Consider the following 283,041-nt stretch of genomic DNA (forward strand, 5'->3'; position numbering starts at 1 on the left):
GAGCTGCAGCCCCAGCCTGGTGCCTCAGTTTCCCCTGGCGGCCCAGCAGGAGCACAGGGCAGCCCCACACGGAGAGCGGGCCATTTCTGTCCTCCCTCGCTCCCCTTCTCCCTTCCCCTTCCAGTTTGGGGGACCTGAATCCAGGATCGAGGCCACGAAGTCCCAACTTTTTACTTTTTGTTTTGAAACACAGTCTGCCCAGCCGTTTTCACCTTCGGACTCCTCCACCTAAGCCTCCCAGAGTGCTCGGGTCACCGTAGGCGCGGCCACGCCCGCCCGGCCGGTCCCCACCCACCGAGGACGCTGCAGGCAAATCCCCGGGGAGATCCCCCCCCACACACAGAGGCAGGAGGGTCTCCGCGCTCCTGCGCTGGCGGCTGCAGGGCCGGCCGTGGGGCCGACCCCCCCCCCCCGCAGCCCGGGCCGGGGCGCCGCCTGCTCCCGCCCCCGGGGTTCCGGGGCGGGCTGGCACCTCCCACTCCATAAAGCCGGGCCGGCGCCGCGGCTCCCGGTCCTCAGCGCGTCCTCCCGCCCGCCGCGCCCGGTGCCCGCGTCCCCGAGTCCCCGGTCCCCGGCTGCAGCCATGGGAGCGCCGCACCACCTGCTCGGTAGGAACGGGAGCCTGCGCCCCGCGCGGGCGGGGGGCGCCCAGAGGGGAAACTGAGGCACGGGGCCACGTGCCTGTCCTGCCAGCGCTCGGGAGCCTGAAGCAGGAGAGTCCCACGTCTGACCCGAGCCAGGCAACTCAGCCGACCCCGACCCAGGCAAAGCAGGAAGGAAGGGACCGGGGCCCAGAGTGTGGGACCAGGGCTGGGACACAGAGGGGGGACCGGACCGGGGACCCTGCACCCTGGCCCTGGTGCCCAGGCCCGGGCCCGGGCCGGCGCCTTAGGCTGGGACCCGCCGAGCCCGGCCGCTTTGCCTCGGGCCGACCTGCCTGCCGCCACTTCCCCTCCCTACCACGCCCAAGGTGGCCCTAACGGTCGTGGGCAGCCATTGCCCAGGGGACAGGACAGGCGACACAGAGAATGCAGAAGTGACGCCGGGGACCGGCCGCCCTGGCAGGTGGCAGCTGGCAGTGCGGTGCGCCCGGGCTTGGCAGTGGGGACAGTTGGCTGGGCGGGGCAGCTGACCGGCTGGGCAGGGCTGTGTCCGGCCCAGGGACGGTGCCCGGAGCACTGTGGTCCTGGGCTGGGTGGCCACTACCCACCTCCCAGCTAGTGGGGAGGCTGAAGCGGGAGGATGGCAGGTGTCAGCCCATCTTGGGGCCCTATGAGGGGCTGGGGAAGGGGTGTGGCTCAGTGTTGGGGCACCCTGGCACCCCAAATGCCACATGGTTTTCTCCCAGCATCATTTGCTGTTGCACTAGTGGTGAACTCCTCTGGTTGGGTGCTGGGGTCTGGGTTCTTAGCAGGAGGCGCCCCCACCCCAACCCTGCCTGCACACCCCTCCCCTTGTGTCCCCAGCAGGGCCCCCCTCCTCTCCCTGCCCCGGCCCTGAGGATGGGAAGCAGATGTCCACACAGTGGCCAGCAGCCCTGCTCCGGCTCCCGTTTGGCTGAATTCCGAGTCCCCAGATGGGGATGCCTTGGCCTGGCCGCTTTTAGGATGGGAGGGGCCACCCCGGCTGAGTGTTGGGGTGCCAGAGAGCCCCCCTCAAGCCCACACCTCTGTCAGTCTGACCCTCCAGGCCTCACTTTCCCCATACACGCAGCCCCCCCCCCCCCGCGGGCTCTGTGGAAGCTGAGGAGTCCCTGGAGACATTGAGGGGGGCTCTGGAGACATTGAGGGACCCAGCCCACGGTCACCCTGTGGTCCCTGAAGGAGGAAATGGGGGTTTGTGGTGAGGGAGCCTGCCAGGCCCTGTGGCTGGAGGGGAGGAAGCCAGCTGGGGTGCGGGCACCGAGGGGGGCAGTGGGTTTGGGGGTCCGGCCTCAGTTTGGGGCGAGGTTGGAGGACTCCACGGTCCCCTGGGATGGGGACCCAGATTAGACACAGATGGGCCGGAGACCCAAGTCGAGGCCCCCAGCTCCTAGACGCAGGCCTAGGGCTGAGCCAGGGTCCCTGTACCCCCTGGGTGGTGAGTCACTGTCCCTTGGCCCAGGAAGTGACTCACTCGGTCCCAGGGTCCCTAGCCCTGGCCCATACTGTCATCTGGACCCCCAAGGTTCTGCCCCGCTGCTGGCAGGGACAGCAGCTGCGACCCTTTCCGAGCCCTGGTGGCTTCCGCCTCTTTCTCTCTGGCGTACAGGGTGCAGTGGCACCTGGGCCCCTGTCCCCAAGGCCCGGGCCTCCGAGATCTGTTTTGGGTTTGGCTGGCGGTGCTGGAGGTTGGACCCCAAGCCTCACCCTGAACCCCCTGCCCACCCCCCTTTTGTCTTATTCTGAGCTCAGCTCCCTAAGCTGCCCCGGCTGGGCTCCAGCTTCTATCCTCCTGCCCCAAGCCCAGGCCTCCATCTCCATCCTGACTCTGCCCTGGGGGCTACAGGGGGCAGAGCCCAGGAGGGGCAGCCTTGGCCCCCTGCCCCCTTCCCCACTGACCCTGCCCTGTGGCTTGCAGTGCTCTGCACCCTGCTGCTGCTGGGAGCCGGAGCCCAGAAGGACAAGGGTGAGTCAGTGACCCCGGGCTGGGGACAGAGGAGGTGGCCGGGAGGCCCAGGGCTGGTGCCCCCGGTGACCACCATGGCCTCCGCTCCCACAGGCTGTGCCCGGTGGTGCCCTGTCAACTCCATCTGTATAGACGCCAACAGCTGTCGCTGCAACAGTGGGTTCACCCCGGAAAACATCACCAGCGTCTTGGAGAGCTGCGATGGTAGAGGCCCGGGGACTGCGGGGCACACAGGGGAACACAGGGAGGGCTGGAAGGCGCGGCCTGGGCCCTGTCCTCTCAAACTCAGAGAGGCTGAGACAGGAGGGGGCAAGCTCAAGCCCTGTGGAGGCCACACTGAAGGGACGTAAAAAAGGCTGGGGGTGTAGTTAAGCACTCCTGAGCTCAGCCCTAGGGTCACAAGAGAAGAGGAGGAGGGAGAAGGAAAGTGGCTTCCTGGACAGAGGGGTGCTCAGCTCTGTGCCTCAAATTGTCCTGGGCACCGAGGAGAGGAATGCTGAGCCTCTCCCACGCCTAGTCCCCTGCCTAGTCACTCTCCGCCCCATGTGCAAATCTGGGGCGTCAGCCAGGGCACCCAGATGCACAGAACGGGCTACCTAAGCTTCAGGAACGGCTTGCTCCAGCTGCAGTGTGGCCTCTGCAGGGCAATCCCGGATGTCTCCCAGAGGAGTCAAATTCTGCCGGATTCAAATTCAAATCCAAAGGATTCAAATTCTGTAAAAAGAGGAAGGGGGCCAGGGAAGTAGCTCAGCTGCACAAGTGTCTGCCTGGCAAGAGCAAGGTTCTGAGTTAGAGTCCTAATCCCCAAACAGAAGAGGATTGGAACTCACCGTTAGCCCCGGGCTGGGGCTGGGGCTGGGCGCTGACTCTGTCTCCTGCTGCATTCCAGACATCAATGAGTGTGGGCCGCCCTTGAGCATATCCTGTGGGAAGTATGCCGACTGCCAGAACACACATGGGGGCTATTACTGCATGTGCAGCCTGGGGTACGAGCTTGAGTCCGGAGGGAGAAATTTCAGCCACCCGCAGAACAACACGTGTAAGGGTAAGGACCTCCCCCACCTGAGGCTGGGGGCCAAGGGCCTGGCCTGGTGACAGGTGTGGCCCAGGTACCCCTGGCCCTGGGCTGAGGCAGGGCCAAGAGCCATGTACCCGTCGGCAGCTTGCATAGAAACCTCGCTGACAGTGTGGTGCAGTGACAGCGCTGTGCTTCTGTGTAAAGGAGGACAGGGGAAAGGGCCTATTTTATTTACTTGTTTACTTTTGTCTTTTGGAGACAGTCTCACTGTGCAGCTCAGGCTGGCCTTGAGCTCACTTTGTAGCCCAGGCTGGTCTTGAACTTGTAATCCTCCTGCCTCAGCCTCCTGAGTGCTGAAATGACAGGCAATTGCCACGTGCAGGACCACTTTTTAAAATCTTGAGGTAGGGTCTTGCTACATTACTGACTTTTCAGTGCTGGGCTCAAATTTGGGATCCTCCTGCCTCAGCCTCCGGAGTACAGCCCACAGCAGCTTCATTTTTGTTCACTGTGTGACCATGGACAGTTACTCGCCCTCTCTCTGCCTCTGTTTCCCCATCTGTAAGAAGAAAGGAACAGGGCTGGGGTTTAGCTCAACGGCATAAGAGCCTGCCAGACAAGTACAAGGTCCCTAGTTCGACTTCCAGTACCAAAAAAAAAAAAAAAAAAAAAAAAAAACAACCATAGGAGCTGCGGCTCTTGCCTCATGGAATTGCTAGGATCTGAAGGTGGATGGGAAGAGCTTTTGGGACCTCCAGCCTCTGGGCACAGAGCCCAGGACTCTGCACGATGGCAGGCAATCACTGCAGCCAACTCTGAAGCCTTGGGACCTGACTTCTACTGGATGGGCACCATGGGGCGTGGTCTGGGGCCTGGAGAGCCCTGGTCTTTGGTTTGTCACAGGACTGCATCACGGCCCCACAGGGCCCTCTGAGCACCTGGTCCCCAATACCCAGAACCCTCCACTTTGGGGAGACCAGAAGCTGCCACCCATCTGCATCTCATTTGCATAAAGGAGAAGGGGCGGGGCCAGGGTCCCACCAGCCTGGCGCCTCCTTCCTGTTCCCAGCCACAGCCTCTATGATGCCAGCCACATTGGGCTCAGCTGTGCCTACAAACATCCCCCGCCTCCCCGTCACCATGGACCCAGGTACTTGGGCCAGACCCTCAGGAAGAAGGACAAAGGGTAGGCACGGGGTCCCCACACCACCCTGCCCAGGGACTTTGGGCCCTGTCCCAAAGCAGGTCACTGTGGTCCCTCGAGGCCTGGAGCCCAGAGGGAGTTGGGTGGAGGAAGACGCTGGAGCCTGGGCCACAGCAAGAGGGTGGCCCTGAGGGGACGGGGACGGAGACGGAAGCTGGGCCCAGGTCTGCACCCTGGTGGGAGGTGACACACAGAGGCTGGAGCGCCCCCACCGGATCCTTGTCCCAGCTGCCCGGAGTGGGCCCAGGACCGGATGCCAGTTGTCACCACCGGCCACCTCTGTGGCGATTGGGCAGGGAACCTGGATGGACCTTGTGGCCGGCACCATGTTGAGGAACTCAATTCCTGAGCCTGCAGCCGAGCCTCTGGGGGACCCTGACTCAGGGCGGGGATGACAGTGCTGCCCTTCGAGGTCCCCACGGTGCCAAGGGACGTGGGCTGGGAGCCCTGGAAGAAGAGGTCATGGGTCACTACGTGGAGCCAATATGGGCCGCTCAGCAATGTGGGTCCCCTGCGTTCAGGGCCCTGGAGGCCCATCTGGCTGGGACACGTTGGTGGTGACACCCCTGCCACTGCTGGGGCTAGACTGTGGCTGGGAGGCCTTGGCAGCTTCCGGCCACATTTGGACGGCAGTCTGGGCCACCGCCCTCACCCTGGTCGCCCCCGTGAGAACTGAGAGAGAGCCGCCGGGTCCTCCAGATGCCACCATGCCAGGGAGCCCAGCCCACACCCAGCTGGGAGCCACTGCCTTGCAGCCATCTGCCCTCTCCTTCCAGATGGGCCCCAGCCAGCGCAGGACACCACAGTCTGCCCATGCCAAAGCTCTGTCAGCAAGGACGAAAAACCCACCTGTGTCTGCCCGCCAGGGTTTCGGTGCACCCCGGAGGGCCCCAAGCAGTGCACAGGTAGCAGCCCGGATGGAGAAGAGGCTGGCAGGGGTGGGGAGGCGCCAGGCGGGCCCTGCCAGGAGGGCGGAGATCGGTGGTTTCCACAGTCCTTCCCAGAAGGTCTCATCCAGGGGCCGAGCAGGGCCTGTCCTCCTGGACTTTCCCGGACATCACCCCCTCCTCGCACTCACGTCCAGTCCTCAGAAGGGCGGCTTGTACCGTGGCCAAGGAGAAGCAAAGGCTTGTGGTCACAAGTCCAGCTTCGGGGACCCAGATGGACCCTCTGGCCTGAGATACAGTTTCTCTCCTGGTTTCACTTCTTAAAAACTGAAGATACCGGGTCCGGGATGCAGCTCAGCAGCACAGTGCCTGCCTGGCAAGCTCAAGGTCCTGAGTTTGATTCTGGACACCAAAAAAACAAAAACCTACAAAAAACCTGAAGACACCCCATGCTGGGCCCCTCATGCAGGCATGGCCAGCACCACAGGATGCTCCAAAGGTGGAGCTGAAAGTCCCCAGGTGGTGGCACATGTAGGAAAGATCCTGGGTAACAAGACAGGCCTAGTGGGGCACACTTGTCATCCCAGCACTCAGGAGGCTGAGGCAGGGGGATCACTGCCATTCAAAACCAGCTTGGGCTACAGAGCTCAAGGCTGCATAATGCAACCTGTCTCAAAAAGACAAAAACAGGTGTAGGCAGCGTGCTGCATGGCGGGGGAGGGGGTGTGTGAGGCCCGGCTCTGGCTACTTTGTCCCCAGATGTGAACGAATGCCTCTCTGGACAGAGCCTGTGCCACAGCTCCACCCACTGTATCAACAACCGGGGGAGCTACCTGTGCAAGTGCCGCCGTGGCTGGAGGCCAGCGCCCGGGTCCCCCGACGGCCCTGTCAACACGGTCTGCGAAGGTCTGAAGCCCAGATGACCTGGTCCGAGGGTCCTGGCACCCACGGTCCAAACTGCTGACCGCAGACAGAGTCCTCTGCGCCGGGCACGTGGGCCCTTGAGGCCGGATGAGAAAGTCCAGGGTGTCCCAGGGGGGACAGACAGGGAGGCTTGCAGGGGACCCCCGGTGGCACCTGATTTCTCCCGGGCAAGAGCCTTTCCATGATTTCCTGCCTTGCACACAAGCATGTGCTCTGCTGGGCGTGGGGTCCCCAGGTGGCCAGGGCCAGGCACCGCTTTGGGGCAGAAGGCAACGGGCCAGGAGGCCTGACCCCCAATGTGTGTCCCCAGATGTGGATGAGTGTGCCACCGGGCAGCACGCCTGCCACAACTCCACCGTGTGCATCAACACCCAGGGCTCTTACAAGTGCCGCTGCCTCCCGGGCTGGAAGCCGCTGCCGGGATTCCGCAATGGCCCCAAGAACACCATCTGCCAAGGTATGGCCTGGCCGCCCCGCACCCGCCCCTGCCCCCCGCGGAGCGCAGCTTCCTGAGCCCCCTCCTCACCCTCACAGAGGTCATCTTCCCTGGCTGGAACCCGCCCCCCGGGATCCCCAGCAAGGTGAGCACCCCTGCCCCACCCCGAGGGCGGGACCCTTCCAGGCATGTTCGCCCGCACCCCCACCCTGGCTCGCCAGGTTGGCTGACGCCTTGCACCCCTCCTGCACCCTCCAGAGTCTCTTGCGCTTCTACGATGAAGTCCAGGGCCTGAGCAGAGACTTCAAGCCCCAGGTGGCTGAGCAGACCATCACGGTAAGGGCGGAACCCGGGGGCACCCGGAATGTCACGGGCGGGGGGCGGGGGGGGGCAGGCGAGGACAGGGGCTGCGATGTGGGTGGAAACGGCCTCCACCCAGGCGGACTTCCAGGCTGACACACGTGTGTGCAAGATACACCGACATGTGTATGCCCCTTACACACACGAGGGCAATAAGGAGCAGACCGGAGCAGGCAAGAACCGGACCTGGGGTCTGGTGTGACATGCACCCTTGTAATATCAGCTGCTAGGGAGGCTGAGGCAGGAGGGTCACAAATTCTAGCCCGACCTAGGCCCCTGTGCAATTTGGGGAGACACCGTCCCAAAATAAAAAGGAGGTGGGGATGGAGCCGGGGGCAGCAGCTCTGCCCTCGAGGCCCAGGACTGGGCCTGGAGGACCCGGCTTGCTGCCTGAGCTCTGGCCGAGGACTGCCCTCTCGGGGGCCCACTTCCTCCCGTGACCAGCAGGGAAATCTGGCTGCGCTGATCAGCTCGAGGCTGTAAGGAACCCTAACTTGCGCCAAGGAGCGGAGTGAGTAAGGTTGAGCCCAGTAGAAATATCAGGTGAAGCCAAGAAGAGTGGGGCGTGGCAGCCCAGGGTCACCCGGGATCCCCGGACCCTGAGAGGCTGAGGCAGGAGGTTGCAAGTGCCAGCCCAGCCCAGAGGATTTAGCAAGTTCTGGAGACTCTGTCTCAAAGTAGAAATGGGTTGAGTATGTGGCCGAGTGCAAAGCTCTAGCGTTGGGCCTCAGTACCAAAAAAGAAAAAGGGAAAAGCCCCAGAAAATACAACCTACTCACATCATTTTAACTATTCTTTTTTTTTTTTTTTTAAATTTTTTTTTTTTTTTTATCAGTACCGGGGATTGAACTCATGACTGCCTGCTTGCAAGGCAGGTGCTTATGCCACTGAGCTAAATCCCCAGCCCCCATTTTAACTATTTTGTAGCTACATATTTTAAAAATACTATAAGAAAATAAGTGAAAATGTAAAGATTATACGGTTAAGGGTGTGATTCAGTGGTAGAACACCTGACTGAACACACCTGACTGAACATTTAAGATTTTAGTAGGTTCCCAACATGGGGGGAAAGTATATATATATATATATATATATATGTAATTTATATGTAATTTACATATATTTTATATGTGTATATTTTTTACCTTACAGATCCAAAATAGTACCCATTTCAACACGGAATGATTTTCATGTTTTTTTTTTTAATCGATACCAGGGATCGAACTCACAATTGCCTACTTGCAAGTCAGGTGCTTATGTCACTAAGCTAAATCCCCAGCCCCCGATAGTCATGTTTTCTTTATTTATTTGTTTTGGTACTGGGTATTGAACTCATGACCTTGAGCTTGCCAGGAAGACACTTATACCACTGAGCTAAATCCCCAGCCGTATTTCTTTTGAGGCTGGTCTTGGATTTGTGGCAATCCTCCTGCCTCAGCCTCCTGAGTCCTGGGATTATAAGCGTGCACCCATCACATCTGGCAGGATGATTTTCAAACCCTGAAACATCTTACATTTATTCTTTCAAGCTGTCTTGTTTGTTTGAGACGGGGTCTCATGCGCTCCAGGCTGGCCTTGAACTCTATGTAGCCCCAGCTGGCCTCAAACTGCAATCCCCCTGCCTCAGCCTTCCCAGCACTGGGGTTACAGACATGCTCCACTGTGCCGTGTCATGTATCTGACACTTCAGAGCAGGTCCAGACACCTTCTGAGCGCTCAGGGGCCAGGCTGGCTTGCAATGACTGTCCTGGCAGGTGGTGCCCTCCAGGGCAGTGAAGATCCCCAGGGAGGGGTCCCCAGGGCCTCCCTGCCTGGAGATACGGACCGAATCCCAGCTGTGGCTCCACAATCTAACATCTCTGCCATCCCTCACTCCCAGAAACTTGTTGAGGCCATGGATGGGCTGCTGGCTGCCCCCGGGGAAATACAGGACCTGACTCCGGAAGACCAGTATCTCGTGGCCACCTGGTTGCTCTCAAACGTGGAGCACACCCTGAGGTCCCTGGCCCAGGCCCTGCCCGAGGGCAGCTTCACCTACACGTCCCGGGCTGGCACAGGTGAGGCTCCCCCCCAGTCCGCCCCGTCCCACCGTGCCCCTGCCTGCACCCTGCATCCCCAATCTCTGTCACTTCCCCACAGAGCTGTCCCTCGTGGTTAAGGAGGAAGGCAGTGGAAACATCACCTTGGGCCAGAGCTACGCACGGGTGCTGCTGGACTGGGCTGTGGCCACAGGCCACAATGCAAGTAAGGGTTGGGGAGGAGACGGACCCAGGACAAACCAAGCTGTTATTGGAGGGTTGGATCTAAGTGGGACTGCCTTGGGTGGGAGTCTGGGGTACAGAGATAAGGGTGAGAAGGGCAGTGGGCCTGTCCATCCCCAGGCTATGCCGTGGTGGGCGTCCTGTCCAGCCAGTACATGACAGAGCTGCTAGCCAACACCTCCCTGGTTCTGGAACCCGAGAAGCTACTGCAGCTGACAGAGGCCCACGAGAGACCCATCCGCGGGGCACGGGCCACACTCCTCTCAGCCATCAACTCTGTGTTTGTGAGCAACGCCGACACGGACAAACTGGCCTCCCCTGTCACCTTCGCTTTCTCCCACCAGGTGAGTCCTGAGGAGGGAAGGGAAGGCTCTATTGCCTATTCCACAGACATACCCCAGCGCCTTTGCACTGCTGTGTCACTCTGCCTGGGAACTCTTCCCCATGCCACACAATCCTCTGTGCACTTCTAGTATTTGTTCAAAGGTCACCTCACATGCCTTTCCCAACTTCCTTATTTAAAAGTACTGTACAGGGCTGGGTCTAGCTCAGTGGCACAATCGCCTGCCTGGCAAGTGAGGGGTGAGAGGTCCCAAGTTCAGTCTCCCATATAAAAAAAAAAAACCCTACTGAGCAGGCTTGGTGGCACACACCTGTAATCCTAGCACCTGTGAGGCCTAGGCAGGATTTCAGGCAACTCCACAAGACACTGTCAAAATAATTTTTTTGGAGGCAGGGTTACACTAGGGTTACACCAGGGTTCAGGCTGGCCCTGAGCTCACTGTGTAGCTCAGACTGGTCTCAAACTCACAACAATCCACCTGCCAGCCTCCTGAGTACTGGGATGACAGGCGTTTGTCACCACCCCAGCTTCAAAATTAAATTTTAAAAGGGCTGGGTGCAGCTCAGGGACGGAGCACCTGCCAATCATGCACGAGCCCATCCCCAGCGCTGGGAAACAACAACAAATGACAGGCTGGGTGTGGGGGTGCACGCCTATAATCTGGGCACTGGAGGCAGGAGCATGGCTGTGACTTGGAGGCCAGCCTGGGCTACAGTGAGTCCAAGCGCAGCCTGCACAGCGCAGCAAAATCCTGCCTCAAAAAGACAAACAAGACACTCGGTATCACAGCTTTCACGTGATTGCTTTCCCTTCCTCGAGGCACTCGCTGCCCTTTACGCACTGTCCAGTTCAGTCCAGTGTCGTGTTTATGACCTGCGCGTGTCCCCAGCGCTGCGCTGTGGGGCTGACATGTGTGTGCCCTTTCAGCCGAGCTGCCCCATATCGGTGCACCCGGGACGCTCAGTGGAGGACACTGAGCAGCCCCAGCAGCCCCGGGCGCCCCAGGCCAGACTCTGACACCCCGACACCCCGTGTCCCCACAGCCCGAGGAGCCCGGCACCGAGCTAGTCTGCGCCTTCTGGAAGCGGGACGGCTCCGGGGGCGGGCACTGGGCCACCGAGGGCTGCCGGAAGCGGGGCAGCGGACAGAACAGCACCACCTGCCAGTGCGACCACCTGAGCAGCTTCGCTGTCCTCATGGCCCACTACCAGGTGGAGGTGCGCGCTGGGCCCCGGGAGCCCCACGGCAACGGCAGCCGGCGCGCTCTGGCCTTGCGACCTCTGAGAACCCGCCCACCTGTCCCTAGGACTGGAAGCAGAGCCTGATCACCAAGGTGGGGCTGTCCGTGTCGCTCGTCTGCCTGTTGCTGTGCATCCTGACCTTCCTGCTGGTGCGGCCCATCCAGAGCTCGCGCACCACAGTGCACCTCCACCTCTGCATCTGCCTCTTCGTGGGCTCAGCCATCTTCCTGGCGGGCGTTGAGAACAAGGGCGGCCAGGTAGGCCCCGCCCCACTCGTCTGACCAATGGGGGTACTTTTGGGGGGAACCGCCCGCGCGTGTTGGCATCTGGCCCCGCCCAGACCGCCAGGCCTCCACTTGCCCGCCTTTCTCAGCACAAAGCCAAAGGCCACGCCCATTCCCATCCCCTGGGTATTGGACACACTTTGGAGGGGCTGGCCCCGCCTCCCCAAGGCCCGCAGCAGGGGATTGGTCGGGCCGTGCGCGTCCCGCCCCCGCCGCGGCCGCGGCCCCGCCCCTGACCGCCCCGCACCCGCAGGTGGGGCTGCGCTGCCGCCTGGTGGCCGCGCTGCTGCACTACTTCTTCCTGGCCGCCTTCTGCTGGATGAGCCTGGAGGGTGTGGAGCTCTACTTCCTGGTGGTGCGCGTGTTCCAGGGCCAGGGTCTGCCCAAGCGCTGGCAATACCTGCTGGGCTATGGCGTGCCCCTGGTCATTGTGGGCATCTCAGCGGCCACCAATAGCGAGGGCTACGGGCACGCGGCGCAGTGAGTGGCATGGCGGGGTGGGCGGGGCGAGCCGGGCAGGTGGTGGGGCGTGGGGACCCCACTTCACTGACCCCACCCGACCTCCACCAGCTGCTGGCTGGACCCCCGGCGGGGCTTCCTCTGGAGCTTTCTTGGACCCCTGACCTTCGTCATCCTGGTAGGTGTCCCTGGCCGCGCCCATTGCCAGCCCGCCCACCCCCGCGCCCCCCTAACCTGTGCCACCCCGCAGTGCAACGCAGTCATCTTCGTGGTCACCGTGTGGAAGCTCACGCGCAAGTTCTCCGAGATCAACCCGGACATGAAGAAGCTGCGCAAGGCCAGGTCCGGGCGTGAGCGGGCGCGGGTGGGTCGCCTGGGTCCCTGCTCCGCAGCCGCCACCGCAGCTGCCGCCTCCTGTCTCCGCAGGGTGGTGACCATCACGGCCGTGGCGCAGCTATTCGTGCTGGGCTGCACCTGGGGCTTCGGGCTCTTCCTCTTCAGCCCCGAGAGCTGGCACAACACAGTGCTAGCCTACGTGTTCACGGTGCTCAACTGCCTGCAGGGCACCTTCCTCTACGTGCTGCACTGCCTGCTCAACAAGAAGGTGCGGCAGGCTGGGAAGGGGGGCTGGGGGGACAGTGGGCTGGGGGGCAGCAGGGCCCCGTCTCACCCTGACCGGCCGGCCCCAGGTGCGTGAGGAGTACCGGAAGTGGGCCTACGCTCTCACCGGGAACAAGTACTCAGAGTTTGCCTCCTCCACGGCTAGCAGCAGCCAGCAGACCCGGGTGAGGACCGAACCAGTCGGGCGCAGGGATGGCGGGGTGGGGCCCCCTGGGCGCATGGGCCTCACGGCTGCTCTCTTCCAGGCCCTCAGGCCATCGGAGTCTGGGATGTGACCTCCTGGCCTCTCCCATGCTGACCACGCCCTGTCCCGACTCCTGGCTGCCTGGGACAGTGTGCAGCACAGAGGACACATAGGACACACAGGCTGTGCCTAGACTGCGGGATGCTGGACTGCAGGACAGTGGGGACCTGCTCTGGCTCCCCCGCCACATCCCAGCTGTGGCTGATAAGCTGGGCCAGGCCGGGCCAGGGGTGGGTGGCTGGGGGCCCTGCCTTGACCTGCCCCGCGCCAGGCTGGAAGAGGCTGGAGCCCAGGCTCCCTAAGCTAGCACTGGTGGCATGACCGGCTCCCTGGCCATGCAGACACTCACGGTACAGAGGCTGCCACCTGCGCCAGGGCGCAGTGTCCTCACATCTGAAGGTCGCTGATGTTTTGTTTTTGTTTTTCCCGGGAGGACTGAGAATCAAACTCAGAACCTTAGTGCTTGCCAGGCAGGCACTATCCACTGAGCTGTGTTTTGTTTTGTTATCTGTGTAAACCTCTCAATGTGGACACAAAATTAAATGTTGCACTGATACACGGGGTGGGCTCACTGGTGCAGGGGTTGATGATGCTGGCAGGGGATCAAAGAACCAATGGAAGGAAGGAGACACAGACATAGGGAGCCAGGCTTCCATAATAAAAATGTATTCTTACACAAATCTACAGCTCTTCAACAGTAAAAAGAGCCTGTCTGAGGCATTGCAGGACAGGCAGGAGGGCAGCAGGAGGGCACGGGCTTCCAGGAGCGTGGTTACCGGCTCTGCTCAACTGTGGGGATGCAAGGTGGCAGTGAGGCAGCGCCCCATCCCCTGCCCAGGGCCCCGCCACCTGCCATGCGGCCACTTACTATATGTGGAGATGTCGATCTCTTCCGGGAGCTCGGCCACGTTCACCTCAAAGCGGTCCTGGACATCGTTAAGGATCTTGGCGTCATTCTCATCGGACACGAACGTGATGGCCAGGCCTTTGGTGCCAAAGCGGCCTGCTCGGGCCACCTGTGGGGGTGGGTCAGGGGGTCAGGCAGCAGCCGGGGTCAGCAGCCTGTGTCTCCCGGGCCCCTCGGGGCGTGCCTCACCCGATGCAGGTAAGTGTCCGAGTCCTCCGGCATGTCGTAGTTGAAGACTATGTTGACGCGCTCGATGTCCATCCCGCGTCCAAACAGGTTGGTGGCCACCAGGATGCGCCGCTGGAAGTCCTTGAACTGCTGGTAGCGCGACAGACTGGGCACGGGCAGATGGGAGAAGGCTGTCACCCAAGGTCCCAGGCTCCCGGCGCCGGCCCCGGCCAAGTGTGCTGCCCCCAACTCACCGCTCCTCCTGCGCCATGCCACGGTGGATGGCGATGGCTGGGAAGTTCTGCTCCACCAGGAGCTGGGCCAGTGCCATGCAGCGCTGCACCGACTTCACGAAGATCACCACCTGGGGAGAGGGCAGGCAGTCAGTGGCTGTGCCAGGCGCTAGCCCAGACCTGGAGTGGCAGTGGTGGCGGCAGCGGCACCTGATTGAACTCTAGCACGTCCAGCAGGTCGAAGAGCTTGCGGTTCTTCTCGCTGTCTTTGAGCTTCACGTAGTACTGCTGCAGGCCGTGCAGCGTGAGCTTGGTCTCGTCGTCCACGAACACCTCCATGGGCTGTGTGGGGGAAGCGGGAGGGGCGCGCGGGGCTCACTCGGGGGCGCGGTGCCCGCCCTGGACCTTGTGGCCGGTGGCTCCTGGCGGCGGTGCTTCCCGGGGCCTGTGGCCGCCTCGCTCAGCTCCACCGCGGCCTCCCGGCGTCCTCCGTGCCACGGGCCAGCACAGGCGGGCATCACCCTACTCACGTCCTGCATGAACTTCCTGCAGACCGGCCGGACCTCCTTGCCCAGGGTGGCGCTGAACATCATGCACTGCTTCTCATGTGGCGTCAGGCGGAAGATCTCCTGCACGTCCCGCCGCATGTCTGCGGGAGGTGGTGACCGGCATGAGCGCCCCCACCGGACCCTCTAAGCCAGCCCGGAGCCCCCCGCTGAGCCAGGACCGCACTGGCAGGGTGGACTGGGCCAGGAAGCCGCAGGTGGCACCAAGCGTCCTGGCGCCAGAGGGGCTGGACGCGGGCAGGGAGCGTGGTCCACTTACACGGCCTGCTTGGGCAGCCGGGCCACCACGCCTCGAGCCATGCTCCGGGGAGGGCAGCCTGCGGCACAGAAGCCACAGGGTGAGGGCCGCCCCGGTAGGGCATGGCCGTCCCCCTGCCTCGGGTCATGGGATATACACTATGGGGTGATAGAAGCCTGGAGCCCCACTGCGCTCGGGCTTGTGGGCAGCCTGTCACTGCCTCGAGGCCACCAGCAGAGATCCCTCTCTGGCCGCTGCCCCACACCCCTGGGCTCCCTGGGGGCCCTGGGCCCAGCAGGGACACTCACCCAGTTGCTCCAGCATCTTGTCACACTCATCCAGCACGAAGTGCTTCACGTTCTTCAGGTTGAGGCTCCTGTTCCGCACAAGGGCCAGGATGCGACCCGGGGTTCCCACCACTACATGGGGACAGTTCCTTTTCAGCACCTCCTCATCCTTCTTGATGGACAGGCCTCCAAAGAACACGGACACCTGTGGGCGCACAGTATACTGCGGGAGTGCCCTGGCTGGGCTGCACATAGCTCACAGGCTCCTGGGCAACACAGGGCACAGCCAAGGCTGCTTGACGCAGTGTGGGGGCAGCAGGTGGCGGGCCTCACCTTGACGCTGGGCATGTACTTGGAGAAGCGCTCGTACTCCTTGCTGATCTGGAAGGCCAGCTCCCGTGTGTGACACATGACCAGGACAGACACCTGGGAGTAGACGGGAAGCAGTGTCCCTGTGGGTGGGTTCCTCCATCCAGAGCCGACACCGGCCAGGACACCCAGGACACTACGGCCCAGGGCCAGCACCGTGGCCCCCGCCCTACACTGACACAGGACCCATGGCAAGGCTGGTGGTCACTGTCAGACCTGCCCAGCCCAAGACTGCTGGACACTGGGGCCTCACTGGAACTGCCCATTGAGTCCTGGCCTTCATGATCCACCTTAAGAAAGGAAGCAAATCCACCATAACTTTTTTGGTGACAGGGTCTCGATAGGCAGTCCAGGCTGGCCTCAAACTTGCAATGATCCTCCTGCCTCAGCCTTCTGAGTGCTGGGATGACAGGTATGCAGCACCATGCCTGGCTTTTTTTCTTTTTTGGTGCTGGGCATCAAAGCCAGCCCATGCAGCCATGCACAAGGTCACCACTGCGCTACACTTTCAGACCCACAGTTGTTCTGAGGTGGCGGAATACAATGTTGGTCAGATCACCACAGCGGTAGAATGCCCCCTTCAGTGCACACCACACTGAGGCTTATAGCTGGATCCCCCACTGAGGTAGCAGGCTGAGTCAGGGGGCTTCCAAGTTCCAGCACAGCCTGGGGAGCAAAGTCCTGGGGCCCTGATCCGCATTGTCTCTGGTGGGAAGCCAGTGGCACTCAGCAGGCCTCATAGCACAGGACGCCTGTGTTTCCTAACGTCAGAGCCCAGGGTAGAGCAGGAATGTCATGGGGTGGTGGCAGGCAGGGAGGGAGGGAGGGCAGGGGAGACACCCACCTGGCCGTTGACTGGCTCAATCTGCTGCAGGGTGGCCAGCACGAAGACCGCCGTCTTGCCCATCCCGGACTTGGCCTGGCACAGGACGTCCATGCCCAGGATGGCCTGGGGGATGCACTCATGCTGCACTGCAGGGGGAAGCGCTCGTGAGCGGCACGGAGCCTGACCGCGGGCACACGCCCCAGCCCACGGGCGGGTGGGCAGGCGTACCCTCCGAGGGGTGCTCGAAGCCACAGTCCACGATGGCCCGCAGGAGCTCTGGCTTCAGCAGGAAGTCCCGGAAGCCCGAGCTGTGGATGGAGACATAGGAGCCCTTCACGTCCTTCTTGGGAAGCACAGGGGTGCTCTCGGCAGGCGCCTGGGGCTCCTCATCTTCCTCATAATCCAGAAGCTCATTTTCCACGTCCTGCTCTGCCATGGTGCTAGGGACAGAAGGAAGGAAGGGCTGAGTGTGGCGAATGGCAAGCAAGGGGAGAGGCCACCAGGAGGGCACGGGCATGGGCATGGGCAGGGCCACTCTTGGCCCCTCTGCTCCAGTCCCAGATTGGGCTGTGGTTACCAATCTCCCCCGCCTCCTTGTGCACCACTGGGAACCCCCTGCTCCTGGGCGCAGTGACGCGGCTCAGTGCTGGGTGCTGACCTGGCACACGGAGGCCCCTGGCTCCACGAGATCCCCTGGGTGCCTCAGCCCCCATCACATGCCTCCCCCTTAGCGCGCTGCTCAGCACTCTGGCCCAGGTTTGCACATGCGCTCTTCCTTCCTGACACCAGAGCCTCAGTCTCAGGACCGCCAGGCCTGGATGGGGACCCACAGGGTGGCTGTGGGGCTGCAGGGAGGGGAACGTAGGCCACGCGGTGGAGTGAGCAGGCCCCATTCCCCTTCCCTGAGGTCTACACGGGGAGAAATTAAGTGCATTTGTGAAAAGCCTCCCATGGGCCTGGCAGGAGAAACAGGATAAGGCAAATGGGATTAGCATGAGGTGCCCCACCCCCTCCAGCCCTGGAGAGCCAGGAACCACACTTAAGCACGATCCCTCAGCTCACGGTCCCCCAGCTTGGACCTCAGGCCCTGAGGTACAGGGCCTCCTCTTGTCACACTCCTCTAGGCCCTTCTGTCACCTCCCCCAGTCCCAGGCTTTAACTGAAACTGTTGTGCTAAAGCTTCAACTATCTCTAGCCTGGCCTCCCCCAGATATTGGGCCCAGCTCCTCACCAGCTGCATCTCCCACTCTCGGCCACAGGCCTGCACCCCATCTCAAGACACTGCACCCCCATCCTCATGTTGTCATCCCTCTCACCCTCCTGTTCAACTGGCCAGAGATTTCTACCCACCAGGCCCTCCAGGACCGGCCTGGCACTTCCCATGACCCCAAGCCCCTACCACCTTCCCTTCTTTTATATCAACTTTTTTTTAGTACTGGGACTCAAACTCAGGGCCTTGCGCTTGCCCGGCAGCGCCATGCTGCTGAGAAGTATCTCAGCTCCCTTTCCTTTGAAGAAGAGCAGCTCTGCTGAGGCCTCACATGCCCTGTAACTCGTCAAGCAGAGCCCGAGATTCAGCAGGTTTTGGTGCAGTCATAGATGTGGGTGGTTATCACCACACCCAGCTTTAAGGCCTCAGAAATAAGCGTCCATCCCCTTTCAAGTTTGTTCACACTAGTACATGGATCAGGACTGTTATTTTTCATTGCCAAATAATATTCCTTCACAGGAGCATTCTGCGTTTTGCAGCCTGGGTAACATGTTTTGCCTGCATTACGTCCATCTCTCTCCCTGGCTCCCTGTTCCTGTCCTCCCACCCTCCAGCTACAGCAGTCAGAGGCAGAGCTGAATTGTTGCTGGCCTGCAACCCCAGCACTCTAGAGATTAAGGCAAGATAACTCAAAGTTCAACTCCATCCTTGGCAACTTATCGAGCCCCTGTCTCAAAACAAAAACCTTTAAAAAGAGCTGGGGATATAATTCAGTGCAAAGGCCCCCTATGCTGCAAATCAACCAATCAGAATCAGATTGGGGACTGTTCTGGTCAAAAGCAACTAATGAGCTGGGTGTGGCAGCACACACCAGTAATCCCAGCACTTAGAGAAGTCTTTGAGGCCAGCCAGGGCTACTTACTGCATTCAAGACCAGCCTGAACTGCATAGAGACCCCGTCTCAAATTAAATAAATAGAACCCAGGCATGGAGGCACCCACCTATGGCACCAGGACTTGGGAGGCTGAGGCAGGCAGACTGCCACAAGCTTGACACCATATACACATACATACATATACAGTAAAACCTTATAAGACTAAAGGGGAGTCACTGTTGGAGTACTCCTGGATACAATCCCCAGAACGGAGGAGGAAAGTAAAACCTGGGTCCAGACCATGACCGCCCAAGTCCTTCCTGACCTGACCCCAACCCCCTTCTTTTCACACTGGCCCTGCGGCACCTGTCATCCTCACTTGCTGGGCAGCAGGACCGCCAACACAGCCCCAACTTGGGGAGCCCCTGCTCCGCTCAGCCCCACCCTCCCCTGCGCCTGCAGCAAGGCCTGGGGCAGGAGACAGAGGGCACAGCCACAGGCGCTGGACAGCACTGGCAAAGGGAACAAACTCGAATCCAGGCCTTAAGGCTGTTTCACAAGTCCTCCCATTCCTGGAAAGACATAATCTCGCACCAGCCCCAAGGATTCTCCTTGGCAGAAAAACAGGAAGGATTCATCTCCCAGGCACCCAGAAAAAGAACAGGGACCCAAAGATCAGTCCAAACAGTGCCAGACCTTGCGAGGCATGACAGAATGGCTGACTGGCTGAAGTGAGGCAACACAGGACTCGGAAGGGCTGGTGAGCAGTAGGGAGTTCACTAGGTTCAGAGTTAAGTGAGTCAGCCAAGATCTGCCCAAGAGTAATTTATTCCAAGCCAGCACTCAGGAGGCTGAGGCAGGAGGATGGTTTCAAGTTTGAGGTCAGCCTGGGCTCCAAAGTAGGCCTCAAGGCCAGCCTGACCTACATAGTGAGACCCTGTCTAAAAAGACAGGAAAAAAACAAAGGAATAACTTACTTCAGAGATAGAGCCAGGAAAGGAAAAAAGAATTAACCAGGGCACCAAGCAAGGGATACAAGGGCTGGGCCTAGGCCTGGGTGATCCACACGGAAGACCCAGTCATCTCCTTTAGGCTCTAAACATGCATGACTAAGAGTGTCTGCTTATTTTTGCAGTACTGGGGACTGAGCCCACAGCCTTTGCACTAAACTACATCCAACACTGCTTATTGGTGGGGTGCGCCTGAGACAGTCTTGCTGTAATTCAGGCTGGCCTCGAACTCACTATGTAGCCCAGGATGGCCTGGAACTCAAGCAGTCCTCAGGCTTCAGCCTCCCAGGTTGCTGGGATTACAGGCAAGAGTGCTTCAATGCGCCAGGCTCGTCAGAGTACCCTTCAAAAGGCCTGAAAAAGGTCTTTCGTGCTGCTGGGGAAAAAGATTTGAGGCACAAAATCTTCAGGGACAAAAAGCTTGTCTAGGCCGGGCGTGGGGGTGCACATCTGTGGGCCACCACTTGGGAGGCTGAGGTAGCAGGATCACTGCGAGTTTGAGACCAGCCTGGCTGCAGAGTGAGCTCAAGTCCAGCCTGAACTGCGTGGAGAGACCTTGTATTAAAAAGACTAAAAAACCCTCAAAAACCCCAAAATGCTCGTACAGCATGTAGGAGGCCCAAGGTCCCATTACTAGCGCAGAAAAAGTAATCAAGAAAAGAAAACAATCCCCTAGGTGGCTGCCCAAGATCTAAAGCTCAAAACAAACCGAAACACAGGGCGAGGGGCAGAGACGGCCCCGGGAGCGTAGGGGCTCGAGGCTGTCACCGGGTGGTGTGACAGCGCCGCCCCGACTTCCAGCGTACCGCGGTCGCCTTCCGCGCCGGGTTCTGGTCCCCGACGCGGACTCCTGTTTTCGGTCCCAAGTCGCCGAAACCGGAATCCCCTAATCACGGGACCCGACCAGGGGTGCTGAGGGAAGGCGCAGCCGGCCCCGCCTGCGAGCTCCGGCTCCCCCCCCCGCCCCCAACCCAGACGCCACCCCAGGTCCGTCCTCGGGCCGCACAAGGCGGCCTTTGGCTCCGTTCGGGCCGGGAGCGGACCGCGAGGTGCCACGACACCGCCGCTCCCGGAAGCGCCCCGCGCCCGGTCCTCCCACCCGCCCGTCCGCCATCGCGCATGCGCCGCGGGGCCCAACGGCCGCCACAGCGCGAGCCGGGTGCCCCCGCCCCCGCCTCGCGACTCCCGCTCCCTCTCTTCCAACGCTGTCTCCCTCCACTGCTCAACCACCGCTCCGACCTCCCCACACCGTGGTCCCGCGCCCGACCTCCGCTGCTTACTTGGTTTCTCGTTCACCCCCGCGTGCTACGAGAAGTACCGTCCAACGCCGGTTATCCGTCGCGCGCCAGCACTCTTAGAAGCCGCGTTTCCTGTCTCCTACGTCCGCGCTGTAGTTCTTGCTCACTGGGCCGCTACGTTGTCATTCAATAGAAGCGGAAGTGGTGATTGGACTCAAGGGAAGGTGTCAAGAGACTATAGGTGGAAAAAGGAAAATAGGGAGTGTCTAATGTCTGAGTTTCATTGGTCAATCTAAAAGTAGGCGTGCCCGAAAGAACTTGAGCCGGGTGCTGAGCCACGATGTATCACGTGACTTATGTGAGGTCACCCGCGCCGCCATATTTTTTATTGGCAATTAAGGACCAATTATTTGGCCCACAGCACATTTGGTTTTTTTTTTTTTTAGGGGGGGGTGCTGGGTAATAAACCCAGAGCCTTTGCTCTGAATTACATCCCCAGCTTGTTTATTTCTAATTTTATTTTAAAATAAGACTCTCACTAAATTGCATGGGGTGGGCTGGAATTTGCGAACTTCCTGCCTCAGCCTCCCAGAACTCAGTGCTCTCGGCTTGCCCACCTTTTGAAGCGTGGCTTTTGGCAGTTGTCGTGGCTCTTACAGACTCCAGGTCCCCCACAGTGAAGGGTCTTTAAAAGGATGAGGAGATAATGGCAGTTTGAAGTGACTGCTATACATTAGTTCTTCAAAGTTTTTTGTTGCATTTTCCCATATTGCTGGGCATATCAATCATTTGTTCTTCTCACAGTGGAATACCACTGTGCCGTACTAAGACATGGCCAGTAAAGTTTCTCCAGTCACCGATTGATCAATTGGTTGTTTAGCATTTTTTTTTTAAAGTGGATCTAAATCGGGCATGGTGTCACACACCCCTAATCCCAGCGCTCCAAAGGCTGAGGCAGGAGGATCCATCATGAGTTGAAGGCCAGCCTACGCTACATAGTGAGTTCAAGACCAGCCTAAAATACAAAGCTAAACCCTTTCGAAGAAGAAGAAGAAAGAAGAAGAAGAAAGAGAAGGCGGAGGAGGAGGGGGAGAGGAGGGGGAGGAGGAGGAGGAGAAAAAGACACACACAAAAAAACAGGGTTTCGAGAAGTCACTCAATTACCCAAACTGGGCTTGAATTTATGACACTCCTGTCTCACCCTCCAGAGTGCTGTGATGCCAGGGGTGCCACCATGCCCAGGATATGTTTGCCCAGTCTGTTTTTATTTTTGCAGTGCTGGAGAGGGAAGCCAGGGCTCTATGCATACCAGGGAGGCCCTGCACCACCCAGCTACACTTTGAGCTTTTTTTCTGCTTTCAAGGCTGGGGATTCCTGCAGGCTGGCACCACTGTGCCCAGCCAGGCCCTTGTAAATAAAGCTTGCACAGAAATATTTTGGTGGACAGCAGTAATCGTTTCTCAGAGTAAACACCTAAGACGCAACCGGGACATGCGAGCCATCAATCAGGTGTCCTGCTTTAGTGACTTGAGATAGGGGCCAGCAGCCTCTGAAAGTTCCATATTCCTTATCCTGGGACCTGGTCTTGGCAGTCTTTTCTTAGTTGTGCACTGATTTGGGGATCTGGAGAGGACAGAGGTCAAATGTCAAGCAGGAGGACATTTGCTCGGCATTCCTGTCCCCCTCAGCCACAAATACCTTCCTTTAGTGTTTTGGTTCCAGTACTGGGAATCAAACTCAGAGATCCTCTGAGACCAGTGGGCCTCAGCCCCAGCCTCCCCCCCCCCCTTTTTTGAGACAGTCTTGCTGTGTAGTCCAGGCTGGCCTTGAATTCACTATGTAGGCAATCATCCTGCCTCAGCCTCTTGAGAGCTAAGATTACAAGCACCAACCAACACAATTGACTCCAAACCCTCTTTTTAAAATTATTCTTTAAAAAGAAACAAATAAAATTATTCTTTAAAATTTAAAACAGGACCAGGGTGTGGTGGCACACGCCTGTAATCCCAGCACTGGAGAGGCTGAGGCAGGAGGATCATTGTGAGTTTGAGACCACCTTTATTTACAAGGAGCTCAAGGCCAACCCGAACTACATAGCGAGACCCTATCCCAAAAAGATGAAACATTTTTTTTGTTTTAAAAGAGTGTTGTTAAGCTGCCCATGCTGTGGCCTCTAATTTGAGATCTTCCTGCCTCAGCCTCCCAGAGTGCTGGGATCCCGGGTGTGTACCGTGGCAGCCAGCTCCTCCAGTTTCCTAAAGTGGCTGTAGTGTATCCATTGTTTTTAGTACAAGTGGCCTTCGGTCCAGGGACCAGACAACAAACTCGGAGCTGAAGTTACCAGACATCTAACTTCAGCCAGACAACCGAAGGAAATCAGGTTATCAGGCCACAGAAGGAGGCCTGTGTCCTGTTCAGTAGATTCTGTTTGTGACATGGATGGCCGAACACTTCGCACCTCCTGGGTGCCCAGTGGGGCTAGGGAAAGGTGCAGGAAGCAGGCTGGGGATACAGTGCCCTGGTACGAGCCGCGCCCAGTCTGCCCAGGCTGTGTCCTCAGCACTGGATAAACACACCCAGTGGGGAGAAGTGGGGCAAAATAGGTCCTGGGCACATCGGAAAAAATGAGTTGCCAAAAATTAAATCTAGAGAAACAGTAACTGGGTACGGAAGTGCATGCTATAATTCCAGCACTCAGGAGGCTGAGGCAGAAGGATTGCCTTGAGTTCAAGACTAGCTTGAATTACAGAGCAAGATTCTCCAAGGGAAGAACAAAGAAAAACTGTACGTATGTATATATAGTATCAGGGGTCAAACTCACAATGTTACACTTGCCAGGCAGGTGCTTGTGCCACCGAGCTAAGTCCCTGGCCCGAAAAACAGTATTTCAGCTGGGCATGGCAACACATGCCTGTTATCCCAATACTCTGGGAGGCTGAGGCAGGAGGATCATAAGTCCCAGCCCAGCCTGGACAGCTTGAGGAGTGAGACCCCATCTCAAGGTAAAAAATAAAAGGGGGTGGGGCTGGGGATTTATCTCAGCGGCATAAGCGCCTGCCTTGCAAGCAGGCAGTCATGAGTTTGATCCCTGGTACTGATAAAAAAAAGAAAAAGACAAAAAAAAAAAAAAATAAAAGGGGCTGGGGATGCGGCTCCAGAGGAAGCCTCTGGGTTCAATCCCAGTTAGCAAAATTTTTTCAAAGACAAAAATAAATAAAATAGTATTTTAATGCAATATTTTTTTTCAGTGCCAGGGACGGAATCTGCGTGTGCTAGGTCACTGCTCATGTCTGAGCTGCACCTCAACCCCCCCCCCCTTCCTTATGCCACATTCCGAAGGAGAGATAGGCCAAGCCAGGCTTCTGGGCAGGCTGGAGCTATCAGGCCTTAGGGAGAGAGGAGAGCCCTGGTGGGGCGGGAGGGGAATGACCCTGGATCATAGGTCATCCCGTTGAGGGTTCAGGGGGCCAGGAGCGCACCGAGGACACCTCACAATCCATGCAGCCAGAGAGGGGCTTCCCTTTTCTGAGCACTGGATCCCAAATGTAAGAAAAAAACATTTTTTAAAATCTTCTATTATAGAAAAGATCAGATACACCCACCAGCCCAGATTAGCAGATGTGAACATCTGTCCTATTGGCTCGATTCGAGTCAAAGTGTTACAAGAGAGAAAAGACTTCAAACACACCCACTCAAGGAGCTGAGAACACGATGGTGACTTCGGCTGGAGAGGCAACCAGTGCTGCCTCGGGCAGTGGCAGAGGGTTACCCTTGAGGAAAAGGAGATCTCCAAACTCCTTGACCAAAAGGTCAGGAAGTGGCTGTGCTCTCTTCTCTTCTCTCTTTCCTGCTGGGGTTGGAACCTATGATCTTCACACTGAGCTCAATCCTCAGCCCTGTGTCAGACAGGCTGGTCTCAAACTTGTGATCCTCCTGCCTCAGCCTCCCAGAGTACAGGGTGAACCAGCCTGGGCCTCCCTGCCTGGTTTCATTCATAGATTTTGTCCAGGGGTGGGTCCTGGAACCAATGTCCTTCAATTGAGGAATGATATCACTGTGAGAAATGAAGAGGAGCGGGGGGGGGGGGGGGGGGGGATGCATGCCTGGAATCCCAGCACTCGGGAGGCTGAGGCAGGAGGATCGTTGTGAGTTTGACACCAGCCTGGGCTACAAAGTGAGCTAACGGCCAGCCTGAACTGCTGAGCAAGACCCTGTCTCAAAAAGACAAAGAAAAATCAATAATCATTGGTGCCAACAGTGAGGTAACACGATGGAAAGGTGCTCCTGACCAGGCTGCAGCTAGTGCAAAGGCCCTGAGGTTACAGGTGAGATGAGGGCAGTTAAAAAAGAGCAAAGCCCAGTGCTGTCCCGTTGGGGTAAGGAAAAGGGAGAGGACAGCAGGCTGGGAGGCTGAGGACACCTGAGAAGTGTTCATAAGACTGCTGAGAAGACAGAAGCGGGCTCTGCAGCAGACAAAACTGGGAGAGGCCTCAGCTTAAATTAGAGAGGCTCAGGCAGCTACAGGGTGTTCCCAAGCAGTTATCTTCTCTTCGGGGATTTTACAATCAGCCCTTTGTATCCCAGCGAGAGCCCAGAGTACAACTTTTATTTCCAGTGCTATCAGAGTCCCCAGTGGCCCTGGATAAAGGCTCGCAGCGTAAATGGGCACGGGAGTCTGGAGCCAGGCCCTGGCACAGTTCCCCTGCTGCTCCTGGGGAGGCAAGGACAGGATTCTGGCAGGCCTGGGCTCTCAGGCGACCTCTGTGCACTGTGGTTTTTCATCTGGAAATTGGGTGGGCTACATCGGTCTTGGTGAAGCATTCCTGTCATCTCCGCACTCGGGAGGCTGAGGCAGGAGGATCTCTGTAAGTTCAAGGCCAGCTTGGACTCCACAATGAGACCCTGTCTCAATGAACAAAAAGAGTAGGGTGGATGGTTAGAGGGAGATGATCCTGTTGGCCAGGGGAAGGGTCCCAGACATCCTGCCTTGATGATCAGGGTGAGGGGCTTTTCAGATTTTGTTTGTCTGTCTGTTTAGTTTTGGTTTTTGAGACAGGATCTTGCTACATAGACAAGCTAGCCCTGGTCTTGCAGTGAGCCTCCTGCTTCAGCCTCCTGAGTAGTGGGATGACTGGCACTCACCCCAGCCCCAGCGAGGAACTGGGCTTTTTTCTGAGTGAGGCGGGAACGCTAAGGGTTCTAGGTAGGGAGAAGGGTGCTGCATGACTTAGTGTCGTCCCAGTCCGTCGTCCCCCCTGTGCCCCCCCCCCTCCCCCCGTCGTGGGGAAAACAGGCCGCAGCCAGGCAGAAAGCGCCTGTGCTGTTCCGGTAAGTGCGGTGTGCCGGCCTGGGGGCTGCTGAGAGGTGAAGGCCCAGTGGATCAGGTCGCAAGCTTTGTCCTGCCCCGCTTCTTTTCACTGTTAAACCCCTCCAAGGAGACACAAAAGAGAAAAGATGCTAGCTTGGTCCCTAGGCCCCCAGAAACCACCGGAGACAGCGGCTGCCGGGGAGGCCCCAGGGGCCCTGGCTTGGTTCTGGGGGTTCTGAAGGAGTGAGGGGCCCTGCACCACCCACAAACCAAGCTGCGTGCTCCAGGGACTCCGGACTCTCTAGAAATTCTGCAGAATCCTGCACTTTGCTTAGCATCTTAATCTGCATGGATAGAGCGCCAACCATATGCAGCAGCCAGGAAAAAAAAAGGGGGGGGGCTGGGCCCCATATCACTGGGGGAGCACACAGAAACCTCGGGAGCCACAGGGATCCAAGAATAGATTGGAGGCCGCTCTTGTTTTGGAGACAGAGACTCATTATGTACTCCAGGCTGGCCTCCAACTCACCAGGTGGCCAGGGTGGCCTCAAGGCCACCCTGCCTCAGCCTCCCGAGCGCTGGGGTTACAGGCACGCACGCAAGCCCACCTCAGGCCCATTTCTGTCCTAGTAATAACAATCACACTCACTTGATGGCCGCTAGCATTTATGAAGACTGTGTTTTCAGCACTCGACATGCCCAGTCTCATTTTACCAGCACCGGAGAGGCGGGTAATCCCTTCCCACTGATGCGGACCGGGCCTCTGATAGTGTGTGGCCAGGCACGGGGAAGACTTTAAAATCCCAGCACTTGGGAGGCTGAGACAGGAAGATTGCTGCGAGTTCAAGACCAGCTTAGGGTACAAAGTGAGCTCAAGGCCAGCCTGAAATGCACAGAGAGACCCTGTCTCAAAAAGACCAAATTAAAGAAAAAGAAAAAACCAACAAAATTCCAAAGCGCGTCAACCGGGGGCACCCATTGTACGTACATTGCGCCTTGCAGGGGATGAATTCTTGCTTTTCTTTGTTGTCATTTTCGCTTTGTTTTGATTTCTGAGCCAGGGTCTCACCATGCATCCTCCTGCCTCAGCCTCTCCAGCGCTGCGACGCGGGGTGCACGCCACCACGCCCGGCTGCGCCGGCTTTCCGAGGGGCCCCGCAGCCCACGGGCCCCTGCACCCCGACGCCCGCCAGCTCGGCCTCCCCGGGTAACCGCAGGGCAGGACCGTGCAGCCCCGGGGGCCGCCGGGAGCCCCACCCCGCCCCGGCCCCGCCCCCTCCCCGAGCGCCGACCTCGCGCTCACGTGATCGCCGGCGGCCGCGGGTCGGGAGGGCGCGGCGCGGACGCGGCCAGGCCGGGCGGGACGGGGCGGAGCGAGCCGAGGCCGGAGCCGCCGCGGGCAGCGTCGCGTCGCGGGGGGACCCGGGTGCGGGGGTCGCGGCTGCCCCGCCCCGCCCGTCCCCGTCCCCGTCCGCGCACGCGCGATCGCCCCTTCCCCGCGCGCGGCCATGGCCAGCGACGCCGTGCAGGTAGGCGCGCACCTGCGTCCCCAGCCACGGCACGGCGACGCTTTGGGGCCCGGGCGGGGGAGGGGCGGGGAGGGCGCGCGGCCCTGAGCGGGGGCGCGCGGGAGCCCGGGGGGCGCGGCCGCTGTGCGCCCCGGGACCGCGCGCCCCCTCCCGCGGGCCCTCGGGGCAGGCACCTGTTGGCGGAAGCGCCCGAGTCACCGACTCCTCCTCTCGGGCTTCGCTCCGGAGCTGGGGACCCCGCACGCGTCCTCGCCGCTGCCCAGCTGCCCGGTGGCACCTGCCTGCAGGTGCGGGTGCCCGGCCTCGGGGTCCCGCCCGGGGCGGCCCGGGTCTCCTCCGCGTCTCTACCTGTGGCTCGCGCCCGGGCCACTCGGGGTTGGGGTGGGGGCGTCGTCTTCTCCCTCGGCGCCTCCCAGGCCGGTTGAAGCGCCCACCCCGCTGGGTTCCCCATCCAGACCCCAAATGTGCGTGAGGGGCTGGTGCCCCTCGGCCGGCGCCTCTCCGTCCAGCCTGTGGTCCCGTGGTTGCTGTGTAACCGTGTTCTCGTCTCCTTCCACACCCGCCCCGTCCCCTCTTGTGTCCCTGTCACCGTCCCTGTCCCAGTCCCGCTGATGGCCTGCCAGCCTTGCGGAGGAGCTGGGCGTATCTGGTGTTGCCGATCACACAAGGTCAGAGAGCGTGGAGCCGGGATGGACTCAGAGTCCCTGCCTGCACCCCCAGCTGGGGACAAGCTGTGTGGGACACTCCCCCCCCACCCTGCCGCGCCTGCATGTGCTTGGCGTGACACACGCCCGCCCCCATGGAGGCTGCGACCCCCTGGATGAGGCCGGATCCGTGCCCCACCCCCTTCCCATCTCCTGCCCGCTCTCTCCCCAGTTCCCCGTGGTTGCTCGGGCCTGCCTCCCTGTCCCTCTCTCCCAGTGTGTCTGTGTCCTGCCAACGGATGTCCTGTCCCTACCCCGGAAAAGCCCAAAGCAGTGATAGCTCCGGACCAGGGCGCCTAGGTCACCGGCCACCGGTCCAAGAGGGTCTCCTGTAGGTGGACACCCGGGCCTGGTGCCCCCTGGCCCACCTCCCCTGCTGGGAGATGGAGGTGGCAGGGGTTCTCTGTACCAGGCCTGAGTCCTGAGTTTGCCCTGTTGGCCCTCGGGTGACCCCTTGGCCCTGAAGTGAGTCAGTCACCCGAGGGAGGAGGACCCGGGAGGCCCAGCCTCCCTCCCTGCTTTCCATGTTCCGAGCCTGCTCTGCTTTGGAGCTGGGGTTGAGGGAGGTCACCCCTCCTCCTGGGCCTTCCCTCTTCGAGCTGGCCTCGCCCCTGGCTGAGTCCCTGCTCTGGCTGTTGGGGACAGGGTGGGGTTGGCAGTGGAGTGGCAGGCGGGACCTGCATGGGCCAGAGTGGGATGCAGTGAGCCTGGGTTTCAGCTCCAGTGAGGCCATGTCCCTGCCGAGGGCCCCTGCCAGACACCGAAGCTCTCTGAGACGGGAGGGGAAGCTGCTGTGACATCTTTCAGGGTCCCCAGCCCCCAGCAGCCTTCAGATGACCCACACGTGGGGCCAGACTTCTCCCTGTGGCCAGGGCCACAGCAGGCTCTGTAGGGAGCTCTAACACCACCCCTGGGCCCCATGTCACAGGCACCAGCTCTGCACCCCCAGACCCAGCCACTTGCCCTCGGGATGGGGCAAAAATCCCCAGCCTCGGAGAAGGACTGCTGTCACTTTTCTGAGGCTTCATGTGTAAAATAGGAAGAGGAGAGGGTGGTGGAGTCACAGAAAGCCCACTTGGGGGTGCCCTGAGGGGACATGGCCCTGGGGCCCACTCTGGGAACAGCCAGGTAGGAACAGAAGTGTTTTCGCAAGCTGTGCTGGGATTCTCAGCATGCCCTTTGGAGATGGAACCCAAGGGCATCACACTGGGAGCTACCTCCCTGACTTTAAAAAATAATTTTAGAAACAGGGTCTCCCTCTGCACTGCTCAGGGTAGGCTTGAATTTGTGTTTGTCCTGCCTCAGCCTCCTACAATGGCACCTCCTGGGATTAGTCTAGTGCCCTACCATGCGTGGCTCGAGGGCCCTTGTCTTACTTTTTTACTTTTTTGGAGACAGGGTCTCACTCTGCAGTTCAGGCTAGGCTTGAGCTCACTTCGTAGCCCATGCTGCCCTGGAACTCAACAGTGATGACCTTCCTGCCTCAGCCTCCCAAGTGCTGGGATGACAGAGGAGCACCACCACTCTCTGCAGAGCACACTTGTTTTAAGCAGTGGCCCCACCTGCCATGGGCTGTGGGACCCTTGGGGTGAGCTGTGTCACTGCTGTGGGCCTCAGTTTCCTTTTTCTCCCCTCCCTTTTCTTGTGGTGCTGGCGTCTGACTTGGGGCCTTGTGTGTGGCTAGGAAGTGCCTGACCCCGTCTCTGCGGTGGACATGGGTTGACAATCACACCCGTGCGCTGGGGGAGTTTTTCAGCACCTGCTGCTTTTCCTTCCACCGCGCTGGGCTGGACCCCAGGCCCGGTGCAGGCTGGGCGCGTGCGCAGCCCCACTGGGTGCGCCGCACCCCCCCCCCACACGCTATTCACAGTGCCCATGTGTTTGCAGGCGGCTTGCGGGCAGCTTGGGGGCCATCCTGGTCCCCAGCCACAGTACTGTCGCCTGACAGTGTTTGCTCCAGAGGCTGCCACTGGGCTGGCCCAGCCCCGGGCCTGCGGTTGCACAGTGGCCGTCTGGACAGGAGGAAGCAGGAAGTCGCAGGGCCGCTGGCAGGAAGGGGGCCCGGCCTCTGCAGCACTGGCTGTTCTGACCTGGAGGGGAAGTGGGGCTAGGGGCAGGGGGAGGGCGCTGGAGACCCGCACAGGAGCAGCGGGGCGGGGGGCTCGCGGAACGTGGGCTCCCGGTGGGTGGAGGGCGTGAGCATGCACACGTGCGTGGGCAGGCGGCCGAGTCCGCCCGAGCAGGTGGGTGCGCATGGCACAGGCTCCCGAGTGACCCACAGGCGTGATCTCATGCGAGCGTGTGCTCTGGGGACTCACAAGTGTGAGTGTGCCCCGTGTGAGCCCATAACACGAAGGCCCCCCGCAGCCCACGCACCCCCGTGTGGAGCTCGCTTGCTGTTCATGCCACGGGCCTGTACTCCTTGCCATAGTGTCAGGAAGGGGACCCCGGCGATGGCCCTGGGTTGCCCCGGAGAGGGAAGGGGGCAACCTGGACGGGACGAGAGGGCAGGTCCCCTTGCTGCCCCTGGGCTGGCCACCAAGCGCGCGGGGAGTGCTGGGAGCTGGCAGGAAAGAGGAAGTGGCGGTGCGGACGCCCTGGCAAGGCTGAGGTCCAGGAAGAGGGCGGGGCCTTCTACGGGGACCCAGGATGGCAGTGGCTGAGCCCCCTTCGGAGCAGGAGCTGGAGGTGGGGACTGGGTCACTCTGGGGTGGACCAAAGGGGACCCCCATGGCCCAGAGAGACCCTGGCCTGTGTCCTCCTGGGTTTAACGCTAAGGGGAGGAGATGAGGCACTGGCGCTGGAGTTGCCTGGGTGGCGGGTGAAAATATCCGGGTCCTTAGGGCTTCCAGGCTGGGGAAAAAGAGGAAGGAAACGGCTTGTTTTCTGGGGTCCCAAGTCTTTTAAAACGTAACAGGGAAGCCGGGCATGGTGGCGCATGCCTATCATCCCAACACTCAGGAGGCTGACGCAGGAGGGTCACTTTGAGTTCCAGGCCAGCCTGGGCTGCAAAATGGATCTAAGGCCAGGCTGACCTGCATAGCAAAACCCTGTCTCAAAAAAAACAAAAAATAACACAAGGTAACAGGAAATATGGGGTCTGATGTTGGGACCTCCTACTTTGGGGGTGCACCGGCGAAGGAAGTACCTGACTCTCTGAGCCTTCTACTTTGGGGATACAGCAGAGCAGATGAAACCTGTCCCTGCCACCTGCTAGTTGAGGGTTACACCAAAAAGAAGGAAGGGGCCTTTCCCTTAAGCCCTCAGAGATCTGCTGAGTGTGGTGCCCCACGCCTGTTATCCCAGCCCTCAGGGGACTGAGGTGGGAGGATTGCCATGAGTTTGAGATCAGCCTGTCTCCTGCTCTCCTCCCTTCAAAAACGACTGGGGATTTAGCTCAGTGCAAAGGCCATGGAATCAATCGTCAGTGCCAGAAAAACAATACCTACTTTGGTGGTATGGCAGAGGGGCCCACTAGTTTAGTGGGCAGCAGGAATTGTCCCCTAGGTCCTCCAGTGCAGGGGGCAGAGGGAGCAATGGGTTCTGACCCCCAGAGTCCCACTGCAGATGGGAGGGGGACAGGGCTGGATCTGTGGGGTCCCCGACTCTTAGTCGTAGTCTGCCTTTTTTTGGTCTTTTTGAGATGGGGTCTCACCAATGCAGTTCAGATGGGCCTTGAGCTCACTTTGTAGCCCAGGCTGGTCTTGAACTTGCAGCAATCCTTCTGCCACAGCCTCCCGAGGGCTGGGATGACAGGGATGAGCCAGGAGTCTGCCTTTTGATGTCTCAGTCTGGGAGTCAGGGAGCAGGCCCGTTTCGCCTCTCCGTTTTTTTGGAGGGACTGAAAGGGGATAACCTGGTCCTGGTAAAGGGTGAGCCCCGGCCAGCTCTGTTGCCCTGGTAGGGTCCAGTGATCCTGACTGGCCTGTCGACCATGTCCTGTCCCACAGAGCGAGCCCTGGTCCCTGCTGGAGCACCTGGGCCTGGCGGGTGCGGACCTAGCTGCGCCCGGGGTGCAGCAGCAGCTGGAACTGGAGCGTGAGCGGCTGCGGCGCGAGATCCGAAAGGAGCTGAAGCTGAAGGAGGGCGCGGAGAACCTGAGGCGCGCGGCCACCGACCTGGGCCGTGCCCGGGGCCCTGTGGAGCTGCTGCTGCGCGGTTCCGCCCGCCGCCTGGACCTGCTACACCGCCAGCTGCAGGAGCTGCACGCGCACGTGGTGCTGCCTGAGCCCACAGCCGACCGGGGTGAGTGCGGGGGGGCACCCCGGGGACATACAGCCACTAACCGGTGACCGCAGGAGCGTGTGACACGGGAACAATGTCCAGCACACCGCACCCCTGGGCTTGTGCCTGCTCACCCCAGACCCGCCTTCTCCGACACCCGGATGACATCACCTGCGGAATGCGCGGTCACACGGATGTCCAGACAGACCCACCAGGTCACGCGCGCTCCCGTAGCCTGTTCCTACGCGGCATCCAGCCGTACACATGCACGCGCACGCACTTATGCACTCCCGCCGTAGCCTGTTCCCACGTGGCGCCCAACCACACACTCGCGCCTGCCTTAGCCCTGTTCCTACGTGATGTCCAGTCACGCATGCGGACGCACTCATGAACTCATGCTGTAGCCTGTTCTTTTTTTTTTTTTTAATTTTTTTTTTTTTGTCTTTTTCCTTTTTATCGGTATCAGGGGTCGAACTCACACTGCCTGCCTGCAAGGCAGGTGCTCATGCTGCTGAGCCAAATCCCCAGCCCTGTAGCCTGTTCTTACGCGGCGTCCAGCCACGCACTCTCGCATGTGCACTCATCTACACGTATACGCATAGGCACATGCAACCTGACAAAGGCCGGAAGTGCAGACACCACCACGCTGGCACCTGGGGACGGACACCCGGTCCTGTTTCTGTCCCAGACCCCCGAGTACTGCCACGCTCAACACCCCAGGATTCACAAAGACGCTTTACCCCAAAAATTTGTTTTTATAGTACTGGGGATTGAACCAGGACCCTTGCACTAGACTATGTACTCTGCCCTTTCTAAAACGTTTTGTGCTGGCTGGGTATGATGGTGCTCACCTTTAAACCCAGCACTCGGAGGCTGAGGCAGGGAGATCACTTAGAGTTCGAGGCTGGCATGGGGTATATAGTGAATTCAGGGCCAGCTTGAACAAGACAGCCACACAGGGTGGCACTGAGTCCCTACGTTACCCAGGGTGGGTTGATTCTTATTGTGTTGCTGGGTTTTGTTTGTTTTTGGTACTAAGGATCGAACTCACGACCTTGGGCTGGCCAAGCATGTGTTTGTGCCCCTGAGCTAAGTCCCCAGCCCGGTTGCAGTGTTTTTAGACAAGGTCTCACTCTATCATCCGGGCCGGCCTTAAACTCACCATTGGCCCACAGTGAGCCCGAACTCATGATCCTGCTCCTGAGCTTTGGAATTGCAGGTGTGAACCACCGTGCTTCAGTATTTTTAAAACATTTAAAATTGTTTATTAGTACATGTCTTCAGACATAATCATTACATTTATCGTGGGAGTTCCTACATGAACAGAACACATCTTAGTTCTTTTATGCCCCTTTGGGATTTTTTTGTTTTTGTTTTTGTTTTGGAACCAGGACCTTGTGCTATATCTCCCCCTTCAGTTATTTTTTGACTTTTTTTAATTGTGAAGCAAAAAAAAAAAAAAAACCCTGCAACATCTCCTTTTTTTTTTTCGTCTTTTTGAGCAAGTTTCACTATGCAGTTTCAGGCTGGACTTGAATTCACTTTGTAGCCCAACTCGTGCCCAACTTTGTAGCTCAAACTCGTAGCAATCCTCCTGCCTTAGCCTCCCAAGTGCTGGGATTACAGGTGTGTGCCACTGCGTCCAGCCTAAAGTCTACTATTTTAAGTGTGGAGTTCAATTAAATGTTTTTCTAATGTTTTGATTTTTGAGACAGGGTCTCACTATCTAGTTCAGGCTGGTCCTAAACTGACGGTGTTGCCCAGATCGGGCTCCTGGGAATCTCCCTGTCTCAGCCTCCCAAGTGCTGGCTTTGCAGGCTTGAGTCACCACGCCCAGCTTAGAACATTTTCATCTTGTAAGCAAAGACTCTGGCACTCATACCTACGCCTCGGTGACACCCAGAGGCTCAGCTACTGTCACGTGACTGCCAGGAGAACAAGCCCATCACAAGGGTGTACACAAAGCACCCAGGGCCCACGGCGAACTCCTGCCCCCAGGGTCCATCCTCACCTGCTGCACCCACGACCCCTCCAAGGAGGGCCACGTCTTGACCCAGTGGCAGATGGATCCCCAAAGCGGGGACCAAGCTACCCCAACACACCAGGATGATAGCGGTGGTGACCCCTGCACCTCTCGTCCCCTCCAGATGCACCCCAGTCCTCAGGGGCTGGCAGCTCTGCCTGCTCGGCCACCAACCTGAGCCGCGTGGCCGGCCTGGAGAAGCAGCTGGCCATTGAGCTGAAGGTGAAGCAGGGCGCAGAGAATATGATTCAGACCTACAGCAATGGCAGCACCAAGGTGGGTCTGCGGGCGCATGCACACACACTCCTGTGCACACCCCGTCTTAGCTGCTCCTCTGTACTTCTTGTCTGTTTTCTGTTGCCGTAACTGAAGACCACAGCCTGGGTAACTTAAAGAAGTCAGCAGGAGGGGCGCGGCTGGGGTGAGGGCGTGGCTAGCACTGCTGCTCTCTGGGTTCCATCTCAAGCACCACAGATAAAACAAAAAACTACCTAGCTCCCAGTTTTTTTTGTCTTTTCGAGACAGAGTTTCACTGTGCTTTTCAGGCAGCCCTGGAACTCACTTTGTGGCTGAGGCTGGCTTTGAACTCGCAGTGATCCTCCTGCCTCAGCCTTCAGAGAACTGAGATGACAGATGTGCTCTCCATGCCAGGAACACTCCTACCTCCAGGGCACTGTGGTGGTGACGTGGGCTGGGCCTCGGTGACTTCCTGATGGCAGAAATGTCAGGAGAGCCTGGCTGGAGCTGCAGGGGAGCTCCATGAGAGAGAGCCGAAGGTGGGCTCCTGCTGGCTCCACAGCAGCCCACACTCAGGAGACCAAATCCAACACACACTCAGAAGGAAAATCGCCCTGGGGCCGGAGATGTGGCTCAGGGGTAGAGCACAGGCTTAACTTAGCACGAGTGGCTCCCGTGGCAGCAGCAGTATCGAGGGACTAACTTGGTGCCATGGAATGGAAGACGTGAATGCCCCTCTCTCTCTTCTGCAGGACTCAGCCATCCCACTGAGCTGCACCCTAGCCTGAGACTCTTTTGGTGTTCGTTTTTTCACTTTTAACTTGGTGTCACTAGAGGCTCAGGCTGGTGTCACACTCAGGCTTCTTCTGCTTCAGCCTCCTGGAGTGGGCAGCTTCCTGTCTCTCTGTCCAGAGACCTGTCCCACCCTCACTCAGGCCTGTGGGGTGCGCACAGAGGGGGCAGGGGTCGGACCTGAGCTGCCTGCCCTCCTCTCATGATCATCTCTGCCACAGGACCGGAAGCTGCTGCTGACCGCCCAGCAGATGCTGCAGGACAGCAAGACCAAGATAGACATCATCCGCATGCAGCTGCGCCGGGCCCTGCAGGCTGGACAGCTGGAGAGCCAGGTGGCGCCAGATGAGGCCCCAGGTGAGCCCCGTGCCTCCCAGTGCCCAGCTGCTGGCTTGCAAAGCATCGTTTTGTCGGTAGAGCTGACCCTACGACTGGGGGACTCAGTTTCCCGTTTTGTCCCAGCAAGGTTTTGGCTAGGTCCGACAGGAGCACACTGCCACCCGCAGGCCAGACCCGGGTTTTTTTTTTTTTGATACAGAGCCTCGAATTCCCGCGGATGGCTGCTTCAGCGCCCCCGCTGGCGGCTGGAGAAATTTCCCCTCTGGCTTTTTAATGGAAAGAAACTGTGTAGCTCATGGGGCGGATGGCCTGTCTCGACCCACGGCCGGTGGGTGATCTGCGGGTATCTCCTGGTGTGCGTGTGTGCGGGGGAGCACCGGGGTCGCTTTCCACACTTACAGACCTTTTTTCCGCAGTATTTCTTCCACACAATATGGACTAACCACTATTTATACAGCTTTCGCGCTGCATCAGTGTTAAAAGTCACCTGCGGATGAGATAGAGATAAAGTCTATCAAATGCCTTTATTGAGATGCAGGCCTGTGATCCGAGCACTCTGGGAGGCTGAGACAAGAGGATTACAAATTCCAGCCCAACACATGCAATTGAACAATTTAAGGAGATTCTGTATCAAAATAAAAATAAAAAACCCGGAGTAGTGGCGCGTGCTTGTCATCTTAGCACTCCGGAGGCTGAGGCAGGAGGATCATTGCAAGTTCAAGACCAGCCTGGGCTGCACAGTGAGCTCAAGGCCAGCCTGAACTGCAGAGAGAGACCCTGTCTCAAAAAGACAAATAAATTTTTTAAAAAAATTTTTAAAAAGAGAGGCTAGGCCAGGGATTTAGCTCAATGGCATAAGCGCCTGCCTGGCAAGCACAAGGTTGTGAGTTCAATGCCTGGTACCACAAAAGAAAAAAACTTTTTTTTAAAAAAAGGGAGGCTGGGGAAGTAGCTGAGTGTGAAGGCCCTGGGTTTAATCCCAGGTCCTTCGAGATGAGTAAACAAAAAATAAAAAAATGCTGGGAAGAAACTCATCGGGAAGGCATGGTTCGGCTTCCAGGATTACAATACATAAACACAGGCAAACAATAGGAGTTTCTTTCCTCCAGTCCTGGGGGCTGGGAGTCTGAGGTCCCAGTGGTTCCGGTAAAGCTCTGTTCCTGCCGCTGCCCAACTCTTTATTCTTGGGTCCCGACACCCGGAAGGGGCGAGGGAGGAAGACAGCATATGGAAATGCTTCATGCTGTTATTTGGTTTTTGTTTTATGTGGTGCTGGTCTGTCTGTCTGTTTTTCTTTCTTCCTTTTTTTTTGTTGAGACAGGGTCTCACAGTGTAGTCTAGGTTGGCCTTAAGTCACTGTGATCCTCCTGCCTTAGCCTCCCCAGTTCTGGGATGACAGGGACGCATCCCCCACACACACCCAGAGTGGAGTGTCTGCCGCAGGGCCGTGTGTCTGGGATCAGGCTGGGGTCACTGCCAAGCATCTTGCCCACAGGGGGTCCAGACCTGGGAGCAGTAGAGCTGCGCATCGAGGAGCTGCGACATCACTTCCGAGTAGAGCACGCGGTGGCCGAGGGCGCCAAAAACGTGCTGCGCCTGCTCAGTGCGGCCAAGGCCCCAGACCGGAAGGCGGTCAGCGAGGTGAGGGGTGGGGCTCTCGGTGAGGCGGGGCTTCTTCCAGGATGTATTTATGGTAGGGGCGGTACCTAAAGGAGGCGGGGCTTCGATAGGATTGTACCTTGGTGAGGGGCGGGCCTCGGCAAGAGGCGGGCTACTGGAGGGCGGGGCTCAGTGAAGGACTGGGTCGTGTAGGGGGCGTGGCCCAGGCCAGGAATGAGACTCAGTGAGGGCCTAGCCGCTGAATAGAGCTCAGGGAGGGCGGGGCCTCAGTGAGGCGGGTGCAGCCTCCACCAAGTATGGGCTTTACTGAAAGGGCAGAGTCTCAGTCTGTCTTGCTGTTTGGGGGAAGACTACCGAGGCCGTCATTGAGAGGTGGGGCCTCAGTGAGGGCGGGGCTTTGGGGCTGGCCCTCAGATCGGGCAGAGCATCCGTAAGGGGTGGGCCTTAATGAGGGCGGGGCTTTAGAGGAATGGGTGGGGTGGAGCCTCAGTGAGGGCGGGGCTTTAGGGACTGGACCTCAGGCAAGGGGCGGGGCCTCAGGAAGGGCTGGGCATCGGCGTAAAGTGGAGCCCTGGCCAGGGGCGAGTCTGCCTAGAGGGGAGTAGGGTGACCCGTAAGCCCCTTCACCATGCGACCTTACCGCCATAGGCCCAGGAGAAGCTGACCGAGTCCAACCAGAAGCTGGGGCTGCTGCGTGAAGCGCTGGAGCGCAGGCTGGGGGAGCTGCCTGCCGACCACCCAAAGGGGCGGCTGTTGCGAGAGGAGCTGGCCGCAGTCTCCTCGGCCGCCTTCAGTGCGCTACTGAGTGGCCCCTTCCCCGCCTCACACTACAGCACGCTGTGCAAGCCCGCGCCCCTCACAGGTGGGCCCCCCACAGGTCCCCGCTGCCCAGCTGGACCCAGTCTTGCCCTGGACCCCCAGCCCAACCCAACCCAGCCCAAATTCTGCCTTACTTCTCTTTGCCTGGACCCGGCTTTTCTTTCTTTCTTTTTTTTCGTTCTTTGAAACAGAGTTTTTGGCTGGACTTGAACTCACTGTGTAACCCAGACTGGCCTCAAACTCCTCGATCCTCCTGCCTCCTGTCTCAGCCTCCCAAGTGGGATCCCAGGCATACACAACAGTGCCCAGATCTCAGCCGCTGCCCTGAATCACTCCTGTGCCCCTAAACCCACAGACGGCACCTCCCACATCCCGTGTCCCCATTCTCCCAGCCAAGCCCTAACTAAACTCCTTGCCTTAGACCCCTCTGCCACACTTGGCTACCTTTTTATTTTATTTTAGTTTTTTTAGTGCTGGGAATTAAACCTAGGGCCTTCAACTGAGCCCTGTCCCATCCCTTTTTGGTTATTTATTTTGAGGGTTTTGCTAAGTCAATTAGTTGTCCAGGGTGGGCTGGAATTTGAGACCCTTCTGCCTCAGCCTCTCCAAGTGCTGGGATGACAGGTGTGTGCCACCAGGCCTGGTTCTGGGGTTCTGGCTGTCCGTTATCCAGTCCCCTGAGATGGTCATGGTTTCTGGGATGCACCCTAATTCCCCTCAGCCCCTTCTACCCCCTCAGCCTGAGACCTTGATGGGCCCCATTCCTCACGAGTCTGCTTTTCCTCCAGGGACCCTGGAGGTGCGTGTGGTGGGCTGCAGGGACCTTCCAGAGAACATCCCCTGGAATCCTGCACCTTCGGGGACCCCTGGGGCCCCTGACAGCCGCACCCCCTTCCTGAGCCGCCCCGGACGGGGCCTTTACAGCCGAAGTGGAAGCCTCAGTGGCCGAAGTAGCCTCAAAGCAGAAGCAGAGAACGCAGGTAAGTGGGAGCTGTGAGTCCGTGGGTGAGGGCAGGTGGGAGAGCTGGGTGCCCCACTTTTGTGACACTTTTTTTTTCCTGAGACGGGGTTTTGCTATGCAGTTCAGGCTGGCCTTGAACTCATTTTGTGGTCCAGACTTGCCTCAAACTCACAATGATTCTCCTGCCTCAGCCTCCAGCCTCAGTTTATAATCCTGCTGGGATAATAAGCGCACACTACTATGCTTGGTTTGTTTTTATCTTTCTTTCTGGCACCCAAAATCAAACTCATAACCTCACACTTGCCAGGCAGGTGCCGTGCCGCTGAGCTAAATCCCTGGTCCTGTAACACCTCTAAAAACCATTAAGATGATTGTTAGTGAAGCATCAGGGAAGGCCCGAGCATGGTGGCCCACACCAGTCATCCTTGCACTGAGGCTGAGGCAGGAGGATGGTTGTGAGTTCAAGACCACCCTGGAGGTAGGCTGGGGATATAGCTCAGCAGCACAGTGCCTGCCTGGCAAGCGCGAGGTTGTGAGTTTAATCCCAAATACCCCAAAAATAAAAATAAATAAGAAAACCACCACCCTGAACTACTTAGCTAGACCCTGACCTAGAAAATCAGAATAAATAAACAAGCCAGAAAAGTGATGGTTATCAAAACAGCAGTAGCAACAAGAAACAGGACATCACAGGTGTTGGAGAAGATGTGGAGAAATCAGAACCTTGGCTGTCGGGCATGTCTAGTGAGCGCCAAGGAAACCAGCGTGCAGTTCCTCGGAAGCGTGAAGTGTGGGACAGAGGCTCAGCGCATTTACCTGGTGGTGCAGGGCCCTGGGTTCCAGCCCCAGTCCTGCCAAGAATTAAAGAACTGAAAAAAACAACTGACCCAACGTGATTTTGCAATTTTTATTTTTTTCAGTACTTTGATTTGAACCAGGGCCGTCACACTGAGCCACATCCCCAGCCCTTTCTAGTTTTTCCTTTTATGACAGTCTGGCAGAGTTGCCCGGGCTGGGCTGGACCTTTTGATCCTCCTGCCTCAGCCTCCTGAGTGCTGGGATGACAGGCATGCGCCCCCGTAACTGGCTTAGCTCCCATAATTTGGTTTTTGGTTTTTGGTACTGGGGATCAAACTCACGACCTTGCACTTACAAGCAAGTTTAGCCCTCTGGGCTAAACCCCCAAACCCCCACGGTTTTTGTTTGACTGCCCCAACCTGCAGGTGAGGTCAGCACTGTGCTGAAGCTGGACAACACAGTGGTGGGGCAGACGTCCTGGAAGCCGTGTGGGCCCAGCGCGTGGGATCAGAGCTTCACCTTAGAGCTGGAGCGGGTAAGGGACCATGGGGAGGGTGGTGCGGGGCTCCAGGCCGGTGCCGGCAACCCCGCCCGTGTCTCCCTAGGCCCGGGAGCTGGAGCTGGCCGTGTTCTGGCGGGACCAGCGGGGCCTCTGTGCCCTCAAGTTCCTGAAGCTGGAGGATTTCCTGGACAACGAGCGCCACGAGGTGCAGCTGGACCTGGAGCCGCAGGGCTCCCTGCTGGCCGAGGTAGGGCCCGTGCCACCGCGGTTCCGAGCTTAGCTGGAAGCACGCTCACAGGGTCACGCCACAGCCAGGTGACCTCGGAGCTAGGGCTTGGAGAGAGGGACAGTGCTGAAGTTTCAACCCGGGGCACTCGGTTCTCTGCATCCTCCTGTCCTGATGCTATGCCTGGCCTTATTTAAAAAAATAAAATAAAAAAAAGCTGGGGTCGGGGCTGGGGACTTAGCTTAGTGGCAAAGCGCCTGCCTGGCAGGCGCAAGGTCCTGAGTTCGCTCCCCAGTACCAAACAATAAAATAAAATAAAAAGAGCTGGGCAGGGGGCACAAGCCTGTCATCTTAGCACTGTGGGAGGCTGAAGCAGGAGGATTGCTAGGAGGTCAAAGCCAGCCTGGGCTAGACAGCAAGCCCTTATCTCAAACAAATGAACCAATGAAAAAGGAAAAGGAAAAGAAAAATTCGGACAGGCCAGACATTCAAACAAAATATGGCAACGTGTGGCCTCCGCCCCCAGAGCGCTGTGGAGAGAGCTTCCTCCCACAGTGGGTTTCCACCCTGTGCCTTGGCAGTTGGGCTCCGGAGTTGTTGGACATCAAACCCCCTGCCTGTGTTGACAATCAGAGATGTTCCCCCAACAACTGTCCCTAGCCAGGAACCCTGGACTCAGTGCCCCCCTTTCTAGCTCAGCCACTGCGGCACGGGGTGGTTTCAGTGGGCGTCAGGCACGTGGACATCTCTGTCTCTTCCCTTTTCTTTCTTGTCCTCCCTCTCTTGGTTTTTGGTTTGGTTTGGTTTTGAGGCAGGGTCTCACTATGTAGTGCATACAGGCCTCACACTTGCATACGTATCCCAGCCCAGATTGGCCCTGAACTCACTGGGGAGCCACCTGCCTCAGCCTCCCGAGTGCTGGGATTATATGGTCACAACACTGTGCCCAGCTGCACTAGGCAGCTCTCCCTCCTGCACCAGGTAGACTCAGCCAGGATGAGCCCAGGTCTGCGTGTGCCTCTGCTCACCAGGGCTCTGCCAGAGGTCCCAAAGGAACAGAGACTTCACCTTTGTCGCCTTCTCCCAGGTCACCTTCCGCAACCCTGTCATCGAGAGGATCCCCCGGCTGCGGCGGCAGAAGAAAATTTTCTCCAAGCAGCAAGGTGTTGGGGGGGGCACGGGGGCGCAGTGGACTGGCAGAGACGGGCAGGGGGCGTTGCGGAGGCGTGGCCTGACGTGTGGTGGGGAGCGGCCAGACTGGCATGGTGGGCAGGGAGCATTGGGGTGGAAGGGGAGCCTGACTGGCGCGGGTGACGCGTCCCCGCCCCCAGGGAAGGCTTTCCAGCGTGCCCGGCAGATGAACATCGACGTGGCCACGTGGGTGCGGCTGCTGCGCAGGCTGATCCCCAACGCCACAGCCACCAGCACCTTCAGCCCTGGGTCCTCGCCAGGACCTGAGGCCCGGCCGGTGGGGTAAGGCGGGAACCCTGCCGCGCGGACCACCGGTTCGGCTGAGGCTCCGGGGTCTCCGTCTCTCACCCAGCCCCACCCTCTGCCGCAGGGAGGTGTCCCTGGAGAAGCTGACCCTGGGGCCTGACCCCGACAGTTCCCCACCCAAGAGCCCGCCTGGGCTGCTGTCCAGCTCCTCCAGCCCGGTGAGCACGTGTCTCCTGTCACCTCCCAAACATGAGTGACATTACCAGTGGGAGCCTCCCTGGGGATACACAGCTCCAGGTCCCAGTTTCCTATCCTGGTTAAGTATGAGCTTAGGATCGAGGATGCAGCTTAGCGGTGTAAGCGCCTGCCTGGCAAGTGCAGGGTCCTGAGTTTGATTCCTGCTACCAACAAGAACAATTTAAAAAACACAACTAGAACAAAAACGTCTGAACTCAGAGGCTTGACTGCCACCCTGGGTTCCACCTCCAGCACTGCAAAAAAAAAATAATGAATTTGGAGCCAGGGGTAATAGCTCATCCCTATAATCCCAGCACTCAGGGAGGCTGAGGCAGGAAAAGCTCAAATTTGAGCCCAGCTCGGAGAAGATCTTGTCTCAAAATGTTAAAAAAAAAAAAAAAAAAGACTGGGGATCTAGCTTGGTGCAATAGTCCTGGAGTCAACTTCAGTACCAGAAAAAGCAAAAAGCAGAACAAACAAAAAAAACAACTTGGAAGGGCTGTACCCTTCTCTGCTTGGCTTGGGTTCTTTTTGAAGTCTATGTGGTCAGGTGTAGGGCCACATACCCATAATCCTAGAGCTCAGAAGCCCGAGGCAGGAGGATCACTGTCTGAGTCCAGCCTGGGGTACATAGTGGGTGCAAGGCCAGTTTGAACTAGCTAGCCAGATGCTACAACAAAAAATCCCAGGCCTGTAGCGGTGTAAGCGCCTGGGATCCCCAGTCTTTTTTTTTTTTTAACATTTTGAGACAAGATCTTCTCTGAGCTTTTCCTGCCTCAGCCTCCCTGAGTGCTGGGATTATAGGGATGAGCTATTACCCCTGGCTCCAAATTCATTATTTTTTTTTGCAGTGCTGGAGCTGGAACCCAGGGTGGCAGGGTGGAACTAGCTAGCCAGATGCTACAACAAAAAATCCCGGAGCACTGCAGGAGGCTGAAGCAGGAGAATCACAAGTTCGAGTACTTCCGGATACATTTAGCAAAAGCTTGTCCTAGGAAAAGAGCTGGGGATGTCAGTAAAGAGCCCTGGGTTCCAGTTCTAGTGCCCCATGAACATGCGCTAACATATACAATGGCACAGAAAATATTTGGGAGTTAAAGTATGTTTGGGAGGAAAAGCAGAAGTGGATTTTTGTTTCTTTTCTTTTTGAGGCAGGGTCTCATGATGTAGTCAGGCTGACCTCTTGGATCTCCTGGCTCAGCCTCCTGAGTGCTGGGTTTGTGTGTGTGCCAGCACACCTTCCTAAAGACAGGGGCTGTTAGGAGGGACACTGGATCTGTTTGATCCAGTGGTCAGGTTTACCTTTACCCAGCAAAGGTAAACCTCGAAGAGAGGCTTAAGGGGGGATCACTCAGATGTGGGGGTGGGGCCATCTTGGGAGAGAGTGCAGCTGTGGAAGGCCCTGGGGTAGAAATCCGCCTGGATGTGGTCAAGGGGACAAAGGGAGGGAGGACAGAGGTCCCTGGCCAGGCTGGCAGGGTTGTGGGTGTCCTGTTGCTGACGTCTGCCTCTGATCTCTCTCTGCAGGGTTCCCCCAGCCAGACAGTGGCCACTATTCCACACTTACCTTCGGAGACCCAGGAGAGCCCAGGCCCCGGCCTGTGCAGGTGATGCCCTGCGTGGCTCCGCCCCCACCCGGCCCGGCCCTGCCCACCCCGCCTGACTCCTCCTCTCCCCACAGCTCCCTGAAGAAGTCGCCTCTGACGCTCGAGGACTTCAAGTTCCTAGCAGTGCTGGGCCGGGGTCACTTCGGGAAGGTGAGGCCGGCGGAGTCAAGGGCTGTGAGTCGGGGGGCCTGGGGCCGTCTGACCCTGGAGATCATCTCCCCCCTGCTCCGTCCAGGTGCTGCTCTCTGAATTCCGGGCCAGCGGGGAGCTCTTTGCTATCAAGGCTTTGAAGAAAGGGGACATCGTGGCCCGAGACGAAGTGGAAAGGTGAGACTGTGCTGTGTCCCCGCTTCTGGGACGTTCCCTTGTGCCCTCGAGTTTGGGACCTTCACCGTTACCCGGCTGTGAACTCCCTGCTGATCACTCCGTGCTGTGCTTGTTGCTCTCTGTGGATTGCACAGAGAGACCAAGCAATGTCCCCAACATCACACGGCTGGGCGGTGGCCTCAGCCCAGGACTGGAACCTGTGCTCTCAGGCTCTGAGATCTGTGCTCCTGATGGCACCACTGCTCTGTGCCTGCTTTGGTGCCAGGGCCCTGAGTTCCAATCCCCCCTCTGCCAGATATGTAGGAGATCTGGGGGAAGCCACAACTTTGACGAGAACTTGGGCCCATCACAGGGTTGGCACTGCTGCCTGGCAGGGTGGCACACACCTGTAATCTCAGCTATTTGGGGGGCCAGAGCAGGGGGTCACAGGTTCAAGGTCAGCCTGGACAACTCAGTGAGAGCATATTTAGCTGGGTGTGGTGGCAGCACAGGCCTGTCATCCCAGCACTCGGGAGGTTGAGGCAGGATGATTGCTGTGAGTTCCAGACCAACCTGGGCTAAAAAGTGAGCTCAAGGCCAGCCTGGATTGCACAATGAGACCTCTCCAAAAGACAAAAGAAAGTAAACAGTCTGGGGGGCTGGGGATTTAGCTCAGCGGCATAAGCGCCTGCCTTGCAAGCAGGCAGTCGTGAGTTCGATCCTCGGTACCAATAAAAAAGAAAAAAAAAAATTAAAAAAAAAAAAGAAAGTAAACAGTCTGAGCTGTGCTGTATTCCTATATCGGCACTGGGATTTTCCCACAGTTCCCAGCGGTCTCTGTCATAATCAGGAACCCAGGAAAGCCTTAAACAAATGAGGGAATTTATTGATCTGGATCAGTAAAGAATCCCAGGGGCTCCGCTTCAGGCACGGCTGTATCCGGGTGTTTCCCGCACTGCGTGGTGGAGCTGCTACCGGACCCATCCTGTGGGAGTCTTGGCGGCAGCCGCCTTCACTGGGCTCCCTCTGCCTGAACCAGTCCTGGGCAGAGCGATGTGGCTCCGCGGGCCTGGGTCCGGGTCCTCCGACCTGCAGTTCCCCCATGTGCAGCAGGGGGCGCTGTTGGGTCATGGGCGGATTCCGGGTGCTCCGTCCGCACACCGGGCCTAGACCAAGCCTCAGAAGTCCTGCTGCAGCCCAGCTGCACGCAAGTCGAGGCCTCCGAGAGCCTGGGGTTTGGGGGTGTAGAACTCAGCCGGGCCTCTGTCCCCCGCACCTGCCCTAGCCTGATGTGCGAGAAGCGAATCCTGGCGGCTGTGACCCGCGCGGGGCACCCCTTCCTTGTGAACTTGTTCGGCTGCTTCCAGACGCCCGAACACGTGTGCTTCGTCATGGAGTACTCGGCCGGCGGGGACCTGATGCTGCACATCCACAGCGACGTGTTCTCTGAGCCCCGAGCCGTGTGAGCCCCGGTCCTCCGACCTCCCCCTAGACCCGCCTGCCTCAGCCTCCTGGAGCCCTGGGGCCGCAGCCCTGACCCCTGCCCGCTTCTCTCTGCAGCTTCTACTCAGCCTGCGTGGTGCTGGGCCTGCAATTCCTCCACGAGCACAAGATCGTCTACAGGTGCGTGCTGCCCCGGTGGGGGGCTCCAGCCTGGGGCTGCCCGCCCCTCCCCCACTCACGCCCCGCCCCTCCCCAGGGACCTAAAGCTGGACAATCTGCTGCTGGACACCGAGGGCTACGTGAAGATTGCGGACTTCGGCCTCTGCAAGGAGGGTGAGGGCTGGGTCTGGCGACCCGATGGCCTGGGGTGGGCTGGGTAAGGGGAAGCGGGGAGCGCCCGGGGTCCCCACAGCCCCAGCCCCATGAGTTCCCACGGTCCCGCCCGCCGCCTGCAGGCATGGGGTACGGCGATCGGACCAGCACGTTCTGCGGGACCCCCGAGTTCCTGGCCCCCGAGGTGCTGACCGACACGTCCTACACGCGTGCCGTGGACTGGTGGGGGCTGGGCGTGCTGCTCTACGAGATGCTCGTGGGTGAGGTGAGTGTCCCCGACTCCCGGGGAGGAAGGGGCGCCGGCCCTTGGGGCCTGCGCTCACCACATTGCGTCCCGCTGTCCGCAGTCCCCGTTCCCTGGGGACGACGAGGAGGAGGTGTTCGACAGTATCGTCAATGACGAGGTGCGGTACCCCCGCTTCCTGTCCGCTGAGGCTATCGGCGTCATGCGCAGGGTGAGCACTGGGTGAGGGCTGGGCGGGGAAGAGGGGCACGCTGGGCCCGAGACCACAGCTGACCCGGTTCCACCTCGCCCCCAGCTGCTGCGCAGGAACCCGGAGCGGAGGCTGGGCTCCAGCGAGCGCGACGCGGAGGACGTGAAGAAGCAGCCGTTCTTCAGGGTGAGGCCCCTTGACCTTCTCCACCAGGGCCCAGGGCCCCTCAAGACATGGCGCGGCCCCGGGAGCCCCGCTTTGCTCCCCCCACTCCTGTACCCACTTCCTCTGGGTTGCGCAGCCCTGACCTCAGCATCCCCCTGTGCCCAGCCCAGACCCTCCTGCCTCAGCCTCCTCTTCACCCGCCTCTTCTCCCCTCTGCAGACCCTGGGCTGGGACGCGCTCCTGGCCCGCCGCCTGCCGCCCCCCTTCGTTCCCCAGCTCTCGGGGCGCACGGACGTCAGCAACTTCGACGAGGAGTTCACGGGGGAGGCGCCCACGCTGAGCCTGCCCCGGGATGCGCGGCCCCTGTCTGCCGCCGAGCAGGCTTTTTTCCGGGACTTCGACTTCGTGCCCGGGGGCTGCTAGCACCCGCCCTGCCCTCCCTTCAGGAGTTCTTAGTTTTTAAAAAAGGCCTTTGGGGTTTGCCCCGACCCCCGCACCCTCCGTCCCTTCTCGTGCTTTGAGTGGCCTGCGGCGAGAGGGGGTCAGGGTTGCCCTGGGCTTTGGGGTCTTGAGCGCCCCCCAGAGCACGATGCGGGAGGTGCAGGCGCCGCACGTTTGGGCAGCTCGGGGCCACTGTGAGCCGAGTGGAGGCTCAGGGGTCTCCAACGCCCTCTAGAGCATCGTGCATGACTCCCGGATGGGTCGGGGCGCCTCTGTGCACCCACACTGGAGCCGCAGCCCAGAGGAGATGGACCAGGTGGCTTGATGGCACGGGGTGCGTCAGCGGTCAGCACTGGCCGAGACCACTGTGCCGAGAGCTGCGTAGAGAGCTGGCTTCCCACGCTCCCTTGGCCGGGCCCAGCTCTGTGTCACGGCCCCGGCCTTGGGCCCTGGCGGGGAGCAGGCGCAACAGCTGGCGCAGCACAGCCTGGCGCAGCAGGATGTACACCCATGGGTCCAGGATCTGGTTCCAGGAGGCCAGACGCACAGCCAGGAAGAGTGGGCGCTGCAGGGCGCTGGGGCTCCAGCCCCCGACGGCCAGCACCACCAGCACCTGTGGGGACAGCAGTGTTGGGGGGCTGCACGGGGCGGACAAGGGGCCCAGGGATGAGCTCCTGAGAGGGGTGAGAGAAAGGTTTGAGCAGGCGAGGCTGCTGCAAGAAAGGAAGGACCCGCGCAGGGCACCTCTTGTGGTGGCGCACGCCTGTCATCCCAGCAATGGGGTGGCTGAGGCAGGAGGGTCATTGCAAACTCCAAAGCAGCCTGGGCTGCAAAGTGAGTTCAAGGCCAGCCTGAACCGCATAGCGAGACAAAAACAAAAGTGCAGAGCGCGCGGGGAAGGGTTGCGTGGATGGGCGGAGCTGTGCGCTGGGGAGACCAGGGGAGGGGGGGGTTGGACCCGAGGGCAGGCCGTGCTCACCAGCAGGGGGCTCCAGCAGATGCATGACACCACCATGATGCCCACGAGCTGCCCCACCATCTCCACGTCGTGCGCGCGACTCCTGCGCGCTGAGCCGCCGCCCCGGGAGCTGCGCAGGGTGGCAGAGGCGGAGCCCGAGGCGATGGACGAGGCGGAAGAGGCGGAGGTGGAGCGGGGTGCCCAGCGCCGGAAGCCTTCGGGGCCCGGGACCTCGGGAAGCCGTCGGGAGCGGTAGCGGCGCCAGCGCGCGCGCAGCAGTGCCAAGCCGCTGAGCGAGTTGCACACTAGCGCGGCGAGGAGCGCGGCCAGGCCGAGGCCGGCGAAGAGGCCTGCGAGCAGCGCCTGGCGCCAGCCCCCGGGCGGGCCGAGGCCGATGAAGCACCAGGTGCCCGGGTACTGCCGCTCATAGCGCCCCACGCGCGCCAGCGGCAGCAGCGCCACGGACAGGGCCACCGCGGCCAGCGCACCCAGCGCCATGCGCGCCCGGGCCACCGACACGCGCGCTGCGTGCAGCAGCGGGCGCGTGAGGCCCACACAGCGCTCCACCGCCATCCCGCAGCCCAGCAGCAGCGGGCACAGCCCGAAGAAGACCATGCAGCCGCCCAGGAAGTGGCAGGTCCCGCCAGCTGGCGCGCGCCCCGCAGCGTACAGGCGCAGCACCAGCGCGCCCGGGATCACGTGGCCGGCCAGGTCCGTGGCCAGCAGGCTGGCGAGGAACAGCAGGAAGGTGGCCGCCGAGCGGCGGCGCCGCAGCCGGCCCGCGGCCTGGGCCAGCAGCGCCAGGGCCAGCACGTTGGACACGGCGCCCAGCGTCATGGAGAAGATGGGTAGCGCCGGGGAGCCGCTGGGAGCCCCCGATGGCACCGCTGCCGATACGTTGGGGACCCCGGGCGCCCCACAGGCGCTCACCTCGCCCGGCAGGCTCGAGTTGGGAGGCCCGCAGGGGCTCATGTCAGGGGCCGGGAGGGCTGCAGGAGAGAGGGAGGCTAGGTGAGGCCATTCCCGGGTCACCAGGCCAGCAGACCCCGCTGTCCTTGTGACTCAGAAGGCTGGGACGCTGTCCCTGCCCACACTGGCTGCAGGCTGCCCAGAACTTCAGCTGCCCCAGCCCAGCCTCCGACACCTCTGCCCTCACTCCGGCTGCAGCCTGACTGCTCCGGATTTGCCTCTGTGACACAGGGTCTCGCTGTGCTGTTCACGCTGGCCAGGGTCTCCGTTTATAGCCCAGGCTGGTCTTGAACTCCCAAGGATTCTCCTGCCTCAGCCTCCGGAGTGCTGGGATGACAGGCATGCACCATCACACCCAGCCTGCTTCCTGCTTTTACCTCCCAGTGAGTTTCTGGCTCACCCTGAGCCCTCTGTGGTGCTGGGGTCCTCACCCCTGACTGCCACCAGGTCACCTGTCCTCAGCGCCCCCAACTCTGCAGCACATCCTCTCGGAGGCGGGGCCAGTCCATCCCCAGGGACCCGCCGCTCCCTGCCATGACATGGGCTCTGTCTCGGTGCCCCCTGCACCCTAACTGCCCTCGTGGTCCCATCTGTGATTCCCGAGGTGCTGTCTGTGTCCTGAAACCACCTCTCCGTGCCTCACACACCACGCTGATTCCAGCCCTGCTGGCCCCATCTCCTGTCCCAGAGGCTTGGCCGCCCAGGACCACACACAGGTACACACTCCTCCTCCTCCTCCTTTTCCTCCTCCTCCGCCTGGCGCTGAGGCTGAGGCGGACTCCCCCGGGGCCAAGCGAGAGGAGGATGCGGGAAGCCGGGCAGGGACCAAGGCAGCCATAGCCCCATCCGCTGTGCCCTGAGGTCCCCTCCGCCCTTCCCTCCTCCTACCTGGTGCTGCAGGGGACGCCGGGCCCCCATGGCCCCCAGTGCCAGCGCCCACTGCGCCTGGCCCGGCCCTGTCAGGCCGATCCGCCCGTCCTCTTCCTGGGTAGATCCGGCTCCCGCCCTCACCGCGCCCTGTGGCCTCGGGGGCCGCACCACTCCTTGCCCGCCCTCTGGGGCCTCTGGGGCCAGAGACCCCTCTCTGCACTCCCGGCGCTGGAGAGGGGCTGCTCCGGGCCCTGGCTACCCGGCTTCTTCCAGGGAGGCTCCTGGGCGCTGGCCTGGCCCCTGGGACCCCCCCCAGCCACCCCACCCGGCTCGGGCTTCTTGCCCGCCTCATTAATAAAGCGGATAAAATCTAAACACTGGAAAATATGAGCGTCGCCCAGGGCGGGCTGGGGAGGCTGCGGGGAGGGGGCGGTGCCTCCCCCAGCGGGGCTTTGGGGCTGGGGGAGGGGGGCCGCGCAGAGGGGCACTGACACAGGGCCACGGCAACCTTTATGGGTGTCGGGGGATGGACTAGTAGCGTTTCGGAAGGGCCGGCCTGGCTGGGACCTGCCCGCTATTCTCACAGGGCCCCCATGGCCCTGAGAGGTCTGGGGTGCACTGAGTGACAGGTCTGGGGACACAGGCCAAGTCATCTTCACATCCTGCACCCCAACACCCAGCCACAGCCTCACCTCTGGCCCTGGGAAACGGTGTCACAGCCTTGGGAGGCAGCCTCATTCCCTGAGACCCGGCAGTGGCCGCACCTGTCCCCAAGATACCACTGCTGTACCCCGGAACCCACAAAGTCACCCCCTGGTATGGGAGAGCGATTGGAATTGCTGTGATCCCCAACACCCTGTATGATCCTCATCAGGTAGCCCAGGTTCACCTCTGCGCCCTGCTGTCACTGCCAGGTCAGGGGTACACTCAGCCTGCCCAGATACAGGGGTGCCACCTGGACCTTGCCACACCCAGGTACCTGTGGCACTGAGGCTCATATCCTGGGGACCTAAGACTAGACAGATCACCCACAAACCCAGGCACCCCAAGACCCAGCCAGCCACACCGCTCCCCCCAAAACAGCAGCACCCTGAGCGATAGTCGGACTCCACACCTGGAGATGTCACTAGCAGCACTCTGGGGGCGGTGGTCCCCCTTTGCCTGGACCCAGGTCACCGCTCTCCCTGGACCTGTTCACTGGCCACTGGTACCCAACAGACATGCACCCCACTACTGCCAGAGCTGTCCCCACCACCCAGCATTCCTCACAGGTGCGCGGACACCCCGAGTCATTGACTGTGACCCCCACCCTGCCGAAGAGCACAGGCCTGGGCTGGAGGCCTCCTCCTCGGTTGTCCCTCTGCAACTAGGGTGCCAGCTGGACTCGACTCCCATACCTGCAGCTCCTCCCGGGCCCCCGAACATTCCTGTCCTAGCCTGGGCCTCTGCAGGTCTGGCCAGGGCCCCACCCTCCCTGTCCTTGATCCCCTCAATCCTGGGCTGAAGCTGGCTGTCAAAACAAGGCCGGGTTTATGTCCCCTTCAAAGCACCAGCCCAGGACGGACGCCTGCATGGACCCCGACCGCCCGGCATCGGCTGGGGGTGGGGGCGGGGCGGGGGCTTTGAGGTTGGATGGATGGAGGTGCAGGCAGTGCCCCCAGCCCCAGCACCCACTCCTCGCGGGGTCAGGAGGGCCACCTCAACCGACAGAGAGGGTGTCGGGGTGGAAGCATCCGTCACCAGGAATCTCACGTTGCCTGGAAGCCCAGTGGCTGGCAGCCAGCGCCTCTGAGGGAGGACAGCAGGAGAGGGCGGGGGCTGGGCCACCTCTAATTCAATTTGGAGCTGGGGAAGATGGGTTTCAGCTGCCGCCGCGTTCTTTCCCAGCCCCGGTTCACCCTGCACCGCACCCTGCACCCTACACCCTGCAGGCCCGGCCACATGGTTCCTCGTCCAGATAGATCCTTTATGTTCAAGGCAGAAATCCAGATACAAAAGCCCCCCTGCCACCGCTGCCCCTCCTGGGGGCTGGGAGGGCAGGGCAGCAGGGTGGGGTGGGGAGGTTGGGGGTTCACAGCAAACTCTTCCCCAAACAGGAGGTAACAGACTCCAGGTTGGGCTCCTCTTGGGAGGGGACTGGGTTATTGCATTGATAAGGGGACCCCCACCTCCTCTTTATTCCCTGTGTCAGGAAACCAGGTCTCGACCCCCCAGACGGAACCCGGGCCCTGGGGAGACACAGGGACCCATTTGGCAGCTGATGTGGGAGGTGGAGGGGTGGCCGCCAGGCCCAGGTCCCTCCCCAGGCTCCTGACCCAGCTGAGGTAGGGAGCCAGGGAGCCGGGCCAGGGTCAGGATGTGGGGAGACCCTGGGACCAACGCTGGGCACCACCCTCCGCCTGCAGGGCAACAGCCTCGAGCCCAGCTGGCTACACAGGGTCCTGGCCGGGTGTGCCCTGGGGGAGCTCTAGCAAGGCCAGGCTCTGGCCACCAAAAGGTCCATCGGGCTCCTAGTAGCGGCCGACCTTTGCATCCCCGATGGCGCCCCACACGTCAAAGACGAACTCGTCCGGGAAGGCAAAGTCCCCGAGCTGCTCGTCCAGGGCCTCTGCCAGTTCATCTGGGTTTCTTTTGTCTTTGCCCAGCTCGACCATGGTCGCTGCTGCACGGGCACCAGAGGGGAAAAGAATGGAGGCTCAGCGGGCAACAGGTCCACACCATGCCCGGGCCACTCCCCAGACCCTCCACCCCGGCCTTGGGCGCCCACTCACCCAGTTCGGTGTCTCTGATCCCCATGTAACTCTCCAGCAGGTCGTCCACCTTCTCGATGGCTTTCTCCTCAAAGGCTGAGGGCTGGAGGGACGTCATGGTCAGTAAGCACTGCTGCTGCTCTCATGAAGTTTTTTTCCCCCATTATTGGGGATCGTATGAATCTGGGGGCATCTCAGCTCCACCCCTAGCTTTTTCTCTCTTTCTCCTTTTTTCTTTTTATTTTGGGGGGGTCTTATGGAGACAGGGTCTCACTATGTATGTAGTTCAGGCTGGCCTTGAGCTCATTTTGTAGCCCAGGCTGGCCTCAAACTTGCAGCGATCCTCCTGCCTCAGCCTCCTGAGTGCGGGGATGACAGGAGGGCACCACCGAGCCCGGCTGTTTTATTTTGAACCAGTCTCATGAGGTTCAGGCTGGCCTTGAATGTGCGATCCTGCCTCAGCCTCCCATGGGGCCAGCAGTGCCAGCCTCAGCGTCCTTACTGATCTGCCCACCTCCTGTTTTACGTAGATTTCCACCCATGCTGAACCTTCAGGGCCAGCGGAGAGGAAGGGATTTGGTATTATGACTCCCTGGTGGCAAATGGGGAAGCTGAGGCATGCTTGCCCCAGGAAGGCTCCAGCGCTTGGAGTGGGGAGAGCATTAGCAGCTGCTCAGTTACGGGATCAGGTGGCACCCGGGGGACACTCACCAGCTCCTCCACGGTGGCCGGGCCACGGGAGCGCAGCCGCAGGGTGCCTCGGCCAGTGCCCAGCTGCGGGCCGGAGCCAGGGCGGCTGCCAGCTGAGCGCTGGCTGATCATGTCTGTGGGCGCAGGGGGAAGGGAGTTTGACCAAAGGCCCGGTAGGGTACTCAGTATCTGGCCTCGGCCAGCACCCCACACCTTAGAGCTACTCCAGGCACCTGCAGCCTGAGGGACCGACGCTGGGAGGGCAGCACGGTGCCAGGGTGGCCTGGGCCAGGCCTGGGGAAGGGAGGCAGAGATCAGGGGTGACAGGGCAGGGGCCGGGTCCTTGGGTCTGTTCCTACTGAGGGGGCCATGGCTGCCGGCAGGCCTCAGGCCCGCTCCACTACCCGCTGCAGTGGGAAGAGTGCCCAGTCCCCTGCCCCACCCCAAGGCCCGGGGCCCATTCCTGGGAGTCAGTGAAGCCGGATGGAAAAGTGGGGGGCAGGCGTGGGGCAGCCAAGCCCAGCTCCTGGGAGCTGGGGGGCTGGCCAAGGTTGGGGGCCCTTGGCTGGGTTAATGGCTCCTGGGAGGTGGCCGCGGGGCAACTTCCTGCTGGTCCCCCCAGGCAGGGCAGACAGCCAGAACCCCTTCCAGGCCCGGGCGGAGCTGTGTCCCTCCCCAAAGGCGCTGGTCGCGCTCGGGCGCCACCTGCGGGCGGCTCCGGGTCCTGCAGCCCCGCGCTCACCGAAGGCCTTGCGGGGCTCCGTGAGCCTCAGCGTGAAGGTGCGGCCGCGGGGCAGCTCCTTGAGCAGCCGGGCCACCTCGTAGTGGCGGCAGCCCAGCAGGCTCTGGCCGTTGATGGCCTCGATCATGTCCCCCACGCTGATGAGCTGGATGTGATCGATCACGCTGCCTTCCTTGATGCGCTGTGCAGGGAGGGGCGCGTGAGCTGGGGTCCCCCCTGCACCCCAGTGACTCTGCCCGCCCACCTGCCGGGCACCGGCGCAGGACCGCGGGGACCTTGATGAAGGCATAGCCCGCGCCGTTGTCCGTGATGGTCAGGCCCAGTGCGTCCTCCGACTTGAACACCTCCACCTCCTTGCGCTGGCCCTTGACGTGGGCAAAGATGAAGTCCTCCAACCCGATCTGGCCGCCCAGCAGCTTGTCCATGTCCACTTTGTGGGTGTTGAGGGTGCAGAACATCACCTGCGGGGGGTAGGAGGGAACACACTCGTCTCTGCCCCTCGGGGTCGCCTGTACCAAGTGCCCGGAGTAAAAGGCTGGGACCAGGAGGCCGTCCTGCCTCAGCCTCAAGACTGCATCCAGATAAGGTACCGATAAAAACGAAAAAGACAAAAAAAAAAAAAAAATACTGCATCCAGGACACAAAACCAGTTTTGATGCTTGGGGGGTGAGTGAGGGGGTCCAGACCACCCAGCCCAGCCCAGCCCCATGGGCCTGCTCCTTGGCCCCCAGGGTCCTGGCTGGAGATATGCAGCTCCCATCGAACGGCCTCATTTGGGGGGCACCGACTAGCCCCCCCCGCCCCCCCCCGCTCTGGTCCCCCGCAGTCTGTGGGGTGCAGGCCTCCACGGCGCCCTGAGCTCAGTTTGCAGCTGTAGCCGCCCATCCCCTATGATCTCCTGGGGTTTGGGCCTCGCAGGCCCCTAGGGAGCTCGCCTTGCAGAGATGGGGCTCAGGGCCCACCACCGCATGGACCCCGGGGCCCGGGCCGGGCTCACCTCGGCGGGCGGCAGGCGGAAGGCCTCCGCGATGCGGCCGTACAGCTCCTTCACGTTGCTGAAGCCCTCGATGCGGCCGGTGGGGCTGCCGTGCGCCAGCTGCGTGTGGAACACCAGGCGGGGGCGCAGCGCGGGCGGCGGGGGCGGCAGCCCGGCCTGGGGGAGCCCCGCGCCCGCCCCGCCCAGCGGGCCCTGCTCGCCGCCCAGCCCGCCGCGCGCGGCCTCAGCCTCCTCATTCTCCACCAGCGGTGGCGCCTTCTTCCGCCGCCCCAGTCCCAGCGGCATCGGCTGCGGCGAGAGGTGGGGCCGCGCCCCGGGACCTGCGAGGCAGAGGCAGGAGGGTCGCGGCCAGTCTGGGGGTGACCCCTAGTAACCCTGAGCTCAAGACCAGCCTGGACTGCAGGGCCAGACTCTGCCTCAAAACTCAAAAAACAAGCCGGACATGGTGGCACACACCTGTCATCCCAGCACTCAGGTGGCTGAGGCAGGAGGCTCGCTGCGAGTTCGAGACCAGCCTGGGCTACAAAGTGAGCTCAAGGCCAGCCTGAGCTGCATAGACACCCTGTCTCAAAAAGACCAAAAATAAATAAATAAGTAAAAATAAAAGGAGGGACTCTGGGGGCCCAGTTCGTTTGCAGGCACTCCTCTCATTCCCCTTATGGAAAAGAGAAGTATAAGGAAAGAAAAGAATCTGTTAGTTCATCACAGAGAATAAAAGTTCGTGCTGTCACTGTTTGACTGTTCGGGTTTTTTTATGCTTAGATTTTGTAACTTATGTAACGAGTGCTGTTTCTGTTATTTTGTGACACTGTATTGTTTTCTATCCTTGACAGCACCTTGCTAACTGTGCAGTAGACCCCGTTTCTATTTATTTACGTTTTCATGCTTGTTGGCGCTGGGGACAGGACCCGGCCCTGGGCCCCCGGCCTTCCTGTGCACTTTAATCAACTCCCGGTGACACAGCAACCTCATGGGGAAGCTCGGTGACTGGATGACACGCTGCCGTCGGGGGGGGGGGGGGTGATCTGAGCCCGAGCTCCGAGCACAGTGGCCGCTTTTGCGGGGTCTGCGGGTGTGAACTGGACGCAGAGCAGAGGCCCGTATGCTGCTGTTGCTGTTTTATTTTCTTTCTTTCTTTCTTTGGCACTAGGAATCGAACTCATGACCCTGCGCTTGCCAGGCAGGCGCTTGTGCCGCTGAGCTAAATCCCCAGCCCCAATCTGCACACTGTTTTAATGAAACACATAAGATCCCTGGCCAAGAACACCATGTGCAGTTACACAGGTTGGGCACTTCACAAAACCAGGAGACCTGAACAGGGGGTATGGCTCAGTGGCACAAGTGTCTGCCTGGCAAGTACGAGGTTCTGAGTTCGAATTTCGATACCAACAAAAACCAAAAACAAAACAAACTAGTAGGCCAAAGTGATAAGGAAGTGTCCTGTGCTCTGCCTGCCACCCTCTGCCCCTTGGTGTGTCGTGTGTTCCAGGAGGAAGGATATCTGTACGACCTGGAGCTGGGCCTACTCTCTGCAGAAATATCCAGTCTTGGCTCAGATTAGCCTTGAACTCCCTATGTAGCCCAAATTGGCCTGGAATTCACAGTGATCTTCCTGCCTCAGCCTCCCAAGGGCTGGAATTATTATGTGCAGTACCACACCGGGCCAGAGTATACCCTAATTATTAAAGCACGTTTATTAAAGCTTTTTTTTTCTTTTTGGTATCAAGGATTGAACTCACGACCTTGCGCTTGCCAGGTGGGCACCTCAGCCACTGATCTACATCTCCAGTGCTTTTTTTTAAAGAGCAGAATATATTTATTGAGGGAAAGAAAGATTCTGTCTGAGAGAGAGACAGAAGCGGTGACTTTTTGCTTCTTAATCATGTTTATTTTCTCACTTTGCTCATTCATCTATGTTAAGTAGAAACACAAATTAACCCTTTGGAAAAAAAAAATGTCCAGTCTCAAGACAGAAACCAACAGTGAGCTAGCGATGTGTAAATTTCTAATGTCACATCTGCTAGTGCTGTGAGATTAAGAAAGCTAGACTAGGTGGGTGTGGTGACGCACGCCTGTCATCCCAGCATTCGGGAGGCTGCGGCAGGAGAATCACTGTGAGTTTGAGGCCAGCTGGGCTACAAAGCGAATTCAAGGCCAGCCTGAGCTGCATAGTGAGACCTTCTCTTGAAAAAAAAAAAAGTAAGACTAGTCCTACAGAACATTTGGGGACAGCTCTCTGGTCTTGGAGACCAGAGGGACACACAGGTATGTAGGGTGGGAAGGTTCCAGGCAGAGGAACATCCAGGGCAAATGCCCTGTGGTTCAGAGAGGGCGAGAGGGGGCAAAGCATTCCACGCCTTGGATTTACCCCCTGAGAGTGGGAGCTGTGCCCTGATCAGCTCCTGGGTCCAACGATCTCTATTATTTGTTTTTGCCTTTTTTTCTGAACTGAGAAACGGTCTTGCTATGGAGCCCAGGCTGGCTTCAAATTCCAGGCAATCCTCCTGCCTCAGCCTCCCAAGTGCTGGGAGACAGGTGTATACCAGCCACTGCTGACGGAACCATTAGCACACAGTCCTGGGTAAAAGGCGCTTCTGGAATCCTCCTGTTGGCTCTCTCGGGGGAATCTGGGGTTCTGCAGAGCCCCGGGGACTGCGCCGACCTGAGCGCCAGCCTGTGCACCCATCCACTGATGCCCTCACCTGGGGTGCGCGGTGGCTGCTCCGGGGCTTGGCTCTGTCCTCTTGCTGCGGGCCCAGCCGTCACAAAAGTCCTGCGGAACATGACCCGTGTCTCCTCTCCTCCGTCCAGCCACATGGCGGCCCATGCCCTTGGAGTAAACGCCTCATGCCACCCATCGTCACCAAGCCCCAGGATCCCAGGTGTCCATGTCACCTCCTACCCTGATCTAGCCCACGGCTCCGGCCAGGCCTGTGTCCTCCTCGGTGAGCACAGGGGCGATCGGTGCAGACCTGGACCCCAGCGCAGTCACCAACCCACTGCGTGACCGTGGGCGGTGTGGCTCACTTCATAGGCCTCGGCGTCCTCATCTGAAAGACAGGCAGAGGCTGAGTGCCAGCTGCTCTCGGGAAGCCAGAGGGATTGCTGGGCACGGGACCCACTGGGCAACTTCCTCACCACTCAGGGTTAGAATTATTATTTTTTGTCTTTTTGAGTCAGAGTCTCGATCTGCAGTTCAGGCCAGCCTTGAGCTCACTCTGTAGCCCAGGCAGGTCTCGAACTCAGAGACGACCCTCCTGCCTCAGCCTCCCCAGAGCTGAGATCACAGGCATGTGCCACCATGCCCAGCTGCCTGGCTCCATCACTACTGTCAGATCTACTCCTGGTGTCCCCCTACCCTACCCTATGCCATCCAGCACCACCCCAGTCCTGCCTGCCTGCCCGGGCTTGTTCCTGGCCACATCCTCTGGGCAGCCTTCCTGGCTTGCTCCAGCCTGTTGGAAAGGCCCATGTGCCAGGCAGCTCCGGCCCAGGAGCCTAATTACACACTAGGCTGACGGAACCCTTGTCTTCAGCCTCCAGGCTGCCATTTAACTCCATGTCTCTATTTTAAAATGTAAACCAGATGACACTGCTCTTCCGCCAGGATCCCCCTGACGGGAGAAAGCTCCAGCCAGCACGCACTTACTGTGACCCACACACAGGCACAGCATCGCTACCCTGGCTCCCCCTCCAGGACCAGCCCGGGAGGCCAAGCTGGGGCGGGAGGGCGACAGCTCCTTTATGTCATTCTCTCCGGACCCCCTGAGACACCGTCTTTGGGAGCACCCCTGGCCTCAGCTTACAGCACACGGGGTCCCCCTAATATTCTGTCTATGGGGCGATCTGAAATGATCTCTTAACTTGTTTGTTCCCTGCCCCACCCCCAACAAAATGTCAGCTTCCCCGAGGCTGGGATTCCCCTCCCCTTTGAGATGTGCTCTCACTTTGTAGTCCAGACTGGCCTCGAACTCACTACCTAGTCCAGACTGGCGTCCAACTTTCAGGGATCCTCTGCACTTAGACCCCTGCGGACTGCGATCACAGGCACCGGCGAAGCCAGCTCAAAGCAGGGATTTCTGTCTTTTTTCCCCTATTGCATGCTTGGTACCAAATACAGTGCCTGGCACACAGCAGGTGCTCGGGAAATGTCTCCTCCACAATGAAGGCATCGCTCAGGGGTGCAGCACCTGCCCAGCATGCACCTTCCCACTGGGGCAGAAGGAGCCAGCTGCAGACAGAATAAGTGTATCTGTGTCCACCCCAGCTGTTCTTGGACCTTGCATCCTGCCCAAGCCACCTCTCCACTCTGCCTGCGCAGGGATGGAGTGGGGTTTGCCCGGACCCAGCGGGCTGGGTGAGACTCCAGCACTGGAGCCTAGGAAAGGCCTGCCTCTGAGCAACCCCAAGTGGGCAGCAGGAAGTGGAGACGGGGGTTCCCTGGAGTTCCGCGAAGCTGGGCAGGTGGACACCACACCCTGCACGGTACTGCTTCGGCGTGAGCAGACACAGGAGGCCTCTGATTCACTCTTGAAAAACCGGCTTGGCCCGAGTTTCCCGGGAGGACGCCCAAGCCTCGAGGGCCTGGCCCATGGAGACCCCGGCACCCTCGGCTCGCTGCCCCCTCTGCCTACAGACGCCACTGGCTTCTCACGACCCAGACCCTCAATGGCACCTCGCTCTCAGCTCAGGGGAGAAGGGGCAGGGCGGCTTCCGGTTAGGCTGCCTGGTGGCCTCGGGTGGGGAGCAGGCCACCGCCAAGAGGTGTGGCCCAGAGGTGGGTGGGGCGGAGCACCGGCCCGAGGCACCTGCGATCGGGAAGGCTCTGGTCCGGCGGTGGAGACCGCAGCCCGCGACCCTGACCCGGGTTCGAGTCCCACGTCCGACACCGAGGTGCAGGGTAGTGACCTTGGCCAAGTCGCTGCCCCCCGGAGGAGAGATTAGCGGGGAGGGGTTTCGATCCACAGACCCGCACCGTAGACGCCTGGCAGGACGGCTCCGCCGTCCTCACCGCGGACCCCGGCGATCGCCGCCGTCCCGGGCTGTGGGGTCCCCGGGGAGAGAGTTCGCGCATCCCCGCGTGCAGCTCGAGCTCCGGCCGCGGGCCTGCCCCGCACGATCGGGCGATCCTCGAGGTCCGAAACTGCGGGGTGCACACCAGGTCTCGCCCTGGGCCCGTCCCCTCTCGGGCTGGGAATACTCACCTGAGTCGCCGCCACCGCCGCCGGCCAGAGCGCGCCCCGCTCGGTCCTCCCGCAAACTCCCGGCCGGGCCTCTCCAGCAGCGGCGCCGGCCAGGGGGCGGGGCCAGTGCCCCGCGAGAGCCAATGAGTGGCCACCGCCTATCGCTGGCGACCAATCCGCGCCTTCCCTCTGGGGGCGGAGCCGATGGGGACATTCCAGAGGGATCGCTCCGCCACGCCCGGCTCGCGCACACCCCTCTCCCCGCGGCGCAGTGGACCATCCCGCCCCGCCTAGGCCGCGGTGGGCTGTACCACAGCGGGGCTGCGGAGGGGGGCGCGGCGGAGGGGCGCCGGCCAATGGCGCGGGAGGAAGCAGACCAGCGGCCAATGGGAAGCTGGGACCCCCGGACCACGTGCTGCGGGCTGAGTGTCCGCGTGGGGGGTGCCAGGGTGTTAAGGGCGGGGGATCGGCGGTGGGAGTCAGGTGACCAGCGCTGAGTTTCGGGGGAGAAGGCGTGAACTCTCGGTGTGCAGAAAAGCAGACCTGAGAGTGAAACCTGTTCCTCAGAAGACCGAAAAGCAGGCCCTTATGTCAGGCCCTGGTAGCTCGACCCGCTTTCCCGCCGGCCCCCTGTGCCCCAGTCCGGCCTTGCTGGGGGAGGACAGAAGGGTGCATTCATCGCGATGAATAGGGAGGGTCGCGGGTGTCCCTGCTGCTTGCCAGGGACAATGGACAAAAGCATTCACTCAGGCCTTCACTCATGCATTTAATTCTCCCTCCGCACTGTGCCAGGCTCCGAGCGCGGACCCATGAGAAGCTGTGTGCGAGGCCCGCAGACCAGACAGGAAACTACGGCCCACTGCGGGAATGGGCAGTGCGGGGTGCAGCCGAGCAGTGTGAAAAGCACAGGGGTTTAGTTGTAAAGTTGTTTTGGTATCAAGAATCGAAATCAGGGTCTCGCGCTTGCTAGACAGGCGCTGTGCTGCTGAGCTACATCCCTGGCCCCGGTTTTGATATTTCGGAGACAGTCTCACTATGTAGCTCAGGCTAGCCTTGAACTCACTATGTAGCCCAGGCTGGCCTCCGACTTGTGGCAACCCTTCTGCCTCAGTCTCCCGAGTGCTGGAATGAAGGGCATGAGATTGTATTCGCGTTTGGTTGGATGAGCACCTACTATGGGCTCGATCACAGGCAGTAACCAACCAGTGTTGAGGACGGAGGTTGAGTCTCCCGCTGACCACTGTGCCCACCCCCTACTCCTCGGCCCTTAGACTAGCATCGAAGAGTACAGATGGGCCAGGCAGAGTTCTCCAAGCCTCAGGGAAGCCCAGGTCAGGGAAAGAAAAACACACCTGGAGCAGGTGAGGACTCTTCAGTTTGCAGGACAGGCGCGGTTTCCTCCTCCTGGACAGCTCCGCCGCTGAGGTTGGAGATTGAGGGCGCAGTGTGTTCTGGGAATTGTAGTTCTTGGCAACCCTCTAGTTAGGGGCGCGAGCCCCCTGGAACCACTGGGTCTTGGAAGTCTCCGAGAGAGCTGTGGCGCGTTCCAGCTTCCCCAGGGCTTGCAGGAGGACAAAGTGAAAGAGGGGCCAGGGCCTTGGGCTGAGCGCTGAAGGCCGCGCGGCTGGCCCCACCCAGCTGGCAGACCCGGATCCTGCCGCTCCGGGCTGTAAGAGCGGCGGTCGTCCCTCCCTTCCTGCTCTGGTGACCTCTGCCACCCGCTCTCAAGGCCGGTGCCCGCTGCTGGGGCTGCAGTGGGCACTGCCTTCCTGCGCCCCCGGAGCGAGACGCGTGTAGGGACACCCCGATGCTGGCTGCGGAGTCCTGAGCCCCAGTGCACCCGCGTCCTCCTGACAGGGAAGCTGCAGAGGAAGAGCCCGAGGGAGGCTCGTGGGGTTGCCAGGGGCACGGTGCAGCCAGGACCTACTAGTGTGACAGCTCAGCGGGCAGCCTGGAACAGCCTTGGAAGAGCCTGGCGCGGTGGGAGGGGGGGCTCCTGGAATCCCAGCACTCAGGAGGTGGAAGCTGAGGCAGGAGGATCTTTGCCAGTTTAGGCCAGCCTGGGCTAAAAAGTGAGTTCGAGGCCAGTCTGAAGGACATAGAGACCCTGTCTCAAAAAAGACAAAAAAAAAAAAAGTGTAGAAATGTGTCGCTCCGGCCCTAACCGACCCATTTGAACTGGCGTTAGCATTGAACTGGGCTTGGCGTCACATACCTAGCCTACTCGGGAGGCTGAGGCAGGAGGATCACTGCGAGTTTGAGGCCAGCCTGGGCTACCTACCCAGCGTCTGTCTCAGAACAAAACAAAACAGTGAATGCTGGTTCTCTACCCAGGTGATAAAGTGCTACCGCTGCTGCCTTTGCAGTGTCCAAAGAGGTGAGCCCGAGTCGGATCTCAAGAAGACAGCCACAGACCTCGGGGTCCGGCTGCTCTGCGGAATAGCCATCCAGAGTCTTCAGAGATCGAAGTTGTAAGTGGCAAAATCAATTAGTGAGTCAATTACCTGAATGTATGGGTGGATAAGGGGCTGGGGAAGAAGCCATGTGGTGGTGCATGCCTGTCATCCCAGCCATCTGGGAGGCTGAGGCAGGAGGATCACAATTTTGAGCCCAGCCTGAGCAACTTAATGTCAATGCAATACCCAATCTCAAAATTTAAAATTAAGAAGCGCTGGGTTTGCAGCTCAGGGCTGGGTTCGATCCCCAGGAATGCATAAAAAATGTCCGTGGGTTTGTGGCTGGGTAATGTAAAGGGCAAGATGCTGAGTCCCCTTTCCAGTGCCAATGACTGAAATAAATAAGACTAAATCAGCAAACAGAAATCACTTTTGGCTTGTAAATGAGGGGTTGAAGGCAGGAGGAAAAGAATCAAGATCTGTCATGTACAGGCCACACATTCCCTACGGTGAGTGTGATCATTGTGTGTGTACCTAAAACATACCAATAAACCTAATTAAAATAAAAAGCACTTTGGGGCTAGGGTGCCGGCCACTCACAGATGGTGGCTTCAACCCCAGCACTGCCAGAAAGAGGAGAAGGGGGGAGGGGAGGGGAGGGGAGGGGGGAGGAGAAAAGATCGTTCCCACTAGTAGACTACAAAATCTTTCCTCTGCGTTTTCTTCTATTCATTCTATGTTTTGCTTTTCTGTGTCTGCATTCGAAGCCCAGCCCACCTCCAGAGCCGGGAAAATCCAGCTCTTCCTTTGCTCAGCAGCTCTGTGATAATAATGGAACAGGGGTTGGGGATTTAGCTCAGCGGCATAAGCACCTGCCTTGCAAGTGTGTGGTCATGAGTTCAATTCCCGGTACCGATGAAAAAGAAAAAGAAAAAAAAAAAAAAAAAGAAAAGCGGTATTTTTTTATATAATAGAGTACTACACAGACATAAAGAAGAATAGAGTGGAGACTTTTATAAGTTAATGGATGCAACTAGAGACCAAAGTCATAAGTGAAATAAATCAGACTCACATGTGTAAAACATCCTATTGTCTCCCTAGTGTGAGAAACTGAAATTATATATATGTAAGTTAAAATAGTGATAGTTCTAATTTCCTTTAGTTCATTGAAAAGAAAGCTCTGTGCTGATATTGTTTGGATTATGTACTCTGAGTGATTTAAGATAACAGTTCACAGTGTATTATTAATCATGGTTGCTGCCTAATTATCTTGTTTTGATTTTTTTAAGTGTTTTCTCTGTAAAATTAAAAAAAAAAAAGTAAGGGATTTAGCTCAGCGGCATAAGCGCCTGCCTGGCAAGCACAAGATTGTGAGTTTGATCCCTGGTACAAAAAAAAAAAAACAACATAACACAGTAGGGTCTGCCTGCCATGGCGGCCAAGCCCCTGTTTGGATCAGAGGAGTCACTCCAGGGCCAGGGCCTCTGATGGCCCCGGATAAGGAGCACTTAATGAACCCCAGCTGCTCTCATGAGCCCTGCACTGTGGGGAGAAACAGAAACTGCGCCAGGCTGGGTGCCAGGTACTGGACTCTCTTTCTCTTTCTTTCTGTGTTGGCACTGGGAACCGAACTCACGACCTCATGCTTGCCAGGCAGTCTCTGTGCCGCCGAACTGGACCCCTGGCCCTGGCCTTGTTTGGTCCCACACATGTGATCCATCTCCAGCCTCCACCATTCCCTCCGGTGTGGGTTTGTTTGTTTGTTTGTTGTCTTTCTGAGACAGGGTCTTGCTCTGCGGTTCAGGCTGGCCCTGAGCTCACTTTGCAGCCCGAGCTGGTCTCGAACTTGCAAGCATCCTCCTGCCTCAGCCTCCCAAGTGCTGGGATCACAGGCGTGCCGCACACGCCGGGCTCCAGTTGTGTTTTCTGTCCTTTGCTCCCCCCCCCGGGGGGGGTGTGCACCCACCCCGTGGTCCCCCAGTCTTCTCCCCGAAGCTGCCAAGTGGCGCATGTGAACACCTACAGCCAGTGTCAGCCCTCCTGTCTCAGGAACCCCGGTGACCACGCTCTCCCGGAGGGGTCCCTGTGAACCCAAGTGGACCTTCAGGGGTTTTGTTTGTTGGTTTGAGACAGAGGCTCGCTCAGTGGTTCAGGGTGGCCTTGAACTCTGTGGGCCCAGCTTACATTTCTGCTGTCTTAATCCACCCAGTTTATGGCCACCTGTTTGGGCAGTCACAGGAAACCGAAACCTCCAGGTCTTTTCCCCAGCAAACCGTGAGCCTCACAAAGCTCCCTGCAAACTGCCGTGCCCATGTCTCTGTGGGGCCCCAGGCCCAGCACTGAGCCATCTGGCAGCGGCTGTGCCCGTAACTCACCCCTGAATCTCGAAGCAGGAAGAGTTTCCTAGCAGTAAAGGAGCACGTATTTTTCCCTGAATCATTTTGTTACTTTATTAGTCATTCAACAAATGCTCCAAGGCTCAGTTCCGTGTTGGGTGTTACTCTGGGCACTTGCGATGCAAAACTTATTAAAATGCGGCTGCTGAGCTCCAGGGAATTCTGTTATCCTGGAAGGGAAATCCGGGGGTTGCTCCGAGGCTGTCTCTCTTCCCCGGGGGCCGAAGGAGGTGGGTGCAGGTTCTCAGCTCTGCGGTGACGGGGTCTGGAGAGGAAACCGAGGTGCCTGTGGTCTGCGGGTGGAGGTTTGTGCGCTGTAATCTAAACTACACCTGAGCTGGCAGACCCAGCCCACACTTTTACCGCAGTGTGACGGGCTGGCTTGCAGTCCTATAGCTCTTCATGAGGGACACGGGAAGCCATCCACGGGCTCACCCACTTGGCATGACATGCGGAGAATACTTGAGCTTCAATACTTGAGGGTGCACATGCACAAAAGTGGCAAAACGGGCCACGGACGCGCTTGCGTTCTTTGCGCGTGTTGGCCCGAGCATCACGGAGGGTCCAGCGGACCCACAGTGGACCCACAGCTCTCAGCATTTGTGGAAACAGTTTCTAATTATGATTTTCTTTTGGTGGCTCAGCGCAGTTTACTGCTACATGAAAAACCAGACTGGCCAGCTTCGGAGCGGGTCCGCAGTGAGTCACCAGCTTCCTCCGGTGTGGAGGGGGACCGTGACCCCATTATAAGGTTTGCATTTGGTCAGCAGAAGGGTGGTGTGGGTGGATGACAGAGACCATGAGCGTGCCTGTGATGTCGCTCGTGAGGCAAAGTCCTCGTGACAGTGAAAGTGGTGCAAACTGAGCAGCTCTAGACCCAGGAGAGGATTTCCTGTAGTCATGAAGGGATGGAAAAGGCGGGAAACAGGGGGCTGGGGATTTAGCTCAGCGGCATAAGCACCTGCCTTGCAAGCAGGCAGTCGTGAGTTCGGTCCCCGGTACCGATAAAAACGAAAAAGACAAAAAAAAAAAAGAATAAAAAAAAAAGGCGGGAAACAGAGGTGTCAGATATGGTGGCCCACGCCTGTCATCCCAGCACTTGGGAGGCTGAGGCAGGAGGATCGCTGCGAGTTCAAGACCAGCCTGGACTGCACAGTGAGCTCAAGGCCAGCCTGCACTGCACAGCGAGACCCTGCCTCAAAAAGACAAAAAGAAAAAAGTACAGGGTAAAACTTTATGCCCTTGGGGCCGGAGATGTACCTCAGTGGTACAAGCACCTGCCTGGCAAGCGCACAGTCCTGAGTTCAATTCCTGGTACCAAAAAATAAAAACAAATTGGAGATGTGCAGAGTCAGTATGCTTTCAGCTCGGACACTCGTCCTGAAACTCGGTCATCGGGTCCTTATCCATTTTTTTTGGTACGGGGAATCGAACTCGCGACCTTGGGCCTGCCAGGCTGTGGCTGTGCACTGAGCTGCACCCGCCGGGTCTCTGTTCCTAGAGTAATAAAGCGCTTGATGATGTGAGTGCACTTGGTGCCTCTCAATTAGTGTGTGGTGTCCACACTGATTGGAAGGTGACCCTGGGCAGCTGGGTCACCTGAGCACAAGCTGACCAGGCGGGCCCTGGACACGGACCCAGGATGGAAACTCCTGGTCAGATGCTGCCATTTCAAACCCATTGCACTAGGCCTGTAGTCCAGTCTGTGCTTCAGGAGGACACAGCATGGGCCTCCGAACAGCACAGGAAAGCAAGCTGGACCCTGCTGTGACATCTGCCCATCAGCGAGGGGGCACCGCCAGGGAAACCCTGGTAGGGCGCACGCAGGACAGGGAAACTCGGAGGTCCACGCTGCCGCTGAGCTACGGGGCAATCATGGGTCACCCGAAACGCGGGACACCAGCCAACGGTAGTGTCTTACTGGACCTAAACATGCGTGACATGAATTTGTTCCACAGTTTACAAAGAAAGTAACAGACTGGGGGTTTAGCTCAGCAGTGTAAGTGCCTGCTTGGCAAACTCAAGGTCGTGAGTTCAATCCTTGGCACCAAAAAAGAAAGTATCAGGTGCAGAGTACCAGGGAGAGATTTCCTTAGCCGACTGGGACCCCTATTGATGCCCCTTGACAAAGTCAGCCCTGGCCCTGAGGGCTAAGACACTGCCCGTGTGCCTTAGGGATCTGAGGTTACCCAGTAAAATGACAAAAGGCAGCATTCCAGGAGGCTGAGGCAGGAGGATCACGTTCAAAGCCAGACTTTATAAACTACATACAGAAACCCTGTTTCAAAAAAAAAAAAAAAAAACCTGTCTTTGCAAGCTGCCACTTAGAAGAAAGCCAAGATGCAGCTCAGGGGGCACTGTGGTTTATTTATCTGGTCACCTCCATCCTCCTCTCCTGCTTCCTTCTCACTGCCCCAGCCCACTGGGTTCTTGGCTGCTGTTGCCCCAGGACCTTTGCATACCCACTGCCTGCAGGTTCTTTGCCAAGGACTCGCTCAGTTACCCCACCTGGCTCCTCTCCATTCAAACGTCGTCTTTTTGGCAAGGCAGTCTCTGTGTTATTTAAAAATGCACCCCGCGCTCTCCACCCACTGGTCTGCCATTTCTCCCTCAGCACTGTCTCACAGAATGAATGTTTCATTTATTCCCATTTCCTACCTGTTTGATGACCCCCAGCTCCACAAGGACAGGAGTTTCTCCCGCCCTTCCTTCCCCACAGTGCTGGGATGGGACCCAGGGCCTTGCACAAACCACGTTCCCGGCTCAGGGACAGTAATTCTTTTGCCACTTTTTTTTTTTTTTAATTTTTTGGTACCGGGGATCAAACTCATGACCTCAAGCTTGCCAGGCAGGCGCTTGTGCCCAAGCTAAATCCCTGCCCTTTGCCACTTTTGTTCATTGCAGTGAACAAGCATTAAGAACGGCCAGCACAGCAGAGGGGCCCAATAAATGTCCCTGCATAGCCAGGCGTGGCAGTGCAGTGCACACCCTGTTGGCCCAGCACTCAGGAGGCTAAGGCAGGAGGATCAGGCCAGCCTGGGCTATGCCGAAGTTCAAGGTCAGCCCATTAGGAGTAGTGAAACCCTTCTCCACCCCAACCATGAAGAAGAAAAACAATATTTGTTAGTTGGATAGGTGCAGACTATGTGCCAACAACCAACTTTGGGGTAAGGGAAAACCAGAACTGAACCCGGGGTCTTAGCATGGAGCCTGGCCCCTTCTTCTGGTGGGTAGAGGCTCACGAAGTTACTGTACCACCCAGGCTGGGACCTAACTTGCCAACCTCCTGCCTCAGCCCAGGGATGGGGCATCACAGCTTGTGCTCCTCTGTGGCTGAGATAGCCATTAATGTAAGGGCAAGTTTCCTGCTAAGTTGTTTGGAAATACGTGCTAATTATTTTTTAGTACTGGGACTCAAACCCAGGGCTTGTGCATGCTGAGTACACGCTCGGCCACTGGGCTGTGTGTGTCTCCAGTGACAAGGAGTTTTTGTTTCTGCTTTTTTATTTTTAGGACAGGATCTTGCTGTATAGTCCAGGCTGGCCTTGAATACATGGAGATCCTCCTGCCTCAGCCTCCTGAGTGCTGGGATTATAGGCACAGTTCACCACAACCAACTCCCTGAGGATTTTCCTTTTTTTTTTTTTTTTTTGTATTGGGGATTGAACCTTGTGCTTGCCAGGCAGGCGCTTAGACCACTGAGCTAAATCCCCAGTCCCTTTTTTTTTTTTCTTTCTGAGACAGGGTCTCTATATGCAATTCAGGCTGGCCTTGAGCTCACTTTGTAGCCCAGGCTGGTGTCGAAGTCGCAGCGATCCTCCTGCCTCAGCCTCCCGAGTGCTGTGATGCCAGGCGAGCGCCATTACCTGAGCATTTTCTTGGGCAGCTGCCGTGATCCATTACCACACCAGCTGAGAGCAAAACCTCTAGCGATTTCCCCCATCTTCCGAGGTCTCAGGATACACAAACTCAGGAAGGAAGTCGCTTGCACATAGGAGCCAGCTTGATCCGGGAGTCCCCGCCCACTCTGCGTTCCTGGCGTGGGCTGGGGTGGGGGCCAGCTCTGGAAGCCTGGCTCTTGCTCTGGCAGGGTGTGGCCAAGGGCCCCCCAGGGCTTACAGGGGTGCTCAGCCCAGGGCAGGGGCCAGGTCTGCACTGACCTGTGGCCTGTTCTGGTCGCAGGCCGGGGCCAAGAGACCTTCTTGTGACGCTGTGATGACTATGGCCCACACACGGCTGCTTCACACCAGTGCTGCCCTTGTGAGTGAGAGTGCATGTGAGATCTGATCGCACCTCCTCACACATCTGGAAGATGGGAACCATCGCGCCTTGTTCACGGCTGAGGAAGTGGAGATGCAGAGGCTGGGCCACTCAGTAGAGCGCGGTCAAGCTGGGACTCAACCCTGCACGGAGGAGGGACTGGAGAGGACACAGGTTACTGGTAAAGTGCGGTGATGTACGTCAGTCACCCGAGCCCCTGGGAAGCTGAGGCAAGAGGATGGCAGCTTGGAGCCTAGCCTGAGTGACTCAGCAACTGAGGGAGACCCTGTCTCAAAAACTGGAATGTTGTGGTGACGCACGCATGGCACCCAGCACTTGGGAGGCTGAGGCAGGAGGATCGCTGAGTTCAAGGCCAGCCTAAGTTACATTGTATGACCTTGTATCAAAAAATTGAAATAAAAAAAGGCAGAAATGAAAGAATGACCTGAACATTTCAGCAGCTAGGTGCTGGCCTGTCAGAGTAGGGTCCTCGCAGGGGCGCTGCCCCTGGACTTCCGGAAGTTCTTGGCTCCATTTCTTCTGAAACTGTGCAGCATGGCTGGTACTGAGTTCAGGCGTGGGCTGGTGCTTAGGGAGGAGGCTGGGTGCCCCATGCTTAGCCTTCAAATCAGGAAAATCCTCAGCCTGACAGTGGATGTTCTGAGCCCATGTAATCAGTTACCTTGTAATAAAACCAGTTCCTCCAAAAAAAAAAAAAAAAAGAGTAAACACTTCCCAGCGGCACATCCAGCAGGGCAGGAAACGTCTCCCCAGGGTGGGGCGGCCCTGGCCCTGCTCCTGAAGCCTCGCTCTGGTTCCGGGCTGCCTGGCACTGGGCCTGCACGGCCGGCACACTGCACACCGCACCCTCCGGGGCTAGGGCCTGGCCTCAGCATCAGCCCCACTGCGGCCCTAACTGTCCAGCGGGGTTGGACCCACTGTGCTCAGGCACCCAAGGCTGGCTGGGCTGCCCTCCTCCCCCTGCTGGCCCCAGACTGTGTGTCTGGCCTTCCTGCCTGCTCCCCGCTGCCTGCCTCTGGAGGGGAGCCCCCATCCCCACCCCAGCCCAGTTCCCCAAACAGATGCGCAGGACTGCTCCCCGAGGTTGGCATCAGTCTTTAATGCTGGCAGGCTGCACAGTGACAAGTCACACATTTGGTCTGGTTGGCAGGAGTCATACAATGTACTAGACTGGCCTCCAGGGAGTGTCACCCAGCCTTCCCTGGCCCCAAGGTCCCCTCATGGGCGTGGGCAGGGCGGGACAAGAGGCGTTGGACCGACTGTACATGGAGACCGCACACGGAATTACAAAACTGTATTTACAGCTGATCCGAGGTGCTCCTGTAATCAGGAGCGAAAACCCTTTTATCAAAAGGGAGTAAGTATACCTAGGGCTGTGCAAAATCCAAAAGGATCAGATCCCTTTGAGAGTCCAGAGTCCGTTCAGCAAAACGTGACTGGGGCGGCTGCTGGGCCCCAGGGACCCCGAGGAACTCCTTCCTCCCGGAGCAGCCAAGCTCCGTGGGGACAGTGGGAGTGGGCTGCACTGCAGACCCCAGACCCCACCGGGGGCCCCCAGGCCGGCGCCTTCAGTCCTGCCCTGAGGAGGTATTGCTTGTGGTGCCGGCTGGGGCTCTCCCGGGGGGAGACACGGGATCAGATGCGACCTCGTCTTGAGGCAGTGACTGGAGTGTATGGCCCAGCCCGGGCGGGCAGACCTGATGCTGTTCCTGCTGTTCCCGGCACTCACCACTCTGTCGCTCGAAAAACCACTGAAGCACAACTTTGAAAGATTGCAATATATTCTCCGCCCAGCCCAGGTGCCGGCCGCCCTCCCGGACCCCCACGCCGAGGTGCTTCGCACAGGTCCCGGCAGCCCGCGCCACCGCTATATCGGGAGAACCTGCTCGAGGACGGTCCGAGATGTCTGTGGGAGCCGCTCGGGAAAGGTCACTTCGAACTCGATGATGAGGTCCCCACGCTTCTCGGGCGTCTTTGGGAGGGGAAGGCCCTCGCCTGGGACTTTCCGCCTCATGCCGGGCCTGATGACGTCTTTGAACACCACGGGGATGGTCCTGCCGTCCAGGGTGGGGACGTTTACTGTGCAGCCACACAGGGCCTTGGGAAGCAAAGTGACAATGTGAGGGGAGACACCTGGGCCATCTTGTGCCCAGACCTCTACATCTACAACTACCCGTGTGGCTGGGTGTGGTGGGGCACAGCTGCCATCCAGCACTCAGGAGGCTGAGGCAGGAGGGTGGAGAGGCAAGTTTGAGACCAGCCTGGGCTACAAAGCGAGCTCAAGGCCAGGCTGAACTGCACAGCAAGACCCTGTCTCAAAAAGATAAATGAAACAAAATAAAAATAATAAGGGCCTCGGATTTTAGCTCACTGGCACAAGCATCTGCCCGGCCAGCTCAAGGATGTGAATTTGATCCCAGAACCAAAAATAAAAAAAATTTAAAAAATAAAATAACCGAGCCCCCCCCACCCTTGCAGTGCCCACTCAGGAAGCGTCACCCAAGCAAAGCCAGGGCGCCTGGCCCAAGCCGCTCACCTCCCGCAGGCTGATCCGGGCGGGGTAGACCACGTCGGAGCCGTCCCGCTTGAAGATGCTGTGCGGCTTGTCCTTTAGCACGAAGACGATGTCTGCGGGGATGTTGTTGGAGGTCTGGTCCCCCTCCTTGGGGAAGGTGATCTTGGTCCCCTCTTTCCACCCCTTCTTCACCTCGATGGTCAGGATCTTGTCCTCGCTGCGCGTGCTCTTGCCGTCGGGGTTGAGCCGCTTGTGCGAGATCTTCATCTTCTTGGTGCAGCCGTTGTAGATCTCCTCCAGCGAGACTCGCAGGTCGTGGGTGACAGGCGGGTCCTGTTTCTTGCGCGCGGGCTCCTGCGCGGACCGAGAGCGGCCAAAGTTCATGCTGGGAAAGCCGCCCATGCCCATGGGGAAGCTGGAGAACGGGTCGTCGATGTCCATGCCCTCCTCGCCGTTCCGCTGCCCGAAGAAGGTGTCGAAGGGGTTTCTCCCGCCAAAGAATTCCGCGAACATCGCGTGCGGGTCCCCGTGGAACGTGTAGCTGAAGGAGGTCCCGTTGGTGCCACCGCCACCGCCGCTGGGGCCGCCACCTTTGAGGCCTGAAAAGCAAGACCGGAAGTCAGACGGCTTCCCAAGGGGGAGAAGCTTGGGGACCCAGGAGAGAAACACGAAGCCCCGCCAGGGCACCAGGCCTCCGCCGCTCAGGCAGCAGCGCGGCCCAGGCCTGCGATTGCAGAGCTCAGGAGGCTGAGGCAGGAGTGCCGGCCTGGGGTACGTAGTGGGTTCAAGGCCAATCCTAGCTGCAGCGTGAAACCCTGCTTGCAAAACGAATACGCACAAAATAAAGACAGCGCCTGCGCTCCGGCTCCGAGGGGGCCACCTGTAGGTTTCAGTCCACCGCCACTGCAGCCACCCAGGCTCCTGGCTCCACGCTGCAGGCGCAGAGCTCGGGAGAGGCTGAGCTGGGGACAGCTTTGGGTGCAAGCATTAAAGAGCCCCCGGGGCAGGCGGGGCAAAGCCGCCGCTTCAGCCAGGCGCGCTGCTGCACGCCAGCGACCTCAGCTGCGCTGGGGGGTGGGGAGGGGGGGCGGCTATGGCAGGACCGATCGCCAGGTCTGTATCCAGCATGGGCAACTTAATAGACCTGATCTCCAAAAAGAAATCCCCAAAACACAAAGCCTGCAAACACAGCACTCCAGAGGCAGAGGCAGGAGCATCGCCGTGAGAAAAACGAACAAAGACTTAAAAGACGGAGGGCTTTGGAAAAGTAGCGCAGCGCGGGAGCCTCGGGTGCAATTCCCAGCACCGCAAAAAATTAAAATAAATAAAAAGCAAAACCGGCAGCGCCGCGCCCGGCCCGCCCGCTGTGCTGGAAGCTTCGGCGCCCGCTCCGCCTCCGCAGGGCGGGGGCGCGGCCGGACCGCGGGGCGCCGGGCCGCACGCACCCTCCTCGCCGTAGCGGTCGAAGATCTCGCGCTTGCGCGGGTCGCTGAGCACGTCGTAGGCCTCGGCGATCTCCTTGAACTTCTCCTCGGCCCCCGGCTCCTTGTTCTTGTCGGGGTGGTAGCGCAGCGCCTGGCGGCGGTACGCGCGCTTGATCTCCTCGTCCGACGCGCCGGGGCTCAGGCCCAGCGTCTGATAGTAATCCTTCCCCATGAGGCCCACCGCCCGCCGCCGCCGTCCCCGGCTCCGCCGCCGCCCCGTCCGGGACTGTATATACCCGTCCGGCGGAAGCTTCCAGAGCCCGCCAGCCCCCTCCAGAACGTTCCGCCCCGCCCCCTCAGTCGCCCGGCCAATCACAGCCTCTAAATGAGTGACGTAAACATCCGGGGCGGGGCCCGGCCGCCAACCGCCGTCCGCCCCAGGTCACGTCCCTCCCCGCTCTACGCTGGCAACGCCTCCTCGCGTTGCACTTACTGGGCCGAGGAGTCCCGCCCACCCCGCGACGACAGCCAATCGTAACGCTCTTTCGAGGCCTCATTGACCTGTCGTGCGCCCCGCCTCCTGCCCGGGTCCATAGGTTATGATGCTCTCGGTAGAGGTGGTGGAGCGCTCGGCCCTGGGGTTTGCTGCTCCCCGGCCCCGACCCTGAGCACGCACGGGTCCGGCGACAGCCGTGCGGCCTCACTTCTTTCCGCTGCAGGCCACCTGCTGTCACCGAGGGGCGACAGTGTCCGCCCACCCGCGTTCGGCCTCCTGCCTGGACAGAGCTATGTAATCCCTGCACCGGGGAGACCGAGGCAGCTGGTTTGCAAGTTGGAGGCCAGCCTCGGTAACTTAGTGGGAAAAATAAGCAGCAGAAACCTAAGCAAAAAACTAAGTGAATCTGGTTGAGCTTGTGGGTCAGGATAGAATGAGTGTTTTGGAGGTGTGAGGCCCCGGATTCGATCCCCAGGACTGAAAAGCAGCAAAACCCAAACACCACACCAAACCAGTAGCTGCGCTTAAGCTGCAGGGCGCTTGAGAACTCTGCCACTAAGCCGGCCTCTGCCAGACCTCCGGATCTGGGGCTGCGGTGCTGAGTTCCGGGCCCAAGGCTTGTGATCCCCGGAGATGTGACAGACGGGTTGCTGTGAAAGGTGCCCGTGGAAGTGGGTGGGTGACATCTGCAATCGTGGGCTTCAGCTCAGGAGAGGACTCCGGAACAGATGCGGCAGTTCTGCTCGAGTTTCCACTCCGCCCTACGCATCTCAGCCTCACCAGGGGGTGCGAGCCAAGTCCTTGAAATAAATCTGTTTTTTAAAATTTATTTATTTACTTATTTTTGTAGTGCTGGGGACGGAACCCAGTGACTTGCGCTTAATATTCAAATGCTCGCGGCTGAGCGGCCTAGCCATAAAGTAGATGGAAAACACACCCACGCATGCGCACTTGCCACGCATTCTGTTCCTGTGCGGGGGTTCCTGACGGGCAGAGGAACCAGCGGGGGAATCTGGGCTCAGTCACCCCAGCCCAAGCCTTGGAAGGACCCGATATTTACTTATTGCAGAGATGCTCTTGTGCGATGGTCTCTCGGGGTGCCTGTCTGTGCTCTGTAAAACGGAGATAAGAATAGATTGTATCTTTTCGTGTTGCTATGTGGGTGAATTTGAGTGGGCCAGGAAATGAGTGTCATTGTAACAACAGCGAAGCTGGATGTAGTGGCCGAAGGCTACAGTGCTGGCCCCCAGGAGCCCGAGGCAGGAGGAGCTTCCTGAGATTCAGGCATGCATGCCAGGCGAGTGCTCACAACTGAGTCCCTGTGAACTCATGGAGATGCAGAACCACCCTGAGACTCTCAGTGGCACAAGCCTGCAGCCTGAGTTGTACTGTCCTTACCCCTTTACAGTCTGGGAGACTGAGGCTCTGAGTAGTCACGTGACCCGCCTTCCCCAGTGAGGGGAATGCTGCCCCGTCAGAATGTCCAGTGCTTACAGGAAGTAGCTTGTGTCTGATGTGACTCAGGTGATAGCAGTTAATGGCTGCAACAGCATTTCCGCGCTCTTCACCTGCTGCTCAGTCTCCAAAACCTGATGGCCACAGGCACCACCCTCTCATACCTCGAGGGACTCTCAGGTTTCATTAAAATGAAAGGGGTCCACATGACAGAAGAGCTTCATCTTAACAGGTCTGTCGAGGAATCACCAACACGGATTAAAACCAACATGTCCTTGCTGGACACAGGGCTGCAATTCCAACAACTTTGAGGCTGAGGCAGGAGGATCTCCAGTTACATAGTGAAAACCTGTCCAAGAAACTAAAACGGGCTGGGTATGTAGCTCAGTGTTAGCACATCCTCAGATTCAGTCCCCGGTACCTGAAATAAACCAAGCCAAACCAAAAGAAAAAGGCTTGTCTTTCAGTGGGTGAATGGATAAAGGAACTGTAATTCATTCACATGATGGAATATTATTCAGTCATGACAGGGACCAAGGTCCGAGTAAAGGCACAGTGCTTGTATATTTCAAACAGCCTTTGTAACACAAGCCAGGCTCCCAATAAAATCTGATTACAAAAAAGTCAGACTCAAAGGGCCCTGTGATTCCATTTTCTTTTTTCTTGTTTTTTTGAGACAGGGTTGGGGCTGGGGATTTAGCTCAGCGGCATAAGCACCTGCCTTGCAAGCAGGCAGTTGTGAGTTCGATCCCCGGTACTGATAAAAAGGAAAAAGACAAAAAAAAAAAAAAAAAAAAAAAAAAAAAGAGATAGGGTCTTGCAATGTCCTTCAGGCTGCCTTGAACTCATTATGTAGCCCAGGCTGACCTCCAATTCATCGATCCTCCTGCCTCAGCCTCCCAAGTGTGAGATTACAGACGTGAGCCACCACACACACCTGGCTTGTGATTCAGTTTTCCATGGCTTTCTAGATACAGCAAAAGAATCAGGACAGATAGCAGATCTATGGTTTTCTGGGGTGAGGAATCTGTCTCACCCCAGGTGATAGAAATGTCTGTATCTGAGTGTGGTGACAGTTACAAGGCTGGATATGTTCAGGGCTTGCCACACACTACACAGTGGGGATTGTACTGTGGGGAAATTATACCTCAGGTTACAGGGAGGCAGGTGCCAGGCTGCACCTGTAGTCCAGAACTTGGGAGGCTGACGCAGGAGGATCATGAGTTTCGGGCCAGCCTAGGTTACATTTATGAGACCTTGTAGAGACAGAGACAGAAAGAGAGAGAGAGAGAGAGAGAGAGAGAGAGAGAGAGAGAGAGAGAGAGAGACTGAGAACGAATGAGCCTTGGGCTGTGGCATACAAATCTCAGTTACTTGGGAAGCAAAAGCAGGAGAATCTCAAATTCAAGGCGGTTCTGGGCAACTTAGTGAAACCCTGTCTTAAAATTTCAAGAGGACTGAGGATGTAACTTAGTGCTAGAGGCTTTGCCTAGCAGCCCCAAGGCCCTGAGTTCAACCCCCAGTACTATTAAAACAAACAAACAAACAAACAAACAAACAGAAAACTCCTATGTGCCTGGGAAGGCAGTGTGGGCTGCAGGGGCCTCGCCCTGGCTCCTGACGCAGCAGAAACTTCCAGGCGGCCTCGGCTTGTCCATGGGGCTTCCCTGCCCGCTCCCTGCTCATACCTGATGACAGGCCAGGCCAGGTTCTGGAGACGCCCTGCCCTGCCCGCCCTGTGCGTGGGAGGCACAAAGGCAACCTGTGAGCGGACCCTAGTGAGCACCTCCAATTGCCACCCTCAGTGCCCTTGGGTCCCCCACACCGAAGGCCTCAGGAGGCTCCAATCAGCCCAGACCCCAGGCAGCCCGCAGTTCCCGCCTTCATGGCGATCTTCTGAAATCTTCTGATCACTCATCGAGCTGAACAGACCAAGTCATGGCGAGGAATGGGTCACCTACAGTTAGAGAGCAGCTGTCCCTCGGAGACTTGGCCGGGGCTGTGGGACGGTTGGTTTAGCGGTGGCCAGTCTTCATTCTGGGTGTGAGGTTATCTTCTGCTGTCCCTGGCTACTCTACAGGCTGAGGAGGGACAAAGAGGGACATTTACCAGAGCTCAGGAATTGGCTGCCAGGCAAGGAACACTTCATCTCACAAAAAAAAAAAAAAAAAAAAAGATGCAGGCACACCTAGGAGGCTGAGGCAGGACAATCCATTGGCAAGAGTTCCAAGCCAGCCTGGATTCCAGAGGGAGTTCAAGGGCAGCCTGGTCTACAGAGAAGAACGGTTTCAAAAACCAACAAACAAGTTTGATCCCTGGTACCGGTAAAAAAAAAAAAAAAAAAAAAAAAAAAAAAAACAACCAACAAACATTGTTATGTTTTGCTTTACCTTCTTTAAACAACAACAACAACAGAATCCAAAATCAATAAGCTGGGCATGGTGGCACACACCTGTAATTTCAGTCCTCTGGGAGGCTGAGGCAGGAGGATCATGAGTTTGAATTTAACCTGTGCAGTTTGTCTCAAAATTAAAAGAAGTGGAGGGGGTCTGGGGAAGCCGAGATTGAAGCTAAGTGCAAAGGCCCTGGGTTCAATGGTCCCTGGTATCACAGATGAAACCAGACAAACAAGAAGACTGTCCTCTTCCCGGCTGGATTCTGCCCTTCCATGGTAAGCACTTCCCATAAGTGAGGCGGGTTGGCAGCGATTACGTGCCTGGCTGCTGGTGCATAATAGGTGCACAGTGATGATCTGCTGCCTGTTGAGTGAATGTTGGCCTCATAAAATCGGCTGTGAAAGGTGTTTCCACTGGGTGCAGAGTTCGTGGGCGGATGTGTGGGATCTCCTGCATGACATCTGCTTGGACCTGTAACCAGTGGTACAGTGCAGCTAACCTCAGCCAGCCTCAGAGAAGCAGGAAACTGGCAAAGCTGGGAAAGTGCCAGAGCGTGGCTGGATTTTAGAGGCTCCCTGTAGCCTGCTTGGCTTTGCACAACTAGCTCACCTTGGGAGGACCTTATCCTGTGGCCTCTGGGTAAATACTGACCGTTCACATCCCAAGAGGGTCAGGGAAGCCTGTTGGAACACAAAAAGCCTCAGGATACTATAAGCGCCTCAAGTGCCAACAGAAAAAAAATCTTCAATTTAGCTAGGCACAGTGGTGCTCACCTGTAATCTCCTCTGCTATGGAGGCTGAGGCAGGAGGGTCGGAAGTTCAAAGCCAGCCTGGGCAACTTAGCAAGACTTTCTCTTAAACTAGAAAGGGCCAGGGATGAGGCTCGGTGCAATCCCCAGCTCTGAAAGAAACAGAAGCAGAATACTCAGGCCCCCTCCCTCCCCGTCTTTGCCTAGCCAGCCCAAGTGAAAAGGAGAATCAGTTTTGAAGGTTACAGCCTGTTTCCTTGGCTCCGGCAGTAAGAATTCCCAAAGGCGGCAGCTTCCGGAGTTTCCATAGTGGAGTCTGGATGACTAAGTCCCCAGCATGCCCCCTGGCCCAGACTTGCTTCCCTGTGACTCAGAGCTCTCCCTGTCAGGAGCTCTCCTGGTGACCTGAGCCAGGCCCTGAGAACCAAGTTCAGTGCTGAGGGAGGCTCAAGGCCACAATCTAGAAGAGGAGAAAGAAGGAGAAAAGCAGAAGGAAGCCAGGTTCTACTTTTTTTTGTACAGGGATCTGAACTCAGGACCTTACCTTTGCCAGACAGGTGCTGTACTACTACTAAACCATGGCCCCGTCCTGAAGTTTTTTGAGTGTGTGTGTGTGTGTGTGTGTGTGTGTGTGTGTGGTGTGTTTAATCTTTCGGGAGGTCATGATGGGATCTAGCCATGACCCCAGACTACCGGTGTACAGTAGATTTTGAGATCAATGAATAGGGCTGGGGATTTAGCTCAGCGGCATAAGCGCCTGCCTTGCAAGCAGGCAGTCATGAGTTCAATCCCTGGTACTGATTAAAAAAAAAAAAAAAAAGAGATCAATGAATATACTGTGTCTGTGATTTTTATATCATCACACAGGAGGCTGCAGGGCAGGGAAAACTGCCTGCCTAGTAGGCATTCAGCCCCGTGTTTAAACAGGCACATTAATAAAGTAAAAAGAAACCAGCAAATTTAATTTAATTTGAATAATGCATTTTAATATAAAATCTATTCCCATCACAGGTCCTTGGGTGGTTGAGACAAGAGGGACATTTGGGGACAGCCTGGGCAATTTAATTTAATGAGACTCTATTTCTTTCTTGTTTTCTTCCTTTATTTTCTCCTTGGGGTTTTTGAGGGTCTTACTATGGTAGGCCATGCCGGGCTTGAACTCACTGCAAACCTTGAATTCCCAGCAAATCTTTTGCCTCAGCCTTTCGAGTGCTGGGATCACAGGAGTGTCGCCCTGCCCTTCATGCCTGGTTTAGGAGACCTTCTTTCAAAATGGGGGTTTAAGCTGGGCGTGGTGGCTCAGGCCTGTAATCCCAGCACTCAGGAGGCTGAGGCAGGAGGATTGATGCGAGTTCGAGATCAGCCTAGGCTACAAAGTGAGCTAAAGGCCAGCCTGAACTGCATTGCAAGACCCTGTCTCAAAAAGACAAAAAAAAAAAAAAAAAAAAAAAAGGGGGGGGGAGTTAGCTCAGCGGCACAAGCGCCTGCCTGGCAAGCTCCAGGTCCTAAGTTCGGTCCTTGGTAGAATAAAAAAAGAATCAATGAAAATGGTTGGGGATGTAGCTAAGCGCTTCCTCAGTTCAATTCCTAGGATCGAAAAAAATAATTTTAAGCCGGGCTTGGTGGGGTCACGCCTGTCATCTCAGTACTCAGGAGGCAGGAGGATCCTTGCAAGTTTGAGACCAGCCTGGGGTTACAAAGTGAGCTCAAGAGCAGCCTGAACTGCATAGTGAAACCCTGTCTCAAAAAGAGCAATATATAGATACAATTTCAAGATGTAACCAAACATAAAAAGATTTGCAGTAACTTTTCTGCTTGCATCTTTTTACCCCGCGTCTGACACTGGCAGCACTGTCCTGTATCTGACCCGAAGTGATGCATCTGACACCGGAAGCGCTCTCAGTTCCGCCCTCGGCATCCTAGGCTCGGGCCACACAGCCGTGACCACGCCGGAAGACGCCCAGAGACACCCGGGCCCTCGGCCTGGAGGCCGGCCAGGGTGGGCAGGAGGGCGGCAGAAAGACAGTGGCGACACCTCCAGAACGGGGCTGGGCTCAGGGTGTAGGCTGAGGTTCCAGGAAGCCTGACGTCACTTCTTTTCTTCCGTTTACGTTCACTTATGACAGGCGCAGTCTGGCCCCCGATCCTCTCCGCCGCTCCCCAGCGCCGCGGCGCGGTCCGCCTCGCAACTCTCGCAGCCTCAAAACCAGCCTGGCGGACGCTGCCCTTCCTGTCACTCAACTTCATGCCCCGCCCCCCGGAGAGTAATCACAGCTTCCCTCGGTTTCCACAGAGACGCTTCAGCGGGGCGGGGCAAAGGAGTCGGAGGAGCCGAAGTTCCCTTTTGATTGGTGGTTGGTCAAGCCCCTTCTTTTAGTCCCTCCTACTTTAGCCCCGCCCCCTCAGTGGGTCTCCTAAGGTGATTGGTCAGTCCTGTGGTGCGAGCCGCAAGCCTACGGTCATGTCCGCCCTTTGGGGAGGGGCGGCGGGTGGGCACTTCCAGCGCCGATTGGCCATCTGGGCGCGCGGAGTTGGGAAGGGCGGGGCGGAGGCAGAGCGCAGTTAGTCTAGAGCGTCTGTCTCTAGCGCGTGGAGCTGTCCTGTGCCGTGTCGCGCCGCGGGTAGCCGGCGGCAGGTGGAGCCAGAACCATGAAGCACTATGAGGTAAGAAACGAGAAACAGCGTCCCAGCAGCCACCGCTTTGCTATTCGATTTTCTTTGCGGGACTATACGACTCCCCCCACTCCGCCCCTTGCCGGGTCTAGTTCTCCTAAGGGAGAGCCGGATGGCGCAGGCGCAGTGGACTCATGCGGCGCTCCTGAGCCACTCGTAAAATCCAGTGCGCAGGCGCCGAGGAGGTATTTATATCTCTGCAACCCAGGCTGTTTTGGGGGTGCCTTTTCTTGGGGTCTCTACAGGGCCTGGGGAAAGCGCACAGGTTGCTTGCAGCTTTGCCAACGGGGTGATTTGCATCCTCCCAACCCGTGCCTCGGATCCGAGGGAGTCTTGCACACATCTTGCTCCTGCTACCTCCTCGGCTGGCCCTGCAGTCGGTTCTCTCCCGTGACCTTTGCACCCCATCCGCGCGCGGACGCTCTCTGAGCAGCTCGGCGGGGGAGACGCAGCACTGCGCCTAATCGCCATGGCCAAATCTTACGCCACAGTCGCTGTTGAAGTCCAAGCCTAACTTGTCTGTTTTTCCCTTAAAACGAAATCTTCTCTTGTGGCTACCGATTGACTGTATTAATATTAATAATTCAGCTGTTGGTGACTCAGTCACTATCAAAGTAAATATATTAACCTGCCTAAGAAGAGCAGTTTAGCGGTTGTTCTTGTGCAATCAATAATCTGTCACCTTATTTTCATCCTCAGGCCCCCTGGCCCCTGAGATAGGACATAATTACCATGCCCGTGGATTAGGTGAAGAAGGTCTTGGAGATGACAAGTGTCTTTTCCAAAGGTCCCCAGCCAGGCGGTTGGGAACAGAGAGAGGGAACTAGCTCTCCAAAGTCAGAAGTTTTAGCCAGCTCGCCGTGCAGATTCTTAAATGAAAGCTAGGCAGTTGAGGCATTTTATGATTTCTTGTTTCCTCCTCTTCCCGGATTTTTAAAATAGAGATGAAAGACACACCAGGCTTGTCCTCTGGAGCATTTTGAAGTTCAGTGATGTTAGGTACCTTCCGTGTTGGGCAGCCCCCGCCACACCCATCTGCAAAACTTCTTTCTGTCTCTCTCTCTTTTTTTTTTTTTTTTTTCCTTTTTATCGGTACCGGGGATCGAACTCACGACTGCCTGCTTGCAAGGTAGGCGCTTATGCCGCTGAGCTAAATCCCCAGCCCCTGAAACTTCTTTCTCTTGCACCCAGTTCACAGTGACCGCTCCCACTGGCCCCCGGCCCCTGGCAAGCACCTTTTTACCGCCGTAGGATCAGACCGCACTGGGGACCTCTAAGGGAGAGGAAGCTGAGTTTTGCTGGTTAGGAATTAGCTCAAGCAGGCTTCGGAGGGTGGAGGCACAGCTTCAGGCCTGCGGCTTGGCCTGGAGAACTCGCTATACCTAAGTTAAACTTTTGGGGTAACCTCAGCAGGGCTGGGGCCGCAACTTGGTGGCCCAACACTTGCAGAAACTGAATGCAGACCAGGACCACAGTGACCTTGGGGAGAAACAATGGGCTGATTTATGTGGTTTTTGTTATCATCCTCTCGGCTGGGCGCCAGATACTCACAAGGGGAGCTCAGGGAGTGGTGTGATGGGAGGAGTCGTCTTCTGGCCCAGTGTGCCCAGCAAGCAGGTTAAGTTTGCTCCAGGGGCTTAGGGACATGCCAGTCAAAACAGCAGAGACACTTTAACTCACATTTATACCTGGTTGGTTAGGAAACTGTGTTAGTTGATTGCATGCAAGTTTTCCTGTTAGGGACGGGCTCATCCTTTGCCTTCAAGCACTGAGAGGTTGGTTTACCTCTCCAGCCCGGTTGTTTTGGATTTTTTTTTTTTTTTTTTAAAGACGGGTCTTGCTGTGTAGTTCATGCTGGCTTTGAACTCTCTGTCCTTAAACGTGGAGTGATCCTCTTGCATCAGCCTCCCGATCACTGAGATGACAGGCAGGCACCACCATTCCCAGGCCATAGACCAGGTTCCTTGTGAGCCTTGGCTGGAGCCAGCCCCTTGGAAGGCCAGAGTAGGCTTTGGGATTATCTTGGGGTCACTGCAAGGTCGGTCTTGAGAGAACTGCTTGTCCTGGGCTACCGTGGCCTTTTATTTTTTTTTTCCATCGCTGTCCTGCGCCTCTGCAGATGAGAGGGGAAGTGATGATCCTGGGAGCAGCTGGAGAAACAGCCGCAGTATCTTGTAAATGAGCCTGTGAATTCCTAGGAAATCAATCTGCTGGCAGTCAACAGGCACCCAGGCTATGGCCCCTGCCATGAGAACCTGGACGTTCTGACTGGGGATCAGCGTCTCCCCGCAGGGAGCCTGCCCTCTCCTCCCTGCTCCCTTCCTGTCTCATTCTGGGGTTTGAACCCAGAGCCTCTGCCCTGACTGACTGCCTCCTCAGGCCTGCGTTTCTGTTTTGTTTTATTTTATTTTGACACAAGGTCTCACTAAGCACTACGTTGTCTAGGCTGGGCTGGAATTTGTAATCCTGCTACCTCAGCCTCCCAGAGTATAGGCAAATGCCACCCACCAAGCCTGGCATGAGTAGCTCTTTAGATTCGCATCTTTTTTTTTTTTTTTTTTGGTATCAGAAATCGAACTCGGGGCCTTGTCCTTGCCAGGCTTGTTGGTTTCCATCTTGTGAGCAGTTTTTGATGGGTTCATCATCTTATTTTTTTGGCAAGTTCCTGCATCAACTTTCATAAGGATGAAAGTTCTTTTTGTTTGTTTGTTTTGAGACAAGGTCTTCCTGCATGGTCCAGGCTGCCTTGAATTTGAGGTGATCCACCTGCCTCGGCCTCCTGAATTCTGGGATAACAGGCGTGGTACCACTATGCCCAGTTCTGGAAGCAGGCTCCTGGTCTAGAAGCAACCGTTTGGTGTGAGAACTGGGTAGGAGGGGGACAGTGGAGGAGAAAGGAGACCTGTGGGTCATGGTGTCATGGGTGTGTGTACCTTGGGTAGGACCAGGGCCCAATCCTGGCCCTGTCACTACCTCTGGCTAGATTAGGTATCCTCCCTGAGCCTGTCTACGTCGCTCCTTGGAGGTGAAAGCCACCAAATATCCAAGTTATAGAAGATTCCCTAGATTTTAAAAACCTACCAGGCACAGTGGCGCACACCTATCTGTAATCTCATTATTAGGAGGCTGAGGCAGGAGGATCATTGTGAGACGGAGCACAGCCCACACACAACAACAACAACAGACAAACAGGCAGCCGGGCATGGCAGCGTCAGCCTGTAACCCTAGCACTGGGGAGGCTGAGGCAGGAGGATTGGCACAAGTTGGAGCCAGCCTGGGCTCCCCAGTGAGACCTGGTCTCAAAAACCAAAAACCTGTCAAGGGGGTTTCTGTGTATGGTTTATGGTGGACCTGTGAGGGCTTTCGGTGACAGCCCCCCTGGACTGCAGGTGGGCGCTGCAGCACCTGGATTCCTGGTGCCTGTTGCCCCCGGCAGGTGTCACACCTGGAGGTTGAGGACCGATTCTCTGTCGTACTTTCCTGCACTCTGCACTGCACAGAGCTTGGGAAAATGCTGTACGGTGCATTTGGACACAGGATGGGCCCTGGTACAAGTCCTCCTCCTCCTGTGGTCGCTTTTCCTTCTTTTTGGGGGGACTGGGTGGGGATGGAACCCAGGGTTCTATCACTGAGCCACCCCCTTTTCTCTTTAGAGTAGAAGGGACAGACCATGGTTTGGATTATTCTTTTTTTTCTTTCTTTGGCTCTGGGAATCGAACTCACGACCTTGGACCTTGGGCTTGCCTGAGCTGCGTCCCCGCCCAATTGCATCCTCCTGAGGATCCCAAGAGCTGCTTTTTGAACCCCTGTTTTGTAAAGAAGGCAGCTGGAACTCAGAGAGACAAGGACCTTGCCTGAGGCCACATCCTGGCTGAGGAAGGCCCAGACCTAGGTGGCCCACTCCGGGGAAGGACCAGTCCCACACAGCGGGGGTGTTGTGAGCGGTGGCTGCTGGCGTCGGTTCCATCCATTTATATTCTTTCATTCATTCACTCTTCTGGGGACTGAACCGAGGGCCTTTGCACTGAGCTACATTCCCAGTCCTTTAGAAAATTCTTAAAAAATATTTTATGTTGAGACAGGATCTCAGGGAGTCACTTCTGCTGCCCAGGCAGGCTTTGCTTTCTTTCTGCCTCAGCCTCCCAGAGTGCTGGGATTCAGGTCCTGGTCCTGTAGCGGCACAGCCCAGGTCCCTGGAGCACGTGGTGGGGGAGGGTGGGTATTTGTGTCCCTTTTGCTTTCCAGGCGAGGACCGCACAGGGCACCGGGTGCGTTCACTGCGCCTCACAGCCTGACAGCAGAGCTGGTCTGGGCTCGGGTTTGTCCTGCCACCTCCTTTGTCAGAGGTGCTCCTGTCCCTGGAACGCTGGGGCTGGGGACAGAGGGGGAGGACGGCGGCTGCCAGAGTGTCTGTGTCCTAGAGTGGACTCTGCTTCGGCGAGCCATTCAGTGCACGTGAGGTAAGGTTGGGACCAGCTAGCCACGAAAGTGTACTGGATTTTTTTTTGAGACCGAGTCTCACTATGTAGCCCAGGCTGGCCTCGAATTCTTTTTTTTTTGGCGGTACTGGGATCGAACTCACAGCCGTGTGCTTGCAAGGCAGACGCTTATGCTGCTGAGCTAAATCCCCAGCCCTGGCCTCGAATTCTTGGCGATCCTCCTGCCTCAGACTCCTGAGTGCCGGGCTTAGGACTGCACCACTTTGCCTGTTGTTTTTTTTTTTTAAGGCACCTACTGTTGTTATTTTTTCAAATCCATTTTATTTCAAAGAGAAAAAAGCAAAAACAAAATTTCAAAACATCATGGGCAACAATGGTACATACATTGTGCACTGGATCTGTTTTACAGAACAGTTGCAGTGTGCAGACCCTGTGCAATTTTAATGTCAAAAAAAAAAAAATAAGGGTGAGGATGTAGCTCAGTGGTGGGTGAGGGCAATCCCTGGGCTCGATCCCTGGTGCTGCAATACACGCGCAAAACAAAACAGAGTGTGCACACGCTTGACAGACAGGGGCTCCTTGTGTTTCCCCGCTGAGCTAAACTCCTGTGTTCACATGATTCCTCCGCCTCAGCTTCCTGAGAAGCTGACGCCTCAGCTCTGTCCCATGCGGCCCAGGCACTCAGGGAAGGTGGAGAGCTTCTTTTCGGCTTTCTGAGACACAGAGTCTTGCTGTGCAGTACAGGGTGGCCTTCACCTGTGCTCCAGTGATTCTCCTGTCTCAGCCTCCCTGGGGCTGGGATTGCAGCCTGCGGTGCTATGCCCTGGTAAAGTGGTGAGCTCTGTCACCTTCCCAGAGCCCACCTTGGCCATGCCCCAGCCCTGGGTCCCTGGGCTTTCCCGTGCAGTGTGTGACACTCACTGCACAGAGCCTGGTGCTCTGCCACTGCCAAGGCTCAGGCTGCATCCTCACTTCCCATGCCACCCCAGGTCTCCAGCTCTCCAGGGACATTTGGATGGTTCGGGCCCCTCTTGCACATGGAGCAGCCCCGCCCATGGGGATCTTGTTCCCCTACCAGGGTCAGCCCTCTGTGGTGCGCCTGCCAGCTGGCCAGTAATATTTTTGGGGCCACCTAGTGGCACACACTGCACACCTTACAGAGACGAGTTCCAGTCACTGACCTGTTACAAGATGGGTGGGACCTGGAGATGAGCAGGGGGCTGGGGGTGGGAGGAAGCAGGGAGCCACCCAGGGCTGGGGCTCAAGCTCCTTGCATCCTCTGGGCTCGCCAGTCCCTGAGGAGAGAGAAAGAGCGGTCAGACAGCCCTGAGGCACCCCACTAGGGAGAGATTTGTGGTCGCGATCAAATTGTCTTTTTTTTTGTCTTTTTGAGACAGTCTCGCTATGCAGTTCAAGCTGGCCTTGAGCTCAGTTCAGCCCATCTGGCCTTGAGCTCACAGGATTCTCCTGCCTCAGCCTCCTGAGTACTGGGATGACGGGCACACCACCAAGCCCAGGCTGTTCTCCTTTTTTTGACTGATGGAGAAACTGAGGCACAGGTTGGCACAGTAGCCAACCCGCACCTTGGAAGTGGCAGAGCAGAATTGTGCTGCTTGCAGAGTGGGTTGCGTGTGGCAGGAGGACAGGGTGAAGTGGACAGTGTCGAGGGCCACAGCCTTTGGTCTTAATGAAACCTGCCTCAGTTTCCTCCCTGGGAGCCAGGAGACAGACACTGGGCTGGGGACAGCTGAGCACGGGGGAGACCTGCATCTCATCTCACACTGCTGCCACCTCCGGCCACCGGGACAGCACTTCCAGAACTCAGACTCCCCATCGCTGCCCAGAGCCAGCCCAGGACGTGGGTGCTCGAAGCCAGCCCTGCTCGCACCTCACTCCACGGCTCCCCTCTCCCCACCGCCGGTCCCTACCCGCCCTCCCTTGCGTTCATGCCATCTGTCCCCTGCCCTTTCCTATGAGCTCCCGGGAGCTCTTTGGTCTGCAGCAGCCCCTCCTGCCCACGGCCTGGGCCTTCACTCTGGTTTGGTTTTGTGGTACGTACCGGGGATGAGAGCCAGGTCCTGGCACCTGGGAGGCAAGTGTCCCCCCACTGCTCCCTGCAACAAGGAGGGACTCTATGCCTGGCTCCTGCCCCGGAGTAGGCTCAGGGTGACCCCCATGGGAGTGAAGGCTGGCGGGCAAGGCCCTGTACATCCGAGGGACCATGGACTTTATCTTGGGGGTGCTGAGGTTTCCTTCTCTGACAGTTCTTGAAAGTTTTAGCTGTCCAAGAGCAGCAGCGTGAAACAGATGGACTCCTGCAACAGTCCACCCCCCCCCCCCCATCAGTTGGGGACAGGCCCTGAGTGGTTCCCAGCTCCATCCGGGACAAAGGCCCTTTTCAGGTGCTCCCAGCTGCGCTGCATGAGCAGGCGGGTGCTGTCATGTCCCTGCCCCTTGCTCAGACTGGACTCTTCCTGGAGCAGAGCCTGGGGATACGAGGAAGGGGGCTCCCCGCCGGCCCCTGGGGCTCCATGGTGCAGGAACTGTGCCACGGGAAGCGGGGTGCAGGCCGAGGCTCGGTGGCAGGGAAAGCCAGTTTCCAGGTGGGCCTTTCCTAGGTAGGGGGCTACCTAGGAAGTTTTGGGGTTCGGAACAGCATTTTGGTGCTCAGAGGACAGTTTCCTGGGTTCCCAGACCCTGCGCCCCTGCCTGTGCCGCTCAGGGGCCCAGAACGAACGGGGAGACCTGGCGAAGAGTGCTGTGGGGCTGGCTGGTGGCGGCCTGTGCTGTTCGGGGAACCATCCTTAAAAAGTCTGCAGGTTCAGGTTCAGTGCAAGTGGGGTCTGTTTCCTCTTTTTGTTTTTGGTCTGGTTGGTTGAACCTGAAGATGTGGAACCCGTGACTATCCAAGGCGACGCTACCTGTGTGCGCATGCGTATGCATGCGTGTGCGTGTGCGCGTGGTCCTGGGGACGGAGCCCAGACTGCCAGGTGTGCATTCTGAATCCTACCCCGCCAGAGCGGAGTTTGACCCCCTTCCTGCCTGGGGCTGGGTGCGCAGGGCTGGGTCTGGAAGAGGCAGGTGCTGTTCTCCTTGCCTGAGAATCCTGTCATTCCGGTCCCAGCCTGAGTGTCTCCTCAGAGGGACCTTGTGGCTAATCGTGCTTTAGGTCCCTCCTCTCCCCCGCCCCATACTGGACCTTCCCACTGAGCTGCATCCCCAGGTCTTTATGTTTTGAGACAGGGCCTTACCAAGTCACTGAGTCGACCCAAATTGGGTTCAGACTTGACATTTTCCAGCCTCGGCCTCCCACCGTGCTGGGGTGACAGTGGGCCACACTGTGCCTGACATACTGTCCTTTCCTGCACAGCCCTTGGCACTATCTGCTGTGTGTGCGCACATGTTCACCTGCACACACACATGCACCTGCATGTGCGTGCACATTCACGCACACATGCGCGAGTATACGCATGCGTAGGAGCCCTGGCTCAGCCCTGCTGTCCCTGGCCCTTGCTGGTCTCAGGATGCTTCTGGAAGCAGTGACGAGGACAGGGGTACAGGTGCCTCCCAGAGAGCACAGCACAGGGTGGCACTGGCGTTCGGCCAAACAGGATTGCCCTGCTCCCCACAAAGGGACAGCATGGGGGAAGGAGGAGGAGCTCCCGTGCCCTCAGGTGCTGCTGGGCAGGGCTGGCAGCCTGGCTCAGGGGAGTAGGTCCTCTCCCAGGAAGGGGCTGCAGTGCCTCTGGTGCTACACCCCGCCCCTAGTGCTGGGAAGGGTACCCAAGATTTCTTGTACACCAGGCAGGCGCTCGGTACTCAGTTGCACCCCAGTTGGAATTTCTGTAGGACCCGCAAATCCCAAGAACACTTCTCAGTCCCCTGAGGGGGAGAGCCACAGCTGCGTCTTTGGACACCATGGAGCCAGCGAGGGCACCAGCCCAGGAATAGTGGGGGGGGGGGCACAGCCTGGGCTTAGCTGGGCGTGGAGGAGGTGCAAAGTCTGCGATCTTAGCACCTGTAGGCTGAGGTAGGAGGATTGCAAGTTTGAGGCCAGCCTGTGCTAAAGAATGAGACTTTGTCCCAAAATAAAAAAGGCTGGGGATGTAGCTCAGTGGTAGCATACCCTGCATTTGAGCCTCTGTACTGCAAACAAACAAACCAACAAATAACCCTGGACTTCTTGTTTCTCACCTCTCCTTCCTCTCCTGTGTGTCACCGCAGGGCAAAGCTGAGTTGAGCACAACTCCTGAGCCGCTGTCTCCTTAGCCTCTTCTTTCCCTGCCCTGTTCCTGCCACACACTCCAGGGCCCTGCCCCCCGTGGAGTCAGTCCCCTCACTGCTGCTTCCTCCCCCCTGGTGTGGCCTCACCTTTGCAGGGTCCCTGCACCCCTCCCATTGGGATTTTCGTTCTGTGATCACTGTGCACCTCTCAACGCCTCCCTGCCAGGGCGGCTCAGAACCTCACTGTTGCAATCAAAGTGTGACACAGTGTTACACAGCTCGCCACAATTGTTGCAGCAGACAGTGCAAAAACCCCACAGCATTTGGCACACGGGGGTGGGGATCCAAGGCATGTACACAGGTGTATTATGTACGCCGGCGGGCCTGGCCAGGTTCGCTCACCAGTCAGGCCCTATGTTTTACTTATTTTTTTGTTTTGTTTTCAAAAAAGAGTATACAGGCAAGTAGGAAGCACAGGTCCAGGCGCTTGTTGTTAATTGACTGGACCACAAGTTACCCTGAGTTTCACATTCTTTTGCATATGGCGGGGTGATGGAGGGACATGATTGGTCAGGAGGTTACAAGAAGGTATATAATTGGTCTAGAGGTTACAAGGAGCTATGTGATTGGCCAAGAGGTTGCATGCCCCTTTTATCTTATTTACATATGTCAGGGAGAGCGCTGCTTCACTCTGGGAAGACCAGAGGCTCACTGAAGGCCGAGGTTCTGGACAGGCAGCAGAGGTTTCTTTTTCGCAAGGTCCTCCAGGGAACCAGTCCAGATTGTGGTAGCTCAGTGATTTCTTTTCGCCCTAGCGTGAGACTGAGTGCTCTAGCTGCTTCATGGCTGCTCCGAAGGTCCACTGCTCCAGTCCCTGATGCCCTGGACCTGCTGGCTCTGTGCTACGCTGGGGCCTTGGCGCGGCCCCGGGAATCCCAGCAAGGTCTTTGCTTTGCTTTTGGCTTCCTTTTCTTCAGGCCCAGCTGCTCCCGTCTTACACAATAGATGTTTTGACCTTGAGCTTGAGGAGCGTGGGAGGCTGGGAGTGGGGCGCCGCCTGTGTGGTGCCAGTGCCTCCCATGGCCCTCCCCCGTGGCCCAGCTCTGCACTATCCTTCATGGGCTCTTCCTGTTGGGATTGTGCAGCACTGAGCCCAGCACCCCGAGGGCCTCTGGCTGTGTTTGCTGAGTGCATAAAGAATGGTAGTCACAGCGTGGAGCGCACAGTCCTCCCTGAGGAGGAGCTTTTGCGGGGCTCTGTGTGGTGGGCTCGTCCTGCCTGGTGAGTTTTGCAGGGCTGCTGTCACCAAGGGACCCAGGTACTAAGTCACCATGCCGGAGGTGACTCCTTGGGCCCAGATACTCCGCGTCAGCCTGGTGATGCCCATCAAGCCGCAGTGAACATCCTTTTGAATCTCAGGGGGTTGTGCTGTTAATGAAATGTTGAGCGCGGCTTCCTGAGCTAGTCAGCTGGAAGACGTGTCCAGACAGGGCTGATGTAGCCACGCACCAGCATTTCTCCCAGGGGTGTAACTCTGAAGGCTTTTGTAGCTTGGGAGTTCAGTCTGACACAACTCCCAGTCTCCATCTGCTGTGAGTCAGGCTTTTTATCGGCGACGCTGAAAAGGACGAGGCCACGTGTGGTGGGGCACACCTGTCATCCTAGCACTCAGTGGAGACTGAGGCAGAAGGAGCACTGTGAGTTCAAGGCCTGCCTGGGCTACAACCTGTCTCAGCAGCATTAACAAACTTTGCCTCCTCCTAACAGTAAGAAAACTTCGGAGATGGGTGTTCACTGGAAAAAAGGTACCTGTGTTGCTTTTGGTGAACAGCGACAACCTCCTTTTTTATTACATTATTATTATTTGTGGTAGGGGGATTGAACACAGGCCTTTATATTGAGCTGTATCTTTAGGCCCCACTCCCTGTGGGTTTTTTTTTTTTTTTTTTTTTTTTTCGTTTTTATCAGTACCAGGGATCGAACTCACGACCGCCTGCTTGCAAGGCAGATGCTTATGCCGCTGAGCTAAATCCCCAACCCTACTCCCTGTGTTTTTAATTTTTATTTTAGTTTTCATTTTTCTTTCTTTCTTTTCTTTTTTTTTTTTTTTTGAGAAAGGGTCTTGCAAAAAAAAAAAAAAAAAAAAAAGAAGAAGAAAATTAAAAGAAATAGGGGCTGGGGATTTAGCTCAGCGGCATAAGCACCTGCCTTACAAGTGTGTGGTCGTCAATTCAATCCCCGGTACTGATAAAAAAGAAAAAGACCAAAAAAAAAAATAAATATATATATATATATATAGAGAGAGAGAGAGAGAAAGTGTCTTGCTACTCAGTCCAGGCTAGCCTTGAAGTTGTGGTGATCCTCCTGCCTCAGCCTGCAGAGTGCTGGGATTTCAGGTGTGTGCCACCACCCCAGTCATTTTTAAATTTGGATGCAGGATCTTACAGAATCGCTCAGGCTGGGCTCCACGTCACCAACCTCCTGCTCTGTCCTCCCCTCCTGCTCTGTCCTCCCGTCCTGCTGGGATGACAAGTGCCACCTCCTCGAATCCGCTCCTCTCTCCTGAGCTGGATGAGCTGAATGGAGGATGCGGTGATGCTAGCAGGTGCGCGGGCAGTGAGCTATGCCCCCCGTCCGTAACCGATTGCTCATGGTTAATATCACCAGTTGCCATGGATTTACGCTGCAGAGGAGGTACTTGGGGCATTAAGGATGTATTAGTCTGATGTCTAATGATGGTGCGTCCTGAAGGACTTTCCTTTTTTATGTGCAGAGCCTTCAGGCCACAAATTGCAACCTTTCTGCCTCAGCCTGTCAAGTAGTTCGGGTCAGAGGCGTGCACCACACTGTACCCAGCCACCGAAATGTCTTTTTGAGACAGGGTCTTGCTATGCAGTTCAGGCTGGTTTGAACTCACTCTGTAGCCCAGGTTGGCCTTGAACTTGAGATATTCCTGCCTCAGCCTCCTGAGTGCTGGGATGACAGGTCTATGCTGCAACCCCCAACTCTTTTCCGTGAGATGGAGCCTTGCCGTGCTGCCAGGTGGGGCGTGAACTCATGGGCAGTTGTCTCGAGTCAGCCTCTTGCGTAGCTGGGACTCTGGGCATCACCACAGCTGGCCATGGCTTCCTTTTCTCTCTCTCTCTCTTTTTAAAGTAGTAAAGGTCAATACCAACTTACTAAGTTATTCACACTCTGTCAACAGGTTTACTAGAGTCAAGCTTAAGTTAAAAAAAAAACAAACTCAAAATCCAAACAAACTCAGCCATAAAGAAAGATAATCTTGGGACTTTTACAGGGCCGGACTCCTAAGGGAATAAGCCAGACGCACACGTGTAAGTAGCACACAGTCTCCCTGGTGCGAGGGACTGAAAGAGGAAGGAAGGCCCAGAACCCTGAATAGACGCCGTGAAGTGGGGAGAGACTTCAGAAGAGAAGGGGAACTGGGAGGGGGAACGGGGAAAGGAAGGAGAGTTTGTGCGGCTGGGGGTTTAGCCCAGCGGCCCAGCGCCTGCCCAGCAAGCTCAAGGTCCTGAGTTCGATCTCCAGTACTGACCAAAATAAAAACTAAAAAACCCCAAAACTTCATGTTAATATGGTTTGGAGAATTTCTTAAGCCTGTATCTTATATGCTAGTTAACTATTTTAAAGGTAACAAGACGCTATTATTTTGTTATGAAATTTTGTTTTACTTTTTTTCCATTAAAAAAGCAAAACTAGACTGGACCTAAACGTGCCAGGGTGACACAGGCCATGTCACCCTGTGACTTGGAGGCTGAGGCAGGAGGATCCCTGGAACCCAGAAGTGCAAGGCCAGCTCTGGAAGCATAGGGAGACCTTCTCTCAAAAGAGAACAGAAGGGCTGGAGGCTTAGCTCAGCGGCATAAGCGCCTGCCTTGCAAGCAGGCAGTCAGTCGTGAGTTCGATCCCCAGTACCAATAAAAAGGAAAAAGACAAAAAACAAAACAAAACAAAAAAAAAAAACAAAGCAGAAACAAAAAATGCAGCAGGGGCTACATAGGACTTGGGAAATTATTTTAGGAGTGAAAAACCAAAGAGGAGAATTTTGTCACTTGCAGACGTTTCTGTGCAGTTCAGGGGTTGCGGGTCGGGTGGGGAGGGAGGGGCTGAGTGTGCTGCTTCCCAGTGGGCTGGTCAGCACTGTGGATTTTTTTTGTGGCGTGTTGGGACCTTGCTCACATCTTGTAAGTGCTGTGCCACTGAGCTGAACCCCAGCCCGGTTTTTAAAATTTATTTATTTACTTTTGGCTTTTTTTTTTTATTCTGAGGCAGGCCAGGCTGGCCTTGAGATCACTTTGTAGCCCAAGCTGGCCTCGAAATCATGGTGACCCTCCTGCCTCAGTCTCCCGAGTGCTAGGAAGATAGGCGTGTGCCACCACACTTGGCACTTGAGATGGGGTCTTACTAAGAGATGGGGCTGGCCTCAAACTTTCAGTCCTCCTGTCTCAGCCTCCCTCATGGCTGGATGACAGCTATGTGTCACCAAGGCCCTGGGCCCGGAGCCAGCAGCGGGCAGGTCCCTGGGCTGCCACTGTGTGCCCCCCGGGCTGCGCCCCTCGCCCGCAGTCCTGAGCAGCCCCGCGAGGTGTCTCCATGCCTGGGTGCAGCCTGGCAGTGCCAGGGGACTTGGGAGAGGAAGGGGTGGCACGGGTGTGGCTGAGGCCTTTCGGGGTGACTGCCATTGGCTGTGATGGGGCTTTGGTCTCCATCCAAGCCAGGCCCAAGGCAGGGCGGCTCTGGTGACCCTGGGAGCTTCTGTCTGGGTGCTGGGCTGGAACCAGTTCCTCTGTGGCCCCAGCCGCTGCCCCCGGCGGCCCCTGGGAGCACAGGAAGGTGACGTTGATGCAGCCTGGGCAGGTCGGGTCTGGGGCCACCAGATGGCGCTGTAGCGATGCTCTGATTCACAAGTCCTCGGAGCCCCACTGTGGCAGGACCCTGCCTCCTGCAGAGCTGGGGACACCGCCTGCTTTTCCAGGCCCGTGACAGGAGAATGTGGAGAGACCACCGTTGCACCCTGCCTGGGCCTCCCTCTGCGGGGACAGGTGACAGTCCTACCCCGGGCATGGCCTGATTTTTTTTGAGACAGGGTCCACTCTGTAGCCCAGGTTGGCCTCGAACTCACTGGATCCTCCTGGCTCAGCCTCCCCAGTGCTGGGACCACAGGCGTGCACCACACATCCAGGCCTGTCTATAGTTTTTCTGGCTGGGAAAGGAACCCAAGCCCTGTGCACTTGAGGCAGCTGGTCCCAGCTGATCTGTGTTCCCAGTGTTTTACTGGTTTGCTCTTTGGTATCTTGGGCTGGACCTCGCTGTGTGCCCAGCCTGGCCTCGAGCTCGGAGGCTCAAGCAACTCCTGTGTTGGTAGCTGGGTTTCCAGTCAGGCCTGGCATCTCTTCCGGGCCGTTTTGGGGTCATTTTGTCCTTTTCTTGAAAGCGTTTAGCCTGCTCCTTAGAGGACGGGCAGGTTTGTCCACTGTGGTGGCCGCGGGACGTCTGGCCCACATGGATAGCAGGGGTCTTCCTGGCTGACCGCCAGGGCCAGAGCCTCATTTCCAGGCCCGGTTTTTGAGCTGCGAGGTGGGACACAGTGCTCAGCCATGGTGACAGAGCCGTGAGGGGGGGAACATTGAGTGTTCTCAGTACATCCAAGGGCACGGGCTGGGCGGGCCGCAGGGATTGAGCTGCTGGCAGAGCTCCTGCCGAGTTCACCTGGTGTGACCTCCTTGTGTATCCTCTGTGCTCACGGTGACCGACACAGCAGCACTGACAAACATGCCCTGAGGCGGGGACAGCATGCAGCAACCTGGGTCCCAGACGGCCCTGATTCTGATGGCGTCTTAGCGGCAGGACAGCCTGGCCCAGCCCGTGTCTGCCCCTTCTGTCCCCAGCACGGCTCCTCTGGGGCTGGCACACCCCTCCCACCACTGTGGAGAAATGAGGTCACAAGCAGAGGCCACCGGGGTTTTTTGGTCTCGGGCCTCAGCCGGCCCCAGCTGGGCAAGGAGCAGGTGCAGCCCACGTGGCCGCCTGGCCCAAGGTCCTCCCGGCTGCCCCGACATGTGGCATTCACAGGGGACTCAATATTTCTGGAAAGTAAAAGGGAGAAGGAGCCGCAGTGTGCTGAGCTGGAGTCCGCATTAAGGGTGGGGGTGAGCTGAGCCCCAGGGCTGGCGCAGCTGGTGTCCCCAAGGAGAGGCCTGTGCCCCTGTGAGGGCTGGTGGGCCTGCAGCTCTCTACATCTCAGCCTGGGGTCCCTGGCCATGTTGGGGGGCTGTGGCCGGCCCTGAACCTGCACACGAGGGCACTGGAGAGCAGTCACTTCACACCAGGTGACCCGGGCGCTCTGTCCTTGGAGCCTGGCTGCTGCGTCTTTGAGGCGGCTGGTGCCTTTTGTCATTTTGGGCTGCAGCAGATGAGAGCAGAGAGGCCCGGAAGCCACTGCTGGCCACGGCTGCTCTGTCACCATTGGTGGTGGCAGCATACGACATGGAGTTCCAGCAGCCAGAGCCTGGGCGGCACCTCAGGCCTACGCCCACCCTTTGACACCAGCCCTCTTCAGCCCTGGACAGAGGCCCGGGGTCGTTCGCAGACGCCAGGTCCTGAGAGGAGACAAGGAGGCTGCTCGAGAGGTCCCTGCTCTGGGTGCACTGGGCCTGCACTGTCCCCCGGGGAGCAGCTCACAGGTGTAAACCTTGGCTCCGCTGGGGCCAGGTTGGAAACCTGCAGCTCCTGCCCTTCTGTCCCCACCTGGACCATCGTGGTCTCCCCTGCCAGCCACCATGTCCACACCCTCCCCATGCATCCCCCTTCTGTGAGCGCTGGCCTCCCCCGCACAACTTGGCCTCCCTGGGGCCACTTGAGTCTGGCCCTGTCCTTCCTCTGTTTGGTGACCTGCCATGTCTCCTGTCCCCCCATAACAGCCAAAGTCCTAGCCAGACCTGCAGTTATAGCTCCTAGAAGGCTGAGGCAGGAGGGTCACAAGTTTGAGCCCCACCTGGGCAACTCAGGGAGATCCTGCCTCAAAATAAGACAGGAAAAGAGAAATTTTAAAAGGGGCAGGATGCAGCTGAGGGGTAGGGTGCTTGCCGAGGTTTCCACCAGGCCCAGCACAACCTGATCTGCGCTGATCCGCTGCCCTGTCATCTCCTGCCACGTCAGCCCCAGGGTCTTTGCACCTGTGTCCCTGCACCCAGCACAGTCCTCCTCAGGCCATTTCCACAGAGCGCTCAGGCCCAGCCCTGCCACTCTGCCCTGTCGTGGTGACAGGGACCCTGATACCAGGCCAGGATGCAGGCCCTGTGTTGGGGACCCTGAGCCGGCCCTGAAATGAGGGGAAGGAGTACAAGGCAGCACCCCCAGGCTCCCCGGTTGACTCTGCTATATCAAGCCTGGGTCCTGCGCCTGCAGGGCACACTTCCACCCGTGGCCACCCGTGGCCACCCAGGGGCCGTGCTGGCTGGGTGGCCTTGTCCTGCGCTGACCTTGGGGTCCTGTGCCGCCCTGTGCCGGGGTCTGGGAAGGGACCCCTGTGTGTCTGCCTCCCTCTGGGGTCAGCAGCAGACCCCACAGACATGTCCCTGTTTGCTGGAGGTTCCAGGGCCGCACTCCAGCTCCCTCCCTGCTCTCTGTGTTTGAGATCCCGCTTCACCGAGAAGCATTGCCTTCCTGCCTCAGCCTCCCAGTGCTGGGCTCACAGGCATTGGCCACGCCTCCTGGCTCAGTATCTGCTCTTCAGATTTGTAATCTGTAAGGTTTATTTCAGGTTGGAAGTCCTTATGTCTGTCTGTCTGTCTGTCCCTCTCTTGTTTGGTTATCACCACTGATTTCCCAGTGGAACTGTCACTTTGCATACGAGGATGTGGCGCCCAGAGAGGGTGGGTCACTTGAACAGGGCTACAAAGCCAGGAAACAGCTTCGTTTTGTTTTAAACCCCTGCATCAGGGGAGCACAGAGAAGGCGGGCCTCTGCCCTGGGCCCCGTGTGCCTGGCCTGTGGAACTCAGGATTACCGTGGGGGACCCTGGGAGCTGCGGCCTCCCGACCTGGGCACCTGGGCCGAGACTCCCCTGCCCTGGCCCTGCCTGTGCCTTCTGGGGCTGGGGCTTGGTGGCTCCATAGGTGGGCCAGATGAGGGCAGGCAAAGCTAGGGTACTGCTGGACAGTGCTGGGCCTCACCTCCTGGGGAGCTGCTGTCCCCACCCATGCTGGCCCCCCTACAGGGCCCCCTGCAGCTCAGTGCCCACCTGTGCTCACGGGTGGTGGGCAGAGGATGCTGGGGTCAGCATTCAAAACATGCCAAGTGCTGAGCGGAATGGTCATGCAAAGGCCCTGTGACCCTGCAGCTGGATCCCTGCAGCATCCGGCTGCCTCCCAGGCCTGTAGAAGGCGAGGCCCCCTCCCCACTGTGCCTCCCAGCTCCGGGGCTGTGCCCTCCTGCAGGGTGGGCCTGGCACGCCCCAGGCCTGGCGCACCCTGATACTGGCAGGGTGTCAGTGCTGTTGGCTGGACCTTGGAATCTCGGGCCTTGGGGTGAGAATCCCTCCTGGGCTTGGCGGCTCGGTGACTGTCACTGCAGAGCCATCTCATGCCCAAGCCAGGGTCCCTGCCCGGGGCCTCGAGACTTCCTCTGTCTACCTGCCAGCTGCCCCTGTCCCTTTTCTCGAGGCTCCTGGGCAGGTCCTCCCTGCCTCCCTGGGTGTGGTCGCCTCTTGGGGCCTCCACACTGCCCCCCACTCAGTCTTGGGAACCCCTGGCCCCACGCTAGGCTGGCCAGGCCCTGGGCGGGTGTGGAGCAGAGGGTGGGGTTGGGGGACTGAGAACTGGGATGAGGGTGGCCAGGTCCCCTGGGTGCCCCCTGGCCCCCGAGCCTTCTCCTGTCAGAGCTCTTGGCCTGCACATCCCCCACCCTTGGGAGGCGATGCCAGGTAAGTGCTGGCCTAGTAGGGGGCTCCGTTCCCTCCCCAGGGCCTCAGTTTTGCCAGGGGGGAAAGCTGAGGAATCAGGAAGCTGCTTTTTTTGCAGTGTGTACCCCATCTGGGAGCTGAGGACTGAGCCCTGCAGCCCCGTGGCCTGCAGCGCCCCTCCCACCCTGTGGGCCCTGGGTGCTGCCCGAGGCCCTGGCTTACCTTGTGGGGTGCAGGTGGCTCCCCTTCCCCGGCCTGAGTGTTGGCTGCAGCTTCAAGCGTAACCAGGCCCCCTTCTGCAGCGGCTTCCTCTCCCAGCTGCCTGAGCCCGACAACACACAGGCACTGTGGCCCCCACCCTGGCTGGTCGGTGCCCAGCAGCAGTGGCGGGGGTAGAGTTTCAGCCCTCCCCCAGCCTCTGGCCAGCAGGGAGCCTGGCTGGTTGTATTTTAAGCCCCTGAGTGGTTCCGCTGGAACTCCAAGCCCTTCTGTCCCGTGGACACTGTGCTGCCTTCCTGAGGGCCCACACAGGCTCGAAAGCACGCGGGCGCTGCCCCCTCGGGTGCAGGATCTATTAATACCCTGCTCCTCCCGAGCCCTCCTCACTCTGGTCTCCTGGGTGGGGGGGTGCGCCGTCTGGTGTGGGCACAGTGGAGGCATCTGCCAGGGCTCAGGGTGCTGGTCCTGCCCTGCCCTCCCAGCCACACTGACCCCCAGGTGCAGGCCTGGGAACCTGCACCGCTCTGAGAGGAGATACTGTCTGCCTCGCTGTGGCCCTGCTGCTGGGTTGGGCCTGGCTTCTCTGGCCTAAGAACAGGGTCCTCGTCTGGGTGGGACAAGGCCCAGGGGGACTTGACCTGTAGCTGGGTACTGGCTGAGCCCTGCCTCCCTGGCCCTTTCCTTGACCATGCAGAGAGGGCCTGTCTGCTCCAGTAACTTGGGAATCTGTCACCTCTGCAGGAACACACTCGTGCAAGGAACATAATCCAGAGTGTCTCTCACAGCTCAGAAAGGAAATGGATGATCTTTCTCACGGATTCTCAAGACAGCTGGGGTTTCTCAGGGCCCAGTGAGCTTCCGGGGCCTGCGCTGGGTGCCCGGCCAGGCTGACTTCACACTCTGTGGTGCCAGCCTGAGGCCCTGCCTGCCGTGGGGACCTTGCTGTACCCCCATGCTGTTGTGGGACGGTGGCACGGCTCCTTGGGGGCTCGGGCTGAGTGTTTTATATTTAGCTGGGCCATGGCTCTGGTGGCACTCGGATTTCACCTGGCATAGAAGTTGGCAGCTCGGGGCGGGCTCGGGCCATTTTCCAACACCGTGGCAGAATTTGATCGCTGTCCGCCTGGCGCAGCCCTTGCGTGGGGAGGTCAGTGGCGGGGGCGCCACTGGCAGTGGGGTTCACTGGCTGGGCCGAGCAGAGAAGTAAGCCGGCGGCAGTGGTGCACAGCATGGACCTCAGCTTGAGCTTGGTGGCCCGGGAGCCCAGCCAGGGCCTCAGCCCCAGTCTCAATGGCCTACCCCGGGCCCCGCCCCCCAAGACGGCCAAGAAACCCAAAAAGGCTGTTCTCTTCTTCGAGGTGGAGATTTTGGATGCAAAGACCAGAGAGAAGCTGTGCTTTCTGGACAAGGTAGGACCATGTCGCTGGCGGCAGGAGGCCAGGAAGCACGTTCCTCCAGCCTTTGGTGCCCACCCCTGCCCTTCAGAGGGCACAGTAGGCGTGCTGGCCCTGGGTGAGGGAGTGGGCAGCATGGCCTGGCAGGCCTGGGTAGGACACAGAGCCGCCTCAGCAGGCTCTGCAGGGCTTGGGAAGGAGGTGGGGCGCCCCTGCCAGGGCCTGCCTTCTCCCACCCGGCAGTGGGGTGTTGCCAGCTGGCTGGTAACATGGGATCCCAGGGCCTCAGCTGTCCCCACACTGGCAGGGCCCATGCGGCTCCCAGCCCCGTCCCCAGGTTCCTGGGTATGGGCCCTAGAGCCACCTCCCTGGCCCACTCACCAGGTAGAGCCCCAGGCCACCATCGCGGAGATCAAGAACCTGTTCACCAAGACGCGTGAGTCTGCCTGCCATGCACACCCCATCCCTGCTAACCCCCCTCCGCCATAGCCTTCCCCACTCCCCCGCGCCTGCCCTCAGGGCTCCCCTGGTGACGCTGCTGTCTGCCTGCAGACCCGCAATGGTACCCGGCCCGCCAGTCCCTGCGCCTGGACCCGAGTAAGTGCCACACCCAGGGCGGGGGGGGGCGGCGGCGGGGCCATGGCAGCTCCTGACCCGCACCCTCTGCAGAGGGCAGGTCCCTGAAGGACGAGGATGTGCTGCAGAAGCTGCCCGTGGGCACCACAGCCACGCTGTACTTCCGGGACCTGGGGGCACAGATCAGCTGGGTGACGGTGAGTTCCGGCCCCGCCCCGCCCCCATTGCAGGGGTGGCCACAGAGGTGACCGCTGCGCCCTGACCCAGGTCTTCCTGACGGAATACGCCGGGCCCCTCTTCATCTACCTGCTCTTCTACTTCCGGGTCCCCTTCATCTACGGCCACAAATACGACTTCACGTCCAGTCGGCACTCGGTGGTGCAGTGAGTGTGGGGCGAGTGGCTCGGCCGGGTAGGGGCGGGGATCGTGCTGCCTGCACTGTGACCCCCCATTTCCCTCCCTGCAGCCTCGCTTGCATCTGCCACTCATTCCACTACGTCAAGCGGCTGCTGGAGACGCTCTTTGTGCACCGCTTCTCCCACGGCACCATGCCCTTGCGCAACATCTTCAAGGTGAGCGCACAGCCGCATCCACCCGACCACGCCCACGGAGTCCCAGCTCCCATGACTGGGGCAGCCCCGCGCATCCCAGCAGGTCTATGGGACCTTAGCTGTCTGGGGCTCTGCCCACATGAGGCTGTGCCTACCTTGGGCCACACCCAGCAGCCTGGGACTATGGATTCCCGGAGCCCCACCCACCCATGACCACACCCACCAGTCCCAGCCTACAAGACCAGGGCCACTCGGCTCCATCACCGGCCACACCCACTAGACTCCACCCTGTGAGGCAAGGCCCCACTCACCACAGAGCCCTGCATGCAGGTGCTAACCCCTGCCCACGGCCCTCCCTGTCGCCCCCTTTCAGAATTGCACTTACTACTGGGGCTTCGCCGCTTGGATGGCTTACTACATCAACCACCCTCTCTACACGCCCCCCAGTAAGTGCCAGGGTCCCCCTTCTCCCCCAGCCACTCGCAACCCCTCCCGCTCTCACGCCTCTCTGCTTCCCCGCAGCTTACGGAGCTCAGCAGGTTAAGCTGGCGCTGGCCATCTTCGTGGTAAGCAGGTGGGGTGCTGGGGGATGCAGTGGGGGTGGGAGCCCAGGCTGACCCGTTCCTCCCGCAGATCTGTCAGCTGGGCAACTTCTCCATCCACATGGCGCTGCGTGACCTTCGGCCAGCCGGTGAGTGGACTGCCCGCCTGGCTGGCTGGGTGGGTTGGGTTGGCTGCACCTGGCCAGGGCCCCACCCCTTGCCTCTGCCTCACCTGCAGGGTCCAAGACCAGGAAGATCCCGTACCCCACCAAGAACCCCTTCACGTGGCTTTTCCTGCTGGTGTCCTGCCCCAACTACACCTATGAGGTGAGGGCAGGGCGGCAGGGCACCGCACTGGGAGGCTGAGGCAGGAGAACTGCAGGTTGCATCCTGCCTGTCTCAGTAACTGGGCTGGCAGTGTAGCTTGGTGTGAAGCCCTGGAGTCAGTGCCCAGTGTGGGAAAATAAGGGTGGTGGCTCAGCCCTGGGCAGCCTCTGGGCACCAGGCTGCGGCCACCGGAACCCCAGCCCTCCCTGCCCACAGGTGGGGTCCTGGATCGGCTTCGCCATCATGACGCAGTGCCTGCCAGGTGAGCCCGCCCTCCCCACAGCTGCGGCCAGTGCCTGCCCTCGGGCCGCAGCCTCTGACCCCCCTGCTGCCCTCAGTGGCCCTCTTCTCGCTGGTAGGCTTTACGCAGATGACCATCTGGGCCAAGGGCAAGCACCGCAGCTATCTGAAAGAGTTCCGTGACTACCCGCCCCTGCGGATGCCCATTGTCCCCTTCCTGCTGTGAGGCTCTGCCATGCCCTCCCCAACTGGAATAAACTCTGCCCCCTGGACTCGGCTCTGTGTTCTTTGGGGCCAGGACGCGCGTCCAGCGCCACCGCAGGGAGGAGGCAGCTCAGGCCACACACTGGGTACTTTTCTGACTTTATTGGAGCCTGCAGTGGATGCTACAGGGCTACCTCGCCCGCGCGCTGGGCCGCCCGCGCCTCCCGCTGCTCCCGCCGCTTCTTCCGCAGCAGCAGCCGCCGCTCCCGCTCATACTCCTTCATGCGCTGCACGTAGCTGGGGACAGAGCAGGGCGGGGTCAGGCAGCGCGCGCGCACGCACACACGCGCACACACACACACACACACACACACACACACACACACACGCGCGCGCGCGCGCGCCTCGGGTCTCCCTGCCCGCGGGGCTCAGGCAGCACGCACAGACACACACACACACACACACACACACACACACACACACACACACACACACCCGGGTCTCCCTGCCCGCGGGGCTTAGGCAGCACGCGCGCGCGCGCGCGCGCACACACACACACACACACACACACACACACACACACACACACACACGGGGTCTCCCTGCCCGCCTGCCCGGACTTACTCCAGGTGCTCGCAGTGGTCCCAGGCGTGCTGCTCGTGCCTGCAGGCCAGGAAGTTCGGGAAGCTGTCACGCTTGCACTTGAGCAGGCGGATGAGGTGGTGCGCGCAGTAGTCCCGCTGCTGCAGCGTCAGCTGCGCGTCACTCATCTCCTGCTGCGTGGCCACCATCACTGCGGACAGGACAGGGAGCTCATGGGCCCGGGCCCTGAACCCTGAGGTCCAGAGGTGGATGGGGCTCCCCCTCTTCCCATGGGGTCCCAATGCCAGCTCTGTTGGGTCTCCTAGCCTCAACAAGGTAATCCCAGCTGCTTGGGAGGCTGAGGCAGGATTCCACCTTCGACCCCAGCCTCGCAATTTAGTGAGATCATGTCCCCTAACTGAATCTGCTCAGACATGACCCACAGGGCCATGAGACACTTCCCCATCCTCTCCCTGAAGTGCTTTTCACAAGGCGCCCTCCCCAGGTTCCCTCCAGGCTGCCCCAAATCCAGATGCTAACGCTGGGCTTCCTGAGACATCTGCCATTCTCACCACTGGTGGCTTTCACTGTCATCCAGGGTGTTGCGGCCAATTTGGGGGCCCCACCCAGCACTTGTATCCACCTCAGCCCCCAGGGAACCTGGGGTTCAGGTCAGCTCTGTGCCCAACCCCCTCCCCCCATGCTGTAAGCCAGGGCTTATACCCTGGGGATGCAACTGGAACCGTGCCAGGTCCTCCTGCCCGTGAAGGGGATGCACTCGCCAAACAGAGCAGACACTGCAGTCTGTGGCCCGGGGGCTCAGGGAGGTGGCAGACGGCGGCACATGCCTGCCATCCCGGCCGAGCAGGAACACAGATTCAAGGCCAGCTGGGGCAGCTCAGGGACTTGGTGAGACTCTGTCTCAAGGAGTAAAGCCTGGGGATGTGGGTCGGTGCTGAGCGCTTGCCTAGCACACGTGAGGCCCTGGGTTTCCATCCTTAGCAACGCCTCGCCAAGAAGGAAGAAAGGAATTAAGAAGGCAGCGGGGAGAGGATGCTGGGAGAGAAGCCTGGGAGGTGGGAGGCGAGGGCTGGACTGGAGCTGGGGAAGCATATTCCCCGCCTCCTGGGAGGATGTGGGTGTCAGACACCCAGCGGGTAGAGCACAGGGGTCTGGAGCAGTCTTGGATCCGCTGAATGAAAGATGCCCGTTAACATAAAACTGAGGTCCCTGGAAGTGGGGTTCAGGGTTAAAGCCCCCAGAGATAAAACAGGAGCACTGACACAGGGAAGGCACAGGGGCCGGGGGACTGGCAGGGAGCCCTCGGGGGTGTTGGGCAGAAGGGAGAAGGCCCAAGCCTTGGGGCCTGAAAGGAGGAGACAGGGAAGGATTGAGGGAGCCTCAGGGACACAGGGTCCTGAGGGCCAACAGGTGGCAGTGGTCACAGTCAGGCTAAGAATAGTGCTGAAACAGGTGTGGTGGTGGCGGCTTCTACATCAGCACCTGTGACAGGAGGTGAGGCGGCAAGGGACCAGGGGAGACGGGTCAAGAGGGACCAGCACCTGGGGGCTGAGGAGATGGGGTACAGGGAGGTACGGGGTTCACATGCAGCAGAGGCTCAGCCACAGAGTGGGGTCACACAGACAAACAGGCGAGAGCAGCAGGAGTCTGAGGGGGCGGAGGGGACTGTTTTCTCAGTCAGGTGTGCTGGGGTGCTCCTGTAAGCACTGCACTTGGGAGGCTGAGGCAGGAAAATCACACCTTCAAGCCCGGCCTGGGAAACTTAGCAACCTAACAAGACTATTGAAAAAAAAAAAAATGGAGGTTGAGGATGAGGATTGGGGGAGATAGCCCAGTGTGAAGACCTCCGGTTCAAACCCATTCAATCCCCAGACCTGCAAAAAAGGAAAGCTGGGCGCAGTGGTGCCGGCCTGTAATCCCAGCACTCTAGGGAGGCTGAGGCAGGAGGATCACCGCGAGTTCGAGGCCAGCTTGGGCTGCAAAGAGTTCCAGGCCAGCCTGAGCCATATAACGGAACCCTGTCTCAAAAAAGACCAAAAGAAAAAAGTACCTTGCAAGGGCAGGGTTGTGAGTTTGAGTGCCAATACCCAAACAAAACACAATGGAAAACAAAAATCAAAACAACCAGCAAATCAGCAGCAGCCCAAGTGGCCCAGAAGTGAGGGAGGGACCGTGAAGGGCTGGGGACAGAGGGCAGCTGGGCGCATCAAGGCTCCAGCGCGGAGGCCGCCAGTCGGCCCACGCGAGAGCGGGGCGGGGGTTGCAGGTGCTCACAGGGGTGGCAGGGGAGACACTGGAGGCTCAGAGATCAGCTCCTACGCATGCGCCGCCCTGTCTCTGCCTCCTGAGCCGCCGTGACCCCCCGGTCTCCTCCCAGATCCGCAGGTGCTGGGGTCACCCCAGGGCTGAGCTTCCCGCAGAGAGAGCCTCGGAGCTTCACTCGGGGCTCCAGCAACAGCGAAGCGGGCGGCGAGTGCGGCGCTCTCATGGTGCGCTCTCGAGGCTCTGGGTTCGAGTCCCGGTACCAGAAAACAACGACGACGACAACGAAGACTAAAACCTCAGCAAAGCACCACCGCGGGGCAGCACGCTCGGCGCGAGCCCCGCCCCCTTCCTCGTCTGTGTCTGGTTTTGTCGCTGTCCTTGCCGTTCTAAATCCCGATCTCGCTGCAGGACCCAGGCTGGCCCGCGCTCGCGGCGACCCTTCTGCCTCAGCCTCCCGGGCGCCGGGATTCCGCGTGCGCCACCGTGCCCGGCTCTCGTGCACACCGGAACACGGCAGTGAGCTGGGAACCTGGGCCTGGGGATCGCGCCCTGTCGGTGATCAATACGCCCTTCCCTCCCGGCTCTGTGAGCCTCAGGTCGCCCCTCTGTCCCCGGGCCGCGCCTGCGCGCTGGGCCTCACCGCGCTCCTTCCGCTCGGGGAAGCCGTAGTCGGGCGGGAAGCTGGGCATGTGCAGCGGGTCGGGCTCCACCGAGGCATCCCCCAGGTAGCGTCGGCCCAGGTGGGCGCCCATGGCTGCTTCGCCGCCGCAGCGGGGTCACCTCACTCCGACCCGGAAGCACTGCCTCCTTCTCTGCCCTTGACTTCCGGGTCGCTCTGGCCGCGCGGCGAGTTTACGGATGAACCAGTGGAGGACTTGCTGGCGGCCTACTGCCCCCTGGCGGCCGGGCGGAGGCGGCGCCGGTACGGCTCTGCCGTGTTAGACTGCGGTTCCATCGCTAGGGAGAGGAGGCTCTGAGCCTAAAATCCATCTGTGTGCGGGACACGAAGCGGTGTGGGCCTGAGTCCAGAACACAGATGAAATAGTTATTTTTTAAAACAAAGCAAAAAGAAAAAAGCCATTATGTGGTGGCGCACACCTGTGATCTCAGCTCTCAGGAGGCAGAGACAGGATCGTCTCGATTTCAAGGCCAGTCTGGCTTACACACCCAGACCTTATCTCAAAAACAAAAACAGCCAGGCATGGTGACGGACGCCTGTAATTCCATCATTCGGGAGACTGAGGCAGGAGAATCATGAGTTCGAGGCTAGCCTGGAATACACAGCGAGACCCACTCTCAAAAAGACGAAACGAAACAAAACGAAACAAGACAGCGGACTGATTACGGTTATGTAGGAATGGGAGCGGAGAATCTCCGCTGCTCCGCCTCGCCCCTCTTCTGCTCCTGGAACTTCGGGCGAGCGGAACCTCGATAGCGAGGCGCGTGCGCCGCGGAGGAGTGGGGCCTCGGAACTGGCGCGGGGACCCAGGCTGCGGCGCATGCGTCAGAGGTGCGGCTGCGCAGGCGGAGATGGCTATAGCGGCTGCGGCGTGGCGCGCCCTCTAGCGAAGCCTAGGCTTAGGCGCGGCCCAGCCCAGCTCTGGGCCAGGGGTTTGGCTCTGCGAGCCGAGGCGCGGACGGCAGCGAGGTCGGGGCAAGCTCGAGGGGACCGCCCTCAACGAACGCGCAGGTCCGAGCCAGCTGCTCTGGGGTCCGCGCTGCAGAAGCACGGGGACCTGGGGAGGTGGCCAGCGGGGCGCCCAGGCAAGGTGGGGTCATAAAGAGTGGAGCAGAAGACAGCTGCCATGGGGAAACGCCCTCTGAGCACAGAATTGGCTACAGATGAGACTCTCCAGTTGAGTTATTATCGTCAAGATGGTGAAAGACAGCACTGCAGAAGAAACATGATAGACTTGGCAGTTTTCGCAGCAAAAGTTGCAGTCTGTGCAGTCACTCCTGCAGAGAAGTTTGATTTGATCTGGAACTCTGCTCCATCCTGGCCAGCATTTCCGTGTGCACTGCCTTGAAGGGAAGGTTCTGAGCCCTTTGATGGACCTCGGACGGGTACTGAACTCTGGGCCTCTGCGTTTATAAACATTCAGACCCGACGGGATGCTGCTGTTCATTTTGTGTCAGTACCATCTGCTAATGACTGCAGAAGTGGATTCCGAGGTTTCTGAATGTTAACTGAGACCTAGTGCATTGCCAGTCAAGCTCAGCGCTACTGTGAGACGTATGGTGTAAAGACCTGTGGGGTAAAGGAGACATTTCAGTTCAGACCAAATGAGTTCCAGTATATGTCTGTCATCGCTGGGTTGGAGCACAGCCGACTTGGAGTGAAACTGAAATATACCCACAACCAGGATGAGTCTTAGACCTATAAAGTTTGGCCCTTCATACAATCGCCTCAGCCCTGGATAGTATTAAACTCTGGGGTTGGGGGTTTAGCTCAACCGAGTAAGTGCCTCCCTTGCAAGTGTGAGGTCATGAGTTTGATCTCCAGTACTGGGAAAAAAGAAAGTCTCTCACTGGGTATGGTGGTGCACGCCTGTAATGCCAGCACTCGGAGGCTGAGGCAGGAGGATCGTTGGGAGTTTGAGACGAGCCTGGGCTACAAAGGAAGCTCAAGGCCAGCCTGGACTGCATGGAGAGACCCTGTCTACAAACAAACAACCACTCTGGCCCCTCTAGCATTTATAAGGAGCAGTCTCTAATGGGTTGTCCTGTGTGCTTATTGCAAGAAGTGATCCTGGACATGTGCACTGGGGCTATTGTTCTCTCTTGCATGATGGCCCGCCCTTGTGCTGTAGTGTGTACTTCTTTTCCTGTTTCTATGTGGTCCAAACTTGTTCTGCAGAACCTGTATCTTTTCTGACCTTTAATAAAACTGTGCCACTGTCTGAAAAAACAATACTTCAATATTGAGGAATAAAATTTCCCAAGTATTATACTAATTACTTCTCAGTGTTCTTTTTTTGTACTGGGAGTTGAACTCACTACTTTGTGCTTGCCAGGCAGGCCCTGTGCCACTGAGCTATATTCTGGGTCTATGCTCAGTACTCTTGAGGTTTTATTTTAAATGTTGTGGTAAGGAGGCAGCCAGGAATCTGCAGTTGTGACAGTTCATTTGATTTTATATAGTGTAACTGTAATAGATTTCAAAGCTGGGCATGCTGCCACATGCGTGTAACCCTAAGCACTCAGGAGGCTGAGGCAGGAAGATGCTTGTAGTTCAAGGACAGCCTGGAGCCCTTGTCTCAAAAAACAAAAAGCAAACACTGCATTTGTGTCATTAAGTGACAAGGGACTGTAGGTATTTAACTACTGACTGGCACTGTGTGGGCATCTGAAACTTCCCTGCTGAAGCTGCAGTCTTGCTCCTTGGAGGTCCCTGTCCTAACCCAGCTCCATCTTTCTGTCCCATCTGCCCAGGGCTGCAGACACCAAACCCTGGGAATTCCTTCGCTATAGTCTTTCATGCCAGGCATCCAGTTCATTGGCATATTTCTTTGTCTCCAATTTGAAATCTACCAAGAACACACGCATTGCCAGGCACGGTGCCTGGAGTCTCAGCGACTGTACTTGGGAGAGGCAGGAAGAGGATTGCAAGTCCGAGCTTAGCCTGGGTTTATTAGTCACTTTCCTGTCATTAGTATGAGATGGTCAGCATGAGGCAGGTGAAGGAGGTGAGGTGTTGGGAACCGCAAATTCACAGTGGCTAATTTTGCATACTTCCCTAAGGGAAAAACGGAGGCTTGGGAGTGTTGGTATCACCGTTTTGAGATTTCCACCTGCTCGCTATGTGACTCGCCTCCCCATTTGATCCTGATTTAATGTTACCTGAGTAATTACACTCCTAACTTTACTGATTGACCACAGTTCTGTCCCACCTCATGCCTCCCTGCGTTGGGAGTTCCCATTTCTTGGACTCATCTCACCTGTGGTTTAGCTCTATAAAAATCCCGGGGTGCGGGAATCCCTGGAAAACACAAGTGTGTTTGGCAACCCACGTGGGACCCTTTCTGTTTCTATCTCAGAAGCTTTCTTTTTTTCAATAAATATATTCTGCTCTTAAAAAAAATCCCATTAGCCCTTTGGGGATGGCCCATCCTCTTCCACACCAAGACTTAACTAAAATAATAAGATTGAGAAACACTCCAGGGCTAGATCCTTTTTAGCATAAAATCACCTCTGCCCTTTTGCGGCATCCCAGGATTATTTCTTGCCTGCTAAAACACGGCCCTTGCGCCTTCCTAGCCCTGCCTATCACGGTACAGGAGGGCGTTTGTACCGGTCCTGAGGCACTGCCAGCCTGCCTTCATACGTTCCTGGGTTTGTCTCTGCTTCTTTTCTCATCCTTTTGTCTGTGTGCCTCATCCGGACAGTTGGGGATCGTGGCCAGGTCCCTGGTAGCGGGGTCTGTTTGGTCTTGTGGTTTATAGAGGGTTCAGCCTACAGCTGAAGGCTTGGAGGCAGACACCCGGTGGAAGGGCACGGCAGGAATAGCGGTGCGCCTGGCAGCCAGGAAGCAGAGGGACCGGGCCAGCCGAAGCAGCCTGGAGGGACGGGACTTGAGTTTGCAGGCACAGTCGACTGAGGCTCTGCCTGGAAAGTGCCAAAGGTGGGCCAAGAGAGGGTAACCCAGGGCCAGCTGCCAGCCGCCTGGGCCCCTAGCAGTGGGACGCAGGGTCCTCAAGTCCTGGGAGGTGGAGAAGGAATGAGCCTCAGGGGCCGGGAAGGGGGACCCTGGGCTTTCCTGGCTTTGATGTTTAACCGTTTTTGAGGCAGCTGTGGCGGTCCACGCCTGTCATCCCAGCGCTGTGGGAGGGTAAGGCTGGGGAGATGGAAATTTCCAGCCCAGTCTGGGCAACCTGGTGTCTTAGCGAAAGGCTGTCTCAAAAAGGACTGGGGTGTAGCTCAGTGTGAAGGCCCTGGTTGCAATCTAGCAAAGATTTGAAAACAAATCTTTTTTGGAGACAGGCCGAAACATTCTAACTGGCCCCAGCCCCCGTTGGTGGGGCCGGGTCCTAAGCGCCTTCCTGCGGCCTCTGCGGCCTGGCTCTCCGGCGCCACCTGGTGGCCACGTGGAGATGGCTGCGGCGGCCGGGCTCCCACGAGGTCCCCTCTGGGGGTCCGTGGTCTTGCATGGGGCCGGTTGCGGCGAGACCTGTTAGACTATGAATCTCTGAAATGATTTAATGTTTTATAAATAATAATTCTTTACGGAACTAAGATTGAGCCCAAGGCTTTCATGCTAAGCTGCACCCCAGCCCTCATAAAATTTTGACACAGGGTCTCAAGTTAATCACCAAGACTGGGCTGGGACTTGTGATCCTCTTGCCTTTGGCTCCCACGCAGATTAGGAACCATAGTCTCCCCACCTCACCTCCCTCTTCCCCTCCTCTTTTTGTATTTTTGAGATAGGGTTTTGGTAAGCCGAGGCTGGACTCGAACTGGTAGCAATCCTCCTGCCTTGGCCTCCCCAGTGCTGGGATTCCAGGCGTGTGTCACTGCACGCTAAGAATCCTTGTGTTAACTGTAATAACTCGGACCCCGGTATAAAATCCAAGGAAGCAAGAGACTGAAATTTGGGGAGCAAAGGCTTTACTGGCCAGGCCTGGTGACGAGTCTCCGGGAGCCAATTTGGAGACTGCATGCCAGAGACTGAAGGGAGGACTTTAAAAAGAGGCCGGAGGAAAAGGGAGGGGGAGAAACAAAGAAACCTGCAGAGCCATCAAACTTGTTGACCCCAATCTGGAAACTGTAAAGCTGCCCACTTAGTTCTGACAACCTCGGGAGCCTTTGGCACCTTTTGAGTTACTCCCATCCTGCAGATAAGCATTATCTGCAATAACATTTGGAGAAGAAAGTAGAAAGCTAATTATCTCAGGACAGCTCGTTAACACTAACAGGTGGGAAGGGATGGAAAGTTACAAGAAGCTGAAACTTAAGTCTTCACAAGGATTTGGAACTTAACCCTTTTGGTGCATTAGGGTTAAGCCACAACATTTTCCTGTAATTTCTTTGAAGCTAAGGCACATTTTATGACAGACCACCACCAGGTCAGGAAGAGGTCACCAGAAACCCAAAATCTTTATGGCCTAGCCTAGATAGATAGATAAGGGGAGAGGGAGGCAATAAGGCATGATACAGAACAGAAAACGGTGGTTATATTTTTCTTTCTTTTTGGGAGGGGGATCAAGGTCAGGTAAAGGGTTATGATAATAACCAAATCTCCCTGCACACAAGCAAGTTACTTCAAACAAGTGTAAATTAGAGGGCCATCCTAGTTTTCTTTAGCTCTTTAGTGGAGAATAGAGGCGCCTAACAGTGATTAATAACACTTGTTAGCTTGTTTTAGCACCCTTCTGTTGTTTGTAGAGGGCAACAATGGTTAACATATCAATTAGGTGAGATTTTACAATTCTTTACAGAGGAGAGCGTTGCTTAACATCAATTAGGTCATGGAAAGGGAAAAGGAAAACACATACATAAGCTCTGTTACAGGTTTTGTTATAATACACATATAAGGAAGCTATTTTCTTAGAGTACAACATTAACCTCACGTTCTGATGTTCTCCTTTGTTCCCGGCCTGGAAGTCTAAAGATAAAGGACCTGTGTCTGCCTGTTCCATTTTCTGGGATATCTTATCTTTTCATCTGTTCATATTTTATCTTTTAATAACCATTTCTTTAGGATTTAGGATGTCATGCAAAAAGAATGCAACAAAAGCAGGTTTGCAAAAGAGAAGGCTTGGAAGGACAGGTTAACCCCAGGGTGGCTTCAGGATCAGATGCCAACTGTCCTTGGTTGAAGATCCCTCTCCCAGACACCCCAGAAAAGTTTATGATTAGTTTTTGAGGAGATTTCAGAACCGCATGATTTAGGGATTTTTGCAGACATTTCTTTGGATAGGTGTGACTCCATCCCTGCTCACCGCTCTCCAGCTCCTCTTCGCCACCGAGGCTGGGGTGCCGTTGAAGATAGGGTTTCCATAAGCCCACGAGGTATGCCCCTTCACCTGTTGGCTCACCAGTCCCTGGCTTTTGTTTTGTTTTGTTTTGTATACAGGATCTTGCTCTATGTTCAAATTGGTCTTAAAATCACTGTATAGCTCATACTAGCCTTGACCTTCTGACACAAGCCTGCCTCAGCCTCCTGAGTGCTGGGATGACAGACATGCCCGCCACGCCAGCTTCCAGTTCTGGTTCTAAAACTGACTCAGGGGCTGGGGATTTAGCTCAGCGGCATAAGCGCCTACCTTGCAAGCAGGCAGTTGTGAGTTCGATCCCTGGTACCAATAAAAAGACAAAAACAAAACAAAACAAAACTGACTCAGGCTCCACCCAGGCAACCTCATTGTCATGAACTCAGGTGTGGCCCCAGGGTCTAAGCTGGGTATTCCTAGGTGGCCTGGCCTGCCCCGTGATGCCGTGCTGTCCAGCGAGTTCTGCTCCTCCTACTGATACAAGGATGACCTTGTGGAGCAACTGCCAACCCAAGAGAGAAGACAGCTCTCCCGATTAGAAAGACTTACTGCCTAGAACATACCGCACCCGCTGTGTCACAAGGCCTGCTCATTTTCGTGGGCTTTTGCCCCAGATGCGCCCTCCACTTCCCGAACCTCTCTACTTGTTAGAGACCCAGTGAACACAGGCAGTTCAGAGGAGTCTTCGTCTTAGTGCCAAGAGTCCTGACGTTCCAGACCCCACAACCCATAGTTGCGCTTAGTTTAATCCTTTTCTGTAAGCTCCTCTCTTTAAGATATGGAGCTGATGAGCTCCCGATATCCAAATAATTCAAATAATACATGGAAATAGTATAAATCTCAACCAGCCAGCCTGCTGGGTGTCCAATATGTCTTTTTTTTGGTCTTTTTCCTTTTTATCGGCACCAGGGATCGAACTCACGACCGCACACTTGCAAGGCAGGCACTTATGCTGCTGAGCTAAACCCCCAGGCCCTGGGTGTCCAATATGCCGAGTCTGTGTTTTCTAAAATCAAAGAATGAATTCTAGGAACTATGGAGGCTAAGAGCAGAAAATATTTATTGGGGGAAAGAAAACTTTTATCTAAGGAGACAGAAGAATTCCTATGTGGGTTCCCCAAGACTCTGCTTCTTGAGGGAGTTTTATAGAGCAAAACTATGAGATGAGGTGGGTCAAAGGTAGGGCAGAACTGTCATCACCTAATAAGATTACAAGTATACCGGGGGGTGGTGGTTCATGCCCGTGATCCCAGCACTTAAAAGGCTGAGGCAGGAGGATCATTGCAAATTCAAGACTAGCCTGAACTGTGTAGTGAGACTGTCTCAAGCAAGCAAGCAAACAAACAAACGGATTACAAGTATAGTTGCCTAGGTAACATTGATCCAGTGGGAAATCACAAAGTAGGTATGAGGTGGGCCAAAACTATGGTCAGCCTGTAAAACTGGGATTGCTTAGGTAATATTGATTAAGTGGGGATCAATTTCCTTCTCCCCGCCGTTGGGAGCAGCGATGGAAGTAGGGCTGGCTGTGGTGCTGATTTCAATCTTGGAAGCCAGTGACAGTTTCCTATGTCCTCGCCTCATGTCTCTTCATAAACAGTGGAGCCCAGAGGGATGGCAGAGCCACACAGCTCCAGGGAAGTCAGCTGGGTCTGAGCCTCAGAGTGAGAGGCTGTGACTCTCCAGGTCCGAAAGTTTCCAACCAGAAACTGAGGCCTCCCACACACTCAGGTGCTGCCCGAGTGAGCTGTGCAGCTTGGTCTCTCCACACACCCTTCTGTGCACATCGCAGAGGTGATTCTGGTGATTCTGCTAGCTAAGCCCAGCTCAAGACTCACATGATTCCTACCATTCTCACCATCTCTGTCTTCAGCAGCTCCCTCCTTCAGGAATTAATAAATCCTGGGTGAGGCCCTGGGGTGAGGCCTTTGTCCTGTGAATCCTCACCTAGATGGACTAAGGACCCCCAGCTGTGCGTGACTATGAATATATCCTGGTGTCTTTACTCTCACCATGGGTTGCGCAGGAGGTGATAGATGGGAATTAACTTGCTGGGATTCCAGTGTTTCAGTGGATTAAAATAGAACTTTCTGGACTGCAAGGTAGACTAAAAACAGTATTACAATGTTTGAGTTACAACAGATGCAGTCATTTTATCTTTTGTTTTATGATCTGGCCTTTAACCAATGTGCCTTCTCCATGATGCCACATGTATGTACTGATTCCTCAAGGGTCCTGCCCTGTCTGACTGCCTTCACTCTAACAAAACTTAGCGGTCTGTGACAATACCACCTGGGAAACTGTGTCTGCCAGGGACATTTGGTTTGGGATTTTGTGACCCATTTGGCCTGGTGCCCCTAAATAACACCATGGCTGAGCACGGGTTTGTTATGGCTTCGACATGGTGTTGTAAAGGAAACTTCAGAGCTCCTAAGCTTGACACTGTTTAGCCAGAATAGGCAGGACCATCCCACTTAGACCCAACCAGCCTGGCATTCTGATGCCAGCTGTGACTTGTCAGACAGACACAGGTTAGCCAGAAAGTCCATCTTGCTGTGCTAACTTGCCTCAAGGACAGACTGGCTCACTTCAGGAAAATGCCTGATTCCACTTGCCCACCCACCACCCAAGCCTCCAACCTTCTTGCTGATTCAACGAAACCCCTTCAGCCCAGGACAAGTCTGCCTGACAACACATGACCTAGCCTGGGGAACCAATCATAAAACATCCTGCTATTGGCCTTCTGTGCTTCCTACCTAAAATATGTAATTGTCTGACCCCAAGGTGAGGCTGGTGATTGGGAGCCTGGTGGGCCCCAGCCCACCAGTCCTCCAGCTTCTCAGTGCCTGCATGTCTTCCCTCTGATTCTGTCCTGGTTTTTCCACAAGTTTGTTCCTCCTGAAACTCCCCATGGGGTATTAGTATCGGGTGAAAGGGGGTGGGCGGCACTACAGGCAGGGAAAAGGATGAAGACCTTATTGACTTTTATTAAAAATTAATAAGGTAGTTTTGACCTCTGCAGCCACATTATAGTCCAGGACAGGGAAAGGTCACAGGGCCAGAAGTAACCCAAGGTGAAGATGAAAGACAAGCCAGGGAGTCAATCAGATCCAAGAGCCTACAAAGCACTCAAAAGGCGGCTCTGCACTACCAGTGCACTTTCAGATTCTCCCTACTTATCTGGGGTAGGTGTCTGTCATCTCTCTCTTCCTCTTTCCTCATCTTCAAATAAATTATATTCTTAAATTTTAAACTGCTTCTCAAGTTCATTTTTTGGGTCTTTTTGAGACAGGGTTTCACTAAGCAGTTCAGGCTGGTCTTGAGTTTACTTTGTAGCCCAGGCTGGTCTCAGACTTGCAGGGATCCTCCTGCCTCAGCCTCCCAAGCACTGGGATGACAAGCAGGTGCCACCATGCCTGGCTTTAGCTCCTTACTGATGCTGGGTTTAGGATTGCTGGAGCTGAATGTTCCGCAGACAGTGGCTTGCTGTCTACTCCAGGATGTTACAGTGTGGCATAGTATGGCAATGGGGTAAAATCTTCTTAGGTGTTATCATATGATAGGCAGCTAAGTCAGACAGGAATTAATACACAGTCAGGGAGGGCCTGGGCTTCCAGGGAAGTTAGTGAAAAACAAGGACATCACAATTGTGGTTGGAGATGCATCTGAGGAAAGCCAGGCCTCAAGACAGAGCCTCGATGGTCAGACGTGGCTACCTCCCTAAGGGATAAATAGAAACTTGATATTACACTATAAGTGGTGATATTAAGTCCATTAAGTTCAGATATGCATCAGACACCAAGGTGGTTGACCGGGACATTTGGATCCAGACCACCTGAGATGCCAGGAGCCTCTCCTTTTCTCCAAAAACTCTTTCCTACTCTTAACCTCTTTTGCAACTCACTCTTTGATTTTAGAGGGCATGGACTTGGCACATCTGACATTCTGGAGGTTGGGAGTTACACTTATCCTACATCATTAGGTCAGGTATTTAGGAGATGATGAAGTCATGAGAACTTATGGAAAGAATTTACATCCTTAAGGATTTTTTGAGACAGGGTCTCACTATGAAGCCCAGCTGGCCTTGAACTCATTATGACCTTCCTGACTCAGCCTCCAAGTGCTGGGATTTCAGGTGTGCAATGCCACACCCAGTTTGATGATAGCATAGTTTGATGCCAGTATTGAGAGGCAGCAGAGAGAAGAAGTGGGGCTGGGTAGAGCAAATAGTGATGTGACTTCCTCAGGTTCCTTCCTGATTTTTCTTGTTTCCTGGCTTCCCTCAGGTGAGCAGCCTTCCTTTGCCACTTCGACCTGTGATGATTCTACTCGGTCACAGACCTAAACCAGCAGAGCCAGCTAACCAGGGACAGCAACCTCCAAAACCATGAACCAAAATACATCTTTCTTCCAAGTTTTCTCAGTTGTTTATTGCAGCAACAAACAGTTAACATAATTCCTACTCTGGCCATCCTCTGAATGTCATCTACATGGAAGGTCACTAAGTTTGCATCCTGTTTGGAAATTCTGATGTGCTGCTGTTGCCAAAAAACCATTATCAAACCGGACAGAAAACTTGTGGCACAGAGGGATCCTGCAGGCCATGTTTAGTATGCTGGGGGGCTGGTGGGCATCAGGTCCAGGTCACCAGCTCTGAGGCAGTTTGGGGTTATTTTTTTATTTTTATTTTAAAGGAGGTAAAATTAAGCACAACAAAATAGAACAAAATAGGACATAAGAAAGCAATATAAGAGATATAAATTTCAAAGCTAGATGACCTGAGATCTTCACTATCATATTGTGTTTTCTTCCAAATAGTTTTCCATGTCTTTGCATACAGAAAATTCATAGAAAATAACATAGTATAAACCTGATCAGAACAGAATGAGGAAGGTGATTTAGGTCTTCAAAACCAGACAACAGGGAAGTCATTAATGGCTGTCACAGAGTCTCTCGTTCTCTTCAAATTAGCTGTCCATACTTTCATGTATATTGAAATTCAACAAAACAAAACAGGCGTGGGGATAGGGGTTGCTTGGTTTCCTGGCACTCCAGGTCCCAGCAGGGTGTGGGTCCCAATAAAGGCCAGTGGCTCCTGTCCTGGGCTGCTGCAGCCTGGAGGTTCAGTTTAAATACAGTTTTCAAGTAGGAAACATGAGGTTGATGGCAGGTTTTTTTTTTTTTTTTTTTTTTTAATTTTTTGTACTGGGGATAGAACTCATGACCATGTACTTGCAAGGCAGGTGCTTATGCCTCTGAGCTAAATCCCTGGTAAATGGCAGGTTATTATACAACTGTTGCATGAATTGAATTAAGTCATGTACCATCAGGAAAATGAATTCTAAACAGACTTATGTAAAAAGAACTGCTTACCATAATGTATGAACGTCCCGGGGGCGAGGGGTGCAAGCAAGGATGCGGGTGTGCTTGACTGGGTGACTTTTCCTAGACAAAGTCCTTGAAGCAAGTTGGAAATAGTATTTTCTGCTGGGGGTAACCAGGTTGGTCCAGTGCATTATCAGGAGAACAGTAGCTGGACTCAGACAGTTCAGGCTGACTGAATTTAGCAAGGTGCTTACCTGATGGCAGCAGGAGCACAGGCAGAGGCCACTATTTGGGTTTAAATTTGCCCTAACACATCTTAAGTCTGTTATTCTATAGATGTGCCCTTACAGTACCATATTTGTTAAAGCGCAGATTTAATCAGGTATGGTATGCATGTCTGGAGCCTCGGCCACTCAGGAGGCTGAGGATACCTGCTTGAGCCTAGGAGTTTGAGGCCAGCGTGGATAAAAGCAAGACCTTTATCTCAAAGACAACAAATATTCTGTTCATGGATTCCACGAATGGAGTACTATGTTTTTCATTAAAACAGGATACCCTCTGTAGAGTCAAGGGAGTCACAAGTTTGAGCCCAGGTTGTACAACTTTACCTTAGATACAAGGGGTGTATCTCAGTGCAAATGTCCTAGGTTCAATCCTCAGAATCACACACTTCCCCAGAAAAGTTCATAATGGGCTAAACTCTAGATTATCATAACCCTTCCCTAAATGGAACTCCAATGTTCAATGTACTTCTATTCATCGTGTATGGTACCAAAATAATGCCAAGTGCAAATGTCACATACCTCTCTCACCAGGCAGAGCTTCCTGGCAGCTAGCATGGATCAAGACAGAAACAAGGATAAATGTACAAAAGAACAAAGCCCAAATTTCCATCTTTTAATTTGAATTTTTTTTTTTTTTTTTGTCCTGTAGCTCTAGGTATTCAACCCTGTGTCTTTGTGAGGAGCTACAGCCCGTTTAAAAAAAAGTTTTAAGACAAGGTCTAAATTGATCATTTGGTACTTGGATTTGTGATCCTCCTGTTTCAGCCTCCTGCGTGCTCGGATTACAGAGTGGGCCTGCTCCCTGGGTAGTTTGGCACTACTTATGAAATTAGCCTCTATTGCTTTTACTTTACAGAAAAAAATAAGTTGTGTGACCTTGGCTATCTTAGGTTATAGGGCGGGGACTGAACTACAACTTAAATATTTAGTTTTAAGCATGAATGAATGCAAGATTAGTTTCATGACAAAATTTGTTAAGTATGATGATGAAACATGCCCGAGGAAAATACCCGAAACTATGCATCCACTAGGGATGGGCTAGAATGTAAGATCGACTTCACAAAGAAAGCTGGTCTGAGTACTCATATGTGGCATGATATATTTTAATATCACCTCAGGAAGTGGAGATGGCAATATTAATGTACAAATTGTCTGAAAATGGTTGATACAACATTTGTAATAAATATTTACAGAAGCTTTTGCTTCACAATACATTGTTTTTGAGCACACATGGGAAGGTGCTGAGGGAGAGCATTTAGCAGTCACAGGAAACAGAACTAATTGATGAAAGGAAGCAATTTGCTCCACACCAAATTGGGGAGGAGCTGGGGAGGGCAGTCACTCTGTAACACCTGCTTTTCTTTTGTTAATTTTTTTAAGTCTCACTATGTAGCTCAGGTTGGCCTTGAACTCACGGCAATCCTCCTGCCTCAGTCTCCTGAATGCTGGGATTACAAGCACACAACACAGTACTAAGTGTCTTCTGTTATTTTTTGGCACATGGTCTGTTTTGTAGTTCAGGTTGGCCTTAAACTCACTATGGGGCCTATGTTGGTCTTCACATTGTAGCAATTCTCCTGCCTCAGCCTCCTGACTGTTGGGATCACAAGCATGTGCCACTACTATCATTCTCTTTTGCTGTGTTAGAGATAAAATCAGGGACTTGTGCACACTAAGTACACAGTCCAACACTGAACGGGGGGTGCAGTTCAGTGGCAGAGCAAACAACTTAGTTTCAATCCCTATCATTTAGTGGCTCATCATATATTGTTGTAGCTGTCTCTTGAAAGCCTCATGTCCTCTCGCTTGTAGGGGAGGCTTTTCAGGGGTGGCTGGGCCTAGGGTGTATGAGTATAGACTAAGGATGCATTTGTCCCCTCATCGGATTACCATAACTCTGGGTTTGGCTGACTGAGTTAACTGAAGGGGGACCCATCCCGAGTGTGGGAGGCACTCATCAATCAGCTCCTGGCCTGGAACACAAAGGGACAGAAAGGAAGGCTTTGTACTTCCTGCCTGCCTGCCATGGAGCCAACTATGGACTGAAACCGCTTAAATTGTGGAGCAAAAACAAACCTTTCTTTTTAACTTGTGGGTGTGGGGTATTTTGTTATAGCAATGAAAAACTAAGACATACATGAATTACTTTGTATCTAGAGTCCTATATTACCTATATTTATAGGATTTTTCCACAGCGGGAAGCCATGACTGAAAACCTGTTTGTTGAATTGAGAATGTTCCCTCATTGTCACTCATTGGGTTTCTATCTACTGTGCAACTTCACGTGTTTATTTAAGGATGTGGACAGAGTAAAGCCTTTCCCACACTGCTTGCATTCAAAATGTTTCTCTTCACTGTGAGTTCTCTCATGTCTTTGGAAAGAGCTGCAAAGACTAAAGGCTTTCCCGCACTGTTTACACTTGTAGGGTTTCTCTCCTGTGTGCATTCGCATGTGTCCTCGAAAGCTTGTGGGGTAAATGAAGGCCTTTCCACATTCCTTACATTCATAGGGTTTCTTTCCAGTATGAGTTCTTTCGTGTATCTGGACATAACTAGAACAACTGAAGGCTTTCCCACACTGTTTACATTCGTACGGTTTCTCTCCGGTATGAGTTCTTTCATGGGTTTGCAATGCACTGAGGAAAATAAATGCCTTTCCACACTCCCTGCACTTATAAGGCCCTTCTCCAGTGTGTGTTATCATGTGTCTTCGAAAGTTCTCAAGAGAAATGAAGGCTTTTGTACATTCCTTACACTCATAAGGTTTTTCTCCAGTATGATTTCGTTCATGTATTTGCAAATCCAGAGGGTAGTTGAAAGTTTTCCTGCACTTTTTACATTCATAGGGTCTTTCTCCAGTATGCGTCCTTTCATGCACCCGACAGTAACTGAGGCGACTGAAGGCTTTCCCACATTCTTTGCATTTATAGGGTTTCTCTCCTGTGTGTACTCTCACATGTACTCGGAAAGCAGGGCGAGCACTGAAGGCCTTCCCACATTCCTTACATTTATATGGTTTCTCTCCGGTGTGAGTTCTTTCATGAATCTGAATGGAAGTGGAACATCTGAAGGCTTTCCCACACTCTTTACATTCATAGGGTTTCTCTCCAGTATGGATTCGTTCATGTACACGTAAAAAACTGGGACGGATGAATGCCTTCCCACACTCCTTACATTTATAAGGTCTGTCTCCATTGTGGGTTATCATATGTGTCTGGACACTTGTTCGGGAAACGAAGGCTTTCCCACATTCCTCACATCTATAAGGCTTCTCTCCAGTGTGGGTTCTCTCATGGATTTGAATAGAACTGGGACAGCTGAAAGCTTTCCCACATTTCTTACATGCATAGGGCTTCTCTCCAGTGTGAATTCTTTCATGAATTCGCAGAGAACTAGGAGAACTCAGAGCTTTCCCACAATGCTTACATTGGTATGGCTTTTCTCCACTGTGTGTGAGTTTGTGTGTTTGAAAGGGCTGGTAGTACACGAAGGTTTTTCCACACTGTTTACACTTATAGGGGTTTTCTCCAGTGTGATTCCTTTCATGTCTTTGGAAGGATTTGAGGTAACTGAAGGTGTTCCCACATTCCTTGCATTTATATGGCTTCTCTCCATATCGAAACCCATCAAGTTCATGTCCGGGGTGGGCTTTAATGTGCCTAATAAGAGATGAATGAAGCATGAAGCCCTTCCCACAAACACTACACTTGTATGGTTTTTCTCCAGTAGTTTTCTTGGTTCCACTGGAATCTGAAATCTGGCTGAAGTGATCTCCATACTGACCACCTTCTTTATTTTTGCAGAGTCTCCGAATTAAATAACTTCTGTAAAAAATTAGAGGCACATCAATAATGATTATTTTATGTTTATTAATAGATAAGAGACGGACATTTTCATCATTTTTGGAGACACTGCATGGTTTCTGTCCTTTCTGAACTGTTTGAAAGTGAGTATTGTCAGTGCTCTGCAATAGGGACACTCTAGCTACTGTCAAAACAGTGACATTCATGCTGGGATTATTGGTCCATGCCTATAGTTTTAGCTACTTGGGAGGCTGAAGCGGGAAGATACCTTGAGCCCAAGAATTTGAGACCAGCCTTGGCAACACAGCAAGACTTTACCCCAAAATAAATAAACACATAATTTTTTTTCCATTAGTGCTACTAGTTTCTGTTAAATAGCACTGAAAACAAAGTTTTGTGGTAATAAAAAAACTAAATTAATACAAACAATATTGTACTCAATTTTGTACTAATCTCTAAAACTCTAAACACTGTGATAGTCATAATCATGGACCTCTGAGTTATGACTGGCATGACACACAAACAACTTGAGTTATGACCAGAGTTCAGTTTTAACATGTGACCACAGTCTTGAGTTATGACCTGAATGCCTCTATGTGTGCTGCCAGTGGTCTCAGGTACAGATTTAACCCTTTAAGAGTTCTGGAAGGAAAATTACAATATCCTGTCCTGTAAGGGACTTACTGAGAAATCGTGGCCAATGTCTCTCTGAGATCTGCCTGGTATAGGAGAAAGACTTTGAAGGTTGTGTGGAGAAGCCTGAGCCTTCAATTAAAACGCGAGTTCCAATCAGTCCTCGGGAACAAACTGAGTTTGTAGGTCAAGGGTCCACTCTATGGACTTTTTTTTCCTTTTGGAAACAGGGTTTCACTATGCAGTTCAGGGTGGCCTGGAATTTACTTTGCAGCCCAGGCTGGCCTTGAAATCACAGAGCTCTTTCTACCTCAACCTCCCAGGTGCTGGGGTTACAGGTTTGTGCCATGCCCAGCAGTAGGGGGTTTCTTAATACAGTTTCCAAGAAAAATATCTTTCAACATTTGACATCTTTTTCACTTAGGAAAACATTTTGTGGTGAAAATTTCCAAGAAAAATTTGAAGCTAGGGTTTCTTTGTTTTGCTTGCTTTTAAAATTTCATAATAAGGCTAGGTGTGGTGGTGTACGTCTATAATCCCAGCACTCAGGAGGCTGAGGCAGGAGTACTGCTGTGAGTTCGAGACCAGCCTGGGCTACAAAATGAGTTCAAGGCCAGAAGCCTGAGCTGCATAGTGAGACCCTGTCTCAAAAAAAAAAAAAAAAAAAAAAAAAAAAAAAAAAAAAAAAGATAAAATTTCCCAGTAATTTTCATCCTAACACACCTATATATTACGATTCTTTCGAGGGATATCGCTTTCTCTGGTCTGTGTCACTCACCTTAGGTTTCTCCCCTGGATTTTGGGCTCCTCTTTAATGTTCTGGTCTTCCCATCTGCTCCCTGTAATGAGATGAAGAAACCCTTATAGCTCAGAGATCACAGAAACATTGCAGACCTCAGGCCACTCTGGTAAGTGTGTGCAGTGGGTTCTCTGCCATCATGGAGAGCTGAAGAGGCTTCACCGCCCTGGTCTTAGCTGCACACTGAAATACTCACACCTGGTGGACTTGGTCGGTGCACTCACTCCGCACACCCCATTCTGTTTATCAGTGCTGTCTCAGGGCATGGTCATCATATCCACTGTGGGACACCGGTGCACGCACACAGTACATCTCCGGTCTCGCATGCCCTGCCCCTTTCCTCCCCTCCCCGTCCTGATACTTGTTAGTTTGTTTTTTTGGTACCAGAATTAACTCACTGTCTTGTGCTAGTCAGGCAGGCGCTGTCCTGCAGAGCTAAATCCCCGGCCCCCACTTTTTTTTGAGATGAAGTCTCACTATGTAACTGCAGGCTGGCCTCAAACTTAGAATGTTACTCCTGCCTCTACCTCCCGAGGGCTGGGATCCCAGGCGTGCACCACCACGCCTGGCTCTTCCCTTCTGCAGAAGATCTGTGTCCCACTGTTTATTCCCTACAATGGGGACAGTAACAACCAAAAAGAAACACACTGGTCGCTCACTAGGGGCGATGCCACCCTTACCTACACAGGCCAGGTTCCTCAGGGTCTCCTGCATCACGTCTCTGTAGAGCTGCTTCTGTACAGGGTCCAGCAGAGCCCACTCCTCCTGGCTGAAGTCCACTGACACATCCTCAAAGGCCACCGAGTCCTGAAATGTGTGCAGGGATGGGGAGGCCAGGGTAGGCGAGATAGCAGTGCTTGGGACCCACACTCAGGAGAACAATTCCCCGCAGCTCTGTGACCCCGTGCTTCCCACAGTCATGACACTGTGGGATGTCAGGAGTCTCACTCCCCGTGCACAGCCACTGGGATCCAGGGACGTGCATCCCTCCCCTCCTTTAGTGGCACTGGGCATCGAACCCAGGCCTCTGTACTGAGTTCCCTTCCTGACCTTTTAATCTATTTTTTATTTTGTAAGTTAGTGAGGTGTCCAGTCTGGGTGGGAATAGTGGCCTCCTGTGTCAGTCTCCCGGAATGCTGGTATTATAGCCACGCACCGCTAAGCCTGGCTTGTATCTGGTTCTGAGGACTGAACCCAGAGCTCCACGATGGGTGTCTACTCAGTCCTTGTGACTTTACCTCCTGTGGCTGACTGAAGAAACCTATGTGAATGGAGGAGGGTCGGCTGACACACTCTACCACCTTCCCCTGGGCCTGTTAACTTGATTTAACTATGATTGCCAGAGGATTTACTGTGGATTTGCACTTGGAGCCTATAGCAGAAGTTAGTATTTCTCATGAAGCATAAAATGAGCATGAAAAGTCCAAAACATCATAATCATGAGAAAGGCCAAGTGAAGAGATGGCCTGTGGGCTCAGGCTGCAGCTTGTGGGAAACTTACAGGGGCAAGGAAATTACCGAAAACCTGAAATATAATTCTGGGCCTGTGGGGAGTACGTGTAGGGACAGCCTAGTGGTAGGAGCGGGTGCCCGGCATGCATATGGGCCCTGACTTCCACTCTCAGCACCGACGACAACACAATACAACAGGAAAAGGCAATCAGCCAGGTGTGGTGCACACAGCTGCAAGGAGGCTGAGGCAGGAGGACTTCTAGTTGGAGCCCAGTCTGGGTAACAGCTGCTCAGTGAGACCCTACCTCAAAAGAAAACCAGGGAAAGGTGGCTCCGGATGCAGGATATGAACTCACTCTCTGACTGAAGAGAAGAATATAAACTATTACTTTGTTTGCAATCTGTGTCTTGGTTCAGTTTTGGCAGCAAGAAGTGTGACACGTTCAGTGTATAACTGAAAGGACTGCAGATGTCCCCCTGCCGTCCCCCGTGTCTCAGAGAGAATGGGGCGCTGGGTGTAGTTCAGCAGCCAGCGCTGGCCAGCTCGGCTGAGGCCCAGGCTCCACTCCAGCAGCGCCCAGGAAGTAAAGCGCTGAAGAGGGAGGGGCGGCCAGAGACAGAAAACGCAGGGGCCGGGCATGAAGGTACAGGGAACTCTGGGAGGTGGCGGCAGGAAGATCATAAATTCCAGCCCAGTATAGGCAACTCAGTGAGATCCTGGCTCAAAACAGAAACAAAAAGGGCTGGGGACGCAGCTCAGTGTAAAGGCCCAGGGTTCACTTCCCCATTTGTCAAGAAAGAAGGGACAGAACTGGACAAACAGAACAGAGCAGGCCGACGTGGGCTCAGCAGCAGAGCCACGGCCTTGCATGTAGGAGTTCAAGGCCTGGCCCTGAAACCCAAAACAGAGAAAACAGTAAGGTCTATGGGGAAAAAGACTCACTGCACTCCACTCCTCCAGACAGATGCCAGACCAAACGCATTGCCTCTCAGGGTCTCTGACAACACGGGAGCCAGGACACTGTGAGTTGAAAAGGCTGTGCCAGCACCCTACAGGGTGCTCGCAGGGGTGAGACGCGTGCCCTGGTTACCAGCAGCTCTGGCTGCTAACTCGGCCCTGGCTTGGTACTGGGGGCTGAACCCAGGGCTGTTGCAAGGAGCCATATTTCAGGCCTTTTTATTTTCAGACAAGGAAAGCTGCCCAGGTGGGACTGGATCTGCAGTCTTCAGCCTCAGCCTACCAAGGGCCCAGGTGACAGCACTCAGCACCATGCCCGGCCACCAGGTTTCTTCTGCCGTGAAGGAGCAGCTTGTGGGCAGAGTGTACAAAAATGTGCAAAGGGGCCCATGTTGGTCAGTGCCAGTGCTGAGGTAACCACGTGATGCTTGTTTCAGGGACATTTGCTTGAGGGGAGGAGAAGCAGGGACTCCATGGGGCCACCTGGTACAAACAAGGCCAGGCCGCCTGGCATGCCCAAACGTGCCCCCTACTGTCCACTGGGAGCCCTGGGGGCAGCCGAAGGGGTCGCGGGGTAACTAAGGTGGGACATCACCACCTGCTGCTACAGGGCTGGGGCAGTGGCAGGGTAGAGGCCCTGTGCTGAGGACAGCCCAGAGTGTGGGAGTTAACTGAGCTCTATGTCAGGAGCCGAGGAGGGTGGACTCCGGCCTTGAAGCCTATGACAACGTACGGCTGTCATTTGTGAAGTTACAGGGCGGGAGGGAAAGGTGCTGAAACCTGTGCTGGGAAAGGGTCTCCAACGACACCTCCGAGGGCTTAGGGGGACATGACGGCTCATGCCTGTCATCCTAGCACTGGGCAGGCTGAGGCAGGAGGGTGGCCCACAAGTTCAATGCCTGGGCTACACAGTGAGACCCTGTGTCAAAAAAAAAGATGAAAAACAACAACAAAGCATTATACAGCAAAATAAAACATGGACTAGAACAGACCAGGCCAATTAGTGGCTCAGGCACTCAGACAGGCAAATTAGTGACAGCAGAGTATTCCTAGGCATTCACTGGGTGGCAGGACTTCCACGAGGGAGGTCAGGTGGGTGGGTGGAGACACAGAAGTGAGACCATGTGAGGCCATCCACAGTGAGGCGCCTCTTACTCTGTGCAGGTTAGGAGCAGAAGCCAGGCTGCTCAGCAGCAGCGGTGGGGCCTGGCATGGTGGTGACACCTGTGATCGCAGCACGTGGAAGGCTGAGGCAGGAGGCCAGCCTGGGCTACAGAGCAAGACCCTGCCCTGGAAACCCCCAAAGGAAAAAGATTAAGCACGGCCAAAATAATTTTCAGGATGTGTAGACACCCAATCGCCAGCTTTTACAGTGACTCCTGGACCCCAGCATCCTCACAGGCCCAGGGTGCAGTCGTCTGGACTCCAGGAAAGGTGCAGGACACCCCATAATGATGCTCCCCAACAAACCCTCCTTAAGGAAGCCGAGGCTGCTGCCATACAGAAACTCTTACCTCACGATGGGAAGCCAACCACGCCCCTCAAGTGTCGGTGGGCACCCCAGAACCAGTCTTGAGATCCTGATCAATCGAACAGCCTGAGACTAGGTTTTCCTGCACCGTGGGTAATACAAACACCACCCCTTACCTCTGTCCCCCCACTTTTAATAAAACCCCAAGGCTCCTGAAGACAGTGTTACTGCGTGTGTGTGTGTGTGTGTGTGTGTGTGTGTGTGTGTGTGTGTTTTGAGACAGGGTCTTACTATGTGACTCAGTCTGGCTTTGAACTTGTGGAGATCCTCCTGCTTCAGCCTCCCAAGTGCTAGAATCCAAAGACTGCTCCTAAATCTCCTTCCCTGTCCTTTTAGGCCTGGCCATGCTGATTAAAGTTCCTTTCCTGCCCCACACTCTGCTCCTCTCCTTGACTGGTGTTTTGAGATGACTGGCTGGGTGTCGTTTGCTGGGAGCTTTCACCCTAACATTCTGATAACAAAAGCAGCTCATACAGGCAGTGCATCCTGTCTGCCTTTTGTTCACAAGGTTAACCCACATGCAGAAGTTAGATCTAGGCTGGGTATGTTAGCACATACCTGTTATCCAGGCTAGTGGGAGGCTGAGGTAGCAGGGTTACGAGTCAGAGCCCAGCCTGGACAAATTAGTGATTCAAGACTCTATCTCAAAAAATAAGCAACTTGCTGGATGTGGTGGCTCATGACTGTAATCTCAGCACTCAGGAGGCTGAGGCAGGAGGATGGTTGCAAGTTTGAGACCAACCTGGGCTACAAAGTGAGCTCAAGGCCATCCTGAACTGCATAGTGAGACCCTGTCTCAAAAAACAAAAAAACTCAACTCACAGGAAGCAGCTTAAAGGTGGATACTGGATTAAGGGTGTGGCTCACAGGAGCCCCCCCCCCATGGCACCAATCAACAGGCTTGTGGAATGTAAGGGGGGGGCAGCTGCTGCACCTGCCTTCTTGCCTGCCATGCCATGGACTGTTTCTCCTCTGAAACACTCCTCTGCCAGGCTACCCCGCTTTGGTTAGTTAACCATGGCCTGAAACCTTTACAAACTGAGAGTGGAAATAAAGCTTTGCTCCTTTAACTTTGAGTGCTGGGTATTGTGTGTCTGTAATGAGAAAAGTAACTAAGATACCGAGCTCGGGAATAGTCAGGTTCTCCCAGCTCCCAAGGTATAGGCCCTGGGCTGGGTTAGCCCCTTGTGATGCAGGACCAGGTCCCTGAGCTACAACTACATGAGCCCCACTCTCTCCTTGCCCCTGGCTCCCACTCCTTCCATGAAGAAACTCTGCCAGGTCCAGGGGACTTTTGTTTTTCCTCGGAGGAGTGGGGATGGAACCGGCACCTTTTCATGTGAGGCACACGCTCTACTACTGAGTTGGAGAGAGGCTCCACCAGACTGAGACTGTGGTTCTGGCTCAAATGAGTTTTCAAATGCACTCTTGTAAATCCAGGAAACACAAGTCCTGATCTTCCCAGACTCACTCAAAATGCACAAATATGTCCGTACTACAGATGTAAAAGTCAAACACTGCCTAAAAACAGGGCTAAGGAAACCTCAAAACCACTATTAAAACCTCAAAAAGGTGCAAGGCATTGTGGCAGAGGTCTGTAATCACAACACTCTGGAGACTGAGGCAGGAGGATGCCCTTGAAGACTTCACTGTGAGATCAAGCTCAACCTGAGCCATACTGCGAGATCCTGTCTAAAAACCCAAAAAGCCTAACAAAATGAAAAACAAAACAAAACCGCCAAAAGGTGGTGCATGCTTATAGTCCCAGTTACTCAGGAGGCTGAGGCAGGAGGGTCATTTGAATCTAGCAATTCAAGGCCTGTTTGGGCGACAAATAAGATCAGTCTCAAATAAAACAAAACCACCCAAAGCCTCAGAAAGGGCTGCATCCTTCCACACTTCCCAGCTACTGTGTGTATATGGATCCCCAGCTGCCAGTGCTAGGAAGCTTCCTGCAGCATGAAGGCTCATCTGTGACAGGCTGTAAATGGAGACACCTGTGGGGGAGGCTCTTTGTGAAGAACCGAAAGGGGTTCAATTACTTCTCTTTCTGGCCTCAAAGTGTGGCTTTAGCTGTGCCTGATGGTTTTGGTCTGATCTGCCACTCTGGGAGGCTGAGGCAGGAAGATCATAAGTTCAAGCCTACTCTGGGGAACCTAGCACTTTAATGAGTCCTAATCGCAAAATAAAAAATAACAAAGGGCTGGGGATGGAGTTCACTGTGAAGGTCCTGGGTATGGGGCTGGGCTAAGAAGCGGCTCACACATTTGTGTTGCTTTCAGAAAATAAAGATGTGGATTAGTGATTCTCACTACAAAAGGTGGTTTGCTGAACTGTTCCTCAAAGTATTCATTGTATTTGAGGCCATGGTAGACTTTTAAGTCTAACCCAAGGTATTTCACCTGAAATCACCAAAATGAAAGGCAGTGTAGCTTAAATGCTGGTGTGTGTACTTGGCATTGCAAGGAGACCTGTGTTGAGTCCCTAGCACCTAATATACAAGTACAACACAACAGAACCCAATACAGTAAGTCCCTGGCTTAAGAGCATTCAAATTACAAATTTTAACAGTTGCGAATGGACCTTGCATTATGAACCTGGGAACAAATTCTGGAAGTAGCTCACATGTCTTCCAGACATTGTCATGGGTGTGGTGCTGTGTGGTGCTATGTACAAGTAGAAATAGTTTATTCACAGTATTTCTTTTGTGTTTTTCAGACTTACGAATAAATCTGACTTATGAACAATTAACTGAAAACCTACATGCTAAGAAGAACAAACAGAAACATGAACTTTTAACACATGCAATGTCATATTGAAACACTTTATGTATTTATGTGCAGGTTTGGGATTGAATCCAGGGCTGTGCATAGAACAGGCAAACACTCTACCACTAAGCCACCTCCTCAGACCCGGAATATGTTACTGTCCTATAATTCACCTACTGGGACCTATTTCATGCTGTCTCCCAAGCTCCACTCACTCCATCGAACAAAGATTCAAGAGAACAAATATTTGCAAGTTCATGAAGCCAAGTGAGGAATGGTGCGGATCTCTGGCTGTGCTAACAGCACAGATCATCTAGGAAAGTTTGCAGAGGAACCTCAGGCCAAAGAAATTCTTTAGGCTGTCTGCCCAGGAAAGAAACTTGGGGGAGGCATGGAGTATCTACAAGGGAGTCTGAGATGCTTGCTTATTTTCTGTTTCTCCCTCAGAAAAAAATTTCTGCAAGAAACGAATGTTTCAGAAAGAGAGATCTGTGGGTCTGTGGAAACTGGTCATTAGAACACTGTCAGCAGCTAAGAGTGGGGTCCCATGCTTGTCATTCCAGTAATTAGGAGGCAGGGGCAGGAGCATCGAAGCAAGTTTAAGGCCAGCTTGGGCTATGTAGTGAGTCAAAAGTCAGCTTCGACTACACAGCAAGACCCTGTCTCAAAAACAAAACAAAATGAACCCCAAAAAAGAAACAAAACAAAAAAAACACTGAGAATATACTTTTTTTTTTTTTTAAGCCAGTCAAATTTAGCAGTGGGGGGTGGTATACCAACTTTAGTGACACTAATGTTAATAAGTTCGGATAATCCACTGCCATCGGACCAGCCATACGTTTTTTCTTATATGAGAAATTCAAAATAGAGTAAAATAAATGACATATAATAGCAAATAGGAAGATAGATCCTTTGCACATGGGAAGGAGGTCAAGGCATGAAGGCACAGGAAGAAGAGGGAAAGAAGACAGAAGAATCAGGATGTGTCGTGTACGTGCACCAACTCCCCAGGACGAATGTAACCAGAAGGTATTGCAAACACGTACTAATAAAAATAAAATAAAATACCGCGAGCGTTTCAAATGCACGATGAGGGTAAGCAGGGTTAACGACGTTTTGAATCGGAGAGAGGCGAAGCTGACATTTCGAGGTAGGACCTGCAAATTTCAGGTCTTATTCTGAGCCCTAGAAAGAGCGAGGTTGAGGGAAAAGACCCTAATTTGGGCTCCTGCTTTCAGAGAACTTTGGAAGACGCGGCAAGGGGCCATGTTTGTCCCGCAGCGAGAGCAGGGGCGGGGCCTGGCCACCTCCCGCCGCTCCGCACAGGCCGGACCACGCGCGCTGCGGCGGAGCTGCCCAGAACAGGCCCGGCCTGGTCCGGCCCGCGTGGCCGCCGCCCAGGGACTGACTGGGCCCCGGGGTTCCAAAGCCCGCCCAGGGTCTCCTTGCGAAGGGGACCAGGATGGAGCGCGACCCCGACCGCGGGCTCCAAGAGCCCCTACCCGCCGCCGCCAGCTCCCGGACTGCCCTGCCTGCACTCACCATCTCCCGGCTCGCGAGAGCTCCGACCGCTCCGGCCTGGGCAACGGACACCAAGCGCCGCCACCGGAGGGCGTCAAAAGGCAACAGCAGACCCACGGCGGCGACGGACGCGCCTGTAACGTCACGCGCGCTTGCGTACAGTGGCCACACCCACTTCCGGCGGTGCTCCGGTGGGCCCGCCTCCTGGGGGTTGATTGACAGTCGGGACGTTTCATTGGTTGCGCACACGCAGCAGGACCTTCGGTTTCTGATGCAGCAGAGCGTTCTTTGTGCGCAGCGTGAGCCTGGTGTGTCCCTCAGCTGCTTCTGTGCGAGGACCCAGGCGTGCGCGGGGAGTTCAAAGTTCAGTTTCCGGATAGAGCGACCCTCACTAGAGTAACGTCTCGCACTCTCCACGGAACAGGGGCTTGGCATAATTCTGCGAGGCTATTTTGGGAAGTGTCATCCTAGATTACAAGCAGATGCTTAACAGTTTTACCTCATCATAGCCAACCCTGTTAGCGCTCACCTGGAATCCCAGACGTGTTCGAGGCTGAGGCAGGAAGATAGCGAATTTGGGCCCAGCCCAGCTTGAGAGATCTGGTCTAAAAAAAAAAAAAAAAAAAAAAAAGGCAGGCTGGAGATGGAGCTCAGTGTGAAGGTCCTTGGTTTAGTCCAAAGTACAGGAAAACTACAGAACAACTGCTTGCTCTATAAAACTCTCAGGTGTACATTTTACACTAAAAGGAAACTGGTTTTGGATAAAGTTTTAAGGGCATCCTCTGAAGCTAAAGTTCTCTGAAGAAACTACAGCGATGCAACGATAAAGGTATTCAGGCTGTATCAAGTTGGTTGAGTTGAACATCAGAATGAAAACCATAATTATCCTAGGCTATTTTAAGCCCCTTAGACCACAGTCATTTAATTTGGGCTTTTGGTGGACACCTGCCATTCCAGCACAGGGGAGGCTGATACAGGAGGCCCCCCACGGGTTCAAGGTTAGCCTAGGCTCTACGGAGTTCAAGGGCAGTCTGAGCTACATAGTGAGGGCCATGGTGGTTTAGGTCTGTAATCTCAGCACTCTGGGAGGCTGAGTCAGGAAGTTTGCAAGTTTGACTGCCTTTTAGCCACTGAGACTCTGTGTCAAAATGGAAAAAAAAAAAAGCTAGGGATGTGTTGGTGTGGTACATGTGCAGGGCTGTGGTGTGGCCAGGCCATGGCTGAACTGAGAATGAGGGGATGCCTCAGGGGACAGACAGGGCACAGCTAAGGCCACCTGCAGACTTTCTGGGGATAGTTTTTCCTTAACTAGCATCATCTGTTGCTCAGAGGGGTCCTTGAACCCCTCCCAAGATCCTGCTCAGGTTTCATGCGTTTTCCATTCAATGCCTTTCTTGTTTTGAATAAATACGGGCCACCCAGGAACAGTCGGTTGGCTGGCTAGCAGAGCTACAAACTCTGCAGAGGACTTTAGTCCTAAGAGTCCTAAAGATCATGTCTCCTGTCTCATTCGTTTGGGTCCCCACTGTCCCCTGGTTTTTTTTTTTTTTAATTTTTATTTAAGAGGAAAAAGAGAAAAATACACAACAAAACAAAGCGGTGTAAGGGTACACGTAATACAGAACTTATCTTGGAAATACTTGCTCAAATCACAGTATCAAAGAATACAAAGTGGACATTCAAACAGAGAGACTGCAAACAGCTGTGTTCAATGATCCAAAAACATTAATAGAGTTAGCTATTTAACACCCCTAAACATACTTGCTGTTATATCCCTTAGAGCTCTTTTTTTCCCCTCTCTTTTTTACCACAAAATTTACACATTTTATTACTCCTTACTTCTTATTACTTTTTTTGGGGGGAGAGAATAAAGTCAAATATGGCAAAACAAAGCTGTCAGTCAAAACCAAGGATAGACATAGCACATAATGTAGAACAGAGTACAAGGTTATCAACAATGGTTATCAACGTTGTCTCTTGTTTCCTTAAAAAGAATTGTCTATCTCATTAGATATTATAAAGTTGGACAAAACAGTAGAGAACAAGACCAATAAAACTTAGGCATTGTAAACATTACAGGACTTCCAAAGGAGACAATAGTCAAACCAGAATGGGCATCTTAGTGAATCTTATTGCCTTCAAAGTAGTTGCCTGTACCCTCAAACTTGATACTATCATACAGAATGCAACAGAGTCTAATCAGTCAAAACAAGATCGTGGGAGTATTACAGAACTTCAAAACAAGTTAATAGGAAATCAAAAAGAGCTACTATTATATATCCTAATTTTTTAAATTTTTTCCCTTAATTAAGACAAACATAAGAAATAACTAAATAATTTTTTTTAAAGAATAAGGGGGAGATTGAGATAATACAGGACATAACAATATAACAATAGAGGTCAAAGCATGACTGTTTCAGCAACCTAGTACTTCACCACCATATAACCCGACTTAATAGTAGTTACCATAGTGTCTGTCTTTTTCCTTGAAATATTTGGATAAAACTTCATATACTCTAGCTTCAAATATTTCCATATCAAGAAGCCCAGAATAAAGCCTTTCTAATTAATAAGTGAAAACTTTATAAGGCTTCAAGGCCACCTAATGGGGAATCATGATTACCACATATTTTTATATATTTGAATCATTACTTACATTAGGGAAACTATTCGGTATTCACACATGTGAGATTGATTTATTTCAATTATGAGTATGGTCTCAAGCTGCGCCCATTTATTGATAAATATCTCAACATGATCCTTCTTTATAGTGGAATAATACTCCATTGTATAGAAATACCACAACTTTTTTATCCATTCCTCAGTTGATGGACACTTGGGTTGTTTCCAAGATCTGGTGATTACAAATTGTGCTGCTATAAACATAGGTGCACATATATCACTGTGGTATGATGCTTTCAGTTCTTCTGGGAATATGCCTAGAAGTGGAATAGCTGGAATAAATGGGATTTCCAGTCCCAACTTTTTGAGAAATCTCCAGACTGACCTCCACAATGGTTGCACCAGTCTACACTCCCACCAACAGTGCAGGAGAGTTCCTTTTCCCCCACAGCCTCTCCAGCATTTGTTGTTAGTTTTCTTGATCCTGGCCATTCTTTCAGGAGTGAGATGGTATCTCAGTGTGGTTTTAATTTGCATTTCTCTAATGACCAATGATGGTGAGCATTTTTTCATGTATTTATTTGCCATTTGCATTTCTTCATCTGAGAATTGCGTATTCATCTCAGATGCCCATTTTTGGATTGGATCTTTGAATTTTGGGGGTCTGAGTTTTTTTAATTCTTTATATGTTTTAGACAAGAGTCCCTTGTCTGAGAGAGAGTTCACTAAAATCTTTTCCCAGTTTGTGGGTTTTCTTTTCACTATGCTGGAGATTTCTTTTGACAAATCATATCAGTTTTGAATAAAATCTTCTCTACCTCATTTCTGTTATGTTCTTTTTTTGCCGTCAGTTGTCTGCTTATCTTTTTCATTCTGTTTTCTGCTCCATTCATTGAGGCCTTTCTGCCACTGTTCCTGGAATTCTAGTATTTTTCTCTCTCTCTAGAATGCCCTGCAGTATTCTCTGTAAAGTTGGATTGGTGGTTTCAAATTTCCCAAGTTCCTCTTTGTCTTGGAAGCATCTTGTTTCTCCATTAATTTCTAGAGACAGTTTAGCAGGGTATATCAATCTTGGATGGAGGTTATTTTCTTTCAGTGCTTGGAATATTTCACTCCAGGCTCTTCTTGACTTGATGGTTTTTATTGAGAAGTCTGCCATTATTCTGATTGGGCCTTCCTCTATAGGTTATCTGTTTCTTGTCTCTAACAGCTTTTAATGTTCTGTTCTTATATTGAATTTCTGGGATCTTGATTATTATATGCCTGAGTGTAGCTCTGTTTTGGTTGTAGGTGGCTGGAGTTCTGTATGCCTCATATATCAGAATATCATTTCCTTTTCCTATGTTTGGGATGTTTTTCTTTACTATTTCTGTGAATAATCTTTGCAGTTCCATTGTTTCTATCCAAGCTCCTTCATTCACATTCTTTATTCTCAAGATATAGATCCTCTTGTCATCTTCTAGCCTTTGTATTGTCACTGCTTGTTTCCTTGTTATTTTTAAAAAGTTTTTCCTTTCATACTCCCACATTGCAAAATTGTCCTCCAGTTTGGATAATTTATCCTTAGCTTCTTTCAAGCTCATTTGCCATCTTGCCATAGAGTTTTTAATTTCCTGGTAATCTCTTTGAATCTGCTTCATGTATTCTATATTTTTTATATTCTTCACCATATGATTCTCTCCTTTGTTTGCATTCCTCCCTTCTTCTGTTTGTTCTGCTTGAGGGGTGCTTAGTATCTCTTTCTTTAATCTTATAACTTGCTTTATTTGGCTAAATATTTCACTTTTGAGCTCATCTATCACGTCTCAAATATATCTTGTTATATTCACTGGTACTGTGTCTGATATTGCATGTTTGCTGTTCTCATTCTCCTTTGTATTTACCTGTCCTGAGTCAATGTTCTCAGGCCTGAGCCCTGGGTACTTTTTGTTGTTGCGTCCTCTTCCCATATTTTTTGCTTCTTCCATGAGGCCCCAGTTTGTTTCTTTGTTGCTTACAATTCTTCTAAAGTGTTCTGGCTAGATGACCCTTCCCACTGCAGTGTGTTAGTTAGTTGCAGACAAGTACAGCATATTTGGCCCCTCCCCTCTGGATCAGTCAAGCTGCTGTGGCCTGCACTACTGTTACTTTGCACCACCTCTCTTCTGGACTGGCCAAACCTCCGAGGCCCCACTGGGCCAGTGTGGTTAGTGTGTGCCACTGCTGCAGGGACTTGACCTTGGATAACCTATTGGGTCTCAGCCAGGTCATGTGAACCAGGCCTAGCTCACTCCAACAATTCCGTTCAGGAAGGGAGCAACTGACTGAAGTCACTGCTGCCCCTTGTACTTGCCAGTCCTGCCCAGTCCCAGAATGTCATCCTCCAGAGCCCCCCTATTTATAGAATGGCTCCACTGCTGTCACTCACCACGGGTCAATGTAGGCACCCTGCCAATTCAGCTCTCTGTTCATCTCACTGACCGCCAGACTCAATGTAACTGTGACTCCAGTGAGTGGAAGTGGCAGGACCATGGACGGCGTGGCAAGTCACAGCGGGACCTTGGCAAGTCGCAGTGGGACCTTGGATGGTCCACAAGTTGCCTTAATTTCTTCTTGGGATAAAAGAATTCATCTCCCTCTTTTTGGAGCTCCCGACTCTCTATTATGTTGTATTCTATGTTGACTATCTTAGGGAGCTTCTGTAGCCAGTTGTTATCTGTCCACCATCTTTCTATCTCCCTTGAATATTTTTTCATACTCTTATATGGCATTGTTTCCTGAACAGGTAGGATTTTGTTCATAAAGCTCTTGTCTATGCCTGTGTCTTCAAGCATTTTACCTAATTTATCTTCCAGTGAATCAAATGTTTCTGTTTTAATGTTTAAATCTTGGATCCATTTTTATTTCAATTTAGTGCATTGTAAGAGATTTGGGTCTAGGTTCAATCTTTGGCATGTAGAAAGCCGGTTTTCCCAGAACTTTTTAAGGAGGCTGTCTTTCCTTTTAGGAAAATATTTGGCCCCTTTGTCAAGGGTAAAGCAGACGAATGTGCCTGGAGTTTTCTCTCAATCCTCTATCTGTTCCTTAATTCTTTTCATTAGTATGCTTTTAATATAAGTTAAAGTTTAGAGTTATGATGCTCCTGCTTTACCCTTGTTTCCCAGAATTGCTTTTACCATTCTAAGTCTCTTCTGATGCCGTGAATTTTAGGATTGTTTTTCTACTTATGTGAGGAATAATATTAGTATGATAGTAGCACTGAATTTTTTCCTTTGGAGCTTTTCTTTTTTGAAATTAAGTTTCTTGGCATAGTTAGAGACATATACAACAATTGCACTCATCACAGGGAACTAGTGAATTAGTTATCTCCACATCCTCTTTATCCATTCATTGATTGATGGTCAATTGGGTGGTCTACAACATTTAGCTATTATAAACAGTGCTTTATTTAAATTGATTTATTTAGACATATCACATGCCATAAAATTCACATGATATTAAATTGTCTTAGATTCTGAATAGTGAATAACCACCAGCTTTGTCTAATTCTAACACATTTCTATCTACACTGTGTGGCCAAGTTGTAATTCCTCCTACTTCTTGAATTTCTTCAGCCCCTGTTAATCATTTATTCATCCCTATTTGTTTTCCTATTCTGGATATTTCTGCTAAATTTTATATAGTAAGAGTGTCATGGCTGCCCAGTTACCTTGAATCAATTAGTATTCAAGTTTTTGCTGCAACATCTGTTGTTACTTCATTCCTTCATGAATTCTTATGCTCACCATGAGGTATACACTCAACCTTTTAAAACATATAATGTAGTGTTATAAAACATAACTGCAGACTGGAGATATAGCTGGTGACACAGTGCCTGCTTCACAAATGTGAGGTTGTGAGTTCAATCCCAGGTCCAAAAACCAAATAAATACACACAAAAACACATACCTAGAATGTTTTATAGCAAATATATAATGTTCCTTTATTTTGCATAATTGAAACTTTTTGGCTATTAGCTGCTCCTCCTTTCTCCCAAGCCTTTGCCCTTTGCAATTATCATTTTATGTTTATATTCTGTTCTACAAGTCTGAATGTTTTCAATGTCTAATGCTGTGCAGATGGGAATATGCAGTATTTGCCTTGTTACTGGCTCATCCTATGTAGGATAAAGTTTTCTAGATTCAACATTGCTATCGTCACATCTGGGGGAGGATGTATGCCTCACCTGGCTACCTCTCAGCTCTGCTGGATCACATGGCTATCAGGATCCTACCAGGAACAGAGCCCATGAACACTTGTCCCTAAACTATTGTGTATTGTGTATTTCTTTTCTAAACACTGAGTGATGCACTGTGTGTCAATCACAAGTTTTTCCTGTAGTCATCTATGAATGGGTAATTAAGTTTCCACAACTTCATTATTTTTCATTGTGCTGCGTTGAATATGGGAGTAGGAAATCCTTACTGGGATCTTAATGCCAATATTTTGAAAAGCTACCCCTTAAGAGGGATCGCCAGATTGTGAAATAAATACATAGTTAAATAATTTAATAGATGACACAATGGCACTGTTAAACATAGTCCTGAGATTTAGTGGGTAACAGTCAGACAGTTGGTTAAATTCTCAAAGGCTCCAAGGATGAGTAGCAAATTGCTCAGCATCTCCTCTGGGACAGGTTCTAAAGCTCTTCCAAGAATGACAAATTGCCCTCAAACCCTCAGGATCCAAGTTAAAAGACACATGCACAGTAGAATCAAGAGTGCGTTTTCATCCCAGGTAACAAAGGCAGATGTTTCCTGTGATGCCAGGCATTAGACTAGTATCTCAGGACTCACGGAAATTATCACATCTTTGCTCTGGCTTTGCCATCTAATGAAGAGCGTTTGTAATTCTGTTTCTGTGTTTTCTACACTGCATAACACCCAAGCAGTGACAAGAAATCTCTTCTTTCATTTTGGCTTTTATCTTTTAACATTTTCACCTAATCAGAGAGGATGAGTGCTCATAAGCTCAAAAGCCTATACAGCATCCATATCCTCATATGCATACATACAAGTGTATTTTTTTTAGAAAATACAACACTGTGTATTATATATAATCATACAACAAAGATAATGTATTCTTGTACATATATTTTATATATAAAGTCAAAATTGGGAGAGGATACAGCCTAAAAATAAAGCATAATTTTGTTTAATGCTACATTTTGAAATTTCAGTGGTTGAGACAGTTACTGGGAGCTTCTAATGTCCAGTTATTTCTAGCTGCACACACTACTGCGTGTTGTTGGAAATTGTTTTAGCATTTGATATTTATATAACTAACTATACATTCCTGAAAACTTGATGAGGAAAATCGAATATCTATCTCATGATGTGGTGTTAAAATTACTGAGTTTTAGGAGAACTTAATATGCAGATTCATTGAAATGGTAGTGTTCTTCATTTTGCAGAAAATTTTTCTCAAAGTATAGATTTTAAAAATAAAATAGAAATACCTAGATAGACTAACATACTGTAAAAGATTAAGTTGGATTTTTCTTTGAAGCCCAAAGATATTTAAAAAACTTTTATATTTTCTCACAACAAAATTAAGTTTTACCTTATTCTTGTGTTTTAAAAAACCTTTTCATGATAATCTTTTTCTTATTTAATATGAGAAAATTATCATTGTGGAGCTGGGATACAGATCACATAATCACCATAATTTCAGGAATTTCTTCAGAGAACAAAGTGTAAGTTAAATGTAATGCATTTTTCATGAATTTTTATTTATCCAGTTACAGCTTACTTAGAGAAGTGTGACTCTACATTTCATACTACATTATTTATTAATCAATTGTTTATAATATGAATATTTATATAATATAATATGTTAAAACAATAGTGCAATATTTTATAAAAATGCTAATTTTCTTCAAGATACTATGTGTCTGATTTCATTCTGTATTTGCACTATATCATATTTTGAATAAGTTCTTATGGATGTAATTCAAAGAAGCATCTCAAATAGCATAAGAAATCCATACATTTCTAGGATTTATTTATTTTGTTTTGTCTCTAGGTAGTTTGTAATGTGGTACAAGCTTTATACAATAAGAGACTTTAAAAATGCATTTATAAGTGTATCAGTATTTTTCTCTCCAACATATGCTATGCTTTTATGTTTAGGGAACTTTTGCTTTTCAACATATAATATTATTCTAATAACTTTCCTACTCATATCTTAAAATTTGTTCATATAGTTTTTATCTAATTTGCTATCTATCTCAGTAGTGATTAAAATATTCCCAGAGAAGTATTAATATGTAAGTAAACGCACATAAAGTAAGCTTATGTTGACATTTTATCAAAAACGGTTTTGAAAGGTAGCAAAATAGCACCACATGCAATTTAATGTGCTGTTATGAATTTTATCATTAGAAACTTATTTATTCATTTTGTTTTTATTAGTACATGTTTGCAACACGTGATATTTGTATTCCATTTTTAGAGTTGGCACGTATATATATTATATTTTGATTCCTTTTCTCATTTCTCTTTCTATTATCTGCTTTCATTTTGCTCTTTATTTTCAAGTTGAATTTTTCATATAAGAGAAGCCAGGATATATTTAAATTTGTATATATGCTATAGTTTACTTCACATTATAGTCTGGAGAATTGCCCTTTTCCTACAAAAGATTTATCTTTCTTTACAGTAAGATAGTAATATATATATATATATATATATATATATATATATATATATATATATATTACTTTTTCTTTATCTGTTCTATGCCTGAACATCTAAACTGTCTTCAAGACTTAGTTATGATGATTTGTGCTGCTGTAAATGAGTACACATAATAACTTGACATGATGTCTTTTTTTCAGTAAGATACCTAGAAGAGGAGTAGTGGAAATTTCTAATTTTAGTTTTTTGAGGAATAACAATACAAGTTTGAGGAATAACCATGCAAGTGTGTTGGGTCCTAATGGCAATTTTAGTTTTTTGAGGAATAACCAAGCAAGTTATTTCATAATTAGGGTGAATGTCATCTTATTGAATATACACATTTGATGTCATTGTGTGATTGTTACACAAATGATAATTATGAAATATAAAGAGTATTACAATCAATATTTTACACATCTTTTTAAGCCTCTGTAGCTATACATATGTATCTCTATACATATTACCATGTATCTATGTATCAATCTCTCTAGCTATAATATTTCCTTAATTTAAAAAAAGGTCATTGATGTGGACATCATTTTAAGCTCCAAAATGATTCTAATATGATGTTAAGCACTTTAACTTTCCTGTATCCATTGGATTCCAGTAATAGTTCTCTTCTCACGACAAAGTATTTCTGAAAATGAATAATGTTATTTTTGAAGAAAAGTAAGCATATTTTAAAATACTGTCAATTAGATATTTTCAACAGATTATATTTTCATGGCTTCCATGAAATAAATTTGCCCATGCAGTAATAGTGGAACGCTACTGATTAATGCTGATACATCTGCACAAAATAGGTATTTTGATCTCTCTGGATGGAGGAGCTCAACCTCACAGTGGTGACCGAATTCATTCTGCTGGGAATCACAGATCGTCCTGAGCTGCAGGCTCCACTCTTTGCGCTGTTCCTCATCATCTACCTGACCTCACTGGTGGGCAACTTGGGAATGGTCATCCTCACCCAGGTGGACTCCAGGCTGCAAACACCCATGTACTTTTTTCTCAGGTGCCTGGCGATTGCAGACCTTGGATATTCCACAGCAGTGGGGCCAAAAATGTTGCAAAATTTCATTGTAGATCAAAATACAATCCCGTATTATTGTTGTGCTATGCAGTTAGCTTTTTTCCTTTTGTTCATTTCTTGTGAACTTTTTATTTTGGCTGCTATGTCCTATGACCGTTACGTGGCAATCTGTCGACCTCTCCTCTACAATATCATCATGTCACAAAAAGTATGTTGGGTTCTAATGGCAACATCCTACCTCTACTGCACATTTGAGTCTCTTCTGGTTACGGTAAAAGTTTTCACTTTGTCTTTCTGTAGATCCAATGTCATTGGTCATTTCTACTGTGACAATCTCCCCTTGTTATCTTTGGCCTGCTCAGATACACATGAAGCTGAGGTGATAATTTTATTCTTATCAGCTTTGAATTTGATTTCCTCCCTTCTGATTATCTTTTCATCCTACCTGCTCATCCTCATAGCCATTCTCAGGATGAACTCTGCAGAGGGCAGGCGCAAGGCCTTCTCCACCTGTGGGTCCCACCTGACTGTGGTCACAGTGTTCTACGGGACTTTGATATTTATGTATGTGCAGCCCAAATCCAGTCACTCCTTTGACACTGACAAAGTGGCTTCCATATTTTATACCCTGGTAATCCCCATGTTGAACCCATTGATCTATAGCTTGAGAAATAAAGATGTAAAATATGCCCTGCAGAGATCACAAAGAAAATTGTGTAATATCTACTCTTAAACATCTCAAGCGATGTGATTTCTACTCAGTCTGTGTAGATGTAAACTTCACCTATTTTCCTGAAGAATGTACAACAAGCACAGAGGGCTTACAATATATTTAAATATTGATAATTCCCACATTGTAAATGTCACAAATTGAGTATTGTAATTGGTTTTGTTTATAATAGTTTTGCAGATGTTATAGCAATAGAATAGAATAGAATAGAATAGAATAGAATAGAATAGAATAGAATAGAATACAATAGAATACTTTTAGAATCTAAAGACCATGAGAGATGGCTACAGAGTTTTATACAGTTTGACAGTAAGGAAGAATAATAAATACAGATGAGATATTTGTGTCTTGTAATATTTTCAAGTAGTACAATAGAATTTTAGTGATTGATTCTTTTTTTACTCTTAAGCATAAATATTCTTATTTTAGTCAACCCTTTAAGAAGAATGTAAAGAGAGGAGTAAGTCAGTATCTTTTAGTAATAACTCACAGTGAATATGGCTTCAACTCCTCTGTTAGCAGGACTGAAAGACTTGATCAAAAGTCTGTTGCATTAAAGAGGCTCATCTAATTCAAAGAATTAATAGATTTAAATCAAATGAGAGATAACAATATTCCGTGTACTGAGCACCTGCTACCTAGGAAGAGTAGATTTTTATTCTTAGGCAAAGTAAATGGCAATGTAAAGCTGATCAGAACAGGCAAAGGTGATCACTATATACTGGTAAAGGGAAGTTTTTAACTAGAAGGAAAATGTTTAAATACATATGCACCGAATATTGGTGCACCAAAATTCATAAAATAAATACTACTGGGAGAAAAACATCAAATAAACACCAATAGAATCATAGTGGGTGGCTTGTATACTCCAATTTTATAAATAGAATAACTAAAACTTTTCAAAGAAATCTCAGGGCTGAACCACGTATTTCAAAAAATGGAATTAGTATTTCTACCCTAATTGTACAAAATAAGCATTCTTCTCAGAGGTAGATACAGGAAAGTAATTTCTAAAGAGAAACACAATTATACAACAAGTAGCATAAAAATGGAGTTATATCAGATTAAAAAGATTGTGTACACCAAATGAAGCAACTCAAAATTTGAATGAAAACCATATAGATGTGGAAAAATGTGTGAGCCTTATCTCTTTTTTTTTTTTTTTTTTTTTTTTTTTAAATTTTATTTAAGGAGAAAAGAAAAAAAAAGCAGGGAAAGGGTACAAGTTATACAGATTTACAGAGAAAAATGAACAGTAGGAAATCACTAGTTAATGGATTACATATTGTCATCTTAGAAATAGTTGTTCAAGTCACAAAATTAAAGCTTGTAAAGTGGACATTCCATCAATGATACTGCAAACAGTTCTGTTCATTGATCCAATAAAACTCAGTGATATCATTTTCTATCTTATACACTTAAATATACATGCAGTTATATAGTTTGGAGCACTTTCTTTTCCTCTCTTTTGTACCATGACTATTACACATTTTGGGTTTCATTGCTCCCACGGTTCTTATTGCTTTTTTGGAAGAGAGTAAAACCAAATGAGACATAACAGGACAGAATTGGTCAAGTCAAAAGGGTGGACATAATAGATAATGTAAAAACATAATACAAGGTGATCAACAATGGTTACCATAATGCCTCCCGCTATCTCTAATAGAATGGCCTATATCGTTAGTTATAATACAATTGAACAAAACAGTAAAGAACAAAACCGACAAAACCAAACCATTGGAGACATTGTAGGTCTTCAAAAGTAGATAAAAGTCAACAAGAATGGGCGTCATAATGAATCTCATTATCTTTACAGCTGATGCCTAAACTTTCGAACCTGATACTATCCAGCAAAACAGAATAGGGGAACATCAGTTAAATACCAGATGGTGAGAGTAATACAGGGCTTTAAATCAAGGTAATGAAAAGTCAAAGTGGGTTACTATAATATATCCTGCTATTTTTTTTCCTTTAATTAAAAGGATAAAGATAAAAAAGTAAATAATGGAGTGGAGATTGAGATAAAAGAGGGCATAACAACGAAACAGCGCAGATCAAAACATAACCATTTAAGCAGAATAGTGTTTCACCACCAGATAATCCTAACCTAAAAGTAGTTACCATATTGTCTCTTTCTTTGAAATCCTTGAGTACAACTTCGTATACTGTAGCATTAAGTATATCAAAACAATGTAAAACCATTCAAGAGAATGACAGCATTACAGAGTATTTAGAATTGACTAACAGAAAATGAACAATGGTTTCTGTATAATCTCCTTGTCTTTAAAAGGTTTTTGCTTATACTATCATACATAACAAAATCCAATAAGATACAGCCTATTTAGACCATTGGAGACAGAAGGACAAAAGCTAGATGAGACTTCAAAACAAGATGATACTAAATCAGTATTACCTATTAAGATGTCATTTTCTCCAAAATAGCTGTTCCTATCATCCAATCTTCTCTGTCTCATTTCTGTTGAGCTCTTTTTCTGTCAGTAGCTGTCAGTTTGTCTTCTTCATTTTGTTCTCTGCTCCATTCGTTGTGGCCTCTCTGCCATTATTTCTGGATTCTTTGTATTTTTCTTTTTTTAGAATATCCTGCAATACTCTCTGTAGAGTTGAATTGGTGGTTGCAAATTCCCCCAGTTCCTCTTTATCCTGGAAGCACCTTGTTTTTCCATCAATTTCCAGGGACAGTTGTGCAGGATATCTCAATCTTGGCTGGAGATTATTATCTTTCAAAGCTTGAATTATTTCCCCCCACGCTCTTCGTGATTTGATGGTTTGTGCAGAGAAATCTGCTGTAATTCTGATGGGTGTTCCCTTGTAAGTGGTCTGTTTCTTGTGTCTTACAGCTTTTAATATTCTGTTCTTGTATTGAATTTCTGGAATTTTTATTATTATATGCCTGGGTGTTGCTCTGTTTGGGTTGTAGGTAGCTGGGGTCCTGTATGCCTCATACATCTGAGTATCTTTACCTTTTGCTAAATTAGGAAAATTCTCCTGGATTATTTCTGTGAGTAGCTTTTGTAGTTCACTTGTTTGTGTCCCTACTTCTTCTTTTATGTTCTTAATCCTTAAGTTATGGATCCTCTTATCATCTTCTTGTCTTTGTATTATTGCTGTTTGTTTCTTTGTTATTTTAAAGAAGTTTTTCATTTCATTCTCCCATATTACAAGTCTGCCCTCCAGTTCAGATAGTCTGCCCTTAGTTTCTTTCAAGCTGTTATGCCAGTCTTCTATAGACTTCTTAGTATTTTGGTAGTCCCTTTGAACCTGCTTCACGTATTCTATGCTTTCTCTGTTTTCTCCATCAAACAATTCTCCCCTTTTTTTCTGTTCTTCCATTCCACCACCTGTTTTTTCTTGGGTGGTACTTAGCATTTCTCTAACTATTCTGCATACTTCTAGGTTCAGGTCGTTGATAACTTCATTCCTGAATTGGTCTATGAGGCTCTCTATATGGTGCCTTATGTGTATTGGTGCGGTGTCTGCTATTGCCTGTTTCTCAGAATTGGGGGCCGAGGAGCCTTTCTTGTTGCTGCCTCTTCCCATGCTGCCTCTTCTTCTCTGTTCCTTATATATGCAAGCTTATATAAGAGGCCCAGCTTCTCTCCCAGTCAGCCACAGCCTGATCGAATTGCGCCAGTTAGATGTTCCTGCTCACCACTGCGCACCAGGGAGTTACGGACCAGGCAGCCGATGCGTCTCCCCTCCCAGCCACCGTCAGGCTCTGGGATCTGGGTTGGGACAGCCTACCAGGTCTGCTGGCAGCGTCACACAGGCCAGGCACTTTTCACCAATCCCACCCAAGAGGGGGATGTGTGGCTGGAGTCGCCACCGCGCCCTGCTCCCGCAGGACTGCTCGGGCCCAGAAAGTCCTCCGCTGGAGTCAAACTGTGGTAGAGTGTCAGTTTCTCTCACTCACCTCACCACAAGTCAGTGCACGCCTCCCTGCCGTTCGCAGATTGCCATTCTCAGAGCTTCTGCGCGTCTCTCTCCTTGCCGAGCCACTGTAGGGGCAGCCAGCCGCCACGCGGCGGGAAACCCAAATCGCGGCTTACAATGGCGCGGGGTCCAGCCTCCACACCGAGGCTTTTCTGTTCATGTTTTAGCACCAGGACTGCATTCCAAGTTGGTTTCTCTCAGCCCAGTTCGTTCCTGAGTCAGCAGAGCATATCTCCACCTGCTTATGTCTCCTTAGTCCGCACCATTCCTGGCTTCTGAGCCGAGTCTTTCAGAGAGCCTCCGGTGGTTGCTGTTATCTGTCCGCCATGTTCTCCCGGAGTGAGCCTTATCTCTGAACTAAGACAACGGTCTAGACTATATACACAACCCGAAACCTTTGGACTCCCTCAAATAAAGACCAAATCAAAAAATGAGTGACTGAGGTGAATGGACACTTCTCAGCAAGAGAATTTCCAGTGGTCCAGAAAAACATGGAGGAATGATCGACTTTGCTGGACATTTTAGAGATGTGAATTGAAGCAACAGCAGTATCATTCATTCTTCTAAGAATGGAGATCATCAAGAAATCAAAGATTTACAAATTCTTGGCAGGTTGTGAGGAAAAAGGAACCTCCTTCCTACATTGTTCACTGGAAAATATCCTAACGCATGCAATGTGCAAATACCTGTGTAAATCCCTCAAAGAACTGGAAGTCAAAATTCATTTCAAACCTTCCTTTTACCAGTAGGTGTCTTGCCAAAGTGCCAAGTGTTAGGCCTGTTACACTGATCCATGCATGCTCATGTTCACAGCAGCACCATTTGTAAAAGCTGAATCTTAGAAGCAACCTCTGTGTCCATAAACAGAAGAATAGATCAAGAAAACATGGTATTGGAATACAGTAGAGTGCCACTCTGCCATGAAGGATAAATTGGAGTCATTTGTTGGAAAGTGGATACAGCTCAAAAGCAAATGAAAGGGAAGAGGGCCAGGGATATGGCTCAGTGACACAGCACTTGCCTGACAAGCTCCAGATCCTGCATTAAATTTCTGGCCCAAAAAAGTGAAATAAAAAGACACACAAGCTTAAATAACATATGATTTCTTTATATGGGTAACCAAAAGTGTCTATAAATTCACAAACAAAATAAATGTCTAGATAAAAAGCAGTAGAGTGCAAGATCTTTTGCAAATGGGAAGGGGGCCAAGAGATTGAGTAGTGGGCAGGATGAGGGAAGGGAACATAGGAAGTATTAAAGATGTGGTATGTGAATGTTAAAGTATCCACAATGAATAGTCATTATGTATGCTCACATAGATTAATGAAAATTAAAACTTGAACTTTAGAAAACAAAACATTTTAATTCAGGAAAGTGTATAGCAGTATTATTGTTACTAAAATTTGCAAGACACCAGTAGTGGGTTTTATTTTGAAAAGAGAAATTTGTCAAAAATAATGAACCATTTTGAGTCATGCAAATTTAAACTTCTATAAATCAAAAGTAATCATACAGAGAATTTTGTTGTACAACATAGAAATGATTCACTAACAGTGATGCATATAAATTCTATGAACCAAATATAATAGTTTACTTCACTAGAATACATGTGAAAAACTATAAATGCTTATTTCAAATTGATTATTTAGCTCAAGTACATGTCACAAAACTGTTTTAAGTAGAACACTTTAGTGACAATAATTATATATTCCAATTATATACCTCCTGTTTAATTCTAAGGTATTTTTGTTTATAATGCATAACCAAGTTGTAATTCTTTCCTTTCTTAAAATTCTTTAGCCCCTAGATATCTATATTTCATTTCCATATATTTTCCTACTTTGGAACTTTCCTGTAAATTTTTTACATTAAAGGTATCTGATTTCAAGACTTCTTTGAATATGTAAGTATTCGAGGTTTTGTCACAGTGTGTGCCAGAATTTTAGTCCTTTAAAAATTATTATGGTAATTATTATATACATACTCAACTACACAATAAATATTGTACTGTTCAATATAATTTGAATTCTGTATATTACATATCATAAATTCATTTATTTTGAATAATTTAAACTTTATTAGTGACTCCTTTCTTCTCAATCCTTGAGTTTAGAAACTACCATTTTCTGTTTGTATTCTATATTTTTGAGGACATATATAAATGAGAATTTACTCTATTTGATTTGTTGCTGGTATATTTGATGTAGCATAATATTCTTAACGTTCATCCTTGCTATTGAATGTGCAGAATTTCACTTTTTAAAGACTGAATAACATGTCCCATGTATCAACGACTATTCATGTATTCATCTATCAATGGATAATTAAGTTTTTCTGTAGTTTGAACACAGTATGCTATGTTTTTACGAACATAATGGTATCAAAATCTACTTGAGATCTTAATACTAGTGCTTTGCATAGCTATTCATATGTGGGATTTCTGAATTGTAAAGTAAAGCCATAGCTACATAAATAAATAAATGTGTAGTCCAAATCATTGTTGATTATAGGCAGTGACAATTAATAGATAACCTCTAGATATTTCATAAAATTCTCAAAGACTTTAAGGATAGCTAGCAAATTTATTAGCATTCTCCTCAGAGACATATTTAAAAGCTTTTACAAAAAGGATAAATTGCCTACAAGCCTCAAGTTCCATGTTAGGAACCACAGGTGTGGGATAATTGAGAGTTTTCATCACAGATATCAGAGACATACGGCCCCTTTTGATGCCAAATGTTAAACTGATATCCTAAAATCTGCAGAAATGTCCACATTTTCACTTTGGATTTACATTTAATGAGAAGATGTTCATAATTTCATTTCTGTGCTTTTTCTAACCACATAATGCCTGAGCAGTGACAGGGCCTCTCTTTTTTCTCTTGATTGTGATTTTTGAACATTTTCACCTCAGCTGAGATGGATGCTCTTAAGTATCTTAGAAACACATACAGTGTGCATGTTGTAAAATACTTAACCACACACACACACACACACACACACACACACACACACACACATTCATATCTAAAGTGGCCAATGTCAAGAAGAGATAAAGCATAAATAACAGGATGTGATTTTGTTTGGTGGCATATTTTGGAACTTCTGTGATTTGACCAGCTACTGTGATCTTCTAGTCCTCAGTTATTCTGCCTCTACATTGTTTTGTGTCTTTCTGGAGACTATTTTAATATTTAATGATTACATAACTATGGCTAGGGTATACTATCGCATCAAAAGTATCAAGACAATGTGAAACCATTCAAGAAGGTGAAAGTATTACAGGGTATTTAGAACCAGCTAGTAGAAAACATACAACATTTTATCTATACATCTATTTACCATACATCTATTTTATCTCTTTGCCTATAAAAATTTTTGTTTATACTATCACATACATTAAAATATAATAAGATAAAACATATTAAAAACAATGGAAACAAACAAGCAACAGCTTGATGGGACTCCAAAACAAGATGATATTAAATTATCACTAGCTATTATAATGTCTTGTTTTCTTTAAAATAGCTATTCATACTATCACAGACAATAAAATTGAACAACCCAGATTAAAACCAGTCCAATTAATTAGTGAAAACACTACATGGCTTCAAAAAATATAACTGGGAATCATGATTACCACATACTTTTATGTATTCTTATCATTTCTTACACCAGGGAAACTATGTGGTATTTATACATGTGAGTTTGATTTATTTCACTTATGAGTATGGTGTCAAGCTGCATCCGTTTATTTATAAATATCACAATATGGTCATTCTTTATAGCTGCATAGTACTCCATTGTATAGAAATACCACAACTTTTTTATCCATTCCTCAGCTGATGGACACTTAGGTTGTTTCCAAGATCTGACGATTACAAATTGTGTTGCTATATACATGGGTGCAAATATATCACTGTGCTATGATGCTTTCAGTTCTTCTGGGAATACGCCTAGAAGTGGAATAGCTGGGTCAAATGGGGCTTCCAGTCCCAGCTTTCTGAGAAATCTCCAGACTGACCTCCACAATGGTTGCACCAGTCTACACTCCCACCAACAGTGCAGGAGAGTTCCTTTTTCCCCACAGCCTCTCCAGCATTTGTTGTTGGTGGTTTTCTTGATCTTGGCCATTCTTTCAGGAGTGAGATGAAATCTCAGTGTGGTTTTAATTTGCATTTCTCTAATGACCAGTGATAGTGAACGTTTTTTCATGTATTTATTTACCTTTTGTATTTCTTCATCTGAAAACTGTTTATTCATCTCAGATACCCATTTTTGATTGGGTCTTTGAATTTTGGGGGTCTGATTTTTTAAAAATTCTTTATTTGTTTTAGACAGAAGTTCTTTGTCTGAGGGGAAGTTCACTAAGATTTTTTTCTCAGTTTGTGTGTTTTCTTTTCACTATGCTGGAGATTTCTTTTGATGTGCAGAAATTTTTAATAAGAGGCGATCCCAATTATTGACTCTCGGAAGTTTTTTCTGTGCGATTTGAGTCCTGTTCATGAATTCTCTACCTACTTCTATGTCTTCAAGATTTTTTACTCAATTTGTCTCCCAATAATTTAGTGTTTCTGTTTTAATATTTAGATCTTTGATCCATTTAGATTTTTTTTAGTGTATGGTGATAGGCATGGGTCTAGTTTTAGTTTTCGGCATATGGAGAGAGAGTTTTTCCAACATCATTTATTAAAGAGACTGTCGTTCTTCCAGTGAACCTGCTTGGCTCCTTTATCAAAGATAAGGTGGTTGAGTGTGTTTGTAGTTGTGGTTGTATCTTCTAATCTATTCCATTGATCTTCAGCTATGTTTTGTTTCCAGTACCATGTTGATTTTACTACTGTTGCTTTGTAGTATAACTTCAAGTCAGGGATTGTGATGCCTCCTGCTTTGTCTTTGCTGCTTAGAATTGCCTTTGGGATTCTAGGTCTCTTCTGGTTCCAGATGAAATTTAGGAGTGATTTCTCTAGATCTATAAGGTATGTTGATGGTATTTCTATTGGGATTGCATTGAATCTGTATAACAGTTTTGGGAGAATGGCCATTTTGACAATATTTATTCTTCCTATCCATGAGAAAGGGATGTCTTTCCATTTCCTGAGATCTTCTTCAATTTCATTTTTCAGTGTATTATAATTTTCCATGTATAGGTCTTTCACTTCTTTCATGAGAGTAATTCCTAAATATCTCATTTTTTTGGTTGCTAGTGTGAAGGGTGTGGCCTATCTTATTTCTCTCTCTGTGAGTTTGTTGCTAGTGTATAGGAATGCTATTGATTTTTGAGTATTGATTCTGTATCCAGCTACATTACTGAATTTATTTATTACATCTAGGGGTCTTTCAATGGAGTTTTGGGGATCTTCTATATAGAGGATCATGCCATCTGCAAATAATGATAATTTAACTTCTTCTTTTCCTATCTTTATGCATTTTATTTCTCTCTCTTGTCTAATTGCCCTGGCCAGTATTTCCAGTACTGTATTAAAAGGGAGCAGTGATAAGGGACATCCTTGTCTTGTGCCTGATTTTAAAGTAAAGGCCTTCCAGTTTTGGCCATTTAGTATGATATTGGCTGTTGGTTTGTCAGAGATGGCCTTAATTATATTGAGGTAAGGATCATCTATTCCAATTTTCTGCAAGGTTCTTATCACATATGAATGTTGGACCTTATCAAAAGCTTTTACTGCATCTATAGAAATGATCATGTGATTCTTACTTTTTACTCTATTGATATGTTGTATTACATTTATTGATTTACATATGTGAAACCATCCCTGCATGCCTGGGATGAATCCCACTTGGTCATGGTGTATGATCTTCTTGATGATTTGCTGCATCCTATTTGCCAATATTTTATTGAGGATTTTTGCATCTGTGGTCATTAGGCAGAATGGTCTGTAGTTCTCTTTTTCAGTTGGGTCCTTCTCTGGTTTTGGTACTAGAGTAATATTTGCTTCTAGGACTGATTTAGGAAGGATTGCTTCCCTTTCAAATTCATTGAAGATTTTGAGGAGTGTCAGCATTAGGTCTTCTTTGTATTTCTTGTAGAATTCTGCAGTGAATCCGTCTGGGCCTGGGCTCTTCTTTGTAGGTAAAGATTTAATTACATTTTTAATTTCATTAATAGAAATTGGGTTATTCAGTATTTTACATCTTCATGACCTACCTTTGGTACTTCATATGTTTCCATGAATCTGTCTGTTTCCTCTGTTATCAAACCTTTGAGAGTAGAGGTTTTCGAAAAAGGTGTTGATAATCATCTGTATTTCTATAGGGTCAGTAGTAATTTCACCTCTTTCATTTCTTATTGCATGAATTTGAGCTTTTTCTTCCCTTTTTTAATAAGGTTCCTAGGCACTTGTCGATTTTACTTATTCTTTCAAAGAACCACCTCTTTGATTCATAGATTTTTTAGATTGTTTTTTAGTCTCTATTGCATTGATTTGTGCTCTGAATTTTATAATTTCTTCTCTTCTTTTTGTTTTGGGCTTGACTTGCTCTTCTTTTTATAGATTTTTGAAGTGTAACATTAGGTTATTTATTTGTATTCATTCTGTTTTCCTGATGTAGGAACTCAGTGCAATAAATTTTCCTCTGAGGGCAGCTTTCATTGCATCCCACACATTCCAGTAAGTTGTATTTGTGTTTTCATTTGTTTGCAGGTATTGTTTAACTTCTTCTTTAATTTACTCTGTGACCCACTGATTACTCAAAAGTGTGTTATTCAGTTTCCATTTGTTTGTGGGATTTTTGCAGTATCTTTTGTCATTAATTTCTAATTTCATAGCCCTATGATCTGATAGCATGCAAGGGATAATTTCAACCCTTTTGCATTTATTTAAATATATTCTGTGAATTAGCATATGGTCTGTTTTAGAGAATGACCCATGTACTGCTGAGAAGAATGTGTATTCTGTTGTTGTTGGGTGATATACTCTGTATATGTCTATTAAGTCCATTTGTTCACAGGTGTGATTCAGTTCTTTTATTTCTTTGTTGATTTTCTGTCTGGTTGATCTGTCCATTGGTGTCAATGGTGTGTTAAGATCTCCTGTTAAAACTGTGTTGCTGCTAATCTGGTTTTTAAGTTCTGTTAGTACTTGTTTTATATAACTGGGTGCTCTGGAGTTTGGTGCATATATATTTAACATAGTTATCTCTTTCTCTTTGAGTTCCCCTAACAAGTATATAGTGACCTTCTTTACCCCTTCTGATCATTATTGGCTTGAAGTTCACATTGTCTGCAAACAGAATAGCTACCCCTGCTTTTTTTTTTTGGTTCCTGTTGCATGTAGTATTGTTTTTTATCCTTTGACTTTTACTTTGTGAACATCTTTTTGGGTTAGATGGGTTTCTTGCAGACAGCATATGGTTGGATTTTGTTTCTTGATCCATTCTGCCAGTCTGTTTCTTTTAATTGTTGCTTTGAGACCATTTACATTAATGGTTATAACTGTTATATGTTGGTTTATTGTTGACATGTTTTCTTTCTGCTGTTGCATCTTTATCTTTCTGCTCTGTTTAATTATCTGCTTTGCTTAGTGGTTTTTCCTAAATGTATCTAGACTGTCTTTCAATATTCTTTGCAGGGTTGGCTCAGTGATCATGAAGTTTTTCAGCTGTTCTTTGTCATGGAAGTATCTTATTTCTCCATCGATTTTAAAGGACAGTTTTTCAGGGTACATCAGCCTAGGTTGGAAATCATCTTCCTTTAGCATGTGGAATACTTTACTCGTGCTCTTCTTGACTTTATTTTTTGTGCTGAGAAGTCTGCTGTGATTCTGATAGGTTTTCCTTTACAAATAATCTGTCTTTCCTCTCTGACAGCTTTTAATAATCTATTCTTGTGTTGGATTTCTGGGATGGTGATTATTGTATGTCTGGTGGTAGTTTTATTTTGGTTATTACTATTTCGATTTCTATATGCTTCAGTGAACCTAATGTCGATTTCTGATCTCATGCTTGGGACATTTTCAGCTATTACTTCTCTCACTGTCTTCTTGATGTCCTTTATGTTGTCCCCTTCTTTTTCATTAATTGCTATCAATCTTTGTTGTTTTTCTTTGCACCATATTGCAGTTGAATTGTTATTTCTTGATTCCTTGTCACTTTTAAAAGATCTTTCTTTTCCTTTTCACTAGCTGCAATCTTGTCTACAAGGTATGAAATTCTATCTTCACTTTCATTGAGGAGGTTTTTATAGCTTTCAGTGGAATTTTGATTTCCTGTATATCTCTGTGCATCTGCTTTATGTATTCTGTTTGTTTCTTATATTGCTCATGTTGAGACTATATCTTTTTATTTATTTCCTCCAATTTTTAACTGTATATTCTTTACATATGTTCAGCATCTTTTTCATTTCTTTTATCATTTCTTCTTTTACCTGGGATATTATTTCTAGGTTGAATTCCTTTAAAGATTCCCAGAGTTGCTTGTTTATTTCAGTAGCTATTATGTCCGACATTTGATGTGTATGGCATATATTTTCTTTTATATACATTGCTTCTAAGATTTCTTGGGATTGGCTGGAGGTTTGAGATTGTAATTTGGTCTTTTGTTTTGTCATTTTCCTATATTTCTGTGTTTCAAGTGTTATTCGTAAGCTTCCTCAGGGTCTGTTGGAAATCTACTTCTATGCCTGCAGCCCCTGGAATTCGGGTACCCAATTCCACTGGGCCTCTGAAACCGGTGGCTCTGGTCTGCTTGCTTAGAACTCCACAGTCCCAAACAAGCCAGGCTTTGGGGAAAGTGGGCACCCACCTGGTTGCATAGAACTCCAAAGTTCTCCAAGGACAGCCTGAATGGGGAGACAGATGCAGGCACCCCAGACCCACCTAGCTGTTCCACTGCACCCTGATGATGTGTGGGTCCCAAACATACTGGGGCCCAGGCAAAGTGGGTGCCTGCCTGCTTGCTTAGAACTCCACAGTTCTCCAAGTACAGTCAGAATGGGATGCTGATGCAGGTGCCTCAGACCCGCCTAGCTCTTCCAGTGTGCCCAGAATGCTTGAGGTTCTCAAGCAAGCTGGGCTCGGGGGAAAGTCTGTGGGGCACTTACCCCAGGACAAGGGGCCTCTGGAACCGGTGGTGCCACCTGCTTGCTTAGAACTCCACAGTCCTCCAAACATGTGGGGAGGCAGATGCCTGTTCCCCAGACCCGCCTAGCTATTCCACTGCACCCAGACGGTGCGAGGGTGTCAGACAAGCTGGACTCTGGGGAAAGTAGGCCCCCACCTGCTTGCTTAGAACTCCACAGTTTTCCAAGCACAGCCAGAACTATAAATTTATATTTAAAATTAGAGCACTAAAAACAGGTATTTTCCAATGTTAAAAAGGATATAAACTAGATTTTGGTTTTCCCCTTCCTCTTTATTTTTCTTTCTTTTTTTTTTTGTCTTTTTCGTTTTTTTATCGGTACCAGGGATCGAACTCATGACTGCCTGCTTGCAAGGCAGGTGCTTATGCCACTGAGCTAAATCCCCAGCCCCTCCTCTTTATTTTTCATTTTCTTTTCTCCCCAAGCCCCTCTGTATGTGTCGCTGTAATTGTAACCACAGCCATCACAGTGAGCTATGCTACCAGCCCCTCCTCTTCTCTCTTTATTCTAAGACCCAGTTAGCTGCTAAACTGCCCAGGTTGAGATCAGTCTTTACTTCCTCTTGGCTCTGCCCTCAATGTGATGGGATTGTAGATTTGATCCAAAACCTTTGGCTTGGAGGTGTCATTTTTATGTGCAGACATCAGATAAGGTCACAGTCTTTGTGAGAGAAATGAGTTCTTTGTGAGAGAAAAGAGTGTTCAGTTTGCAACAAGGCAGGAACAAACACTTTGACTTTGATATAGAAGTTTACATTCTATTTATCAGTGACTGCTGGATGTGGGGTGCTGGAAATCTTTTAAAACTCTTAGTAAAATATATCAAGAAAGAAAAACATAGTCAGGATGGCATGTGTTGACATTAGTTTTAATGGAAAGAAAAATGGACGTAAATGTTTGTATCCTCCAGAGTTGTATTTACACCACGAAGTTAGCATTTCTTGGAACAATAAAAAAACTGAACCACATGGGGGAGTGCTCTTGTGGACACACTCATTAAGAAATTACTGCTGAGTAATTTCAAGTCATTGTTATCATAAAACTTCAGTCCTTTAAAGTCTTTTAAAGCACCACAATGGAATAATTCAATCGGTGCTTCAAAAGCAACAGTACAAACAACTATAGGAGCTGCATTGGGGCACTGATTTTTTCCACTGTCTCAGGTGTATTTTTGGCCAAATATTCCTTATTGCAGTCTGGAGGTCATGTGTGTGGGGTACACTTGGCTCTGATTGGTAAGTAGACAGGGACAGTGAGTGCCTGATTCAATATTATAAATTCAGGGTCATTTAAAACACAACCCTAATTGTTGGATATTATACTTCCCTATCAATTGATGGTACTAGTAATCTTTATTTAGAGTTTATTTAAAAACAGCAATGATTCAAAATATGATCATTCAATTAAACATCTCAAAAACCTTGAAATGTTATTCAGTGGTACAGGATGTGGTCAATCCCCAGAACTAAAACCAAGCAAAAAGGTCACCTCATGCCTAAGTCATACTAAAAATATATAGAATTGTAAATTTTTTGTCATATGGATGATTAAATTTAAGGCCTCATGCATACTAGCTTACTGAGCTATCTCTCAAGCCCCCACAATTTAATAATTATTTTGAAATTTGACATAGGTTTTTGTTAACTTCCAAGATTGGCAGTAAATTTACAATCCTCCTGTCACAATCTCCTGAGAGGCTGCCGTAACAGGCAGACAACAACACAGTAGCAAATGAATTTTTTATGTCATGTAAGTCCTACCCAAACCATTATTTACACTTTCCTAATTTCACCATATATATTGTTAATTTGAATCAAGATCCAAATCCATTTGGCTGCAATTCCTGGATTCTTTTTATTATGTAACTACTCTCTGTACACCAATAATGATGAATTGTTTAAGAAAATTTGGGAGAAAAAAATGGACCACTTGAAGAAAGTTTTGTTCTCTGTATGGGGCTCACTGTTTCATTTAGAGTCATTTAATTCATTTCCACGTCAATACTTCCAAAAGACTTTTGGATAAAGGATCTGTATTAGCTCATTCTTTTCTTCCCAGTGGGAATGTTACAGTGATGCTTGTGGGCACTGCAAGGTGCAGCCCACGTGTATACTGACCATCAGCTTTCATTGAGGTCCAGCATAGTGTGTAGGTGCAGCAATGCCAGCTCCATTAAATCATGTTGAAATCGCTCACCAATGTTTTGCTTAATGATCTTAATGCTTTTTAAAAGAATATCTATAATTCTGTTGTTTTAGTTGACAGTTCTAAAAACACTGATTTTCTAATTATATAGTGTTTTCCACCTTGATTTCTTCCAAACTTCCTCTCATTACCTTTCAGGTGATCTGAAGATATAAATTTTACAAGAAAGATACAATACATATTTGTTTATTTTGCTTACCAATTTTCAGAAGAGTGAGTTTCTAAATCAGTGGTTTATTTACTTTGTTTTTGGCATTCATATTTAAGCATATTTAGTAGTTTTAAATCAGTTATAGTCAGCATGTCTTTTGCATTTGTTTTCTAATTCTAAACCAGTGGCAACCATTTCACGTTACCTCCAATATCCTTTCAAGGAGATTTGCAGAGCTGTGACACCTGCTCTGGCTTTATGGAAAATTAAAACTTCAAGTGTTCTTGCCAACTTCCTGATCTGCTCTTCAAATCTGACATGTATCCAAGAAGCTCTAGTTCTGGAAAGGAAAACTTTCTATTTAGAGGCAATTTGAGGAAAAAGTATTTTTCAATGCTATTGGATTACCATATTTTTGTGGTATTTAAGAGGAAAAGCATAGCTTCAACTTAAATTTCTAACATGAAAATAGTCTCAATTACCTTTTCTTTAAATCATTAATGTCATATATATATATATATATATATACATTAGAAACTTTGGTCTGAATAATTATTAATTTATGTCTATTTATTTTTCTAGTTTTATTCCATATTTTTCTATTGACATTCATGCTTTTAATTGTCCCTCTACTTTTACAAATTTTATCATAAAATCTCATCTTTGTTCACTTGGAAATATGTTGTGGGAGTATATTGTAACAGTTTGCCAAAATGTTTCTTTTTTATGCAGGATAAATCTGTAGAATGTGAATGCTTTAGGGGTGGTCAAATCCGTATGTAATACTGCTAATAGTTTAGATGTCCTCACATAAGTTAGGTACCTTGACACCATCATGCTTACAACTGTGTTCTTCTTTCAGCTTCATTTATAAAAGACAATCATTAAACACCATATTTGCTGATGCATGAGAAATGATAAACCCAGGCATTTTTCATTTGAGGTTTTATTATGAATCAAGTTGAACAATTTTCATGTTTAAAGTCCAATCATATATTGCATTCAGATTAGTTAATTAAACTTTACACCTCTTTCCACTGGAGTGTCACTTTTCTTTTATTGTGTTTATGTGTGTAGTAATTTTTTAGACTTTTCATTTGCCATTTTAATTTATTGTCTACTTTATTAATAAAGAACATTTTACATACGTGAAAGGTACGTTTCAAACTTTGTTTTACAACTGTACTCTGAAGTGTATAATAAGAAATAAGTTTAATGGTATCTCATATAGGTATCTATCTATCACAATACAACAATGTTTTAATCATAGAAACCTATAATTTATTTAAAATTCTTCAGAGTTAGCCTTCTTATCTAAATTTGCTTTCATTTTAGTGTGTTCAATATCAAATATTTGTGTTTCATTATTCACAAAAATGATGTATGATTCCTCAATATTCTCAAATAAAACATTTTATTATATACATTTTGTGTAATTTAAATCATGTAATGCCTATAGAAATATACAGACCTGACAATTCTGGAAATGCAAACTTTCAAATAATAATATGCAAGTGCTATGTGGAAATATTGAAATGAATTTAATCACTGTCCTTCCTGAAAGAGAAAATTCATTTCTATGACCTCCTTCATACTAAAAGTGTCAGAAGTATTATAACAAAAGGGCCAAAAGCCAGATGTGCACATGCCTGGTAAACCCAGTATTTGCGAGCCTGAGGAAGGAGGATCACAAATGTAAGACCTTTGCGGACAAGACAATATATTAAAATTCAGTCACATAGAAAATGTGCCTCAAAATTTAAAAAAATAGACATAAGGTGATAAAAGTCTTTTAGAGTGTTCCAGTTATTTTTCTACTAGTTTCTTGGTGTCTGTAGCATCATTTACACCTAGGAGAATCATCCTTACCCTGCATGTTTCTCCACAAGCAATGACTGTTTCATTTGCCACAATTTCAATTCATTCAGGTCACAGAGCCCGTAAGATGGAGGTATCTGATTAGAGGGACTTCTTTGTTGCACAGGATAACAACTTCTATCTCCTAGAATGCTACAATATTACAGTGGTATTGCACAAAAAGCTTGCAAAACCAGGAACTTATTGTTACTCACATTAACAAATCAGAAAAGTACTTTTTGTTTTGGTTACCATCATTCTTTCAATACCTGAATACTATGGAATCTATTGTGCTTTCTACTTCTCTTTGTGTGTATGTGTGTGTACTTCAAAGAAGTAGAATGAAATAAAACATTTTAAAACTCATCCTAGAATTTAATTGCTTTGGTTTTTTCATAGGATTTTAATTTGTCAATTCAAATATCATATTCATCTACTATAAAAACTTACAAACCTCTATCATAGCACTTAAAAACCTGGAACCTCTCCCCAGTACTTATTAAGCGTGAAAACATCTGGGATTGATTCAATGGAAAGGGACTTTCATGTCTACTACTTTCCAGAAGGCATCCTTTACATCCTTGTTCCTCAGACTGTAGATCAGAGGATTTAGCATGGGATTGACAACTGTGTAAAACACAGAGGCCACTTTGACTGTCTGTCTTGAGTTCTTGGAGTTGGGCACACAATAGAGGGACAGGATGGTCCCATGGAAGATGGTGATGGCTGTCAGGTGAGAGGTACAGGTGGAAAAGGCTTTTTGACGCCCACTGGCAGTTGGAAGATTTATGACTGTCACAAAAATAAATATGTAGGAGGTGAGGATGATCAAAAGGGTACTCACCTCATTGAAGGTGGCAAAGCCAAAAAGCAGCAGTTGAGGGATGTGCACGTCAGAGACAGAGACTGCAATAAGCGATGTATATTCACAGAAAAAGTGGTTGATGACATTAAATCCAGTAAAGCTTAGCTGAAGAGCATAGCAGAAGAGCACAAATGGGCAAAACAGAGCCCAGAAGTAGGATCCAACCATGAGCAGAGCACAGAGTCTCTGGGACATAGCAACCGTGTACAGCAGCGGGTTCCTGATGGCCACAAAGCGGTCATAGGCCATCACTGCCAGCAAGAAGGACTCAGCCACCACAGCAAAGCAAGAAAGGTAGAACTGCCACATGCAGCTCCAGTAGAAGATGGTTTTGTCTTCCATGACCAGGTTCTCAAGTAGTTTGGGAGTAACGATGGAAGAGTAGCAGAAGTCCACAAATGACAGGTGACTAAGGAAAAAGTACATGGGGATGTGAAGTTTGGGGTTAACCCAGATGATTATTATCATCCCAAGGTTTCCTACCACCGTGATAATGTACATGATCAGGAATACAAGGAAGAGAGGAATCCGAAGTTCTGGGGAATCAGTGAAACCTAAGAGGGCAAAGGTCGTCTCCACACTCAGATTTCTTACAGCCATCACCAAGCTCTCTTGCCCTGAAGGTGTTCTTGAGGAAACTTGTTCCTGTAAAACACAAGGTTTGTGGAAGCAAATGACTGTTCCTTCATGAAATTCTGTAAGCATACCAGTCACAGAACAGACAGAAAATGTTTTTTTACATAAATACATCAAAGAGGGAAGATTCTGGCAAAGATGTGAAATATTTGCTCCAAAGAACAATGAATGTGCATTTCACTTATTTAAACAAATCAATAAAATTCATTAAGAAAATGTATTTCTACTCTAAGAATTCAGTAAAATATTAAAGAAATTTAATACCTTACCATTTGTATTCCAGAAACTCTTCCAAATGCTACTTCCAGTGTTGAATATCTTACCAAAAGTCACCAGAAATACTGAGCAAGTTTTCCCAGAAGACTATTTCTCCATCATGCATATAGAGAGAATATTACATATTTATTTACACTTTTCTTTTCGAAGTCTTTTTCAGTGGATCTGAGACAAAGTATTTCCACAAATTATAAGTTCTTCCTTGAATAGTATTAGGGTCAAAATAGAATAATGCTTACAGAAATTGAGCCAAATATGAAAATAAAAAATGTTCCTTGTTACAATATTAGGAAAATAACATTTTCATTATTTCACAGGAAGCTTGAATGAAGCTACGTACTACAGTGAAACAGCGTACCCTTTCCTGTTTCTCTGTACGCCAAATAAAACAGGAGCACTGAGGTTATTACATCAGGGTTCATTTCCTCAGGGGCTCTAGCTCTAGAGAATCACCTCCAGATTATGCCTTGTAAGCATCATAAGCCAATTAAATCAAATGTGGCTCTCTCACATCACTTTAATGAGTAGAATTGCCTCCAAATTTCACAGAAAATTATAGAATGAAATCAACTTTGGGCTTTATTTGCACATGATTAAAATGACCTCTGTAATTAAAGACCCAACATTTAAATATAGCTTCCAAAATTAAGTAATCATGGGGATTTTGAATGCAACAGTTGGCATTTATAGGCAATCTACTTCAGTCTTTCTGCAAAAATTATCCAGAAACCTGTCCATTTTGGGCAAATCTCAAATGAAAAAGGGAATTTATCCCTAGTTCAGTTTGTAGTAGATGCATCTGTTGGGCCATAAAATTTAAATTATGTCATAGGTTTTGAGGGTTATTTGATTGACAGGATTTGTTCACAATTTTGGTTAGTGCACTTAATCAATTACTGATCCGCACTTCTGTATTTTAAAGTTATACAATAAATCCAACTGAAGTTAACTATTTGGCTTTTGAGAAAGAGATTCTGGTATTTTAACAGACACTACCAATGACTGAGTAGTTGTCCCACTGCGTTTATTTACTATGCAGCCTCCACTTTCTGTCTTGAATGGGTATCATCTCTCTGTCAGTCTGTGAAACTAGGCCTGCACGACAATCAGCTGCATTCCTGTTCATGAAGACACAAGTCAACCACATGAGGATGTCGCAAATTGTCCATGGCTCAGACTTTTGCTTCCTTTTGTCTTCTCCAAGCCTGAACTCATGGCCTCATGGAGCAGGCCCTGCCACAACTTGAATATGGAAGAAACAACTGGGGCACTCTAACAGATGGTTTCCCGTGATGTGCCGGTATTCATAATGGCACAGTTACCAAAATTCAGTGCTGCTCCAGAGTGGCCCTGAGAAAAGAAAGAGAAAGAGAGAAAGAGAGCGACAGAGAGAGAGAGAGAGAGAGAGAGAGAGAGAGAGAGAGAGACAGAGAGACAGAGAGAGAGAGAGAGAGACAGAGAGACACAGAGAGAGACAGAGAGAGAGAGAGAGAAAAAGACAGAGAGACAGAGAAAGACAGAGAGAGAGAGCAAAAGACAGAAAGAGAGAGAGAGAGAGAGAGAGAGACCTACAGTCCAATTTCCCTAATGAACATAGATGCAAAAATTCTCAATAATATATTGGCAAACAAAATGCAACAAATCATTTAGAAGATTATACACCATGATCAAGGGGCTTCATCTCAAAGTGTAGGTACGGCGCATCATATGCCAATAAAGTAGTCCATCATACCAATAGAGTCAAAAATAAGAATCACATGATCATTTCTATAGTTGCAGAAAAAGATTTGATATGTTCCAAGACTTATACATGGTAAGAACCTTACAGAAATTGGAATAGATGATCTTTATATGATCTCAATATGATAAAAGACATCTATGACAATCTAAGAACTAAAAACATATTAAACAACCAAAAACTTAAAGCCTTTACACTAAAATCATGAACAAGATAAGGATGTCCATTATTACCACTCCAATTCAATGTAGTAATGGAAACACTAGCCAGAGCAATTAGACAAGAGAGAAAAATAAAAGGAGTAATGACAGGAAAAAAAGAAGTTAAATTATTGCTATTGCTGGCAACATGATACTCTACATAGAAGACCCCAAAACCTCCATTGAAAGGCTCCTAGGTATAATGAATAAATTCAGTAATGTAGCTGGATACAAAGTAAACATTCAAAAATAAACAGCTTTCCTATACACTAACAACAAAATCACTGAGAGAGAAATAAGAGGAAGCCACAGCCATCACCATAGCATCAAAAGATGATATACTTAGGAATCAATCTGACAAAACAAGTAAAAGAACTGTTCCGGGAAATTATAATAACCTGAAGAAAAGAAATTTAAAGAGGATCTCAGAAAATGGAAAGATATTCCCTGTTCAAGGATAGGAAGAACAAATATTGTGAAAATGGCCATCTCCCAAAATTGTTATACAGATTTAATGCAATCCCCATAAAAATATCACTCGCATACCACACGAACCTAAAGAAATCATTCTTAAAAACTGGGATTCGGAGTCCTATTTGACCCAGCTATTACACTTCTGGGCATATTCCCAGAAGAATTGAAAGCATCATATCACAGTGATATATGTGCACCCATGTTCATATCAGCACAATTTGTAATAGTCAGATCTTGGAAACAACATAAATGCCGATCAACTGAGGAATGGATAAAAAAAGATGTGGTATTTTTATACAATGGAGTACTACTCAGCTATAAAGAATGATCACATTGAGATATTTATAAGTAAGTGGATGCAAATTGAGACCATACACATAAGTAAAATAAATCAAATTCACATTAGTAAATACAGTATTGTCTCCATAGGATAATAAATGGTAATAGTACATAAGATAGAAAATTTTCAGTAATCACAGTGGAAGGATAAAAATATGCTCAAAGGGGAAAAATAATATCTCAGGGAATAGGAGGAATGAGTAAAAGGCCAAAGAAAAAATACTGAAGTTTGTATAAACACACCTATTAGGACGGCTGTGATGATTGTGCTACAAATTCTATCAGTTCAGAGAACAAAGCAGTTAACATTCATAGGATTCGAACAATTTTGCATGTGTCTGGTCAGATGATCTGAGGAATTCTTTCAGATCACTCTGTAAAATATCAACCTTACTTCTCTTCCTACCACCGTGCTTTGAAGGCGTATAACGTCATTGTTTGGGCTCTTTGCTATTGTTATTAATTTGTCTTTTTTATTTCTTATATTTCTACTAACCTGTTTGGTTTGGTTTGGTTGGTTTTTCCTCTAATGCAGAAAGGATGGGTGTACATGTAGAGACTTATGCATGCATAGAATTTCTCCTAAACAGTTTATGAGAATTGATTATATTATACTTGAGGAAATGAACAGCTACTTTGAAGAAAAATATACATTATGGTGTCCATTGCTGATTCTGTATCATCATGCTGTGAAATCCAGTAGTGCTTCTATTCTTTGTTTAGAGTAGTGTCGACCTGTTTTGTATTGTTTAATTTCCACATACATGAAGGTATGGAAAGCTATTTTGAAGAGAATAAGAGACATCATGGCAGCCATTGTTAATTTTCCTATTTCCTGGTTTTGGAGGCCTGTAATGCATTTATTACTCTGTTATGATCATTTTTATACTATTTTGCTTTGTATGAATTCATTGTCTGTGAAGATATAGACAACTATTTAGAAGAAAACAAGGGACATTATGGTAGTCACCTTCTATTGTCTTGCTTTGAAATCTGTGCCACTAACATTGTTTTTCTTTTGATTTGTTTTTTTTTTGTTTCATACTTTTTAAAATAAAAAAAAGCACAATCCAATCTTTTTATTAGGCCAGCAGAGTTTAGTAGCATAATTCTTTCTTTCTTTCTTTCTTTCTTTCTTTCTTTCTTTCTTTCTTTCTTTCTTTCTTTCTTTCTTTCTTACTTTCTTTCTCTCTCTCTCTCTCTCTCTCTCTCTCTCTCTCTCTCTCTCTTTCTTTCTTTCCTTCTTTCCCCCATCCCAATTTTTCCTTTTTTTAGTCATTTCTTTCCCTTTCCCCCCTTTTTTTTTGGTCCTGGGAATCAAAACCAGAACTACACTTGCCAGGCAAGCACTTACTTATATAATATCTAGTGCGCATTTTGGATATCTTTTATTCTATGTTTTACTTCTTCATTTTCTTTCACCAGTGTTTTAAAGTTTTAATCGTGGAGCTCTTACACCTCTTTGATATATTTCTAGTTTTTTGGTAGATCTTTTAAATGTAATGCTATTTTGATTTCCACTTCAGATAATTCATTACTGATATTTAGAAATACTATAAGTTTTCCCCATTAGGTTTGTATGCCATAGCTTTACTGAATTTGTTTAGTCCTAATTTACGATGACTGCTCTATATATTATCACATCAACTGAAAACAGCAATAATTCAACTTCTTTACTTAATTTTTGGATGTTATTATGAAATCTGCCTGATTTCTGTGGTTAAAAGTTCCATTATTATGTTGGAAACAAAGTGCTATAATAGGACATCCTTTTTAATTCCAAATCTTAGGAAAAAAGCATTGCATATAGAAATACATACATTTCACATCCAGTTTATGGAAGGGATCACTTTATTTTGTGGTATGTGCTGAAACACTCTTGCATTTCTGGGATGAATCCCACTTGATCTCACTGAATAATCCTTTCAATGTGCTATTTTCTTCTGTTTGTGTTGATTGTCCAGGCAGGGATTGTAATTAAATGCTCCATTCAAGCTTCATAAAAATGTCTCTATGTATTACATGTGTTCGTAGTTTAATAAATATGCTTTTAGCACAAAACCGTTTAAGAGGTTTATTGACTGAGTTGTCCTAAACTCCTTACTGCAGTCTACTTTGATATGTCTTTCTTACCTCCTATCACAATTCTTTCAGATAATTTCACCTTTGTACCATACACAAGAAACTTTCTGTCTTTGTAAAAAAGTAGATTTTAGTTACCTCAAAGATTCATTCTTTTTTCTATAGTTGCTGAAGTAATAAAAATGACACGTTATAGAACTAGGTGGTTTCATCACTGTTTATGTGACTGAGAGTGTTTGCTTCACAGAATTTCTTTGGAATTCTCTAACCAAAGAAAATTAGTTGCAATTCACAATCTGAAAATATTTACATAAGGAAGTAAGGAAATCACACAGCAGGAGGATGTTAAGAAAGTAATATTCTGTATACAACTTTCATAACCAAAATTTTAATGACACTTTGGAAAAACAATGCAGATCACCGCCATTTAGGATTGGCAAATTCGTAATACAGATACTTGATAATATAAAGAAAAAATGAATCCTATGATTGCTTATGTTAACACATGCCTTTCAGCTTTCTTTACACTTTTACTTTTGGCTTATATATCATTCTGAGTTATGTTTAAAATTAGAAAACATAAGGAAAAAGAAAAGCTTTCATATTACAGTGATCAAGTGCCTTTACTTGACTTTATAGTTTTTAATTTAATGGTACTTTACTACCCTTACTTGGATGGAAATATTAAACCAAAATTTTGATGCCTGTCAGCTGCACAAATTTCCAAACAAACATTTACTTTTGTTAGCCACACACTAAAAATAGCTCATACTTGTAAAGATAACCCTAAGTAGCTACTAATTTCACTTACCAATTTCTAATACTTTTCCATGTCTACCTCTGTTCCATTGGAATAATCGTGGTATATTTTAATTTTTAAATGTAACTCTAAATGTATATTTGTAAAATTTTAATATTTTTCAGTCAGTGTGGTTATAGTTTTGTGGGTCACACCTAACACCGCTGACTTTCTTCCCTAACTTAGAGCCTACAGAGTATGTGAGGGGCTATCGTTGGTGGATTTAAAGTCTCAGTGTGCTCATTGATAAGACTGTTTTGAAGAATACTGCTAGATCGATAGAAAAATACTGATATTTCGAATTTCCAAATTTTCTAAACTCTACGATTGAAATTATATTTAAGACATAATATTAATTCTATTTGTTTGACCATCAAGTGATTTTTAGCACAACATAAAGAATGCTTCTGTCTAAAGAAATATACAAACACGCAAAGGAAATGTATTAAATGCCCATCAGGCTTAATTATGCTGAAAATAATAGAATAAATAGAGTTGCTCTTATTATTATTTTCATTTTTTTCTTTTCAAAACTATCACATTTGTACGGAGGAAAGGTATTTTTTATTTCTTAGTTTGTTTCAAAGACTATGTTATTGTAATGATATGTAAAAAATTATACTGTAGGTAATAGAAAACAAGGTTATTTTCCATTAATTTCCTTGTTTACAGATCATGTCAGCAATGGCTCAGGGGTATTTTGTCTCCACAGGCAAACATTCAGGGGAGAAACCAACAAGGACATGGGACCTACCTGCCTGGGTGTGCTCTTCCTCAAGGGAAATTCTAAGCCCCTTCCACATATCTTGGCGGTTGGAAAATGTCATTAGTTGACTCCTTTATTAAATTCAAGTGTGTAAAACCCACTTAGTGCTTTTAAATAAATAAGAAAATGCTCAACACCATTTTAGCACTGAGGGAGACTGCTCATGAGGTTTACTAAAAAGACAAGGATATCATCAAATCAAGTATTGACATTAAGATAACCTGGCTTTTGGTGAGTTGCTTCAACGTTAGATATCTTTTCGTTCTTTTAAGAGAAAGATTGATATCAATAAAACTTTTGGACAGAGAAAAACATGTATGAGCAGAGACAGAGAAATGTCCACTAAATTCACCTGATGGGTCATATTCCAGGTATTATGACACACTCCTTTCTCCTCGTATTGTTTTTTCTGACCTTGAGATTTTTTGAGACACTAGGTATTTTAAATGAAATGCTATGTAGAAGTTGGATCCTCATGAAATTTAATAAACTGATGAAATATAAAATGAAGCAAACATCAAAATATGTACAAAAGGTAAAATATGACATACTTTTAATAAAAATATCATAAATACATGGAAAAAACAAGTGAAAATCTGTTATTTATATTTTCAGAAAAGTTTTCTTTGAAGAAGTGTGCAGGGAACTTGCAATTGAAATGACATATGGTATAAAATACTAGAGGAGAAATGAGACCATTTCAGTGGATTAGAAAAGCAAAGTAAATTGTTATTTCATAAAGTACCATTTTGAAATATGGATTGGAACTGACAAATTAATCTACCTTCATTTTGGGAGACACCATAGAATTCTTATAGTACAGTTTCAATTCGATGGATTTTGTAATGGGTGCTCTCAAACACACTTTAATTATTTTTATTCAGGGTTAAGGAGAATTCGTGTTGTAGTTTCACAAGCTCTACAGGAAACTCTTCATTGAAACTTCTGGTAGCAGCAGGAATAAGATGGAAAGACCTTTCGATACTTATGTTTTCCATATCCAGTAAGTACTGAATTGACAACAGCCACAATCCATGACTGAGGAATGAACAGAAAGCATACGGCATGGTGGGAAAGGCAGAGAGGAAACAAAATGTCAGAGGAGAGGGAGGAGAACAGGTGAAAATTTAAGGAAGTGTGAATCTTGAAACTCTTAAAAAGGAGTTACAGTACAAATATCAACCCCTTTTTGTCCTTTTTCTAGCATTGTAAACATGGGCTTAGTTTACTTATTAAAACCCAGCAATTTTCCCTACCTCTTAGCTGGATTAGGTTCAAAGCACACTCAGAATCACAATTTGTTTTTTTAAAAAACTGAGGTTGGAGTTTGATGGTCAAGAGCCCTGCGTCCCATCGCCAGTACTGTGGAGGGGCCAAAGAAACAAAGCAAACAAAAGTTATGACTAATTTCACAAAATTAGCACTATAGCATTGATTTAACATTTCTCTGGTCCTTTTCTGTTTTTTAAAGGACTAAATGTGATGGGCAGTGTTTGCGTTCCAAATGAGTGTGGGATGGGTAAGAAAGGAAATTGTATCTTTCCTGAACCTTCCAAATTGGTCTGGTTCATGGGACAGTATGTTTAATACACTGTGGTTACTCTGCTGGAATTGAGATGAAAGAATGCTTTAAAAACCAGTTATTCCAGCAGTAATGGAGCCGAGAAAATGGGGCTAAATTTACTGAAGACCAGTAAGATTAATGGAAACTAAAGTTACAGTGAAGAATTTTAGGCAAACAGAGAGCCTTGAATTAAGGCACAAGACAAATTAGGGTTCAAAATCATGCAGGCAGCAATTGGAAGAGAAAATATGAAGTAGCCTACAAGTGTAATAATAAAAATGCAATTCTCAACTTTATCAAAAAATTTTGAATTTGCAAGCGTGAGGGCCATGATTTATCAGTAATCTTCTGACGAACATTTGTGTGGGAGAGAATTGAGCTAGAAATACTAATTTTAAATTTTAACTAGTGGTTATATATTGCCACAAACTGCAACTTCTTACAATCATGACATCTTGGCTTAGATAGATTTTCCTAAAATAGTGAGTCTAGTTAAGAGAGAATGGTTATTCAGGATAAAGTAAGGCTAATGAAAATATATTAAAATATTTGAAAATTTATAAAACTGTGAAAGAGCACTCCAGTCTTTTTATTTTTCTTTGAAACAAAATAAGAAATATTTCAATTTAAAGCCAGATGATAAAAGTCAACACTATTAAAGACATTTTAAAACACACATTTAAATATATAATTGACTTATGATGGTGCTGTGGTTTATTTCAGTGATAAGGTTTTAAGAGAGGAGCTTTAGATATAGGAAAAGGAAGTTTCAGGAGAAAAAAATGGGTTGTAAAATTGTTGCTGATGAAAATGAAACACAAGACACGTGAGAACATTGAGGCACTGTCTGTTTTTAAATTGTGCCATTTCTGTAGGGGGCCCATTTTCCAGCTTTCCAGAAAGCCAACTTAGTTATGCTTAGGATGAATGATGTACTCTTACTATTCCAGGAATTCTGTCTCTAAGTCAACTTTCAGGACATTTATTAATACAATTCATGAGGCCTCCTTTCAGGAGCCACAGATTTGACCTCAAAATTCTGAACCAGCATGGTATATCACAACAAAAATACCCCAAATGTCTGAATATAAGAACAAATCTTTTAAAAGAACACATGCAACTTCATAATATCATTTGAAAGGGCCCACTCAACTTTCTATTTAACATACAATGCGATGCTCTGTGATGGGGACAGATTTCAGAAGATTGTAAATTCAACCCCAACCTGGACAATCTGGCGACTTAGAGAAATCCTATCTTAAAATAAATAATAAAAAAATAAGATGTAGTTCAATACTGAAAAAAGTTGTCTCCAAAATGTTCCACAGTATATCACCTCATATGAATCCTGTGTATTAATATTAAACATACTGATATTTGAGCATGTAATTTTAACGATATAATATTAAATCAAGTTTTTAATGGGATTGGTTAAAAATTCTCTTGTGTGTATTTTGAGAACTTGATACTAGACCACATGACATAAAAGGTAAAACTCCAGTGTATGAATAAAGAAAATAGCTGTCTGACAATATATGCCTCCTATTCCAAATTGTTGCAATTTTATGTATAGTTGCAATTTAAAAGGATTTAATACTCCCATGGTCTCCTCTGACATGATCGATCCTATCACTACTATGACATGGGCAATACCTGTCTGATTTTTGCTTTGTCTCCTTTTATGTCATATATTTTATTAAGAAGTACTCTGAGTATCAGGTAGATTTACATATAATTTACATATGTCATCAATATTCATAAATACTACTGTTTTATTACAGATAACAAAAATGCAGAGGACAAAAGGACTGAGTTAATTGTGTGTCATCACTTGGTGGTAAGTGGCCCTGCAGGACTCCAGAGGGAAGCAAGAGCACTAGGAAAGGGAAAGTATTTACCTCAGTCATTTCTAAGGAGCCCTGCATGAATTTCTTCTACTTAAAGAGCTCTGTTTCTGCTGTGCAATTTTATTTTCATTCTTCCTTTTTAAATGAAGAACCATGGCACACGAAGTAAGAAATCAAAGCTCTGTGATCTCATTCATCCTGGTGGGGTTCTCAGAATACCCCCACCTCCAAGCACCCCTCTTCCTGGTGTTCCTGACCAGCTACACAGTGACTCTTCTGGGGAACATGGGCATAATTGTGGTCAGAAAGATCAACCCCAAACTTCAAACACCCATGTACTTCTTCCTCAGCCATCTTTCCTTTTTGGATATTTGCTATTCCAGTGTGTTTACACCCAAACTACTAGAAATCTTGATTGTGGAAGACAGAACCATCTCCTTCAGAGAATGCATGACACAATTTTTCTTCATTTGTGCATTTGTGATTACAGAGATGTTTATGCTGGCAGTGATGGCCTATGACCGGTTTGTGGCCATCTGTAATCCCCTGCTTTACACAGCCACTGTGTCCCCTACGCTCTGTGCTCTGCTTGTGGCAGGGACATACATGTGGGGGGGACTATGTTCCTCGACAATCACATATTCCCTTGTGCAGCTGTCCTACTGTGAGTCTAACATCATAAATCACTTTGGGTGTGAGTACTCTGCTGTCCTCTCAGTGTCCTGCTCTGACTCCTCCTTCAGCCAGATGGTATGTTTCATCATTTCCACCTTCAGTGAGGCTTGCAGCCTCCTGTTCATCCTTGCCTCTTATGCCTCCATAGTCATCACTGTTATCAAGATGCCCTCCAAGGGGGGACTCCAGAAAGCCCTCTCTACTTGCACCTCCCACCTGACTGTCATCAGCATCTTCCATGGCATCCTCCTCCTTCTCTACTGTGTGCCCAGCTCTAAGAGCTCCTGGCTCTTAGTCAAGGTGTCCACTGCCCTGTATGCAGTCCTGGTCCCCATGCTGAATCCCCTCATCTACAGCCTCAGGAACAAAGATGTGAAAGAGACAGTCAGGAAGCTGATCATATCTAAGATTTTTTCTCACTCAATACAATTCAAATAAATACATTTTAATATCTTGATCATATCCATTTTAAAAGTATAGATGGCACTTTAATTTCAAAGTATATATGACTATGCTTTAAGTGAAATAAATCAAAGCTATTTTAATTTAATATAAATACACTATTTGCCTATTTGCTGTATCCAAATAGATTTCTCAGTGGCAAATATAGAAGTCTGAATGAAGAGGAACTAATCTAAATTTAGAACTAAGACTTGAGATTATATTGTGTTTGACAAAAGTAACGCAACAAATGTGGACATAGTTCAGTGCACAAGGACCTGCCTACCAACTTTATAGTAAAGACAATCTCCATATAGATATTTCACCAGATGTTTACAATGTCACTGTAAACATCCACACTTCAGCTAAGGAGGTGCATCTCCAGGCTGAGGAGACAAGTTTTGCTCAGCAACAACACTTCTTCCAGTATGGAGCTCCTCAAATATTCATCTTTTTTCTAGTCATTGGCTTCCTGGTCTGTGGGAGTGTCACAAAGCAAATGACAATTTTTTTAATGTTTTTTTGTTTTTTGGCACCAGGGATTGAACTGATGACCCTGACCCTGCATTTGCCAAGTAGGCTGCTGAGCTAAACCCCTGGCCCTGTGAATGAAAATCTTTAAGACCTTACAACACCTAGCGTGGGAACTGCCACTCCCTTTCTTCAGCTAAAGGAGGAAGTGGAGCCCGCTGCTCTGATAGTTCACACAGGTTCACAGCTCTGTCATTTTATGCTCCAGCACTGCCACTGCCGTGTGTTCTTCATTACTAGCTTTCTTATCTAAGTCATGGTACAATTACAGCAAGTGTGTTTAGGGGTGTTAAATAGCTGACTATATTAATGTTTTTGGATCATTGAACACAGCTGTTTGCAGTCTCTCTGTTTGAATGTCCACCTTGTATTCTTTGATACTGTGATTTGAGCAACTATTTCTAAGATGATAATATGTAATCTATTAACAGGTGATTTCTTACTGTTTTTTTTTTGTAGTTCTGTATTATGTGTACCCTTACACCGCTTTGTTTTGTTTTGTGTTTTTCTCTTTTTCCTCTTAAATAAAATTAAAAAAAAAGAAATTGTAATGCTGTTCTTTTCTGTTTCTTATGTTGATCCATGGCTTCTAAATTTTAATAAAATTTTTGGGACATATTTTGTTCATTTCCTTGCATGCATTCTGCCATATGCTGGAAAAAAATCATATTCTCTGCATAGTAATGCATTGGGATATGTGGTTTATTCTTTTCTGCTCCATCTGTGTATATCTGTGCATTCTCTTTACATGTTTCTAGAATTTTGGGGAAAGCATATCAGCTGATTTTTAGTTGGCAAATGTCTTTATTATTTCGATTTTGCTATTTGAGTTCTTTACTCATTATCATGGGTATTGTAAGTTCGTTTTCGGAAACAGAAAGACAAGATACAACCTATATGTGGGTTTGGAAATATTGAAAGAAAATCTATACTTGTCACATCATCAATATCAGGAAGGATAAATAAATCACATGTAGTTTAGTTTTTGATAGACATAAAAAAGTAGGGCAAAGTAAACACCAAAAGTTAACATTACTATATTTGTTACAGGGATATTATTTCTAAATTACTTTTGTTTACTTTTTACTGTATACATTGACTTCTCAATATTGGTCTTTTTTAATGTTCATGTTTCTGATATAATAAGATAGGATGTATTATTGAAAATTTAGTAAAAATAGCATGAGATATTATAGTAACACTTCTGTAAATTATCTGTGAAAAAAATTAAAAAGGATAAGTAACAGCATGGGTGGCTTACATTTAAAAATAACATATTGGGGATCAATTTGTCTATTTTTAGTTTTTCAAGTTTCTTATTTGAAACATATTTTTATTATATTTGCAATATGAAATTAATGCAATATATACATCTAATTTGAAAAATTATGTTGTCGATAGAGATATTATTCATAAGGTTCCTGCAAATATTCTGTACATGAGTTATTGTATAAAATAGAAAAGAGCATTATAAGCTTATGTTGTGAGTGATACTGTCAGATGTGAAAAATGTGGGATTTTGCTATAGGAAAATCACGAACCAGTGTTAAAATGACATCAAAGCGTGTGGCTTTTGGTGGTGCTCTGTGCAGGAGGCCATCCCCTCCAAGAAGTGCTCAGCAGCTTCTGTGTTTCCACTTCCTCCTCCTCCTGTGTGTGCAGAGCCCACAGCTAACCCGCAGCCCCCTCCTTGGTGCAGGGTCGCCTGCAGCTGTGGGCCGGCCGCGTGGATCTCTGCAGCGGTGCACGCACAGCTGCTTGTGCTCAGTCTCCTCTGCGTGCTGGCTCTGGGTTTAGCTCTCAGCCTTCAAACTCGCTTACAGGTGCTGCAGTTCTTCCTGGACCCTGTGTCCCTGTTGCTGCATGTCCAATGCTGCCTCTTTGCGTGATATCACCTCCTCCTCTTGCATGTGCTTCCACCCCCACCTGTCCCTTGCTCTGGGCCTGTACCCATACCAGCTGCTTCAAGACTGTGCCACGCCCTGCTCTGCTCCTTTCAGAACCTCCTTGGCCTCCTCAGTCACACGCTGAGTGGCCTCTGTCTTGCCATGCAGCCAGTCTAGCACGGTCATGTGCTCTTTCTTCTGCCTGTAGTCACTTTGGAACAGCCTCTTGGACGTCTTGTAGCTGGCGGGCAAACTCCTGTTTGGACAGCTTCTGCAGGCACCGAGTCTCTTTTAATTCATCCCGGAGCAAGTCCACTTTGTCCATGCAGCTTAGTGCTGCCCTGCAGCTATGTCCCCGGCTGCCAGGCTCTTTTGCACTTTGCCCTCAGCCTCACGTCTTCAGGGCTCTTCCTCAGGGCCAGTTGTTGCTGCTGGGCAGCCTCTAGTTCTGGCTCTTTCTTCCTGAGTGATGGGTTCCAGGCCTTCCTGCAGATGCACCCCTGCTCCAGTGCTGTGTTAATGGCAGAGGCTTTCTCAGATTCGCGTTTAGGGTGAGCATTTCTTTCTGCCTATCCCCGCTGTCTCAGTGTGTTTACCCCCCTCAGCCCCTTTGTTGCTCCAGCTCACTTTCTGATGGCTACACAGTCAGGCAAGGGCTGGACTACCTTCAGGCCTGAATCGACCTAAGGGCATGGTCTGGGAGTCCTGGCTGTTTCTCCTTCTGCAGTACTATGTACAAAGCATATTTAGATTCTTTTTCATCCCCTTTCCCTTCCTCCCTGCCGCCCACTGTACACAGTTTCCTTCCCTTTTGAAAAAGGTCTCGCTCCCTACTTCCCATCATTTACCTTTTTTTGATGTTTATTTACACTTTGGGTTTCTCATACAAGAGACACCATGCTTGTGTGCCTGATTTATTTCACTTAACATTATGGTCTCACAGTGCATCCGTTTTCCTAAAATGACTCACGTTTTTCCTTCTTTATGGCAAAGTAGTACTCACTGTTTTTTTTTAATTTTAAAATGAAAAAATAGGAGATCAACAATGGTTACTATACCATGTATACTTAGATAATTATCAAAGTAATTATTCAGATTACAAGATATAAGCATAAAAAACTGAACAAAAAATAAAACAATGAAAACACAAGCCTTTCTTTTTGATGAACTAACAATACATTAGTAGTATAATTAGCTATCATATTGTTATGGATTAAGAACTGGTGGTCAGATTAACACCAGCTGGATTACACCAGCATGGTGCTGAGTTTAGATGTCTCACCTGCGGAAAGTTGCCAGCATAAGTAGAGATGTGGAGGAGAAGCTAATGCATTGAAGCACTGAGGTATTGTGAGTTCTCCACCGCGTTACTGTTTGAACCATTGGTACTCCTAGAGAAGCTCTAGTCCTCACATCGAGCATTATTCCTGACTCTGGAGGGAAGACTAAAATGTACATACTTTCAGACATTTATTATACACAAACTGTACATCATTGTGAATATCTATCTGGTCAAAGTCATATTTTTAGCCCCCATCTGACTTACTCACAGGTACATGTGTGGATACAAGTTAAATGCGAAAGACAAAATGAGGAAAGTTGAAAATAATATTTTGCAGCAACTTTAAAACTTTTAATTTATTGTTTATGACCCTGTATTTGAAGTACTTACTTGAAATACCTCCATTATATTAAGTTACTTATACTTTTTTTATATATGTTGCTATTGACTTCTAAAAAGAATAGCTTCTGAAAATATTTTCATTATTACATATCTTCATTTCTGTAACATATTAGTGTTTCTGAGTGTTTAAAGACACATTTTTCTCTAATAATTTGCACATTGCTAATTATTAAAAAGAAATTGTTCAAAATATTTTCCTAGTGTAACTTCTCAGAGTTTCATTGTTGCAATCTAAGTTTGTGTTTCCTTTTATCTTCTGTCAGACTCCTTGAGGACAAGTTCAATTTTTGTATTTTAAAATTAATAAAACATTTTTTCACCTTGAAACCATTTAATTATTTTTAAATAATGGGCTGGATCCATACATTCTTTTTAATACTACACTTCTTGTCAAATCTGTTCAAAGATAACATATCTTCTTAAAAGTATTTTCTGATTGCTTCAATACTGTTTAAATATTTTCTTCTATTGTTTCTCATGGTATTTATTGTGTAAGTGACTATTAATAACCAAATCCATTTCTCATTGATTACGTGACCGAGAGTACTAGGAAACTTTCTTTGAAACAACTCTCTTTGAATTTGCAGAATTTCATTGAAATAATTCTATATTGAAAGGTAAGATGATGACATGGTCTCTAGAATTAAGAACACCAATATTTATCAACCTCTTTATCTAATGCAGCCCCCATCTACCTATTGAAGCAGCCATGTACTGGTCTATGAATCTGAAACACATTCAGGTATTAAGAAAATTACAGCTTTCACTGTTTGGAGCCAGGCATTGAGAGATGAAAATAAGTTTGTGCCCTATACTCAGAATCACTAATCAAAACCAGTGTGCCATCATAGACAAAATTCAGAAACTGGAATTTAGAATTACATCATCATAATGTTAAAATCAGTAGTTTAAAAGATAGATGCTATTGCAAAAATGTTTCTGTGCCTGTGTGGGTATTAGCTATCTTTTTCCCTTCAGTTTTGCCTTACACACCATGCTAAGCCATCTCTAAAAGAAAAAAGAAAAAATGACTTTAGCTATTGTCTGCCATCATTCAACTCTGTTATTTTGAGTTTACAGGAATGGATATGGCTATGTTTTTGTTGCTGTATTTCCTCTCTATGATTTTCAGAAGTATAGTCTCTATGTAGATGCAAGTTGGCTTTTTTCCCCTTAAGACATGAATATCAGGATATCTTCGAATCAGAAGAAATGAAATTTTAAGTAACAAACAAAATTTCCCCTAATTGCTTTGTTGCTTGAGCTTGTTACACCAAATGGCAGTTCTCCTGGGTTTACTTCCCTAATGTTAAAAATTTAGATGTCAAACAAACAACGTGGTTATGAATGTAGTTTCAGGGTGTGAATCTTCCAAAGGGCATTGAAAACTTCCCCCCAAATTTTTGATTATTGAAGAATATTAATTGCTTCATTTATTAAATTGTTTGGAACAAATTACATACTGCTTTCAAAGGAAAGGGAACATTTAGAGCAACATTTTAGTTTTGAGGTAGATAATAATTGTAGTTTATCAATAATGGAAAGGAAGTAATCAACTTCTAATGCACAACAGGCAAATCTGGCCTTGGGTGAGTGTATTCAGTGTTGGGTATATTTCATTCTCAAATGATGTATACTGAAATCAGCAAAAATTTGGGGAGGGATGAGTATAAGCAGGTTGTGGGTGGGCATTATCAACTTAGTTTAGCTGATGGTACATGTTTCAGGTTACAAACTCTATTTTTTGTATCATTTTACTGAATTTGAAGGTAAGTATTTAAATTCTATGTTAACTATAATGTATGTGGTGTGTTTAAATGAAATGTTGAATGCAAGGTTTTGCCCTGAAGTTTAATCAATTCATGAAAAATAAGGTAAAAAGCATAGTCATAAATAACAAACGAAACAGAAAAATATGCAAATCATTTTATAAATATGATGATAATATATATGAAAGCAAAATAGAGTAGGAAAAATAATAATTTTGTAATATTCATTCATATTTTCTAGGAAGAGCCATTTAGGAAATGTATCATTCAAACAGAATGCAGTACAAAGCACTAAAAGATAAATGGGACAATTCCAGTGCATTAGAAAAAGAGATGTTTAATAGAATCAAATTTTAAAATAATGACATTAAATGGGCACTATATTAGCAGCCAAATTTTCATACACTACCTGGATGGTACTATTGAAATCCACACAAAACATTTTTCCATTTCAAGCATTTTGTATTAGACTTCTGCCACAAGCACTTGAGTTATGGCATTCAAGATTAAAGAAAAGTTACATCAGGACATCATGGGCTTCTAAGGACCATCCCATCTATCTGATGGCTAGAGACTTTGGAAATCAAGAGGAAGGACTATTTTGAATTTTTTAAATTGTTTTTCTTTTCCTGACCTGAAACTGAGATTATAATAATAGCCACAAAAAACAAGATAGTGTACTATATCTCTAGGAAAATAAAGGCAGCATATTACTGAATGGTGAAAACAATGCAGTTTTGAAATAAACAATGAAAATTAATTCATTTAAAACCAAAAATGTTGCAGAAAAATGAAACAAAGGAGCTAATTACCTGCATATAAAACATGGCTTCTTTATCAACACATGTGATAAACTGAATAACACAAATATTCACCCAATCGCCTAAGTCATGACTGAGGTGATGGAGGTGCTGGTGCTCTATACCTGGGGATAGCAGGTATACATTTCATTCATATCTCAATAGTCTGTCAATCATTCTTCACTACCATATGCAAGTGTACAACATGAAGAAAGGATTCGGGATGTTTTACAAGACTTAGTAATTCTTATGCTACCCTGTTTGTATAGTTTGCAATTTCTCATAAATTGTTTATTTCAGCTTAATACGATGTATGCTGCAAGCCAACCACACAACCAACAGAAGGTGACCAATATTAAACTTTTAAATTTAAACCTGCATTTCCTTGTGTTAAACTTTGGATTAAAAACTTGTTGGTCACCTAACACCAGCTGAATTTAAACAGCATGGTGTTAAGTGTAAATGGCCCACCTGAGGAAAGCTGCCAGTATAAATATAGACATGGAAAAAAGGAGTTAGGCATTGTGAGTTTCTCTAAGTATTGCTTTTTTAAGCTGTAAGTTCACCTGGAGAAGCTCATTGTGACTGTCTTCCCCAGTGTAAATTTGACCACTGTCGTCAAAGGAGCTTGGGACCTTGTTGGTAAGAGTGGCTGTGTTTCACTTTGGAGCTCTGTTCTGTACATCAAGCATCACTTCCTGGCTATGGAAGGGAAGATGTGTGCCATTTAGTCTCCAGAAGAAACTAGTCATGCTGGCTTTCTGGCATGTACTCAACTGTGCTTATCGTCAGAGGATCTCAGGACCTCTGTGTTGCTGAGGATGGCTGTGGTGCTTTTCAGGACAGCCCTGGTCTTTATTATTAGTGTGAATTCTCAGTTCCAGTGTAGAACCCACAACTTACTAGCACAACTCCTTCACACACTGGCATAGATTTTATAGCTTCCACTTCTGACCTGTGGTCCTCCCTGCACTGATCCATAAAATAGATTGGTGGACTCTTGAGAGGCATTGTCATGAGCTCTAGGTTTTCTCTGGACTCATTTAGGATATTAATGCGAGTTCTAGGCCCTAGGGCTGAATATTCTGTGTCTTCAGTGTTGTGGACAGATTACCTGCATTTCCTTGTGTTAAACTTTGGATAACCACAATAAAATAACATATAAATTCTGTGTCCTTATTCTAATTGTTCTCCTTACAACCTCTGACTACAAGAAGACATTTCATCAGACTTTTATATTATTTAAAATTTGTTAGTAACCATATAAGAGAAAAATTGTAGTGATAAGAGTATTATTGAAAGTATTGATCAAATCAGCTCAAGAACATCTTAGGAAAAAATTTTAAGAGTTCTTAACAATTGTATACATTAAGAAAGGGTAAAAATTCATACCTTAGAGAATTGTAACTGGGTGTTTGCTGATAGCAGAGCACTAGAATATTGGGGGAAAATTTCTCCCTTCTAGTTCATAAAATAATTACTTTAAATCATTAAGCATATGTAGGAAATTGGAATTTGTTAATTTTCTGTTTCTTCAAAAGCTCAGTCAACTTATAACAATCTACCTACATACTTCAATACATTTTGAACTCATTATCTTTAAAAAAAGTTCCCAAAATTTAAAAAGTACTTACATTCTACATGAGGGTTTTGGTTTGGTTCTTTCTTAAATTGATGTAGGACACATTGCATACAAATCTTACGTTGTGTCCTTCCTGTTTAACTTTTGTTCTAATGGTTTTCTCATTTAATAAATTTCATAATGGATAATTTTCAGTGATATGATTAATTCTATTTTTGATTATATGATGCATTTTTCTTGTAGAATTTCTTTTGTAAAATGATCTTCTGTACCAAACATTTGCCAATATATATTTGTCCTCCCTCAAAATTATTTGTAATATTTTCTCTTGTTTTAAAACATTCAATCTTTTTCAAAACCTCTGATTCCATAATCATAAGACTACTATGATTGGCTTACATTGAATTTATGCTGTATCTTCTTTGATTTCCTCAAAATATATTTTTCCCTGCTTACCTTACATACTATTTATATTTATTATTGATTTATATATAATTAGAATATTGAATTTTTACAGATAAGAACTGTAAGTTGTCAATGAATGAGACATTGCTCAGAGTAAACAGTGCTGAAATTATACTCTAGAGTGAAGCAGAGAGCTTGGGGATGTCAGCTTACTACACTCATCTCCTGTGGTTTATACTGAGCCTCTACCCAGCTTCTGCAGACCAACGTTCTCAAGATGTGCTGCACAATTTCCTTCCACTTCTTATACTTTATCTACTTTTTCCTAATTAAGCATCATGCTACTTAATTCAGTAAATCAAAGCTCTGTGACCTCATTTACACTGGTGTGATTCTCAGACTATCCACACCTTCTTCATGGTGTTCCTGACCATCTACGTGGTCACTCTGCTGGGGAACATGGGCATAATTGTAGTCAGAAAGATCAACCCCAAACTTGATATGCCCATGTATTTTTTTCTCAGCCATCTTTCCTTTTTGGATATTTGCTATTCCAGTGTGTTTACACCCAAACTGCTAGAAATCTTGATTGAGGAAGACAGAACCATCTGCTTCAGAGAATGCATGACACAGTTTTTCTTTGGCTGTGCATGTGTGATTACAGAGATATTTATGCTGGCAGTGATGGCCTATGACCAGTTCGTGACCGTCTGTAACCCCTCGCTCTACACAGTCACTATGACACATAAGCTCTGTGCTCTCCTGGTAGCAGGAACTCAGATGGTGGCTGGAACGTGCTCCTCGACAATCACATATTCCCTTGTGCAGCTGTCCTACTGTGAGTCTAACATCATAAATCACTTTGGCTATGAGTACTCTGCTGTCTTGTCTGTGTCCTGCTCTGATACCTCCTTCAGCCAGATGCTATGTTTCTACATTTAGTGAGGTTTGCAGCCTCCTGATCATCCTTGCATCCTATGTGGTCATACTTGTGACTATTGTCAGATTGGCCTCCTAAGATGGACTCCAGAAAGCCCTCTCTACTTGCACCTCCCACCTAATTGCCATTAGCATCTTCCATGGCACTGTCCTCTTCTCTACTGTGTGCCCAGCTCCAAGAGCTCCTGGTTCCTGGTCAATGTGGCTACAGTGCTTTTTACAGTCCTGATCTCCATGCTGAATCCCCTCGTCTAAAGCCTCAGGAACAGAGATGTGAAAGACACTATCAGGAGGCTTATCATGTCCAAACTGTATTCTCAATCCACATAACTCAATGAATGTTTTTTTTTTTTTTTTTTGTCTTTTTCGTTTTTATCGGTACCAGGGATCGAACTCACGACTGACTGCTTGCAAGGCAGGCGCTTTTGCCACTGAGCTAAATCCCCAGCCCCCAAATGCATGTTTTTTAATGTCTTAAATATGTCTCATATTTTCATTTACTTTATTGTGGATATTTTAACTTTCAGTAAATTTTTATGACAGTGTAGTCAGTGAAAGTTTTAAATGCATCATAGTTTTCAGTGTTTAGATGGGCTTATTTTTTTCTCTGTGTGATACAGTATATTGCACTCATCCATTTCATCTGAGTTTCTGAATTAATTGTATCACAGCATCTCCCCACCAGACAATATGAAAGCGACAATGAAAAATATGGATATAGGAGATCATGCCTCACGTTATGACTTTGCTCTAAACTCTGCTTAAGGAAAGTTTAGTAAACACAGATAATAGCTGGCTTTACTAGATTAAGGACCACATATGTCATAATTTAATAAAAAATTCTAGAAAACAGTCCTTTTATTCATTGTAATACTATATTTCAAATAAAACAAGGATGTTGGCCTTTAATTATGAAAACCTGACCAGAATTTCAACAAACAGATTTTGAAAATATTAGCTACTATCTATATGCATCACTTATTTTTTCTTATATTTCAATACTAGTTGTTGAAATGTTGCTTGATAATCAAGGATAAAACTCAATTCACTTGGCCTGATGCTTATACAAACTATTTATGGACACAAAATCATAATCATTAAATTTCACATTTTTGTCCTACTTTTATTCCTTATCAGTAACTGATATTTATATACTCATAGTTACTTTAACAATGGAGAAACTTTGTATAACATCCATTGTTTCTCACAAACATATTATTAAGTCATATTGTTCTCTTCTACAACATTGACTACTTCTTCATATTTGTATTCGGTGAACTTAATACAGTTCATCTAGAGTAATTAATCCATGATTAACCTACTTCCCTATTTTCCCTAAGATCATGTAAGCAATCATATTGTTCATTGCTTTAAAAAATTTAACATGTTTCTCTCCTCAAATTATTACTAGTAGTTTCTATTGTATATATTTACATATATATGAAAATCTCTTTCAAAAATATGAATTTGACTAATTTCTTTAGGCTTCACTTAAATTTTAAAATACATTTTAAGCATTTGTTAAATGACCATTTTACTCTCAAGTAGATCAATAGATAGAAAATTTCAAGCCCCTAAAATCACTGTCCTCCAACTCTCAGCAATAGCCATAGCAAGATTTTTGATCATATTAATACACTTGTTTATCTACAAATTTTTCTACCTAAAAATAGTGATTACTAAATGTGACTTATTTCCTCTTGGCAAACTAATGTAATGAAATATTTTGATGTTTTTTTCATTATCATATTTTAAAATTACCAATATTTCTATTGACATTACATATATTTTGTAGTGAATTTAGTGTTGTTTCTGTTTAATATTTCACCAAATAAATATTCCATATTCTCTTTATATCCTTGTCTAGTGTGATTATATACGAAAGAGATAGTTATTAGCATTAACCATTATAAAAACACAAGTATAAGAGGCCAAGTTTGGCAATAAACCAAGTTTTCATATAGAAGAGGATATTTCCTTCTAGTGTTACTACAGAGCTTCGATAATAAAAATGCATCACATACTCAAAAATACTATAATTGTCTCACTGAAAATATATGTGCATTATAAATATTAATCAATGTGGAAACATTCAAATAAAAGTAAAACAGGACACAATATAAGATATGTATGCAGTGTGCCGAATCAATTTAAGAAACAACTAAAATAAAACCCCCAGATGTAGAAAAAGTACTTTTTAAAGTGTAAAAATTTTATATTTTTAATAATGAGTTCAAAATGTACTGAAATATGTATATTGATTATGAGTTGATCATGCTTTTGAAGGAACAGAAAATTAACACTCTCCAATTTCCCAAATTGCTTAATGATTTAAGGTAATTATTTTATGAATTAAGAAGAAGGAATTTTCTCCCACTACTCTGGTGTTCAGCTGTCAGCAAACACCCACTCACAATTCTCTAAGGTATGATTTCCCAAGCTCAATTTAACTTGTTAAATTCGCAGCATAAACTTGTTCCTTGAGTCTGATCCAGTCTTGAGAGACTCTCTAAACTATACATACTGGTCATTCTTAACAGAAAATGTTTATCTTCTTACAGCTTACTTAGTATATATTTTGAATGAAGTTCTCATTGCCTAATTAGAAACTAGAATAATTTTCACACAATGTCATAGTTTTAGATATAATTAAACTATCTTTATTAAATCAAAGAAGTTCAATGAATAAAGATATGAATAATGTCTGATTTATGGTTAAGCATTTTATTTTCATTTTCATATGGAAAAGTCTGAAATGCAGCATCTTGTAGAGAAATGCCTCCATGAACATGGAGGCAGGGTATCTCACTGTCTGAGAATAAATGTATAAATATTGAACTCTTTGATAAATCATTGAGTCCCGCCAAGATTTTACCCTTGATCTTCATTTGAGTACTGTAAATGTGTTTAATAGCTTTGGCAAATATCAACTTCATATGAATGATTAATTCTCATTTTTAAGAAATAATTTCAGGAAAAGTTTATTTTAAAACACATAACCCTAGGTGAGTGTAATGAAGCTTAATAATAAATTTTATTTTAAAGCTGTGCAAGTAGAAGCATAATTTTGAAGTCTATATAATCACCAAACTTGATTTAAAGTTGGTGGCAGGAATTTGATATTGCAATGGGATTGTGCTTAGAATTTGAGGAACAGATAAGTAATTGTTTTTGGAAAAGATGACTGGATGAATATACTCAACAAAATGAAACATGTTTTCTGCTTGAGGAATTGGGGACATCGAGTGACTCAATGGAAGGGACAACAATAGAAGCTTGCTGTGCAGACCTGTGACAGACTGTGGAGATCCAGCAGGCAGGGCCTGCATTTTAGTGTTTTGTAAGGAAAGTCACATAAAAATATGTAGGAATTTGAGCACAACCCTAAAATAAAATTCAAAGAAGCTTAATAAAGCAAGTAGGACTAGAAAGTCAGTTGAAGATCCCCATTTTTATACAGCTGGCAGTGGTTTGTGAAGTAGGATTCCAGGAGGGAGCACAATTGGAAGAGTGCTTTGGTTTTGTCTTAAAATACCTTTTCACATCCTGAATCCGACACACTTTAAAATGGAGGCAAAGGGAGTCAGATAAGGATCAGAATTCTAAAAAAAAGAAGAAGAAAATAAATATGACATCCTTTATGTTGACATATTGAAAGAAATTTTTAAGACCCACAAAACAATTAGAATGGAATATAGAAAAGTGTAGCTTCTAGTATGATTCTGCCAATTTGCTTTGGCATCTTATTTTCTATCAGCACTCAAAAATTATGAATGACCTTATACTTGTCAACATTATTAAACTTATTAAATATGTGTCAAGAAATAGGAGAAAAAGGTATTTTTGGATATTGACTACAATAAAAAATACAGACATAGAGGCATGAAAATTATTATTTGTGCTGTCTTTCAAAGTCAGGTTTTAGTAGTAACAGTGGTAGTCAAAACAGTCATAAAGAAGATGACAATACATGCAGGATTGTTGTATTTCTGTAGAAGAGGGCAGGGGATTCAGAGGAATATAAAAACTCACCAGATTCACATATGAATAGGTACATAACACATGATTTACACTAAGGTTAACAGGTTCCAGTCTAAAATGTCTATAAAGTGTCATAACTATTTTGAAAAAAATAACTTACTGACAAAGTATATCTAGCTTACCAAATCAATATCAATATATAGGACAAGGTTTGTCTCATTATGCAACACTGGAATGACAAAATTGTGGGACACATTCATATAGAATGAAAGACAATAATTAAAACAGAAAAGAATTTTTAAACAGGGATGCAAACACAGTATAAATAAATACAAAATGCTAAATTCTGAGACAAATCTCAGATGGAATTTTTGTTAGACATGGAATGTATATTACCTGAAGTTGTTTCTTACTAGTAATAGAGGATCAGAGTTTAGGGATATCAGTCAACTAAATATGATCAAACTGTCACATTGATTACATGTATGTTTTAATGAGGAATATACTTAGGTCTGAATAGCATTTTCTAGTTCAAACAGATTATATTACACGATAGATATTAAGAGTAGAAGGCAGTTCAAAGAGTAAGCTGTGTAGAGATGAGGGCTTGATTTTGAGGAATCTATAAGAAATCTAACAAAAATTAAACTGGAAAAGATTAATAATAAAACATTGAATATTATTTGCAGCAATGGACATCTTCTGATGTAATGTTAAGGCAAAGGAACAAGGCAAGGTAGAACTCTGAAAGAGTGAGCTTTCCTCTAAGAACATGGATGAGAAAAAGAGGGAGAAATACTGTTGAACTCAGAAGTGTCACATTGAAACACATGTATCCCTGTGCTTTTCACCATTTCTCAGATTTCTCTTTTTCTTAACACACTTTCACTGTTTGACTGTGTTATTAAATTCTGTGAAACACAGAAAGGTTTATGAAACTGCAGTTCATCTCATGGTTTCATTAATGACTTATACTTCAAGGTTCCCAGTCACCACGAATGTGTCAAATAAGGTAGCTCATGTTCCTGCATCTAACGAGATGGTGCTGTTAGCCGGGTGAGCAATGAGGGGTCCTGGGAGTGTGGCATGCAGTAAACGTATGCGTGTGACCAGGCCGGCTCTGAGAAGATTCCAAGAATCTCTCTCTTTTGTTTAATTTCAGACCAGGTTAAAAATTGGAGTTTTCAATGTGTGAACATAAGATCATAGTTGTGTGTTTTATAAGCTTGCATTTAAGTTCATCACTTCTTCCTAGATGTATGATTGCATCTTACAGTTTATCAGATGAATTATGACTCCAAACAAACACGCAGTTAATTTGTCATGGTACAATTTTTTGAATAGCTTCATATTACTGCACATTTTGTGTCTTATAATTGCTGGAAAATACAACCAATAGATAAATAGATAGATATATAGATATATAGATAGATAGATAGATAGATAGAGATATATAAATAGAGAGACAGAGAGACAGAGACAGAGACATAGACACAGAGACACAGAAACAAAGAGAATATATATGTTCTATCTAAAATCAGGTTAAAATAATTAAAAATTTAAGAAGCCCTTAGTCCAAATATTTAGAAGGCGATTCAATGGCATTTTAGAGCATTTAATCATGCTACTATAGTAAGAATGGCCCTGAAAATATCAATATTATTTGACAAGACAGTTTAAAGTTTAAATTGTTCAAATGGAGAATTCTATGAAACACAGAATATTTCTTTTTTTTTTGAGTTAAAGAAGCAATTGTAATGAAATTTAACATATACACAACAAAATGATTATATATGTGGATGACTATATATGCATAAAGAACAGTTTAGATTTACAGGCATATTGAGAAGATAATGAAGAGATACACCCTGCACCCATTTTTCTTTCATCATAACTTATATTACCGCCAATAGTAGCAGATAGTAAACTTTATGTTTTATTCCTATTTTGTTACTTTTTCTCTTTTCTTTTCTTTTTTTCCCCCCTGTTCACCCAGGAGACCACACTATTTTTAGTCATCAGGTCTTCTGTGACTGGTTCTCAGATATTCTTTGATTGTAATTCTCTGACAGTCTGAAGAATACTGGATGGGTATTTCTTAGGGTGCCTTATGTTGGAATCTGATATTTTTTTATGATTACATCAGAGTTCGGGTTTTTGTTGGGAAGACTGTACTGTTGATGTACATCACAGCAGAAACACAGAATATTTCTAGAAAATATAACACTAAAATATTTGTGCATCATTAGCAATGACTTCTCAGTACCACTTTTACTGAGGAAATACATTTCTGTTACTCTGACTTAAAAAATACTCAAGGAGATGCACAATTCTTAATTTTGTTAATGATGGGTTGTGTTGAGTCTTCCTTGTTACTCCCCCCTACTTCATGCACTAAGGAGTATTCCTCTTTTTTTTTTGTTCTTTCATTTGTCCTCCCCATTTATTTGGCTAAAATTTGAATATACATTTAATGTACAATTGTTGAACTTTGAACAATTGTCAAACACATGTGCACTTTCATCATACATGTGTATGTGTATGATTTGTAGAAGAAATTCATGGTATAACCACTACAGTTTCTCATTTGTTTGTTTATTTCATAGATGACTTAAGTGAGTCGCTAATGCACAAAAGAATATTCTACATTCCATCACTTCAGAAGTGGAAGATGATTCAGATTACACAGTGCAAAGCCAAAGCGGAAAACATGAATGTGCTTTTATTTTCTCAAAATCAGTGTTTTATCATGGGGAGCTTACTTCCATGCCCTGATATCCTTTGCTAAATTCAGCAGCTGCAGATGAGATATCTGACATGTTCTATGAGGAGCCAGGTGTGGAACTGAAAGGAAAATTAAAAATGTAAATGAAGTCTGACAGAAATGCCTTCCAAACCAGGTGGACACGTCTGGACAGGCCTGTTACTGGGACATTGCTTCCTTTATGTATCTCCTGTCTTTACTGCCTTTGTATCATTGATGGTCTTTCAGTATAACTTAAAATGTAGCAGGACATTTTTTCTTTTGTATAATCTATACTCTGTATAACTGATGGCCTTGCAATGTAACCTAAACTGTTTAAACTTCCTTAGCAATTCAAGATTTCATGAAACCTTCCAATTTGAATGCATCAACTCTGCCTCTGAACCTCTCCACTTGCTCTCTCTCTATAAAAGACCCAAAACCCTGCTAGGCAGGACTAACTCTTTGGGACAGACCATAGTCAAATCCACTGGCAAAATAAACTGTTGTTAAATTTTTTGTGGCTACTTCTTTCCCTGTTTGGTCTGTTTTCTGTAACATAATGCAAGAAATCACAGTACTGGTGTCACTGTTCTCCTCTTGGGCTTCTCAGAATACCCGCACCTCTGGCAACCCTCTTCCTGAGTTTCCTGTCCTCCCATAGCCTCTCTTCCTTGGGAAAGCTAGGGATGAATCATCAGGATTAACCCCAAACTCCATGTTCCCATGTGCCTTTTCTTCAGTCACTTATTTTTTTCTCAATTTTTGTTATTCTGAAGTAGCAACTTTTGTCCCTCTTAAGTGAAATTTTATAACCGCCCCTTCCCATAACACCCTGTAATGTCCAAGCAGAGCCACATGCAAACCTGTCTCAGCTTGATGAACTGCCTTTGTTCTCCTTCTGCCAACCCCAAGTCCCAGTGCCACGTCAAAGACCAAACCCTTCTCCAAATGTCTGAAAGCAGACCATTCTGCTTTGCTCAGTTGTTTTGGATTTTTCAGCTAAGCCGCGGTACATCTAGACTGTTTTTCCCTGTTGGTCTCTTCTGTCTCTGAAATCACAAAACATTTCCTCTGCATTTGCACCAAAAGTCTTACAGGTAACTGTGGTGAAATCATCTTCTTGAAAGAATAAATGATACAATATTTTTATGAATGGGCTTTTGTGACTGCACAGATGTTTGTGATTAGCAGTGATGACTACTACCAACTTGTGGCTGTCTACAACACTTTGTGTACACAGTTGAGTGCATCTCTTGTAGCTGGAACTTCTCTGTGGCATGGGGTCCTTTCTCTATATTCTCCTATTTTCTGCTGCCGAATTCCTACTGTGGATGTAACATCATAAATCACTATTGCTGTGAGTGTTCTGCCATCCTCTGCGTGCTGTGATCAAATACTTTTTTGAGCAGGTTGGCATGTTCAGTCATTTTTATATTCAATGTTTTTATAGCCTCCTGAACACCCTTTCCTTCTAGGTCATAACAGGTGCCACTGCCATGAAGATTCCTTCACAGGGCAGACTTGGCAAAGCGTTCTACACCAGTGCTTTCTCCTGGTACCCACCTCTGTCTTCACTACTGTATACTCAAATATAAAACAGTAATTCTCCTTTAAAATAATCACTGTGTTTTATGCATTGTTATCTCTTTACTAAACTCCCCATTTACTGTGTCAGAATTAAAGATCTCAAGGAGACCATCATGAAATTGATCTACATAGGATGTTTTTCTCACTCAATATGCTCAAATATATTGCAATTTTTAAGTTATTTTAAGATGTGTGCTGCATTGGTTTAAAACTGGGAGACTTATTCAAAAGTGCTACAAACATTCAAAAAATTTTAAATTATATATGTACTTCTATGATTATTTGTCACTCTTGTTTTATAACTATCTGTAGGTAAAACAGAAAACAAAATTCTCTGTTGAGGACTTGGCCTATCTCTGAGTCTCCTAAACAAGTTACGGTGAAGACTTAAAACAGACAACGTAGTATGTTTTTGAGGAGCTCAGGAAGATCAAAACTCTTTGGGAGCTAAGACAAAGACTTTTCTGAATTGCCTATATTTAATGGATTTCCACAGATTCAAGGGGTACAGGAAGTGGAGTGCACATCTGAGACAAAAGCCTGGGAAAAGGAACCGGCTTCTGAGAAAAAAAGGCAATAAATCTTGCCAATTAATAGAACTGTTTGATCTCTACAGTTGTCAGTTTTATTTCTTTTGAATCCTTTGAATGAGATTCAGCAGCCCGTAGCAGCATCTGTGAACATGGGCTTTCCAGTACACCCAGAGGTCCTTTCAAAGCCAGCCTTACACAGTCTTGTCCCCCAAAATGCCTCCTTTTTGTCTGGGAATTGCAGCAGTTGAAACATTATGACTTGAAGTTGATAGCTGTAGGCATTGCTGGATTTGGTGCCCCTATAGCAAACTAGGAATAGAAATAAAGAAAACAATCATATTAATATAATCAATCCAGTGTAGAACCGAGTCTGGTGGAAACAGATTTCACCATGAGCCTGGACATCTCTCTCCCTGGCACCCACAATTGTGTTTCATGACCTGTTAATACACAAGCACACCATTGTTCCCACGTTACTAACTGCACCAGGCCACCTGTTTTCCTGTTTGGATGTCCTTTGACAGGACTTGACCCCTATGCATGCTTGTCAATATATCTTTTTGCCAACAAATTTCTGATGGCGTATATTTATTTTTGCAAACAGATTCATAAATTCTAAGTAAAACTACCAAGGTTTATGTGGTACAACTGTACTTTTCCTTTTGGTTATTCAATTTTTAAAGAGATACATATGCTATTTCTCTTGCAGCCTCATTTTAGTGACTGTGTCCTTGGACATAATTTTTTGTTTTGTGTTGCAAGCCCAGCTTGTTCCAAGTGGCTGTAATAGTTATAACTACCTTAGCTGTCTAAAATATTTCAGTCTCTAAAGAGTTATCCTTAACTCCTGTTAGAAGAGACTTGGATGGAAGTTCTAGGTATGACTGCTGACACTTGCTCAGGGAGTTTAATAATATATGAAATATTTCGGGAAGAACCCACGAGAGATATTTAAACCAGACTAAAAAGTAAATGAAAAGGAAATGGACAAACTGATTAAAAAGACAAACTGTCTTTCCCCTAAGAAAATGTACTGCATAACTCAGATCAGCAACTAGAATTCACTCTAGTTTATTTTTTAAAAGATGGTAAACAAAATGTATTAGATACTTTTGAAGTACTTTTTGTAACAAAAGATTATTGATTCTAAATGCCCCTGTTTTAGTTATTTTTTACTGCTCACTGAGACAAAATACCTGATGCCCAAATTTGGGAATGGAAAGGTTTATTTCTTATGGTTTTTGGAGGTTTTAGTTGGCTCCAAGGCAGAGTGGCTTGGTGGGGTCGCAGTTTACCCACAAAGAAGCAATGGATCAAAGTTTTAGAAATATTTCAAACTGTTTGTGAGGGTAAATAGGCTTCTATTCCTGGGGACTTAGCACAGTGGCATAAGAGCTTACCTGACAAGTGCTACGTCATGAGTTCGATCCCTGGTACCAATAAATAAATAAATAAAAAGGTTTTTATTTTTTCTTTGACCTGCTGAACTAGAAACGTATCTATTAGAACATACATTAAAAAATTGTTAGTAGGAACATTCTAAAATAAAGTTGGAATACAGAATACACCATGCTGGATTAATTTCTTGGTTTCTATCAGCAGCTTTACTGACAGATTATTGGATGTGCAGATGAAAGATTTAATTCAAGAAATGAACAGTAGAAATATTGCTAATGAAGACTGAATAAAATGCATGGGAAGCATTCTGTGATGCTGTGCTTTTAAAGTGTGTCAAAGACCGGGTATATGGCACACTGGTAGAGCTCTTCCCTTGCATGAACAATGTCCTAGGTTCAATCCCTGGCACTGAAATAGATAACTAAGGAAATAAATAAAGTGTGTCATGTACAGTTTAAGATTTAGAAAGCATCTGTTTCTCTTAGGCAAAATGTGTTGTAGCTATTTTTAATTTCTGTCTCCAAACTGAGTTGTAGAACTCAGGACTGCTCTGTGCCTGTTTGTGACCCCCCGGCTTTGCACATTTGCTCTGTCTCATAACCTCTGGGCTCTCCTGGTGGTTTGAATTATCTACTGGTATAGTTTTCATTTTAATATTCACAGATATTCTTTTGCAACTGTCCAATTGTTGTTGTAACATCATAAAAAGAGACCACTGAGAAATTAGTGTACAACTAACTGATTCCTCACCGAATGTAATTGTCCAAAATATGCACTCATGTAATCTCTCCCCTGTGTGTGTATATCCTCTACAGTTTGGTTCATGTTTATTCATTGAATTAATGTCTTAATTATTCACTTCATTGTATTTAAATTACATTCAAATTAAAACAAAAATAATTTGAAACTATTAGATTTTTTGGTAGCATTTGATCTGCATTTTTTCCTAAGTGCTATGCTTTGATGCTCTGGACAGAAAGCTTCATTCAGAGTTTGAGGTATTGGGATACAGAGTGTCTTTTAGGAATAAACGGCTGAGAGAGGAAAGGAAAGAACAGAGAAGATTTCTGATTCAGATTCATGAACCTGACACACTCTAAGGGGTCCTTTGGTACCTATGCTTCATGTTTAATTAATACCCACCAATCAGACCTCTACATACATGCCTGGTCAATCAAGTGGGTGTGATGACTCTATGTAGCTAAAGCCAAACCAGAATGTGTTGATAGGCTAGAGAACAAAGTTTCCTGAAGGGTGGACTTAATGTGTATCCTCATGCACTCTCACACATTACTGGTGGCTGAATTGCTTTAGAAAACAATTTGATTATCTTTCTCCTAAGAAAATGTACTGCATAACTCAGATCAGCAACTAGAATTCACTCTAGTTTATTTTTCAAAAGATTGTAAACAACATGTATTAGATGCTTGTGAAGTACTATTTGTAACAAAAGATTATTGATTCTAAATGCCCCTGTTTTAGTTATTTTTTACTGCTCACTGAGACAAAATACCTGATACCCAAAGTTGGGAAAGGAAAGGTTTATTTCTTATGGTTTTTGGAGGTTTCAGTTGGCTCCAAGGCAGAGTGGCTTGGTGGGGCCGCAGTTCATGGCAGCTGCAAACAGCAAGCGGGAAACTGGCAAGAGAGAGAGACACACACTTTCTTCCTGCAATTACATTGTGTGCTGGCTCCACTCCTAGGTGGGTGTAGTACTTACACCATCAATCCAAGTGCTAGACTATGAACCAATCACAAATGCACAATGCAAACGCATGAGATCTGGGGGCCACCAACATCAACCATGACAACCTCTTAATAAATTATATTATGTTGAAAAAGAACCATACTATGTAGTCCTTAAAAAGTTTGCTGTCTTTTCTCTGTATCCATATTTTATCTTTTCTGGTACCTCCAAAATAGAATGTAACTGAATTATTTTTCAAGAACTACCTTCCATCTGAGATATAGTTGTAGATTTTTTCCTGTACTGTGAGTCATTCTCTTAGGTCTGTTGCTTGTCACTTTTGCTGTGCAGCCAGTTATTATTTTTATTTATTTATTTATGGTACTGGAGATTAAACTCAGGGCACTGTGTATGTAAGGCAAGAGCACTACCATTTAGCCACATCCCCCACCCTCTTATGCAGAACATTTTAACTTGATAATTCAATTTATGCTATGCATCATGCACTTGAGGTTCTTTTTAGCATGTCTTTGCCTCAAATGGAGGATTAGCAACCAGAATGTATAAGAAATGCAAAAAATCAGATCCCTCACAAAAACTAAAAGAATCAGCCACAATAGAAGAAAAAAATCAAATAGTTGAATGAAATGAATAGATACTTCTCAAAACAACTAGTACAAATAGTTGATAAATTCATTTTAAAAGTTCAAATTCTCTGACCATTAGAGAAACACAAATTTGAAATAACACTGACCTTTTATTTTACTCCAGAAAGAATGACAATCATGTCAAAAAATAACAGGCTATAAGACTGCAGGAGAATAGAATCTTCTACATGTGACCTATACACAATAGATTATCACCTAGTCATAAAGAAGGATAAATTTATTTGTAGAAAAGCTGATGCACCTTAAAACAATAACATTTCGTACCGGACAAATGAGCTTCAGTGTTTCGTGGTTTTTCTAGTATGAGATACTCAAAGTAAAAATAGAAAGCTCATTAAAAGATCTACAGTAAGAAATAGAGAGATACATTTTAGCAAATAAAGCAAAACTAACAGACAGAAAGAGGAGGAAGAGCCAGTAGGGAAAAGAAACTTACAAAGGATTAAAGTGTATTATTTACATGCATCAGCTCTCCAAGACCAGTGTCACCATTGTGTACTGCAGATATGTACTGATATAAATGTTTAAAATTTAAAAATGTTCTCACAGAAAGAAGGAAAGAAAAGAACTATTGTTGAATTTATCTCTGGTTCATGTAGCGGCAGGAACTCATGAGACTGAGTCTACTTGTTCCGGTAAGATGAACAATCAAAAAATTAGAGACGCGTTTCTCCTGTAGCCTCATGTCTATGTCTTTTTTCATTCTTCTCTTATTTCAAGGCCCCTTCTTATATGTCCTTACTGCTTTTACTTCCCTTCTAATTCGGACAGTTTCATCATAAAAGAGAGATTATTTCACTTGGTTATGAAAATTTAATTGAAAAACTATAACAAATTAATACCAGTTGAAGAAAATGTTAAGGTGCGATTGCAAGTGTCCACTAAAGGCAAAAAGTTACCTTTGAAAAAAGTAAAATCAAAAGCTCCCCAGCATCTCTCCATACATTATTTTCCATATTATTTCCCCTTCCCTGTATTTACCATGCATTCTATGGAGAGGGATTTACTCCTAAAATATTTGGTTTTCTTTCTCATGAGTAAATATGTAAAAATAAGAATTGTTGTGTTCTATAGGGAACCTGTTTGAATCTTTAGGAGATGTTAAACTGTTTTAAGAATTCTTTTACTTTTTACCCTCTTTTGAAAATGATGAGCATTCAATGTGTTGTCACTAATACATTGTATTTCATTTTGCATTTATTTTTATTATTAAACTACTTGGTATTTTAGCTATGCATGTGTGATGACATGATAGTTTTGATATGAATTTTATTAATACTTAACATTTTAATGCTCTTATCAATCATTTATACACATTCTATTGTTGACCATTTGCTTATATTTCATCCATTATTTAAATAGCTCAATTGCTCAACTTCTTATTTTAAGTACAAAGATTCTTACATGTTCTGCACATGCACACATATAGCTTAAATTTTCATTTCAAACAGGTATTTATTAAATTTATTTTGTAGATTTTTGATGACCTATTATTCTGTTATAAGAGTATGCTTATTCAACATCTGGAAAGATTCTTCCTATCATTTGCAGTAGAAGGCACTTGTGGACAAGGGTTTGCAGAGACTCCCAGTGGAGTCCATTTTCATGACAGTGATAAAAATGCAAATATAAGAAGTCAGAACAATTATTAGACTACCTATTTCATTGAACGTTGCAAAGATTAAAATGACCTTCTGGCTAAGGTAAGGGCCAGAGTAGGACACTGCAACAATGGCATGATGTTCACAGACAAAGTCGTTTATGACCTTAAGCCTACAAAAGGGTAATGTCAACAAAAAGTATATGAACTTTAGGGAGCAGAGAATAGCCTAAGAGGAGGAGGCAGCCACCAACAAAAAACAGAACTTCAGGGACATCACAACAGTGTAGAGGAGAGGCTGGCAAACTGCCACAAATCACTCATAGGCTAGCACAGTGAACACAAATGTTTCTGTCATCACGAACATACAGGCTAAGAAAAATTGCATGATGCATCCTGTGAAGGAGATGATTCTGTCTCCCATGATCAGATTTTCTAAGAGTTTGGGGTAACTACACTGGAGCATCAGAAATCCCCAAAGGCCAAGTGAGTGAGGAAGAATTACATGGAGGTATGGAGTCTGGGATTGACCCTGAAGATTAGGATCATGCCGAGGTTACCCAGCATGGTGATGGTGTAGATGGCCAGGAATACCAGAACCTGGGGCACCCGGAGGTCGAGGTACTCGGAGAAGCCCAGGAGGATGAAAGTGACTTCAACAGTCTGATTTGCTTGGGTTCTATGGGTGAAAGAAAAACTTTATATAAAGAAAGGAGAAGCAATATTTGTAACATAGAAGAAAAAGAAACATTGAAATTTTAGATTTCCTTTGAAGAAATTTGCAAAAAATTCTAGTTTTTTCTTTTAACATTGTTTCAAGAGTTAATGTTAACTTCTGTAACACAAAGTTTTTTTTTAGTGAGTAAAGTAACAGCAAAGTCAAGAAAAGAATAAGAAATACTGGCCTGGGCCCAGAGAGATTTTAAAATCCTTGCTCCCAGCAGTAAATTGCCCACCCAGCTTCCAGACACAGTGGTCTAGGCTCAGGAGGTTTTGCAGGCCCAAATAGACCATGCCCAGCAACCTTCATTCAATCAGGAGAGCTGATGGCATGCGAGGTGAGGTCCAGCATGTCAGCACTAGTCTAGGGAGAGCTTAGGATCATCATCCACAATGGTTAGGAATCAGCCCAGCTCCCTGATACACAGGAGGTGGAACAGGAGGTCCTGTGGGCCAGACTGGACCACGTTCAGTAACCTCCATTCAGTCCCAGGAGCCGAGGGCATAGGAGATGATTTCCAACATGCCCAGGGAGAAGCTTTGGAACATTACCTGAACCATGAGAATATAGGAAAATACCAAGATGAAAGAACAAAGTCCAATCTCAAACCTTCAGCCCATCCCAAGAAATACTAGGAGCCATGTACATAGAAGAAAATGTGAGTCATACACCTGAAATGCCCACACAACTGAAATAAGCAACTCCAGGAAGCTATAAAGGAATTCAAATTAGAAATAATCTCCTAGGTAAAAGAAGAAATGATAAAAGTAATGAAAGAAATGCTGAGCACATCTATAGCAGACACAATGAAAAAACCAGAGGAACAATTCAAAAAGATATAATCTGTGGATGAACAATATAAGAAACAAACAGATTACATGAAGCAGATTCAAACAGAGATACAGGAAATCAAAAATTCCATTGAAAGTTGTCAAAACCACTTTAACGAAAGTGGAGATAGAATTTTAGACCTTGAAGACAAGATTGCACCTAGTAAAAAGGAAAGGAAAGATCCTTTAAAAATAACAAGAAAGCTGGAAATAACAGTTCAAAAGCTGCAAGATGATTCAAAGAAAAAAAACCATATGATTAATAGTGATAAATTGAAAAGAAGGGGACAACACAAATGATATCAAGAGGCTACTTACAGAAGAAAATAAATGAAAATTTCCCAAACATGAAAATGGAAACTGACATACATATTAGTAAAGCATATAGAATTCCAAGTAGCCATAACCAAAATAAAACTACACCCAGACATATAATAATCACCATCCCAGAAACTCAACATAAGAACAGAATATTAAAAGCTATTAGAGAGAATAGCAGATCACTTATAAAGAAAAACTGATCAGAATCACAGCAGACTTCTTAACACAAACAATGAAGTCAAGAAGAGCATGGAGTGAAATATTTCAGATTCTAAAGGAAGACGACTTCAAACCAAGACTGATGTACCTGGAAAAACTGTCCTTCAAAATATATAGAGAAATAAGATACTTCCATAACAAAGAACAGCTGAAGAACTTCATGATCACCAAACCAACCCTGCAAAAAATACTGAAAGACTGTTTAGATATACATAGGAAAAAAACCACTAAGCAAGGCAGACAATTAAACAGAATGGAAAGGTAAAGGTACAACACCAAAAAGATCATATGCAAGTAATAAACCAATATATGAGTTATAAGTATTAATGTAAATGATCTTAATTCTTGATTAAAAGAAAGACACTGGCAGAATGGATCAAGAAACAACATCTAAACTTATGCTGTCTACAAGAAACCCAGGAAACCCAAAAGGAAACTCATAGAGTGAAAGTCAAAGGATGGAAAACAATACTTCATGCAACAGGATCCTCCAAAAAAGTGAGGTAGCTATTCAGTTTGCAGATAATGTGAACCTCAAACCAAGAATGGTCCAAAGTGATAAAGAAGATCACTACATATCTGTTAGGAGAAAACTTCAAGAGGAAGAGATAAAAATCTTAAATATATATACACCAAATTCCAGGGCACCCAGCTATACAAAACAGCTATTAACTGAAATGAAAAAAAAAAAACAAATAAGCAACAACACAATTATAAAAGGAGACCTTAACACACCATTGACACAAAGGGGCAGATCAACCAGACAGAAAATCAGCAAAGAAACAGAACTGAACCACACCTGTGACCAAATGGACTTGATAGCCTTATACAGAGTGTTCGATCCAACAACATCAGAATACACATCATTCTCAGCAGTACATTGGATTTTCATTAAAATAAACCATATATTACTCCACAGAGCATATTTAAGTAAATGTAAAATAATTGAAATAATCCCATACATGTTATCAGACCATAGTGCCATTAAACTAGAAATTAATGATAAAGGAAACTACAAAACCCCTACAAACACATGGAAATTGAATAATACATTGTTAAGCAATCAGTGGGTCACAGATGAAATTAAAGAAGAAATTAAACAATACCTACAAGCAAACAAAATACAAGTACAACCTACCAGAATCTTTACCTCAATATGATAAAGGGCATCTATGACAAACCAACAGCCAAAATCATATTAAATGGCTAAAAACTGAAAGTCTTTACCCTAAAATCAGGGACAAGACACTCTTGTCTCTTATCACCACCTCTATTCAACATAGTACTGGAAATACTAGCTTGAGCAATTAGACAAGAGAGAGAAATAAAGGGAGTAAAGATAGGAAAAGAGGAAGGTAAATTATTATTTTTCAGGTGGCATGATACTCTACACATAAGACCTCAAAACTCCACTGAAAGACTCCTGGATATAATAAATAAATTCAGGAATGTAGCTGGATACAATATCAATACTCAAAAATCAATAGCATTCCTATACACTAACAACAAAATTATGGAGAGAGAAATAAGAGAAGCCACATCCTTCACACTAGCATCCAAAAAATGAAATACTTAGGACTGTGTCTCACAAACAAGTAAAAGATCTATTCAGGGAAAATTATAAAACCCTGAAAAAAGAAATCTAAGAGGATCTCAGAAAATGGAAAGGCATCCCTTGTTCATGGATAGGAAGAATGAATATTGTGAAAATAGCGATTCTCCCAAAACTGTCATACAGATTCAATACTATCCCAATGAAAATATTATTAACATATCTCACAGATCTAGAGAAATCACTCATCAAGAACCCAAAGCTACTTAAAATAGCAAAGGCAATTCTAAGCAGCATATCAAGGCAGGAGGCTTCACAATCCTTGAACTAAAGTTATACTGCTAAGCTACTGTATTAAAATCGATATGGTACTGGAATAAAAACAGATCTGAAGATCAATGTAATAGATTAGAAGATACAACCACAACTACAAACACACTCAAACACCTTATCTTTGATAAAGGGCCAAACATGTTCAATATAAGAATGTCAGTCTCTTTAATAAATGGTGTTGGAAAAACTAGCTCTTGATATTCCAAAACCTAAAACTAGACTCACGCTTATCAGTATGTACTAAATTAAAATCTAATTGAATCAAAGGTATAAATATTAAAGAAGATATAATAAATCTGCTGGAAGACAAAATAGGTAAAAATCTTGAAGATATAGGGGTAGGTAGAGAACAGGAATCAAACTGCACGGGTAATACTTCCCACGACTGATACCTGGGATCATGTCTTATTAAAGAGTTTCTTCATTCCAAAAGAAATCTCCGAAAAAGAAAACCAACAAACAGGGTAAAAATCTTAGTGAACTGTCCCTCAGACAGTTCCCTGTGTCTAAAACGTATAAAACTGTCCCTGTGTCTAAAACGTATAAAAAATAAAAAAAAATTAGACCCCAGAAATTTAATGACCCAATCCAAAAATGAGCATCAAGAATAAATACACAGTTCCCAGATGAAGAAATACAAATGGCAAATAAATAAATGAAAAAATGTTCATCATCATTAGTCATTAGAGAAATGCAAATTAAAATAACACTAAGATTCCATCTCACTCCAGAATGAATGGTCAGGATCAAGAAAGCTATCAACAACAAATTCTTCAGAGGCTATGGGGATAAAGGAACTCTCCTGCACTGTTGGTGGGAGTGTAGCCTGCAACCACTATGGGGGTCAGTTTGGAGATTTCCTCAAAAAGCTGGGATTGGAAGTCCCACTTGACCCTTCTATTACCATTCTGGGCATATTGCCAGAAGAACTGAAACATCATATCACTCAGATATATGTGCACCCAGATTTATAGCAGCACAATTTGTAATCGCCAGATCTTGGAAACAACCTAAGTGTCCATCAACTGAGGAATGGATAAAAAAGTTGTGGTGTTTTTATACAATAGAGTACTACTCAGCTATAAAGAATTATCACATTGAAATATTTATAATAAGTGGATGCAACTTGAAACCATACTCACAAGCGAAAAAAAAAGTCACACATATAAGTACCATATAGTCTCTATAGTGTATGAAATAGTAAGAGTACATAGGATTTTATGGTAATCATGATTCCCCATTACACTGTTTTGAAGCCTTACGTTTTCATTCATTAGTTTGAATGCCTTTATTCGGTTTTGTCTGATTTTTTTAGTGTGATGATATGCACAGCTATTTTGAAGAAAACAAGACATTATGCAGCCACTGCTGATTTAATATCATCTTGGTTCAAAGTCCTACCATGCTTATGTTCTGTTTCCATTGGTTCTATCTTTTTGTGTCTTATTGGATTTTAATGTGTTATAGTATAAACAAAATTTTTATGGAAAATGAGATAATATAGTAACCATTGATCATTTTCTATTATTTAGTTCTGAATGCCCTGTAATACTTTCATTCTCTTTAATGGCTTTATATTATTTTGTTATGTTTGATACTATTGTATGTGAAGGTATGCTCAACTGTTTCAAAGTAAGAGACATTATGGTAGCTACTGTTAATACTTGGTTGTCTTGTTGGAAGTGCTGTGTTGCTTACATTTTTATGTTCTGATCTGCTTTGTTCTCTCCTCTTTTGTTTTACTAGATAAATATATATACATATATATATATAATGATTTTTTTAAGATAAAATGTAAAAATAATAAAAGTTTCAAAACAGGTTAGTATGAGAATTATTAATGCATTGCATATTGTTGTCTTCGTAGTAGTTATCTAGAGTACAAAATATAGGCATGATATATCATCCAAACAGTATTAGCACAAACCTTTCCTTGCAATGAGTAAAGAGAAACTAAGTGTATAACTATCCTAATCATCTTGCATGTAAATATATTTTTCCCTACCTTCCTTTCCCATTTCCCCATCACAATTTGTCTTTTCCTTTGAATGCTTTCTTCCCAAGTCACAATTTATCTTTTTCTTTTGGATCTTGTTTATTCAATCAGTTCCTCACACTAGTGAGACAATACAATAGTTTATTTAACTTATGAGTATAGTCTTGAATTGCATCCAGGTACCTGTAAAAGTCATCAGTTTATCCCTCTTTATGGCTGAGTAGTACTCCATCATAACATATTCCATCATTTTAATCCATGTCTCGGGTGATAGGCATTTGAGTTGTTTCAAAGATCTAATTATTACAAATTGTGTTGCTATAAACATGGATGTACACACATCACTGATGTTTTTAATTCTTTTGGGAAGATACCCAGAAAGGGAATACCTGAGTTGAATGAAACATCTAATTCTAGGTTTTTCTCATGAGGAATTTTCAAGCTGAGTCCCAGAGTGAATGCACCAGTGCACATTACCACGAGATGTGGAGAAGGGTTATTTTTACTCAACAGCCCCTTTAGTATTTGTAATTAGTTGATTTTTAAAATGATGGTCATTCTTTATAGAGTGAAGTGAAATCTCACTGCTGTATTAATTTGCATTTCGCCAGTGATCAATGATGCTAAACATTTTTTCATGTTCTTATTTATTTATTTATTTTTTCTTCATTTGAGAAGTGTGTATTCATGTCAGATGTTCCTTTTTGGATTATGTCTTTGAATTTGTGGGGACTCATTTTTTCAATTATTTATAAGTTATGGATATGTTTTTGGTCACAGGGACAACTGGCCATAATTTTTCCAACTCTGTTCATTGTCTTTTCATTCTGTTGGTGATTTATTTTGTTGTTCAAAGGATTTTTAGTAAGACAAGGTACCATTTGTTGGATCTTTGTAACACTTCCCTTACAGTCTGGGTTTTGTTTATGAAGTCCATGCCTACCCCTATGTTTTCAAGATATCTACCTCTTTTATCTTCCAGTACATTTAGTGTTTCTGTTTTAATATTTAGATCTTTGATCCAATTTGATACTTGTTTAGTGCATGATGATAAACATGATTCTGGTTTCAGTCCTCAGCACATTAAATGTCAGTTTTTCCAGCACCATTAAAGAAGTTATCTTCCTTACAGTGAACATTTGAGGTTGCATCTACACTTCTGTTCCACTGATCCACAGGCTTGTTTTATTCTTTTCCCAGTATCATGCTGATTTTATCAGAGTGACTTTGTAGTATTTCATGAATTGTGGTGGCCCCTAAATTGCCTTCATTGCCCAAAATTGCTTTTGCTATTCTAGATTTATTCTGGTTGCTAATGAATTACAGAAGTGTATTCTCTTGACCTATGTGATGTGCTAATGGTTTTTTCATTTGGATTGCATTAAATCTGTAAAGAACTTTTGGGAGTATGGCCATTTTCACTATGTTGGTTTTTCCTACCCAAGAGATATATTTTAAGATTATGATATTATCTTTGATCTCCTGTAATTTTCACTCTCCAGATCTTTTATATCCTTTGCTAGACTGATTCCCAAGTATTTCATTTTTTAGAGGCTATTGTGCAGAGTGTGCTTTCTCTGATCTTTCTGTCTGTGAGTTTGTGGCCTATGTGCAGGAATGCTGTTGATTTTTGAGTGTTGTCTTTGTATTGTGCCACAATACTGAATTTGTATATTAAATGTACAATTTTGTTGGTAGGGCTTTTATGGTCTTCTGTGCAGAGTATCATGTCACTGGCAAAGAATGATAATTTAAATTCTTCCTTTCCTGTCTTTGTTCCTTTTGTCCTCCATTATAATTGTTCAAGCTAATGTTTCCAGAACACTTTTGAAAACTTCGTACCCCACTGTCACAAATAGATCAACTAGAGAAAAAAAACTAATATAGAAATATTTGAATAAAAACAAGACTGTGAACAAATGGACTCGGCAGATGTCTGCAGAGTGTTCCACCCCAGAAAGTCAGAATACACATTCATTTCAGTTGCACATGGGACAGTCTCCAAAATACACCATATATTAACTGACAAAACATGATTACACAAAGGTAGATGAAATGAAATCATCCCATGCATACAATTTGAGCATAGTGCAATAAAACATAAATGACAAAGGATATCACAATATCTACATTATCACATGGACATTAAACATCATCCTGAGTCATCCTCATCAACCAATGAGTCACAGAAGAAATTAAAGTTGAAATTGAACAGTATATACAATTAAGTGATAGCACCAGTGCAACATACTGAAACTTCAGGGATGCAATGAAAGCAGTCCTAGCAGAGAAATTCATAGCAATAAACTCACAAATTAGGAAAATAGAATAAACTGAAATAGACTACTGTTGAACTGCAAGCTCCTAGGAAAAGAGCACAAATTAAGCTCCAGCACCTATAAGGGAGCAAATTTTAAAGAAAAGAGGAAAAATTAATGCAATAGAGACAAAAAATCAGTACAGAGAACCAGTGAATCAAAAAATTGTCTTTGAAATAAATGAAATTGTGAAAACATTAGTCAACCTCATCAAAAAGAAGAAACAAGAAACCCAAATTCAACCAGTTAGGAATGAAAAGAGGAAATCACAATGGATCCCACAGAAATCCAGGAGATCATCAATACCTACCATGAGTATTGACATTCCAATAAGATGGAAAACACAAGAGAAATGGGCAGATTCCTAGACACAATCAAATGGCCAAAACTAAGTAAAGAAGATATAAAAATTCTTAATAAATGAATACCAGCTGATAATGACAATTAATTACCAACAAAGAAAATCCCAGGCTCAGATTAATTCACTGTTGAATGCTACATAAAATTTAGTGAAAATATAATGCTACTTATGCTGAAAATCTTTAAGGTAATTGAAAGGAACACAAAATCATTCCTGAAATCAGGTATTTCCCTGGTTCCAAAATCAGAGAAGAATGCAACTAAAACAGAAAATTGCAGCTCAATCTCCACAGTAAACATGGATGCAAATGGCCTTAACATACAATGATTTCTACATTTTCCTTTTTGATTTATTTTTAATCTGTGATAATTGACTTAAACTATTCAAAAGTTGTAAAATGTTATAGCCTTTACCAAATGGTGACTGCAATACTTTATTGGTTGTTTTGTTTTTCTTTTTTATGTTTTTATATTTCTAGTAATTTAATCTTCCACACATTTTTCAGTAATGCTTTAACAGTGCATGGAGCAATTTTACTCATATTTAACATTTTTTGCAATAGTAATGTGGTATTGTTAGTGGAATATTTCATTATTCTGAAAATGCTTGTCGCAGAAAATTATGTTGTGTCTGCAATTATAAAATATTTCAAGTAACAAAAGCTCTTCACTTTTCAAAGTACAAACTCTAGAAGGTTGATTGTCTAAAATAATAATGATAAAAGTAACAGACAATGTAAATATAAATCTTAGACCATAGTAAAATATCTTCTACTACAGTTTTGAATTGTTTAAAGCTGTGGAAAGCGTAACAGACTAGAGGATAACATGAAAGAGATATCATAGCATTTCTTGCTTATTTCATCATGACAATACAGAGTTTTAAAAAGGAAAATAAAAGTGGTGGTGATATAATATTTAAATCAGTAGAATGGGTATAGAAAAGTTGTTAATGGACTCATGTTAAAATAAATGATATGACGTGTGGTAGGGAAAAATCTTTATGCTTAGAACAAGTGTTGTTAATTTGAGAAGTTCATAAAATTTAGAAGATTAGGACCTAGCAGAGACATCTATCTACTGAGAAGCATGTTTGGGAATCTTTTCCTGGCATGATAATAATGCTGTAGAACTTCATTTTACATTCCTAATCCAAGCCTGTAACCAAATTTTCCCATTCTTCTGTAAGTTTTCTTATTACATTACATCTGCTGCTAATTACTCCAGCCTCATGCCTATAGGAAATTAATCTTCCAATAAAATCAATTCCATAGTATCTTCTCTGCATAAATAACTTATAAAGTGTGGTCACTGCCATACAAAACTGTGCTAGTATTTCTCAGTCACACTCCTGTCAAATTAAAATATTTCTTGCAGCAATATAATTTTCCATAGTTGTTTTGTTTTGGAAACTAGGTACATTAGAGATTCCAAATGATATTTATTAATTAATGCATAAAATCTTTATTGTTCAGCTTGGCTTTCCCCATATGTGCCCGACTTAGATATCTAACTTATATTGGCCCTGATGTATTCTTTTCCAGTCATGCTTTATTCATTAAACTTTTATGTGAATTGTTTTTATTCTTATAAATTATCCTATATGAATTATTTTATCTGCTATTATTAATATTACTCATTTTTCTCTTCTGCATATTCACAAATAGTAATGTATATGCATCACAATTATCACTGTTTTGTATTACTTATAAAATATTGCTGTTATCACTCACTTCCTAAAAGATAATAGGCTTGTAGGGGGCTGGGGGTTTAGCTCAGCGGCATAAGCGCCTGCCTTGAAAGCAGGCAGTCGTGAGTTCGATCCCCGGTACCGATAAAAAGGAAAAAGACCAAAAAAAAAAAAAAAAAAAAAAGTGGGAAAAGATAATAGGCTTGTTTACATTAATTATTTTAGATTACTTAAGTATTGACTTAATTTTAGAGAAGATAGATGAATCTCAATGAAATAACCGGGATGAAACCAAGAGAGAAGACCACAGGTCTCTTGTCATCAAAATAAATAGAACTTTGTCTACTAAGTTTTATGTATATGCCTGGATCCTATGAACATCACTAGAATTCAAAGTTTGGCATCTAAATTTAAATAAAAGAAAAATTCTATAAACCCACCTAAATATAGAAGAACTTGAATGATACATTTACAGAAGAATTTCTTTGCTAAATTTAATGAAATCAACAATTGTTCTGGCTTAATATTGTTTGATAGAAATACATCTGTCTACCAGCATCCATGGTATACATCATCAACTACATCATGTTACATTTTTTTCATCCTGCTAAGAAAATTCAGAAGTGACAAGCATGAGATTACACCTAAAACCTAAATCCTGGCACTGAGCTTTGTTATAAATAATGACAAGGAGGCCAGAGGACTCGGAACCTCAAAATTGTCTTTAAGGTGCTGACTTGAGGATACAATTTGAGCAATTAGGTACACAGCAGTCCCTGTGTGACATCTTGCTTGTTTGTTATTTTTGTAAAGCCCTGGAGCATCTATCTGATCAGCGTTTGTCAATATTCCCAATTACTGCATCTTAATCTCAAATATGCAGAACACAGCCATGAAGAAGGAAACACAACGTATTAAAAATAGTGCAGGGATTGATACCTTAGCTCATTTTTATTTTGTTTTTTCTTCTCTTTTTGAAGGTGCATTTATGTTACTATATGTCAAAGTGTTCTTCTGCCTAAACAATAACTTTAATTATACTTCCCTTTGTTAATTTAATTATACTTCCCTTTGTTGTAGAGTTTGTTTTCCATTTTAAGGACTGGTTTTCTTTCAGAAAAACAATTTGTACTTGCCTTTCAAATATGGCTAAGTGATCTTCAAATGTCTGTATTTATTACAGCAACAGAAAAATAGAATTGTATGTTTGTGTTGAAATTCTTGTGAAAAATGTCAGTGTATGGAACAAATTTCATGTTTAATAAATTTGGTAACTCAATTTATTTGAGTTGGTAACTTTTAAAAATACACATAAGAAATCCAGTGTCATAATGCAAGAGTAGCACCAATACTAGTACTTTTCTAAATATTGGGTATCAACATGAATGCACCCAAAGAATATTCTACAAGGATTATAAAAATATGAGGAAAAAGTATCTTCAAACAATGGTGTGGTGAAACTGGGTATACACACTTCTAAAACTATTGATTGAACAAACAGGCATGCATGTATCATACACATACAAGGGAACATTCATTTAGATTTATGAAAACCTTCTAATTTCATTTGTCTCTGTGTCTCTTTTATGCTCTTTGTAATGGAACTTTTGAATCAATCAATTTGGGTGAGATACATGGGGTGCACTGGCCAATAGAATGCTAATCATGACATAGAAATAGGCTTGAGTTAGCTTTTCATTTTGTATTACTTTGTGATTCAGCCCTTTTTATCAAAAAGTATTTTATCTGATTGAAAGAGAACATAGACACAGATAACAAAGCTATCAAATCACTTTGAACTACAGAATCGAGATGAGTTTACCTGTCAAAGAAGGCCAAATAAGTTTAATATTCAAGACACTCAGACTAATTATCAGTGGGGCTATGTATCCAATAAATCAAAAATAAGCCTATTATCTAGAGTTATGAAATGCTAAAATCTCACAACATTTTGTTATGCATTGATTTATAACTTAACAGAATCCAATGAAATAAATGAGAAGTTTAAAATTAGGATTATCTGTGTTTTTACTTTTTTATTTTTAATGCCTCATATACAATGACCAAATACAAGACATTACTGAATATAATAATATGACTTTCATAAAACAAAGATATACGTTAAATACTTAGAGTAAACCAAGGTTCCCTATGCAAGAGAAAATGAGTATTTCTTTAAATCTTCTGATTTTTTTGTTTGTTTTATTTTATTTTTGTACCAGACGTCTAACTCACAACCTGATGCTTACAAGGCAAGTGCTTGAATTGCTGAGCTAAGTTCCTGGCCTTCTCTCTGAATTTTGACCAGCTATCAGGATACTCTAATGCATTTGACCTATGGCCATTAGGACATGGTACGAGAACAAATTAGAGGTCTGAAGATTTAGCCCAGCAGCACAAGCGCCTGGCTGATGAAGGTGAGGTGATGAGTTCAATCCCCAGTACCAAAAAGAAAAAGAAAAAGAAAGGAAGAAACAAACAAACAAAAATCAAATATAAGCCCATATTTCTGTTATGAAAAAAAGAAGAAAGCTTTATGTTCGCATCCAAAGGATAATATGCACTAAATCTTTGATTCTATTACAAGAAACTTTGGCTTTAGAAATTTAAATGATCAGGGATGAAACTATGTTATTTTCTTTCATTTTGGAGTTAGAAATGATGTGCTAAAATTCAAACTGAATCACTGTTAAATAATCAACTGACTAAGAATTACATCAAACATATAAAATGAAGTTCTTGAAAACTGGGGCAAGTTTGCACAATTTTTCTTGAAAGTACAAACAAATCTTACAGACCTCGTAAGATCTGACATAGTAAATAGGACCTGACTAATTTCCTGATTGTCTCTTTGACCTCCCTGTTCCTGAGGCTGTAGATCATAGAGTTCACCATGGGGATGAGCACTATGTAGAAGACAGAGGCCACTCTGACCATGAGCCACGAGGTGCTGGTGGCAGGAGCACAGTAGAGGAACAGGATGGTCCCATGGAAGATGCTGATTGCCATCAGGTGGGAGGCACAGGTGGAGAAGGTTTTACTGCGACCCCCAGGTGAAGGCAACTTTGCAATTGTGATGAAAATGAAAGCACAGGAAGTGAGAATGATCATCAGACTGCTGATTTCATTGAATGTCACAGTAAAGAAAATGAGCTGCTGGTTAATGTAGGTGTCAGAGCAGGACAGGGCAGCAATGGCAGCATGCTCACACACAAAGTTATTTATGATGTTATTTCCCCAGAAGGACAATTTCAGTAAGAAATTAGTAAGTGTCAGGGAACATATTAGGCCCCAAGAGTAGGATGCACCCACTAACAAGGAACACAGCTTCGGGGATATCACAACACTGTAGAGGAGAGGCTGGCAAACTGCCACAAATCGGTCATAGGCCATTGCAGTAAACACGAATGTTTCTGTCACCATGAATATGCAAGCTAATAAGAACTGTGTGATGCATCCTGTGTAGGAGAGGGTTCTGTCTTCCACAATCAGGTTTTCTAAGAGCTTTGGGTAACTACACTGGAGTAACAGAAATCCACAAAGGACAATTGATTGAGGAAGAAGTACATGGGGGTGTGGAGTCTGGGGTTGATCCTGATTTTGAGGATCATTCCTAGGTTCCCCAGCATGGTGATAGTGTAGATGGCCAGGAATACCAAGAACAGGGGCACCTGGAGATCGGGGTACTCGGAGAAGCCCAGGAGGATAGAGGTGACTCCAGCAGTCTGATTGTTTTTGAACTTGGAAGAAAAAAAATGATAGTATGTTCACAAAAGGTAGTGAATGTATTTAAAGAAAATATAATAATATGAGAAAAACATTTGGAGCTTTAGTGTTTATATCCATAAACTAAAGCATGAAAAATGATTTCAACAAGTGCATCACTTCCCAAGCAAGCTTTTATCAATGTGACAAGTACAGAGGGAACATCAGATCCATCTAAAGAGAGTAATCAAAGAAGGGAGCTCAGAGAAGGAGAAAATGTTCTTGACCATAGTTTAACTCAAATAATCAGATTGTTATTGCTGCAGCAAAACTGAGTCGAGGAAAGGAAAGACACCTGAGGATATCAGGAGGCAGAGAACAACTTTATTTTATGCCAGTGGCTCTGGATGGAACAATTTCCAGCAAATTCAGCCTATGAGTGCCTGTGATCCAGTGCTTTTTTATGAGACAGATTCAGAAGTTACAAAGGCAGGACAAAATAGCCTGGCAGTTACTCTGATTAGCTAGCAGAGTGAGGTCATCAATTTCAAGGATAGATTAATGTTCAGGAATCTTGGCACAAACAGGCATGTTTAGTTAAGCTCTCATAGTTACAGGGGTCAAGAAAGTAATCACAAAGCTATGGATCAGTTATAGAGCTAGGGAGTTTCAAAAGATCAAAGCATTTTAAAAGGACTGATTTTCCTAGTACACTTTTTCCTTTTCAGTGTCATTCCAGAGAACTGAATTCATAGGAAGGGCTGGTCTAGCTTTCACATCAATCTCAGGATAGTGAAATGGAGGTAATAGTCACCCTGAGTCCACCAGGTTTTCCCTACCTCATCTGTTTAACTCTGAGAACTTAGAAGTCATAAACAAAAATTACTGAACATGTAAAATGTCAAATTACTTTTTCTTTTTAGTGTATTTTTCCCCACAGTGAGCTTCACATGTTGTCACACACGTCTTTCCATCTTTTCAAGATCTTTCCTATAGAAAGTGTCCGCTATGTATGTAATATGCATTTTAGAAACCAAGCCATAACAAGACATAAGCCTTGTTCTTTTTACTCTCTTGAGAGTTCACTGAAGGAGCAGCGCCTAAAATTGCAAATGACTCAGTATAACATATATCCCTTATGGTATATTAAAATTCAAATGTATTTGACTCAAAAAGAAGAAGGCTGTGATCGAGAAAGAAGAAAATATTTTCTAGTGTTACAGCAAGTTAATAGTAATTCCATTAAAGGACAACGAAACAAAACTTTTACCTTGCAGAATTACCTATTTATCATGGTAGTGAGATTTGCACATGGATTTTTAAAAACTTTGGAAAGAGTATGGGACAGAATTTACATTCATTAAAAATCCACCACTCACCTCAGTGAAGAATGCTTTGACTCCTCCATTTGTTGAAGTTTCCTTACATCATGAATGGACTCCAGGAAATCTCCTGCAGTGAATTCAACCTTAAATTATAAGAGCAAATCAGAATAAAATGGCAGGAATCTACTGCATTTTCAATGAATATTTCAGTCAGACAGTAAGATCACCCTTTCCCCTAACCTTTTCAAAATCAGCTCTCTGATCACAGAGAAAAGGGAGAATTAAAAGTGGTCTCCTAGCACCAAAGCACGGCACACATGTATGTCACCAAGACCTTAGGGATATTAACCCTGGAGAATGTCATTGTTGGGCTGCCAAAAATTTATATTTTCACAAAAGTTATAACCTTATATAAAAGAAACTGAAGATTTCAAACACATGCGACTGTGCCCACACACACAAGCACACACATACAGACACACATGCATGCAAACTCACACAACTAATTAACTAGTTCAAGGAGAATTCAAATTCTATGTGAAAACAGTAGCAGCATAAATATTAAGAATAAACAGGTACTGGAATGGTACATGAAAAACTACAAGTTGCTGCCTACAAAGACTAAAAAGGACATAAATAAATGGAAAAACATATCACTTTCATGGAAGTCTGCATAGAAATTACACTTCCCAACAGTGTAATTTGCAATGAGCAAGGAGAGGAAATAACACAATTGTGCATCAAGAGATGGGTGAACTTCAGCATGGCCAGATCACTGCGACATGAGCTTCAGTGGAGCAAGCGGAACACAGATACTGTATGATCCCACGTATATCAGGAATGTTTAGATCAGCTTTGTGGACACCAAACGTAGATCAGCCTACTAGAATCAGGGTGGGGTGACAAATGGCACGTTCACATTTTAATGGAAACGTTTCAAGTTTGGGATGTTGAAAAAGTTTTTAAGACTGCAATTATGGCTGCATAACAATGTGAATGTGGTTATTGTTCATATCCACTCAAGGGTAGAAGTGGTGAATTTTCTAAACATTTTAAAATTGCATTTGTAATTTAACAGAACATTAACAATTCAATATTTAGGAAAGTTATTTAAAATAAAAAATTTTTAACACACTTGGGTTGTGCAGTAGGTATGAAATATTCTCAGAATTATGATCACTAAGAGAATGAAAATAAAATTTTTAATGAGATACCACTGCTTAACAGGCATAAATGATTAAAAAATTATACCTAACAATAGGAATTTCTGACAAAAATATGAAATAATTTTAACTTCTGCACAAAGGGCAAAATAATTACACAACACACGATTGTCAAACTCATTAAAGTCCTAGAAATATATGCATAATTTTGACATCTTTTACTTACTTTAAAAAATGCATGATAAACTCAGTATTCCTGCAATTAATGAACATTTTACAGTTCTTTTATTATCTGAAGTGACTCTTGGCAGCTTCTTTTTACCTGCTGTCAAAAGAGAAATGAAATCAGCAGACTGATAATTAAAGAAATATAGAAATATAGAGATACATGTATGCCCAAACTACATGCATATGTAGACAGATACATAAGTCACACTTTGTATAAATCTTAGGTATTAAACTTTGCAAAATGGTGTATTTACAAGTCATTGACAAGGTTTCATATTTTTAATTCTCAAAGAATTTCAAAATATGTTAAGGACATGCAAAGAAATAAATTAAAATTTTAATGTTTAATTAATTGCCTGGTAAATATATTTTATTATATTAGAAATCAACCAATACAAACCAGATCTGTTTAATCTACTATTTTTTGTTTCAAATGAAAACATAAACGGTTTGTTTTAAAAGCTTATCTTTGTATGACACAATGAAAACCAAATGTTGATTCTGTGTTCCAAAAATATTCCTAAGTATACTGCAATTTTGTAGCCAAATAACAAGGTGGTTGGAAAAATTTGTTTTCATATATATATATATTCAGTATTTTGAAATCAATCTTCAAACTACTAGCTGATAGCACACATTTTTGGCTTCTAAATGGTAAAAGTAGAATATCCACTAGATGGCAGAGCGAGACCATGATTTAAATGAAGAATATTTAAAATTACTATTTTAGAGTTTCATTTCAAAAATGAAACTGTCACTTATATTATTAATTACATGAAGGATTATACATTCCATACCATTTTATTTTGTTGATAATAGGTCAAACATCCAAAGATGTCAAATGACCAGTTTTGAATACTTATCTGTTAATGATTATTTTTGTTTTCTGTACATGTTAATTTTGACTATTAGCAATTTCTTAGGACACCACACATGGCCTGTATGTCCACAAGTACAAAGAATGTCTTACTTGAAACTTCCAGTGGGAACTGGGGCTGTGAGAAAGACACCTTAATGGGGGCTCTGGGTCCCAAGCCCTGTCAATCTTCAGTAGCATGTCCAAATAGATCCGTCAGCAGTGAATCCAGTGTTGATGAGATCTCCTGTGAGGACAAGGAGTTAGAGAATGGCTTACCTATTCTGTGGTGGCCGGTTTCTCTTCCTATGACCCCTGAGATTATAATAGAGCTAAGGCCCCAGAGCAATGCCAGGGTTGGGACACGCTCTTGCCCAATGTCTTTTTTTGTTGTTGTTGACCTTGAAGCATGGTCTGGGAGGGGCTCAGACAGCTCCACCTTGTCTCAGTTTACCTAGCTCAGAGCTCCAAGTGTTAGTGCTAAAAGATCAGATTGTTATTTTTCCTTTTGATTTCTATCTCTGTTGTTGAAAACAAGAAAAACCATATTAAGAAAGTCTCCCTGTGGGGTTTGAGCGCCAAGGTTTGCCTTTTGTCTTGGTCTCTTGCCCACAGTGGAAGATATCTGTCTCCATCACAGTCACAAGACATCTGGGTTTCTATGCTGGCTATAATGAGATCCTAGCCCTGCATGGCTGCCTATAATATTTTTAACTGACTTAGCTGCCTGTAGTACTTTTTCTCTGAAGAAGTAACCCAAGAGACCAATCTGACTTCTTCAGGCTGCAGGGTATTGAAGCTGTGGAATGTCAGTAAGGGATACTCTGCAGAGCTTTTAACTAGTGGCCCTCAGTAGTCAGCAGGCATTTTCATCTTGGGTAGCTGTACAGCTTTAAGTCTAAAGGAGACAAAGGCAAACAATCAATTAAGTGTGCAGGAGTCAAATAATAGAATTATCAGGGTATTTATGAGTATAGTTTTAGTAATGGATTCCCATAAGGAGGATAAGAATAAGGTCCAGAGAATTTTAGAAACTGACAGGTCATTCATTTTGTCATACACACATTTAGGTTTTACAATTTTATAAGTACCTCCTCTGCTGTTAGAATGTCTAGTGCCATCTGATTTTTGGAGGATTGCCTGTTTTATTAATTTTACCTTTTTATTTAGGAGACACATCAGCTGTGGTGTCACTTAAGGCCAGTTGAATATAGTTAGTTGTGGTCCAATATGCATCACATAACATTTTTCTGGAAAATGTCTAGTGGATCCCAGTAAAAGGAATCTAAAAAAATTTAGTGTATTTGTTACAATGCCTTGGAGTTTGGCACCTTTTTGGCAAGAATAAACTTTAATCAAAGCATGCACAATCAAAACATGCATAACCAAAGTATAAAACATTTATAATCAAAGCATGAGCAGTAGGGCTGACAGTTAAGTTCAGAAATGACTTTTAGGTTATAGAAACTATAACTCATGGACTCTTAGATCTTTTTGTTGGTGGACATTACATAAATTTTTGTTTTATTTCACTGATGACTTCATGTTGATTTGATGTGAATCTCTTGGCTGGAGCACTAGAAAAAGGCAGATATCTGGATCTGAAAGAAAATATTTATCATTACAAACAACCCCATTTTTATATTTGAAGGCATTAATATACCACCAGATCAGTAACAAAGAATTGCCTTAGTCATATGAACTTTTGTTGGTGTGCCTCCTGTAAGACTATTCAGATTACTGGGCCCTCCAATTGATGAAAAGAGCTGGTTAAAGTTACCAGGTATTCATCAACTGAAGTCTTGTCCAATGTCTCCTCACCCCAAGGGATTTTGTCTGACCAATTGTAGCATCATTTTGACCAGCTGGCAACCTAGGTGGAAGCATACTATTTTAAATCTATAACCTAAGTAAGCCTTGATTAAATGGTTTGAAAATGCAAAAGAAAAAGGAAAAAGATTGTTTTTTTTAAAATTTTTTTAAAATTTTATTTAAGGAGAAAAGAAAAAAAAAAGCAGGGAAAGGGTACAAGTTATACAGATTTACAGAAAAAAAATGAACAGTAGGAAATCACTAGTTAATGGATTACATATTGTCATCTTAGAAATAATTGTTCAAGTCACAAAATTAAAGCTTGTAAAGTGGACATTCCATCAATGATACTGCAAACAGTTCTGTTCATTGAGCCAATAAAACTCTGTGATATTTTCTATCTTATACACTTAAATATACATGCAGTTATATAGTTTGGAGCACTTTCTTTTCCTCTCTTTTGTACCATGACTATTACACATTTTGGGTTTCATTGCTCCTGGAAAAAGATTGTTGAGTTCAAATAAAAAGGAACAGCTATTTACAGAGCAGGCAAATGGATAAACATGGACAATCTGTATAGTATAAACAGACTGGACAGACAACTGATATAGACTGACAGACATGTTAAAAACCCAGAGTGCGCTCAAATATAATTGGTCAGTTTGAACTATAATAAATAGACTAGTGTGAACCTTTTTTGTTGATTAAATTAATTAATGAAATAAGAGGGGCTGGGGATTTAGCTCAGCAGCATAAGCACCTGCCTTGCAAACAGACGATCGTGAGTTTAATCTCCGGTACTGATAAAAAAGAAAAAGAAAAAAATAATTAATGAAATAAGAATGGCAGAAAAGGAACCTAATTTATAATGACTCTGAGATAGGTTGGAAAAGGGAATAAAGAACATGAGTATGAATTAATCTTTTGGGACCAGCCGGACTGAGGTTGAGAAGGCTGTGGAGTGGGAGTTTTAGATGGCCACCAAGCAGCCAACTTCTGAGCAGGCATCTCTGTCTGTGGGCAGTTACTAGGTGATTGACTATAAAATGGTTGCTCATCACCATGTGACAGGGAAACACAAGATGGTGACTGATTACTTGGAGACCCATCACTAGATGGCTGCTGCTGGTCCCATTATGAGGGACTACAAGACGGTGGCACACTGTCATCTAAGGGGTCTGATGGGGAGGGAGGGAGAGTTCCTGGTGGAACAGAGTGAACCATAAGTATTTGGGTGATCATACAAGACAGAGTGAAAGAAGGATATGGTCTGAAAGCAAAAAAGTCTTAAAAATGCAGGGTTTTGAGGCCAAGAGCACCAAGGTTATGAATTAGGCACCCCAGAGGTGTTTTCTGAGAGACAGGAAGTGGTCCCCATGTCTGAATTATAAGTGAACTGAGAGAACACCTTCACCTTGGGACATAAAAGCTTTAGCTCTCCCCCAAGGAATGTGGAAGCTGTCCTGAGTCACATCTATCATAGAATCATCACCTGTTCTGAAAGTGTGACACGGAAAGTACCAACACTTGTTCTCCTTGGCTATCACCTAAGGGTATGGGGCACGGTCCCAGAGAACAAAAATAACAGTTTTGCCTCAGGCTGTGTGACCTAAGAAGTATAAAAACTGCTATCTCTGTCCAGGGACAGGAAAGATAAGTTCTCTGAATCAAGCTTGCAAATTTTAGGAATGAAAACAGAAAACCTTGGAGGGCAGCTCACCTGTGATGAGTGAGGAAGATCACTGTTGCATGTGGAATAGCCGCAGCAAGTAAACAGTCCTGGAGAAAAATATAGGTAATTCATAGGCAGAGTAGCTCCAACTGGGAGTGGCTCCCAGGAGCTCAGGCACTCTGCCATCCAATGCCTGGCACCATTATGAAAGAGTTTTCAGTGCAATAAAAGAGCAAAGTCCAAAAGTAAAAAGTAGCTTTTATTCCAACAACGTGGAGAGGAGTCCATGATCATCGCTGGTCTAGCTTCTTCTGACCAGAAAGTGGGGAAGGGATATACATATAACCTCTGACTGGAGGTGGCGTTTGGGGTGGGCATTGATGATGCGTGAGGAAATGATTGGAATTTCATTTGAATGCACTAGGAAAGGAAAAAGGAAGTTGTAAAAGGGGAAGGAGGAGATGATCTCAAGGCAAATGTCCTCTGATTTTGCCTCCCATTGCCATAATATCATGTAGTTGATTCTAGGTCAAAACTCTTTCAGTGTATAGGCCTCTTATCTACTCTCTATAATAACGCTGAACAATAATTCTAACGTAGTATTTTCTGAGAACTCTTTTGTAAACAAATACATCTTTATTAAATTTTCTTCTGATTGCTCTATGAAAACTCTTTAAACTATCTTCTTCTTATACATATAGGATGATTTGCTTAATCAGCAGTAATATTTTCAGTATTCTGAATTATTCCTTCTTCCTTTCCATGAGTTAATGTGTTTTCCATGGGAAGTCAAAGGGTTGATCATTTTATAACGAATTCTAATAGACTGATTTATTATCACATAACTAATTCCTCAATTCCACCACAATTTATACATATATATTTATATAGAGAGGATATATAGACTATATATGCATATTATATAAAAATATACAATTTCAATTGAAGATTTCAGTTTCTTAGTATCAGAACTTCATTTATCATCAGTTTTTTTGCAACATACATTACTTCTTCATATAGCTTCATATTGCTTGATTTGACTCAGCATTTTTATTAAGAAACCAACCATATGTACATCAGCAGATTTCACTTGGGCAGTGTGAGAAGAGAAAACTAGATCCTACCATACCATTTTATATATATATATATTTTTTTTCATCTTTTTCATTTTTATTGGTACTGGGGATCGAACTCACAACTGCCTGCTTGCAAGGCAGGTGCTTATGCCACTGAGCTAAATCCCCAGCCCCTACCATACCATTTTATTAGTAACTTGTCGATACTACAATATGTTCAATACTACCCTGAAATAAATTGTATAACTTGCATTCCATATCGATATTTTGTTCTCTTCATTACCTGTCATATTGTGTTACTGTTGAAATTACCTTTTAAGGATTTGTCATTTTAAATTTTGAAGGGTTTTCTCTTGTGCTCTTGTTGATGTTATTTTTCATATGCGTTCTCTATGCTTACACAGAAATATTATTTATTTGATATAAATAAATTTCATGTGCACCATTTCCTTTGGAAAAATGTCTTGGAGTACTATTCTCCTCTTCAAAGTACCTTCAGTTAATGTATTGGTATGATTTTTAATATCTACATATTTCTGTTTTTTTTTTGTTGTGTTGTTTGTTTCTCCAACTTTTTCCAAACATAAAGGAAAGAAAAGCACATGCAAAAAAAAGTACCCTAGAAAAATTTGTATTTTGGATCATTTTCCTTGGTACTAATTCTTCCACAAAATTGTGACTGAAATAATATCTGTTGTCTATACATCTGGTATGGTGATGAAATCTATCAAGTAGGTGTGTGGAATGCATCACCGTCATGGCACAAGTATGATCACCTTCTTTTGTTCACATTTTAAACAAAACCATTCACAGAAACATTGTCATTACCTAATTAATTTTATAGTGTTATAATTTTAGCTGAATTTCTTATATAATAAAGAAAATAAATCACTAAATACAAAAGTTAATTTCCAGTTTGGTAAATGACCTGTTTACACTGTTTCTAAACAATGCTAAAACTATTGGTTAATCTGCTACATAAATTTAAAAGAAAAGTAGTATTAAAATTCTGCATCACCATCAAAATTGATTATTCTATTTAACAAAGGTATCATTCTTAGCCTATAATCTTTTTAGTGTAGATATGCTTTTCTACTCATTCTCAGCCTTACTACTGAAATTTTCATTTCATTAATAATCTTTCAATTCCCTATCTTGGACATTTATAAAAGAATGATTTTCATTCAGTGATTTGGATACAATATGCCATCTGCAAGTACTGATTTCTCACAATGAACATAAGCATCTTAGTCATTAACATGAGCTGAGGAAAATAATGATAAGAATAAAGATGGGGAAAGCAGATTAGATCAGAGAGGAGGGTGACCTTTTGGATTAAAAATCCTAGATGTACATGCATATACTTGCCAAGATGAATGCAAATATTATGGTGAAAATACGTACTAATATGATTAAAATTAGAATTAAAATTTAAAAAACTAATGTTTCTAGATACTGTCAAATAAGATTGAGCTGTTGTACAATATTGTTTTGCATAAGTACAACAAATGTTTATCTTCTGAAAATATATGTTGACACCAAACTTTTCTTAGAGTCTTTTTCATCTCTGAATTTCTCAGGGTATAGATTAGGGGATGAACATAGGTGCAATAATGGTGTAAAGGCGAGAAAATATTTCGTCTTCAGAGTAAGTGGTAGAGGGTCTCAGGCAAGCAAAGATGGAAGGTCTGAAAAACAAGATAACAACAGTGATGTGAAACCTGCAGGGAGACATGGCTTTGAGTCTTCCCTCAGTTGAGTGGTATCTTAATGTAGACAGTGTGATGATGTAAGACCCAAACAAGAGGACAGAGGTTATTAACGCAACCATTCCTGAGTTGGCAAATATGAGCACACATGCGATGTAGGTATCAGGACATGGAACTTTCAGCAAAGGAAAAATATCACAATAGTAATTGGCAATTTCATTGGGACCACAGAAGGGCAGCCAGGTTATCATAGAAAACTGGGAAAAGGATTGGGCAGCCCCACCAGCACATGCAGCCACAATAAGGAGGTTCCACCTGCTTCTGTTCATGATGACTATGTCGTGGAGAGGATTGCAGAAGGCAGTGCAGTGAGCAAAGACCATAACTGTGAGGACAAAGGTTTAAATCATTCCAAAGAAATGTATGTAAATCATCTTATAGAAGATGGTCTTTTTTGTAGTAGGAGATCACCAATCATTTTGGGTGTTACACTGCAAGTATTGCAGATGTTCATAGAGGATAGATGACTGAGAAAATAGTACATTGGTTGATTAAAAAGGGAACTGCAACAGACAGAGTTAAGGATGAGAAGGTTTCCCACCAACATGGCCAAATAACAAAACAAAAAGAAGATGAAGCAAAATGTTTGTGTGTTCTGATCAGAAAAAAGGCCTATGAGAATGAATTCTGATATGTTTGTCTGAATTTCCATATATAGTACAAAATGCAAACATAATTATCTTAGGAAAAATGAATTTAGATCAAAGCACTTGTAATAAGATTACAACCACATAAAGATCACCAAAAAAACTCACAGAAACTAATATATAAGTGAACACATTAATAATATTGGTTTTTGTTGCTATTTCACTACCAGTAGTGCATGAAATTTTTTCTAAGCCATCTATCATATTTGTAATATTTTGAATATATATAATATATTAAATTGTGAAAATGTAATGACTGAAAATTGTCATTTGAAAATTAAAGATGTTCCAGTATTAATATTTAACATTGATCTACAAGTAAGAATTCTTAACATAGTGCAGGACATTTATCTAATTTAAATTTTATTCTTTGTTCATAGGGTTTTAATTTTAGGTGATGGTACCTTCTCTCAAGGAGTGAGAGAGTAGGTACCTGAACTACTTGAAAATGTATAATCAAGTAATGTATTTACAATTTTTAAATTTCCTTAATCATTAGCTGTGTGTTTCATGGATAATCTACCTCAAAACACAAAGATAAGGACCTCATTGTAGGGCCTGCATGTTAAGCTAAAGAACACAATTTTGATGTTTGCATTGTGAGACAAAAAGAAAAATATAGGTAAAAAGACTTGAAGTTTTAAAAATACATCTTGAAAAATAACAAGACAATTTGCATATATTTATTATTTAAAATTTAGTATGAAAAATATATCTTCAGGAAAACTCTAAAATCTATTGTATTAATATAGAAACTTAAAAGTAATTGAAATGAATAGGTAATTAAAAATCTGCAGAATTAATATGTTTGGCAAAATACATTATGAATACATTATCAAAATTGAATGAATGATGTTATGCTCTGTAAAATCATGCTCAGGAATCCTTTGATTCTTGTCTGTTGCATGATTAATAATGGCTTGTATAAAATATTCTTTGTAAGATTATGGCAGAATTCATACAAAGATAAAGGAAGAGTGCACTTCTGATAGTATTTCTCCTCACTGGTGACAAATTAAACAGTGTTGAGATGATCTTTCCACTTTATTCTCAGATTATATGTGATAGTTATCTATGCCCTATATTTAACCATATAGAAATTCTACTGCAACAATATGCATAGACCTGTAAGGTTAGCTTTTTCCAAGAGGGGATAATCTCAACTTATTTTCTAGCAATATATCCTTCATACTTTCTGCTCTCTGTGAAGATGGTACAACTTCAAAACTGTGCATAAGCAACGGGAACTCCATAAAACTTAACAATCTTTTCTAATTCATTTAAATTTATGGACACAATTATGGTTACAAATGATCCCTCATTTATGAAATCGATGTTTTGAATTCCTTAATATAGATGCACATAAAACAGATGTGAATTTAAAATATTTTAAATAATAAGGAAATCTAGTTATTACAATGACATAAGAATTAAAATATTGGCGCTTGGAGAACTGTGGAGCTTCCAATAAGTAGGCGGGCACACGCTATCCCCAGAGCCCAGCCTATTTGGCACTCATGCACCTCACCATCGGGGTGCAGAGGAGGGGCTGGGTAGATCTGGGGCACCTACATCCGCCTCCCCGTGTGCCTGGAGGACTGTGGACATCTCAGCAAGCAGGGGAGCATCGCAGATTCCAGAGGCCCTGTGGCCTGTGGTAAGTGCTCAGTGCACTCTGCCCAAGGTCCAGACTGTTTGGGACCCTCCAGGCTTCCGGGTGCAGTGAAGTGGATAAGGAGGTTTGAGGCATCTACATCCACCTCCCCATCCCAGCTGCGCTTGGAGAACTGTGGAGCTTCCAACAAGCAAGTGGGCACACAGTGTCCCTGAAGCCCAGCTTATCTGGACTATGGAGTTCTAAACAGGCAGAAGAGGGCCATTGGTTCTACAGGCCCAGTGGCTTGGGGTAATGGGGTGCCAGAGTCTCAGGAGCTGTGAACATAGAAGGGGATTTCGAACAGACCTTGAGGAAGCTTTCAAATAACACATGAAACACAGAAATATAGGAAAATGACAAAACGAAAGACCAAATTACAACTTCAAAACACCAGCCCATCTCAAGAAACCCTAGGAGCAATGTATATAGAAGAAACTATATGTCATTCACCTCAAATATCAGACAAAATAGCTACTGAAATTAACAAGCAACTCCAGGAAGCTTTAAAGAAATTCAAACTTGAAATAATCTCCCAGGTAAAAGAAGAAATGATAAAAGAAATGAAAGAGATTCTGCATATATCTAAAGAAAACACAGTTAAAAAATTGGAGAAACTAAACAAAAAGAATTCCTAGATGAGCAATATAAGAAGCAAACAGAATACATAAAGCAATGCACAGAGATATACAGGAAATAAAAATCTCAACTGAAAGTTGTAAAAAACCATCTCAATGAAAGTGAAGATAGAATTTCAGACCTTGAAGACAGGATTGCAGTTAGTGAATAGGAAAGGAAAAATCTTTTAAAAATAACAAGGAATCAGGAAAAACAATTCAACAACTGCAAGACGATACAAAGAAAAATAATATAAGAATGATAGGGATTAATGAAAAAGAAGGAGACAACATAAAGGATGTCAAGAGGATATTTAGAGAAGTAATAGCTGAAAATTTCCCAAGCATGAGATCAGAAACTGACATCAGGATCAGTGAAGCATATAGAACTCCAAATAGTCATAACCAAAATAAAACTACACCCAGACATATAATAATCACCATCCCAGAAATCCAACACAAGAATAGATTATTAAAAACTGTCAGAGAGAAACGACAGATCACTTATAAAGGAAAACCTATCAGAATCACAGCAGACTTCTCAGCACAAACGATAAAGTCAAGAAGAGCATGGAGTGATCCTAAAGCAAAATCATTTCCAACCTAGACTAATGTATCCTGAAAAACTATCATTCAAAATTGATGGTGAAATACGATACTTCCATGACAAAGAACAGCTGAAGAACTTCATGAACACCAAACCAACACTACAAAAAACATTGAAAGACAGTTTAGATACACAAAGGAAAAAACCACTAAGCAAAGCAGATAATTAAACAGAACAGAAAGATAAAGATGCAACAGCAGAGAGATAACATTCCTACAATTAACCAGCATTTAACAGTAATAACCATTAATGTAAATGGTCTCAATGCACCAATCAAAAGAAACAGACTAGCAGAATGGATCAAGAAACAAAATCCAACCATATGCTGTTTACAGGAAACCCATCTAACCCAGAAGGATATTCACAGACTGAAAGTCAAAGGATGGAAAACAATACTTCATGCAGCAGGAATCCAAAAAAAAAAAAAAAAAAGCAGGAGTAGCCATTCTGTTTGCAGACAATGTGAACTTTAAAGCAACAATGACCATAAAGGACAAAGAAGGTCACTACATACTCATTAGGGGAAAGCTCCAAGAGGAAGAGATAACTATCTTAAATATATATGCACCAAAACTCCAGAGCACCAAGTTATATAAAACAACTATTAACAGAAATGAAAACTCAAATTATCAGTAACACAATTGTAACAGGAGACCTTAATACGCCATTGACACCAAGGGACAGATCAACCAGACAGAAAATGAGCAAAGAAGTAACAGAACTGAATCACACCTGTGAACAAATGGATTTGATAGACATATTCAGAATGTTCCACCCAACAACATCAGAATACACATTCTTCTCAGCAGTACATGGATCATTCTCTAAAATAGACCATATATTAGCTCACAGAACATATTTAAGCAAATGCAAAAGAGTTGAAATCATCCCTTGCATGTTATCGGATCATAGCACTCTGAAATTAGAAATTAATGAAAAAAGATACTGCAAAAATCCCGCAAACACATGGAAACTGAATAACACACTCTTGAGTAATCAGTGGGTCACAGAAGAAATTAAAGAAGAAATTAAACAATACCTAAAAGAAAATGAAAATGCTGATACAACTTACCGGAATCTGTGGGATGCAATGAAAGCTGTCCTCAGAGGAAAATTTATTGCACTGAGTTCCCACATCAGGAAATCAGAACGAATACAAATAAATAACTTGATGCTACACCTCAAACAGCTAGAAAAAGAAGAGCAAGTCAAGCCCAAAGCCAAAAGAAGGGAGGAAATTATAAAAATCAAGGCAGAAATCAATGCAATAGAGACTAAGAAAACAATCCAAAGAATCAATGAATCAAAGAGTTGGTTCTTTGAAAGAATAAATAAAATTGATAAGCCCCTAGCCAACCTTATTAAAAAAAGGGAAGAAAAAGCTCAAATTCATGCAATAAGGAATGAAAAAAGTGAAATCACTACAGACCCAGTAGAAATACAGAAGATCATCAACACCTATTTCGAAAACCTCTACTCTCAAACGTTCGATAACACAGAAGAAATAGACAGATTCTTAGAAACATATGAAGTGCCAAAGCTAGATCAAGGGGATGTAAAACTGTTGAATAACCCAATCTCTGTTAATGAAATTGAAAATCTAATTAAGTCCTTGCCCACCAAGAAGAGCCCAGGCCCAGATGGATTCACTGCAGAATTCCACAAGAAATACAAAGAAGACCTAATGCCAACACTCCTCAAACTATTCAATGAAATTGAAAGGGAAGCAATCCTTCCTAAGTCATTCCTGGAAGCAAATATTACTCTAGTACCAAAACCTGAGAAAGACCCAACTATAAAAAAGAACTATAGACCGATCTCCCTAATGAACACAGATGCAAAAATCCTCAATAAAATATTGGCAAATAGGATCCAGCAAATCATCAAGAAGATTATACACCATGACCAAGTGGGATTCATCCCAGGAATGCAAGGATGGCTCAACATACGTAAATCAATAAATGTAACCCACCATATCAATAAAGCCAAAAGTAAAAATCACATGATCATTTCTATAGATGCAGAAAAAGCCTTTGATAAGGTCCAGCATTCATTCACGATAAGAACTTTACAGAAAATTGGAATAGATGGTCTTTACCTCAATATAATAAAGGCCATTTATGACAAACCAACAGCCAGCATCATACTAAATGGCCAAAAATTGAAAGCGTTTACATTAAAATCAGGCACAAGCCAAGGATGTCCTTTATTACCACTCCTATTTAATATAGTACTGGAAGTACTAGCCAGAGCAATTAGGCAAGAAAGAGAAATAAAAGGGGTAAAGATAGGAAAAGAAGAAGTTAAATTATCATTGTTTGCAAATGACATGATACTCTACATAGAAGACCCCCTAAACTCCAATTGAAATACTCTTAGATACAATAAATAAATTCAGTAATGTGGCTGGATACAAAATCAGTACTCAGAAATCAATAGCATTCCTATACACGAACAACAAAATTACAGAGAGGGAAATAAGAGAAACTGGACTCTTCACATTAGCAAGCAAAAAAATGAAATATTTAGGAATTACTCTTACGAAAGAAGTGAAAGACTTATACAGTGAAAATTATAATACACTGAAAAAGTAAATTGAAGATGATCTCAGAAAATGGAAAGACATCCCTTGCTCATGGATAGGAAGAACAAACATTGTGAAAATGGCCATTCTCCCAAAACTGTTATACAGATTCAATGCAATCCCAATAGAAATACCATCAACATACCTTATAGATCTAGAGAAATCACTCCTAAATTTCATCTGGAACCAGAAGAGACCTAGAATCGCAAAGGCAATTCTAAGCAGCAAAGACAAAGCAGGAGGCATCACAATCCCTGACTTGAAGTTATACTACAAAGCAACAGTAGTAAAATCAACATGGTATTGGAATCAAAACAGAGCTGAAGATCAGTGGAATAGATTAGAAGATACAACCACGACTACGAACACACTCAACCACCTTATTTTTGATAAAGGAGCCAAGCAGGTTCACTGGAAGAACGACAGTCTCTTTAATAAATGGTGCTGGAAAAACATGCTCTCCATTTGCCGAAAACTAAAGCTAGACCCATGTCTATCACCATGTACTAAATTAAAATCTAAATGGGTCAAAGATCTGAATATTAAAACAGAAACACTAAATCTATTGGAAGACAAAATAGGTAGAAACCTTGGAGACATAGGAGTAGGTAAAGAATTCATGAACAGGACTCAAACCGCACGGGAAATACTTCCCAGAATCAATAACTGGGACCACTTCTTATTAAAAAGTTTCTGCATGTCAAAAGAAATCTCCAGCATAGTGAAAAGAAAACCCACAAACTGGGAAAAGATTTTAGTGAACTCTCTCTCAGACAAGGGCCTCTTGTCTAAAACATATAAAGAATTAAAGAAACTCAGACCTCTGAAATTCAAAGATCCAATCCAAAAATGGGCATCTGAGATGAATATGCAATTCTCAGATGAAGAAATGCAAATGGCAAATAAATACATGAAAAAATGCTCATCATCATTGGTCATTAGAGAAATGCAAATTAAAACCACACTGAGATACGATTTCACTCCTGAAAGAATGGCCAGGATCAAGAAAAACGACAACAAATGCTGGAGAGGCTGTGGGGAAAAAGGAACTCTCCTGCACTGCTGGTGGGAGTGTAGACTGGTATAGCCTTTGTGGAGATCTGTCTGGAGATTTCTCAAAAAGTTGGGACTGGAAATCCCATTTATTCCAGCTATTCCACTTCTAGGCATATTCCCAGAAGAACTGAAAGCATCATACCACAGTGATTTATGTGCACCTATGTTTATAGCAGCACAATTTGTAATCGCCAGATCTTGGAAACAACCCAAGTGCCCATCAACTGAGGAATGGATAAAAAAGTTGTGGTATTTCTATACAATGGAGTATTATTCAGCTATAAAGAAGGATCACATTGAGATATTTATCAATAAATGGGCACAGCTTGAGACCATACTCATAAGTGAAATAAATCAATCTCGCATGTGTGAATACCGAATAGTTTCCCTAATGTAAGTAATGATTCAAATATATAAAAATATGTGGTAATCATGATTCCCCATTAGGTGGCCTTGAAGCCTTATAAAGTTTTCACTCATTAATTAGAAAGGCTTTACTCTGGGCTTCTTGATATGAAAATATTTGAAGCTAGATTATATGAAGTTTTACCCAAATATTTCAAGGAAAAAGACACTATGATAACTACTATTAAGTCAGGTTATAAGGTGGTGAAGTACTAGGTTATTGAAACAGTCATGCTGTGACCTCTATTGTTATATTGTTATGTCCTGTTTTATCTCAATCTCCCCCTTATTGTTTCAAAAAAATTATTTAGTCATTTCTTATGTTTGTCTTAATTAAAGAAAAAATTCAAAAAAATTAGGATATATAAATAGTAACTCTTTTCGATTTCCTATTAACTTGTTTTGAAGTCCTGTAGTATTCCCACGATCTTGTTTTGACTGATTAGACTCTGTTCCATTCTATATGATAGTATCAAATTTGAAGACATAGGCAACTACTTTGAAGACAATAAGATTCACTAAGATACCCATTCTGGTTTGAGTATTGTCTTCTTTGGAAGTCCTGTAATGTTTACAATGCCTAAGTTTTATTGGTCTTGTTCTCTACTGTTTTGTCCAACTTTATAATATCTAATAAGATAGACAATTCTTTTTAAGGAAACAAGGGACAACGTTGATAACCATTGTTGATAAACTTGTACTCTGTTCTACACCATGTGCTATGTCTATCCTTGGTATTGATTGACAGCTTTGTTTTGCCATATTTGACTGTATTCTTCCCCCCCCCCAAAGGCAGTAATAAGCACTAAGGAGTAATAAAATCCAAGATGTGTAAATTTTGTTGTAAAAAAGAGAGGGAAAAAAAAAAAGAAAAAGAGCTCTAACGGATATAACAGCAAGTGTGTTTGGGGGTGTTAAATAGCTGACTTTATCAATGTTTTTTTTTTTTTATTTAAGAGGAAAAAGAGAAAAACACAAAACAGAACAAAGCAGTGTAAGGTTACACATAATACATAACTACAAAAAAAAACATAACAGTAAGAAATCACCTGTTAATAGATTACATAATATCATCTTGGAAATAGTTGCTCAAATCACAGTATCAAAGAATACAAAGTAGACATTCAAACGGAGAGACTGCAAACAGCTGTGTTCAATGATCCAAAAACATTAATATAGTCAGCTATTTAACATCCCTAAACACACTTGTTGTTATATCCGTTAGAGCTCTTTTTTTTTTCCCCTCCCTCTCTTTTTTATAACACCCATTATGTGGCCTTGAAGCCTTATAAAATTTTCACTTATTAATTAGAAAGGCTTTACTCTGGGCTTTTTGATATGGAAATATTTGAAGCTATAGTATATGAAGTTTTATCAATGTTTTTGGAACATTGAACACAGCTGTTTGCAGTCTCCCTGTTTGAATGTCCACCTTGTGTTCTTTGATACTGTGATTTGAGGAACTATTTTCAAGAAAATAGTGTGTAATCTACTAGCAGGTAATTTCTTACTGTTATGGTTTTTTGTTTTGTTTTGTTTTTAGTTCTGTATTGCGTGTACCCTTACGCCGCTTTGGTTTGTTTTGTGTTTTTCTCTTTTTCCTCTTAAAAAAATATTTCAAGGAAACAGACAGACACTGTGGTAACTACTATTAATTCGGGTTATTTGGTGGTGAAGCACTAGGTTGCTGAAACAGTCAGGCTTTGACCTGTATTGTTATATTGTTTTGTCCTGTTTTATCTCAATCTCTCCCTTATACATTAAAATTTTTTTAGTTATTTCTTATGTTTGTTTTAATTAAGGGGAAAAATTTAAAAAATTAGCAGGATATATTATAGTAACTTTTTTTTGATTTCCTATTAACTTGTTTTGAAGTCCTGTAATACTCCCACGATCTTGTTTTGACTGATTAGACTCTGTTCCATTCTGTATGATAGTATCAAGTTTGAGGATATAGGCAACTACTTTGAAGGCAAGATTCACTAAGATGCCCATTCTGGTCTGCCTATTGTCTCCTTTGGAAGTCCTGTAATGTTTACAATTCTTAAGTTTTATTGGTCTTGTTCTCTCCACAAAGGCTGCCCCAGGCTACACTCCCACCAAAAGTGTAGGAGAGTTCATTTTTCCCCACAGCCTCTCCAGCATTTGTTGTTGGTTTTCTTGATCCTGGCCATTCTTTCAGGAGTGAAATCGTATCTCAGTGTGGTTTTAATTTGCATTTCTGTAATGACCAATGATGATGAACATTTTTTCATGTATTTATTTGCTATTTTTATTTCTTCATCTGAGAAGTGTGTATTCATCTCAGATGCCCATTTTTGGATTGTATCTTTGAATTTTGGGGGTCTGAGTTTTTTAAATTCTTTATATGTTTTAGACAAGAGTCCCTTGTCTGAGAGAGAGAGTTCACTAAAATCTTTTCCCAGTTTGTGGGTTTTCTTTTCACTATGCTGTGTATTTGGTAATAGATGATAATTTGGTAGGAGCATGAACCAAATTGTTATGGATCCATCGTCATAAACAATTTGGTTGATGCTCCTACCAAATTGTTCATGACAATAGTATCGTAAAATGATCTGAAAAAAAATTGTTTTCTTATTGTTTCAAAGTCAAATGTTTGTTTCCTGCATGGTCTTGCCCTTTCCTCTGAAGTTATGCAAAACCAAAGCACTGTGACTGAGTTTGTGCTCCTGGAGCTCTCACAGAATCCAAGAGTTCAGAAAACAGCATTTGTTGTATTTTTGTTGATATAAATTGCGACTATGGGGGCAACATACAAGTTTTAGAGACCGTTGTTTGCAGCCCTGCACTGCCAGATTGCTCCATGTACTTCTTTTTTGTATTCTTGTCCTCCATGGGTGTGTGCTTCTCCTTAGTCGCTACCCCAAAGACAATCACAGACATTCTTCATAAGAGGGACTCCATCTCCTGTGAAGGATGTCTGATGCAGGTTTTTGCTGAGCACTTTCTTGTTGGAATAGAGATGATTGGACCACTATGTGGTGATTTGAAAGCCCTTGCATTACACTTCCATCATGAACTGGAGACTCTGTGACATTCTGATAAGGGTAGCTTTGACGGCGGGCAGTGGTAGAGCTCCTGCATTTCATGATTCAGTTTTCTTTGATTTTTCACCTGCCATTCTGTGGCCCCAATGTTATAGATTCATATCATCTATAACATCTTTCGGTGTTTTCCAGCAGGGGATCTATCTGCATCCTCATCTTCTCTATGTTACTTGTATCCTACAGTATCATCTTGTTCTCGCTGAAGAAGCACAGTTTTGAAGGGCATAGGAAAGGTCTCTCCTCCTGTGGGTCCCATATTGTTGTCATGGTTTGGTTTGTTTCATGCATTTTTATGTATGTACAGCATAAATCTGCTTACTTCTTTATAAATTTGTGGCAATATTTTGCACCCATTTTTTCAATTTTATGATTTATATGCTTTGCTAAATAAGGACATGAAGGATGCCATGAGAAAAATGTGGAAGAGATTGGGTTTGCTCTCTGATGAAAAGTAAAACATTAAACTTCTAAAGAATTAACTTAAGATAAAAATGTCAAAATGATCCTACATATTTATGATATCTTTGTTGTTTATATAGGTCTCTGCAGTTGGTTTAGTGTTGAGAAGAAGAGTTTTATGAGCAGAGATGTATTGTTGGGGTTACGGCCCGAAGCGTTTATCTCTCTCCTTGGCTTCTCCCTTCTGTCTGTGCTGCCTGGCCACCATGAGCACAGCACACACTTCTACCATGGCCCCTAGCTTACAACCAGGTGACAGTGGGTTACCAACATGAACCCAAATAAAGCTTTATTCCTTTAAATTGTGACTGTTAGATATTTTGTCTCAAAAATGAGAAAATGACTAAGGTGCCCATCAGGTTTATGATCCCGTCTCTTATTTTTTCAAACTTAGTACCTCTAGTGAACTGAAACTTTGCACTCTTTGATAAAAATTTCCTTTCCATGCAATGCATCGTGTTCTAAATTTCCCACACTGTAGAAACCACCATTGTACTTTTTAAAGTTCAATGTCTTAAGATTCCACATATGAGTTGAAGCCTGGATGGCTTCTTTCACCATATATATATATATATATATATATATATATATATATATAACATTTTTCAAAACAATATGGATGATTTTCAAATTCCTAAAATTAAATTACCATGTAATTAAACTATTTTATTTCTGTATAAATATCTAAAAGAATTGAAATTCAGTATTCTGAGATGATATGCAAACCTTCATGTTCATTTAAGTATTATTCATAAGAGATAAGTTATGGAAACTAACTATCCATGAATGGATGAGTGAAGAAAATGTTTATATGTACAGGTTGTATTATATCTATATCCTTGAAAATAGATAAAATTCTGTCATTTTCATTAAAGGGATGAACATTTTGAGCATTGATAAGAGAAAGGAATATGGAAGATGTAGAAAATAATAGGTTTGCCTGATGATAAGGAGAAAGCTGATAGGAAGAGGAAGAGCTTATCAGAATGTTCCCATGTGGCAGACAAGAGGAAATGTGAAGGTTGCAGCTTTAGACACTAGCAAGATAGTCTATGAGGAATGAAATTCAGTACCGATAGAGTGAATCAGACAGTGAGTATAAAGTGCTCATGTAACAGTCAGGTCACAAATTTAATGTGAAAGGGGTCAGGGTGGAAATGTAGGGTTAAACTCAGTGCAGCTAAAAATGCACACAATCCATTAATTCTAAAATTCTAAATGCATAAACAAATCAACAAAATACCCCCAAACATACTGAAACTTGACATTTGAGTTGGGCACCATCTTGTGGCCAAATCATGTAAAGGCTGTGTTACTAAAAATGGAGTTAATGCAGCAATTAACTCTAGCCCTCAACAGGGTTATCCTATTTGGAATGGAGATTACAATACATCATTTTTCCAGTATCAACTTACAAAGCAAAACAGGATTTATAGTAGTATTGTCTTAGCCTATATTTTCACAGCTGTGATAAATTTCCCTTTTAAAAACAGGCTTGTTTATAGCAAAACGCTTTTTCTTTTAAGCTTAATTATTTGTCTCTATTATTCTCTGGATGACCTCAACATTGCTTTGCTCAGTTAAATGTAATATTTATGTTTATATTATATTATATTAATATTATAATATTTTTATGGCCTATTTCTTATCTTCTCTGATAGATCTCCAAACCCAATTTTCTCCTGTCATATCTATTACTAAAGCTGTATTTCCCATCAGTTTTATGGAACAGATTGTTACAGTTATCCCCACACTCACTCAGTTTTAGATCGAGCATGTTACAGTTCCATGACTGCAGTCTGCCCTATCAGCTTTTGCTCTTTGGAGGATAATTTCTCATTTCATAGGGTAGGGTGGTTATCTAAATTTGTTAGAAATCACCTACAAATTATTATGGTATGATCATTTTTGATATTCTATTCTTATATATAATCTTTTTTTCATCTTTATTAAAAAATTTTACCTAAAGAGAAAAAGAAAAAAAAAATAGAAAAAGGGTACAAATAATACAGAATTTCAAAAAAATAAACAGGAAGCAACCACTAGTTAATAGATTACAATCTGTCATCTTAGAAATAGTTGTTCAAGTTACAAAATTAAAGCATACAAAGTGGACATTCAAACAGTGAGACTGCAAACAGTTCTGTTCAATGATCCAACAAAAATTCAGTAATATGGTTATCTATCTTATACACTTAAATATACATGCAGTTGTATCCTTTACAGCACTTTCTCTTCCTCTGTTTATTACAATAACAATTACATATTTTGGGTTTTATTACTCCCACAGTTCTTATTACTTTATTTTGGAAGAGAATAAAACCAGACTCAGAAAATGGCGGCTTGCTAGGGGATCGGGCGTAAAGTCTCTCCGGAGAAATCATATTAGAAGCTAGAATATGACAACATAGAGAGGGCCAGACAAATGGATAACGATTCTTATTAACCAAGACAGTGCACCTGGAGGATTTAAAGTCGTGCTGAGACTGTGAAGGCTGATAACAGGAAGCTGCAAATCCTGCGCCTTTAAATCAACAAACTGATCCGTGGACCCAACAGGAAAAGCTGTGTTGGCTTTTGGTGACTGTTGGAAACTGTGACCTGGGACCCTGAGAAGCAGCCAGGACTGCCCCGCTGTACCAGAGGAGATTGTGAAAGGCTCTGGAGCTCCAAAGCCGAATGCTGAGCAGATTTCTGACCGTTCCGTGCTGTGCCGGGAGCACGGGAAAGGTGGGCGGCGTGGTGTGTGGTGGACCCGAAAGGAGGACCTGCGCTGGGGACCCTGCGGCTGCTGGGGTTGGCCAGAGAACATCTTGGAACTGGACAGTGCCCGCCACCACGGAGACATCAATAACACAGAGTCTGGTGGCAGACATCTTAGAGGTGGGCAGAACCTACAGCTCGGTGGCATCACTGAGTCCCCCTGTAGGGAGGGCTGGTGGAAGACATCTTGAAATTGGGCAGAGCCTGAGTACGTGCTGGCTTCAGCGTCATACAGAGAACTAGTGGGAGACATCTTGGATTTGGGCAGATCTGCTGTTCTGGTGCTCCTGTCACAGAGAAGTCTGGAAGAGAATGGCTGGGACTTGGGCAGAACCCTGTGCTATGGTGACATTAGTCATCTGCTTCTGGTACAAAGAGAACTGGCAGGAGCTACTGGGGCTAAACCAAGCCTCTGCTTGGGGCCCAACCAAGCCTCTGCTTGGGGCCCAATAAGCAGATACGAAATAGTCACAACTCAGTGACATCCAGAAAGTACAGCCTAATTTACAGATTGACTGGCGCAGAGGCTGGAGGCTAGCCTGTACTGCCCCTGCATCCCAGCCTACCCCAGATAACAGCAAATTGGGGAGGTCAGCAAAAACTCAAGTCAGCACGCTTCTGAAAGGCCCTAAGCAATTCGGAGAGGGCCAGAGAACCCCAGGACAGTCTGAAAGAAACCAGAAACATGACAAGAGATAAAAATAAAAAAAAATCTCCAGCTGCCCAACATGAGAAAATAAGCCCAGGAGAACTAAACATTGAAGAGAACAAGCACAGTAACTATCCATTGCTTGACACAGCATCAGCCGAAATTAAAAAGTACCTTCATGATCTCATAGATGAATTTAAAGCTGTACTCCTGATCCAAGTGAGGCAAGATATAAAGAGATTAATTCAAGAAATGACAAGCCCCGCCCAGGAGAACACAGATGGAAGAACTGAGGAAATCAGAAAAGAAAGAGAAACTTCTGAAGAAGAATTTAAACATAACTTAGAATACATGAAACAGATCCAAAGAGAATACCAGGAAACTAAAAACTCCATTGAACACTGGCAAAATGCCTTGACAGAAACTAAAGACAGCCTTCTGAAACTTGAAGAGAGATTTATGGCATATGATTGTGAAAGAAAAAGCCTCTTAAAAATAACAAGGAACCAGAAAGAAGCAATTCAAAAACTAGAAGATGACAAAAAGATACATAACTTAAGAATAAAGAATGTGAGTGAGGAAGCAGGAGCAACCAAAAATGAAATACAAAGAATATTCACAGATATATTAAAGCAAAATTTCCCATGTATAACAAAAAGAAATGATATCCAGATAAAAGAGGCATACAGAACACCAGCTATCTACAACCAAAACAGATCTACGCCTAGACATATAATAATCAATATTCCAGAAATCCACCAAAAGAACAGAATATTAAAAGCAGCCAGAGAAAAGAGGCAGATTACCTACAATGGAAAAACTATCAAAATAACAGCAGACTTATCAACACAAACTCTTAAGTCAAGAAGGGAGTGGGGAGAAATATTCCAAGTTCTGAAAGAAAATAATATGCAACCGAAGCTCATATACCCGTCAAAACTCTCCCTCAAAATTAATGGAGAAATAAGATATTTTCAAGACAAGGAGGAACTGTGGGAGTTCGTGGCCACCAATCCAACCCTACAGAGAGTGCTGAAGGACATTACAGAGAAAGAGAGGAAGAGATATCAGGATTACAGCTACAGTGGCAGAGAGGCCTCAGTGAACGGGGCAGACAATGGAATGAGGGAATAAGGTGGACAAATTATAGCAGAAAAGTGGAGTAGCAGACATGAGGCAGAGACTGTAAGCTATAGTCTTTAGTATAGACAGCTCTGAAACTCTATGAAAAAAGGCAGAGGTCATTGTTAATGGTGTATAAGGATTTAAAAGACACAGTAGTCTTATTGCCATATTTAGTTTGAATTTAATTTGTTCTGGTCTGTCCACTCATGTCAGATTTGAGGGCATAGGCATCTTGACTCAAAAATAGCAGGTTATACCATGGTAACTATCCTTACTTTCCTATTAACTTAAACTGAAATCCTGTGTTACTTACATTGTCTTACTATGACTGATCTTAATTGAATCTGAATCATAAGACTATGGGTTGGCCTTGGCTGATTTTATTTGAAATAGGTATGCTTGTTAGTATCAACCCTAAAAGTAGAGGCAACTACTCTGAGGATGACAAGATGTAAAGGATATCCATACTGGTATTAATTGGTAACAGCTCTCAAATCCTACAATGATGTCAAAGTTAAGTTTTTAAAAAAATAGGTGATACTATGTTTAAATATAATAAGCCAGTGTTGTGGACAATTCTATTGAAAATAACAAGAGAAAACATAGTAACTACAGATCATCTATATTGTGGTCTTATATGTCTTATCCATTGCATGTTTTTCTAGGAAATTGTTTTGCTGTCTTGCTATGACTTGGTTTTCCCTATAATACAGAGAGGATAGATATATATGTAGAAATTCACACATGGGTTTTTAAAAAAATTATTTACGGGAACAGATTATATAATGCAAGATGTAATGAACAGATACTCTGAAGAAGAGATGCTAAGAAACCCTAGGCTAATTTTGTAGCATTATGATATAAATTCTAGCAATACTATTATTCGCTGATTAGATGACATTGGACTGATTTCTTGAGTTCAATTTCAGCATATGTAGAGATGGGGACAGCTATCACTAAGAGAATGAGAGATGCGATGGTAGTTACTATTGTCTTCCCTAATTTGGAACTGGAGGACCTAAAAAGCCTCCAGTGATCTGATTAGTTCTATAATATTCAATAAGTATATAAAGTGGGTGAAGATGGGGACAACTATTTGTAAGAAACTAGACACAGTTAGATAGACAATGAAGATCTCCAGTGGACTTGCTTTGAAATCTGTATTTCTTTAAATTGTTTTTTTTAAATGTTTTGTTCTGTTTTGATATGTTTAACCTTACCCTCTTTGAGATGTAAAACAAATTTGTAGGACTAATAACCATATTACTGAGCTTTTGTTCGATCATAGAGCAGAACGGTTTGTGGTGTCACTTTTTGAATGTCATTCTAAATACTTTAATTCTATAACATGAACAGCTATTTCTAAGATGACAATGTGTAACTTATCAACCAGCAATTTCTTACCGTTTGTTTTTCAGTAAGTTTGTATTATTTCTACCCTTTTTAAAAATCTCCATGTATTTTTTTGTTTCCTTTTCTTTAAATAAAAAAAGAGTAAAACCAAATGTGACAAAACAAAACAGAGTCAGTCAAAACAAAGGATGGACATAGAGCATGATGTAAAAATAGAATACAAAGTAATTAACAATAGGTACCATAATGCCTCTTGCTACCTTAAAAAGAATTGTCTATATCATCAGGTGTAATAAAATTGAACAAAACGGTGCAGAACAAAACCAATAAAACCGAAACATTGGAGACATTGCAGGACTTAAAAGAAGATAATAGTCAAATCAGAAAGGGCATCATAGTGAGTCTTATTGCCTTCAAAATGGTAGCCTATAACCGTAAACTTGATACTATCAAACAAAACACAATACAGTAAAATCAGTTAAAACAAGATGTTGAGAGCAATACAGGGGTTCAAAATCAAGTTAATAAAAAATCAAAAAAGTTATTATAATATATCCTGCTATTTAAAAAATTTTTTCCCTTAATAAAAAATTATAATAGAAAAATAAATAAATTTTCAAAACAGGAGATTGAGATCAAAGAGGACATAACTACATAACAACACAGGTCAGAACAGAACAATTTAAGCAACATAATGTTTCACCACAAGATAACCCAACATAATAGTATTTACCATAGTGTCTCTTTCCTTGAAATATTTGAGTATAACTTCATGTAATATAGCATCAAATATATCAAGACAGTGTGAAATCATTCAAGAGAATGAAAGTATAACAGAGTATTCAGAATCAACTAACAGAAAATGAAAAATGGTTTCTATATTATCTCCTTGCCTATAAAAATTTTGTTTATACTATCACATATAATAAAATCCAATAAGATACAACATGATAAAACCAATGGAGACAGAAGAACAACAGCTTGATGGGACTTTTTTTATTTAAAAGGAAAAAGAGAAAAAACAAAACAAAACAGTGTAAGGGTACAAGTAATACAGAACTACAAAAAAAAAAAAACCAGTAAGAAATCACCAGTTAATAGATTACACATTATCATTTTAGAGATAGTTGCTCAAGTCACAGGATTAAAGCATACAAAGTGGACTTCAAACAGTGAGACTACAAACAGTTGTGTTCAATGATCCAACCAAAAACATTAATATGGCCATCTATTTAACACCCCTAAACACACTTGCAGTTGTATCCTTTAGAGCACTTTTTTTCCCTCTCTTATTTACAACAATATTTACACATTTTGAGTTTTATTACTCCATAGTTCTTATTACTTTTTTTGGAAGAGAATAAAATTCAAATATGGAAAAACAAAGCTGTCAGTCAAAATCAAGGATAGACATAGCACATGATGTAAAAATAGAGTATAAGGTTATCAACAATGGTTACCATAATGTCTCTTGCTTCCTTAAAAAGAATTGTCTATCTCACTAGGTATTATAAAGTGGAACAAAACAGTACTGAACAAGACCAATAAAACCTAAGCCTTGTAAACATTACAGGACTTCAAAAGAATTATATATGTATAAAATCTTTAAGATGATAGTATGTTGATAAGTATCACTTGATCCCTCTTTTATGGAAAACTCAGAAAGTTGAAGTTGGAGTAGACAGTGGGAGTAGAGTAGACAGTGGGGTTGCAGTGGCTAAGTGATGGAGTTAGCAGGGAAATGGGAGATGTTAGTCAATGGCTGCAAAGTTTCAAGACAACAAAAGGTAAATATCTTGGTCAATTACTGTACAAACTGGCAGTATTTGTTAATATAGATTTACAATAGTACCAAGGTTCACAATCACTTTTGTTTGTGAACAATTCATTTTGTGAACAGATGCATTCAGCAAAATTTTGATTCTGAATCTGAACTCCTTATCAGATAATGAACACAACTGTGCCTATCTTCCTTAGGATCTTAGAACAGAATAAATTATGTTCATGAACTAAGGAAGCACTGTATTTCCAAACTGGTAAAAGGTTGACTTCTAAGTGATCTCATACCAAGACAGAATAAGTGGGAAAGGTGTAGATATTTAATTAAGTTGACTAACCCATTGTCCAATTTATACATTACCTTCTATGTCAAAAATATACAAAATACTGCTTTGTCAACTTAAACTTTAAAAGAGGAGGGAGAAGATAAGTGGAGTGATGAATGATAGCTACTCAGCTTCTTTAGGACAAAGTGCTGAGAGTCCGGAAATAGTTTGGAGACAAACCAGAGGGAGTGCAGGGCACAAGGAAACCAGAAGGAACTGACGGAAGAGAATGACAAAACATGATTCATTGCTACAGTAGTAATAGCTTACCATTCTAGGGAGTAGTTGAAGCTAAAAATTGATCACCTGTGCGGAGGAAAGGTAAATCTGGTCTGAGAACAAAGAATGTGTGAGGCAAGCCACGTGAACAAGCTTCTTCACCCCACAGAACACCAATCCCTGAGACAATTCAAGCAATGGTTTGCTAGGCAAAGAATGTGTCTTGTGACACCAACCTGCCAAATATATAAGTAAACATGCTACAGTGGTTGAACAGTTCCTTTCTTCCTATCCAGAGAGAGGTCTCACCTGACCTCAACTTTCTGTATACTATTTATTATGTTAATTTCTCCATCATCTCACTGTCTTTCCCGAAGCATCTTTGAGAACTGCACTGGACATGGTATATGGAACCTGAACAGGGACTGAGATAAAACAATAGTGTGTAAGGGGACACTTCTTACTGTGCATGCAAAAGAGAAAGAAGTGCATTGATAACATCAATATTAATCACAGAAGTATATTAATATTGATATCAGGTTAAAACATGATAAACAGGTTCTTGAGAATCACAGATATACATAGAATTGCTTGTTGTATTCTTGATTTCTGTATTTATTTTCTTTTTGTGAATTTTGATTAGAGAGTGTCTTAATGGTTATTGGCTTGTTGGAATGATCACAAAGAATTTGGCTTGTAGCACTGTTTTAAAATCAAATCCCAATTGAGAAAAAGATAATGAAACAACAACCATCCAGATAACCTTAAATGAGCCACAAGCAGCAATTGCTGCCTTATCAGTTCAGCAAAATTTTGTTGCATCATAAGCTAAAAATTCCACTCTTTGTAAAATAGAATCACCCTTTAAGTTAGTAGTTCAACAGTTAGCCTTTGAAAATACACATAAATGATGTAAAGTGGCTTTAGGAGATCCCTAAACATTGGGCCATGCTGTCTAAGATTATATTCAGATTTGTGTAGATATTGGCCCCTCATGTGCCTAAGGGTGCTGCCTTGGAAGCAGCTATCACTCAGGTTACTTATTCATAGCCTAGAGGAAAAGAAAAAAGCAAGGTTATTGGTTTCATCTGTGGAATGAATGAACAAAAGCTTGGCAACCTGCCTCCTGTATGCTGTGGCTTGTACCCCACTGGTTCCATGCAGAGCCTTTAAACTGCTTCCTTACCCATTACCATGGTACTCATTTGGGGCCACAGGAGCTGCTGCAGCTTTCTGTAAAGCAAAACAAAATAAAAATAACCATGGTTGCAGGGGCAGTGAAGCACAAGCTACAGTCAGAGGCCCAAACAGAGACTTAGCTCCACATGTCTAAATGTACAGGTTTTTTCTCTATACACTTAAGACTGATAACAGCCCATCTTATATGAGTGCTGCTTTCCAAATGTTTTGTAAAACTTTTAATATTGCCCTTATCATGGGCATTTTTTACAATCCTAAAGGCCATCTAATTGTTAAACATGCTTACCATATGCTCAAAATTCAGTTACAACCACAAAATAAGAGAATCCTTCCCTACATAATTTATATCTCATACTAGACTTCACTTGTCAATATACACTATTCACATTTTCAATCCTATTGAGGATGGAACTATAGCATCAGAACAATGATTCATTCAGGGAAAGGAAAGAAGCTAGAAGGGATCCTACCCCACCACTCACTTGGGGTAGAGGATATGTTTGTGGTTTTTCAGAGAATACTAAGTGGTCTTTTTGAATGCCAGAGCATGCTGTCCTACTATATCTTGGACCCAATCCAGAGAGGAGAAGATTCAACCTTTCATGAAGCAGATGCTCAGTCCTATGACAGTTATGCCTCAGAAACTGAACCCACACTCAAGGATGAGGCTACACCTGATCTGAGGCCAACTGAAGGAATTTACCCTGGATGCCCAGGAGGTAGCAACCAAAACATGGAATTGAAGGTCTGAGCAGGTGATAGAGTGTACAGAGATAACTAAGGTAAAATTTACATGGAAGAAGGGAACACAAAATTTAATAGCATTCTTGAGATACAATAAAATGCAAAATTATATATTGATTATAAATAATTTATTTGTTCCAGATTCTTCTTAAGTGATCTCAGTTAATTGATTTATAACAAAATTTGGTTAGTCTATCTATAGTTATAAGTTCTAAAATTGCAAAATTATTACAATTTAATTTGGTCAAAAATTATTTGAGTGCACTTCGATTTTATGAGTCTTCCTGTGCATCAGTTTGTCCTTTTTTTCAATAAGTTAGTAGATGTTTTTTACTTGAAGTTAATAATTTTTCTCTTTCTCTTTTTGAATCATTTGTTCAAAAATTAGTTTGTTTTATAAGTTAAAAAAACAGCTGGTCAAAACTATGCTGACATTGCTTGTATAAATGTTATGTATATTGTAGTTCATGTATTATGGCTTGAGAGACTCTAATTGTTCAAAAATAAATGTGTTAAATATTGTAATTGTGCTTTCATAAGTCATCAAATATTATTAAGATAATTAAACAAAAATCTCAAAGGATGGGAAAATGATTGGACAGTACTCCAATTGATGAATAAGAAAGCAGCTACCTAGAGTGACATTAACCAGTTCTTGCACATTGATTGTAGGTCCCAGTGATCTCCATAGTCTTATGGGTGATATCTCAATAATTGTATTTAAAAATATGCTATAGTTGATACATTGTATCTTGAGAAATTTAGAAGTTTAACTAAGAGACTCAGTAGGGGGTCAGTGTTCTTTGTAAAATCATCATCATGTGCAAATAAGGGCAAGGAGATTTTTTATATTCACCCTGAAGGGGGAGGGGTGACTGCATGCAATATAAGGGAGGGGAAGAGGCTTTCCCATTTTCTCTTTTTTTGCTCTGGCTGCTACATTCAAGTGTTGCCCCAGTGCCATACCATCTTGCTTTGCAGACAGCTGATTATGGATTGGAACCTCTAAAAACTGTAAGCTAAACAAACTTTTTCTTCCCTAATTTTGAGTGTAAGGCATTTTGTCTCAGCAAGGAGAGAAAAGTAATCAGGACAGAATTTAGTACCAGGAGTGAGATCATTGCTGTGACTACACCTGCCTGTGATTCAAGAGCCTTTGGAAATGGCTTGTGGGAAGAGTTTGGAAAGTTTTAGAGATGTTGCCTGAAAGAGAGGCGTTGGAACAGCTTAGGCTGTTCTGTAGGGGAGATTCTGGTCAGAGCTCAGGAGACCAGAAGACTGATAGAAAGCATGCTAGTAAAGGCCCCACTTGGGACGTTTCTGCTGGAAAGAAGAACTATGTTGGTTGTTGCACTCCAATTGACCTGTGTTATGACTTGGCAGAAAATTTGTCTACATTTTGCTCATGTTGAGAGACTTTGAGTCTGAGATTAAGGAGATTAAGGGCAGTGGACTGATTATTCTGGCAGAAAAATTTCAAGATGGTCTAGCATTGAGGTGGTGGCATGGCTGTTGTTGAGGGCTTTTAGATGTAATTCTATGCCAAATAAAGAGTAAAGAGCTTAGCAGTACAATTTAAAATGCTGTGAGTTTTTCCAGAAAGTGATGGACTGTATAGATAAAGCTGAGATCTCAATTGCTCAGAAGGAAGAGAAAAATAAAAAAGATGGTTCAGAGACATCACAAGTATAGGCAGTGGGTTCCCACATTTTGTAGTCTCATAACAGCATAATTGAAAGATACTGCTGAGTGGAGAAAGCCACAGAGTCCCTTGTTCCAGAGTGGAATCAGGGGCCACACGAGGTTCTAGAATGGTGGTGACCTAGAAACTTTGTTCCTTACAATTATGTTCAGAGTGCCCAGTGCCCCAGGCACTCAACTCCTACAGCCAAGAGAGAGGAAAGCCTGGCTACTGCTGCAGCTAGCAGCAGACCTTGACATCATCGACAAGTTGCTTGTTTTAGGTGCATCCAAAGTGCAAAGGTTCTAAAGTTAAAAAGGCTTCAGTTCCAATTCCAATTTGTAAGAAACAAACCTTCCATTTCCCAATTTTGATCATCAGGTATTTTGTCTCAGCGATGAGTAAAAAGTAACTAAGGCAGTAAAAGAGCAGTTTAACATGGCTTTTGTAATCTTGGGAGGTAAAGCTCCCTGGAGGTACATGGGCCACCCTGAAACATGAAATTACTCCCTGTTCCATCCAGTCGAAACTAGTTGAAGTCCTATTTTGGTCAGACACACACGTAAAAGAATTAGGTGATTTTATATCAACCATGAGCTTCAGAGTGCAATTTACATAGCACTGCTGGTCATGTGAATCTAAGAATAAAATGGTGAAACTAGAACTGGGGACACTAAGGCATGTTCTTCAATTAGTAAAATCTCCAATAAATTTAGAGCAAGATGCTTCAAAATTAGCAATGGAAAAGGTCAAGGCACGGAGAATGAAAATGAGAGATGGTCTGGCATGGGTTAATTCATAATTTGTAAATCCCATAAACCTAGGTACAAAGCAGCCAACATTTTTCCTATTGTTTTCTCTCTGAAATACACAGAGAGATGCATAGTGTTACCCATGACTGATGTTTCCTTTCATGCCTCTTTTTAAAAAAATTATAAAATGAAGATCATAAAATAGTCATGCAAGCCATGTTCAAATAGATTTCTGCAAGTTCTTCTTTTGTGAGAAGCCAAATGGAAAATTTTTCAAAATAAGTAAAATTAATCAGATACTGAAGGCCGTGTCCTGCACTCACATCAACAAGCTTAATACAAAGACTCAGCAGCATTAGACTCCTGCCCCTGCAGCTAGAGAGCACTCTGTTTGCTCTCACCTTTTTGAATGAGCTCATCCCACAGGACAGGGTCTCTAGATCAACATAGAAACCATAATTAGATGTGCTATGACTCCCTTATTTCCATTTCAATTTCACTGATTTTAATCCCTTTTAGTTCTCTAAGTTCTCTGATTTTTCAAACAGGGCACCTATTGGGGTCTTTTCCAAAGGAAAAAAATATTGCTGAAACTTTTGTTATCCCTTGGCTATGTTCTTTAAATTTACTCATTACCTTAACACTCATGCCCTTGTTACACGAATGCACAGACACACTGAATGTGTGCAGCTCAATACCTCAGTGGAACTGTGACAGAGTGACAGGGGAGCAAAAATTATCGGTTCTATTGCTTGAAATCCAAGTCACCTTCACCCATTCTTTAGGCTTTGGTTCCTTAGGTATGTTTAGTTGTGCATTTGACATTTGATGACCACAGAAGTTTCCTTCAATTTACAAAAAATGAGAATTTAAGCACAAATGAAGTGTATATCCCAGGTTTTAATCAACTTTGCCTATATCCTTCCTTATCTTTCATGAGATGTATTTGTCAAATAGAAATGACATATAATTAAAATATACTGTGATGATTTCATAGGTGTTTATACTGTAAAATAAATAGCACAGTTAGTGTAATTTGTACATTAATCACCTTACTTATATGCATTTTGAATGTGAATATATGTGTGTGAATATGCATGTGTGTGTGAGAGTGTGTGTGTATGTGTGTGTATGTGTATGTGTGTGTGTGTGTGTTTATCTGCTGTGCTCCAGCTTCTGATCCCCACAGTCTTTCCCCCATCTAACTTTAAGGACTTTCATGAGTGGTGTGGACACAGCTTTGCTTTCTGGCAAGCTGAAGTAATAACACGAATGCTATTTACCTGCTCAGGGGTCCCACCTGCCCTGATTTATACATCACTTTCTTCAAGACTTACATTCCCCAACAAAATGTTAATATCATTATCATTGGTGAAAACATGTTGACACATTGTTATTTTCCAATGTACATAAGTTTCAACAAAATTCACTTGTAATATACATTCTGGCATTTGGCTGTTGTGTGATGGCCTGAATGCATACATACAGTAACATAAACATACATTTGATTGGGCTAACCTCCCCTTTGCTCTGCCTATTCATCCTTCCCGTTCCTTTAATTCCAGGAAACTTTAAACTTTTTGCTTCCTCCATAGTATTGCCTTTTTCAAAATAACAAATACTTGAGATTTAACAGCTAAATTTTTTCAGATTAGTGACTTTCACTTAATAGTATGCACTGCACTTTTCTTCATTATTTTCTTTTTTTTTTATTTAAGAGGAAAAAGAGAAAAACACAAAACAAAACAAAGCAGTGTAAGGTTACATATAATACAGAACTACAAAAAAAAGCATAACAGTAGGAAATCACCTGTTAATAGATTACATATTATCATCTTGGAAATAGTTGCTCAAATCACAGTATCAAAGAATACAAAGTAGACATTCAAACAGAGAGACTACAAACAGCTGTGTTCAATGATCCAAAAACATTAATATAGTCAGCTATTCAACATCCCTATACACACTTGCTGTTATATCCGTTAGAGCTCTTTTTTCCCCTTCCTCTCTTTTTACAACAAAATTTACACATTTTAGATTTTATTACTCCTTAGTTCTTATTACTTTTTTTGGGGGGGGAGAATAAAGTCAAATATGGCAGAACAAAGCTGTCAGTGAAAACCAAGGATAGACTTAGCACATGATGTAGAACAGAGTATACGGTTATTAACAATAGTTATCAACGTTGTCTCTTGTTTCCTTAAAAAGATTTGTCTATCTCATTAGATATTACAAAGTTGGACAAAACAGTAGAGAACAAGACCAATAAAACTTAGACATTGTAAACATTACAGGACTTCCAAAGGAGACAATAGTCAAACCAGAATGGGCATCTTAGTGAATCTTACTGCCTTCAAAGTAGTTGCCTATACCCTCGGACCTGATACTATCCCACAGAATGGAACAGAGTCTAATCAGTCAAAACAAGATCGTGGGAGCATTACAGGACTTCAAAACAAGTTAATAGGAAATCGAAAAGAGTTACTATTATATATCCTAATTTTTAAAATTTTTCCCTTAATTAAAATAAACATAAGAAATAACTAAATAATTTTTTTAAAGAATAATAGTTACCATAGTGTCTGTCTTTTTCCTTGAGATATTTGGATAAAACTTCATATACTATAGCTTCAAATATTTCCATATCAAGAAGCCCGGAATAAAGCCTTTCTAATTAATAAGTGAAAATTTTATAAGGCTTCAAGGCCACATAATGGGGAATCATGATTGCCACATATTTTCATATATTTGAATCATTACTTACATTAGGGAAACTATTCGGTATTCATACATGCAAGATTGATTTATTTCACTTATGAGTATGGTCTCAAGCTGCGCCCATTTATTGATAAATATCTCAATGTGATCCTTCTTTATAGCTGAATAATATTCCATTGTATAGAAATACCACAACTTTTTTATCCATTCCTCAGTTGATGGACACTTGGGTTGTTTCCAAGATCTGGCGATTACAAATTGTGCTGCTATAAACATAGGTGCACATAAATCACTGTGGTATGATGCTTTCAGTTCTTCTGGGAATATGCCTAGAAGTGGAATAGCTGGAATAAATGGGATTTCCAATCCCAACTTTTTGAGAAACCTCCAGACAGACCTCCACAAAGGCTGTACCAGTCTACACTCCCACCAACAGTGCAGGAGAGTTCCTTTTTCCCCACATCCTCTCCAGCATTTGTTGTTGTTGGTTTTCTTGATCCTGGCCATTCTTTCAGGAGTGAGATGGAATCTCAGTGTGGTTTTAATTTGCATTTCTCTGATGACCAATGATGATGAGCATGTTTTCATATATTTATTTGCCATTTGCATTTCTTCATCTGAGAATTGCGTATTCATCTCAGATGCCCATTTTTGGATTGGATCTTTGAATTTTGGAGGTCTGAGTTTTTTTAATTCTTTATATGTTTTAGACAAGAGTCCCTTGTCTGAGAGAGAGTTCACTAAAATCTTTTCCCAGTTTGTGGGTTTTCTTTTCACTATGCTGGAGATTTCTTTTGACATGCAGAAACTTTTTAATAAGATGTGGTCCCAGTTATTGATTCTGGGAAGTGTTTCCCGTGCGGTTTGAGTCCTGTTCATGAATTCTCTACCTACTCCTATGTCTCCAAGGTTTCTACCCACTTTGTCTTCCAATAGATTTAGTGTTTCTGTTTTAATATTCAGATCTTTGACCCATTTAGATTTTAATTTAGTACATGGTGATAGACATGGGTCTAGCTTTAGTTTTCGGCAAATGGAGAGCCAGTTTTTCCAGCACCATTTATTAAAGAGACTGTCGTTCTTCCAGTGAACCTGCTTGGCTCCTTTATCAAAGATAAGGTGGTTGAGTGTGTTTGTAGTTGTGGTTGTATCTTCTAATCTATTCCATTGATCTTCGCCTCTGTTTTGATTCCAATACCATGTTGATTTTACTACTGTTGCTTTGTAGTATAATTTCAAGTCAGGGATTGTGATGCCTCCTGCTTTGCCTTTGCTGCTTAGAATTGCCTTTGCGATTCTAGGTCTCTTCTGGTTCCAGATGAAATTTAGGAGTGATTTCTCTAGATCTATAAGGTATGTTGATGGTATTTCTATTGGGATTGCATTGAATCTGTATAAGAGTTTTGGGAGAATGGCCATTTTCACAATGTTTGTTCTTCCTATCCATGAGCAAGGGATGTCTTTCCATTTTCTGAGATCATCTTCAATTTCCTTTTTCAGTGTATTATAGTTTTCACTGTATAAGTCTTTCACTTCTTTCGTAAGAGTAATTCCTAAATATTTCATTTTTTTGCTTGCTAATGTGAATAGTCCAGTTTCTCTTATTTCCCTCTCTGTAATTTTGTTGTTCGTGTATAGGAATGCTATTGATTTCTGAGTATTGATTTTGTATCCAGCCACATTACTGAATTTATTTATTGTATCTAAGAGTATTTCAATGGAGTTTAGGGGGTCTTCTATGTAGAGTATCATGTCATCTGCAAACAATGATAATTTAACTTCTTCTTTTCCTATCTTTACCCCTTTTATTTCTCTTTCTTGCCTAATTGCTCTGGCTAGTACTTCCAGTACTATATTAAATAGGAGTGGTGATAAAGGACATCCTCGTCTTGTGCCTGATTTTAAAGTAAAGGCTTTCAATTTTTGGCCATTTAGAATGATGCTGGCTGTTGGTTTGTCATAAATGGCCTTTATTATATTGAGGTAAAGACCATCTATTCCAATTTTCTGTAGAGTTTTTATCATGAATAAATGTTGGACCTTATCGAAGGCTTTTTCTGCATCTATAGAAATGATCATGTGATTCTTATTTTTGGCTTTATTGATATGGTGGATTACATTTATTGATTTGCGTATGTTGAACCATCCTTGCATTCCTGGGATGAATCCCACTTGGTCATGGTGTATAATCTTCTTGATGACTTGCTGGATCCTATTTGCCAATATTTTATTGAGGATTTTTGCATCTGTGTTCATTAGGGAGATCGGTCTATAGTTCTCTTTCATAGTAGGGTCTTTCTCAGGTTTTGGTACTAGAGTAATATTTGCTTCCAGGAACGACTTAGGAAGGATTGCTTCCCTTTCAATTTCATTGAACAGTTTGAGGAGTGTCGGCATTAGGTCTTCTTTGTATTTCTTGTAGAATTCTGCAGTGAATCCATCTGGGCCTGGGCTCTTCTTGGTGGGTAAGGACTTAATTACATTTTCAATTTCAGTAACAGAGATTGGGTTATTCAACAGTTTTACATCCTCTTGATCTAGCTTTGGCACTTCATATGCTTCTAAGAATCTGTCTATTTCTTCTGTGTTATCAAACTTTTGAGAGTAGAGGTTTTCGAAGTAGGTGTTGATGATCTACTGTATTTCTATTGGGTCTGTAGTGATTTCTCCTTTTTCATTTCTTATTGCATGAATTTGAGCTTTTTCTTCCCCTTTTAAAATAAGGTTGGCTAGGGGCTTATCGATTTTATTTATTCTTTCAAAGAACCAACTCTTTGATTTGTTGATTCTTTGGATTGTTTTCTTAGTCTCTATTGCATTGATTTCTGCTCTGATTTTTATGATTTCCTCTCTTCTTTTGGCTTTGGGCTTGACTTGCTCTTCTTTTTCTAGCTGTTTGAGGTGTAGCATCAAGTTATTTATTTGTATTCGTTCTGTTTTCCTGATGTGGGAACTCAGTGCAATAAATTTTCCTCTCAGGACGGCTTTCATTGCATCCCACAGGTTCCGGTAAGTTGTATCTGTATTTTCATTTTCTTTTAGGTATTGTTTGATTTCTTCTTTAATTTCCTCTGTGACCCACTGATTACTCAAGAGTGTGTTATTCAGTTTCCATGTGTTTGTGGGATTTTTGCAGTATCTTTTATCATTAATTTCTAATTTCAGAGCGCTATGATCCGATAACATGCAAGGGATGATTTCAGCTCTTTTGCACTTGTTTAAATATGTTCTGTGAGCTAATATATGGTCTATTTTAGAAAATGATCCATGTACTGCTGAGAAGAATGTGTATTCTGATGTTGTTGTGTGGAACATCCTGTATATGTCTATCAAACCCATTTGTTCACAGGTATGATTCAGTTCTGTTATTTCTTTGCTCATTTTCTGTCTGGTTCATCTGTCCCTTGGTGTCAATGGCGTATTAAGGTCTCCTGTTACAATTGTGTTACTGATAATTTGAGTTTTCATTTCTGTTAATAATTGTTTTATATAACTTGGTGCTCTGGAGTTTGGTGCGTATATATTTAAGATAGTTATCTCTTCCTCTTGGAGTTTTCCCCTTACGAGTATGTAGTGACCTTCTTTGTCCTTTATGGTCATTGTTGGTTTAAAGTTCACGTTGTCTGCAAACAGAATGGCTACTCCTGCCTTTTTTTGGATTCCTGCTGCATGAAGAATTGTTTTCCATCCTTTGACTTTCAGTCTGTGAGTATCTTTCTGGGTTAGATGGGTTTCCTGTAAACAGCATATGGTTGGATTTTGTTTCTTGATCCATTCTGCTAGTCTGTTTCTTTTGATTGGTGCATTGAGACCATTTACATTAATGGTTATTACTGTTAAATGCTGGTTAATTGTAGGAATGTTATCTCTCTGCTGTTGCATCTTTATCTTTCGGTTCTGTTTAATTATTTGCTTTGCTTAGTGGTTTTTTCCTTTGTGTATCTAAACTGTCTTTCAATATTTTTTGCAGGGTTGGTTTGGTGTTCATGAAGTTCTTCAGCTGTTCTTTGTCATGGAAGTATCGTATTGCACCATCTATTTTGAATGATAGTTTTGCAGGATATATCAGTCTTGGTTGGAAATCATTTTGCTTTAGGATCTGGAATATTTCACTCCATGCTCTTCTTGACTTTATCGTTTGTGCTGAGAAGTCTGCTGTGATTCTGATAGGTTTTCCTTTATAAGTGATCTGTCTTTTCTCTCTGACAGCTTTTAGTAATCTATTCTTGTGTTGGATTTCTGGGATGGTGATTATTATATGTCTGGGTGTAGTTTTATTTTGGTTATGAGTGTTTGGAGTTCTATATGCTTCACTGATCTTGATGTCAGTTTCTGATCTCATGCTTGGGAAATTTTCAGCTATTACTTCTCTAAATATCCGCTTGACATCCTTTATGTTGTCTCCCTCTCTTTCATTAATCCCTATCATTCTTATGTTATTCTTCTTTGCATCGTCTTGCAGTTGTTGAATTGTTGTTTCCTGATTCCTTGTTATTTTCAAAAGATCTTTCCTTTCCTGTTCACTAGCTGCAATCATGTCTTCAAGGTCTGAAATTCTATCTTCACTTTCATTAAGGCGGTTTTTACAACTTTCAGTGGAGTTTTTTATTTCCTGTATATCTCTGTGCATCTGCATTATGTATTCTGTTTGTTTCTTATATTGCTCGTCTAGGGATTCTATCTTTTTGTTTAGTTCCTCCAATTTTTTATCTGTGTTTTCTTTAGATATATTTAGAATCTCTTTCATTTCTTTTATCATTTCTTCTTTTATCTGGGAGATTATCTCGAGTTTGAATTTCTTTAAAGCTTCCTGGAGTTGTTTGTCAACTTCAGTAGCTATTATGTCCGATATATGAGGTGGATGGGATATATTTTCTTCTATATACATTGCTCCTAGGGTTTCCTGAGATGGGCTGGAGGTTTGAGGTTGTAATTTGGTCTTTTGTTTTGTCATTTTGTATATTTCTGTGTTTCAAGTGTTATTTGAAAGCTTCCTCAGGATCTGTTGAAAATCCCCTTCTATGCTTGGAGCTACTGAGCCTCTGACACCGCACTACCCCAAGCCATTGGGCCTGCAGAACCAGTGTCCCTCCTCTGCCTGCTCAGAACTCCGCAGTTCCAGACAAGCTGGGCCTCAGGGACACTGTGCGCCCACCTGCCCCTTGGAAGATCCACAGCTCTTCAATTGCAGCCGGGTTAGGGTGCTCTCCACAGGCCACAGTGCCTCAGGAGCCTGTGATCCCTCCCTGCTTGCAGAGATATCCAGAGTCCTCTAGGCAAAGGAAGGGTCTTCTGCAGGCACTCCAGATCCTCCCAGCTCCTCCTCTGCAGGCAGATGGCTAGGCGCGGCTGGGCTCGGGGGTTAGTGTAGGCCCGCCCATCCGTCAGGAGCTCAGCAGACTTCCAAGTGTAGCTGGGGGGGGGGATGGGGAGGCAGCTGTAGTGGCCTCTAACCCACTGTTCCACTTCACTGCACCCAGAAGCCTGGGGGGTCCGGAACAGTCTGAGATTTGGGCAGACTGTGCTGGGCACTCACCACAGGCTGAGGTGCCTCAGGAAGCTGCGATGCCTCCCTGCTTGCAGAAGTATTCAGTACTTCAGACAAAGGAACGGGCTTCTGCAGGGACTCCGGATCCGCCCAGCTCCTCCTCTGCCTTCTTCATTATTTTCATGTTTTTATAACTAATTTCTCTTTATCACTAATAATATTATACTTATTTTATATATAATAGGAATGTATTAGATTTTATCTATTTATTAATCTAATACAATATTTCAAACTCTTGTGATTTCTTTAAAACTGATGTAAACATTTGTGCATAGGAGTTTTGTAGACATATATTTTCAAAGTTTTTTTTATAAATATCAAGAAGTGTGATTTGCTGAATCATATGATAGTTTAGTATAGTTTTCTTTTTTTTTATTTAAGAGGAAAAAGAGAAAAACATAAAACAAAACAAAGCAGTGTAAGGTTACACATAATACAGAACTACAAAAAAAAAGAAAACGTAACAGTAAGAAATCACCTGTTAATAGATTACATAATATCATCTTGGAAATAGTTGCTCAAATCACAGTATCAAAGAATACAAAGTAGACATTCAAACGGAGAGACTGCAAACAGCTGTGTTCAATGATCCAAAAACATTAATATAGTCAGCTATTTAACATCCCTAAACACACTTGTTGTTATATCCGTTAGAGCTCTTTTTTTCCCCTCCCTCTCTTTTTTTAACAAAATTTACACATTTTGGATTTTATTACTCCTTAGTTCTTATTACTTTTTTGGGGGGGAGAGAATAAAGTCAAATATGGCAAAACAAAGCTGTAAGTCAAAACCAAGGATAGACATAGCACATGGTGTAGAACAGAGTACAAGGTCATCAACAATGGTTATCAACATTGTCTCTTGTTTCCTTAAAAGGAATTGTCCATCTCATTAGATATTATAAAGCCGGACAAAACAGTGGAGAACAAGACCAATAAAACTTAGGCATTGTGAACATTACAGGACTTCCAAAGGAGACAATAGTCAAACCAGAATGGGCATCTTTGTGAATCTTATTGCCTTCAAATTAGTTGCCTATAACTTCAAACTTGCTACTATCGCACAGAATGGAACAGAGTCTAATCAGTCAAAACAAGATCTTGGGAGTATTACAGGACTTCAAAACAAGTTAATAGGAGATCAAAAAGAGTTACTACTATATATCCTAATTTTTTAATTTTTCCCTTAATTAAAATAAACATAAGAAATAGCTAAATAATTTTTTTAAAGAATAGTAGTTACCATAGTGTCTGTCTTTTATCTTAAAATATTTGGATAAAACTTCATATACTATAGCTTCAAATATTTCCATATCAAAAAGCCCAGAGTAAAGCCTTTCTAATTAATAAGTGAAAATTTTATAAGGCTTCAAGGCCACATAATGGGGAATCATGATTACCACATATTTTTATATATTCGAATCATTACTTACATTAGGGAAACTATTCGGTATTCACACATGCGAGATTGATTTATTTCAGTTATGAGTATGGTCTCAAGCTGCGCCCATTTATTGATAAATATCTCAATGTGATCCTTCTTTATAGCTGAATAATACTCCATTGTATAGAAATACCACAACTTTTTTATCCATTCCTCAGTTGATGGACACTTGGGTTGTTTCCAAGATCTGGCGATTACAAATTGTGCTGCTATAAACATAGGTGCACATATATCCCTGTGGTATGATGCTTTCAGTTCTTCTGGGAATATGCCTAGAAGTGGAATAGCTGGAATAAATGGGATTTCCAATCCCAACTTTTTGAGAAACCTCCAGACAGACCTCCACAAAGGCTGTACCAGTCTACACTCCCACCAACAGTGCAGGAGAGTTCCTTTTTCCCCACAGCCTCTCCAGCATTTGTTGTTGTTGGTTTTCTTGATCCTGGCCATTCTTTCAGGAGTGAGATGGTATCTCAGTGTGGTTTTAATTTGCATTTCTCTAATGACCAATGATGATGAGCATTTTTTCATGTATTTATTTGCCATTTGCATTTCTTCATCTGAGAATTGCGTATTCATCTCAGATGCCCATTTTTGGATTGGATCTTTGAATTTTGAAGGTCTGAGTTTTTTTAATTCTTTATATGTTTTAGACAAGAGTCCCTTGTCTGAGAGAGAGTTCACTAAAATCTTTTCCCAGTTTGTGGGTTTTCTTTTCACTATGCTGGAGATTTCTTTTGACATGCAAAAACTTTTTAATAAGAAGTGGTCCCAGTTATTGATTCTGGGAAGTATTTCCCGTGCAGTTTGAGTCCTATTCATGAATTCTCTACCTACTCCTATGTCTCCAAGGTTTCTACCCAATTTGTCTTCCAATAGATTTAGCGTTTCTGTTTTAATATTCAGATCTTTGACCCATTTAGATTTTAATTTAGTACATGGTGATAGACATGGGTCTAGCTTTAGTTTTCGGCAAATGGAGAGCCAGTTTTTCCAGCACCATTTATTAAAGAGACTGTCGTTCTTCCAGTGAACCTGCTTGGCTCCTTTATCAAAGATAAGGTGGTTGAGTGTGTTTGTAGTTGTGGTTGTATCTTCTAATCTATTCCATTGATCTTCGCCTCTGTTTTGATTCCAATACCATGTTGATTTTACTACTGTTGCTTTGTAGTATAATTTCAAGTCAGGGATTGTGATGCCTCCTGCTTTGTCTTTGCTGCTTAGAATTGCTTTTGCGATTCTAGGTCTCTTCTGGTTCCAGATGAAATTTAGGAGTGATTTCTCTAGATCTATAAGGTATGTTGATGGTATTTCTATTGGGATTGCATTGAATCTGTATAAGAGTTTTGGGAGAATGGCCATTTTCACAATGTTTGTTCTTCCTATCCATGAGCAAGGGATGTCTTTTCATTTTCTGAGATCATCTTCAATTTCCCTTTTCAGTGTAATATAGTTTCCACTGTATAAGTCTTTCACTTCTTTCGTAAGAGTAATTCCTAAATATTTCATTTTTTTGCTTGCTAATGTGAATAGTCCAGTTTCCCTTATTTCCCTCTCTGTGGTTTTGTTGTTTGTGTATAGGAATGCTATTGATTTCTGAGTATTGATTTTGTATCCAGCCACATTACTGAATTTATTTATTGTATCTAAGAGTCTTTCAATGGAGCTTAGGGGGTCTTCTATGTAGAGTATCATGTCATCTGCAAACAATGACAACTTAACTTCTTCTTTTCCTATCTTTACCCCTTTTATTTCTCTTTCTTGACTAATTGCTCTGGCTAGTACTTCCAGTACTATATTAAATAGGAGTGGTGATAAAGGACATCCTTTTCTTGTGCCTGATTTTAAAGTAAAGGCTTTCAATTTTTGGCCATTTAGTATGATGCTGGCTGTTGGTTTGTCATAAATGGCCTTTATTATATTGAGGTAAAGACCATCTATTCCAATTTTCTGTAGAGTTTTTATCATGAATAAATGTTGGACCTTATCGAAGGCTTTTTCTGCATCTATAGAAATGATCATGTGATTCTTATTTTTGGCTTTATTGATATGGTGGATTACATTTATTGATTTGCGTATGTTGAACCATCCTTGCATTCCTGGGATGAATCCCACTTGGTCATGGTGTATAATCTTCTTGATGATTTGCTGGATCCTATTTGCCAATATTTTATTGAGGATTTTTGCATCTGTGTTCATTAGGGAGATCGGTCTATAGTTCTCTTTTTTAGTTGGATCTTTCTCAGGTTTTGGTACTAGAGTGATATTTGCTTCCAGGAATGACTTAGGAAGGATTGCTTCCCTTTCAATTTCATTGAATAGTTTGAGGAGTGTCGGCATTAGGTCTTCTTTGTATTTCTTGTAGAATTCTGCAGTGAATCCATCTGGGCCTGGGCTCTTCTTGGTGGGTAAGGACTTAATTACATTTTCAATTTCAGTAACCGAGATTGGGTTATTCAACAGTTTTACATCCTCTTGATCTAGCTTTGGCACTTCATATGCTTCTAAGAAACTGTCTATTTCTTCTGTGTTATCAAACTTTTGAGAGTAGAGGTTTTCAAAATAGGTGTTGATGATCTTCTGTATTTCTATTGGGTCTGTAGTGACTTCTCCTTTTTCATTTCTTATTGCATGAATTTGAGCTTTTTCTTCCCTTTTTTTAATAAGGTTGGCTAGGGGCTTATCGATTTTATTTATTCTTTCAAAGAACCAACTCTTTGATTTGTTGATCCTTTGGATTGTTTTCTTAGTCTCTATTGCATTGATTTCTGCTCTGATTTTTATAATTTCCTCTCTTCTTTTGGCTTTGGGCTTGACTTGCTCTTCTTTTTCTAGCTGTTTGAGGTGTAGCATCAAGTTATTTATTTGTATTCGTTCTGTTTTCCTGATGTGGGAACTCAGTGCAATAAATTTTCGTCTCAGAACGGCTTTCATTGCATCCCACAGATTCCGGTAAGTTGTATCTGCATTTTCATTTTCTTTTAGGTATTGTTTGATTTCTTCTTTAATTTCTTCTGTGACCCACTGATTACTCAAGAGTGTGTTATTCAGTTTCCATGTGTTTGTCGGATTTTTGCGGTATCTTTTATCATTAATTTCTAATTTCAGAACGCTGTGATCCGATAACATGCAAGGGATGATTTCAGCTCTTTTGCACTTGTTTAAATATGTTCTATGAGCTAATATATGGTCTATTTTAGAAAATGATCCATGTACTGCTGAGAAGAATGTGTATTCTGATGTTGTTGGGTGGAACATTCTGTATATGTCTATCAAACCCATTTGTTCACAGGTATGATTCAGTTCTGTTATTTCTTTACTCATTTTCTGTCTGGTCGATCTGTCCCTTGGTGTCAATGGCGTATTAAGGTCTCCTGTTACAATTGTGTTACTGATAATTTGAGTTTTCATTTCTGTTAATAATTGTTTTATATAACTGGGCGCTCTGGAGTTTGGTGCGTATATATTTAAGATAGTTATCTCTTCCTCTTGGAGTTTTCCCCTTACGAGTATGTAGTGACCTTCTTTATCCTTTATGGTCATTGTTGGTTTAAAGTTCACGTTGTCTGCAAACAGAATGGCTACTCCTGCCTTTTTTTGGATTCCTGCTGCATGAAGAATTGTTTTCCATCCTTTGACTTTCAGTCTGTGAGTATCCTTCTGGGTTAGATGGGTTTCCTGTAAACAGCATATGGTTGGATTTTGTTTCTTGATCCATTCTGCTAGTCTGTTTCTTTTGATTGGTGCATTGAGACCATTTACATTAATGGTTATTACTGTTAAATGTTGTTTAATTGTAGAATTCTTATCTCTCTGCTGTTGCATCTTTATCTTTCTGTTCTGTTTAATTATTTGCTTTGCTTAGTGGTTTTTTCCTTTGTGTATCTAAACTGTCTTTCAATATTTTTTGCAGGGTTGGTTTGGTGTTCATGAAGTTCTTCAGCTGTTCTTTGTCATGGAAGTATCGTATTTCACCATCTATTTTAAATGATAGTTTTGCAGGATATATCAGTCTAGGTTGGAAATCATTTTGCTTTAGGATCTGGAATACTTCACTCCATGCTCTTCTTGACTTTATTGTTTGTGATGAGAAGTCTGCTGTGATTCTGATAGGTTTTCCTTTATAAGTGATCTGTCTTTTCTCTCTGACAGCTTTTAATAATCTATTCTTGTGTTGGATTTCTGGGATGGTGATTATTATATGTCTGGGTGTAGTTTTATTTTGGTTATGACTATTTGGAGTTCTATATGCTTCACTGATCCTGATGTCAGTTTCTGATCTCATGCTTGGGAAGTTTTCAGCTATTGCTTCTCTAAATATCCTCTTGATATCCTTTATGTTGTCTCCTTCTTTTTCATTAATCCCTATCATTCTTATGTTATTCTTCTTTGCATCATCTTGCAGTTGTTGAATTGTTGTTTCCTGATTCCTTGTTATTTTTAAAAGATCTTTCCTTTCCTGTTCACTTGCTGCAATCATGTCTTCAAGGTCTGAAATTCTATCTTCACTTTCATTAAGGCGGTTTTTACAACTTTCAGTGGAGTTTTTTATTTCCTGTATATCTCTGTGCATCTGCATTATGTATTCTGTTTGTTTCTTATATTGCTCTTCTAGGGATTCTATCTTTTTGTTTAGTTCCTCCAATTTTTTATCTGTGTTTTCTTTAGATATATTTAGAATGTCTTTCATTTCTTTTATCATTTCTTCTTTTATCTGGGAGATTATTTCGAGTTTGAATTTCTTTAAAGCTTCCTAGAGTTGCTTGTCAACTTCAGTAGCTATTGTGTCTAATATATGAGGAGGATGGGATATATTTTCTTCTAAATACACTTCTCCTAGGGTTTCCTGAGATGGGCTGGAGGTTTGAGGTTGTAATTTGGTCTTTCGTTTTGTCATTTTCCTATGTTTCTGTGTTTCAAGTGTTATTTGAAAGCCTCCTCAGGATCTGTTGAAAATCCCCTTCTATGTTTGCAGTTACTGAGACTCTGGCACCACTCTACCCCAGGCCATTGGGCCTGCAGAACCAATGGCCCTTCTCTGCTTGTTCAGAACTCCGCGGTTCCAGACAAGCTGGGCCTCAGGGACACTGTGCGCCCACCTGCCCCTTGGTAGATCCACAGCTCTTGGATCACAGCCGGGTTAGGGTACTCACCACACACCGCAGTGCCTCAGGAGCCTGTGATCCCTCCCTGTTTGCAGAGATATCCACAGACCTCCAGACAAAGGAAGGGCCTCCTGCGGGCACTCCGGATCTACCCAGCTCCTCCTCTGCACGCAGATGGCTCTGCGCGGCTGGGCACAGGCCGAGGTGCCTCAGGAACCCAGGACCCCTCCTCCTCCAGACAAAGGAAGGGGCCTCTGCAGGCGGCTCCGGATCCGCGCAGCTCCTCCTCTGCACACCGATGGCTAGGCGCGGCTGGGCACAGGCCGAGGTGCCCCAGGAACCCGGGACCCCTCCTCCTCCAGACAAAGGAAGGGGCCCCCGCAGGCGGCTCCGGATCCGCGCAGCTCCTCCTCCGCACACCGATGGCCAGGCGCGGCTGGGCACAGGCCGAGGTGCCTCAGGAACCCGGGCCCCCTCCTCCTCCAGACAAAGGAAGGGGCCTCTGCAGGCGGCTCCGGATCCGCGCAGCTCCTCCTCTGCACACCGATGGCCAGGCGCGGCTGGGCACAGGCCGAGGTGCCTCAGGAACCCGGGCCCCCTCCTCCTCCAGACAAAGGAAGGGGCCTCTGCAGGCGGCTCCGGATCCGCGCAGCTCCTCCTCCGCACACCGATGGCCAGGCGCGGCTGGGCACAGGCCGAGGTGCCCCAGGAACCCGGGACCCCTCCTCCTCCAGACAAAGGAAGGGGCCTCTGCAGGCGGCTCCGGATCTGCGCAGCTCCTCCTCCGCACACCGATGGCCAGGCGCGGCTGGGCACCGGCCGAGGTGCCCCAGGAACCCGGGACCCCTCCTCCTCCAGACAAAGGAAGGGGCCCCCGCAGGCGGCTCCGGATCCGCGCAGCTCCTCCTCCGCACACCGATGGCCAGGCGCGGCTGGGCACAGGCCGAGGTGCCCCAGGAACCCGGGACCCCTCCTCCTCCAGACCGGTTTAGTATAGTTTTCAAACAAACTCCTAATCTATCATTCCATGTGGCTGTGTAAGTTTTGCTTCTTAGTAACATAAAGGTCTCCTTTTCTCCACATGCCTACTGGCACTTGACATGGTCAGCGTTTTGATTTAATATTTTTATTTAGGAATATAGTAGTATCTTATTTTAATTTGCATATCCCTGGTGACATATATAGGTGACTATCTTTTTGAGCAACGTGTGCCTGCTGTAGATCTTCTTTGATGCTGTATCTGTCAAGTGCTTGGCTCATTTATTAGATAGTTCACTTATTATTGAGGTTTTAAGAATCTTTTATGCTATTAGATAGCAGTCCTTTACTGAAACTCTTCATTGCAAATATTTTATCCAGGTCTGAAGTCTAAATTTTCACTCACTCATTGCCACTGATAGAAACAAATCTCTAATTTTATTAAGTACAGAAAATTAACCCCTTCTTTTTGAATATTTTCTTTTCCAGAATTGGCTCCACAAGTGGAGCATGGACTTCCTAACTACAAGAATGTAACATGCTAAAGGGTGTGTGGGCAGAAGTCCTGTGCCTTCCTCTTTGATGTCATTTGGATCTTCATCCTGCAGGTCTAGGGTGTGACCACTATGCAGCCATCTGAAGACTCCTCATGATATGATCATCATGAACAGACACAAGTATTATGTTCTCATAATGTCCTTTATTATTGGAGCTTTGCTCATTCACTCCTGCATGCACTGATTATTATTGAACTTTTCTCTTGTCGCCCGAGTTTGACAGACCATTTATGTGATCTATTCTGCTCGCTGATACTGGTGTGCACTGACATGAGGCTGCAGGTCCTTAGCATTGGAGGGTGGATGTCCTGTTTGATCTTTGTTTCCTTGGTGATTTATTAAATCATGTTCTCATCCTGTCCACCTTCAGAATCTGGTCACCCGAGGACACCAAATACCCCCTATACCTGCATTTCACACATGATCATTGTGTTTGAGTCCTTCTATATCCTCTCATCGTCTGTGCCCCCAAGGCTGATTCTCTCAATAGTGACAAGAGATTTGATCTGTTTTACTCCATGATTGCCACTTTGTTCAACTCCCTCATCTACATGAGTGAAACACAGCCAGAAAAACATTATGAGAAAAGAGAAATGCAAGACTGAACTCCCTGATGCCAGAGTCCTTTGCTCAGTCTTGGTCTATCTGTAGGATGGATCTTAGCAGATGCAGCAGGAGGTGCATTGTCACCAAAAGCTACAAACCCTGAAAGGAGAGCACCCCAGCCACTGTCTGTCTGTTTCCCTACTTCCCTGAGACTGAAAACAGAAAAGAGGCTCATATGACCTCCAGGTCTCCCTGCTCTGGTCTTCTAGAACTTCTACTGCCCTTGAAAATCCCTGCAACAATGGAAAACACAGTGCTATTATCAGGGTGTATTATAAAACGTGTGGCCAAGGTCTGCTTTAGAAAACATATGTCTTGACTGAGGTACCTGTCATACAGTGAAAGAACACCTAATGACTGCCGTTTGATATTTTTATTACACTAATGAAAGAGTGAGTGGAATTAATGGCAATTATCTTTTACCTTAATAATTTTTAAGTGAAATAAAAAATCATAATGTAAAGCTGTGTCAAAAATTTACATGTTATGTATCTTACATCTCAGTTAACACAATAGGTTTAAAAAATTGTAATTCAATATAATGCTCATACTTTACTAATGGAAGTAACTAATTTATTTTAATATCTTATTGGTGGTAATTAGAATCTTAAAAGGGGATGATTAACATTTATTTTATTTAAGCTTACAAATATTTCCCTGTGATTGTAGTTATAACTAAGTTATAAGGTTCTTCACAAGCAAACAAAATGGTGTTGTTTTATAAATTTATAGTGAGAAAATCTTCCCAATTTATATAAGAATTTAAAGCAATGAAAACATATAAATGAAGAAATGGACAGCCCTAGTATGTAATTTGTTCATTTTTATACATGTGGAACATGTAAATAATACTGATATTTTATATTGATTTTCAATTATGCAACTCTATGTCCACTTCCCACAGAGATGTCTTCATTATCAGGTAGAATGAATTTTCTTGAAATAAGAATAAAGCTAGCACACATTTCTATTCACACATAAACACACAGAAAGCAAGATGATTTAATTTGGGGATGATAATCATTTCACAATTTATGTGTACATCAAATCACCACTATGTACATACTAAATATAGAGAGCATTTCAGTTATACCACATAACTCAAAAAGAAAACATGAGTAGGTAAACCCAGTGAAACTGGAGCATAGACTACTCGTATCTTAGGTGAAAGCAGGCTTTGCCTTCTCTTACACAGGAACTGGTGGTTTCGGTGATTGAAGGGATCTTGGAGGTTTTCTAGTGTCACTCTTATTAGGGCATTTACCTGATGACCTGGGACTGAGAGTGTGGTTGAAAGTTCCCCAATTTTTCAGTTATGAGACACACAGGACTGCAATTTTCTGGTTATTCTTCCTTTTTTAGGACAGTGCTCATCAAATAACTGAATTGTGTACACTTAAACTCTCACTTCCTTCTGTGTAACAGGGCAGGAGCATAAAGGTAAGCGGTACATTTATCACAGTGTGATAAATATTTTAACATCAGGATTTTTTTCTTTTAAAAAGAGGTAGACATAATACATTTGGCTTTTAAAATTTAGGAACATAAAAAGAAAGAAAATTGATAATGTACATCAAAATGGAGTAAGAAGACAACAATAGATGAAGTCAGGTTCCTGCTTTTGTATTCATCTGGAGATGATTACCAACCAACTGGTCAGAAAATCGAAGACAAAAGGAAATTGTGTGGGTTCATGGCAGGTGTCTAACATTGGTATATATATATATATATATGTTGTGACTTTTATTCCCAAATTAATTTTGCTTATGGTGATGTATTTGTTATTGTCTTTCTCCTAAAAGAATATAGACCGTCTCTCAGTCTGTTTGAAGATGACTAATATGTAGATTTTTACACTGCCTTTAACAAACAACCCACAAGAAAGAAGTGAAGCAGACTATGCAGGCATGGTTATCCTTAACGCCACAAATTAATAGTAGAAGTAATAAAAGTTCCAAGTGATTCTAAAACTCATGGCTAATATGAGATGCATTTAATTTTAATTCACGTTTCTTTGGGTAAACTTTAGCTCATGTCATCTAGCCTGGCTTTGGGTGGTCTTAAGTCAAGAGGTCTATGTAGGCTCAAAATTCAAATAATTTTTTCATGCACAAAAAGCTATATTGCTCACCCTTTGCTAGTTGGATTATATTACTAATCTGTAACTGTATAAGAACTAGACACATAGCATCGTGCAGTGATGCAAGCCTGTAATCTCAACGCTCAGGAGGCTGAGACAGGAGGATTACTGTGCATTCGAAGCCATCTTGGATTATAAAATGAGTTTAAGGCCAACGATACCCTTACAGTGAAACCCTGCCTCAAAACAACAGCAACAACAACAACAACAACAACAACAACAACAACAACAACTAGACACGTCAGGACGGTGGCTAAATGAAGCAACTCCAATCAGGCAGTTGAAATGTAGTTGAATTCTAGAGCCCCAATGTGTGATAGATATTTTACTTTCCTAAAATATGTAAATGAAAACAGGAATAACATGGCAGAATATAAAGTTATGCCTACATATTTTATTGAAATTGTATAGAAAAGCAATTCTAATATTTTATAATGTTTTCAGGGGTAGAAATATTCGAAGAAATATTTTCATTTTTTTGCATTGTTAAGTAAAAGACTTTCTTTCAACTTGAAAATGAAAAGAGTTGTACTCTTTCACCAGTGAAGATCTAGTGTCTCATGTGGTAATTTGTCTCAGTAAGTCTGAAAGGCGATCAGGGCTGAGGTCCTGTGTCACTGGGGATGCTGCTGTTGATCAGCACTATGCTCAGTAAAACTGGGAGAGTCTGAGTTCTTCCTCTTCTCTTTCCAATGTCCTTCTGGATGTTGCTGACTTCTGGAGCTCTTATGTTTTAGGATTATCAAAAATCATGGAGCCAGGCATGGTGCTGCATGCCTGTAATCCAGGCACTACGGATGGTAGAAGCAAGAGGACTGCAAATTTGAGCCTAACCTGGACAATTCAGAAACTCAGAGAGTCCTGACTTCACAACAAAAAATAAAATCGTTAAGGATGTTCATCTCTGTGAGTTCAGTCTCACATTACTAAGTGAAATAAATCAGGCACAGAAGGTTAAGGATTGCAGGGTTTCTCTAATATGTGGAACACAAAATATAAATTATTTAAAGAATGCTAAAAGAAATGGTAGGCAACAAGAATGCAGAATCTATGGAGATAAAAGAGAGTTCTTAGGAAAGAGGAGAGGAGTGTTCAGGGCAAGGAGAAGAAAAATGAACATGACTTGATGCACCCATGTGCCACTTCCTTAGGGTGGGTGTAAATACTATGTATTACAGACATACACCAGTAAACACGTTGTTAAAATACCCAGTACTGCAAAAAAGTCCCAGTCTCCAGGCTCAGTTTTCAGGTATGCTACTGACTCTAGACAAATTCCAAACGATCTTGTTTAGAATTCATATTTTCCATATCTTTTAACAGTAGCCTAAACTGATATGAATCTTGAGAAAAGAAGGATAAAACAGAAACAAAGGTTTGGTAAGTAAGAAGAGAAAGGGAGGTTGGAGGGCAGGAGGATGGGAATAAAGGAAGAATCAAGATATGTCATGTACAGGCAAGAATTCTTCATGCTGAGTGTGATACGTGTATCTAAATTGTACCGATAGTGAATTAATCTAAAAACAAACCTTTTAGAACACGTCCTGTTGTCCATGAAAAAAATCAAGGTGAATGTAATGATATGCCAATTTTATTAAAAACAGTTGACCCAGTCTTTGTTTTAAAAGAAAAAAAAAAAAAAAGGGACTCACAGTGACAAAGCAAATGTAAATCTAAACTGTGAAAATCAACATAGATTTGTATGGTTCCAGGACAAGACTCATAATGGTTGTAATTTCTAATCAAGACACTTTTAGCTTTTTAAACTTTACCTTTAACTCTGGATACATCAACATCATGAATCTTTTAAGGATTAAGTTCTTTCCTTGATTAATGTTTCCTTGATTAATGTTTATATTCTATCCCCAATCATAAACTGAGGAATAGATTTTAGCATGGTAATTGGATTTCTGGAAAGGGAAATGAAATAATGGCAGATGCAGTCAGTGACATGTATGATTTTTAAAAAATTTTCCTTTTAGTACTTGGGATAGAATTCATGATCTCATGCTTTCCAGGAAGGTGTTTATGTCACTGAGCTAAATCCTCGGACTTCATTTTGTATATAAAAAGGAATTTTGTTTGAGGTTTTTAACTATGAGGAAGATATCAGTACACAAAATAAATTATTTCTCCAGAATGAAAAGAATACTAAGGACACGTTACAGTTTAAAAGGAGCATTTTATAGATTGTTCATCCAATTTTCTTCATGTTTCTATGAAAGACTATGAGTACCACCTTCTATCTAGCATCAGAGATGCTAAATCTCATCTTTGGTGTTTTAAGCTAGCTCATCTTTTGTGTTTTAAGCTAACTCTATCTCTTACACTCTCTTTCCTTATAGGGTTCATATTTGAATTTTCTAAATTAGCTTTCCCTGTGTTTGAAGTACTTTTATAAGTATATATTGGCTTGGTTGTGCTTTCCAAGTATTATACTTTTCATGTCATATACAAACATTGAATGCCCAGTCTGTACTACTTATAGTTCAAAACCCTAGAACAGTCTTGATTACTCCACAGAACAACCACATTTTAAAGGAACATGGTGAGAGAGTAAGAGGAGGAGGAAAAAAATAGTGACACTGAGAACATTTATGCTTAAGATTCTGATAATGATGCTTTCTCTTTGTATACATTTCAGGAAATCACCTGATTATAAAATAGTACAATACTTATGATAGTAATGATCATACCTCACTTCTGTAGAACATATGATTGTCTCAAGTGTTTGCCTCCAAATCTTGTGACGTTTTGCTGTCTCCTCATTGTACAGAAGAATTAACAAGACTGAAAGCATATAACATCTTCCAGGTTTAAGTATTACTTTCAACTATTTGTTATTGGCATCCCAGAAAATTTTCCTGCTCCACATTTTCTTCATTGCATTCTTCATTTCTGCATTCCTCAAGGTATAAATCAGAGGGTTTAACATGGGAGTGACGATGGTGTAAAATATGGCCACCATCTTATCCTCAGCAAAAGTAGTGTCAGGCCTCATGTACATAAAAGTACAGGGACCAAAAAAAATGATGACCACGGCAATGTGGGAGCCACAGGTGGAGAGCGCTTTTCGTCTGCCTTCTGCTGACTGCTTCCGCAGAGACACCAGGATGATGGTGTAGGAGATGAGCAAGATAACAAAACTCCCCAAGGCGATGGTACCACTGTTCGCTGTCACAACAACACCGACAACGTAGGTATCTGAGCAGGCCAGCTTCAGCACAGGGTGAACATCACAAAAGTAGTGATCAATCTCATTGGGTCCACAGAAGGGCAGTTGAACTACGAGAGCCACTTGGATAATGGAGTGCAAAAATCCACCCACCCATGTCCCCAGCAGCATTTTATTACATCTCTCCCGGTCCATGATGGTCATATAGTGTAGGGGTTTGCAGATGGCCACATATCGATCATAGGCCATGACAGTGAGGATGAAGATCTCAGTGCATCCAAAGAAGTGTACCCCAAAGAGTTGCAACATGCATCCAACGTAAGAGATAGTTTTGTTGTTTGCTAAGAGGTCAACTATCATTTTGGGTGCTGTGACTGAAGAGTAACAGATGTCTATAAAAGACAAGAAGTTGAGAAAGAAATACATAGGAGTCTTAAACAGGTTTCCTTGGCAAACTGTCACCATGATAAGGAAGTTCCCCAGAAGAATGACCATATAGAAAAATGAAAATATCACAAAACAAACTTCTTCAGTCTCTGGGTTCTGAGAAAGACCCCGGAAAATGAATTCAGTTATGTTGTTTAATTTTTTTGTGGAATGAGTCCATGAGGCCATGTTCACAATGGACAATAAAAATCACCTGAAGGACAAATAGAAAAGAGTGTTTTCATTTATTTCTAATTCAGGAACAAATAAATATTTGCAGTAGTTGGCATTGGAAAAATGAGTGCTTACTGTTCACTGGCATGCATACTTAAAAACTGACCACACACCCATTTTGACACTGTTACTTCAATATTATATCTATTTTTTCACTTCAGGTAGGAAGTGCAGAGAGATAAAGAAAATTATTGGAATCTCACATCTTATAAAATATTTCTCTTTTTTTAATTTTTAAGGTTTAGTCATCTTTTTGAAAAAAATCATTTCCTTTGCATTTTGTATAAGGCTTTCTGCTTAATTTTGCAACATTTTTCATTTGCAGGGATATAGTGATGCTTATCCACCCAGGAATGCCTGCTATATCTTTGATGCAGAAGAGGAAACATTTTCCCTTCTGAGTGCTGCCATTGCCCGGCAACAAATTCACTCGCAGGTACTCAAGCAGTCGATGCTGGGAAACCTGTGTGTTCTCTTCTTAGGAAACTCGGATCTTGTGCAACTGAATGTGCAGCTCTTCAACTGGTCACATTGCTATCAAGATGTGACACAGGATAGCATAAAAAGACCAAATTTACATAAGCCTGGTTCAGAAATCATGATGCTATAGTTAAAGTAAATCATTTAGTTTTTTTCAGTTCCTGTCATTTGTGAAAGAACTGAGTTTCAATTTTGCTATCATCTTGTTAATAGATATATCTTTCATGAAAATTAATCACTTTTTAAATTATAGAACAGACAAAATCCTGATATGGGAGCAAAAATAAAAAAATGAAGCAGTGTTTTTAAGTAATGCATATGAAACTAGCCTTATTTTATTTAAATGAAATGAAGTGAAATTAGGCAATTTTTCCATCTACAAATTCAGATTAATTTCAAATTCCTCAAAAATCAATCTGACTTGATAGTTCAATATTTATTTGTTAATTTGAAACAAAGAAAAATAAATAAAAAGATTAAAAACGTTTTCCCCTTTGATGTTAACATTTCTTCATTCATCCAAATGTTTCTAGTTTCTAGCTCTGTTAGGTCCTTCAGTTCAGATGAATTCAGTATTTCAAGAAGATATTGTTGCTAAATGAGAATTAGAATGAGTTTAAGAAAGTTAAAATATTCTGTTTAAATACATGAACCTTTAGTGGCATTTTAGACCCTTTACTGGAATGTTTTAGGGAAAAGTGTATGTGGAATAGTTGTGATTAAAAATATTTCAGCATTCTCAAGTGAGGCAGAATAGAAACAGTCTTTCTGGTTGCAGGTCACGCACCTGAGAAGACATTCCTTAAAGGTCTACTGAGTTTAGGGCTTGCTACCACTGAACACTGTGCTATCCGCTAGCCCTTTCCAGCATCACTGTGCCAGGCACTTGTAGCTTTGGAGAAAATATCAAGCTGGGGTTTATCAGCCTGTATATTGGAGCTGGTTCAGAAGTCGCTCCAGGTGTTCCTGATTTGTACATTATAGAATAATGGTAACAATAGTGGTAGCCATAGCAGCAGCTATAATGTAATTCAGATTCAGAATCAAGCACAGACATCTGATTCTATGTGCTCCTCTTTTGCTTTTGCTACTGACGTAAAATGTATTTCTCCACTGAGAGAGCCCTTCAGCAGAAAGCAGCTCAAACCACAGAAGTTTTCAGCAATCATTAGGCAAATTGCTTGGTTTTCTACTGAAACAGACCATTTACACACAAGCCTGGGAGTGATTCCTTTCCTGTCCAAAACATCAGACTCCAGTGGAAACTCAACTATCTTTAAACCACGACACAACTCAATGCTCCCACCCCGTTCTTCCTGAGCATTTCAGAGTCATGGTGTTTCAATATTATTTGAAATAATTGGTTCTGTCTTATTCGGATTTATGCTACCTTATCTCACATTCACATATAGAAACATTTCTTCAGGCTATAATCCTATTTGCTCTTTCTTTAGAAAACAATATACAGTGATTTTATCACAGGCGTATAAAGTTACTAAAAGAATTCTTCATTTTCTGCAAGCATTTTCTAGTAGTAGTTTTAAAAGAAAATCAAATCTCACCAGTAGCTTTCCAGGGCTTGAATTTGCTTTATTTTTTTCATGTCCTCTTTAGATAATGTGGGTTTAGGTGTACAAAATGAATTGACTGATATCTGTGAAGTTATTTTGTGAATAATTTTCTTCAGAAAATCTTTCAACCCCGAGCTAAAGGCTGGTGGAAACCAGGCTTGTCTGCCCCTTAATTACCCCAAATCCTGAATTCTGCTGACTCACAGTATGTTGGTAATAAATGCTCTTTTTCTTTTCCAATTCTTATGTAGTCTATTTAAAGAGTATGAAACAACTAGTTAACGACTTTGGGGAAATCTGTTCCCCAAAGTCTTCCTCCACAGTCAGCACCAAATCACAGACCTAGCAATAAGCTTTAATTTTCAATGATTGCTCAATTTAAAAATGCACTACTAAACAAACACATACAGTGGAAACAATACATTCCAAGATCATAATTGTAACCTGAAACAATTTAGCAAACAGAAATAATCATTTTTGAATTTCAAAATCTGTCTCTTGTCATATTACATGTAGCTATTATTAGATAGTAAAGTGTCAATGTTCATGTTACTGATTGAATTCAATTGTTCTCTTTTGAATTGGTGGAATAGGATGGATTCAGTTATGCAAATGGACCCCTGTGCTTTTCAGTCTAACTGTGGCTATGCAAAAAGATGGGGCAAGCTTCATTTCTGGAGTGTATTTTGTATGCTTTTATTTTTGCCATTTTAATACCACATGTTTTCTGTACATACTGATCACATTCCTTGTGAATGGTTGGTGCACTGAAATAGCATATTGTTTTTACTGGGAATCACGCTCATGATCTCTGGCTTTCCAGGAGTCATAGTGTCACTGAGCTATATCACTGGCTTGGCTGCATTTTGGATAAGAAATGATTTTTAACTCTTTCTTTTCTTGTCTGTGACTGAGTACATAGATATCTTGATTTATGAATTCAATTCATTCCATGATTCTGGCAAAGAATAGCTGGCTTCATGCTTACCACCTGATGCATCATCCATCTGATATACAGTTTGTAGAAAGAAGCAAAATTTTGCCAAACTGTGTGTTCACCAGAAAAACTCTTCAGGAGCAGAAGGAATCATGAATGAAGGCTTTACTGTAATTTCTTGACCGTGTACTTCCTTGTTTTTTCATATTGTGTTCCTAATTTTTCTTTCCAATCATTCTTGCATAATTAATATTTCATTCAGAACTTTAAAACAGAACTTTTACATACAACATTCAAAATAGCAAACCCCTTGGTCACACTCCCTCTATCTATGGTTGTCAGAGGAAATGAGTCAAACATACAGAACCTGGACAGAAGGAGGAATATGCTCAGGCTTCTGAAAGTTAGAAGATGCTAAAATTCTTTTAATACTTTCCCACAGATGCTGCAAGAAATTACCACACACTTAGTGGCTAAAATCAATACAGATTTAATACCTTGCCATTGTAGAGGTCAAAAATCTAAATTGGTCTCATTAGGACAAAATCATTATATTAGAATTCATGGTTATTTGTAAAACTTCTCTAAGAAAACCTCCTTCCTTGATTCTCCCAGCTCCCTGCCTCCTGTGGCCTTCTTCCACCTTGAAAGTCAGCAGCGCAGCGTCTTTAATTCTCTGTCACTCTTAATTCCTCTTTTACCTCCTTCTTTCACTTTTAAGAAGACTGGGGAATGCAGTTGGCCAACCTGGATAATGCAAGGTAACATCTCTGATTTAATGCCAAAATTTTAGGAAACTCTATGTCATCTGCAACTTGAATCTCCCTGTACCATGTAGCAAAGCAGATTAACAGGTTCTATGGGTTACATCATGAACACTTTTGAGGACTCCTACTCAATTATCACAAGTTACTCGAGTGTTTCAGAACATCAGTTCACCAATTTCCCACCCACTTTTCAGTATTCACTTTACTATTCAGGAGGTATTTGAAAATGAGTCCTAAAATTGCTAAATATTATATATATACATATAAATTATAGAATATTAATTTCTAGAACTTATACATAAACAAGGGTATGAGGAAATGGTATCAGATGCAACATCTTGAATTGTAAAACACAGTTAAAATTATGTGGTAGTTGATATACAGTAAATTAATAAACAATACTGTCAATTATAGTAAAGGCATAGAAAGTTGCAGAGATACAAACACATAACTCCATTAATTTCAGAAATGAGCACTCTGTAAGTCCAGTGTCAAATAATAGAATATTTCAGCACATCAGACATATACGTTATGATCCCTGTTAGTCACTAGGTTCTATTCCATTCAAAAACTTTACTTGTTTTTACATGTATATTATTTGTATTTGATAAAAATGCTAAGTAAGGCTTACTAGTTTCTATGGCATATAGATTATGCCCATGAATTAGATGAAAGAGAATTACAAACAGGTGCAGTAGACAATTATATAAATAGAGACAGCCTAAAAAATTAATAGAAAGTTAGGAAAGTAGAATATACAGGAAATCCATTCATGATTGCTTCTGCTCCTTTGAAAAATAAGAAGAAATTTTAGAAAGTCAGAATGTATTTGATATGCTTACCGTTTTTTAAAATGTCCTTAAATTGACATGTACTAGGATCTTGGCTACCAGCTAATAGGATTGTGGGAGGTAATTTGGCCATGAGGATTATAACCTTCTCAGTGTATTAATTACATGATAGTACTATTGAGAAGTGTTATTTCTACATATTGTGTTTTGTATTACATTTCCATATTAATCTAATAAAATCACTGTGCATTTAAAATTAAAAATTACCTATTATTGATATCTATATGCTAGTGCTCTCAATAAACAAATTCTTCTGTTTACAGTTGTTGAGAATTTCTTTGAGCATAAAATATGGTGAATTCATAATTCGGTACAGTACTACATACATGTCTATTTGTGCAAGTGAAAGTTTGGGGTTGTTTATATTCTACATACATGGAAATTTAGAATTTGTTAATATTGTTTAATATAGATCCTATAAATATTTTATGTTATTTTAAAGAGGGTAAAACTAAACATACCAAAAGAGAACAAAGCAGATTGGAAGAAAACAATGTAAGTAACACAGATTTCAAAGTAAGAAATCAGGAGATCTGCAGTGGCTTCCATAATGTCTCTTGTTTTCTTCTAAATAGTTGTCTATATATTCACAAATAATGAATCTGTACAAAACAAAATAGTATCAAACTGATCAGAGGAGAGTGATGAAGGCATTATAGTTCTTCAAAACCAGACAATAGGAAAAACAACAATGGCTGCATAGTATTTTTTGTTCTCTTCAAAATAGCCATTCAAAGCTTCATATAGGTTGAAATTAAGCAATATAAAACAGATTAAAACCAATCTGAACAAAGAATAAAAGCATTACTAGATTTCACACATGATGTTATGAATTATCAATGGATAACATAATAACTTTTTCATCAAAGTAGCTATTCATTTCATCATGAATAACAGAATCGATTCTTGTAAACTGTTTAGGAAAAGTTCTACACATGTATAAGCTTCTAGATGTAAACCTATATTTTCTGTATTACAGGTAAAAAGAAAACAAATCAAACTACTAGAAAAACAAGAAACAAGAAATACAAACAGTAGCAAAGAGTCCAAAACAGGTGATGATATAGGCCTTAAACAATGTGGTAGGAGCATAACTAGGACTGTTATTTTAGGTAACATCTTCAAGAATTCCGCAGATCACCAGACACTAACATGCAAAATTGTTTCAATCCTATGAATGTGAATGGTTTGGTTCCAAGACCTTATAGAATTTGTAGCACAATCATCTTAGCTACCCTAAGTGTGTTTATACAATTGTAGATATTTTTTCTTTTTCCTTCATTTTTCTTTTTTCCTGCTTTTCCCTGAGATATTACTTTCCCCCTTAAGCAGATACTTATTCTTTCACTGTATTTATTGAAAATTTTGTATTATGTACGCTTATCTCTTCATACAGTAGGGAGATGCTGTAAAATATAAATGCATGAGTTTGATTTATTTCACTTTTGAGTATGGTCTCAAGTTGCATCCATTTATTTATAAATATCTGAACGTGATCATTCTTTATAACTGAGTAGTACTCGGTTGTATAAAAATACCACATCTTTTCTATCCACTCCTCAGTTGATGGGCATTTAGGTTGTTTCTAATAGCTGGCTATTACAAGTTGTGCTGCTATAAACATGTGTGCACGTATGTCATGGTGATATGCTGTTTTTAGTTATTCTGGGAATATGCCCAGAAGTGATAGCTGCCTCAAATGGGACTTCCAATCTCAGGTTTTCGAGGAACCTCCAGGCTGACCTCCACAGTGGTTGCACCAGTTTGCACTCCCAGCAACATTGCAGATGGATTACTTTTTCCCCGCATCTTTTTCAGCATTTGTGGTTGGTAGTTTTCTTAAACCAGATCGTTCTTTCTCGAGTGGGATGGAAACTTAGTGTTGTTTTTATTTGCATTTCTTTAATGATCAGTGATGCTGAACATTTTTCATGTATTTATTTGTCATTTGTATTTCTTCATCTGAGAACTGTGTATTATTCTCAGATCCCATTTTTGGTTTGGGTCATTGAATTTCAGGTGTCTGATTTTTTAAAAAATGCTTTATATGTTCTAGACAGAAGTCCTTTGTCTATACAGTTGGCTAAGATTTTTTCCAATTTGTGGATTTTCTTTTCAACATGCTGGAGATTTTTTTAACATGCAAAACTTTTTACAAGATGTGATTCCAGTTATTCATTCTGGGAAGTATTTCCCATGAGGTTTCATTTCTGTTCATGAATTCTCTACTTACTTCTATGTCTTGAAGGTTTCTATCTACTTTGTCTTCTAGCAGATATAGTGTTTCTGTTTTAATATTTAGGTCTTTGATCCATTTTGACTTTAGTGCATGGTGATAGGGTGGGTCTAGTTTTAGTTTTCAGCATATGGAGAGCCAATGTTTTCCAGAACCATTTTTTTATTTAAAGAGAAAACAAAACAAAACAAAACAAAACAAAACAGTGAAGGGGTACAAGTAATACAGAATTTCAAGAAAAAATATACAGTAAGAAATCACTAGTTAATTGATTACATATTGTCATCTTAGAAATAATTGTTCAAATTACAAAATTAAAGCATTGAATTGGACATTCAAACAGTGAGATTGCAAACAGTTCTGTTCATTGATCCAACAAAAACTTAGTAATATGGTTTTCTGTCTTACACATTTAAATATACATGCAGTTACATGCTTTAGAACACTTTCTTTTCCTCTCTTTTTTACAATAATAATTACACATTTTGGGTTTTAGTACTCCCATAGTTCTTATTACTTTTTTTGAAGAGAAAAATCCAGATGTGACAAAGCAAAACAGAGTCAGTTAGAACAGAAAGATGGAAATAGCACATGATGTAAATACAGAATACCAGGTGATCAACAATGATTACCATTATGCCTCTCATTTTTAAAAGAGACTATCTTTCTTCCAGTGAATGTGTTTGGCTCCTTTATCTAAGATAATTTGGCTGAGTGTGCTTATATTTGTAGTTGTATTTTCTAATCTATTCCATGAGGAAGAGATAGCAATCTTAAATATATATGCACCAAATTTGTGAGCACACAGCTATACAAAACAAATATTATCAGAAATGAAAAATCAAATTAGCAATAACACCATTAAAACAGGAGACCTTAACATGCCATTGACACAAAGGCACTTTTGACCAACAAAGACAAGACAGGAGGCATCACAATCCCTGATTTGAAATTATACTCCAAAGCTACTTTAATAAATCAGTATGGTACTGGAATAAAAACACACCTGAAGATCAATATTACATTGTGTTTCTTTGCATCATCTTGCAACTGTTGAATTGTTATTTCCTGACTTCTTGTTATTTTTAAAAGTTCTTTCCTCTTTACTGGCTTCAATTTTGTCTTTGAGGTCTGAAAGTCTATTTTCACTTTTGTTGAGTTGGTTTTGGCAACTTTTAATGGAATTTTTGATTTTCTGTATATCTGTTTGAATCTCATTTATGCATTCTCTTTGTTTCTTACAGTGTTCATTCAAGGTTTCCATCTTTTTGCATTGTTTCTCTAATTTTTATCTATGTCGTTAGATATGTTCATCATTTCTTTCATTACTTTATCAATTCTTCTTTTACCTGGGTTATTATTTCTGATCTGAGTTCTTTTGTAGATTTCTTTAGTTGTTTCATTTCTTTAGTTGCTATCATTTCAGGTATATGGCTTACATTTTCTTCTATGTCCAAGTCTCCTAGACTTGCTTGGGATGGGATGGAGGTTTGTGATTGCATTTTGCTCTTTTGTTTTGTTATTTGCCTATATTTCCAGGCTCAGATTGATGTTCAAAAGCTTCCCTATGTGCTGGAAATCACCTCGCACACTTTCAGCTTGCGAGGTGGAATGCAGGCAGCTGTGGGATGCCTGGAGGTCACTGCCATGGCCCATTTAGGCCCACAGGGACCTTAAGTGTGTCCTCTGGTGATTTGGGATGCTGGGATGGTCCTTACTGGCTGGGAAAGATGTTCCAAAGCTTCCCCATGCACTGGAAATCACCTCACACAGTTTTGCTTGTGAGGCCAAATGCAGTCAGCTGCTGGCCCCCTACATTGTCTCATTTTCAACCTTCCTTTTTTCCTTGCCTGGCCTCCAATGTCCTATAAATAGTTTTGATTTTAATAGTTAATAACTGGTATCCATATATATATATATATATATATATATATATATATATATAGTTGCAATGCTAAGTTATTTGCCTGCTAGTAAATAGTCTGTATTCTTACACTTGATAATTTAGATCATGGTGTTAACTATGATGCCTTTCATATTTATACAGAAACATATATTTTTGTTGTTGTTGCTGTCTTTTTACCTAAGTTTGTTTATTTTTTCCCTTTTTTCTTGCTTTTTTATTAGACTTGTTTTTGTTATTTTCTGTAATACATTTTTATCTATTGATCAATTGATTTAACAACCTATCTTCTACTTTCTACTAATTTCTCATGAGACTATGTATGTATATAAATGTTAACAAATCAGATTTTTATTTGTGTCTTTACTCTTATACTGAGTAGAAGTTGTGGCCTAAGAATTTCATATTCTTAAAAATTTTATCTTAAATATTAGGCACCCATTATCTTCTGACTTTTGCTTGTATAATAAATTACATTTTCTTCATTTTTTCCCAGAACTTTTTGCTTTGTTTTCATTTTTTTCAAATTCCTTTCAGTATTGACAATTGTTTCTTACTTCTTCCTTAAGTGCATTTTGTCACTGTTTGCTAAATTATAAAGTCTGGTATACACAGCTTACTTGCTTTTTTTTTTCATTTCTTTGTATCTATGCATGGGTGTGTACGGGGAGATGACATCTGCTATCAATACGAATGTGTTGCCTGGGTTTTAATGTGGCATTCTTGTCCTTCCTGGATTTTCATGAAGTCAATTTTTCTTTCTTTCAATATAAATTTAGAATTTCCTACTTAATATGGCAAGCAATTCCAACTGCTATAAAGAAGATTCTATTTGGCAAAATTTCTTATTAATGACTACCTGTCTGTTACTCTAGGTAACATAACCTAGTAAAACATTCTGGGGAGAGATCTGTTGAGTAAATTCCTGTTTTCAGAACATTTTTATTTATAATTGAAAAGCAACTTATATCTATCAGGATATAATATATGCATATCTCATTGCATAGATGTTAGAAGAGCCAGGAAGCTTCACTTATTTCAAGTCTTTGTTACACTCATTCTAGCATTTTTCTTTGAATTATTTCTTTTTAAAACTTTAATGCATTACATTATAGCAATAATATACTAGACAAAAATATTAAAGTTGGTAATCATTTAAATATATTCTTATATATAAAATACAATGAAAACACAATAGAAAACACATACTATGTTCAAAAAGACATGTTTCAAAATATGCAAAACAATAATAAATGCAAAATCTCTCAATAGAAACTTCACAAATGTCTACTTACAAATGAACATAAAAGTTCTTGATTGTGTAATCATAAAAGCACATTAATATAAAAATCACATCATTTATAAACCTGAAAAGAGTCTCTTATAAAAAACTAATGGACAAGACAGACAAAAAAGAAACCCTGTATCAATTTATTCTACAAAGAATCAGAACAGGTTACTCTAATTGAATTTTAAGGTTGATGACTGTGATTAATTTGGGGATACATGAATTATTTAGAAAAAGGAGGAGGACTTCTGGTATGCTCGTAACTGCTGCTCTTACTCCGAGTGGTTTTCACGTGATAGTGATAACTTCGCAAAAATTCATAAATTACACACCAGTGTTATGCACACTTTTCTGTACTGTTATATGTTTCAATAAGAAGCTATAAAATTTGAAGATAACATTATACTCAGATGAAGCATTTGAAGGAAGAAAATGCAGAATCCATTTTTTCAGGACAATATCTTATAACATTTTATTTTTAAAATAAATTTGGTAATTTCATAATGTGTGTGTATTCTTAACAATTAAAGAAATGAATGAGTGTATGAATAAGAATAATATTGAATCTATTAGGGTGTCAAAGAAATAGAAAGCAACAGACAGATTTTTAGTATTTGCCCATTTGTTTCCAAACAATGATGGGAAGGTGAAAATGCTTTTATCAATACTTGTGTCTCATGGAAAGCATGAAAAGCATGTATGAAAAGCATGTAATAACTCAGAGATTTGATTGTTTTTCAGTATTAGTTGATGACACCAAACTTTTTTTCATGGCATTGTTCATCTCCATGTGTAGATTGGAGGCTTGAACATGGAGATGGTGATTTTGTAACAAACTGCAAGCCTTATTCTTCTGGGTATGTGTTGCGAGTGTCTAGTGCACTCTGAACCCCAGGAAAAGGCACACACACACCAAGTCGGGACACGGGGGGTGCAGCGCGAAGAAAAGAAGCAGCAGAGAGAAACAGCAATTGCAACTGCACACCAAGTCTTTATTTCAGGGCTCTTATATAGTAAACCAGGTCAACTCACAGAGCACAGGCAATTATCTTGAAAAACATTCTTTGTAACAAGATTTGTGACCAACTACAATGTTTCTCTCTAAGTTAAACAAACAAAAACAGTTCTTCTAGCCACACTAATCTAGAAACAACTCGGCAAGTTTTTTTTTTTTCCCTCTAGGCATGTCTACATTTTAAATAAATTACTCAGGCCCCATCAACAGTTTCAAATGGCCTGGGAACTGTCTAAACCATCTGAGTGGCATGAGCCAAAGGCCCACACAGCAAACTGCAACTAGTTATGCAAAATAAGAAGCTTGCTTGGTAGGGCCCCACCCAGTTTTTTCAAACAGACAAGGACCTTTGCTGTGCTTAGTGGCATAAGCTGAAGACCTGAAAAACATGCTTTAGCCTTGGCACACCACTCAGTACCTGGTAGAGTCCTGTCCAGAAACCTCAAACAGCCTCAGAGCTTTGGAGTTCCATGTGGGGTGGGCTGAAGGTCTGCCCTACGTACTCCCTCTATTTGAGGAGGCTTTGAATTCCATCAGGGTCCTGATAAGAGCTGCCTAAACACCTTTACTCAAAAGGGGGAACTCTGTGAAGTATGGATAGACATCCTCAACCCAGGAGCAACTGAGACCTTGCATTCAGCTTCCCTAGAGTAATGCACGATAATGGCAAAGTGAAAGAATAGTAGGCAATATTAAACCTTCAGCTCATCCCAAATAAGCCTAGGAGACATGGACATAGAAGAAAGTGGAAGCCATACACATGAAACTTCTGAAATGATCAGAATTTAAGTAAAGAGACAGCTCCATGAAGCTACAATGAACTCAGATTAGAAATATCTGCTAGGTAAAAGAAGAATTATGAACATAAAAAAAGAAATGCTGACCATATCTAAATAATACATAGTTGAAAAATTGAGGAGCACTGTAAAAAGAGGGAAACCTTGAATGAACAATATAAGAAAACAATAGAATGCATGTAACAGATTCAAGGAGATATCCAGGAAATAAAAAATTCCATTGACAGCCAGCAAAATTGCCTCAGTGAATATGAAGATAGAATTTCACACTTCAAAAACAATATTGCAGCTAGTGAACAAGCGAACAAAAATAACAAAGAAGCAGGAAATAACAGTTTAACAGTGGTAAGATGATGGAAAGATAAACAATACAATATTGATCAGTGTACACAAAAAAGAAATTGTCAACACAAATTATATTAAAAGACTACTTACAGAAGTAATAGCTGAAAATTTCCCAAACATGAGAAAGTAAATTAACATACCAACAAGTGAAGCATATAGAACTCCACTAGCCATAACCAAAACAAAAATATACACCCAGACATATAATAATAAACATTCCAGAAATTCAGCATGAGAACAGAACAGTGAAAACTGTTAGAGAAAAGAAACAAATAACCTATAAAGAAAAGTCCATCAGAATCACAGCAGACCTCTTAACACAAACATGAAATCAATAAGACCATCAAGTGAAGTGTTTCAGATATTAAAGGAAAATGACTTCTGACTCATTGATGTTTCCTGCAAAACTCTCCTGCAAAATTGATGGAGAAGTGATACATTCATGATAAAGAACAGCTGAAAAACCTCATAACTATTAATCCAACCCTACAAAGAATACTAAAAGATTTTCTAGATAGACATAAATCAAAGGACCAACAGGAGAAAGATTACATAAAAAATGAGGCAATATATATCACTTTTAAGCATTAATGTAAATGGCCTCAATTCACTAATTAAAAGAAAAGGACTGGCAGAATGGATCAAGAAACAACATCCAACCACATGCTGTATACAAGAAACACATATGATCAAAAAAGAAATTCATAGACTGAAAGTCAAAGGATGGAAAACAATATTTTATGCCATGAGAATCCCCCCCACAAAAGCAGGGGAAGCCATTTTGTTTGCAGACAATGGAAACTTCAATGATCAGAAGAGATAAAAACGTCACTACATGCTAGTTAGGAGAAAACTTCAAGAGGAAAAGATAATAATCTTAAATATGCATGTGTCAAATATGAGAGTACCTGACTATGTAATACAAATATTAATAACAGTGAAAGATCAAATAAACAATAAAACAATTATAATGGGAGATTTTAACATTTCATTGACACAAAGAGACAGATCAACTGGACAGATAAGCAGGTAAGAAATAACAGAACTGAGTCAAACTTGAGAGCAAATGAACTTAGTAGATGTGCATAGTGTTCCAACCAACAATATCAGAATATATTGTTGAGGAGAATTTCTCAGCTTTGACAGGACATTCTCTAAAACAGAGCATATGCTATTCCATAGAGCATGTTAAGTAAATGAAAAAGAATAGAAATTGTCACATGAGTATTAACTAGAAATTAATGACAAAAGAAATTGCAAAAACTACAAAATATGGAAATTAAATAATATTCTGCTGAAAAATCAATGGCTCCCAAAGGAAATTAAAGAAGAAATTAAAAAAAATCTACAAGCATATGAAAATACAAATACAGCTTACCAGAATCTTTGGGATACAGTGAAAGTAGTCCTTAGAGAGAAATTCATTTCATTGAATTCCCACATCAGGAAAACAGAACAAACACAAATAAACACCTGATGCTACACCTCAAACATCTAGAAAAGAAGAGCAAGTGAATCCCAAAGCCAAATGAAGGGAGGAAATTATAAAGATTAGAGCAGACACTAACACAATAGAGACTAAGAAAAAACATAAAAAATTAACAAAACAAAGAGTTGGTTCTTTGAAAAAACAAATAAAATTGATAAGCCTCTAGTCAATCTTAAAAAAAAAAGGGAAGAAATAATTCAAATTCAAGCACTAAGGAATGAAAAGGAAGAAATCATTATACTACTTCAAAAGCCTTAACTCTCAAAGATTAGGCATCACAAAAGAAATCACAAGACTCCTAGAAACATATGAATCACCAAAGTTGCATCAACCATATGTAAAACTGCTGAATAACCCAATCTCAATTAATGAAATTAAAAATTTAATTAAAACCTTCCAACAAAATAAAGCCCAGATCCAGACAGATTCACTGCTGAATTCTACAAGACATTTTGGAAGACTTAAGGCCAACACTCCTCAAACACTTGAATGAAACTGAAAGGAAAGCAATTCTCTCTAACTCATTCATGGAAGCAAGTATTATCCTAATCCCAAAGTCAGAGAAAGACCCAACCAAAAGAGAGAACTACAGATCAATCTTCTTCATAAATATGAAAACAAGAATACTCACTAGGTGCCAGGGATTTAGCTCAGTGGCATGAGCACCTACCTGCCTGGCAAGTGTGAGGTGGTGAGTTTGATCCCAGGCATCAAAAGAATTTTCAGTAAAATACTGGCAAAAAAGGATGCAGCGAGTCATCAAGAATATTATTCACCATGACCAACTGGGATTCAACCTGGGCTATCAGGAATGATTCAATACATTGAAATCAATAAACATATCTTATCAACAGAGCAACAGAAAAGAGACACATGATATTGAAATGATCATTTCAATAGATGGAGAAAAACTTTTAATAAAGTAGAATACTAATTCATGATAATTTTACAGAAAATCAAAATAGCTGATCTTTACCTCAATTTAATAAAAGACACCTATGATAAACCAACAGCCAGCATCATATTAAATGATCAAATAAAGTTTTCACCCTAAAATTAGGAACAAGAAAAGGATTTACACTATCACCACTCTCTTTCAACATAGTGCTGTAAAAACTATCCAGAGCAAGTAGACAAGAGAGAAAAATAAATGGAATATCAATAGGAAAGAAAAAAGTTAAATTACCTTTATTTTCAGATGACGTGATACTCTAAATAGAAGACCCCCAATACTCCAATGAAAGACTTATAGGTCTAATGCCAAATATAATAGTGTAGTAGAATACAAAGTCAACACTCAAACATCAATAGCATTCCTATACACAAAACAACAAACTTTTTGAGAGAGAAATAAGAGGAACTACACCCTTCACAATAGCATCCAAAATAAATCTAACAAAGGAATCAATCTAACAAAGAAAGTATAAGATCTATTCAGTGAAAAATTACAGTATTCTGAAAGAAGAAATCAAAGATAATCTCAGAAAATGGAAAGACATTCCCTGTTCATGGAAAGAAAGAACAAACATTGTGAAAATAGCCATTCTCCCAAAATTGTTATTTGGATTTAATGTAATTCCAATCATAATATCATTAATATATCCAGAGATCTAGAGAATTTATTCCTCAAATTCATCTGGACCCATAAGAGACCTAAAACAGCAAAGGCAATTCTGGTCAACAAAGGAAAGCAGGAAACATTACAATCCCTGACTTGAAGTTGTGCTGCAAGGTGACAAAATCAGTATGGCACTGGAATAAAAACAGAACTGAATATTAATGGAATAGATTAGAAGATACATTGAGAACTACAAACACAGTCAGTTACCTTATCTTTGACAAAGAATTGAAAGAAAGATAGCTACCCTAATAAGTGGTGCTGGACTCCAATCTAAGTACTAACCAGGCATTTCTAAGATGATAATATGTAATCTATTAACAGGTGATTTCTTACTGTTTTTTTTTTGTAGTTCTGTATTACGTGTACCCTTACACCGCTTTGTTTTGTTTTGTGTTTTTCTCTTTTTCCTTTTAAATAAAATTTTAAAAAAAGTGGTGCTGGAAACACTGGCTTCCCATGCCTTACAGTGTACTGACCTAAAGTCAAATGAATCAAATATCTAAATATTAAAAAAGAAACACTAAAT

At 45.3% G+C, this 283,041-nt stretch overlaps 14 protein-coding genes, 1 long non-coding RNA gene and 4 pseudogenes across 50 annotated transcripts; 7 read left to right on the top strand and 12 right to left on the bottom strand.

Annotated features, from left to right (window-relative positions):
• Positions 1–314: 314 nt before the first annotated feature.
• Adgre5 (adhesion G protein-coupled receptor E5) lies at positions 315–13,569 on the top strand. 9 transcript variants are annotated; one of them, XM_013156893.2, is made up of 21 exons: positions 315–608; positions 2,560–2,607; positions 2,701–2,811; positions 3,497–3,652; positions 4,695–4,811; positions 5,606–5,734; positions 6,476–6,622; positions 6,951–7,097; positions 7,175–7,221; positions 7,335–7,412; positions 9,316–9,493; positions 9,576–9,680; positions 9,818–10,041; positions 11,084–11,257; positions 11,347–11,538; positions 11,819–12,045; positions 12,136–12,202; positions 12,275–12,366; positions 12,451–12,628; positions 12,714–12,809; positions 12,891–13,569. In XM_013156893.2, the coding sequence occupies exons 1-21, from the start codon at positions 584–586 to the stop codon at positions 12,918–12,920; spliced, it is 2,568 nt and encodes an 855-aa protein (XP_013012347.2). In that variant the 5' UTR covers positions 315–583; the 3' UTR covers positions 12,921–13,569. The 9 variants fall into 9 exon arrangements, with proteins under 9 accessions (XP_013012347.2, XP_013012353.2, XP_063084587.1 ...); XM_013156899.2 differs by having other exon boundaries at positions 4,695–4,775; XM_063228517.1 differs by lacking the exon at positions 11,084–11,257.
• On the bottom strand, positions 13,540–21,047 carry Ddx39a (DExD-box helicase 39A). 3 transcript variants are annotated; one of them, XM_004999847.4, is made up of 11 exons: positions 20,858–21,047; positions 16,712–16,923; positions 16,502–16,629; positions 15,622–15,714; positions 15,310–15,493; positions 14,728–14,846; positions 14,408–14,539; positions 14,219–14,328; positions 13,986–14,130; positions 13,758–13,905; positions 13,540–13,678 (listed from the first exon to the last, which is right to left on the bottom strand). In XM_004999847.4, the coding sequence occupies exons 2-11, from the start codon at positions 16,917–16,919 to the stop codon at positions 13,662–13,664; spliced, it is 1,284 nt and encodes a 427-aa protein (XP_004999904.1). In that variant the 5' UTR covers positions 16,920–16,923; positions 20,858–21,047; the 3' UTR covers positions 13,540–13,661. The 3 variants fall into 3 exon arrangements, with proteins under 3 accessions (XP_004999904.1, XP_004999905.1, XP_063084590.1); XM_004999848.4 differs by lacking the exon at positions 20,858–21,047 and adding an exon at positions 20,384–20,534; XM_063228520.1 differs by lacking the exons at positions 16,502–16,629; positions 16,712–16,923; positions 20,858–21,047 and adding an exon at positions 15,023–15,080.
• Positions 21,048–27,486: 6,439 nt separating this feature from the next.
• Pkn1 (protein kinase N1) lies at positions 27,487–47,355 on the top strand. Of its 3 annotated transcripts, none has more exons than XM_063228515.1 (22): positions 27,487–27,652; positions 32,307–32,601; positions 34,728–34,879; positions 35,854–35,989; positions 37,467–37,612; positions 38,240–38,453; positions 39,199–39,390; positions 40,595–40,704; positions 40,775–40,918; positions 41,985–42,060; positions 42,229–42,370; positions 42,459–42,552; positions 44,099–44,178; positions 44,253–44,328; positions 44,414–44,505; positions 45,770–45,946; positions 46,045–46,107; positions 46,184–46,260; positions 46,383–46,525; positions 46,608–46,715; positions 46,800–46,880; positions 47,079–47,355. In XM_063228515.1, exons 1-22 carry the CDS (start codon positions 27,632–27,634, stop codon positions 47,280–47,282), a joined length of 2,823 nt encoding a protein of 940 aa, XP_063084585.1. In that variant the 5' UTR covers positions 27,487–27,631; the 3' UTR covers positions 47,283–47,355. The 3 variants fall into 3 exon arrangements, with proteins under 3 accessions (XP_063084585.1, XP_063084584.1, XP_004999906.1); XM_063228514.1 differs by lacking the exon at positions 27,487–27,652 and adding an exon at positions 28,256–28,320; XM_004999849.4 differs by lacking the exon at positions 27,487–27,652 and adding an exon at positions 30,855–31,044.
• Positions 45,350–49,230, bottom strand: Ptger1 (prostaglandin E receptor 1). The gene is made up of 2 exons (XM_003461818.4): positions 48,280–49,230; positions 45,350–47,913 (listed from the first exon to the last, which is right to left on the bottom strand). The coding sequence occupies exons 1-2, from the start codon at positions 49,228–49,230 to the stop codon at positions 47,647–47,649; spliced, it is 1,218 nt and encodes a 405-aa protein (XP_003461866.3). The 3' UTR covers positions 45,350–47,646.
• A 2,812-nt stretch (positions 49,231–52,042) lies between these two features.
• Gipc1 (GIPC PDZ domain containing family member 1) lies at positions 52,043–62,003 on the bottom strand. Of its 4 annotated transcripts, none has more exons than XM_013156997.3 (9): positions 61,812–62,003; positions 58,179–58,326; positions 57,979–58,049; positions 55,277–55,596; positions 54,555–54,740; positions 54,280–54,460; positions 53,559–53,671; positions 52,869–52,950; positions 52,043–52,759 (listed from the first exon to the last, which is right to left on the bottom strand). In XM_013156997.3, the coding sequence occupies exons 4-9, from the start codon at positions 55,559–55,561 to the stop codon at positions 52,608–52,610; spliced, it is 999 nt and encodes a 332-aa protein (XP_013012451.1). In that variant the 5' UTR covers positions 55,562–55,596; positions 57,979–58,049; positions 58,179–58,326; positions 61,812–62,003; the 3' UTR covers positions 52,043–52,607. The 4 variants fall into 4 exon arrangements, with proteins under 4 accessions (XP_013012451.1, XP_013012446.1, XP_063084593.1 ...); XM_013156992.3 differs by lacking the exon at positions 61,812–62,003 and adding an exon at positions 60,481–60,635; XM_063228523.1 differs by lacking the exon at positions 58,179–58,326 and having other exon boundaries at positions 61,812–61,949.
• LOC101789163 (uncharacterized) lies at positions 61,966–72,646 on the top strand. Of its 2 annotated transcripts, none has more exons than XR_001202162.2 (4): positions 61,966–62,128; positions 62,794–62,930; positions 65,896–66,002; positions 69,434–72,646. It is a non-coding gene; the product is annotated as an uncharacterized LOC101789163 (long non-coding RNA). The 2 variants fall into 2 exon arrangements; XR_216106.4 differs by lacking the exon at positions 61,966–62,128 and adding an exon at positions 62,346–62,531.
• On the bottom strand, positions 70,613–73,703 carry Dnajb1 (DnaJ heat shock protein family (Hsp40) member B1). Its single transcript, XM_003461797.5, has 3 exons — positions 73,493–73,703; positions 72,069–72,646; positions 70,613–71,630 (listed from the first exon to the last, which is right to left on the bottom strand). Exons 1-3 carry the CDS (start codon positions 73,701–73,703, stop codon positions 71,400–71,402), a joined length of 1,020 nt encoding a protein of 339 aa, XP_003461845.1. The 3' UTR covers positions 70,613–71,399.
• Positions 73,704–74,778: 1,075 nt separating this feature from the next.
• LOC100713788 (uncharacterized) lies at positions 74,779–99,737 on the bottom strand. 17 transcript variants are annotated; one of them, XR_010040360.1, is made up of 9 exons: positions 99,049–99,737; positions 86,861–86,974; positions 78,592–78,719; positions 78,428–78,498; positions 77,875–78,289; positions 77,611–77,737; positions 77,384–77,503; positions 76,570–76,678; positions 75,894–76,389 (listed from the first exon to the last, which is right to left on the bottom strand). XR_010040360.1 is itself a non-coding variant. In XM_063228525.1 (2 exons), the coding sequence occupies exons 1-2, from the start codon at positions 99,484–99,486 to the stop codon at positions 96,245–96,247; spliced, it is 717 nt and encodes a 238-aa protein (XP_063084595.1). In that variant the 5' UTR covers positions 99,487–99,737; the 3' UTR covers positions 92,106–96,244. The 17 variants fall into 17 exon arrangements, 1 of the variants encoding a protein (XP_063084595.1); XR_010040361.1 differs by lacking the exons at positions 75,894–76,389; positions 76,570–76,678 and adding an exon at positions 74,779–75,843; XR_010040359.1 differs by lacking the exon at positions 75,894–76,389 and adding an exon at positions 74,779–75,079 and having other exon boundaries at positions 76,570–77,503.
• Positions 81,085–102,947, top strand: Tecr (trans-2,3-enoyl-CoA reductase). 2 transcript variants are annotated; one of them, XM_003461798.5, is made up of 13 exons: positions 81,085–81,231; positions 100,404–100,454; positions 100,824–100,875; positions 100,992–101,036; positions 101,109–101,212; positions 101,283–101,398; positions 101,482–101,587; positions 101,940–102,012; positions 102,089–102,132; positions 102,200–102,257; positions 102,347–102,435; positions 102,652–102,697; positions 102,774–102,947. In XM_003461798.5, the coding sequence occupies exons 1-13, from the start codon at positions 81,217–81,219 to the stop codon at positions 102,899–102,901; spliced, it is 927 nt and encodes a 308-aa protein (XP_003461846.1). In that variant the 5' UTR covers positions 81,085–81,216; the 3' UTR covers positions 102,902–102,947. The 2 variants fall into 2 exon arrangements, with proteins under 2 accessions (XP_003461846.1, XP_013012413.1); XM_013156959.2 differs by lacking the exon at positions 81,085–81,231 and having other exon boundaries at positions 100,275–100,454.
• A 79-nt stretch (positions 102,948–103,026) lies between these two features.
• Positions 103,027–106,595, bottom strand: Ndufb7 (NADH:ubiquinone oxidoreductase subunit B7). Its single transcript, XM_003461819.5, has 3 exons — positions 106,388–106,595; positions 103,504–103,672; positions 103,027–103,176 (listed from the first exon to the last, which is right to left on the bottom strand). Exons 1-3 carry the CDS (start codon positions 106,497–106,499, stop codon positions 103,062–103,064), a joined length of 396 nt encoding a protein of 131 aa, XP_003461867.1. The 5' UTR covers positions 106,500–106,595; the 3' UTR covers positions 103,027–103,061.
• An 11,312-nt stretch (positions 106,596–117,907) lies between these two features.
• On the bottom strand, positions 117,908–132,420 carry LOC100720477 (zinc finger protein 791-like). Of its 2 annotated transcripts, none has more exons than XM_003461820.5 (4): positions 131,832–132,260; positions 124,261–124,387; positions 123,560–123,620; positions 117,908–122,169 (listed from the first exon to the last, which is right to left on the bottom strand). In XM_003461820.5, exons 1-4 carry the CDS (start codon positions 132,243–132,245, stop codon positions 120,609–120,611), a joined length of 2,163 nt encoding a protein of 720 aa, XP_003461868.3. In that variant the 5' UTR covers positions 132,246–132,260; the 3' UTR covers positions 117,908–120,608. The 2 variants fall into 2 exon arrangements, with proteins under 2 accessions (XP_003461868.3, XP_063084597.1); XM_063228527.1 differs by having other exon boundaries at positions 121,986–122,169; positions 124,265–124,387; positions 131,832–132,420.
• A 9,519-nt stretch (positions 132,421–141,939) lies between these two features.
• LOC134471023 (olfactory receptor 8K3-like) lies at positions 141,940–144,243 on the top strand. Of its 2 annotated transcripts, XM_063228528.1 has the most exons (2): positions 141,940–142,853; positions 144,147–144,243. In XM_063228528.1, exons 1-2 carry the CDS (start codon positions 141,952–141,954, stop codon positions 144,241–144,243), a joined length of 999 nt encoding a protein of 332 aa, XP_063084598.1. In that variant the 5' UTR covers positions 141,940–141,951. The 2 variants fall into 2 exon arrangements, with proteins under 2 accessions (XP_063084598.1, XP_063084599.1); XM_063228529.1 differs by lacking the exon at positions 144,147–144,243 and having other exon boundaries at positions 141,940–142,893.
• Positions 144,244–160,676: 16,433 nt separating this feature from the next.
• On the bottom strand, positions 160,677–161,720 carry LOC100714343 (olfactory receptor 5D14-like). Its single transcript, XM_003461799.4, has one exon. It carries the CDS (start codon positions 161,718–161,720, stop codon positions 160,677–160,679), a length of 1,044 nt encoding a protein of 347 aa, XP_003461847.4.
• Positions 161,721–171,889: 10,169 nt separating this feature from the next.
• Positions 171,890–175,715, top strand: LOC100720751 (olfactory receptor 1165-like). The gene is made up of 2 exons (XM_003461821.2): positions 171,890–172,831; positions 175,083–175,715. Exons 1-2 carry the CDS (start codon positions 171,890–171,892, stop codon positions 175,713–175,715), a joined length of 1,575 nt encoding a protein of 524 aa, XP_003461869.2.
• A 6,132-nt stretch (positions 175,716–181,847) lies between these two features.
• Positions 181,848–182,778, top strand: LOC100721020 (olfactory receptor 1165-like; annotated as a pseudogene).
• A 13,811-nt stretch (positions 182,779–196,589) lies between these two features.
• LOC100721288 (olfactory receptor 5D13-like) lies at positions 196,590–197,851 on the bottom strand (annotated as a pseudogene).
• Positions 197,852–209,778: 11,927 nt separating this feature from the next.
• Positions 209,779–214,466, bottom strand: LOC134470302 (olfactory receptor 5D18-like; annotated as a pseudogene).
• Positions 214,467–220,276: 5,810 nt separating this feature from the next.
• Positions 220,277–221,249, bottom strand: LOC106028512 (olfactory receptor 4P4-like; annotated as a pseudogene).
• A 44,964-nt stretch (positions 221,250–266,213) lies between these two features.
• Positions 266,214–267,170, bottom strand: LOC100721843 (olfactory receptor 4S2). The gene has a single exon (XM_023566666.1). It carries the CDS (start codon positions 267,168–267,170, stop codon positions 266,214–266,216), a length of 957 nt encoding a protein of 318 aa, XP_023422434.1.
• Positions 267,171–283,041: the final 15,871 nt, after the last annotated feature.

This window comes from Cavia porcellus, unplaced genomic scaffold (genome assembly GCF_034190915.1).
Source record: "Cavia porcellus strain 051 isolate PalLab524CR breed Dunkin Hartley unplaced genomic scaffold, mCavPor4.1 scaffold_17, whole genome shotgun sequence".
NCBI classification, from domain to species: domain Eukaryota; kingdom Metazoa; phylum Chordata; class Mammalia; order Rodentia; family Caviidae; genus Cavia; species Cavia porcellus.

Bases quoted from the DNA above. Each gene is read 5' to 3' on its own strand.
- Adgre5 (XM_013156893.2), top strand. From the start codon at position 584: ATGGGAGCGCCGCACCACCTGCTCG. The intron at 5,735-6,475 runs GTAGCAGCCCGG...CTTTGTCCCCAG, and splicing joins GGGCCCCAAGCAGTGCACAG to ATGTGAACGAATGCCTCTCT. The intron at 12,367-12,450 runs GTCCGGGCGTGA...CTGTCTCCGCAG, and splicing joins AAGAAGCTGCGCAAGGCCAG to GGTGGTGACCATCACGGCCG.
- Pkn1 (XM_063228514.1), top strand. From the start codon at position 28,264: ATGGCCTGCCAGCCTTGCGGAGGAGCTGGGCGTATCTGGTGTTGCCGA. The intron at 45,947-46,044 runs GTGAGCCCCGGT...TTCTCTCTGCAG, and splicing joins TTCTCTGAGCCCCGAGCCGT to CTTCTACTCAGCCTGCGTGG. The intron at 46,716-46,799 runs GTGAGCACTGGG...CCTCGCCCCCAG, and splicing joins CTATCGGCGTCATGCGCAGG to CTGCTGCGCAGGAACCCGGA.
- LOC100720751 (XM_003461821.2), top strand. From the start codon at position 171,890: ATGGCACACGAAGTAAGAAATCAAAGCTCTGTGATCTCATTCATCCTG. The intron at 172,832-175,082 runs TCAATACAATTC...TCCTTGGTGCAG, and splicing joins TATCTAAGATTTTTTCTCAC to GGTCGCCTGCAGCTGTGGGC.
- Tecr (XM_013156959.2), top strand. From the start codon at position 100,275: ATGGACCTCAGCTTGAGCTTGGTGGCCCGGGAGCCCAGCCAGGGCCTC. The intron at 101,588-101,939 runs GTGAGCGCACAG...GCCCCCTTTCAG, and splicing joins CCTTGCGCAACATCTTCAAG to AATTGCACTTACTACTGGGG. The intron at 102,258-102,346 runs GTGAGTGGACTG...CCTCACCTGCAG, and splicing joins GCGTGACCTTCGGCCAGCCG to GGTCCAAGACCAGGAAGATC.
- Ptger1 (XM_003461818.4), bottom strand. From the start codon at position 49,230: ATGAGCCCCTGCGGGCCTCCCAACTCGAGCCTGCCGGGCGAGGTGAGC. The intron at 47,914-48,279 runs GTGAGCACGGCC...CTGTCCCCACAG, and splicing joins TCTGCTGGAGCCCCCTGCTG to GTGCTGGTGGTGCTGGCCGT.
- Dnajb1 (XM_003461797.5), bottom strand. From the start codon at position 73,703: ATGGGGAAGGATTACTATCAGACGCTGGGCCTGAGCCCCGGCGCGTCG. The intron at 72,647-73,492 runs GTGCGTGCGGCC...CTTGCTTTTCAG, and splicing joins CGACCGCTACGGCGAGGAGG to GCCTCAAAGGTGGCGGCCCC. The intron at 71,631-72,068 runs GTGAGCGGCTTG...TTGCTTCCCAAG, and splicing joins CCCGGATCAGCCTGCGGGAG to GCCCTGTGTGGCTGCACAGT.
- Ddx39a (XM_004999847.4), bottom strand. From the start codon at position 16,919: ATGGCAGAGCAGGACGTGGAAAATGAGCTTCTGGATTATGAGGAAGAT. The intron at 15,494-15,621 runs GTGAGGCCCGCC...GTGCGCCCACAG, and splicing joins AGTACATGCCCAGCGTCAAG to GTGTCCGTGTTCTTTGGAGG. The intron at 13,906-13,985 runs GTGAGGCACGCC...CCACCCCCACAG, and splicing joins CGGACACTTACCTGCATCGG to GTGGCCCGAGCAGGCCGCTT.
- Gipc1 (XM_013156997.3), bottom strand. From the start codon at position 55,561: ATGCCGCTGGGACTGGGGCGGCGGAAGAAGGCGCCACCGCTGGTGGAG. The intron at 54,461-54,554 runs GTCCCCGCGGTC...CTCCCTGCACAG, and splicing joins CGGGCTATGCCTTCATCAAG to CGCATCAAGGAAGGCAGCGT. The intron at 52,760-52,868 runs GTGAGTGGGCGC...GTGCCCGTGCAG, and splicing joins GATCAGAGACACCGAACTGG to CAGCGACCATGGTCGAGCTG.
- LOC134471023 (XM_063228528.1), top strand. From the start codon at position 141,952: ATGGAGGAGCTCAACCTCACAGTGGTGACCGAATTCATTCTGCTGGGA. The intron at 142,854-144,146 runs GCAGAGATCACA...AAAAATGAACAG, and splicing joins AAAGATGTAAAATATGCCCT to TAGGAAATCACTAGTTAATG.
- LOC100721843 (XM_023566666.1), bottom strand. From the start codon at position 267,170: ATGGCCTCATGGACTCATTCCACAAAAAAATTAAACAACATAACTGAA.
- LOC100714343 (XM_003461799.4), bottom strand. From the start codon at position 161,720: ATGCTTACAGAATTTCATGAAGGAACAGTCATTTGCTTCCACAAACCT.
- LOC100713788 (XM_063228525.1), bottom strand. From the start codon at position 99,486: ATGCCTCCACTGTGCCCACACCAGACGGCGCACCCCCCCACCCAGGAG. The intron at 96,524-99,048 runs GTAAGCCAGGGC...GTCTCCTCTCAG, and splicing joins AGCCACCTGCACCCCACAAG to GACCTGGCGTCTGCGAACGA.
- LOC100720477 (XM_003461820.5), bottom strand. From the start codon at position 132,245: ATGCCAAGCCCCTGTTCCGTGGAGAGTGCGAGACGTTACTCTAGTGAG. The intron at 124,388-131,831 runs GTGAGTGCAGGC...CACACATTTCAG, and splicing joins CTCTCGCGAGCCGGGAGATG to GACTCGGTGGCCTTTGAGGA. The intron at 123,621-124,260 runs GTAAGGGTGGCA...ATCTCATTACAG, and splicing joins GAGGAACCTGGCCTGTGTAG to GGAGCAGATGGGAAGACCAG.
- Ndufb7 (XM_003461819.5), bottom strand. From the start codon at position 106,499: ATGGGCGCCCACCTGGGCCGACGCTACCTGGGGGATGCCTCGGTGGAG. The intron at 103,673-106,387 runs GTGAGGCCCAGC...TCCTGTCCGCAG, and splicing joins CCCCGAGCGGAAGGAGCGCG to TGATGGTGGCCACGCAGCAG. The intron at 103,177-103,503 runs GTAAGTCCGGGC...CTCTGTCCCCAG, and splicing joins GACCACTGCGAGCACCTGGA to CTACGTGCAGCGCATGAAGG.